Below are 244,681 nucleotides of genomic sequence, written 5' to 3' on the forward strand. Positions count from 1 at the left end.
TTACCATGCTGTCATGAACGAGCGGTGCTGTTACGTGTACGCAAATTGACGTGCTTGATGTGAACGAGCATTTTGGGGGGCATGGTTAAAGTTGCGCATGCGCTATGAGCGCACATACGGGTACTTCTCAGGCATGCCGGGTAATCTGTGACGTTTCGCTCTCTCAAAAGTTGGGCCATTTTATCATCATGCGCGAATGAGCAACTCTCATAGGAATGAATGAGGCCCCGCCTCCCACGCTGTATCCAGTTCTTATTATACATCCATGGAAACGACTCGCTGGTATCTCGAGCTGAGCGCTCATTGGTGGGTTTTACCCCGTGCTGGTGATGAAACTCTCCATTGGCTCGGCAAAAGTTTGTTGTTGTTTTGTGTCAGTTTTACGTCGCCACTTCCATTCACATTTTTCATCATTGTTCCACAATGTTTATCATCATGAAATTAATATCTATATATTTTATACTATACTTGCACTGCTTACCGTTTTCATACTTTATATATCTTAGCATATTCATACACACTGTTAATACTGCTCATAGGCTACTGTGTATATCTAGTGTATTCATACCCCTCACTGTGTATTCATCATTCAATTCATTCTATATTTTATTCTGTAGATTGTGTACTGTAGCGTCCCCAGCTGAATAATGGTCATACTCTCGAACTGATGGTATCCTTTTATTGTATACCCTTGCATGTATACATTAAGTGTCAACGTACCAACGTAAGAGCGTCTAAGTAAATGAGATACTGTCTACTGCTGTTCATTTACCTATTGTGAGTCGCCTCGGATAAAAGCATCACATGGAAATGTAAATTTAGCAAGAAATGGCCATTATTACATTACTACATTGCTGACTCAATAAACTACACACCCGCCAGAACACTGCGATCATCAGATGCAGGTTTATTAACTGTGATTTTATAGTATGTCTGCACTTTATGTGCTCACTACTGCCCCCTAACTAACAGAGCAGAACACATGTAGGCTAATATAGCAGTTTTGCTAATTCAAAAGCATGGACTCAAAACTCTGCAAAACTACGAAATAACACCACATAATATCAATACACATATTAATTAAAGTAATAACAAACCTTGTGCCCCTATCAGCCAGGTGCTAAAAACCCAACGTCACTAATTATTCTATGTTAATTTCTCCGTCATTCATCCGTCATTACACGTGTTTTCACTCCTCCGTTCTCTATTCACTTCCGGCAGAAGTCCCTTCAAAATAAAAGTCCGGATCTTATAACTATCAAAATAAAAGTACCAAACTAAAACTTTACCACAGGAAAACATCGGCACACAAATATAACCACCTCTACAAAAGGTTAAACATATTAAAGGTCATTTACACTCCCACCAAATTATTAGTGAATTTGTTAACTTTATAGATAAAGCACGAATAATTTCTGAACTCGATTTGACCTTCAACCTTAACTCTTATTCCATTAGAATGGCCATGAATAAGTGTTCATACTGTAAAGCAGGGCTTCTCAAACTCCGGACCAAGGTCCGGATCCGGACCGAACTGCAAATCAATCCGGACCGAACCCTGTGTCCCATTATAAAAAATAAAAAAAAATAATAAAAAAAAATTAAAAAAAAGAAATTCTGATTCTGATAAATATGTGTACATCATTGTGTACACGCGTCTTGTGTCTGACGCGTGTCTGATTGTGAGAATGAACGTGCATATATATTTACTTGTGTGCGCGAGCGTGACACGCATTGCAGACCGCAAGTTAACCGCAAGTTTACCTTGACTTTCTAATGCCTTTTTTGCCGAGGTTCAAGGCATTGGCTACAGACAAACAGTGCCATTTCTCCCACTAGTTCAAGCCATCATACTGTATGTATGTATTGAATGTGTGTGTGTATATTACAGGGGCGCCGTTTGCCGACAGGCAAGGCAGGCAAGTGCTTGGACCAGAAGGGGGCCCCCAAAGAAAGTAGATTAACCTGTTCCACTCTGAGCCTGTTTTTCAGGTCTCAGGCTCGAAAATGACATTCCCAGAACAAATGACCATATCTTCCCTTCTAAAAGGGTTAAATTAATAATCTTTGTTCTCGAAGTAATGATAAACCTGTGAGTTGGATGTAGAAGTGTCAGAATCAATATAAATGTTTTTTATTTTAAAGAAAATTCAGATTTTACATAGTAAAAAACTGTAAATTATAGTGTCTGTCCAAAAATTATTTTTTATAGATAGTGAAAACTACCCTTGGATGATGGGTTAGTAGACTAAAAGCTTTAGGAATCCAAAGTACAACATATAATAAGTACCCTGTATCAAGATTGATGCAAAACAAGTGAAATTTGACCTTTTTAGAGAGATTTAGCCAAAAACCCCAACTTCTGGGGTCATTTGGGTGGATTTGACCTATCTCTGGCCCCCCTTACTCGATTGGGATCGTTGACACAACTTTCTGACCGTTAGAGCCAATAGAATCGAAGGGGGAGGCTCACACACACACTCGTTGTAAAGAGAAAAGGTGGGGGCTGCGCGTTTAGAACTGAAACTGGATTTGCAGATTTTTTCCTTCTGGAGTTTGGAAACTAAAAATCCGTTTTATTGCTTATGGATTATCAGAAATAATTTCAAAGAAGGCACAGATACATAGGATGAACCTATGGATTAACTGCAGTATCGTTTTTTTATCGTTTGAATGCCATTGAAGACCAGTTTTGACCAAGGTAAGCCATATTAGCGTTTTTAGCTACTTAGCTCCACATGTTATGATGTACGCTTTCGTTTATAGCGTCGCAAATGTTTATCACTGAGTGTTGAGGAGGGCACCGTTAGATTCAGTGTCTCCAGGACACCAAAAACGAGTGGTTGGTTTTGCATCTAGGATAAGTAATAAGGGAGTTATGAGTGAGTTTAAGTGCCTTAGTATGTTACGTTTTTTCGTCGAGGCTAATTCAGAGGCTGAGTGCTAGCATTGTGGGGTTTTTTTGAAATTTTTTTTTTAAAAGATCAGTTAGCTGAGTTTCTTCCCGTTACATGGATATAACACATTCATAGTTTTATTCAATATTAAGATTCCTTAGACGTTGTTTCCTGCAAATGACGCGTTTATCCGCCCGGTACCGGGCGGAAGGTGTGTAACAGGTTAAGAAGGTCCACAGCAACGTCAACATGAAACACCCTTTAATTTACTGCAATGACATGTCGGGAAACCCCCTCAAGGGGGCCCCATGCATAGAGCGCCGTAAGAAACATTTTCTTAATTTCAGTTTCGTTGCTCCGCTCCGGGGGGGGGGGGGGGGTGACTTTACTGGCATTGATCCGGACCAGTGACCTTGTATAAAGTTCACAAGTGGACCTTTAATAAAAAAGTTTGAGTACCCCTGCTGTAAAGGATATGGTTGTGCAGTGAAGAGGGTGGTCAAACAGTCTCCAAGAGCAGGATCAGCTTCTGCACTGGACGTTCAAGAATGGACGGCTTTCCAGAACACTGTCCCACCTTTCCCGTCTTCTGGTCTCCAATACGAATCTTGACTCTTCTCACTAGCCCATCTTTATCTGTCACTGTCTCTATAACTTTTGCCAACTTCCACTCATTCCTGGGCAGATCTGTCTTCTCCATGACGATGTCACCAACTTCGAGGTTTCTCTTTGGAGTATGCCAGCGTTGTCTGGTGGCAATGCTGAAGAGGTATTCCTTTCTCCAACGGCTCCAGAACTGCTCTGCAAGGTACTGAACATGACGCCACCTTTTGCGAGCATACATATCTTCTCTTATAAATCTACCAGGAGGTGGTAAGGCTGTGATTGGTTTCATGGTCAGCAGGTGATTGGGCGTAAGCGGCTCTTGACTATTTGGATCACTCAAATTGTCAACTGTCAGTGGCCGACTGTTCACAATAGCCATAGCCTCATAAAAGAATGTCCGCAGAGAGGCATCATCCAGCCTGCCTGATGAGAGTGAAAGAGTGGAACGAAGAACATTTCTCACTGTTCTGATTTGACGTTCCCATACACCTCCTGCATGGCTTGCATGCAGAGTGTTCATGACGAATTGTGAGCCAAGTGGGAACAGGCTCTCTTTGTCCGTGGCAAGTAGTCCATAGTTGGCGCATCCTGGTGAAGATGTAGCACAAAAAGATGAACCTTCATGTGAAATTCTTGTGGTTCTGCACGAAAATCGCCATCTTTCCACCAAAGGAAACGCAGATAGTCTCTGTCACCTTCATACACGTGGAACTGATGAAACATCTTTTCAATGTCACACATCAGTGCAACATGGTGCTGCCTAAATCTGATGAGAACACCGGACAGATTATTCAGCATGTCTGGGCCTGACAGGAGATGATCGTTCAGGCTAGTTCCCTTGTACTTAGCGGAGCAGTCAAACACCACACGGAGCTTATCAGGTTTCTTGGAGTGATATACCCCATGGTGTGGAATGTACCACTTCTCTCCTTCCTTTCCTTCGCTGTGAACTTCTTCTGCATCGCCCTTGTCAATGACTTCTTTCATGAACTTCACATAACGTTCCTTGTACTTATCATCTTTCAGCAGCTTCCTTTTAAGGTGACTGAGCCGGATTAAGGCTAGTTGCTTATTGCCAGGTAGATAAGGTCTCTCTTTAAAAGGGAGTGGCATCTCATAGTGTCCATGAGTGTTCCTCTGAATTCCTTCCTTTAACATGTTCAGGAAGAGGATGTCGTCCTGAGACACAGTCTTTCCATCTTTATTGGCATCCTGAAAGTCAGATTCCAATACCCTTAATGCATCTGCTGGAGTCATTGGAGGGAGCTCCTTGACAGCAACTCTGTGGCACATATTTTTGAAGCTTGGTGACTCATTCTGTGATGATGTGTAACCCACAATACTCCATCCTAGATCCGTGCGAACTGCATAGGGTTCACTATCTCCTCCCAGGATTACTTGCCGTGGTGCCAGTGCTCTTGAGCAATTATAGCCTATCAAAAGGCCAACTTCACAATCTAGCTGTGGTGGGATTTCATCTGCTATTATGCGGAGATGATTCCAGTGCCTTGCCGTTTCACAGGTAGGAATGTGTTTTCGATTCACTGGTATGCAATCCTTAGTGTAGGTTGGAGGGAGATCAATGATGATTGTGGAGTTAAAACCTCTCACTCTGAGACCTTTGACCCTTTCACTGTGCACCAATGCATCCTTTCCAATCATCGTTGTGAGCTTCAGCCTCACAGGATGTGTCTCTGTTTGCAAGCTGTTGCTTACTTCCTTTTCAATGAAGACCGTATCACTTTGAGTGTCGAGCAACGCATACACAAGCCTTTCCATACCTGGATTGCTGACAGAAGAAACCCACACTGGAACAATCATTGAAGTATTCTCAGATGGCTCCTCAGTATTCACATTAAGAGACAGTGTGGTTGCTGCTTCAGCTGTGCTGCTCTGACTCAGGACTGATGATGTTTTTGCTGTAGTGTAGCTGTCATCATGGAGAGATGTAGGATGTTTTCCTTTGCAGTTGTCACATGAGTGTCTGTGACGACAGTCCTTTGCATTATGGCCTGGCTTTAGACAGCCATAGCACAGTTTAATTTCCTTCACATATTTCCTTCGTTCGTCATTTACTCATTTACTTTTGAACTCAGGACAATAGTGCAGACCATGATTACTGTCTTGACATAGCATACACGGAGGCTTTAAACTTGTTTTTGCCTGTCCTTTAATGTCAGTCTCTGTGGCTGTCTGTGTGTGGAGAACACTAATTTTACTTCTCCCTTCTTTCAGATGATGTTTCTCTGAGTTCGACTTTGCTGAGTGGAGAGCACGGAATGAAGTAATAGGATTACAGGCAATCTCTGCTTCCATTAACATGAAATCAACAAACTGCTGGAAGTTTGGAAATTCTTGTTCACTTCTCATGACTTGAGTAACCTTTCTGTTCCACTGTGATGCTGTCCAGTCAGGTAGCTTTTGAATCAGTTTCTGATTTTCCTCGCAGTCATTCAAAATGTCCAGACCTTTAACATAGGGCATGGCTTCCTGACATGAGTTTAGGAAATCAGCAAATGTCCGTAATCCATCAGCATCCTTTGTGTGTATTTTTGGCCAGTTTGACAGTTTTTCTCTGAATGCTCTCTGTATAATAAAGGGCTGACCATACCTTTGGTTGAGACGGCTCCATGCATCCTTATAGGCTTCCTCATCACTTCTGAAGAAGATGCCATCAAGTATTCTTCGGGCTGGACCTCCTACATACTTTCTCAGATAGTGCAGTTTGTCAGCTGAAGAAATGTTCCTTTTGTTTATGAGTGATGTGAATGAAGCCTTCCACTCAATGAAATGGATCGGGTCACCAGTGAATACAGGTGGCTCTGGTATTGGGAGCCTGTTCAGAGAAATGCTATCCTGGACTGCTTGAGCCAAGTAAGTCACATCTGCCTGTGGAGTTGATGTTGTCACTGCAACATTAGTGGGCTGCTGGATGACAGCTGTATTCACATATTGCTGTGGAAATACACTTTGTTCTCTAGGGTCGATATCAGAAGAATAGACACGTTCCTGCATTACTTCTTGGTCATAGGTTACAAGTCTAGCTCGTGCAGCTCTTATATTCTTTTCTACCTTCAATCTTTCCAACTCACGTCTCTGAGCTTCAAGTTCTCTCCTTTGTTGCTCCTCTAGGAGTTGAATCCTTTCCTTTAGTTTTTCCTCTTCCAACAGCAATTCATACTCTGCTTCCTTTGCTGCTAACTCTGCTGCAGCGTCTGCCCTTTTGGCTGCTACGATGGAGCACACAGAGTGATGGCTGGAGTTGGAGCGTGGTCTTGAGGGTGTGGCTGTGGAACCGTAGATAGAGCGAGCATAGTCTTTGTTAAGCAGCTCCCGAAGACGTTGCCTAACTGCTTCGCTGTCAAAATCTCCATCAATGCCTGTTATCCTTTCATATGCTATTTTAACAATGTCTTTAGTGACTGCTTCACAGGCATCAATACGACGTCTTGTCTCATTGGATGGAGGTAGATGATCTCTTATTTCCATATACACTCTAGTAACATTTTCGTTTTCTTGCTCTAGTGTGTCTATTATAGCTGCAATCTGGCTCTCAGTAATGTCTGACTTTAACTGATCTCTGGCACTACGTGCCTGAATCTTCCATTGTTCATAAATATGAATTAACCTTTTCTCCTTTTTGTGAGCTTCCTCTCTCTGAAATGCAAGCATCTTCTCCGTGGGGGTCTTTAGACGAGTAGAGCGGCGAAGTTCCTCCTCTTCGCTGTCCTTATAAGCCTCCATTGTCTGGTCCTTGTCCCCATCGTCTAAAGATGAGTTGTCTGATGCCATTTCGTGAGTGGGTGTCACAACCTTAAGGCCCTGACACACCAGGCCGTATTCGGCCGTCTTCGGTTGTCTGGCGACAACGCGTTCCTTGTCGCCCAAAGTCAATTTGGTGTGTCCCGAACCCTCGGCCGTGACACGCCTTATTTGGCCTTTCACGGTCGACACATGGCCAAAATACGGACACAAGCTATCGGGCCAAGAAACCACTCTGATCAGCTGTTCAGCTAGCAAATGAGAAGCGAAACGGAAGTGAGGGACGTAAACAAACAATTTAAAAAGGCACAGGACAGCAGCTAAACCCCAGCAGGTGATACTTAAAAGACATCAAACATAGCCCTTAAATGTCCTCTCTTACCTCCCACACATAGCAGGGACATCTCTGATATCGGCGGGAGCGTCCCCGGCTGTCCTCTGCTGAGAGCTCCGTGATTTGTTTGGTCAAGTCCGGTTTTTCATCTCATCAGTTTATTTGTCAGTATAAAGTTGCAGGATTAGTCTCAAGTACCTCAACATTGTCCTTGAACTACAGGTGGTCTAAAGTAAATGATGATACTGTCTACTGCTGTTCACTTTACCTAGTGATGAGTCGCCTCGGAGAAAAGCATCACATGGAACATGTAAATTTAGGCAAGAAATGGGCCATTATTTACATTACTGACATTGCCTGACTCAATAAACTACACACCCGACAGAAACACTGCGATCATCAGATGCAGGTTTACTTAACTGTGATTTATAGTAGGTTCTGCACTTATGTGTGGCTCACTACTGCCCCCTAACTTAACAGAGCAGAACACATGTAGGGCTAATATAGGCAGTTTGGCTAATTCAAAAGCATGGACTGCAAAACTCTGCAAAACTACTAAGAAATAACAACACCACATAATATCAATACACATATTAATTAAAGTAATACAAACCGGGTGCCCCTATCAGCCAGGGTGGCTAAAAAACCCAAACGTAACGAATTATTCTATGTTGAGAGAGAGAGAGAGAGAGATAGAGGGGGAGAGAGATAGAAGAGAGAGAGTAGAGATAGACGAGAGGAGAGAGATAGAGAGAGATCATGATGAGAGGAGAGAGATGATAGAGAGAGAGATAGAGAGAGAGAGAGAGCTCTATGACGAGAGATCGGATCTACTATCTAATGAGATATAGAGACCGTGTTGTTAGCATCTGGTTAGCTAGCTGCACTAACGGACATAAGGAGCTGTTTGTTCCACAAGAAGCTGGAGGAGAGTCCTCTCCTCTCAGACTGAGAGACTCAGGTGAGCTAAAGGACTCTGAGTGTTTAGATACTTAACTTTAGTCTAAGTTATCTCAGTGGGTCTCAAACGGTTTGGTCACAAATTATTCAAAAGATTATTTCCGCGGCACACCTTCATATGATCATTATAGTTATAAAAAAACAAGAGAATAAAGGAAAAACAGTTATGAAATACTATATGGCAGTAAAACAAGAATAGAGTTTAAAAGGGGAGTGATTAGTAAAATATCCATAAAGAAAAAGTACATCTGTTTACAGTTCTGCTTCATATGGGTGTTGAGAGAGGTATCCATAGATCTCTTCATTTTGCTCTCAAAGTGCACCAGATTGATGCATTTAACTTCAATATTTAAAAAAAAATCTTCCCGGGGGAGCATCCCCCCGGACCCCCCTAGAGGAGGTGAGGTCCGCCCCCCACTCGTAAAAAATACCACTTTACCCCTGCCTATATGCCGTGAGCTGATTATCGAGCCTTCATTGTAACAGTCGCGGGTGTATTGTGTGTGTGCGTGTGGGGAGTATTGCAGTAAAAAATGCCACTGTAGTGCCGCCGCCACTGTGGGCTAAGCCCCGAATGTTTTCAGGTCCAGGCGACGCCCCTGCTTATAACTATCAAAATAAAAGTACCAAACTAAAACTTTACCACAGGAAAACACCGGCACACAAATATAACCACCTCTACAAAAGGTTAAACATATTAAAGGTCATTTACATGTACATTACTTTTCACTTTACTGCTTTTTGCACTCCTGGTTAGAAGCTAAACTGCATTTCGTTGTCTCATGTTAGAAATTAAAATCAATGTTGATGTGGCGTATTTGAATGAAATACACTGTATTTCATTTAAATCTGTTTTATTCTGAAAACCGAAGATTCACATGTGACTTCCGGTTTTCCGTTGGTGAATTTCGTCATTTCCGGTTAGCATTAGCTTGTGGCGAAATGCTACGTTTTCAAACCGTGAATTGAAGGTGAAATAACGTGATGTTGTACACTAAACACCCTGAGTTTAACACTCATTTATTGACGCTGGAATGAGGTTTATTAGGGAATGTTTAGATGACCACAGACATCAGATTGATGTAATTCAGCAGCAGAAACCGACAGGATTTGCATTGGACACGCCCCCGTCGACGCCGGCCAATAGGAGAAGACTACAGGTCTTACCCGGGAGACCCAAGAAGGATTTCTCTCGCTCCTTGCCCCCAGCTGACCCGGGCGGACGCGGCCAAAACAGCTGGCAGGAGCAAACCACCAACGAGCACATTTCTTTTGTAAACCACCGCATCTTTTGTGTAATTAAATGCTGTTAACTTGTATAAGCTTGCCTTGACTCTTTTCAGTCTCTCCTGCTCTCGGGGTTCAAGAACCACTAACACTCAGTACCTGTAATCTGTGCAATAACAATAAAGTTGAATCTAATCTTGAGCAGGAACAAATGTATTTACTTAGTACATATCTGACATTAACGATTAAACACATTTGTGCATGAAGAGAGAAACTTGCTCTGTCATAGGCCTACTGCGTCACAGATAAAGATTACATGTGGTTTCTCTGAATTGAAGTATTGTAGTTATGACATTTGCATAACTTCATAAACTTCAGAATACACTGTACACAGTTTATTTGAATTTGCATATTTTAAAGGTCAAAACCATACACTGTACATTTTTTATTTTTTAAATTTCTGATTTTAAAATTTGCATAATTTCTAATTTACTTTATTAATTTTTTATTAAAAACTTAAAAAACTTAAAAAAAAATAAATAAAAAAAAATAAAAAAAATAAATAAAAGAATCCCAGATATTGAAGTTAAGTTCGGATGACATAGGATATTTTTTATCAGGAACGAAGGTGCTATTCAGTAGATTAGTGATTCATCTTTGATACATTTAATAACTATATCCAACTACTTAAGAAATATGTCACCAAAAGACACTAAGTTAAGAGCATTCTCAATGCCAGGCTCAACTGCAGATATTAAGGAGAGGGTAAACATCAGGTCAGATGCTATGACAGCGCCAAAAGATAGACAGAAGACATGGAACAGAATAGAGAAACTGTTCGAGCAGTGGCAAACGAGAGGATTGATTCCAGCAGATGATAAACCTGGACCAACGAAAGCCCATAGAAAAGCAGTAGTTGAATATGAGAATGGAGAATACCTACAACAGCAAGAGGCATGGATCAAAGCTGGACGACCCTCGTGGTATGGACCTGGAAAAAGCGCTATGAACAAAGCTGAAGAAAGAAAAGCTAGAGTTACAAGTCTGATACTCCATCTAAAATATGCCAGCCAGGGATTGACAACAAGCTTACATTTGGTAGAAGCAGCAGATCTGCCAGTAAATGAAGACACAGCAGAAATAACAAAAGAGGCTCCAGTTATCCAAACTCCAAAGCAGTATCCAAGCCTGACCGAAGTGCCTCCTCCCGACATATCAGAGAACAACCCTTCTCACCAAGCATCAATTCAAGCCCCAAATGTGAAAGAATTGGCGTATGAGGTAAGAATCCTATCCAGTGTCAACCAGCTGATGGAAGCAGAACGCATCAGCGAGGAAGAGTTCAACAGAAGAATGGAAGCAGAACTCATCAGAGAGGAAGAGTTCAAAAGAAGAATGGAAGCAGAACGCATCAGAGAGGAAGAGTTCAAAAGAAGAATGGAAGCAGAACGCATCAGAGAGGAAGAGTTCAACAGAAGAATGGAAGCAGAACTCATCAGAATGGAAGCAGAACTCATCAAAAGAATGGAAGAAAGACAAAGACAAGAACAAGAAGAAAGGAAAATATGGGAAAAAGAGCAAGAAGAGAAAAATTACCGAACTGGTTGCTCTCCTGAAACAACACATTCTGCAGATGAAAGAAAACAACAAATAACTAAAAAATGGGGAGAATCTCAAACAAAACGTTGAACAAATTACTCTCCTGACAAAGACTATTCCAAAGGAGATGAAGATGAAGATGACGACGGCAGTACACAGTTTGTAACCAGTAGACACTCCCCCTACCAAGAACAGTCACAGCAACGACGCAGATTTGCATCTCCCTCAGAGAACAATAGTAGGGACGAATACCCTGGGACATGCCCCAAAGCTGGAAGAACCAAGACCAGTGCACATACCTTCATGCCATTGATAGCGGCTGAGAGAGGAGGATTTGACTACCAACCATGGGCTCACAGGGACATGGAATCATTAGTGGCAAAGCTACCTCCACTCACCCAAGGAGGTCAGAAGTGGGTGAAAGATCTGGAGAAGTACACTGTCCAAGACCACCTGTGCTTGGGAGACATGAGGGCACTGCTTAGACGGATAGAAGGCAGACTAGAGGCAAGAGCAGTAGATTTCATGGCCAAATGCACCAACTCTCCAGATGACACTTCATTCAACAATATCAGGTCGAGCTATTGGGCTGCTATTCGTAGCATCTACCCGACAACACGCAGTTTACACGCCCTCAACAGCCTGAGAAAAGAACCGGGGGAGGACATGTATACCTTCCTGAAGAGATGTGAAGGAGTGTGGGAGGACTGCACTGGAGAACGACATGACGTTTCTCCGGCTGTCGTAATGTTGTGGAAGAACGCGGTCATTAAAGCCCTTCCCCGATCAGTTCAGGTATGCCTGGAAGCCGTGGTGGGATTAGAAGCTAAACTCCCAGAAGAATGGAAACTACAGCTCATTCACCACGACATGACATACCAGGCAACACAGAGGGGAAATGACGAAGTGATGAAAGCACTAAAACTAAGACTTTTGAAGATACAAGTAGCTGAGAAAGATGCAGAAGCTGAGAAAAATGCAGAAGCTGAGAAAAATGCCGAAGCTGAGAAAGATGCCGAAGCTGAGAAAGAGGCCGAAGCTAATAAAAACAAGAAATCGACAAAGCAGATGGCCATACTAGCAGAGAAGGCAGGGCGAACACCTCCAACAGTTCAAACTCAGGAAGAACCAGAGAATCAAATGCAGAACCAACAAAGCGGAGGAAGAAGTTTCCAGAATGGTGGCTGCTACACATGTGGTCAGACGCAAGCACAGGTATACCCTCCCATACAACAAAAGGGACAATGGAGAGGAAAGCAACGATCAAGAGGGAGAAGGGATGATGGCTGCTTCATATGTGGTGATTGTAGACATTTGGCCAGAGATTGCCCCACTCAGCAATATCCACCACAATGTAGCCCCTCACAATACAGAGGAGAACCAGTGTTAGATATTAGGAAAATTGAGGCGGAAGCATATGCCAGGTCCATGAAGAATATTTCTGTTGGATCAGGTGATTGGGTGAAAGTAAAAATCCACAAGATTAACTCATTGCAACCTGTATGGAGTGGACCATGGGAAGTTGTAGAACGCACTGCAGATGCACTCCGGATCAGAGTTAACAAAGGAACATGTTGGCACTTTCTTGCAAATTGTGTAGCCGTACCGCCACATTTCCAGAAACGGCACGGCAGTTAGAACTGATTTTGGAAAAAACTGTCAACACAATAAGTAATTGAACATTTTTAGGAGTTGGCGTTTTGCAAATGAAAAAACTCAAACTATAATCTGAAGATTCTGTTCTTTTAGGACTGAAAGATGAAGAGAAACACTTATTTTCACTGAGGTGTTTACTGTGGAAAGATAATAATAATAATGGATGTAAAATTGCTATGTCCCTAACCAAAATGTAACTGAAAGTTTTCTCTCCTCCCCTCCCTATTTCAGGATTTTATTACACATGAGTTCATGTGTAAAAAGGGGGGAGAGTGGATAATGTATAACGTCAACATGGCTGTCAAATTCACAATTTTTCTTTTAGGGATTGAAAGAAACCTTCTGCCCCAACCTAGATGTTCAAACTGAGCATTGAACGATAGTTTTAGAATTAACCTGCTCCATATCTGGGGATAAGATACTGTTTGATGAATGTTGACATGTTTCTAAATATTGATTGCAACAGGTAACACAGATGCAGAAGCAGTGGCCAAGGGGCTACTGTGAGAGATGTAATTCCAGAATGGAATACCAAAGAAGTTGACCTGTGATAATGGCACAATTTTGTAATATTTTAACAGACATCAAGGTTCAAGGTTCAAGGTTCTTTATTGTCAATCTGACATAGCTACAGAGTAATTATGCAGTTGAAAATCTTATGTCACAGGCTTCTCCAACAATGCAACATAATAACATAACATAATAACAATAAGAGCAAGAGCAATACAAAAATAATAATAGTTATAAAAATGAAATAAAGTTATGATGTGGAATAGTGCAGTATGAGTCTATATACAAGTTATTGGAATGATATATATATATTAGGTATTAGATACATACTACTGAGTAGCAGTTGAATGTTTGAAGTTGTTTCAACAGTTCAATTTTTTAACAGTCTCACTGCCCGCGGGAAGAAACTGTCTCCGAATCTTCTTGTCCTTGCCGGATGCTGCGGTAACGTCTGCCAGACGGCAACAGAAAGAACAGTTTGTGGCTGGGGTGATGGGGGTCTTTGATAATCCGTAGTGATTTCTTCCTGAGCCGCTGGGAGTAAAGGTCCTCCATGGATGGCAGCTCCGTCCTGGTGATGTGCTGTGCAGTTTTCACCACCCTCTGTAAAGCCTTACGATCGAGGTCGGTGCAGCTGCCGTACCAGGCCGTCATGCTGCCAGTGAGGATACTCTCTATCGTGCACCTGTAGAAGTTGCAGAGTATCCTGGAATCCATTTTGAACCTCCTCAGCCTGCGGAGGAAGAAGAGCCGCTGTCGAGCTTTCTTGGTGATGGTGGTGGTGTGAAGAGACCATGTCAGGTCCTCAGTGATGTGGACCCCAAGGAACCTGAAGCTTTTGACTCTCTCCACCGTAGTCCCATTGATGGCGATGGGGGCGTGTCCCTCTCCCTGCTGCTTCCTGTAGTCCACAATCAGCTCCTTGGTTTTGCTGATGTTGAGATGGAGGTTGTTATCCTGGCACCAAGATGTCAGGTTTTCGACCTCCTCTCTGTATGCCGTCTCGTCATCGTCTGTGATCTGGCCGATGACGGTCGTGTCATCAGCAAACTTCACGATGGTGTTGGAGCTGTGTGTGGCCACGCAGTCGTGGGTGAACAGGGAGTAGAGGAGAGGGCTGAGCACGCAGCCTTGAGGGGCACCGGTGTTAAGAATCAGGGTGGAGGATGTGATGTTTCCCACCCGCACTGCCTGGGGTCTGCCCGTCAGGAAGTTCAGGATCCAGTCGCAGAGGGCGCTGTTGAGCCCGAGGTCTCTGAGCTTGATGGCCAGCTTGGAGGGCACAATGGTGTTGAATGCTGAACTGTAGTCAATGAACAGCATTCTCACATATGTGTTCCTGTTCTTCGGGTCCAGGTGTGAGAGGGCAGTGTGGAGGGTGAGGGCTATGGCGTCGTCTGTGGACCTGTTTGCTCTGTAGGCAAACTGCAGGGGGTCCAGAGATTCAGGGAGGGAGGAGGTGATGAATAATTTGACTAACCGCTCAAAGCACTTCATTATGATGGAGGTGAGTGCTACTGGGCGGTAGTCGTTGGGGCAGGTGATGATTGTCTTTTTGGGGACAGGAATGATGGTGGAGTGTTTAAGACATGTGGGGACTACAGACTGCAGCAGGGACCTGTTGAAGATGTCTGTGAACACCTCTGCCAGCTGAACTGCACACACCCTGAGAACACGGCCAGGGATGCCATCAGGTCCAGGAGCCTTGTGTGGGTTAACCCTTTTAAAGGATTTACACACATCTGCCCTATTTAAAACAAAAGGGCAGTGTAGCTCCTGGTCCCTCTGTACCTCCACAGCCTGGCTGCTCTCAAAGCGTGCAAAAAAACTGTTTAGCTCATCTGGGAGAGATGCGCACGCAGACACTCCCGCAGCACCCCCCGCTGCTCCTTTGTAGTCAGTCATTGTCCTTAGTCCCGCCCACATATTCCTAGTGTTACAGCCTTTGAAGTCAGATTCCACCTTCTCTTTGTACTGTCTCTTTGCATTTTTTATTGCTCTCCGGAGATCATTAGAGTAACTGAGGTTTGAAATATAGAAAGAACATATTATAGAAATATAGAAAGAACATATTACAGTTAAGCTAAAACATAGTAATGTAATGACACAGAATTTATTTTAGACAACATCTTGTAACTAGCCTGGTAAAGAAATAGAAGTAAAAGCCATGGACTTTATTGTTTAGGTCATTATGGGGATATACATTTACATTTATAATAGAAAGACATTTGATGACAGTATGTTGGAATTCTGTATTCATTTTTCAGCTTGATAATAGACAGGTAGAAGCAGTATTGCCAGGTGCAACTGATGGGATTTCTGCACACGAGCCAAGCAGAGAATGACGTACCTTTTATAGGACAGATACACTCAGGAAATCATTCACTCTGACAGCATTATGACTTCAGTTGTTTTTGAATCCATAATGAAATTGTATTACATAACGTTAGTGTGTGTCTTTACCACAAACAGGAATAGTTCATTGTTATATTTAGATTTGAAAAAGATTACAAGGATTTTATTTAGGAACAACACAGATGCTCATCAGACATTCCGAGCTATTGAAATATGTTATTTAGTTCACCATGAAGATGTTTTATTTTGTTTGTAACATATGCCGAGTATTAAGATTCAGATATCAGCAGGTTCTGAATTATTATTCCTCTGTCCCACAACCAACAAGAATGTGGATGGGGAGAACTATATCTGCTATAACCAGCAGAGATTCCTAAATCACACCAGAGACACAGTAAAAGGATGACACAAACAGTCACATAAAAACAGACCGATAGAATAGCGCTAGACATTAGTTGAAAAAGGGAGTGTGCAACACTGAAGAGGATAGGATTGTTTAAATAAAGAGTAATATTTTCGGATAGTTTTATCCTTCTTATATTTTGTGAAAGAACAAGTGCCTTTACACCAGATACAGTATGAAGATGATATATATGATGTGAAAGGAGGGAGTTCGACGTTTTCCATACCAAGCTAATTGCTGCTATTTTACGAAGTGATATTAAAGGTTTAAGCTAGAAGTTATGCACAAATGAAAAACTTCGCATTTATGATGAATATGTATTGTTACTATTTGTATTTTCTACCCTTTATGAGTTATGTACTATGCAAAGTTCAGATGAAGAACTCATTGATTTCAGTATTATGTTCATACCTTAAAGGGTATGAAAGGAAGGATTGTTGTTAAAAACCAAGCTAATTGCTGCTATTTTGAAAAGTGATATTGAATGTTAAAACTAGAAGTTTAAGCACAAGGGAAAACTTATGTTGAAGACCAACCGAAGTATTTTTTGTATTTTTGATGACTGTTATTTGAACCATTCCATTTTGATAGTATGTTTTTGATATGAGTTATGTACTATGCAAAGTTCAGATGAAGAACTCATTGATTTCAGTATTGTGTTCACACCTTAAAAGGTGTGAAAGGAGGGATTGTTAGAAATTAAAATCAATGTTTTATGGCATAATTTTGTCTAAAACATACCGTCAGTTTAAAAGCAGTCTTATGAAGAACTCATTGATTTCAGTATTGTGTTCACACCTTAAAAGGTGTGAAAGGAGGGATTGTTAGAAATTAAAATCAATGTTGATGTGGCGTAATTTGAATGAAATACACTGTATTTCATTTAAATCTGTTTTATTCTGAAAACCGAAGATTCACATGTGACTTCCGGTTTTCCGTTGGTGAATTTCGTCATTTCCGGTTAGCATTAGCTTGTGGCGAAATGCTACGTTTTCAAACCGTGAATTGAAGGTGAAATAACGTGATGTTGTACACTAAACACCCTGAGTTTAACACTCATTTATTGACGCTGGAATGAGGTTTATTAGGGAATGTTTAGATGACCACAGACATCAGATTGATGTAATTCAGCAGCAGAAACCGACAGGATTTGCATTGGACACGCCCCCGTCGACGCCGGCCAATAGGAGAAGACTACAGGTCTTGCACAGACTCACTCTCTGCTTTGGAAAGCATACAGTCCACAATAACTGTTAGAGAAGATTTCATTATTGAACTTAACCATTACTTACTGAGACTTCAGAGGAGGGGAATAGATGTGCTGTTATGCTGGGTGCCTGCACATGAGGGGGTTCAAGGGAATGAGCATGCTGATAAATTAGCAAAAGATGCGTTACAGAAGGAAATAGCAATACCAGTTTCACTTGGGAAAGGAGAAGGAAAAGCAATAATTAAGAAGAAGGGTATGGAAATATGGCAGAAAAGGTGGGAGGAAGATCAGAAAGGGAGGAGATACCACAAGTTACAGAAATCAGTCATAACAAAGATCTATACAGAAAGGAACAGACGGGAGGAGATCACCATCACTAGACTCAGATTGGATCATACAGGATTAAACGGCACAATGTTTATAATGGTAAAAAGCGAAGTTGAAGAATGCAGGGGATGTGGAGTGAAAGAAAATGTGGAACACATCGTATTACACTGCAACATGTACAAAACAGAGAGGGAACAACTAAGAGACAGGGTCAGAGAGGCAGGAAGGGAGTGGAGCCTGATGGGGACACTGGGGACAGAAGGGTAAGAGCTACCAGGAAGGCCATTCTTAAGTATTTGAGTGAAACAGGATTGATTGGAATAATTTAAAACAACGTAAATACAGTGGTATAATTCCACAAGTGGTGATAGGATGATATGGTGATACACACTCTTGTACAGTAGGTGGCGGTATGCAGTTTAAAGTTGTTTGCAATCCGCCAAAAACCGAGAGAAGAAGAAGAAGCCGACTCCGAGCTGTCCGACTTCAGGCGAGTTTTTTGAGACCTCCCCCGGCTGCGATCGGCTATTCTCGTCTACTTTCGAGGCGAGCCGCAGCTCATCTCAAACAAGCCTATAGATTCAAGCAGGACAATCAACGTGTGCTCGCTCTCTTTTCACGGTACCAGCTGCGAGACAACATCTGCTTTTGTCTCCTCACTACTGTACCTTCTGTTTGTTTTATTACCACGTGACTTAATTAAAGTACCAATTTGAACCTTTTCAGAGACTCCAGTTAGTCTCTTTATTTTAAGCTTCTCTCCTGGACGCGAGAGAATCTGCAATATCTACAGTATCCTACATACAAAAATGTAAAAGATTTCAAAATGTAAGACACGTTGACATAAAAAGTATTTCTCAGTTCATGAATGCATGCATTGGTAAAGAAAATATTTGTCTAATAACTGCCAGAGGTTTTAATCCCCTGCAGTCTGCACTGCTGACGTTTTCCCGACACAATAATACTAAAACACTTCATGTTATTGCATTTTTTAATTGAAAAACCAAAAAGGAAACACTTACAGAGAACGGTCACCGAGATCTAATCCTGTTTACTGATGTTCTGCAAAGCTGGGCCTCATTGAGCATCTTTAGCGAGGTGTTTGTGGATGATTGAATGACTAATGAATGAGCCCTGCTTCAGTTGATCACAGAACTAGTCACTAAACAGCTGTTTCATCCACTGTGTGAAACAAAAGGCTGATCTCTAATCTAACGAACCAAACCATCCTTCAATAAACCAACCAGTGAGTATTCATCTGAAGAAGTGTTCTCGCTGGTGAACTGTAGAAGAATATTGTTTAAAATGTCATCACCAGTTCATCTATTAATACACTTTGGTGTGGGCTTATGTGTTATCTAGTATGAACACTTATTCTTTTTAAAGAATATGTGTATTTATTTTTAAGTAACTGACAGCAGAACTGTTGACGTACAACCTTCAAATCAACCGTAAACCCACCCTAACTCGTACAAACAACACATGAGACCTGCAGCACACGATATCAAGTTATTATTGATGTCTTTGCACAGGTCTCAGAAGGGTCTCCTCTGTCAGCGCGCCTCTCTAGTTTGCACAGGTCTCAGAAGGGTCTCCTCTGTCAGAGCGCCTCTCTAGTTTGCACAGGTCTCAGAAGGGTCTCCTCTGTCAGCGCGCCTCTCTAGTTTGCACAGGTCTCAGAAGGGTCTCCTCTGTCAGAGCGCCTCTCTAGTTTGTGCAGGTCTCAGAAGGGTCTCCTCTGTCAGCGCGCCTCTCTAGTTTGTGCAGGTTCGTCGTGAGTGCAGCAGCATTTTCCTCAAGTCTGAATCCATCAGAAATGAAAAAGTCTTCTGACCGGAGGACGAGGACCGGGGACGTCTCTTCCTGCCTTCTTCACAACCTGCAAATCAACCGTAAAGCCACCTTAACTGGTACAAACAACACATGAGACCTGAAGCACACCATATGAAGTTAGTATTGTTGTCTCTTTGCATGTCTCTGCTCCTTCCTTTACATCCTGTTCCTGCACAGGTTTCACAAGTGTTTCCTCTGTCCTCGCACTCTCCCTCCCTTTACGTTGTTCACACATGTACGTCGTGAGTGCAGCAGCATCTTCCTCCAGTCTGAATCCATCTGAATGTCCTCTGACAGGAGGACGAGGACTGGGCATTTCTCTTCTGTCTTTCCACTCCTTCATTTTCTTTCTCTCCTTCCCGTTCTCCATTCCAAACACACTGTAACGGTTTGTTTTTTCTAATCTACGTCTGGTTAACTTCCTGAACCTCTGTTAAAGAGCCGAGCACAGCCTGTCAGCAGTGGAGGTCCGAACCTTAGACGTACAACCTTCAAATCAACCGTAAACCCACCCTAACTCGTACAAACAACACATGAGACCTGCAGCACACGGTATCAAGTTATTATTGATGTCTTTGCACAGGTCTCAGAAGGGTCTCCTCTGTCAGCGCGCCCTACTCTCTAGTTTGTTGGAGTCCCACTGTCCCCTCCTCTCTGTCCCCTGGAAGCTGTCTTTTCATTGGCTGTCGCTCTCGCCCAGGAGCCAATAGGTGGTCATCTTCCCTTTGCCCTTCACGTCGATCTCTCTTCTCCTCTCCAGCTGGAAGCAGTTAAACTCCTGCAAGATGTCGTGAGTCGCCGCCGACACGTGGATCTTCAGTGCCACACACACACACACACACACACACACACACACACACACACACACACACACACACACACACACACACACACACACACACACACACACACACACACACACACACACACACACACACACACACACACACACACACACACACACACACACACACACCACACACACACACACACACACACACACACACACACACACACACACACACACACACACACACACACACACTCTGGGGCAGTACTCTGAGAGGATGCAGGTGTTGGGGGGGTCGATGCACGCTCCGATGAACCTCGTCAGATGTTCGTTCTGAACGTCCCGCATCTACACACACAGGATACAAAACACATCACAGAGAATACACACATTTGATGATGTTATTATGTCACTGATGACTGAAAACTACTGGCCTGATTTCTTGAAGCTTAAGCCAAAAAAAACCTGTTAAAGTCTATTCTGCTATTTTGGGTTCCCCTCTCCTGTAGTGTGTTAGGCTTTAGTGCATGTAAATGGTCTGCAGACGCTAATATCCCTGTTTTCCCTTCAGAGGGAGTTTCTCTCTCACACATCTCCCCCCCCCCCCCCCCTGCTTGAAACACCTCTATTGGACTCCTTTGTTTACTTCAGGAACATAGTGACATCACTATGGAACATTCATGCTGCTATTGGCTTGCGCTCCAACACATTGTGCGTGATAGGCTAAGGGGCGGGACATACACAGATTGTGTTTTCATTTCGCTAACATTGTGAGATTGCACTGCTTTCATGTGATGTTGCAGTCAAATGAGTTCCCGACTGCAACAACAACTCCGAGACAGATATCAACGTGTTTAAAGGACACTTCTTTAGAGCATCTTGTTCCCACATTTAAGTTCATTAACACGCGCAACTTAGAGGAAAAACACCCCGTCTCCGAGTAGCACCTGAATGCATCATCAGCCTTCTCCATGTGCCTATCCCGTTTAAAATGTGATGATCGTGAATTTTAAAAGAGAACAAACATGGTATGGCCCTCCTTTGTTTCCTTATAAACAAAATGTGTTTAAATCTGAAGGTCACTCACGTGTTTGAGCTCGAACAGGACCTCCCTGTTCAGCTCGAAGCGCTTCCTGTCGGTGTATTTAATGGCCACGATGTTTCCCTGGAGAAACAACATGTTCACTCCAAACGGGACCATTTCACTAAAGGAACAACATGCTGTGTTGAAGAAGACTACACATTGAGAGCATCAACTCATCAGGAAACATTTACTGAGGTGATAAATCAAGAGAGAAGTAGGCTCATTTTCTCATAGACTTCCATACAATCAACCAGTGGAGTCGCCCCCTGCAGGACAGTAGAGAAAGTGCAGCTTTAAGGATCTTTAGCATGTGGCCTTCTCCTAAACTAAATGATTATAGGCAGGGGTGCACATAACTTTTTATGGGAGTTACTCAGATGAGTACCAGGAGACAGGGTTTGGTACTCACCCCACAGGAAGCGTCGTTTCAATAAGTGTATTCCTCCTCACTGTCCTCCTCAGTGTCTTCCTCACTGTCTTCCTCACTGTCCTCTATTTCCACTTCTTGTATGGTAGAGGATGATGCTGCAGATGCACCTCCCTGTTCCTTTTTATGCCTCCGATTTGCCGTCTCCATCCACAGGTCAACAGCTGGCTTTGGGTCAAATGTCTCTGTGGTCTTCTTTGACAGGTGAATGTGCATCAGGGCTGAAAGACGAGCATGTGACAGACGAGATCTGTACTTGGTCTTTATTATGTTTAGATGTGAGAATCCCCTCTCACAAGCTGCACTGCTCAATGGCAGTGTAAGAGACAGTTTAACTAATGTGTTGATGCTGGAGTAAGCATCTGGATTACAATTTATTATTTGGAGCAAGTCATACACAGAGGAGGCAGCCAAGCGTTTTCCTGCTTGCTTTAAACGCATCCATTCTCTCAGAATAGTGTCACTGTCAAGTTGCAAGGTGGCCTCATATTTCTGAAGAATGTTGCAAACGGTTGTGTTGCCAAAACTGTGAATTCCTTGCATTTGCTGAGGCCAAGTTGAAGGATCAAACACTAAGAAGTGATCAGATGACTTGAGGGAGTCATATCTGACTTCAAACTCTTCAATTAACCCCCTGAGTACGTTTGTCTTGTCCCTGTCAGCATCATCATTGGAAACAGTGTGTGTCCTCCTGTAGTGGCCTTCAGCATCGAGCAGAAGTGTGAACTGTCCAATGGCCACCATGAGTTCATCCTTACATTCCCCAATGGTCAGTTTTTCCTTCTGAAACCTAATGGATGTGATCTTCAAAATGTTGCCAATGTCAAGCATGTTGGCCAGAAAACAGTGAAAACGCTCAGAGCATATATGCTTTAAGTCATTGTTATCACTTGTAGCCAGTTGCATTTTAATGGCTGGCAATAGTCTTGATATTTTTAACAGTGTTTCATGCCTCCACGCAGACCATCTGATATTGTGAAACTTACCCAGTTTCACAAAGGGGATCCCATTTTCATGACACCATTTCTTTAGCACAGCAGTGTGTTTTGCTCCACCTTTCTGTAAATAAAACTGGAGCAGCTTGACCACAGATCGATTAAAAGTCTCACAGTAAGGAACGTTGCGATCAGCTGATTTGGCGCAGTTCTCCAGTGTGTGCGCGGTGCACAGGATGTGCACAAGCGAGTCTCCCACCGCAGCCAGTCGGCGTAGTTTTGGCACAACTCCGTTGTACACACCAACGTTAACAGCAGCCCCGTCTGTGCACACAGAGACCAACTTTTTCTTCCAGTCATCCAAGCCTGCCTCCTGGAAAAGCTTCACCAGTCCGTCTGTTATGGCCTGCGCGGTTCGGTCAGCACCCAGTTCAATTAGTCCAAGAAAGTCCGAAGTAAACTCTCCGTTGCTGGACACGGACACGATGTAAACGATCTCCTGCTCGGTTTTTGTGATGTCCTCAGATCCATCAAAAAGTAGCCCCCAAAATTCAGCAGACTTCAACTTTAGTCTCAACTCCCCACTGATAGTTTGCGCAATGGTCTGCATTATTCGTGTCCCCCCTTCACGCGAGTGATATGCGCCTCCGATATTTACTCCTAGCCGCTTCAGTAAAGGAATATCCTCAGCATAGGAAGACATAGGACGTGCATGTTTAGCTTTATGAAAGGCGAGGAGAAAAATATTACACAGGGCTTGCCGTTGCTCTTCATTCAGCTTGCCTTGCCATCTAGCAAGTGGGTGGTTGGATAGTTCTTCTGTAGTAGCTTGTTTATTAGCAATAACTTGTGCCACATTAACATGCTCCTTGCTCTTTTCATGTTTTTCAAACAAAGGGTGGTTGACATTTTTCGAGCCTGTATAAAACGTACCCGTTTTGTCTGCTAGATGTGGATGCGAGCGGCATATTTTGCACCACATTTCAGTGCGCTCATCATCGGCATCCAGCCACGGCACGTCTTGGAGCCACTTAACAGAAAATAATCGTTTCTTCGGCTCTGGCTCGGTTTGTTGTTTCTTTGCAGGTGGCGAAACGCCAAAGTAGTTGCTCAGTGTTTTTTGTTTTTTCGACATGTCTACTCCATTGAATTTTTACATGAAACACGTGTACACCAAATATGTTTTGATTTGACCAGGTACGCAAAGGCGCGCAATGACTCACGGGACGTTACGCATTCCACATTTTGGCCGCGCATGCGTACCTGCGTACCAGTTATGTGCACCCCTGATTATAGGATATCTCTGTGCACCACTCAGCAGCCATAACAATATAGAAAGGAATTGGAAAATAGGGGATACATGTGGTGCATAATATAACGTGTTTCTTCTAATGTAAACTCACCTTAAAATATCCAGTTTTTGCAAAAACCTGCATGTTTCCATCCCCAGTCATCAGGGAGCCGTAGTTAGAGCCTCTCTGCAGAAAGAGAGGGTGGAAATAACCGTCAGCCATTCAAAGTACTGAATTCAAAACCTTACTGAAGCTAAATGTAGTTAAAGTACCTAAAGTAAAATGTTTTATATCGTATATGATGAGTGTGGATTACTGCAGCGTTGATGTGTATGTTTTATATAATGTTGGCTAGTTTAATCTGCAGCAATGCTTCATATTCTATATATATCCTCTTGTGTTTTCATCTCGTTGTTTTTACTGTTTTTTCTTACACATTATTCAGATATTCTTTTTCAATACGTTTTCAGAAATGTTTTAGACGTGTTTCACATATATTTAGGGGATTCGTTCAGATATATTCCACTTTTTCTTAGGATATATTTTTGTATAGTACTCTTTATGCATTTTTAGGCTATTTTGCAGACTTTATTCACATTTATTTGGCTATTTTTAAAACATTTTCCACTCATTTTTAGGATATTTTTGTATATCTTTTACAGGCATTTTTTTTTTTTTTTCAATTCAGGAATTCAGAGACGTGCAGAAACACTTAATAAGAGTGTGTGTGTGTGTGTGTGTGTGTGTGTGTGTGTGCGTGCGTGCGTGTGTGTGCGTGTGTGAGCTGACCAGTGACAGTGTGATCCTGCTGCCGCTCCGCAGCACTTTCTCCAGGTTCCCCATCTGAATGTCGTTCCAGGAGATCCTCCAGAGCTGAGCCACCAGCTCCTTCTCCAGCTTCATCCTCCTGCAGGGGGGGGGACAACAACAACAACAACTGTCTGTAGATCACATGACTCCTTCTGATGTTACTGCAGATCTGCTGTAAGCTAGCTAGCTAACGTAGCTAACCTAGTCATTTCAGATATACTAGCATCCTATAAGGTGTCTGCAGGAGCCATTTATACTGCAATATTATTTTTGGACACTTGGTGGCGGGGTTTAGCTGCACTGGGTGTATAAAAGGGGTCATAGGTGACCGGAAGAAGAGGACACAGGAGGAAGAGCACACCGATTCCACCAGCCCGGCAGATGCTCATAGAATATAGGGCATTGGAACATTAAAGTTGCCATTACAGTGTCTATATAGCTGATGTCATTTAATCATATCATTTCATATCTAAAATAAGTGTAATCTTTCTGATCTAATAATAGTCAGTAGGGGCTTGGAGCCGTAGGGTCGCCGGTTCAAGTCCCCGAACAGACCTAAATATGGAGAGTGGACAGCTACTTGGTCCCAGTTCACCTCCTGGGCCCTGCCGTGGTGCCCCTGAGCAAGGCACCGGACACCCCCCACTCGCCCACTCCTGCGCTGTGCAATATCTGCCCACTGCTCCCAGTACTAGGATGGGTTAAAAGCTGCGTGCGTGTATGTGTCACCATTAAACAGGGTTTCATCCTCCAAGTCTATATATTCTATAGAAATATGTTTGTTTACCTAATCAACCAAAGCATGTTTTATAGATAGATTCTGAACAATATTAGTTTTCTTATCGTAATATCTAGCTGTGGTTTATAACAGTTTATATTCTCCCTCTTCCCTAAAGCAGCCCAGATGAAGTCCCACTGACACCAGGTCAGCACCGAGACCCCGGCTCTGCTGAACATACTATTAAAAGCTTTTCTTATTAATATAATTAAACTAAATTAAAGACTGTTTACATTACATTACATGACATGTCACTTGTTAGACGCTTTTATCCAAAGCGACGTACATACTCAATACTGTGGACAATCCCCACAGGAGCACTTTGGGGTGAAGTGTCTCAGGGACACAACGACATGCTGACTGCAGTGGGGTTTGAACCTGTGCTCCCCTGATCCGAACACCAACGCCCAACATTAGCCTCCTTTAGCTTAGTGGTGGTGAGGTGAAGTCATGTGACCGTGCTGTAGTTCCTTTATAGCCCAACATTAGCCGCCTTTAGCTTAGCGGTGGTGACGTGAAGTCATGTGACCGTGCTGTAGTTCCTTTATAGCCCAACATTAGCCTCCTTTAGCTTAGCGGTGGTGACGTGAAGTCATGTGACCGTGCTGTAGTTCCTTTATAGCCCAACATTAGCCGCCTTTAGCTTAGCGGTGGTGACGTGTTAGCTTCTTACTTCAGAAATAAAGTGGTGTTAATATGGAGATTATCCTGCTGAACTCCCTGGGATGATTACAGTTTGATGAAGAGCACGGCGGTGACCAAGGCGAAGCCGGCCAGCAGCGAGGCCACCCTGGGGATGCGGTTCCCTCCGGAGCCCAGCTCGTGCGGCAGGATCTCCATGAAGGTGATGTAGAGGAAGCTTCCCGCCGCCAGACCCTGCAGCGTGCAGCGGGCCAGCCGGTGCTGCCGGGGCGCCTTCGTCTCCGAGAGCGCCGAGCCCAGGCCGAGGCCCAGCGGCAGCATGGCGGCAAACAGCAGCAGGCAGCCGGCCACCAGGGGGAGCCGCAGCCGGCCCCGTGACAGCGTGCAGGCCAGGCTGAAGGAGATGATGCTCTTGTGGACCATCAGCCCCAGAGTCAGAACTGAACATGGGGAAGAAGCATTCAGTTCAGAGGGGAAGCGTACTCAGATGTTGTACTTCAGTACTTTTACCTTTACTTGTCACAATGTATTCCTACTCTATGGTAAAGTAAGTATCAGAGTTTAGGAATACTCTGTTACAAGTAAAAGTCCTACAGTCAAAATGTTACTCAAGTAAAAGTAGAAAAGTAACTAAATGTATTAAATACATGTAGTGGAGTAAAAGTACACGATTAGCTTGTTTTATGTTTGTTTTATTCTCTTTCCTTTTTAATGACCATTTCATAACGTGTTTCCGTGACACTATTTCTTAATGCATGTTTTTCATTTGTGTACAGTACTTTGAATTGCCTTTGAAAGATGCTGTATAGATAAACTTGCCTTGCCTTGCCACGTAGATCTCCTGCAGGCCCACGGCCAGCCCCTCCAACACGGAGTGCAGCGACAGCGAGAAGACCAGGACGAAGGAGCGCAGGGCCGACTGCGCGCTCAGGTCCACGTGGAAGAGGCTGCCGCCGGACTCCTCTGACGCGCCGTGGCGGTGGGAGTTGACGCTGGAGTTCGGCAGCAGAGCGCGACACTCCTTCATCTGAGGCTGGTCCTTAAAGGCCAGGATGACCTGCTCCAGAACCAGAACCAGGAAGAAACCCATCGCCATGATGAACTCAGGCAGAGGGAACTGAAGCTGCGGGGAGAGAAGAAGACGCCGCTGACGAGGGTGAACGACGACTATCAGATTTGGTATTGAAAGTGTCTAAAGGAGAACAAACATTAGCCGCCTTTAGCTTAGCGTGGTGATGTGAAGTCATGTGACCGTACTGTAGTTCATTTATAGCCTAACGTTAGCCACCTTTAGCTCAGCTGTGGGGACGTAAAGTCATGTGATGTTCCTGTGTGTGTGTGTGTGTGTGTGTGTGTGTGTGTGTGTGTGTGTGTGTGTGTGTGTGTGTGTGTGTGTGTGTGTGTGTGTGTGTGTGTGTGTGTTATATCATCTTACGGTGACCCCCGCGCTGCTGAAGGCCTCCTCGATGCTCTGCAAGGAGTCCGGCAGCTGCTCCAGCAGACAGGTGGCCAAAAACACTCCTCCTGCAAAACAGCTGATCAGGCTGAGCAGCCTGCGCCGGAAACCTGCAAGACAACGCTCAGGGATCAACCTGACGCCTGCTGCTTCAGTACTGATACCTCAATGTGAAAATACTCCGTTACAAGTATACAAGTATATATATATATATTCAAAACCAAATTTAGGTAAAAGTATTATCAGTAAAACTTAGTTAAAGTACATAGAGTAATAGTTGTATTATTATTATTATTATTATTATGACCTGGGTCCATATATTGTTATTTTATTAACATTAGTATTATTATTATCATCATTATTATTATTATTTGTATTATTTTAAATTCCAATATTAATATTATTTGTAGTATTGTAACGTCCGAGGTGTTAAGGCTTCAAGAATACTTCTGTGTAACAAGAACTCAGGAACTTAGTACTTTTTGGAGCGTCACAGATGCCTCCGTTTATTAACGTCGAGTCACACCCAAGTCACACACCACTCTAGCCCCGACTGCGCATGCTCACAACACATGACCTCTCAACCCAATGCTTACATGCGTCCCCCCTTACTGAAAGAAATGTCCCCATTTCCACACACATGGTGAAAACACAACAAAACATAAAAAAACAATACAACCACGAAAAACCCCAAAAACATAACAAACCACACACTACCCCGCAGAATAATACATGCAGGCATGACGTACATTCGAAAAAAAAATCTTTGAATAAAAACAATGACAAACAAAACACATCCACAGCCCAAATAAAACATCAAACTAGGTATGACATAACTTATTCCCCTGTCCTGCACACTCGAAACATGAAAAAAAACCAATTATGCAGCATAGAATACACAGGAGAAAATAATCACACAAGCACGTAACCCCCAGTCATTCAGCCCATAACAAAGTCCAAAAATCGGACAGGAGGCCGCGCTAACCTCCCAGCCCGGGACACCGTCGGTGCGGCTTGTTCGAGCTCAGGGGAATCACCAGCCCCAGAACCCGGCCCAAGATCACAGCCACTTTCCCCATCGGAAAACCTCAAGCGTCCAGAGCTCTGTGGGGAGACTGCATCTTGCAACGGAAGAGGCTGAGAAAGGTGTAAGAGAGACCTTGATGGTCCCTCCAAGGGAAAGGCTACCGGCAGGTTGTATCGCCGTAGTCTGTCGTAATGGACAGTTTGGAGAGAGGCTTCATCCCCAAACGGGCTACTTAGTTGGTACGTGACCCCCACTTCATCACCCCTATCCATTCGCCTCTGCACCAGATAAGGCCCCTTCCAGTGGGGAGCCAGTTTACGGCGGCTCTCAGTGGGATCATTTAACCACACCAAATCCCCGACTTCATACGGGTCGTGCCTCACTCTGGCGTCATAGTACGACTTCTGTTTGCTGCTTGCAGCAAAATTGTTATCCCTTGTCTGATCAAACGCCGTGTCCAAGCGTCTGAGAAGGGAACCAGCAAAGTCTTCCCGGGGACCCTGCACCAGATCATCCCGCTTTGGACCCAGTAACACATCCACAGGAGTCCTGGCCTCCCTGCCATGCGTGAGAAAATACGGCGTGAAGCCTGTGCTGGAATGTACACTGGTATTGTACGCAAATGCGACCTGTGACAGAAAAGAGTCCCACTCCCCCTCACATGATAGAAGAGATTTCGCCAACTGATCGATAAGTGTCCTATTAAACCTCTCTACCATGCCATCAGACTTCGGATTGTAAGGCGTGGTGTGCGTCTTCTTCACACCTAACACGCCGCACAAATGCCTCACAACATCTGATTCTAACTGTCTGCCCATATCAGTGTGCAGAGTTTCCATTACCCCATGCTCCAAGATGTAGTTCTGGAAGAGACACTCCGCGACCGTCGGGGCTTTTTGATCGGGGATGGCATACAGATTTACAAATTTTGTGAAATAGTCCTCAACAACCAACACATACCGGTTGCCTTTTGATGTGACCGGCAACTCCAGTATGTCAGCCGCCACCCGCTGGAAAGGTCTAACTGCATGTGAAGTTCTCATGGGGGCATGGTGTTTAGGCACCGGGGACTTCCTTCTCTGACAGGCATAACATTGGTCACACCACGAACGAATGTCACTGTGCATGGAGGCCCAATAGCACACACTTCTTGCGCGTGCCAAAACGCGATCATACGCCAGGTGAGCAGTCAGTGGAGCACCATGCAAGTGTCCCAGGACCTCTGGAACTAAGACAGCAGGAACAACAACCTGAGTAGACTGCCCTGCCTCAGACAGCCAAACAACTCTACATAAAAGTCCCTCCACAAAAGTCAGCCGGGGAAACTCATGCCAAAGTCTCTTCACACCCCGACTAGCATCTTTTAACCTCCATCTAGGGGGCCGTTGGCCATGCTCCAGCCAGGCCAAAACTTGTCCGATGTCTGCATCCTTTTGCTGGAGCTCCCTAATACCGGAGCCATCATGTGACAGAGTGAAGATTAGGGTCTGGTCCACTGAAGACCCTGAGTCAGGAGAAGGAGGTCCTGAAATCGGTCCCTGGGCTTGGGCTGTGGCAGGAGTGCCCACAGCACACACATCACTAGGACCACTGTCCCCAGCGCCAGGGAGAATTGTATTCAAGGGAGCGGATGTGGCATCGAGACTGCCTGAGTTCTCCAAAGCTTCAGTGGTGTCAGGCCTGCGTGAAAGGGCATCTGCATTTGTGTGTTTGGCCCCACTCTTGTGCACAATCATCCAGTCGTATGGGTCCAGCTCCAGAGCCCAACGGCTACGACGCCCCGTCCTGTCATTGTCAACCTGAAGTCGTCGCAGACCCAACAAAGGTTGATGATCTGTGATAATTGTGAAGGGGAGAAGACCCAAGTAATGCCTGAAATTACGCACTGCCCACACTATCGCCCACAGCTCCCTGTCGTAGGTGGACCAACGCCGTTCAGCTGCTGTGAGGGAGCGACTAGCGTAGGCCACCACTCTCTCCAGGCCATCCACTTCTTGTGACAGCACAGCCCCCACAGCAATCTGCGAAGCATCTGTACCCAGCACGAAACTCTTGGTGAAGTCCGGGTGACACATGATAGGTTCGGCACAAAGACCATCCCGCAAAAACTCAAATGCCCCCTGGCAATCCGCCGTCCACTGAAAAGGGACATCCTTCCCTGTCAGATGGTTGAGGGGGGCAGCACGCTGGGCAAAACTCCTCACAAACCTCCTATAATAAGAGCAGAGACCCAGAAAAGCACGCACCTCTGTAGCGGACCGTGGAACTGGCCAAGTCTTCACCTTATCTGTGTTACGGGGGTCAGGACGAAGCCCCCCGGCGGAGACGACGTGACCAAGGAATACCACATGATCACGGGCAAGATGGGACTTCCTGGCATTCAATCTAAGCCCAGCTGCCCCAATCCGAATGAAGACCTCCTCCAAAGCAGACATGTGGGCCTCAAACGAACTACTGTAAATTAGTATATCGTCAAGATACACCATGCAGATGTGCCATGGCAGCCCCCTTAACACCAGCTCCATAACCCTCTGGAAGGTAGCGGGTGCATTGGTTAGACCCATAGGCATGGATTTGAACTGGTATAGGCCCTGGCCAGTGGTGAATGCTGTCTTTTCGCGGTCCTCCTCAGCCATTTCCACCTGCCAGTAACCGTCAGAAAAGTCCAAGGTGCTGAACCAGGAGGCCCCCGCCAATGCGTCCAATGTGTCATCCACCCGTGGCAGTGGGTGAGAATCCTTTATTGTCACAGAGTTGAGTCCCCTGTAATCCACGCAGAATCGCCATGTGTTGTTCTTTTTCCTGACGAGGACCACTGGGGCGGACCACGGGCTACAACTCTCTTCAATTATGTCATCCTCCAACAGGCGCTGAACCTGTCTGCCTATCTCCTTCCGTTTTTCTGGCGAAGTACGGTAGGCCCGACGCTTGACCGGGGAATGATCACCTGTCTGTATGCGGTGTTTGATCAGACCGGTGTTTCCTGTTCTGCCCTTCCCAGAGCCGAACACCCCTTGGTGTTTCCCCATCAAGGCCTGCAGCTGCAGTCTCTGTTCAGCAGACAACGGGAAACCAGCCACATCCGGCAGAGGGGTAGCCCCCTGCTGAGAGGGGAAAACCTCAGCGGGGGTGAGTAGATCACAGTCCTTAACATGGTGCAACACACCTAAATGGGAACCGGTGTGCAGCTTTAACTCCTTCTCTGTCGGGTTGAGCAGCCTTGCCACAGTGCATCCATTCTTCACCGGTGCAACTGTACGTGCAATCACAAGTCCCACGTTATCACGCACCTCAGGCTCCAGGTAGCCTAAGAAAGAGTCAATGGGCAGACCAGCAGTACGGGGAATATCCACATTAACTGGGACAATCATTTCACTGAAAGGGGGAATAATAGCATCAACAGACATAGAGATGTAACAACATTCTGGTATGAAATCTGTGGCATGCATGAGAGGAATATCAACATTCCCCAGGTGAAGCAGACCACGACCAACATCCATAACAGCTCGAGCCTGCAACATGAAATCAAACCCCAGCAGAATAGCTTGTGTTGCCCCTCGCACTACATGCACAGCCTGCTCCCAATGTTTGCCCCCCAACTGTATGGGAAGAGTCACAGTACCCAGAGTGTCCAACAATTGACCATTTACTGTGCGTGAAAAAGTGTACTGGGTATTTAGCACACGTTTACGTAAGGCAGACGTGGACATTCTGAAGTCCTCAGAAATAAGTGAAACATTGGACCCAGAGTCAATCAAAACAGTAACATCAACACCCTCAACAAGTCCTCTAACATAGGCTGTGGGCTTAGACTCACCCACAGAACAAGAGTCCAATGCACGAGCAGGCGCTTTCCCAGCAGAATAGTCCATTTGACCCTGTAGTGGTGAAACCGGCATCTGGGTCTCGACGCCAGTCACTGGAAGTTTCCCTGCAGCCGTCCGTGTGAGGATGGAGATGGTGACCGCCGAGAGGGAGACAAAAACCTCACTCCACGCCCTGGCTGACGTTCCCCAGGGCTGTGTGGTCCTTGCGGGACATCGCTGCCCGGTCGTCGCGGTGAGAAGTCCGCAGAGGTGTCTCGGGTTCCCCGCTCACGTGGAGACCATTCCCTGGCACCAAAACCATCCTGCGGTCTGCGCTGAGGAGAACGGCCCCTGCTGCGGTCGTCCCTGTGGGAATCACCGGTGGTAGATCTGCAACCAAACCCGCCACAGTCACAGTGGCAGGCACGCCGGTGCACCCTCTGCTCCACTTGGTCCTGCTGACGATCCCAGGTCAAGGCGGAGCTCCCTCTGCCATTCTCAGCTCCACGGTTATGCGCTCTCAAGCCTTTTACCTCAGTCTGTAAGTTGTCCACCTTCAAGGTGAGGCGTTCAACCACATTTATGAGCTTATCCGTGGTATTAGCCTTACAGTCGAAAACACCAGCCGACGGTGAATTTAGGGCTGCAACAACAGCAGGATGCGGAGGACAGTAGGGCAAACCAGGCGTGTTCGACCTCATTGCCTGCCTGGCCCGCTCACAACGCCCAGCAATTATCAACGCCTCCTCCATATCAGTCGCCCCCTGTTCATGGCATTTTGCTTGAAGTGCAGGATCAAGGCCAGCCAAAAAACGTCTGAATTTCTCACCATTTACTGCAGCGCGGTCATAATCGGGAAACGCCTCAGCCACGAGTCTGGAAATGTCCGCCGCATACACCTCCAAACACTCGTTCGCCTGGGGGGGCCGTGCAGATACACACGTCTGGAAATAAAGCAGGAACTGTCTCTGGCCAAAAGCTGCCGCCAGCTTCTCCTTCACACGTTCGTAATCACCCTGCACATCTGCCGGTAAACTGTCCCACAGTAGGAAAGCTGCACTGTCTAGTCTGGTAGGTAGAATGTTCAGCAAGGTAGCTGCGTAGCTCGTGCCCCTCGCACCCCTCGTCTGAGCACGAACAGCGGCTTCAAACTGTCTTATCCACGTAGCGAACTGCCTCTAGCCGTCGCCCCTAAACATCGGCGGCAGCTCCACTCTAATATCACTACTCACAGAACCAGTCCAAGCAGCAGTGCATCCGGTATAATCGTCTTCCATATCGCCGTCTCCCTTCATTCCTCCGAACATGACGCTTCGACGCTAGCACCGTTAGCACAGCTAGCCAGCAGAGCCGACCAGAAAGTCCAGTAATTGTCCACAGAAAAGAAAAATCCAAGAGCAGATAAAACACACTCCGATACCGCTGCCACCAATGTAACGTCCGAGGTGTTAAGGCTTCAAGAATACTTCTGTGTAACAAGAACTCAGGAACTTAGTACTTTTTGGAGCGTCACAGATGCCTCCGTTTATTAACGTCGAGTCACACCCAAGTCACACACCACTCTAGCCCCGACTGCGCATGCTCACAACACATGACCTCTCAACCCAATGCTTACAGTATTATAATTAGTAAGTATGATTATGTTAATGATTACGTGGGTCCATGCTGCAGCAGCCCCCTCCCCGAGCGATGCACAGCGGGCTGAATCCAGACAGCAGCGTGACGGAGAGCAGGAGAACCAGAGCCCCTCCAGGAGCCCTGAGGGCGGAGGAGGAGACCCCCCCACCACAGCGGACATCTTTAATCTGGTTACTCTTCACCACGGCGAGGAGGAGGAGGAGGAGGAGGGGGGCATGGAGTCACAGAGGAGTCTGTCTGACAAAAAAGATAAAAATTAGATCCCCTCTTCTTGTATTCAATCTAATATCTATATTTTTTCTCTGCCATAATATCTATATATCTATATATATATAGATATAGCATAATTTATAAAGTTATAATAGGCTAAGTGTTTCGATATATACATACATCCAGGCCCTTACAAATATCTAATTTAATTTAATTAATGTTTATTTTTTTGTAATATCAATTACTTTTTAAAATGTTTTTAATTGCATCATGTTTTTTGAAAAGTCAAAATTTGCAGTAAAAATACAAAATTCTGGTAAAAAAGTTAATTCTAAGAAAACGACACATTCGGAAATTAAGTCAAAATTAAAAGGAAAAATTATAATAAAACAAAAACATCTCTCGTTCAGATCTCAAATTGTTGGTCACATGGCCTAAATCCTCTTCCATAAACATCCTGGGACAAAAGTCATAATTCTGGGTGAAGTTTCAGGAACAAAGACTCTTTTTGGGAAAAGTCAAATATTTGACCAAAAAGTTCTTTAAAAAAAACATTCTTAAAAAATTTGGAAGGAAAAGTAAAAATTCTGAATAAAGTTACAATTCAGAGAAAAAGCGAACTTTTGGGAAAATGTAAAAAGTCTGAGAAAAAAGGTCAGAATTCAGAAATCCTTCTGTTGGGATTGGTCTACTATTTACAGATCAGAATCAGAATACTTGTATATTCGTCCAACAGAAGGGAAATGTGCTGTAAAGTGGATTTGCAAATGGATATTGACTGGAGGGTTTTATGGTTTCATGGTGGGAATGTTTAGATTCTGTCTAAGAGAATATATCAGATTCAGAATACCTTTATTCGTCCCACAGAGGGGACATGTGCTGTAAAGTGGATTTGCAAATGGATATTGACTGGAGGGTTTTATGGTTTCATGGTGGGAATGTTTAGATTCTGTCTAAGAGAATATATCAGATTCAGAATACCTTTATTCGTCCCACAGAGGGGACATGTACATTGTTACAGCAGAAAAGAGCCACAGACAGCTTAATGTTAACTAAGCAGCATGCATACAAAATATTAAAGATAACTACACAATTTACAAAATACACATCCTGTAGCAGTTCTGAAGATTTAGCAGCCAGGTATATATTGCACAGTTAATGTCCCGCCCCTTAGCGTACAATGTGTTGGTGCGCTAGCCAGCAGCGATGTGCAGTCAGTGGAGGCAGGGGAGGCAGAGCCTCACCTGTCATACTCCAATGTAACGGAAAAACAATTAAAGAAAAACTAAATAATAATAATAATAAAATGTCTCCACTGATCTTGTGTAAATGTGATTTCTGTATGATTCCAATCGCATTTTATAGTCAAAATCAGCAAATTTGCCGAGCTCCGCTACGGGAGCGATGAGAAGTGAGGCAAGCATGAGCACTGCCTCACGTAAGCCCACAGTAACTTGCTGGAGCGCGGGCACTAATTTAGCGCGGCCACTTATTTTGTGAGCGCGCTCAAGCCATTTACTGTGGGGTGACGCATTCTGAGGTGAGGCACAGATGAGCCCTGCCTCAATTCAGAATGTGTCACCCCACAGAAACTGGCTGGAAAGCGGGCCCTAAGTGCATGCCTGTTACCATCTCACTGTATGTCACCAATGTAATGTTTGTAGATCCCTTTATTACATTTATCCTCGCCATCCATAGTCTCTAAATAACTTATTTCACGTATATATGATATTTAGGCTCGCTGGTCTCTCGTACAACGGCAATGAAAAAATCACCAGGGGAGGCAGCCATAACCTCTGCCGCACTGAAGGGGGCGCACGTGAGCCCACAGGTTCTTGTTGCTACTGTTATTCTACCGCAAACAACAAAGAAACTAGACTTTTGAAACTACGGGAAGATAAGGAGGACTTTTACAAAACAGTAATAGAGATTGTTGTCCAGAAGGATAGCATGGACTTATATTCATCTTCAAGTCAAGGTAAGACCACAACTGTAATGAAAATGGGATCTTACTTAGAAAGAACAATCCAATATTTAGATTTTGGGTATCCTTTTGTTGATCGGTCTGTTTAAAATTAATCACAGCATCAGACTAAAAAAGCTTTTGAAAATAACAGAATATTTCGATTAAGGTCAAAATAGGCTATAATATTTGTAAATCTGACTCTGAAAGAGTCAGTGCCTCACCAGCCATGAACCTCACCGCACGTCACTGCTAGCCAGTGTTACAAAAGTGATGTCCAGTGGCGGCCGGTGGTCTTTTTTTTTGGTGGGGCTCTTGACGTACCGTAAGTGACCTACCCGGGGGGTTTCCCCCCGGAATTTTTTTTCGAGAAATGACCCCTTAAATGATGACTTCTGGTGATGTTAGAGGGGGGGGAAAGGAGAAATCGAGGCTTAAAAATATGAGAAGACTGATCAATACCTCCATAATCTTCAGTGTGGAAAATATTATTTATCAACCTGAACATCTACTACTTTACCAGGAATTTGTGTTCTCAGAACTGGTCTGTTTTTTTCTTTCTTAAAACTGTTCATGTTTTATGAACCAACACCTTCACCAAGTAGCTTTACAGTGAACTGCATGTGAGATATAAAATTAATAGCATCTTTTCAGTAGCATTAATTATAAATATTTAAGTGGTTCAATACAAGTCACTACAGCATTTCAAACTGAACTGTGAATAAATGCAATTTAAAAAAAATAACCACAGCACAAAATGTCATAAATTGTGTTTTTTCTTTGTTTCTCTGAGGATTATTTACAAACAGGCTTATTTACATATAGCAATAACTCAGAAATGAAAAAGCTACATCGTCTAACACGAACAACCAGTTAGCATAATGATAATATATGTGTTATGTACAATGTAACTGGCAAGGCTAGAGCAAGAAAGAACATAAAGTTTGCAAAAGGTTTAAATAACTTCAAGTATCTGTCTTCAGATTACGTGGAGGTTTTAGTCCGATGGGAAGCAGATTTTAAGCGACACCGAAGATAAACCAAAAATGTGGTGGAGCTGCAAACCGTGTAGTGTTGCTGGGACAGAACAGGAGCTATAACCGTTGGAAAATACATCACAGACAATGCAACAAACGTGGAGACAATCACTTCTGTGATAAATGCCCACTTATTAATAAACTTCTAACAACCATGGGAAACCTCCTCTCTATAAAGTGATATCCAAGCATGGGAAACAAAAGACAGCATTTACCTGTTTGCATCCAGCTAGCCAAGCCTTTCTTGTGTACCAGCTACTTGTGAAGCCTCGTGTATAAATGTTGTCTTTTTCACGAGATTGCTGCGATATATTCAAATCGGGTTGGTCCGGTCCAAGGTCTTTAAGCAACAATTTATCTGCCAAACTTCTCCTTTCGAAAGGATTGGAGATTAGCTCTTGAACAGAATTAGGCGGGGACCGAGGTCCGGAGACTCCACCTGCACACGAAGCCATCATCAACTACTGCGTCAACCGGATACGAGTCACTGTCCAAACTACTCACAGACTGCACTGGGCGCTGACATTGGCGCCCGGTGACCGTCATCTTTGACGACGCTGATTGGCTGAAATTATATTTTCGCGGCATAGTTTACACGTTACAGATAGCAACAGTCAGCTGCTAGTGGCTGCTGCTGCACTGGTTGAAGGCTCCTCTCTTAGCGCCCAGACGAGAGAAGGTGCATGGGCAAGGCCAGGCAGGAAACATGTGACTTATCAGTAACTTTAGACATCGTAACACAATTTTAAACGAGATTTTATTGTAGATTATACATTTTACTGATACCAATTATATAATATTTACCTTGTTCATTAAAAATAAAATAAAAATATATATATTTTTTTAAACATATTTTTTTTTTTTTTATTTTAATTTTAATTTTTTTTTTTTTTTTTTTTTTTTCAATATGGGAAGAGGTGGGGCGGCGCCCCTAGCGCCCCTATGGACCGGCCGCCACTGGTGATGTCACTATGTTCCTGAAGTAAACAAAGGAGTCCAATGAAGGCTTTCAGGCAAGGGGGGGGGGGGGGGGGATTTATGGAATCAATAAGTCGACTAAATGTAGCGTTAATTGAGGAAGATTGTTAGTGGCTTTATTTGCTTTCATCATGCTGAACAACTTATTTTCAAGAAACGAATGAGGACACATTTGGTTCAAATAATATTTAAAGTGGGGCTTTTGCATTTTTCTCTCCAGAAAACATCAGTATTATTTATCTGTTTTTTAATCAAGGAATTAGGTCATTAGTCATGTTTCATGCTGAATAACTTCATTGTAAGAAACATACAAGCTTATTTCCTGTTGAAAATAAGTTGGAAAGTTTTGATTCCCATGATTTGATCAGTTTTACAGATATATCGATCAATGTATGGAATCAATTCTTAGACTTAATCCTAGGTGTCGACTAAGATTCCAATTATTCTTTAATTTGTATTACTTTGTTCATGATATATGACTTGTTTCCATACAAACACGTCAGAGCACATCTCTGGAATACACTAGATATCAAGTAGTGCTTTTTAAACTCAGATGTAAAGATCTAGTGATTTTTAATTCATTAAATGTAACGATTAGTCAAACGAGTGTTAATCGACTCAAACTGATATAAAATGATAACCCAGAGTGAAGAAACAGCGCGTGTTGTTTCCCCTCGTGTAATGTAATGTAATGTGTATACATCTGAGCTGTACCTGAATCCGGGTCCAGCAGCTCGCTCTGTTCCTCCGCGAGTTCATTAAAGAATGAAGTCCTCTTTCTTCTTCTTTCTCGCTGGATGTGTCGACATGTTGTCCGGGAAGAGGTGAGTCAGTTCCCATCAGCTGATCTGAACTGAGCTGCTGTCACACTCAGCAACAACAACACGCTGCATCCGGGTTTCAAAATAAAACGCTGACTTGAAACACGATTCTGTCTGGAGAAAAAACCTTGCCTTATATTTTTTAAATGAAGCACGTTTACTCGTCCTTTACTTAAGTAAAAGTACTAATACTAAACGCTAAATAAATACTCCAAGTCCTGCATTGAGAATGTTACCAAACTCTAACAAAAAGTATACCTATCTAAGTTTTCCGGAAAAAAACTGTAAACTATTAAAACATTAAATTAACCAATTCTACACATTAACTAATTGATCAAGTAGTAATTAAAAGTAGGGATTCAAGATATCGAACAAATGTGGCCAATAGGTGGAAATGTAACTCACTGCACTACATGTATTGAATACCTTTAGTTACTTTACAGATGTGGATGAATGATGTGAAATATAATCAAGTGTTAAATCAGACTTTAGTTCCACCTGGAGTAAATTCACAAGCTACCCTGCAGTATACAAAGTCATTCAAACTAGCTGCACCTTTACCAGCTTTGAGAACACTTTAATGATCAATCATTATAAAACATATTCAGTGGCGGCCGGTCCATAGGGGCGCTAGGGGCGCCGCCCCACCTCTTCCCATATTAAAAAATAAAAATAAAAATAAAAATAAAAAATATATTTTAAAAAACATATATATTTTTATTTTTATTTTTAATGAACAAGGTAAATATTATATAATTGGTATCAGTAAAATTACTGATAAGTCACATGTTTCCTGCCTGGCCTTGCCCGTGTACCTTCTCTCGTCTGGGCGCTAAGAGAGGAGCCCTCAACCAGTGCAGCAGCAGCCACTAGCAGCTGACTGTTGCTATCTGTAACGTGTAAACTATGCCGCGAAAACATAATTTCAGCCAATCAGCGTTGTCAAATATGATGGTCACAGGGCTCCTACGTGAGCGCCCGGTGCAGTCTGTGAGTGGTTTGGACTCGTATCCAAGGAGACAAAACAGGAAGCTGTCATACACTCTGGAAGCTACCATTTAGCAGCTAATGAAAACTCCGTTTTTGACATAAAAATGGAATTATGGATCATCAATCATTTTTCAAAGTGACAGACACATTGGATTAATTTATGGATTAACCTTCAGCTGCGTTTTTCTCGTTTTTGATCAGAATTGTTATTCTGCAAAAGGTGAGCATATCTCCATGTTTTGCTACCTAAAGCTACGTCGTGTGATGTCTGTATTTGCTTCCGCTGTCGCGAGTTCTGATCGCTCAGTGATGATACTTATATTTCTAGAATATGTGGAATCTCAGTTTGTAAGCTTGTTTGTGCATATCCGATAAGTATATCGATTGATTTATACCTAGAGTGCGTTAGCATTTTTTCGCTCAGGGCTCATTTAGACGCTTCTTGTGAGACTTGTGTTTTGTTTCGGTAAACATGGTTCATATCATCAGTTCGATGCGTTTCCTCTGAGTAGGACACATGAATAGTTTATTACATTTTAAGAAGCCCTGAGACACAGTTTCGTGAGAAAAAAAACGGGGGGAAAAAGCCCCTTAACAGGTTAAATGGGAATTAAATCAGTGTTCCCAAAGCCCCGGTGTTCTGCAGTTTGTGTGGGCATACTGTACTGTTGCACAGTTTATGCTGTAGAAACTATGTCCAGGACAAGGTGTTTGGAAGTTTTGGAAGATTCATAGCTAACCACACTGAAGTTATGGAGGTATTGATCAGTCTTCTCATATTTTTAAGCCTCAAATTGTCCTTCTCCCCCCCTCCCCCCCTCTAACATCACCAGAAGTCATGATTTAAGGGGTCTTTTCTCAAAAAAAATTACCGGGGGAGCATCCCCCCGGACCCCTCTAGTATTGTTTGATCACCATTTCCACAGCCCCACCTAAAATATTTTCCACCAGCCACCACTGCATATCATATATATTATTCTGAAATGGACCAATCTGCACTCTCGCTAATTTAAGGTACATTTATTTCGGTCTCTAGGTTAACTTGTTCGTTTGTATTTTAACTCTGTGAACATTTCTCTGGCTTCCTGGCAGTGACCATAACATCTTGGCATGTGCTTTAGTTTGGAGTTAAATTTGATATGCTTCAGTACTTTGTAGTTCCTCATAGAGCATACATCTACACCAAGAGACAATGCAGTTGTTTTATGTCACTAGAGCGTCCACACAGCAGCGTTAAAAAAACCTTGGAGGTGGGCGTATCTGAAGCTTGTGGATTTTTTGCGAGCAACGCGACCAACAACCAATCACATGAATCTCCCGCCCCCGACATACGAAGCAAAAAAAGCCCGAAGTAAACTGGATATAAACTCCCCAAACAGGCGAAGACCTACCACTGTCTCTGCCACCTCCCTCCATGCCTGGCTCCTCCGGTTTGTATCCCGGTAGGTAAATAGGGACTGGTCATAAAGCACCGGGTGATTCCCTACCGCTAATTTCTCCTCCATTTTTTGGAATATGAGGAAATGAACTGCGGTATGTCACTCCCAGCTTACACGCGGTTTGATTGGCTAGCGCTTGAACTGTCAGATTTGCATAAACGGGATTTGATTGGCTGATGCTTCCACCTCAGCTTCAAAAATTGAACATTGCTCAACTTTTGAATCCGGGGTTGCGTTCGAATACTCCAAAAAAACAGCTCCTAAATTCTAACCCTATCGTCTATTCCTTGACCTCTGAGTGAAACGTCACGGGGTTAATGGATAGTGGATAGGAGAATTCAAAAGGATTTAGGAGAAGAGACTGCGGCACTTTAGAGAATCCGACTGCACTTTCACTATCCGACGTGTTTATGATGCGCCAGCAGAGGTCATAAATGTGCGCCTGCTGCTGTGGGGAAACTATGGAAACTACAGTTTTCTATACAGCGGACTACAACATGGATGTTTAATAAGAACGAGGGACTACTGTAAACTCAACTAGAGATTCTGCACCGTGCTCTGATGCTGTTGTTTTATGCTTTATGAACGGGGACAACAGAGAAACATATTCTTCATGACCAAAGTTGGAATTGAAATAAAAAAGGAAAGTGAAACTTATGCTCGTCACCCTCTCCCTCCGGTCCACATTAATACAAATGATCCCAATACGTATGATTGTATGAAAAGATCTTAAAATCAATACAAATGTATTTATTATAAACGTTAGTCCTTAACATCTATCACTGTGTATATCACCATTCAAACATCTTTTAAAAGTTGAACAAACCCCACACACAGTGGCGGCGCCAGGGTATGGCTGGGGTAGGCTACAGCCATACCAAGAAATGGCTTAGCCCCACCTTAGCCCCACCATGAAAAGTGATGTTAAAGTATGCAAATTCAATTAAATAATAAGCAAAATGCAAAATGTTGAGAACACGGATTGCGAAAATATACGGGTCGTATCCACAACACACAAACTGATCCTGCTGTAACAACAAGTGCACGTTACTGATGCAATATGGTTGAGACCATTCGGGCTTATAGAAGAGGCGTGTAAGGAATAGTCTAAGTAGTGGGGGAGTTTTAAACACTAAAGGTGTGGAAATTCTCTGGCGTTAAGTGCGGCCGCGGTCAGATCAAAATGCCTCCGAATGCAATTTGAATAGACCTACAGCCAATCAGAGCAATTCAACGTTGTCTGCGTCATGCCTTACTGATTGAGATCAATCGAAACCGCCATTCAGTATCCCTATTGGATCTTCAATGTGTACTATCATACGTCACGTTCACAGTGATCCCTTTTTATTTACAGATGTGCCGTTTTATTTCATACAGTTCCATTTTGATTGAGAAAGGGAAATAATCTAAACCTCACGTGTGGCATTTCACTGTTTCACGGGGGGCGATATAGCGTGTATGTAATTCAATTGCAAATACTGACTTGAGCACCACCACTGTATGGGTTAGCACTACCATAGATTACCCAACAAAAATACCCTGGCGCCGCCACTGCCCACACAGCTCAGTAAAGACTGTGAAATGTTGACTTTATTTGATCCTTTCAGTAAAAACTAACGTTCATATTTCTCTTTTTGATTATAATACTGATGAACGTTCAAAACAAAGCACTTTGGCAACTTACCACATACGTTTTAAAATGCTTAATAAGCACCGTAACTTTCATGATATCATTTCTCGTTCATAATCGGTTGTTTCCGTGAACGGCTGACTGTTGTGTGACGGCAAATGCTGCGGCTGCAAGGCATTGTGGGGCAGCATTTTCTCCTCTCCTTTCGGTTAGGGAGGTCCAGTGGTTCCTAGGCTAAAGGAGGTTATAAAGGAAGTTTGGAACCTCCTTTCCTGTTAATTTAGAGAATTCGAACGGCACTTATCATGGCTGCCACTGAGGGACTTCCGGGTCATTTCACTCCGTTAGGAAGGTTCCTAAGCTAAATGGACTATTCGAATGCAACCCAAGATGCCTGGAAATCTCCGCTGTGCTTCCCACAATGCAGTTCGGCGAAAAGTGAGGCAAAGTGACGTCACCCCATTCAAAGTGAAGGGGCAGAAGCGTTGGAAGATTTTTTTAACGCTGCTGTGTAGACGGGCCGTCCACACAGCAGCGGTAATATGTTCCAGAGATAACCATGTATCTTTAGATGATTTTTAAATGTTTATGATGAACTAGGATCCAGTATTTATTTAGGTGTTGAGGCAGTTCTCTTTAAGCTATGCTTTTAAAAAGCCTCTTGGATGAGCTTGAAAAAGCATCGGCACAAGGTTGAGATACGTGGTTCTCACAGGACAAAGCTACACACATATATGATCTCATAGAATCTGCATTGCTGCAGAATAAACAAACCAAGAGTATATAAAGGAGTTTAAAAAATCTACAAAATGCAACTTGTGCACTCATGCATCAGTAATACTATTCCACAAACAAATATATATAATATGGAACAATATACTGCACAGTTAACACTAGAGTACCCAAAACAACCTCACAAGTAAGGTTTTCAATGCAGGATGTTTATTGATTTATTTTTCTCTTTGTGGTATTATTATTTTTTCTTCAATAACTTTGTCTTGCTTGTTTTTAGATGCTTGCATATTTTCTAACTTTCTTATACATTACATGTTTTTGTAACCGTCTTACTGTGAGAGCAACTGAAAATAATGCCTGTTTGTACCTGTCCAGGTGATGAGGCTGGTTATGAAACAAAGGGAGGAGCTACAGACAGGGAGGAACGTTGAAAGTTAAAATAGGAAGTCAGACTGCCAGACTCCATTTCACACCTCGACAGAGCAGCAGGAGGAAAACAGGGTGAGTGTTAACAACAGAGTCTGCCGGGTTTTTAAGACATTCATCACTTACTCTGTTGAACTGTATGTCAGAAAATAATCTGTAAATACAAATGTATTTATTTCCTGCAGTCGAAAGTGACATCTTCAAATGTTGTGAACTTTTTTATCCATTTCCTGGTTTCTGAGCCATCAGAGTTACATAATATGTGACAGCCCAGCGCAGTCAACATGGAGAGCAGCCTGTCTGAAGTCTGACTGATTTGTTGTATTGAAACCAAGTTTATCATTATGATGGTTTAGATTGACATAATGTTATTGTGTTATTATAATGTGTGTGTGTGTGTGTGTGTGTGTGTGTGGTGTGTGTGTGTGTGTGTGTGTGTGTGTGTGTGTGTGTGTGTGTGTGTGTGTGTGTGTGTGTGTGTGTGTGTGTGTGTGTGTGTGTGTGTGTGTGTGTGTGTGTGTGTGTGGTTGTGTCTGTCTGTCTGTCTGTCTGTCTGTCTGTCTGTCTGTCTGTCTGTCTGTCTGTCTGTCTGTCTGTCTGTCTGTCTGTCTGTCTGTCTGCAGTGTTACTGGTTTATCTCTCAGATTGGAGATGAGTGACTCAAAAGATGAGGAAGAGGACAAATCTCCAGTCTCCAGCGGTCTGTGTCTGAAGAGGGACCGGTCTAAAGGGCAACCTCCGTACTTCAGTGATGAACCTGGACCCTCAGACACAAAGTAAGAGTCTGTTTCTACTGTAACCTGACCTGAAGTGGATTCAGTTTTATATTATCTGATCATTTAAACAGATCTTTTATAATTACACGAGGGCAGTAGAGTACAGAAACGATGTAGAGTATAGTATAATGATAGTAATAACCGGGTGAGCTGCATGTATCATTAGCAGATTTCATTTGTGCGAAGCGATAACATGTAGGTCAATGCGCAGACACCATTTTGTGCCTGGCAACACAAATCAAGTGAAGATGTGAAATTCATATCCCCCGTGTATTCACACAACTTGAACTTGATATATATATATATATATATATATATATATATATATATATATGTATATATGTATGTATATATATATATGTATATATGTATGTATATATATATATATGTATATATATATATATATACAGTGCAATAAGCTTCTTAGTGCAATAAGAAGCTACAGGGACGTTAATCTACGTCGGTAATATTAACTTTATTTAATACAACATTTACGGTACAAGATTTAATCATACAGCCCATGTAGTATAATATTTTACAAATGATGAATTACAGCAAACATGTGCAATATATCCATTACTACAGCTCCGTGGGCTGGCAGTAAGGCGATATGGGTCCGTTCTTATAGAGTGGCGAAGTCACGCCCATCTACTTCCGGTCCATGGGACCTTATTTCGGAAAAATAATGTATTGAAGTCAATGGAGAGAGAAAACGTATCTTTCGATCCCGTTTGAATTGTGCCATGAATTACACATATGATGTTTATCAATCTTAAAAAATCATTTCCATGTAAAAAAAGTCACAGTTTGTCATAAAACTGTTGAAATATAAGACTATGAAAAATACGTAACTAGAAAGACTACAAAGCCTCGCGTAAGTGATGTCACAATTGTTTTCCTCCACTAATGCGGCTTTCACACCAGCGCTTTTCCCTTTCTAGCTCCTAGCTAGAGCTTTTCTGGTTCAGCTCCGGTTTCCCTTTTCAGCTCCCGCTCTGTTCACACCGCCCAGCTGCCGCTGCTGCGTCATGACGTCACCGTTTACATCGCTGATTTTCTCCCCAACGGAGCTCACAACAACAACGGGGGGGGGGGGGGGGACTGCGTCGGGTCGATGATCGTGTTGCTTTTAATCATACGAAGCCAGATTAAATTAAATAACGACTTCTCCAACCTTATACTTTTCTCCAGAGTGCCGTGGTTCATTGTTTATTAATGTGTTTCAGCGGCATTTACCGACCGCTGCAGTGCTGGCTGCTCTTCCACGGGAGTTTATTCTCCCGTTAGCTCCGGGTTAGCTCACACGGCTCTAAAGTATTCACTGTCTGACTGTCACACAAGCAGCTGATACATATCACAGTCTGAATTGACGCTGTTTGGCATCACAACACTGTTATGAAAGTTTCTCTGGTATAACATGGGTGATGTTAGCATAGCAACCGAAGCTAAACTGACTACTTGCTAAGCCGTTTTCTACAGGCACATTTTACCGGCGTATTTTTCATTATTATTACTGCTTGTAGGCAGGCATGACGAGACTCTTCAGTCGACCCATGTTCAGGGGAGGTGGGTTTAGTTTCCTGCACGCCTCGACGTAAGAGAGACGTAAGCGACGCCGCCGGAGCTGGAAAAGCGCCGGTGTGAAAGGGGCATAAGAGATAGTTAAGATCAGCGCCATATAGATATAATCTATCTATATGGCGCTGGCTAAGATAAGATAACTTTAACAAGATGCCTGTGTGCTTAGTACCAGGTTGTTATTATACCAGCAATGGGTCTTGCTCGTTCTTTCGCTTCCCGTCTGATGAAAGGAGTGTCTGGATCAAGCTAGCTAGTAGCTAGCACGTTAGTTAGCATTACAGCCTTGTCATTTTTATTAGCCTTAACATGAAGTAACATTAAGTCACCCAAAATGTTAAAAAGTAAGAGTAGTAGTCATATTTCGTGAACCCTTTGAAGAGTACTGTCACCGGTGTGATCATTCTATAATACACAATTTAAGCCCGGGGGAGAAATGCTAACGCTAACGCTAGCATCGACGATCTTCTCTACTTCATGCTATCTGCACAAATGGTTGACATTAAACATTAAAACGACCAGGCAGTTCAGAGAGAATCAAAGGAAGGCAGGCAGGCAGCTTTGCATGATATTCTTCAGGACGTGTTTCATTGTGGTGATAGTGAGGGTAGTCAATCGTTTGGTTGACAAGACAGTAGTGACGGCCATCTTGGTGACGTGTGTGGTTGACCAGAGATGTAGTTCATTGAGCGTTTTCACACAAACAAATGTGTTACTTCACAGTTTTACGACACATTTTTTTTTTTTTTTACTTGCAAAATTATCTTTTAAATTGACAAACATCATATGTGTAATTCGTGGCACAATTCAAACGGGATCGAAAGATAATCTTTCTCTCTCCATTGACTTCAATACATAATTTTTCCGAAATAAGGTCCCATGGAGGTCCACCGGAAGGGGAGGGACTGCGCCACTCTTTTGTGCATCCATGGGTAAAGATAAACGCACGTAGTGCTGAACACATGGGCGTAGGAAGCATCCTGAATGTGGGGGGGGACATTTTTAACGGGGGGTGTGGGGGCGAAAAAAATATATAGATTTCCTGTATTCTGGTGCATTTTAACAGGTGGTTTGATACTTGTATGTGGCTATACTAGCATGAGGAAAATGATGGGTACATTTTGTAATTTCATCCAGTAGTAAAGAAAGGAAACATATTTGATTATTAATTCAGAGCTGTCTTTGAATTAATAAAAAGCAGTTTAAATGCCCATTTTTTGTACATTTATATACAACAATAAATATTTGAGTGCATTGAGAGATATTGTTGTGGAGAGTCATTTATATATAAATCGCAAAATACATTTGTGAATCCTTCTGTGAGCATTTATTAATATTGAGACTGATCTGACTCCATACAGATGTTAAGTTCAAATAAATGTTGCTCTTCTGTCTATATTGGTCATATGATGCCCCTTGACTGAAATGTTTCCTGTTCAATATCCCCACTGATTCCTTAAAATCCTGGGATGAGAGTCCACATCACAATTTACTCTCAACTGTCATTTCCCTTTCATCACTCACCTCAGCAATGGACCTCTCTCTCTGTCCCTGTATTCTGCCTCTGACTCACTCTCAAGTGCCTAGATGTCAAGAGAGGTGGTGAAGTGATAATTATTTATTGAGCAGTATACTCTTTCACATTGAATCATAACAAGTCATACTGAATGTAAATACAACTGACTCTAAAGTAATTCCCAGTCTGTGACATTGGACATTTTGAAGACTCAAAGTCCCAAGCAGTAGGTATCTCTCTACCATGACATAAAGACGAAACTCCTCTCCAGAAGTGAGACGCCGCCATCACTGTTAACTGATTAACTGCTACCAGCTGATGACTTACTTTCCTCTTCTTTGAAAAAAATGTTCTTATGTCCATGTTGTCTGGGGGAGAAAACATATCAAACCAAGAGATCGTCAGCTTTGATTTTCGCTGTATTAACCATTTCCCGAACATTTGGTGTGTGTGCCTTACCTCCGCTACCGGCATCGCTTCATACAACAGATCTGAGCTGTCCAACTATGACAACACTCCTTGAACATGCGCGCGCTATGTGAGAATCTGCCTTGGTACAAAGTAGCAGTGAAAACATGGTACGGAGTTTCATTGATTTGGGCATTCTCTCAATAAGCAAGTGGAATGGATTTAATTTGATAGTAAAGCACTGACACAAAGTGCGGCGAGTGGATAGACCGATTCACGGACTTTCCGCATAGTAAAAGTGGGGGGGTCTAAACTAATCATTTGAAAAAGTGGGGGGGACTTGTCCCACCCTCATATAATGGCTGCGACGCCCATGGCTGAACACGTAACATGAACGTGCCGGGCGGCGCGGTCCCGTGGGTTAGATGCGCGTTCATAATGCAGAGGGAAATAACTCACAGAATAACGTTATTAGCACATTTTTACAACTTGAGGAACGAATGTTTTTAATAAGGGCTATACAAGTGTTCATACTGGGTAGTTTATTTAGTTGGATAAAAAATTATCCAACGATTTACAGACCACTCTTTCCCCATGTAAGTCAATGGGAAAAAGTGTTTCCGGGCCTGGCAACCAAAAGGAAGTGTAGTACCGCCGTTTGGCCAGCACAAATATTTTCATCTGAGTCCGGCGCACTTCCTGGGGGCTTGTTTGTTACGTGAAAGGCTGGCAGAGGGTGCGGCCATAGCTCTGGGCATGGCTACTGGGTATCCCTACGTAGCGATACCCAAGAAGTAAACAATGGAAAATGAGAAATCTCCAACGAGGCGTTTTGAGGAGGTATTTTCTGTGTTAGAGTTTTACTCGCTACAGGGTGTATTTTGAGGGTTTTTGACTCTGCAGACCGTTTACATGCATAAAAACCTTCATAACACACAAGGGGACGGGTAATAACCGGAAGAGCATGACATGGGACCTTTAATAAGCGTTAAAACACCTTTCTTCCTGAGACTGATATTGTTGGACAGAGTATTTTAAGAGGATGGTAGACATGATATCAGCACTACTTCCAGTCAGTACTCCGGCAGCAGCATTTTTACACCTTGGAACTTCTTTAGAGTCTGGCCTTGATAGCTGGTCCAAAATATCCTTCAGCAAAGTGACACTCTGTCACTCTGGTTGCCCTCTTATGATGCTGCTGTCTTTTAATATATAACTATTCCTCTGCCGCTAATTCGTACCTCGCAGATTCTTCAGTCTCATCAGCCTCATCCTTCCATCAGTCCCAGTCAACGCCTCCAGCACACTTCCAGTGTCTGACTCCATATGATATTGTCCTGATGCTGTAAGGGTGATGCCCCATGATCACAAAATGACCCCTCTAAAGTCTGAGTGCCAAGGACCTCATATTATGTCTGTCATTAATGTTACATCACCCATTATAACAGTTTTCTTTCATTTTTTCTCTTCTCTTAACTGAATAGTCCTGTCTTTAAGTATAACCCAATGCAAAGACCTTTTCCTGCACCATTTTAAGGATACAAAAACAGGCATTTTTACTGTATGTGTTTGGAAAAATGACACAATCAATGGCCCAGAATTGTACTTTATAAACTATGAATCTTGTGGTGCTTGAAAAAATACACACTGGGCTAAGCCGGCCAGGTTATATATATATATATATATATATATATATATATATATATATATATATATATATATATATATATACATGCTTTTTTTGGAGCCCTTTTTTGCAATATTTATTAAAATGTCACTAGTTATTTAAACAAACCACTATCTGAGGATAATACAAGCAACCATAAAACGCCCTTTATCTAGAGAGCCATTGAAGCCCATGAAGAATTGATCCTTCCACAAATCTTTTCATCTGCTGTAATAATAATAAAGTTTGCCACGTGTTTCAAATTCAAGTTAAGGCACTATCTGTGCAGAACATTACAAATATTCTTCATTTGCAGTATTTTATTTTAAAAGTGTTCAGAAAGACTGCATCAATGATATGCTATATCTATATAATATCAATATTGTTATTAACTTCAATCAAAGTTAATTTAAATAGCGGGCAAGACTTTCCAAGGGGTAAAAATGCTGCTGCCGGACTACTGACTGGAAGTATTGCTGATATCATGTCTACCATCCTCTTAAAGTACTCTGTCCAACAATATCAGTCTCATGAAGAAAGGTGTTTTAACGCTGATTCAAAATACCAGAGAAACATGCATTCTTGTTCTCAGGAGGGGACATTGACAGAGGATTACTGGAAAAGTACACAGTAAGTACTTCATAGTACTTGTGGGAGTAGTTTCACTACTAGCCTAGTGTCAATCTCACGAAGAACTAATGGCAGAAAAAATAATAACAAACTGGAGAGACGGCTGAGTGACCGCAGTGCAGAATCGCTGTATAGTTGAAATCTCCAAACAATGTTGTCCATTTTAGACAGAACTATTATATTTACAGCCCTTAATAACATTCGTTTTCTGGGCTCAAAGTGTGTCTTGGCTGTTTTCATTGTGATCGCTAAATTCCCCTTGTTTATAATAATCACAGTTCCTTCAACAGGATACTGTAGTGATTCAAAGTGTGATTTTAGCATAGCCTACGAGTGCTTTTGTTTTGAAATCACTTCCGTGAGTTTCGTCTGCGCTCTTATTTTGTAAGGTAACTTCCGGTAGCAGAATATGAAAAAACTGTAGTTTTTTTGTTTCTGTTTTCTAGTGATTTTTGTTTTTGTTTTGAGAAGTAGAAAATGAAAATCATCCCGTTTTTTAAGTTTAGTAAATCCCTTTTTGACCATGATAAAGAAAAACGCCTTGTATTTCAATTTTGGTTTTTCAATTTAAAAACGAAAATCAAATATCCAGTCGTTTTTTGTTTTTGAATATCCATTTGTGAAAAGAAAATCCAATGACCAAAACATACACTGACCAATTCACAGCCAATTCCATGTTAATTGGGGTTATAATGCTATAGTGTACCAGATGAATACAGCTGATGTTATGAACCCAGACACAAAGCTTTGTGGTTTCATAATGATATGACTAACTAGCCGCTATCTACCTTATCATGAAGAAATATCATCTGGAGCAGGGGTGCCCAACCTTTTTTGAACCGAGAGCTACTTTTAAAGTTGCCAGTCTGCCGAGATCTACCAGTCCAAATAGAGAGACGTAGCCATTACTGACAGCCTACTACCAGGTAAATACACACTTCTACTTGTATAAAACTGACCTTTGTATGATTAATACTTCATAAAATACTGCAGATCCTTTATCTTACCTCTTTCTAATCTACACACGTATTTAACTGAAGTTACACAACAGTGTTATTGTCACAAACGAGCTGAGAACCAAAATGCAACACACGGGAAACCAGGGATAGTCGGTAACCAGCTTTATTATAGGCAAAGGGCTGGTCGGGGACAAACCGGCAGACAGTAGGCAAAGGGCTGGTCGGGGACAAACCGGCAGACAGTAGGCAAAGGGCTGGTCGGGGACAGGCGAGGGTTCCAGGAGAAAGCGAGACGGGAGACGCAGGTACAGGCAGGGTCAGGGTCAGGCGAGGCAGGCTGGTCAGGGGCAGACAGGGTCGAAACCGGGAGAGCAATCTGGAAGGTAATGCGGGAAAGACTGGCATGCTGCAAAGTACGATCTGGCACTGAGGTGAGCGTGAAGTGGGCCTATATACCAATGGAGCTGATGGGTGTAACAGTGAGAGAGAGAAACAGGGTGTGACTACCAGGTGACTAAGGAATGCTAATGCAGAAAATAGGTGAGTGAAGGAGCAGACTGTGACAGTTGTTGATACAGAGTTGGAGTTTATTCACACGTCACATACTACAGTGGGTAATGTTTTCAAGAAACATTGAACAGTGCTGCCACATATGACACAGGAAAAAAAGAAAATACTCTGAACCCTTTCTTTGCCATTATATAAAAATAGTGTTGCTACAAAAGTATAAATTAGTTTTACTAATAAGACAACTCAGATCTGAAGCTACACAGGAATCTGCTGCCAAAGTGCAATAAAAAAGACTAAATTAATAGAATCAAACCCTTTTTTTGTTGCATTTTAGTAGAGTATAAAAAGAAATGTCTTTAAAATAGGATGCAAGCAACACTAGTTTCTTAACCTGAATTGATAATAGACTATAATCAATTTAAGTTTGCATTCTTATACCATTTTGTACAATAATTATAATGAATCAGTTCAAACAAACTAAACTTACAGCTGATTAAGAACGGTATCTAACTTGAGTTTTTATTATATCAAAAACCTGTTGAAATGCTACTGTTATTTTTACTGTCCCCAAAAAGCGCGTCGGCAGCCTCCAGGAATGCTTCTTTCACAACTTCGCCGTCTTTGAAAGACTTCATGTGTTTCGCAAGAACGTGACTGACACGATAAGATGCTTTGGTAGCAGCCTTGCTCTTGTTGTTGGGCCTGGTGAAAATGGACTGCTGTGCATTTAGCTGTCCTTTCAGGTCCCTCACCTTTTGGGAGCGTAGGGCAGAATTAGGAGGGAATTCCGTCTCGTAGCGTTTGTGCACTGTTTCTAAATGCCGCTCCTAAATTACCCTTCTTCGATAAAGCCACGCTCGCATTGCAGATGAGACAAATGGACTTTGAATTGGAATAGATACAAAAATAATCATCCTCCCACTCGGAGTGAAAATTATATATTTTGGGCTTTTTTGCTTCTGCCATAATTGCGGTCTTGTGTGTGTGCGGACTGTCACTCCTGTTGCCACGGACAACGTCAGCGAAATAGTGCCCACTGCCCACCAGCCACACCCCGACACATGGGGTCACGCCGGCCAATCACAACGCTTTGATGCGTTCAAGTGCATTATTCTGGCACAGGAAGATTATGTTACTATAGTAGTACTGTATCATGTCTGTATCACCTTTTGTTTCATTTGTATTTTCTTTGGTTTTACACGCTCGAAAAAAATAAAATAAACTAAACTAAACTAAATGTTATAGGACATTAACGTCTATTTTTAGACACATCTCGCCATCGACTGGGAATCTCCGGACGATCTAGAGTTACAGACTTTTTTTAAATATCAATCTACAATTTTTCACCCTGCTATACCCTTGATGAGTATCAGCTCCACTAATGTAAAGTGCTATAAAGGATGTGTTCCTCTCCACAGAGGGAAGAGGAAGAGTCGTGTTCCTGTGGAGGAGCAGCTGTCCAGCTGTGCTCTGTGTCAGGACGTCCTGAAGGATCCAGTCTCTACTAGCTGTGGACACTGGTTCTGCAGACAGTGCATCACCTCATCCTGGGAGCAGGGACCTCCATCAGGATACTCCTGCTGTCCTCAGTGTGGAAAAAGATGCAGCCTTGTACAAAGTAAGAGGCCGAACAGATTCAAGGTTCAAGGCTTTTATTGGTCATACGAACATAGCTACAGTGTAGTTATGACCAGTGGTGTAGTGGGGATTTTTTTTACTGGGTGGACGCTATTTTAATTAGGTCATCCCAAACAATGCGCAGTGCACTCACAAAACGGGCACAGGTCTACAGAAACTACCGGTATGCTTAGTCCTACTTTAGTTACTGTACTGCAAAAAGCAGACGGCGCTGCGCTCAACACACACACACACACACACACACACACACACACACACACACACACACACACACACACACACACACACACACACACACAGACTCAAACCATGGACACTCCGGCACATAAGTTACATAAACAATTTATAGGCCTAAGTTGCATAAATGCTCTCTCTCTCTCTATCTCCACTTTCAAAATCTATTTCAAACTCATAACAAACAAACAAAATTCCCAAAGTTGTCCTGAAATTAACTTGTTAAATAAACAAAACGAAAAATATAGCCTACTTATGCAAACAACATTGAATCTGGACTTGAAATGATTCTGATTAGGCCAAGCCTACATGCATGGCGAATAAACGGATCTTGTATGCACACCGCTTCTGCATTATTCCTGGCATGCGCGCTCTCTCTCTCTCAATCAAGTTGCATAAATGCTTGAGCTACGTCATTGCAAACAAGCAGACACTCACAACAGGAAAGAATGAAACAGAGGAATCAATAAAACACGAACACAGAAATAGTTGAAATTAATCATTATTATTTAGTTGTGCAACACCAAACAACAATGGGGAAACATGACCTGCCCTCAAGCAATCATACAGCAATGCTCCCAACAAAGTACAAGAAACACAGATATAGGTTTCCTAAATGACACACGAACATGTTCCCTAATCATTTTTAACGCACACACATTGTCAGTTCTCTTAAACTTGGACATGTTCCAGATGTTGAAAGTTCATCATCTCATGACGTCTTTAGGAGTCTTGCAGGATATGAATTATCCAATTAACAAACTATATATACGTCTGCACATGAACGCACATACATTTCTTTACATTAACTGACACACCAACCTCAATGTTTTCCCTCTAACTCTATTATAATCTAAACATCCTCTTTGTCATCTCACTTTAAGTGAATAATCAGCAAAGAGACGATTAGCCTCTTGGCTCTGAAAACTGTAATTTAATAACATACCTAGTTACTATGACTAGGTCCAAGATTGATATAACATTCCCTCCTTTTATTAATTTAAGTTTCCAGATCATCCAATAAATACTCTTGCAAATAACCTTTTGAGATCCGCCCTGGAAAGTCCAAAATGACTTTCTGAAACATATTTATCAATTTTACTCAAGGCAGAAGTCACAGGGTTACCTGTCTTACTCACAAATAGCCACAAAAACACCTTTTTGATTATAACACAAAAAGTGGAAGAAAAGATAATTGGCGCTAATCTACTCCACTAAAATGGAAAATCATTAAAAAAACCTCAGTATGCTTAAAGGTACGGTAGGTAAGTTTGAGAAACCGGCTCGAGATCGCTAGAATTTGAAAATACACAACCGGAGAAAATCTGCCACTTCCTTACAGAGCCCCTCCTCCAACACACACGAACACGCACATGACCAATGAGAGCACGAGATAAGTTTGTGCACAGATGGAAGGCTGACAGGCAGGTAGGCCATCCAGTTATTTTAGCCAGGCCGGCTCAGATGATTGGTCGTGCTTTTTACAGTACTACGGCTTCCACAGATGATATTTTTTTATGGATTTTTTGTCAAAGCACTTAAGATATTCATTGCTATCGGGATGTTAAGAGCATTCCATGGAATATAACAAAAGGTGTATCTCGAGCCGGTTTCTCAAACTTACCTACCCCACCTTTAAGAGGAAAAAATCTATTTGTCCCATTCAAGTTTAACAAACTTACATACTGAAAAATCTTCCAAAACAATGAAGCAAACTCTTTCTGCTTCTGTTATATTGTCCAGTGAACACTTCTTCAGGGAGTGCACATTCCGATCTCCATGCGTAGCCTTTAGATGGAATATCTATCTTAGCCTTCATGCTGTGATGTCCCATCTCATAGCAACATCCCTTGATGACATCTGAAGCAACATCATTACCATTTGAATTGGACGGAACTGTAGTCAGAAAACTGAGACTTCTGTAAAAGAGCAGTTGACGGTAGATCTTCTTCTCTGGAGTGTTGAGATTACTAATATACTTGGCTGTAAATCATCTCAGAAGTTTTGGGTTTTGTTCTTCGTGTTGACCCAAACCCATAAGACAATAGCAGTGGAAGAATAGCTGGAAGTCATCCAGCTGCCTTCATTGATACTCCAGTCTGCCTCAGAATGATCCATCTTCCCTCCTCAAGATTGCAAGGGAAAGACAGCTTTGACCTGGGTAGAAAATAGCACTTGCATTCCGGGTTAACAGCCTACAGTCGACCACTAGGTCTAAGAGTCTTATCTATAATTTTTAAACTTCTTGAAACCATGAGATGTTGTTTGTGTTGTGTTTTTACTTACCCACAATTTCCTAAACACACAACAAACATCTCCTGCAACATTGTTCAGCCATGGTGCTGAAACCAATCAGATCCCAACTTCAAACAATACATTTAATCATACCTGTCTTAGCAGAACCCAATCGAAGCTTGACCATGTAGGAAAAAAGTTGTTTCATTTGCCCTCTGGACCATGTGAGGGTTAAAAGATTCACGTGACAAGAATTAAAAGACATCTGAAACCAATGTGTGACAGAAGAAATAATGAAAGATTTCACCTGGGATGGAAACAAAATGGTATCAAGTACATTTTAAAATGCACTTACTAAATGTAACAATAAACCCATTATACCCCTCCTGGAAACATTGTCCTCCAAACCACAGAGACCATGTTTCCCATATAAGATACATTAGAGTACCCATCTTCACATACATTGTTATTTCAAAGTCCTCAGTCTGACTAGCAGCCCGACCCGGGATCCCTGCTTTGTCGTCCTCCTGCGTCTCTCAGGTAGGACAGTAACAGGTAGCCATGGTGAATATCCATTGTCTGACGGTGGGCTGTTGTCCACAAAGTTTCTGATCTGTAGAAGTTCCTCTCTGCTATATTGTATAGCCAGGGTTGTAACGGAATACATGTAACGGCGTTACGTAATCAGAATACAAAAATCAAGTAACTGTATTCAGCTCGTGTTACATTTGAAAAACGAGTAATCTGATTACAGTTACTTTCGTAAACCTGAAGTGAATACATTTTGGATTACTTATTGGAATTATTGGTGGAAAGGTTTCCTCACAAAATGTAATTCATTACCGGCAGACCTGAGTGCAGAGAGAGAGAGAGAGAGAGAGAGAGAGAGATGCAGCGTGTCTGTGAGGCCCCGCAGATGAGCGAGAGATCTCTTTTAAAATATATTGAAAGTTAGAAATGGAGATGGTTCGATAGAATGTGCAAGATAACGTTTATGTAGCATTTCTTTATTGTTGAAATTATGACATTTCATAACGGGATCAAATCAAAGTGAATAGTCTGCTGCTGCTGAATGCATGGGGCAAGTGACTGGAAAAAGTTAAAAAAGTTATTACATCGTTTCAGATTAATAATAATTATTATTATTAATAATAATAATAATAATAATTAATAATAATAATAATAATGATTCACTCTATTTAGAGGCGCCTTTCACAGCACCCAAGGACACCTTACAATTCATAAAATATTCGAAGGAAAGGTTTAAGACAGTACAAAAGGACTGTAACAGGGAACATGTTGGGAAACAGGAGACATGTAGCACTACAGTGAGTAGGCTGATCTGAACAGGTGGGGAGAGAGGAGGGAGGGGAATTTGGTGATTGTGTCAGACTGTAGGATGTGAAGGGGGAGAGAGTTCCATAGTTTGGGAGCAGCTAAAAGCCAGAGCCCCCATCGTGACTATAGCCGTGGGGGGGGGACAGTTAGCAGGCCAGCAGAGGAGGAGCGGAGGGAGCGAGAGGGGGTGTAGGAGGTCAGCCAGATAGGTTGGGGCCAGGAGAGAGGAGAGAGAGGAGAGAGAGAGGAGAGAGAGAGAGGGGGTGTAGGAGGTCAGCCAGATAGGTTGGGGCCAGGTGAGAGAGAGAGGAGAGGAGAGAGAGAGAGGGGGTGTGGTCAGAGGATGGAGGTGATGGAGGTGATGAGGTCAGAGGATGGAAGTGATGGAGGTGATGAGGTCAGAGGATGGAGGTGATGGAGGTGATGAGGTCAGAGGATGGGGGTGATGTGGTCAGAGGATGGAGGTGATGAGGTCAGAGGATGGGGGTGATGTGGTCAGAGGATGGAGGTGATGTGGTCAGAGGATGGGGGTGATGTGGTCAGAGGATGGAGGTGATGAGGTCAGAGGATGGGGGTGATGTGGTCAGAGGATCGGGGTGATGTGGTCAGAGGATGGAGGTGATGAGGTCAGAGGATGGGGGTGATGTGGTCAGAGGATGGGGGTGATGTGGTCAGAGGATGGGGGTGATGTGGTCAGAGGATGGGGGTGTTGTGGTCAGAGGATGGGGGTGATGTGGTCAGGATTTGGTGCGGGTGATGATCCGGGCAGCAGAGTTCTGAATGATTTGAAGTTTATTGAGGAGTTTGATGGGAAGGCCTGAGAGCGTGGTATTACAATAGTCAATACGGGATGTGAGGAATGCATGAACCAGGACTTAAGTGCTGAGACAGGGAGGAGTCTGGAGAAGAATGCAGTCCGGGTGATGTTTTTTATGGGGGGTGCAGATGAGAGGGAGCTGTCCAGAATGACACCAAGATGTTGTGCTCTTGATAAGCCATTAAAACAGTAACATAAGTGTCTCCTGTTCATCTGTTATGGGAAAAGAAAGTATTCTAAAAGTAATCTGAAAGTAATCTGAATACTTTTTTAAGACACGTAACTGTATTCGGATTCGGATGACTTTCAGAGCCATGTATTCAGTATTCAGGAACTAATTACATTTACAAAGTAACCCTCCCAACCCTGTGTATAGCAGAGTTGGTGCGGTCGGCTCACATGTTGCGGACCAGGTTAAAAGCACACGGCAAAAAGTAAATAAACACTGAAAAAATGTGAGAAAAAGGCAAAGTTGGAGAGGAGCCAAAAGACAATGCAGCCATCTTCACCGGCGCATTCCTGTCAGCATCTTGACCTGGGCGCTGGGTGTCTACTCTTCCACAGAAACACTGTATAATCTGATCTCTTTTTCAAGGCTTTGATTTAAAAGTGTGTACACAAATATTTCACGTGGGACAGCAGTGTTTCCCTAAAGAATGCTTTCTGTCTTACTCAGACATTACTACATCAGCCCAGCACTTATATAACGTTTTTTTTAGTGTTGTAAAGTATAGACATAAAAATGTTTTATAAAAATCATGACATTTAAAACCCTGACTGTTTTTTTATTTTATTTTCATCATCAGATTCTCAAAATAATTTTCCTGATTCTCATGTTTCCTTCTCTTCCAGCAGATAGTGGTCTGCAGGAGGTTTTAGATGAACATAGGCTCAGTCTGAGGAGGAGATGTGAACATGTGACTGAAGGAACTGATCAAAGTGAAACCCTCCTCAACAGGATCTTCACTGAGCTCTACATCACACAAGGTCAGAGTGAAGAGGTTAATACCCAACATGAGGTGAGGCAGCTGGAGACAGCTTCCAAGAAGAAGCCCCTCCATGACACTCCAATCAAGTGCCAGGACATCTTTAAAGCCTTACCTGACCAACAGACTCTCATCAGAGCGGTCCTGACCAACGGAGTCGCTGGAGTTGGAAAAACCTTCTCAGTGCAGAAGTTCACTCTGGACTGGGCCGAGGGTTTGGGAAACCAAGATGTCAGTCTGGTGATCCCGCTCTCCTTCAGGGAGCTGAACCTGATCAAAGGTGAGCAGTACAGTCTTCTCAGGCTGCTCCATGTTTTCCATCCAACCTTACAGAAGGTCACAGCAGAGCAGCTGGCTGTCTGCAAAGTGCTGCTCATCTTTGACGGCCTGGATGAAAGCAGACTTTCTCTGGATTTCAGAAACAATGAGGTTGTGTCTGATGTCTCACAGCAGTCCTCAGTCAACGTGCTGCTGACAAACCTCATCCAGGGGAAGCTGCTTCCCTCGGCTCTCGTCTGGATAACTTCCAGACCTGCAGCGGCCAATCAGATCCCTCCTGAGTGTGTGGACAGGGTAACAGAAGTACGAGGCTTCACTGACGCCCAGAAGGAGGAGTACTTCAGGAGGAGATCGAGTGATGAAGACCTGTCCAGCAGAATCATCTCTCACATCAAGAGCTCCAGGAGCCTCCACATCATGTGTCTGATCCCAGTCTTCTGCTGGATCACTGCTGCTGTTCTGGACCACATGTTGACTACAGACCAGAGAGGAGAGCTGCCCCAGACCCTCACTGACATGTACTCACACTTCCTGCTGGTCCAGACCAAGAGGAAGAAGCAGAAGTATGAAGCGGGACATGAGACGAGTCCACAGCAGCTGACGGAGGCTGACAGGAAGCTTCTTCTGAAGCTGGGGAGGCTGGCGTTTGAACATCTGGAGAAAGGAGACATCATGTTCTACCAAGAAGACCTGCAGCGCTGTGGTCTTGATGTCACCGAGGCCTTGGTGCACTCAGGAGTTTGTACAGAGATCTTCAAAAGAGAGAGTGTGATCTTCCAGAAAACAGTCTACTGCTTTGTTCATCTGAGCGTCCAGGAGTTTCTGGCTGCAGTCTACATGTTGCACTGTTACACCAACAGGAACACAGAGGTACTGAAGGACTTCCTGCAGGGAGACTATAGCAACAGGTATAACAGAGATCAGGATTACCCATCACTGGATGTCTTCCTGAAGAGAGACTGGGATGAAGACAGGGATAGCAGTGATGATAGCAGTGATGATGATTACCCATCCCTGGATGTCTTCCTGAAGGGAGCCATGGAGAAATCCCTCAGAAGTGAAAATGGCCACCTGGACCTGTTTGTCCGCTTTCTCCACGGCCTCTCTCTGGAGTCCAACCAGAGACTCTTAGGAGGCCTGCTGGGTCGCACTGATAACAGTCCAGAAATCATCCAGAGAGCCATCAGCAACCTGAAGGAGATGAGAAGTGATAAAATCTCTCCTGACAGGAGCATCAACATCTTCCACTGTCTGACAGAGATGAAGGACCACTCAGTACATCAGAAGATCACAGAGTTCCTGAAGTCAGGGAACAGATCAGAGAAGGAACTCTCTGATATCCACTGCTCTGCTCTGGCCTACATGCTGCAGATGTCAGAGGAGGTTCTGGATGAGTTGGACCTGATGAAGTACAACACATCAGATGAGGGACGACGGAGACTGATTCCAGCTGTGAGGAACTGCAGGAAGGCCAAGTAAGTCCAGATGTGATTAACTTTATAAGCTAATTTGGATCAGAAGTTTCATTATTCAAATAAACACTTTAAAATGTTTGATGTTTTAAATACTTTGAGAGCGAAATTAAATGATCCTAATTATTCTATTTATTTATAATAATGTGACATTTTAAAGTGTTCTCCTCTTCATATTCCTTTGAGTGATGGAGGCGACATGTCAAACAAATGAAGGACTTTTTTCTCACAGCAGCATGTGATCACAACATACAGCAGTATTTACAGTTATCAGTGAATTCAGTTATTAATATATCATTGCAGTTTCTTCAACATTAAATCAGATCTGTTTTTACCACAATGCTTAAGAATTTAAAATAATGTCTGACAGGCTGACAATAAATATATAAAACTCTGTTATTAAATTAAATTGACATGATAGGTCAAAAGTTGTTCCATCAAATTCAGTAAGTTAATTAAATGTTTTTTCTGTTTTTATACTAACACGTGTTGTAATATATGTGTTATTATAGACTTTCTAACTGTGGACTCTCAGAGACTCATTGTGAAGTCGTAGCCTCAGCTCTGAAGTCTGAGCCCTCCCATCTGAGAGATCTGGACCTGAGTCAGAACGAGCTGCAGGATTCAGAAGTGGAGCTGCTGTATTCTGGACTAAAGAGTCCAAACTGCAGACTGGAGGCTCTCAGGTCAGTTCACTGACTGCAGTTCATATAGATCTGTTTGTATTTATCATTTTCAGAATTTGCCTGAAGACATTTTAATGGTTTTATTTTTTTTTCTGTATTTCCAAATGGAAATGGAATCCAAACTTTAAGAATAACAAAGATCAGAGAAGGTGAATGTGTGACGGAGAGTGTTTGAGCTTCCACAGACTCACTCTGTGCTCCATGAGTCAGTGAAGATGCTGTCAGTACTGATGAGCTGTGAGGGAGATGAAGGACCCGGTGGAATCTAGGGGTTACCCCTAATTTCCACTGGGTCCGTCTGCGTCGCGTTACGGCCACGTTACGGCCGCGTTACGGCCGTGTTACGGCCGCGTTACAGCCGCATTACGGCCGCGTTATGGCTGCGCCGCGGCGTTCGCAAACATCGCGGCCACTCTAGTCAATGGGTGCTATTCCACCACACGCGGCGCGTTACGGCTCAGAAGCGTCCCAGAAGCGTCTCGGTGCAGGACTCCTCTAAAATTAGGATGAATCCTATTTTTGACGCGACGCAGCCGTAAGGTAATGTCGGGCAAGCGTTAGAGCATCCGGGCCAGGCTCCTTCTCCTCCCCCCATCCCCCCGTAGTCTTTCAAGTAGGAGAATAAATGTCAGCGTTCTCCTCCGGTTTACAGGCACTGTAAATTATATATATAGAATAATTATGATGATGAATGCATTTGTTTATCACTAAAATACAGCAACACATCTTTGATTCATGTCGTTTATAACTGGAATATTACAGTTATTATTAACTGTGTCTGTAGTCTACAACACAACAAAATAGGAAATAACAACAATAAACACAATTTAAACAGACACAAAAATGAACCATTTAACTACGTAGCCTACTTACTTTCTGGTAGAAGTACAAATGTCCAGGATGACCAAATCAATAACAAAACTGCGAGCCTGCATGCACGACGCTCCGCTTCTGAAACGCGCCCGGTGGGTTATGACGCGAGAGGAGGTCGGACCAAAACCGCGGCGCAGCCGTAACGCGACGCAGACGGACCCGGTGGAAACTAGGGGTTAGCCTTCCGTAGCATGGCGATGCTAACCGGCGATAGACCCGTTGTTCCCCGCGAGCTGAGGAGAAGGAGACGGGGACGCCATGCTCGGGCAAAGCTGCGAGCCAGGAGGAGACGATACAGACCTGTCCTTACATCCATCATCATGGGGAATGTAAGATCTCTCCCTAACAAGATGTGGCGCTGACCCGACATCGGAGGGAGTATCGGGAGAGTAGTATCCTGGTGTTTACAGAGACGTGGCTAACGGAGCTAACCCCGGACACTAATGCTACACTGGATGGTTTTCATCTGCTGCAGGCGGACAGGACGAGAGAGAGCGGTAAGGGGAAAGGAGGAGGGCTGGCTGTGTTTGTGAACGATAGATGGATCCAGGGCACATCACTATTCTGAAAAGTATGTTCATGTGTATGCACTCAGTACTTGGTTGGGCCTCCTTTTGCATGCATTACTGCATCAATGCGGCGTGGCATGGAGGCGATCAGCCTGTGGCTCTGCTGAGGTGTGATGGAAGCCCAGGGTGCTTTGATAGCGACCTTCAGCTCGTCTGCGTTGTTGGCTCTCGTGTCTCTCATCTTCCTCTTGACAATACCCCATAGATTCTCTATAGGGTTCAGGTCAGGCCAGTTTGCTGGCCAATCAAGCACAGTAATTCCATGGTCACTAAACCAGGTCTTAGTACTTTTGGCAGTGTGGGCAGGTGCCAAGTCCTGCTGGAAAGTGAAATCAGCATCTCCATAAAGCTCGTCAGAAGAACGAAGCATGAAGTGCTCTGAAACGTCCTGGTAGACGGCTGCGTTGACTTTGGACTTGAGAAAACACAGAGGACCAACAGCAGCAGATGACATGGCTCCCCAAATCTTCACTGACTGTGGAAACTTCACACTGGACTTCAAGCAACTTGGATTGTGTGCCTCTCCACTCTTCCTCCAGACACTGGACCTTGATTTCCAAATGAAATGCAAAATGTACTTTCATCTGAAAAGAGGACTTTGGACCACTGAGCAATAGACCATCTCTTTTTCTCCTTAGGTTCAGGAGTGGCTTGACACGAGGAAGGCTCAGTTGTAGCCCACGTCCTGGATATGCCTGTGCGTGGTGGCTCTTGATGCACTGACTCCAGCCTCAGTCCACTCTGGATACGTCTGTGCGTGGTGGCTCTTGATGCACTGACTCCAGCCTCAGTCCACTCTGGATACGTCTGTGCGTGGTGGCTCTTGATGCACTGACTCCAGCCTCAGTCCACTCTGGATACGTCTGTGCGTGGTGGCTCTTGATGCACTGACTCCAGCCTCAGTCCACTCTGGATAGGTCTGTGCGTGGTGGCTCTTGATGCACTGACTCCAGCCTCAGTCCACTCCTTGTGAAGCTCCCCCACATTTTTGAATGGCCTTTGCTGACAATCCTCTCAAGGCTGCGGTTATCCCTGTTGCTTGTGCACCTTTTCCTACCACACTTTTTCCTTCCACTCAACTTTCTATGAATATGCTTGGATACAGCACTCTGTGAACAGCCAGCTTCTTTAGCAATGGCCTTTTGAGGCTTACCCTCCTTGTGGAGGGTGTCAATGACTGTCTTCTGGACAACTTTCAAGTCAGCAGTCTTCCCCATGATTGTGAAGCCTACTGAACCAGATTGAGAGACCATTTAAAGGCTGAGGAAACCTTAGCTGATTAGAGTGTGACACCGTGAGTCTACAATATTGAACTCTTTCACAATATTCTAATTTTCTGAGATACTGATTTTGGGGTTTTCATTAGCTGTAAGCCGTAATCACCAAGATTAAAACAAATAAAGCCTTGAAATATTTCACTTTGTGTGTAATGAATCCATATAATATGAGTTTCACTTTTTGAATTTAATTAATTAAATAAATGAACTTTTCCACGATATTCAAATGTATTGAGATGCACCTGTAGAGCTGTTAGCCGTTAGCATGAGGCCCCATTATTTACCTCGAGAACTCTTGCATGTTTTCTCCCCTCTGCCAATGCTGACGAGCAGTGGCGTTTTTATATGTACAAAAGTGGTGGGGCACAAAAAACTTAGATGTCTATATATAAGCTTCTGCAGTGACGTGCAGTGAGGTTCATGGCTGGTGAGGCACTGGCACTGACTCTTCAGGTTTACAAATATTATATTTTGACCTAAACCAAAATATAATATTATTTTCAAAAGCTTTTTTTGTCTGATGCTTCGATTAATTTTAAACAGACAGTTCAACAAAAGGATACCCAAAAAATGTAATTTTATCATTTAAATATTGAATTGTTCTCTCTTAGTAAGATCCCATTTTCAATAAAATTGCGGTCTTACCTTGACTTGAAGATGAAGTCCATTTGCCTATCCTTCTGGACAAACATTTCTATTACTTTTTTGTAAAAGTCCTCCTTATCTTCTTGTAGTTTCAAAAGTCTATCATAAATCTAATCGATAGATTTATGATAAAAAAATTATAAAAGTAGGGTAGACATGTGGATGTTATCCGGCTAATCAAAACGTGCATTTATCTAACAGGTACGTTTCCCACAGATCTTATTTCGAGCTATTTTCTAAAATGCTATGGAGAAATCTCATTGCTTTTTTGTGCTTACTTCCTGGTTTTAGGACGCGCCACTGCAGCTCTCTCGTCTCCTCTTCAAGCACCACACTTTTCGCGGCACACGTACTTACAGCCAATCAGCTCTGAATGATTTGAGATGACGTATGGTGGGGATGGTAGCTCCGTGCCCCTCTGGTCATTATTTTTTGCCACACACATTACATAGAAAAATACTCTGAGCATGCGCAGTGTAGTTTTTACAGTCACCGTTCACTTCACAGCGAGAGGAAGGGGCATCATCAGGTTTTGTCCCACATGGCTCTAAACAGCTCAATAGGCACACACTGTGACTGTAGACACACTAATTAGAAGAACACAGACTAAAACAGCAATGTACAGACGAATCAGATGATTAAACATGATCTTAAAATATATTTTATATATATATATATTTTTTTTTTTGCATTTTTGTAATCATTATTTGTAATACTTTCTGCTGACGAGGCATGTGACGTCATCAGCTCTACTAAGCAGACTGCAGACACAGCCCCCAAATGCTCTTCTCCTGATCTCTGGAGACTTCAGTCATGCCTCTCTCTCAAAAACTCTGCCCACTTTCAAACAATATGTTACCTGCAACACCAGAGACAATAAACCACTGGACCTACTGTACGCCAACACCAAGGATGCATACAGCTCATCCCCCCTTCCTCCCCTGGGCAGATCTGATCACAACCTGGTTCACCTCCTGTCTGTGTATCAACCTCTGGTCTACAGACAGCCGGTGCCCACACGCACCGTGAAGAAGTGGTCTGAGCTCACAGACACCTCTCACACCAGCTCCTGTTCCGCCCCCCCCCCCCCCCCCCACACGCGCTGACAACACCTCACAACCAACCAGGTGAGGAGGGAGCTGCAGAAGTGTAAAGGACACACCAAGCTGACACCAAAGAACACGTCCCGACAGACCCGACTGTTGTGTCGCCTCGCGTCTCCTGCGTCTTGGCCAAAAAGTCGCACTGGAACACACCGCAAAGACTTCAGCTGACGGCCAAGTAGCACGTACGCACTGCGCATGCGTGAGTGGCAATAACTCTCCTTACCAGCAGGTGGCGGTAGTGTGTATTCGTCATTCAAAAGAGGCAACCGGAAGACAGACTGCGTGATACATACAAACTTCAGATCTCTGAAGCAGAAGTAAACTATTTAAGCATTGTGGCTGGCAACCTTGAAGTACTGCTGCTACCACATTCCATGCATCAGTAATTATAATCCAAGATTATATTAATATACAACATCATCACACTGACAGGCAAATGATGACATCGTTACAAATGAGTGAACTGTCTGTTGAGGTTTCATTTTCCAGGGTCCTGTCCGTTAAATACTTGAAGAAGCTATTGTCCACCTCATGCAGGAAGTGTGGCAGCAAATTACGTGGCAACTGAGTTTCAGTTTCTTCATTCCAGATCGCCATGATGTAAAATAAATGTTTCTGCTGCTGGGATGTTACATGAATGTATAAATAATAATAACACCATGTAACCATGACAATAGTTTCAGAAAGGCTAAACAACAACAAACTATAACAAGTGTAGTTCACTGTCTTATTAAAAAAATTAAAATAACAAGAAAAATCATACACTGTTTAATTCACAATGAACCTTTAAAACACCTGAAACACATTTTATATTCTCCATCCTGCTTTTATAAAATAAATTATAAAGAAAATACATGAGTAGAATTGTTTTATATTCCTGTTAAAACTATCAACCACTAAGAAATCATTTCAGTTTGTTCTGTTTCCAACATGTTCCTGGATCTACATGATGTTTACACTGACTGAATAGTTTAAACTGAAGTAGCAGCACGTTGTCTTTAATATTAATGAGAGCTCTTTTCCTCTTTCTGTATCTCACAGTTTTTAACCTGTTTGGAGTTTCCACTTTCTAAACTTCTTCAGCTCTGAACAGATTATTAAACCTGGAGTTATTTCAAACAGGAACATTGTTTTCTAAAGTTACATCATGTTTTCTTTATTCAGTCTGAGGGGCTGCAGGTTGTCAGAGATCAGCTGTTCTGCTCTGGCCTCAGCTCTGAAGTCCAACATCCATCTGAGAGATCTGGACCTGAGAGACAACGCTCTGCAGGATTCAGATGAGAAGCTGCTGAGAGATCTTCTGGAGAGCCCAGACTGCAGACTGGAGACTCTCAGGTCAGTTCTCCATCTGTAACTTCTGTGCTGAGATGAATATGTGAGAGTTGTGTTGACTCTGAGCTGCAGACATCAGGCTGATATTACTCTGATCCTCACTGAGCATCTTAACCCTCTACAGTCTCAGCCCTTTGTTCATATTGTTGGTGTCCTGGTCTGCTTCAGTGAGAATGCTTGTAAAGCCTCAGCCCTGCACTGCACTCATGTTAAAAACATCTTTATTTTTAAGACAAACTAAGCTGTCAGGATGTTTCTGCTGCAGAGATGTTACATTAATGTGTACATAATAACAACAACATGTGACCATGTAATAGCTTCAGAAAGACTAAACAACAACAAACTATAACAAGTGTAGTTCACTGTCTATGGCAGAGCACTGATGATCTTTACATTAAAATAACAAGAACAATCCTACACTGCATAATTCACTCTGAACCTTTAAACACCTGAAATACATTTTATATTCTCCATCCTGCTTTTAGAAAATAAATTATAAAAAAATACAGAAATACAAAAAATATTTCTGTTAAAATTATCAAACAAGTATTTCCAGTTGTTGCTGTTTCCAACATGTTCCTGAAGCTACATGATGCTTTACTGACTGAATAGTTTACTCTGAAGAAGCTGTGATTTGATGACTCCACGGTTCCTAAAATACATATTCTGCATGTTTTTCTTCACATTTCAAATTCATCCTATTTGTGATCTTTGTAAACATTGTGATCTTGAGTTGAATCAGTTTCTGTGGTTTGTGTTGGTCTGCATGATTATTAAACCTTGAATTGTTTCCAACATGTTCCTGGATCTACATGATGTTTACACTGACTGAATAGTTTAAACTGAAGTAGCAGCACGTTGTCTTTAATATTAATGAGAGCTCTTTTCCTCTTTCTATATCTCACAGTTTTTAACCTGTTAGGAGTTTCCACTTTCTGAACTTCTTCAGCTCTGAACAGATTATTAAACCTGGAGTTATTTCAAACAGGAACATTGTTTTCTAAAGTTACATCATGTTTTCTTTATTCAGACTGAGGAGCTGCTGGTTGTCAGAGATCAGCTGTTCTGCTCTGGCCTCAGCTCTGAAGTCCAACATCCATCTGAGAGATCTGGACCTGAGTCAGAACGATCTGCAGGATTCAGGAGTGAAGCTGCTGAGAGATCTTCTGGAGAGTCCAGACTGCAGACTGGAGACTCTCAGGTCAGTTCTCCATCTTAACTTCTGTGCTGAGATGAATATGTGAGAGTTGTGTTGACTCTGAGCTGCAGACATCAGGCTGATATCACTCTGATCCTCACTGAGCATCTTAACCCTCTACAGTCTCAGCCCTTTGTTCATATTGTTGGTGTCCTGGTCTGCTTCAGTGAGAATGCTTGTAAAGCATCAGCCCTGCACTGCACTCATGTTATACACATCTTTCTTTTTAAGACAAACTAAGCTGTCAGGATGTTTCTGCTGCTGGGATGTTACATTAATGTATAAATAATAATAACACCATGTGACCATGCAATAGTTTCAGAAAGACTAAACAACAACAAACTATAACAAGTGTAGTTCACTGTCTGTGGCAGAGCACTGATGATCTTTACATTAAAATAACAAGAAAAACCCTACACTGCATAATTCACTCTGAACCTTTAAAACACCTGAAATACATTTTATATTCTCCATCCTGCTTTTATAATATAAATTATAAAGAAAATACATGAGTAGAATTGTTTTATATTCCTGTTAAAACTATCAACCACCAAGAAATCATTTCAGTTTGTTCTGTTTCCAACATGTTCCTGGATCTACATGATGTTTACACTGACTGAATAGTTTAAACTGAAGTAGCAGCACGTTGTCTTTAATATTAATGAGAGCTCTTTTCCTCTTTCTGTATCTCACAGTTTTTAACCTGTTTGGAGTTTCCACTTTCTGAACTTCTTCAGCTCTGAACAGATTATTAAACCTGGAGTTATTTCAAACAGGAACATTGTTTTCTAAAGTTACATCATGTTTTCTTTATTCAGTCTGATGGGTTGCAGTTTGTCAGAGATCAGCTGTTCTGCTCTGGTCTCAGCTCTGAAGTCCAACATCCATCTGAGAGATCTGGACCTGAGTCACAACTATCTGCAGGGTTCAGGAGTGGAGCTGCTGAGTGATCTTCTGGAGAGTCCAGACTGCAGACTGGAGACTCTCAGGTCAGTTCTCCATCTTTAACTTCTGTGCTGAGATGAATATGTGAGAGTTGTGTTGACTCTGAGCTGCAGACATCAGGCTGATATCACTCTGATCCTCACTGAGCATCTTAACCCTCTACAGTCTCAGCCCTTTGTTCATATTGTTGGTGTCCTGGTCTGCTTCAGTGAGAATGCTTGTAAAGCCTCAGCCCTGCACTGCACTCATGTTATACACATCTTTCTTTTTAAGACAAACTAAGCTGTCAGGATGTTTCTGCTGCAGGGATGTTACATTAATGTGTACATAATAACAACAACAACATGTGACCATGTAATAGCTTCAGAAAGACTAAACAACAACAAACTATAACAAGTGTAGTTCACTGTCTGTGGCAGAGCACTGATGATCTTTACATTAAAATAACAAGAAAAACCCTACACTGCATAATTCACTCTGAACCTTTAAAACACCTGAAATACATTTTATATTCTCCATCCTGCTTTTATAATATAAATTATAAAGAGAATACATGAGTAGAATTGTTTTATATTTCTGTTAAAACTATCAACCAATAAGAAATCATTTCAGTTTGTTCTGTTTCCAACATGTTCCTGGATCTACATGATGTTTACACTGACTGAATAGTTTAAACTGAAGTAGCAGCACGTTGTCTTTAATATTAATGAGAGCTCTTTTCCTCTTTCTGTATCTCACAGTTTTTAACCTGTTTGGAGTTTCCACTTTCTAAACTTCTTCAGCTCTGAACAGATTATTAAACCTGGAGTTATTTCAAACAGGAACATTGTTTTCTAAAGTTACATCATGTTTTCTTTATTCAGACTGAGGAACTGCTGGTTGTCAGAGATCAGCTGTTCTGCTCTGATCTCAGCTCTGAAGTCCAACATCCATCTGAGAGATCTGGACCTGAGAGACAACGATCTGCAGGATTCAGGAGTGAAGCTGCTGAGAGATCTTCTGGAGAGTCCAGACTGCAGACTGCAGACTCTCAGGTCAGTTCTCCATCTGTAACTTCTGTGCTGAGATGAATATGTGAGAGTTGTGTTGACTCTGAGCTGCAGACATCAGGCTGATATTACTCTGATCCTCACTGAGCATCTTAACCCTCTACAGTCTCAGCCCTTTGTTCATATTGTTGGTGTCCTGGTCTGCTTCAGTGAGAATGCTTGTAAAGCCTCAGCCCTGCACTGCACTCATGTTATAAACATCTTTCTTTTTAAGACAAACTAAGCTGTCAGGATGTTTCTCCTGCAGGGATGTTACATTAATGTGTACATAATAACAACAACATGTGACCATGTACAAGCTTCAGAAAGACTAAACAACAACAAACTATAACAAGTGTAGTTCACTGTCTGTGGCAGAGCACTGATGATCTTTACATTAAAATAACAAGAAAAACCCTACACTGCATAATTCACTCTGAACCTTTAAAACACCTGAGATACATTTTATATTCTCCATCCTGCTTTTATAATATAAATTATAAAGAAAATACATGATAAGAATTGTTTTATATTCCTGTTAAAACTATCAACCACTAAGAAATCATTTCAGTTTGTTCTGTTTCCAACATGTTCCTGGATCTACATGATGTTTACACTGACTGAATACTTTAAACTGAAGTAGAAGCACGTTGTCTTTAATATTACTGAGAGCTCTTTTCCTCTTTCTGTATCTCACAGTTTTTAACCTGTTAGGAGTTTCCACTTTCTAAACTTCTTCAGCTCTGAACAGATTATTAAACCTGGAGTTATTTCAAACAGGAACATTGTTTTCTAAAGTTACATCATGTTTTCTTTATTCAGACTGGAGGGCTGCAGGTTGTCAGAGATCAGCTGTTCTGCTCTGGCCTCAGCTCTGAAGTCCAACATCCATCTGAGAGATCTGGACCTGAGTTACAACGATCTGCAGGATTCAGGAGTGGAGCTGCTGAGAGATCTTCTGGAGAGTCCAGACTGCAGACTGGAGACTCTCAGGTCAGTAAGGGGTCTCTGCTGGTTCAGCAGTATTGTATGAAACACAGGGAGGTGTTTCTCTCACTGGGGAATCACAACAGATCAGTCATGTTACCACTGACTGCAGGCTCTTTCATTCTTCCATCAACTATATATTATATGCTGAAAATGCAAAGCCACATTTAGTTAGTAAGCAACTTTCTAACAGACATATAGGATTTTACAGAAGAGTGGAAAAGGTAGTCTGTTTTGTTTCCTGTCATGTTTTTAGTTTCTAATGACTGGTTACTTCCTGTAAGCTGAGAGCTGTGGCAGTCAGTCGTAGTGTTTGCAGAGAAGATATGATGGGATGTAAAGCATGAGATCAGGACTCTGAAGCTGACTCAAAGAACAAACACTTATTTTAAACTGGATCTAAAATGGTTGGGTTGTGTTCATCCCTACAGGATCAGAAATGGAGAGACGATCAGAGCCACGATCCAGAAGACCTGTGAGTACTGAAACCATATCCTCCATTCATCAGGATATTGTACATTCAATCTGATCTTAAAAGGTCTTTATAGTACAACAACAATATATTTTAATTCCATTTTGTTACAGCTCTATCAAATCATTTTGGCTGCTAATGTTTCTCTTTGTTCAAGTTTCATTATTATTATCTTTCTGTGTCACCTCTTCTCTCCATCAGGTGACTCCGATGTGGAACAGGAAGTGAAGACAGACAGAAAGGTGAGAGAGGAGCAGTTGAACAGAGAGAAGTGTATTTATTTCACCTCTGAATTAAAATATAATTGTTAGGGCTGTCAAGTTAAACAATAGAGCGCTCGTAATTGATCTAGAAACCTTAATGAGTCAAAAGAAAATCGGATGAACAAGTTCGTACATTTGTATTTACCGGAGAAATAGGAGATATTCCTGTCGACTATTGTCTGAGTTTATCTTTCAACTTAAAAACAATTCATAATGAAGGCTTTATAAAGACTGACATCATAAAGACATGTCGATTTATGTATTAAAATTGTTGTTATTGAGAAATGCAAGCCTACATAACCGCTGAGCGCTGTCAGGGATGAAGAGCAATTTGCACTGCAGCTGCTGAGCTGCTTACTAACTATGTGACCAGGTACGAGAGAAGATATAAATCACTATCCCTTCAAACAAGTCTGTTCTACTATACTAAAGTTTAGATTAATCACAGATCATCAATGTGATTAAAGCGATCACATGTTTTAATTGATTGAGACTGCTAGTAGTTGTTGGTAATAGTTTGATGGCTTCAAGACAATTCTTTGAGCTCAGGTTTATTTATTTACCGTTTATTTAATGTGAGTGTGTTTGAGACGAGCAGCGTGGAGGCATTTCAGAAAACCACTAACATGCAGCTGATGAGAGACTTTCTAAAGCAGCTATCATCAATATTACATTCACTGACTCAATAGCGTAAAGCTTTTTTTAAATGTGTTATTTTTTGTTATGAACTTTGTTTATTGAGTGTCAAACACAAATGGACAGGAAAGACAGAGCAGTTGGAATTGATAGTGTCACATTACAGTTGTGCAGATCATGACATACGATACATTACAACAACAAAACAAACAGTCGGCTTGGTCATTCAAGGTTTCAAGGTTTCAAGGTTTCAAGGGTTTTATGGTCATTTGTGCAGCAGCTACAGTGTGGCTATGACAATGAACATCTGAGGTCACAGGCTCCTCCAACAGAGCAACACAATAAACAGATACAAATAATACAAGTAAATAAAATAAAATAGAATATAATAGAAACAGAATATGATAGAAACTGTGCAGAATAGTCTATTTGGAATGTTGGTATATATGATAAATGTGAGTTGCAAACAGATGAATGTTATGATGTTGTTTCTAAGTTCAGGTGTTTAGCAGTCTTCTGGCCTGTGGGATGAAGCTGTCCCTGAGTCTGGTGGTTTTAGTCCGGATGCTGCGGTACCGCCTGCCAGACGGCAGCAGACAGAACAGTTTGTGGCTGGGGTGATGGGGGTCTTCTATAATCCTGAGGGATTTCTTCCTGAGCCGCTGGGAGTAGAGGTCCTCCATGGATGGCAGCTCCGTCCTGGTGATGTTCTGTGCAGTTTTCACCACCCTCTGTAAAGCCTTACGGTTGAGGGCGGTGCAGCTGCCGTACCAGGCCGTGATACAGCCAGTCAGGATGCTCTCTATGGTGCACCTGTAGAAGGTCAGGATCCCCTCTATGGTGCACCTGTAGAAGGTCAGGATCCTCAGTGATGAGTCCATGTCAGGTCCTCAGTGATGTGGACACCGAGGAACCTGAAGCTGCTGACTCTCCACCGTAGTCCCATTGATGGCGATGGGGGCGTGTCCCTCTCCCTGCTGCTTCCTGTAATCCACAATCAGCTCCTTGGTTTTGCTGATGTTGAGATGGAGGTTGTTATCCTGGCACCAAGATGTCAGGTTTCGACCTCCTCTCTGTACGCCGTCTCGTCATCGTCTGTGATCTGGCCGATGACGGTCGTGTCATCAGCAAACTTCACGATGGTGTTGGAGCTGTGTGTGGCCACGCAGTCATGAGTGAACAGGGAGTAGAGGAGAGGGCTGAGCACGCAGCCTTGAGGGGCTCCGCTGTTGAGGATCAGGGTGGAGGATGTGATGTTTCCCACCCTCACTGCCTGGGGTCTGCCCGTCAAGAAGTTCAGGATCCAGTCACAGAGGGCGCTGTTGAGCCCGAGATCTCTGAGCTTGATGGCCAGCTTGGAGGGCACAATGGTGTTGAATGCTGAACTGTAGTCAACGAACAGCATTCTCACATATGTGTTCCTGTGGTCCAGGTGTAAGAGGGCAGTGTGGATGGTGAGGGCTATGGCGTCGTCTGTGGACCTGTTTGTTCTGTAGGCAAACTGCAGGGGGTCCAGAGAGTCAGAATCAGAATACCTTTATTAGTCCCACAGAGGGGTAATTTGCATCGTTACAGCAGGAAAGAGCCACAGACATCTTAATGTTACCTATGTTAAGAAAAAAGTACTAAGTTATGATATAATAAAACCTAAAATTCGACAGACTGAATTTGACCCTATTACATAATTGTTGAACCTGAGCCTTGAAATTGAGTGTTGAATCAATCATGACTCCGAGGTACTTGTATTGTGACACCACCTGTAGCCTCTCCCCTGATACAAAAAGATCTGGCTCAACACAAGAGGACTTTGTTTTGGTGAAGAAGATGCATACTGTTTTACAAATATTTAGTTGCAAACAGCATTGTTCCAACCAAGTTGTTACATGAACCATGGAGTTTGTCAGTTCATTAGCCACTTGTGTCATATTGCTTCCATGTACATATATTACAGTGTCATCTGCATAGAGTGGCGCAGTCCCTCCCCTTCCGGTGGACCTCCATGGGACCTTATTTCGGAAAAAAGTATGTATTGAAGTCAATGGAGAGAGAAAGATTATCTTTCGATCCCGTTTGAATTGTGCCACGAATTACACATATGATGTTTGTCAATTTAAAAGATAATTTTGCAAGTCAACAAAAAAAAATGTGTCGTAAAACTGTGAAGTAACACATTTGTTTGTGTGAAACGCTCAATGAACTACATCTCTGTTCAACAACACACGTCACCAAGATGGCCGTCACTACTGTCTTGTCAACAAAACGATTGACTATCCTCACTATCACCACAATGAAACACGTCCTGAAGAATGTCATGCAAAGCTGCCTGCCTGCCTTCCTTTGATTCTCTCTGAACTGCCTGGTCGTTTTAATGTTTAATGTCAACCATTTGTGCAGATAGCATGAAGTAGAGAAGATCGCCGATGCTAACGTTAGCATTAGCATTTCTCCCCCGGGCTTAAATGGTGTATTATAGAATGATCACACCGGTGACAGTACTATTCAAAGGGTTCACGAAATATGACTACTACTCTTACTGTTTAACATTTTGGGTTACTTAATGTTACTTCATGTTAAGGCTAATAAAAATGACAAGGCTGTAATGCTAACTAACGTGCTAGCTACTAGCTAGGTAGCTAACTTGATCAAGCCACTCCTGGTCCTTTCATCAGACGGGAAGCAAAAGAACGAGCAAGACCCATTGCTGGTATAATAACAACCTGGTACTAAGCACACAGGCATCTTGTTAAAGTTATCTTATCTTAGCCAGCGCCATATAGATAGATTATATCTATATTGCGCTGATCTTGGGTATCTGAATGGTGGAGGAAAACAATTGTGACATCACTTACGCGACTCTGGGATTTGTAGTCTTTCTAGTTACGTATTTTTCATAGTCTTATATTTCAACAGTTTTACGACAAACTGTGACTTTTTTGACATGGAAATTATTTGTTAAGATTGACAAACATCATATGTGTAATTCATGGCACAATTCAAACGGGATCGAAAGATAAGTTTTCTCTCCCCATTGACTTCAATGCATAATTTTTCCGAAATAAGGTCCCATTACCCGGAAGTAAGTGGGCGTGACTTCGCCACTCTATACATTTGGATGTTTGTGTCAGGACATACAGATGGTAAATCATTGATATATAGCGAAAATAGTAATGGTCCCAGGATTGAACCTTGTGGGACCCCTGTCGAAAGACGAAGGTCAACAGATTCATAATTTTGAACTCTCACATACTGAGACCGGTTAAACAAATACGATTCTATCCATTTAAGTGTTTTTGATTTGATTTGTTCTGTGAAAAAACAGTTGGCGGTCTCTGTTGACTATTTGGCCCCCAAGCCAAACTGCACTGGATGCAGAGAAAATGTACTAGTGTTTAAATGGTCAATGATTTGCTCAGACACAAGTTTCTCAGCAACCTTTGACACCGTAGGAAGGATACTAATTGGACTGTAGTTACAGGAAGACATGGGGTCTCCACTTTTAAATATTGGGATAACTATAGCCGGCTTCCAAACACTTGGAAACATTCCCTGAGAGAAGGAGAGGTTAATCATTTTGGTAATAGGATAAGAAAGTGTTGTGCTGAGATCTTTTAGCATAACCATGTCCATGCCAAATATATAATTTGTTCTAGATGCTTTAAGAGATCCAATCACTTTTGTAGCTTCCGATTCAGTGATATTTCTTATGCTGAAAGCCGGCTCAATTGTATTAACATAACAAAAATGTGTGCAGTCAGGTGAGCAACACACTCTCACTCCCTAAGCGTCCAGGAGCGACGCTTGGTCAGGGTCCCGTGGCATCCAGTTGTGACGCGCCGAGGCTCCTTCAGCTTCATAAACGGACGCAAAGAGCTTTCAACTGATTGCAATGTATTCCCATCTGCGGCGGGATTTGACGCTTAAGGAAGCACGGCATTCGTTTGTGTCGGATTCCCATTCCCATTGGATAACGGAGAATTGTACACCCGGAAGTAAGTATTCCCCTTACTGTCGATTGATTTGACAGTGATATCTCCACTACTCATCAACTCAAAAACACCAGATTATCCTTGTTAATTACACAACATTGATAGGTTTTAGTGTGTGTACAATGCTTTTGTCACGTTTTCCCCTTTAATTCTGAGAAACAAGTCGTTTTCTATGAGTTTTGGATGGCCGAAGACATGACATTACCCGCTGTATTTACGCCATAACGGTGCACAGCTGATAGAAAGGGACACCTACTGGTTAAAGCACGTTATTGCATTTTATAATTTTATTATTAGAGATGAATAGGATCCCTATAAAGTATATTCTTTACTCGTCGTTATACTCTACTAATAGTTAATTAAAGACTGTATATAATGACTATTTTGCACATCCCATTCAAGATTTCAAGATTTTCTAAGGTTTATTGACATATCATATTATACACAACTACGGTGTAGTTATGCAATGAATGAAAAACTTGGGTCGCAGGTTCCTCAACAGTGCATTACAAGACATCTATCAATATGTGTGTACCTCCACCATAACATTGTCATATTCTGCACATTTCTTATACTATCTACATACATCTTATAAGAGTATAATACATATGTATAATATCAGTTAAAATAAGTGCTTAAACATAGTTAACATTGCAGGAAAGCAATATATTAGACGTTAAGTACTTTGTCAGGCTTAATATTTATCTGTAGATACAAATGTCACTGTGTGTGCTGTGTGCTCTGCATGTGTGACCATCAAAGAGGGTTTCATCTCTCCATATTCATCTTCTATACCCCCAAAGCTTTTTTCTTATTCAAAAGAAGACCTTAACCTAAAGTATTCTTTAATGTTTAAATAAAGCCTTATTAGTTTGTCTGTTTTGCACATCCTCCTATTAATATCTAATAATACAATTATAAAATGCAATAACGTGCTTTAACCAGTAGGTGTCCCTTTCTATCAGCTGTGCACCGTTATGGCGTAAATACAGCCTATCTACCAATTGGATCAAATATAAAAGTCAGCCGAATTAGTGTTGATACTACAAGGAGACGTATTGTGTGAAAAGAAATGTAAGATGTTGTTTAATTGCTGATATATTTATGATCCACGTCAAGTTTTCAGTTTTGGCGGCAGTTCCTGTTTGTCTAGAAGTGTTGTCATCAGGGCTCTATACATAGAGTTAACTACGGCAGATATGTCATATTTAATGCAGCCGAAACGTGTATTACAATGCCGTTATGTGATGACTTTCAAAGAGAAAAGCAAGCACACTCGGAATAATATATTATTTAATTTTGTTATACAGTCTATGGTTGCTACAGAGGATTGTGGCTAATGTAATGTCTTCGGCCATCCAAAACTCATAGAAAACGACTTGTTTCTCAGAATTGAAGGGGAAAACGTGACAAAAGCATTGTACACACACTAAAACCTATCAATGTCGTTTAATTAACAAGGATAATCTGGTGTTTTTGAGTTGATGAGTAGTGGAGATATCACTGTCAAATCGATCGACAGTAAGGGGAATACTTACTTCCGGGTGTACAATTCTCCGTTATCCAATGGGAATGGACGCTCACATTGCCTTTAACAGCCTCCGACACAAACGAATGCCATGCTTCCATGAGCGTCAAATACCGCCGCAGATGGGAATACATTGCAATCAGTTGAAAGCTCTTTGCGTCTGTTTATGAAGCTGAAGGAGCCTCGCGCGTCACAACTGGACGCCACGGGACCCTGACCAAGCGTCGCTCCCGGATGCTTAGGGAGTGAGAGTGTGTTGAGGTGAGAAACACTGTGCAATGGTTGCAACAGAATCGATGAAGTAGTGGTTTAAAACTTCAGCTACGTCAGCTGGATTGTTTATAAGCTTTCCATTGTCTTTAAGTTCAAGCTGTTTTCTTTCCCTATATTCATTTCCAGTGAATAGTTATGACTGTTTCCAGATCATTTTAGAATTAGTCCCTGCCTTGTCTATTATAATCTAGAAGAAGTCTGCCTTAGCCTTCCGTAACTTCTTAATGACTTTGTTCCTCAGCATAGCAAAGTGATGCCTGTCATGGCTTGATTTAGTTTTGATGGATTTGTTTTAGGACTAGATCACGTTCATTCATTAGTTTTAAAATATCCTCATTTATCCAAGGGACAGTGTTTTTCTTATTTTTTTGCTTGAATTTGCAATTGAAATCTCTGATAGTGCTCTCTAATGTTTTTGAGAACATTTGACTGTCTTCTTCGTGGTCTATTCCCAGCAAAAGATCATCCCATTTAATATGTTGAACAGCATTTATAAAGGTCTCATATTTGTTTTTGGGAATACCATAAGAATCATTTTTCCTGAATGAAGGGCTACATCGCCTCTTTGTTAGGTTCCTGGCGACTAAAATCATATTGTGGTCAGAGAGACCAGTTAACATATTAAAATATTTAGAAATTCTCTCTGGTTTGTTACAAAAAATTTGATCAATTTGTGTCCTGGTGATTCTTGTAGGTCCATTGATCAGTTGCACAAGGTCAAAGTGATCGGTTATCTGTTTAAGAGTCTTCTAGCAGATTTATCCTCCCAGTTGTTGAAATCTTCCATTATAATAACTTCTTTGTTAAAATTACATTCTCTTCATAATTTCCTAAAATTCTCATAAAAAAGATTGTTTGAAGAAAGAGGCCGATAAATAGCTGTTCAAATAAATGACATTTGTGGTGACAAAGTTATATTGACACCAACACATTCTTATTCATTGCAATTAGAATGAATTTCATTGCAATGGATGCAATCCCGATTGGCTGGTAATACTGTGCTGTGATTGGCTGGTACTACTTACTTGCAGGTCTCCCTTGAAAAAGAGATCTATGATCTCAATGGGACCAATCTGGTTAAATAAAGGTTTGAAATTAAATGAAGTGATAAGAGTTTACAGGTATTTTCTTAATGTAATTGGTGTCTTATTATTTGTATCAGGCACAACAGCTGGGAGCCAGAGGAGAACATCCTGGACCCCAGACTGCTGGCAGCGTTCCACAAGAGGTGTGTGTGTGTGTGTGTGTGTGTGTGTGTGTGTGTGTGTGTGTGTGTGTGTGTGTGTGTGTGTGTGTGTGTGTGTGTGTGTGTGTGTGTGTGTGTGTGTGTGTGTGTGTGTGTGTGTGTGTGTGTGTGTGTGTGTGTGTGTGTGTGTGTGTGTGTGTGTGATCCAGACTCATTTGCATTTTTCAAATTGGTCTGAATATGTTCTAGAATTGTGGTTTGGTTTCATGAAGCTAGAACTTAACTTGATTTCTATTAAAATGATTAACTTTGTTTGTTCCAGCCTCCTGAATCCTTCTCACCTGAACACACAACTGAGTCTTCATACAGGTAATCCCATAACATGACCAAACATTATTTAAACACATTACAAATATATATTAATGTTTTTGTGTTTGATTTCATGTCTTTCACCTTGAGGTATTGCATCTCTTTCCAACAGACATAAATCAAATAATGCCTCTGTGTGTAGGAAGGATTGTTTTCTTGTACCAGTCTAGATCCTTGCTGGACTAGACATTTTGTTAATTTAATGAAAAGTTGTGTACACACACATCCTGATGCATGTGGACACATCTTCAGTGATGTTCCTGTAATCATCTGGGGCCTCATTTAGAAAGGGATATACGCTCAAAAAATGGCGTATGCCAGTTTCTACGCAATGTTTGCGATTTATAAAATACTAACTTGACGGGAAAATGTGCGGTCCTCCACGCAAACTCTAACCCATGCGTACGCACTAAGCACACAAACGGGAGAGACGAGAAACTGCGACACCGTTGGCAGAAGGAAGAATGGAGAGAAATATGTGGAAATAATACCACAAATAAAATGTTACCTCTCATTTATCAAATATGAAGAATTCATTTTCAAACATTGATTAAAGCCAATCTTTAAATGATTAAACAAACGCCTGTTTGAGACTCCTCAGTGCACACAAAAACATAACTTGGAGAAATAAATAAATACGGAAATGTTATTGATCACCCCTCGATTATGTTGTGTTAATGTTATGAAATGTTTTCTCATAAATGATGCGGTAAGCAGGAGGACAGAATAACGTCTAAACTGACGCCGTTTTGCATTTCTATAGGTTGTAGATACGAACATGGTTTTATATACTATCACGTTTAATCGTGTTTTATGCCGTTTGCCAAGACTTGATAAGTCGCTCGTAAAACACAGGAGGTATGGAAACTAAGAACACCATATGTGGTAAATTGTACAGCTAATATAACACAACACATTGTATTTCCTTTAACTGGTGGATTATGGATATATAGTTGCTGATCGACAGCTGGAACACAAACCACCAAATACAACAAAATAATTCAGATCCAGTCGTCATGACTCCACTCCGGAGGGATTCCCCGATCATTTCTTACAGTTTCTCATCAAGGGGGGGGTCTCCTGTCCCCGGTACAAACACACTGCCTGAGGAAGGTTATGTGTATTTCTTTTGTCATTAACTTTTTTCGGACCACTTATTTATTTATTTTGGTGACGATCCGACCTCCATGCTGCTACTCTGGCTCAAACTGCATCCACCAAACAATATGATTTATCTCCACCTCCCCGAAATAACCAAAATCTGACACGGTGTGAGATGTCTTTTTTAGCTGTTCTATTGTCATTTCCTGCGATCTTCTTCATGCAGTCAGTCAGAATTAATATTAATACGGGGCATTTCTTTGACTATTTATAGGCAAATATGGGCGTTACGTGAAGCCCGCAAAAGCTGCGCCGCATTTCGAGTTGACTCCAGCCTCAGTCCACTCCTTGTGAAGCTCCCCCACATTTTTGAATGGCCTTTGCTGACAATCCTCTCAAGGCTGCGGTTATCCCTGTTGCTTGTGCACCTTTTCCTACGACTCAACTTTCTATGAATATGCTTGGATACAGCACTCTGTGAACAGCCAGCTTCTTTAGCAATGACCTTTTGAGGCAAAGAGCTTTCAACTGATTGCAATGTATTCCCATCGGCGGCGGTATTTGACGCTTAGGGAAGCACGGCATTCGTTTGTGTCGGAGGCTGTTAAAGGCAATGTGAGCGTCCATTCCCATTGGATAACGGAGAATTGTACACCCGGAAGTAAGTATTCCCCTTACTGTCGATTGATTTGCCAGTGATATCTCCACTACTCATCAACTCAAAAACACCAGATTATCTTGTTAATTAAACAACATTGATAGGTTTTAGTGTGTGTACAATGCTTTTGTCACGTTTTCCCCTTCAATTCTGAGAAACAAGTCGTTTTCTATGAGTTTTGGATGGCCGAAGACATTACATTACCCACAATCCTCTGTAGCAACCATAGATTGTATAAAAAAATTAAATAATACATTATTCCGAGTGTGCATGCTTTTCTCTTTGAAAGTCATCACATAACGGCATTGTAATACACGTTTCGGATGCATTAAATATGACATATCTGCCGTAGTTAACTCTATTTATAGAGCCCTGATGAGAACACTTCTAGACAAACAGGAACTGCCGCCAAAACTGAAAACTTGACGTGGATCTTAAATATAAAAGCAATTAAACAACATCTTACATTTCTTTTCACACAATACGTCTCCTTGCAGTATCAACACTAATTCGGCTGACTTTTATATTTGATCCAATTGGTAGATAGGCTGTATTTACGCCATAACGGTGCACAGCTGATAGAAAGGGACACCTACTGGTTAAAGCACGTTATTGCATTTTATAATTTTATTATTAGATATTAATAGGAGGATATGCAAAACAGACAAACTAATAAGGCTTTATTTAAACATTAAAGAATACTTTAGGTTAAGGTCTTCTTTTGAATAAGAAAAAAGCTTCTGGGGTATAGAAGATGAATATGGAGGGATGAAACCCTCTTTGATGGTCACACATGCAGAGCACACAGCACACACAGTGACATTTGTATCTACAGATAAATATTAAGCCTGACAAAGTACTTAACGTCTAATATATTGCTTTCCTGCAATGTTAACTATGTTTAAGCACTTATTTTAACTGATATTATACATATGTATTATACTCTTATAAGATGTATGTAGATAGTATAAGAAATGTGCAGAATATGACAATGTAATGGTGGAGGTACACACATATTGATAGATGTCTTGTAATGCACTGTTGAGGAACCTGCGACCCAAGTTTTTCATTCATTGCATAACTACACCGTAGTTGTGTAAAATATGACATGTCAATAAACCTTAGAAAATCTTGAATTCTTGAATGGGATGTTCAAAATAGTCATTATATACAGTCTTTAATTAACTATTAGAGAATAACGACGAGTAAAGAATATATTTTATAGGGATCCTATTAATATCTAATAATAAAATTATAAAATGCAATAACGTGCTTTAACCAGTAGGTGTCCCTTTCTATCAGCTGTGCACCGTTATGGCGTAAATACAGCCTATCTACCAATTGGATCAAATATAAAAGTCAGCCGAATTACTGTTGATACTGCAAGGAGACGTATTGTGTGAAAAGAAATGTAAGATGTTGTTTAATTGCTTATATATTTAAGATCCACGCCAAGTTTTCAGTTTTGGCGGCAGTTCCTGTTTGTCTAGAAGTCTTGTCATCAGGGCTCTATACATAGAGTTAACTACGGCAGATATGTCTTATTTAATGCAGCCGAAACGTGTATTACAATGCCGTTATGTGATGACTTTCAAAGAGAAAAGCAAGCACACTCGGAATAATGTATTATTTAATTGTTGTATACAGTCTATGGTTGCTACAGAGGATTGTGGGTAATGTAATGTCTTCGGCCATCCAAAACTCATAGAAAACGACTTGTTTCTCAGAATTGAAGGGGAAAACGTGACAAAAGCATTGCACACTAAAACCTATCAATGTCGTTTAATTAACAAGGATAATCTGGTGTTTTTGAGTTGATGAGTAGTGGAGATATCACTGTCAAATCAATCGACAGTAAGGGGAATACTTACTTCCGGGTGTACAATTCTCCGTTATCCAATGGGAATGGACCCTCACATTGCCTTTAACAGCCTCCGACACAAACGAATGCCGTGCTTCCCTAAGCGTCAAATACCGCCGCAGATGGGAATACATTGCAATCAGTTGAAAGCTCTTTGCGTCCGTTTATGAAGCTGAAGGAGCCTCGGAGCGTCACAACTGGACGCCACGGGACCCTGACCAAGCGTCGCTCCTGGACGCTTAGGGAGTGAGAGTGTGTTGTGTGACACCGTGAGTCTACAATATTGAACTTTTTCACAATATTCAAATTTTCTGAGATACTGATTTTGGGGTTTTCATTAGCTGTAAGCCGTAATCACCAAGATTAAAACAAAGCCCCCAAATGCTCTTCTCCTGATCTCTGGAGACTTCAATCATGCCTCTCTCTCAAAAACTCTGCCCACTTTCAAACAATATGTTACCTCCACCACCAGAGACAATAAACCACTGGACCTACTCTACGCCAACACCAAGGATGCATACAGCTCATCCCCCCTTCCTCCCCTTGGCAGATCTCATCACAACCTGGTTCACCTCCTGCCTGTGTATCAACCTCTGGTCTACAGACAGCCGGTGCCCACACGCACCGTGAAGAAGTGGTCTGAGATCACAGACACCTCTCACACCAGCTCCTGTTTCTTCTTCCCCCCTATCCCCCACCCGTTGATGACACCTCACAACCAACCAGGTGAGGAGGGAGCTGCAGAAGTGTAAAGGCCCTGACACACCAAGCTGACACCAAAGAACACGTCCCGACAGACCCGACTGTTGTGTCGCCTCGCGTCTCCTGCGTCTTGGCCAAAAAGTCGCACTGGAACACACCGCAAAGACTTCAGCTGACGGCCAAGTAGCACGTACGCACTGCGCATGCGTGAGTGGCAATAACTCTCCTTACCAGCAGGCGGCGGTAGTGTGTATTCGTCATTCAAAAGAGGCAACCGGAAGACAGACTGCGTGATACATACAAACTTCACATCTCTGAAGCAGAAAGAAACTATTTAAGCATTGTGGCTGGCAACCTTGAAGTACTGCTGCTACCACATTCCATGCATCAGTAATTATAATCCAAGATGATATTAATATACAACATCATCACACTGACAGGCAAATGATGACATCGTTACAAATGAGTGAACTGTCTGTTGAGGTTTCATTTTCCAGGGTCCTGTCCGTTAAATACTTGAAGAAGCTATTGTCCACCTCATGCAGGAAGTGTGGCAGCAAATTACGTGGCAACTGAGTTTCAGTTTCTTCATTCCAGATCGCCATGATGTAAAATAAATGTTTCTGCTGCTGGGATGTTACATTAATGTATAAATAATAATAACACCATGTAACCATCACAATAGTTTCAGAAAGGCTAAACAACAACAAACTATAACAAGTGTAGTTCACTGTCTTATTAAAAAAATTTAAATAACAAGAAAAATCATACACTGTTTAATTCACTCTGAACCTTTAAACACCTGAGATTCATTTTATATTCTCCATCCTGCTTTTAAAAATACATTATAAAGAAAATACATGAGTAGAATTGTTTTATATTTCTGTTAAAACTATCAACCACTAATAAATCATTTCAGTTTGTTCTGTTTCCAACATGTTCCTGGATCTACATGATGTTTACACTGACTGAATAGTTTAAACTGAAGTAGCAGCACGTTGTCTTTAATATTAATGAGAGCTCTTTTTCTCTTTCTGTATCTCACAGTTTTTAACCTGTTTGGAGTTTCCACTTTCTGAACTTCTTCACCTCTGAACAGATTATTAAACCTGGAGTTATTTCAAACAGGAACATTGTTTTCTAAAGTTACATCATGTGTTCTTTATTCAGACTGAGAGACTGCAGGTTGTCAGAGATCAGCTGTTCTGCTCTGGCCTCAGCTCTGAAGTCCAACATCCATCTGAGAGTTCTGGACCTGAGTGGCAACGATCTGCAGGATTCAGATGTGGATCTGCTGAGAGATCTTCTGGAGAGCCCAGACTGCAGACTGGAGACTCTCAGGTCAGTTCTCCATCTGTAACTTCTGTGCTGAGATTATATGTGAGAGTTGTGTTGACTCTGAGCTGCAGACATCAGGCTGATATCACTCTGATCCTCACTGAGTATCTTAACCCTCTACAGTCTCAGCCCTTTGTTCATATTGTTGGTGTCCTGGGGCCTCATTTATAACGCCTTGCATAGGATTGACGTAGGAAGGTTGCTTACGTAGTACAAAGCACAAAAATAGGTACATAAATTTTCCGCCATTTTCCGATTCACAAAACATTGCGTACCGGCGAGGGAAGTGCGTACGGCACTCCCTACGCCTGTTTCCCTTTATAAATCACAATCGACTCGTAACGCCCATATTTGCCTATACATAGTCAAAGAAACGCCCATTCATTCATTCATTCTGACTGACTGCATGAAGAAGATCGCAGGAAATTACGATAGAACAGCTAAAAAAGACATCTCACACCGTGTCAGATTTTGGTTATTGTGGGGAGGTCGAGATAAATCATATTGTTTGGTGGATGCAGTTTGAACCAGAGTAGCAGCATGGAGGTCGGATCGTCACCAAAATAAATAAATAAGTGGTCCGAAAAAAGTTAATGACAAAAAAAATACACATAACCTTCCTCAGGCAGTGTGTTTGTCCCGGGGACAGGAGACACCCCCTTGATGAGAAACTGTAAGAAATGATCGGGGAATCCCTCCGGAGTGGAGTCATGACGACTGGATCTGAATTATTTTTGTTGTATTTGGTGGTTTGTGTTCCAGCTGTCGATCAGCAACTATATATCCATAATCCACCAGTTAAAGGAAATACAATGTGTTGTGTTATATTAGCTGTACAATTTACCACATATGGTGTTCTTAGTTTCCATACCTCCTGTGTTTTACGAGCGACTTATCAAGTCTTGGCAAACGGCATAAAACACGATTAAACGTGATAGTATATAAAACCATGCTCGTATCTACAACCTATAGAAATGCAAAACGGCGTCAGTTTAGACGTAATTCTGTCCTCCTGCTTACCGCATCATTTATGAGAAAACATTTCATAACATTAACACAACATATTCGAGGTGGTTTTAAATAGCATATCCGTATTTATTTATTTCTCCAAGTTATGTTTTTGTGTGCACTGAGGAGTCTCAAACAGGCGTTTGTTTAATCATTTAAAGATTGGCTTTAATCAATATTTGAAAATGAATTCTTCATATTTGATAAATGAGAGGTAACATTTTATTTATGGTATTATTTCCACATATTTCTCTCCATTCTTCCTTCTGCCAACGGTGTCGCAGTTTCTCGTCTCTCCCGTTGTTGTGCTTAGTGCGTACGCATGGGTTAGAGTTTGCGTGGAGGACAGCACATTTTCCCGTCAAGTTAGTATTTTATAAATCGCAAACATTGCGTAGAAACTGGCGCACGCCATTTTTTGAGCGTATATCCCTTTATAAATGAGGCCCCTGGTCTGCTTCAGTGAGAATGCTTGTAAAGCCTCAGCCCTGCACTGCACTCATGTTATACACATCTTTCTTTTTAAGACAAACTAAGCTGTCAGGATGTTTCTGCTGCAGGGATGTTACATTAATGTGTACATAATAACAACAACATGTGACCATGTACAAGCTTCAGAAAGACTAAACAACAACAAACTATAACAAGTGTAGTTCACTGACTGTGGCAGAGCACTGATGATCTTTACATTAAAATAACAAGAACAATCCTACACTGCATAATTCACTCTGAACCTTTAAACACCTGAAATACATTTTATATTCTCCATCCTGCTTTTAGAAAATAAATTATAAAAAATACAGAAATACAAAAAATATTTCTGTTAAAATTATCAAACAAGTATTTTCAGTTGTTGCTGTTTCCAACATGTTCCTGAAGCTACATGATGCCTTACTGACTGAATAGTTTACTCTGAAGAAGCTGTGATTTGATGACTCCACTGTTCCTAAAATACATATTCTGCATGTTTTTCTTCACATTTCAAATTCATCCTGATTTGTGATCTTTGTAAACGTTGTGATCTTGAGTTGAATCAGTTTCTGTGGTTTTTGTTGGTCTGCATGATTATTAAACCTTGAATTGTTTCCAACATGTTCCTGGATCTACATGATGTTTACACTGACTGAATAGTTTAAACTGAAGTAGCAGCACGTTGTCTTTAATATTAATGAGAGCTCTTTTCCTCTTTCTGTCTCTCACAGTTTTTAACCTGTTTGGAGTTTCCACTTTCTAAACTTCTTCAGCTCTGAACAGATTATTAAACCTGGAGTTATTTCAAACAGGAACATTGTTTTCTAAAGTTACATCATGTTTTCTTTATTCAGACTGAGAGGCTGCAGGTTGTCAGAGATCAGCTGTTCTGCTCTGGCCTCAGCTCTGAAGTCCAACATCCATCTGAGAGATCTGGACCTGAGTTACAACGATCTGAAGGATTCAGGAGTGGAGCTGCTGAGAGATCTTCTGGAGAGTCCAGACTGCAGACTGGAGACTCTCAGGTCAGTTCTCCATCTGTAACTTCTGTGCTGAGATGAATATGTGAGAGTTGTGTTGACTCTGAGCTGCAGACATCAGGCTGATATTACTCTGATCCTCACTGAGCATCTTAACCCTCTACAGTCTCAGCCCTTTGTTCATATTGTTGGTGTCCTGGTCTGCTTCAGTGAGAATGCTTGTAAACCCTCAGCCCTGCACTGCACTCATGTTATAAACATCTTTCTTTTTAAGACAAACTAAGCTGTCAGGATGTTTCTGCTGCAGAGATGTTACATTAATGTGTACATAATAGGGCTGTCAGTCGATTAAAATAGTTAATCGCGATTAATCACAAATTAATCGCACATTTTGTATCTGTTCTAAATGTACCTTAGAGGGATATTTTTCAAGTTTTTAATACTCTTATCAACATATGAGTGGACAAATATGCTTTATATGTTTGTTTATTATCATTTGAACATTACAAATATTCGCCTCAATTCAACCTGGAACCTCTCTCTCTCTCTCGTGTGTGTGTGTGTGTGTGTGTGTGTGTGTGTGTGTGTGTGTGTGTGTGTGTGTGTGTGTGTGTGTGTGTGTGTGTGTGTGTGTGTGTGTGTGTGTGTGTGTGTGTGTGTGTGTGTGTGTGTGTGTGTGTGTGTGTGTGTGGCCGTAATTCATACTGGTCCTCTCACGCACATACAATCTCCTTTTACATACATACATTTTCACTCTCACACACGTACAGTATATATTTACACTCACACACTCACACATTCATACATTCTGCTCTCATATTATCATATTTCAATGCACACATTCATATATTGTCACTCACACATGTACATTTTGCTGTCATATTCATATATTTTAACGCACATATTTATACATATTGCTCTCATGCACATTCATTCAATGTTTACATTTAATATTATAAATAATTTATGCATGTCTGAAGACAATATATGTATGCAAGAGAAGAATGTAGAAGCCCATGAAGAATTTATACTTCCACAAATCTTTTCATCTGCTGTATTAATAAAGTTGCCACGTGTTTTCAAGTTAAGGCACTATCTGTGCAGAACATGAACCTTTTAACTGCCAGACCAAGAAAAAAGCTATGGAACAATTATTTGTTTGCATTTTTGTATCAAATGGGCCACAACTAACCACAAACACATTTCTTTTTTTTTGACTGACCACACAGTTTTGTTTTTATGGTAAAAGTGCATTTTTAACAATCATCATACAGTACAGTATTTGTATGCATCAAACTCAAATAAAACACAAACTGAAATAAAACAAATTATTTTATGGAAAATGAGCAATATATAGATATATTCATAAAAGATAATAAATTATAATTTAAAAAAAAGGGAAAAAAGTAATGTTAAGTGTTTTTCATAATAAAAAAAGACTTGCTCATCTTACGATGCTGAATTGGCCTAACAGGAAACCACTGGCCTAACAGCAAATGTCTATATCCTGTGTTGGCCTAACTTGCTCATCTGTGTGCAACTTCGGGCTGAATGCCATGCATGAAAGCTGCTTTATGAATTATTATCGCTCTTTCACTCTGAGACTCATAAGGCAGTACTAGATTTAGTAATATTACCATGAATCTAGCCATTTATTTACCATATTTTATTGGAAAACATCTCTGAAACTGAAAAAGTCGTATTGCTAGTTTACCATAAAAGGCCAAATCGACCGATTGGTTGAGCATATTTTCAAAAAAATAATTACACCCTTGTTAAAACTTTGTTTGTGCATCAACTTATCTAATTATGTTCACTCAGTGCTCTGACACTAAAATATGTCAAACATGACATTACCTTACAAAAGTTGACCAAAAAGAGTGATTTCTTCAGGAGTGATTTTTAGCATGCCAACTTTCTCAGTTGAAGCTAGCTGAAGGGCTTTCTATTCAAACCACAGTGACATCTAGAGGTTGTTTTGTGCTTAACATGTCAACCAAAGGGTAGAGCTGGCTGAATCAGATGGAGTTAAACTTTTTAATTTATTTTTCAACAAGATATGATGACACAAAATGAGCTCTACCAAATGGTGGCGCTGGCTGTTAAAGGGTTACAAATATTCTTCATTTGCAGTATTTTATTTTAAAAGTGTTCAGAAAGACTGCATCAATGATATGCTATATATATATATATATATATATATATATATATATATATATATATATATATAATATGAATATTTGTATTAACTTCAACCAAAGTCAATTTAAATAGCGGGCAAAAATGGGTTAATTGCCATGGATGTGGTGTTTGATATAGTTTACGTTCAATTTCAACTATTTTAGGCAGAAAAACGTCTATTGACTAAACGCTTTTTATTAATTTACTATTTAGAAAGATTTTTGTGAGAAATCATTTCAAAAGTAAAAAATGTTTTCCTTTTGTATTTAAATTTGAAATGTTTGCACCAAACATTATTAATTTATACATTTTTATCAATCGTTTAAAATTATGAATCCATTTATTTTATTGTATTTCCTTGAGGCTGGGGAAGATATCCAGCATGTAGTTCAACATGCAAATGTTCTAATGCAAGTAAGTATAAGTATAATGGAAAAGTAAATAAAATACGTTTCATAGGAGGATGTGGAATTATTTTCTCTCACCTTGTAATTACACAATCAAACAATCTATAGTTTAGCTCTGACCTTCACAAAAACATTTTGTTGAATTGGACACATTTTTCCAAGCTCTATTGACTGACATGCAATGACTGGGACTGATGGAAGAATCTGAGAGGAACGAACTAGGAGCAGAGAAATAATCATATTTTAAAAGACAGCAGCTTCATAAGAGGCCAACAAGAGTCACAAGGGTGTGTCACTTTGCTGAAGGATAGTTGACCAGCTCCAGGCCAGACTCTAAAGACTTTCCATGGTGTAAAATGCTGCTGCTGGAGTACTAGTGCTGATATCATGTCAACCATCCTCTTAAAATACTCTGTCCAACAATATAAGTCTCATGAAGAAAGGTGTTTAAACGCTTATTCAAAATAGTAGAGAAACATGCATTCTTGTACTCATGAGGGGACATTGACAGAGGATTACTCAAAAAGTACACAGTAAAAGTACTTCATAGTATTTGTGGGAGTAGTTTCGCTAGTAGCCTACTGAGTCCAACAGGATCAATCTCACGAAGAACTAATGGCAACAAATGGCATTTTTCCCCTCATCAAACTTAGCAGAAGTGGCTTGATTTTGTTCTCAGGAGGGGACTTTGACAGAGGATTTCAACAACAACACTACTGAGTCCAGCAGTATCAATGAACTAATGGTACAATTGTCTTTTTATCATTCATCAAAGATAGCAAAAAAGCATGCAGTGTACTCAGGAGGGGACTTTGACAGAGGATTACTAAAAAAGTACACAGTAAAAGTACTTCAATGTATTGTTGGTAGCAGGCAAACTAGTACCAAGTCCAACAGTGTCAGTTTTATTAAGAACTTGCGGTAAAAAATATTTGTAAAAAAAAAATGAAGAGCAGCTGATTTGAAAAAACAAAGTGGAGAGACGGCTGAGTGACCGCAGTGCAGAACCGCTGCATAGTTTAAATCTCCTAACAATGTTGTCCATTTTAGACAAAGACTTATTATATTTACAGCCCTGAATAACATTCATTTTCTGGGCTCAATGTGTGTCTTGGCCGTTTTCGTTGTGATCGCTAAATTCACCTCGTTTCCCCTTGTTTATTATCTTATCAACGTTCCAAGCAAACGAGTGCTTTTGTTTTGAAATCACTTCCGCGAGTTTCACGCCCCTCGCTCCAACGACCATTAGACCATTTAGTAAGGTACAAAACTAAAAGCAAAAACGCCTCTCAGACACTCTTCCGTTCACTTGTTTAATAAAGAAAAACAAATGGTCCGTAGATACACAGATTCATCTCCCTCCATCATGTTGATTTGAATCAGAAGTTCTGAACATGAGCCCGCCCCGCTCGACCTTCTGAGCCAATCACAGCGCGATAATGACCTGCCTTCCGTTTCAACCGTACTCCTTCCGTTTCCACTATACTTTCTCTCACACATACATGCAGTGGCGGCCGGTGGTCTTTTTTTTTGGTGGGGCTCTTGACGTACCGTAAGTGACCTACCCGGGGGGTCCGGGGGGTTTCCCCCCGCAATTTTCTTTCGAGAAATGACCCCTTAAATGATGACTTCTGGTGATGTTAGAGGGGGGGGGAAAGGAGAAATCGAGGCTTAAAAATATGAGAAGACTCCACTTTATCAATACCTCCATAATCTTCAGTGTGGAAAATATTATTTATCAACCTGAACATCTACTACTTTACCAGGAATTTGTGTTCTCAGAACTGGTCTGTTTTTTTCTTTCTTAAAACTGTTCATGTTTTATGAACCAACACCTTCACCAAGTAGCTTTACAGTGAACTGCATGTGAGATATAAAATTAATAGCATCTTTTCAGTAGCATTAATTATAAATATTTAAGTGGTTCAATACAAGTCACTACAGCATTTCAAACTGAACTGTGAATAAATGCAATTTAAAAAAAATAACCACAGCACAAAATGTCATAAATTGTGTTTTTTCTTTGTTTCTCTGAGGATTATTTACAAACAGGCTTATTTACATATAGCAATAACTCAGAAATGAAAAAGCTACATCGTCTAACACGAACAACCAGTTAGCATAATGATAATATATGTGTTATGTACAATGTAACTGGCAAGGCTAGAGCAAGAAAGAACATAAAGTTTGCAAAAGGTTTAAATAACTTCAAGTATCTGTCTTCAGATTACGTGGAGGTTTTAGTCCGATGGGAAGCAGATTTTAAGCGACACCGAAGATAAACCAAAAATGTGGTGGAGCTGCAAACCGTGTAGTGTTGCTGGGACAGAACAGGAGCTATAACCGTTGGAAATACATCACAGACAATGCAACAAACGTGGAGACAGAACAATCACTTCTGTGATAAATGCCCACTTATTAATAAACTTCTAATAACCATGGGAAACCTCCTCTCTACATATAAAGTGATATCCAAGCATGGGAAACAAAAGACAGCATTTACCTGTTTGCATCCAGCTAGCCAAGCCTTTCTTGTGTACCAGCTACTTGTGAAGCCTCGTGTATACATTTTGTCTTTTTCACGAGATTGCTGCGATATATTCAAATCGGGTTGGTCCGGTCCAAGGTCTTTAAGCAACAATTTATCTGCCAAACTTCTCCTTTCGAAAGGATTGGAGATTAGCTCTTGAACAGAATTAGGCGGGTACCGAGGTCCGGAGACTCCACCTGCACACGAAGCCATCCTCATCAACTACTGCGTCAACCGGATACGAGTCACTGTCCAAACTACTCACAGACTGCACTGGGCGCTGACATTGGCGCCCGGTGACCGTCATCTTTGACGACGCTGATTGGCTGAAATTATATTTTCGCGGCATAGTTTACACGTTACAGATAGCAACAGTCAGCTGCTAGTGGCTGCTGCTGCGCTGGTTGAAGGCTCTTCTCTTAGCGCCCAGACGAGAGAAGGTGCATGGGCAAGGCCAGGCAGGAAACATGTGACTTATCAGTAACTTTAGACATCGTAACACAATTTTAAACGAGATTTTATTGTAGATTATACATTTTACTGATACCAATTATATAATATTTACCTTGTTCATTAAAAATAAAAATAAAAATATATATATTTTTTTAAACATTTTTTTTTTTTTTTTTTTTTTTTTTCAATATGGGAAGAGGTGGGGCGGCGCCCCTAGCGCCCCTATGGACCGGCCGCCACTGCATACATGCATTCTTCTCTTGCATACATATATTGTCTTCAGACTGATTCTATAATTTAGGGTGCATTTCACATCAACAAAACAGTACAAAGAAAGTGTTCTTTCTCAATAGAACAATCAGTGGTTCAAGTTAGTATATTCCTCAGTGTAACATATCCACTAGTTGCAAAGCTTAAACATTTTTATTATTATTTTTATTTTAAGGGAAAGGATGTTTTCACTACTCAGTTTGTCAACTATGTTACGGACAAACTTGATGTCATTACAATCATTTGATTAAGTCCTGCACTTCAAGTAAAATCACATTTGAAAGGCTCTTGAGTCTATTCTACCACATATCCAAAGATTTTTTAAAGTTTAAAAAATAATTGTATTAAAGTTTTGTTTTTTCATGTGATATGTTCAGCACTGTCATTAAGTTTAGGGATATTTTGTATTATAAAACTACCATACAGGCCATTTTGATAGTTTTAAGAGATGTCATGTAAAACTCCAACCTGTGTAGATGTACATTATACTATAAAGGATATCGGAAGCACTATTTTAGATATTTTAAATTTGAAAAAATGAGGTGCAACATAGTTGACAATGAAAGTCAAACATTTGACGCAAATAACATAGTTGACTGGACACATTATTAACCATCAGCACTATGTTCATTTCAAGGCAGAAGTGCAAAATTCCATTGATAATGATGTGTAATGACGTCTACATGTCATACAAATTGTCAACTAGGTTACCTGTCAACTAAGTTACTACAGTTATTACAGTACTGGGTAACTTAGTTGACAATTTCCCTATTTTGACCCATCATTTCAATGGTAGGCCTTGCCTGGATGACCACATGTCATTTTCACATTTGAACATATAATTGAATTAAAATCATTAAACAATTGTAAACCATAACAATGTACGTAACATTGTTGATGGTCAATTAATATACTCATTGACAATGTGCTATTATACATAAAATATTGTAAAAAATTAGAGGACAATCACCACAGTGTGTTCAAAATGTCTGCCAAAGAGGAACATGGCATCATGTGATGCTGGTGACATGGTATTGGGACAAACCATTTTTTTGTTAAAGGGGGGAGTTCTGTTAGTAACATAGTTGACAGAACTTTTGCGGACATTCATATATTAAGATATTTAAATTATTTAAAGGAGGAAATCAATTAAAAAGATGTTATTATTCTTTAGTATTTAGACTTTTGAAATAAATGAATACTTTAATGGTTTTTATTCATTATTTTGAAACCAAGACACCCTCAACTGAAAAACTGACATAGCAAAAACTGACAATTTAAGAACATCATGACACATTTCAAGCTAAATAAAGCATAGGATGCACATAATGTTTGTGTGATATTATATCATGCTTTCCAATAATAGGCAAAATATGATATTTTTGAAGAAAATAGTTAGAATAATTATAATTATCATCAATGGACATCAATGGACATGGAATGTACCCTACATTGTAGAATCACTATGCATATATTATTTATAATATTAAATGTAAACATTGAATGAATGTGCATGAAAGCAAAATGTATAAATATGAGCGTTAAAATATATGAATATGAGAACAAAATGTAAAAATGTGTGAGTGAAAAACGTATAAATGTGTGAGTGACAATGTATGAATGTGTGCATTGAAATATGATAATATGAGAGCAGAATGTATGAATGTGTGAGTGTAAATATATACTGTACGTGTGTGAGAGTGAAAATGTATGTATGTAAAAGGAGAATATATGTGTGTGAGAGTGAAAATGTATGTATGTAAAAGGAGAATGTATGTGTGTGAGAGGACCAGTATGAATTACGGCCTGTACGGCCCCTCATACCAATCCGCGGAGCCGTTACGTTAAGCCCCCGCTGATTGGTCCAAATTGACCAATCCTTGGACTTCCTCACACACAGGCAGCTCTGCTGATTTCTCCTCCCTGGCTGCAGGCCGATAACAGACAGTTGGGATCGTGGCGAAATTCTCTCTGCAGACCCATTCTCACAGTGTTTATCAACCTTTTTCTTACTCAATATCAAGCCACACTTATTGTTTTTACTTCGGATGTGACTTTGTGTGTGCTCAGGATGAGTTTGGCTGTGTTTCGCTATGTATCCTAAACAAGGAAACAACACCTCCACGGAGCTCAGCGCGATTCACAACGTCCCGACCAATCAGAGCACACTGTGCTCACAGGGAGGGTGGGGGCTGGAGCTATTGGAGCTACAACGAGCCGTTAAAGGCAGAGAGTGAAATTCAGTGAATACACGTAGTTTACAGAGATGCTGTATGAGAAACCAATGTGAGTTTGGAGAAATGCACAGTATAAATCTATTCTAGTAGACCTCAACAATGGAATTATGATCAGTGCAAATGGCCATGACATGTCTCCTTTAAAACTATCAACCACTAAGAAATAATTTCAGTTTGTTCTGTTTCCAACATGTTCCTGGATCTACATGATGTTTACACTGACTGAATACTTTAAACTGAAGTAGCAGCACGTTGTCTTTAATATTAATGAGAGCTCTTTTCCTCTTTCTATATCTCACAGTTTTTAACCTGTTTGGAGTTTCCACTTTCTAAACTTCTTCAGCTCTGAACAGATTATTAAACCTGGAGTTATTTCAAACAGGAACATTGTTTTCTAAAGTTACATCATGTTTTCTGTTTTCAGACTGAAAGGCTGCATGTTGTCAGAGATCAGCTGTTCTGCTCTGGCCTCAGCTCTGAAGTCCAACATCCATCTGAGAGATCTGGACCTGAGTCACAACGCTCTGAAGGATTCAGGAGTGAAGCTGCTGAGAGATCTTCTGGAGAGTCCAGACTGCAGACTGGAGACTCTCAGGTCAGTTCTCCATCTTTAACTTCTGTGCTGAGATGAATATGTGAGAGTTGTGTTGACTCTGAGCTGCAGACATCAGGCTGATATCACTCTGATCCTCACTGAGCATCTTAACCCTCTACCCTCCTTTGTTCATATTGTTGGTGTCCTGGTCTGCTTCAGTGAGAATGCTTGTAAAGCCTCAGCCCTGCACTGCACTCATGTTATTCACATCTTTCTTTTTAAGACAAACTAAGCTGTCAGGATGTTTCTGCTGCAGAGATGTTACATTAATGTGTACATAATAACAACAACATGTGACCATGTAATAGCCTCAGAAAGACTAAACAACAACAAACTATAACAAGTGTAGTTCACTGTCTGTGGCAGAGCAATGATGATCTTTACATTAAAATAACAAGAAAAACCCTACACTGCATAATTCACTCTGAACCTTTAAACACCTGAAATACATTTTATATTCTCCATCCTGCTTTTAGAAAATAAATTATAAAAAAATACAGAAATACAAAACATATTTCTGTTAAAATGATCAAACAAATATTTCCAGTTGTTGCTGTTTCCAACATGTTCCTGAAGCTACATGATGCTGATACTGACTGAATAGTTTACTCTGAAGAAGCTGTGATTTGATGACTCCACGGTTCCTAAAATACATATTCTGCATGTTTTTCTTCACATTTCAAATTCATCCTATTTGTGATCTTTGTAAACATTGTGATCTTGAGTTGAATCAGTTTCTGTGGGTTTGTGTTGGTCTGCATGATTATTAAACCTTGAATTGTTTCCAACATGTTCCTGGAGCTACATGATGTTTACACTGACTGAATAGTTTAAACTGAAGTAGCAGCACGTTGTCTTTAATATTAATGAGAGCTCTTTTCCTCTTTCTGTATCTCACAGTTTTTAACCTGTTTGAAGTTTCCACTTTCTGAACTTCTTCAACTCTGAACAGATTATTAAACCTGGAGTTATTTCAAACGGGAACATTGTTTTCTAAAGTTACATCATGTTTTCTTTATTCAGACTGGAGGGCTGCAGGTTGTCAGAGATCAGCTGTTCTGCTCTGGCCTCAGCTCTGAAGTCCAACATCCATCTGAGAGATCTGGACCTGAGTTACAACGCTCTGCAGGGTTCAGGAGTGAAGCTGCTGAGAGATCTTCTGGAGAGTCCAGACTGCAGACTGGAGACCCTCAGGTCAGTAAGGGGTCTCTGCTGGTTCAGCAGTATTGTATGAAACACAGGGAGGTGTTTCTCTCACTGGGGAATCACAACAGATCAGTGATGTTTCCCACTGACTGCAGGCTCTTTCATTCTTTCATCAACTATATATTGTAAGCTGAAAATGCAAAGCCACATTTAGTTAGTTAGAAACTTTCTAACAGACATATAGGATTTTACAGAAGAGTGGAAAAGGTTCTCTGTTTTCTTTCCTGTCATGTTTTTAGTTTCTAGAATAATGACTTCCTGTAATGCAGCTGAGAGCTGTGGCAGTCAGTCGTAGTGTTTGCAGAGAAGATATGATGGGATGTAAAGCATGAGATCAGGACTCTGAAGCTGACTCAAAGAACAAACACTTATTTTAAACTTGATCTAAAACTGTTGGATTGTGTTCATCCCTACAGGATCAGAAATTATGAGACAATCAGAGCCGAGATCCAGAAGACCTGTGAGTACTGAAACCATATCCTCCATTCATCAAGATATTGAACAATAAATCTGATCTTAAAAGGTCTTTATAGAACAACAACAATATATTGTAATTCCATTTTGTTACAGCTCTATCAAATCATTTTGGCTGCTAATGTTTCTCTTTGTTCAAGTTTCATTATTATTATTTTTCTGTGTCACCTCTTCTCTCCATCAGGTGACTCCGATGTGGAACAGGAAGTGAAGACAGACAGAAAGGTGAGAGAGGAGCAGTTGAACAGAGAGAAGTGTATTTATTTCACCACTGAATTAAAATATAATTGTTAGGGCTGTCAAGTTAAACAATAGAGCGCTCGTAATTGATCTAGAAACCGTAATGAGTCAAAAGAAAATCGGATGAACAAGTTCGTACATTTGTATTTACCGGAGAAATAGGAGATATTCCTGTCGACTATTGTCTGAGTTTATCTTTCAACTTAAAAACAATTCATAATGAAGGCTTTATAAAGACTGACATCATAAAGACATGTCGATTTATGTATTAAAATTGTTGTTATTGAGAAATTCAAGCCTACATAACCGCTGAGCGCTGTCAGGGATGAAGAGCAATTTGCACTGCAGCTGCTGAGCTGCTTACTAACTATGTGAGCAGGTACGAGAGAAGATACTATCCCTTCATACAAGTCTGTTCTACTATCCTAAAGTTTAGATTAATCACAGATCATCAATGTGATCAAAGCGATCACATGTTTTAATTGATTGAGACTGCTTGTAGTTGTTGGTAATTGTTTGATGGCCTCAGGACAATTCTTTGAGCTCAGGTTTATTTATTTACCGTTTATTTAATGTGGGTGTGTTTGAGACGAGCAGCGTGGAGGCATTTCAGAAAACCACTAACATGCAGCTGATGAGAGACTTTCTAAAGCAGCTATCATCAATATTACATTCACTGACTCAATAGCGTAAAGCTTTTTTTAAATGTGTTATTTTTTGTTATGAACTTTGTTTATTGAGTGTCAAACACAAATGGACAGGAAAGACAGAGCAGTTGGAATTGACAGTGTCACATTACAGTTGTGCAGATCATGACATACGATACATTACAACAACAAAACAAACAGTCGGCTTGGTCATTCAAGGTTTCAAGGTTTCAAGGTTTCAAGGGTTTTATGGTCATTTGTGCAGCAGCTACAGTGTGGCTATGACAATGAACATCTGAGGTCACAGGCTCCTCCAACAGAGCAACACAATAAACAGATAAAATAATACAAGTAAATCAAATAGAATATAATAGAAACAGAATATGAGAGAAACTGTGCAGAATAGTCTATTTGGAATGTTGGTATATATGATAAATGTGAGTTGCAAACAGATGAATGTTATGATGTTCTTTCAAAGGTTCAGGTGTTTAATAGTCTTCTGGCCTGTGGGATCCTCTCTATGGTGCACCTGTAGAAGGTCAGGATCCTCTCTATGGTGCACCTGTAGAAGGTCAGGATGCTCTCTATGGTGCACCTGTAGAAGGTCAGGATGCTCTCTATGGTGCACCTGTAGAAGGTCAGGATGCTCTCTATGGTGCACCTGTAGAAGGTCAGGATCCTCTCTATGGTGCACCTGTAGAAGGTCAGGATGCTCTCTATGGTGCACCTGTAGAAGGTCAGGATGCTCTCTATGGTGCACCTGTAGAAGGTCAGGATGCTCTCTATGGTGCACCTGTAGAAGGTCAGGATGCTCTCTATGGTGCACCTGTAGAAGGTCAGGATCCTCTCTATGGTGCACCTGTAGAAGGTCAGGATGCTCTCTATGGTGCACCTGTAGAAGGTCAGGATGCTCTCTATGGTGCACCTGTAGGAGGTCAGGATGCTCTCTATGGTGCACCTGTAGGAGGTCAGGATGCTCTCTATGGTGCACCTGTAGAAGGTCAGGATGCTCTCTATGGTGCACCTGTAGAAGGTCAGGATCCTCTCTATGGTGCACCTGTAGGAGGTCAGGATCCTCTCTATGGTGCACCTGTAGAAGGTCAGGATCCTCAGTGATGAGTCCATTTCAGGTCCTCAGTGATGTGGACCCCAAGGAACCTGAAGCTGCTGACTCTCTCCACCGTAGTCCCATTGATGGCGATGGGGGCGTGTCCCTCTCCCTGCTGCTTCCTGTAATCCACAATCAGCTCCTTGGTTTTGCTGATGTTGAGATGGAGGTTGTTATCCTGGCACCAAGATGTCAGGTTTCGACCTCCTCTCTGTACGCCGTCTCGTCATCGTCGGTGATCTGGCCGATGACGGTCGTGTCATCAGCAAACTTCACAATGGTGTTGGAGCTGTGTGTGGCCACGCAGTCGTGAGTGAACAGGGAGTAGAGGAGAGGGCTGAGTACGCAGCGTCCAGGAGCGACGCTTGGTCAGTTGTGACGCTCCGAGGCTCCTTCAGCTTCATAAACAGACGCAAAGAGCTTTCAACTGATTGCAATGTATTCCCATCTGCGGCGGGATTTGACGCTTAGGGAAGCACGGCATTCGTTTGTGTCGGAGGCTGTTAAAGGCAATGTGAGCGTCCATTCCCATTGGATAACGGAGAATTGTACACCCGGAAGTAAGTATTCCCCTTACTGTCGATTGATTTGACAGTGATATCTCCACTACTCATCAACTCAAAAACACCAGATTATCTTTGTTAATTAACGACATTGATAGGTTTTAGTGTGTGTACAATGCTTTTGTCACGTTTTCCCCTTCAATTCTGAGAAACAAGTCGTTTTCTATGAGTTTTGGATGGCCGAAGACATTACATTACCCACAATCCTCTGTAGCAACCATAGATTGTATAAAAAAATTAAATAATACATTATTCCGAGTGTGCTTGCTTTTCTCTTTGAAAGTCATCACATAACGGCATTGTAATACACGTTTCGGCTGCATTAAATATGACATATCTGCCGTAGTTAACTCTATGTATAGAGCCCTGATGACAACACTTCTAGACAAACAGGAACTGCCGCCAAAACTGAAAACTTGGCGTGGATCTTAAATATATAAGCAATTAAACAACATCTTACATTTCTTTTCACACAATACGTCTCCTTGCAGTATCAACACTAATTCGGCTGACTTTTATATTTGATCCAATTGGTAGATAGGCTGTATTTACGCCATAACGGTGCACAGCTGATAGAAAGGGACACCTACTGGTTAAAGCACGTTATTGCATTTTATAATTGTATTATTAGAGATTAATAGGATCCCTATAAAGTATATTCTTTACTCGTCGTTATTCTCTACTAATAGTTAATTAAAGACTGTATATAATGACTATTTTGCACATCCCATTCAAGATTTCAAGATTTTCTAAGGTTTATTGACATATCATATTATACACAACTACGGTGTAGTTATGCAATGAATGAAAAACCTGGGTCGCAGGTTCCTCAACAGTGCATTACAAGACATCTATCAATATGTGTGTACCTCCACCATTACATTGTCATATTCTGCACATTTCTTATACTATCTACATACATCTTATGAGAGTATAATACATATGTATAATATCAGTTAAAATAAGTGCTTAAACATAGTTAACATTGCAGGAAAGCAATATATTAGACGTTAAGTACTTTGTCAGGCTTAATATTTATCTGTAGATACAAATGTCACTGTGTGCTGTGTGCTCTGCATGTTTGACCATCAAAGAGGGTTTCATCCCTCCATATTCATCTTCTATATCCCCAAAGTTTTTTTCTTATTCAAAAGAAGACCTTAACCTAAAGTATTCTTTAATGTTTAAATAAAGCCTTATTAGTTTGTCTGTTTTGCATATCCTCCTATTAATATCTAATAATAAAATTATAAAATGCAATAACGTGCTTTAACCAGTAGGTGTCCCTTTCTATCAGCTGTGCACCGTTATGGCGTAAATACAGCCTATCTACCAATTGGATCAAATATAAAAGTCAGCCGAATTAGTGTTGATACTGCAAGGAGACGTATTGTGTGAAAAGAAATGTAAGATGTTGTTTAATTGCTTATATATTTAAGATCCACGCCAAGTTTTCAGTTTTGGCGGCAGTTCCTGTTTGTCTAGAAGTGTTGTCATCAGGGCTCTATACATAGAGTTAACTACGGCAGATATGTCATATTTAATGCAGCCGAAACGTGTATTACAATGTCGTTATGTGATGACTTTCAAAGAGAAAAGCAAGCACACTCGGAATAATGTATTATTTAATTTTGTTATACAGTCTATGGTTGCTATAGAGGATTGTGGGTAATGTAATGTCTTCGGCCATCCAAAACTCATAGAAAACGACTTGTTTCTCAGAATTGAAGGGGAAAACGTGACAAAAGCATTGTACACACACTAAAACCTATCAATGTCGTTTAATTAACAAGGATAATCTGGTGTTTTTGAGTTGATGAGTAGTGGAGATATCACTGTCAAATCAATCGACAGTAAGGGGAATACTTACTTCCGGGTGTACAATTCTCCGTTATCCAATGGGAATGGACGCTCACATTGCCTTTAACAGCCTCCGACACAAACGAATGCCGTGCTTCCCTAACCGTCAAATACCGCCGCTGATGGGAATACATTGCAATCAGTTGAAAGCTCTTTGCGTCCGTTTATGAAGCTGAAGGAGCCTCGGAGCGTCACAACTGGACGCCACGGGACCCTGACCAAGCGTCGCTCCCGGATGCTTAGGGAGTGAGAGTGTGTTGAGGTGAGAAACACTGTGCAATGGTTGCAACAGAATCGATAAAGTAGTTTAAAACTTCAGCTACGTCAGCTGGATTGTTTATAAGCTTTCCATTGTCTTTAAGTTCAAGCTGTTTTCTTTCCCTATATTCATTTCCAGTGAATAGTTATGACTGTTTCCAGATCATTTTAGAATTAGTCCCTGCCTTGTCTATTATAATCTAGAAGAAGTCTGCCTTAGCCTTCCGTAACTTCTTAATGACTTTGTTCCTCAGCATAGCAAAGTGATGCCTGTCATGGTTTGATTTAGTGTTGATGGATTGTTTTAGGACTAGATCACGTTCATTCATTAGTTTTAAAATATCCTAATTTATCAAAGGGACAGTGTTTTTCTTATTTTTTTGCTTGAATTTGCAATTGAAATCTCTGATAGTGCTCTCTAATGTTTTTGAGAACATTTGACTGTCTTCTTCGTGGTCTATTCCCAGCAAAAGATCATCCCATTTAATATGTTGAACAGCATTTATAAAGGTCTCATATTTGTTTTTGGGAATACCATAAGAATCATTTTTCCTGAATGAAGGGCTACATCGCCTCTTTGTTAGGTTCCTGGCGACTAAAATCATATTGTGGTCAGAGAGACCAGTTAACATATTAAAATATTTAAAGATTCTCTCTGGTTTGTTACAAAAAATGAGATCAATTTGTATCCTGGTGATTCTTGTAGGTCCATTGATCAGTTGCACAAGGTCAAAGTTATCGGTTATCTGTTTAAGAGTCTTCTAGCAGATTTATCCTCCCAGTTGTTGAAATCTTCCATTATAATAACTTCTTTGTTAAAATTACATTCTCTTCATAATTTCCTAAAATTCTCATAAAAAAGATTGTTTGAAGAAAGAGGCCGATAAATAGCTATTAAAATAAATGACATTTGTGGTGACAAAGTTATATTGACACCAACACATTCTTATTCATTACAATTACAATGAATTTCATTGCAATGGATGCTATCCCGATTGGCTGGTACTACTGTGCTGTGATTGGCTGGTAATACTGTGCTGTGATTGGCTGGTACTACTTAGTGATAAGAGTTTACAGGTATTTTCTTAATGTAATTGGTGTCTTATTATTTGTATCAGGCACAACAGCTGGGAGCCAGAGGAGAACATCCTGGACCCCAGACTGCTGGCAGCGTTCCACAAGAGGTGTGTGTGTGTGTGTGTGTGTGTGTGTGTGTGTGTGTGTGTGTGTGTGTGTGTGTGTGTGTGTGTGTGTGTGTGTGTGTGTGTGTGTGTGTGTGTGTGTGTGTGTGTGTGTGTGTGTGTGTGTGTGTGTGTGTGTGTGTGTGTGTGTGTGTGTGTGTGTGTGTGTGTGGCTGGTACTGCTGTGACATGACATTTAAATTGACAATGAACTCAGATGATCCAGACTCATTTGCATTTTTCAAATTGGTCTGAATATGTTCTGGAATTGTGGTTTGGTTTCATGAAGCTAGAACTTAACTTGATTTCTATTAAAATGACTAACTTTGTTTGTTCCAGCCTCCTGAATCCTTCTCACCTGAACACACAACTGAGTCTTCATACAGGTAATCCCATAACATGACCAAACATTATTTAAACACATTACAAATATATATTAATTTTTTTGTGTTTGATTTCATGTCTTTCACCTTGAGGTATTGCATCTCTTTCCAACAGACATAAATCAAATAATGCCTCTGTGTGTAGGAAGGATTGTTTTCTTGTACCAGTCTAGATCCTTGCTGGACTAGACATTTTGTTAATTTAATGAAAATGTGTGTACACACATCGTGATGCACGTGATCTTTCAACAAACCCTCCTCCAGGTCAGACTCCAGCTGGATGAACACCTGTCAGTCAGAACACAGGCCAGTGAAGGCTTGTTGTAGTAACTTGTCCCCTGTGTGTCTACAGGTTCAGGTGTCCTGGTCCAGGTGGGTTCCAGTGTGCTTCGACTGGCCTGGTGTTCGTCATGGCTCAGGAGGCGGAGCTTCTGTACAGGACGGTCCCTTGGGGGGAGAGCCTCCTCCAATCAGCTGGCAAGCAGGCAGCAGGGCCGCTGTTCGAAGTGAAGAGTTCTGTTGAAGCTGCCGTCTGCCGGCTCCACCTGCCACACAGTGAGACAGAGGAAGGTAAAGACATCTAGTGTTAACAAATATACACTTATATAATGATTCTGTGGCATCATATACTATCCACTACTGTTCAAAGGTTATGAATCAGCTTTATTAAACTAATTTAACAAAGATAAGATCATCAACACCAAATCTGTTCTTTACATTTAAACTTGTTTTGTCCCCAAAAAAAGAAGAATGAAATTATAAAACATCCATTTAGTCGATGTGTTGCATGCAACCCGGTATCACGGCAAGACGTGAACATGTGACGATCTACCATGCTGGGAGACGTGAATATGTCACGGTTTCGTCCCTTCAAACGTGACAGTTACACGGTATTGTTAACATGGCCCAACCAGTGAGAAATACCCGGAAGTGCCAAGCAAATGGTCTACCGCGCCTATTGGTCGGTTTTTATTGTCAAAATTAGATGTTTTTAATTTATTTTTTAATCGTCACACTCGATTTCGCCAATTTTCTTGTTGCCCCAGCTGGTCGACACCTCTTTTAGCAGAACCAAAGGCTGCATTAATGTATTAAATCCATGTTAATCCATGTGTGTGGATCATAGACTGGTGTGGATGTGGAATTAACGGATGTGACGTTGTGCGATTGCGTTGCCAGTCAACGCAATTTACAAACTCTTCAACTACAACCCTAATTATATTTAAAAACATTTTAGAAGGCCTCACGAAATACTTTAATGTAAATTCAAATGTAAATGTGAAGGGATGTGTGTAATGTGGTGATTGACATTATTCACCCACGGATCTATGGGTTGGGGGTATTGTTCCGCACGGACATCTTAGTTAACCGGACTTACTGTTGATGTGAAATCCGAAAGAAAATTTAAAAATAAAATAATACTTTATTCCGAGTGTGCTTGCTTTTCTCTTTGGAGGTCATCACATAACGGCATTGTAATACACGGCTCGGCTGCATTAAATATGACATATCTGCCGTAGTTCTGTATTTATAGAGCCCTGATGAGAAGACTTCTGGACAAACAGGAAGCACTGCCGCCAAAACTGAAAACGTGACGTGGATCATAAATATATCAGCAATTAAACAACATCTTACATTTCTTTTCACACAATACGTCTCCTTGCAGTATCAATACTAATTCGGCTGACTTTTATATTTGATCCAATTGGTAGATAGGCTGTATTTACACCATAACGGTGCACAGCTGATAGAAAGGGACACCTACTGGTTAAAGCACGTTATTGAATTTTTTTTTTAAGTTGTAGTTGAAGAGTTTGTAAATTGCGTTGCCTGGCAACGCAATCGCACAACATCACGTCCGTTAATTCCACATCCACACCAGTCTATGATCCACACACATGGATTAACATGGATTTAATACATTAATGTAGCCTTTGTTTCTGCTAAAAGAGGTGTCGACCAGCTAGGGAAACAAGAAAATCGGCGAAATCGAGTCTGACGATTAAAAAATAAATTAAAAACATCTCATTTTGACAATAAAAACCGACCAATAGGCGCGGTAGACCATGTGATGGTAGATCGTCACATGTTCACGTCTTGCCGTGATACCGGGTTGGTTGCATGACATAATTATTGATCATTATTGAAGCAGACGATGCAATGCAGCTCTAAATACTGAGTTGGATTGTCTTTGGGCCCTCTGCAGTCTCCTCACTGTAATATTAAAGAGATGTAAACTGTGATTGGTCAGTCCACAGCATGCTCAGCTGCTAACAGTGCTAACTCAACGCTAACTCTCTGTTACTGTTGTGATGCTAAGCTAGCAGTTTGAATCATTCTTACTTTGTTATCCATCTGTTGCTCTTTCTGCTCTTTCTGATCACAGGGGGGCAGATCAATAATGAAACATTAGAATAAAAGGTGGAGGATATAAACTGGAGCATCCTAGTGAGGCTCCAAAGTGAATGACATTAGATGAACATTAGCTCTGAACTAAAGTGGTGAGACATTGAATATGATGAAGCTGTTTCAGCAGCAAAGCAACAGATGACCAGCTCTTTGCTCCACAGCGCTGCTCCTGGACGGCCTGTTGTCTGTCGTCCACATCACTGATGAAGGCCTGAGCATCTTGGAGCCGCTGGAGGTCACACACACTCACGTGGTGGTGAAGGTGCCTCACCTCTCTCTCTTTGGCCTTATCATCAATACATTCAACAGGCTTCTAGGGTGGCCGATACATGGCCAAATTCTGCTGTTCCTTCGACCCCCGGGCAGAGAGGAGCAAATACTGGATGTACATCTGCTGCAGAACAACGTCCTTGTGAAGGAGGTAAAGTGTGTGCTCACCATCAGACTAAACTCTGGTTTTAAACCACAGCTGTTTCCACACTCACTGCTCCTCTTCTCAAACCTTCTCGTGCTGGGAGAAGAGTAAGATCTATCTGAACCGTAAATCTTCAGATCGCTCTTTGTGGTTTTGTATGATTCTCTCTCAGCATGTCTTTCTGTCTGCGGAAACTGATGGCATGAATAGTAAACACATCACACAGAACTGAAAGACCTGCTGAGATGAATCACTGCCACGTGATCTCATCCCTACCAGCCATACTTTACAGCTTGGGCAGCAGCCTGTTGTGTTGTATAACTGACACAGACGGTTTGTGTTTTGGTTAACGTTGTGACACGATACTCAGAGACACTCTGTCCTGTTACAGCTCAGGATCAGGTTTAGGTACCAACACTACTTGTGCAGGCATAAAAAATAAGATCATGGTTTGGATTAATGTGACATTGTGAATAAAAATAACTCAGCTTTTGGTTTCACTCAGGACACGAGCTCCGCCCCCCGGTGTCCTGTGTTTAATCCCCCCCCCCCCCACCCCCCCTGCACTCCCTGAGCTGACTTTCTAGCTATTTTAGAAACGCCCGTCCTCATAGCCTCTAGTACAATTACAACAAAGTTAGCTGACATCCTGGTGTGTCTCAAACAGACACTGAAGTGAGCCCTGTGCCAAAGGAATAGCTTCTTCAGTAGCTTATATCCAAGAATTAAAAGAATCTATTTTGAATATTCCTTTAGAAAGGCAATATATCCTTATAGTTAAGTTGTGATTGATTGTATATCTCATCACTTTGTGGAGCAGAGGCCTGTACTACGAAGCTGGATTTTCGCTTAGCCGGCTAACTTCAGGGAAATCTCGGGCTTTCCGGTCCTACGACGCTGGTTCTCTTTTTAGCAGGCTAGATTTCCATGGTAACTTATGCTGAGCGGCAAACCTGCTCCGGAGCAGGTTAGGTGGCAGGCTAAGAGATCAACTCAGTGAAAGCACTGCCTGCTGACCAATCAGAGCTCCGTGTGCGGAGTTTAAAGCGATCAAGTCATATTACAGGATAGAGGAAATACAGAAAAACTGCCGTTGCAGGAAAGACGGCCGGCAAAAATCAACTGACTGTGTGAACGTGAAAATTAATAGAATATCCCCTCCCATCTTCAGAGCAATCTGACTATTATAACATTAGCGTTAAGAAAGCTTACTTAAATATCTGCCTCAACATAAGTAACCGGATCAGAGTAACATTAAGTACAGTCTGCGGCACTGTGAGTGCAGACGTCGATGTGTCCCATTATCATTCATATCATATCACATCATAATGTATCATATATTTCCTTATCTGAGTCAGCTTCTTGAGCCGTATCTGGCCATGCAACACTCACAGTGTCACATACTGTATGCAGAAGTATTATTTTAAGCAACACATTAAGTTGACGAAACACTCGAGTCAAATTCTCCTAATTAAAGTCAGATCGTGTCTTAGACGGGGCAGTGATTTCATAAACCTGTTAATGTACGCATTCAAACACTTTTTCTTTTACCAGCTGTATTCACCTTGCAGCTGCAGCTATGTGGCTTTTATCCTGGATAAAGTGTTTAAGTCATGGATGTTTAAAGTTTAACTTCTTCATATTTGACTAATATTAAAGTTCACTTTTCATTCAGGAAGTATGACGCTGCGCTGTCAGTATGCTTGTCCATGTTTGTGATTGGTCGAATGCTCCAAATACCACCCCTTTCATGTGAACGCACACCTAACTAGATAGGACACGGCTGGCTTGAGCGATCCACTTGATAACCAGCGTCGTAGAACAGTTTAGCGAGAGCGCGTATGTTTTGGATTGGGCCAACCGGCTAACTCAAACATATCCAGGTTAGGTTGAACCAGCTTCGTAGTACAGGCCTCAGGTCTGTCAACGTTTGTTGTTGTTTGATGTGATCTTTAAATAAAGTTGCCTTGACTATCTGAGCATAACTAAAGTTACCCTGTTACTGAAGGTTGCTGATCAACACAGCTGTGCTGAGAACATCCCAAACTCCTCCGACTGTAAGCTGGACATTCATCACAGTTACAGTGTGCACTGTGAACCTGAGGGCTTCTTCATTCAGCCTGAGGTGAGTCACTGATACTCCTCTAAAGAAACACAATGATCATTAACACACATGTATCTGGATGTGGATCCACAATCAGGAAAGAAACAGATACACTTGTAACTTCTGCTTCTGGTTTCCAGAGTAAAACATTTGAATCCAGGTTTGGACCAAACTACCACCCGACATTTCAAGTTTCCCTGAAGACGAGCACAGAGAGAGTGGATTTGAAGCTCCAGGACCAAGGTCGAAACGTAGTCTGGTCTTGTCTCGTGTCACTGGAAGGTAAAGACTCCACCTGAGCTCAGACCCAGTGATAGACTGGGTAACTCTAAAGCTCCATCTCATAGCATTCTCTATCAAGGCTCCATGGCAGAGCATCATTACGACATTAAACACACAACCTGTTATATTCTAAAACCATAGTAAAAACTAGTGTGGTGGTGAAACAGCGTGGCATCATGGGAGTTGTAGTCTTCAGCTTCTAATGCTTAAGTGGATACGCCACCATTACAGGAGACCGTGATGAACGTACTTACGTTCGCTTGATTAAAATTACACGTCTCTCTGAACCATTTGAGATAATGTTTGTACACAACTCAACAAAACATGAATAACATCGGTGTAGGAGTTTTTAGACCTTTTAATGAGGACATTTTACATATTATAACTTGAAGTGAACAGAAATCCACCTCTGGGAATGTTGGGTTACTTTAATTTTAAGAGATCTGTTTAATGTGATTGTTGGTTCAAAAAAAGTATTTTCCCTGTTTATCTTCCAGTTCCAAGGCGGCAATTATCCCAGAGAAATGTCCCAGCAGAGAGCAGAGTCCCAGCAGAGAGAAGAGTCCCAGCAGAGAGAAGAGTCCCAGCAGAGAGCAGAGACCCAGCAGAGAGCAGAGTCCCAGCAGAGAGCAGAGTCCCAGCAGAGAGCAGAGACCCAGCAGAGAGCAGAGTCCCAGCAGAGAGCAGAGTCCCAGCAGAGAGCAGAGTCCCAGCAGAGAGAAGAGTCCCAGCAGAGAGCAGAGACCCAGCAGAGAGCAGAGTCCCAGCAGAGAGCAGAGTCCCAGCAGAGAGCAGAGTCCCAGCAGAGAGAAGAGTCCCAGCAGAGAGCAGAGACCCAGCAGAGAGCAGAGTCCCAGCAGAGAGCAGAGTCCCAGCAGAGAGAAGAGTCCCAGCAGAGAGCAGAGTCCCAGCAGAGAGCAGAGTCCCAGCAGAGAGCAGAGTCCCAGCAGAGAGCAGAGTCCCAGCAGAGAGCAGAGACCCAGCAGAGAGCAGAGTCCCAGCAGAGAGCAGAGTCCCAGCAGAGAGAAGAGTCCCAGCAGAGAGCAGAGTCCCAGCAGAGAGCAGAGTCCCAGCAGAGAGCAGAGTCCCAGCAGAGAGCAGAGTCCCAGCAGAGAGCAGAGTCCCAGCAGACCAGTGGCGGCTCTTTCGGACACAGTTCATTCAAAGAGTGACTCTACCTGTGCTGGACGACCTTCTGGATAAACTCTTTGAGTCTGAAGTGATCAATGAATCTGAAATGGAGATAGCCAGAACCAAACCCCGAAAGGACAGAGCACGAGAGGTGGTGGACGTGGTGCGAAGAAAAGGAGCTGCAGCCAGCAGGGTTCTGATCAATGCTCTCCGTGAGCTGGACCCGCATCTTTACGAAGAGCTCAAGGAAAAAAACCTTGTGGAGTGTGTGTGAAAGCCCCTGCTAGTTTTGTATTACCTGTAACTAGAGATGGGTGTCAGGTACTAAATTGTTACCGTACCTGATTGGTCAGGTGATGTGGTGGTCTGACCGCCGTCAGCCAGCAGACCCTAAAGCCACCTTTTCTTTAATTTATTTTATACAGAAACATATATGAACATCATATATTTTGAATACAAACCAATTGACATCAGGGGGAGACATATGTTATAAAAACAAATTATATTATTATTAATTCTCTGTTCATTTTTTTTTATATCACACTGCAGAGCCCATACTGTGTACCTGTTTACTTCCTGTCTGTCTTCTTCTGCTGTTCCCTTTAGTGTGTACTTCCTCTCTGTCTTCTTCTGCTGTTCCCTTTAGTGTTTACTTCCTGTCTGTCTTCTTCTACTGTTCCCTTTAGTGTTTACTTCCTGTCTGTCTTCTTCTGCTGTTCCCTTTAGTGTTTACTTCCTGTCTGTCTTCTTCTGCTGTTCCCTTTAGTGTTTACTTCCTGTCTGTCTTCTTCTGCTGTTCCCTTTAGTGTTTACTTCCTGTCTGTCTTCTTCTGTTGTTCCCTTTAGTGTTTACTTCCTGTCGGTCTGTTTAATTACTTTTTGCACTTACTGAGATAAAGAGGATGATTTAAATGCAGAAATCCTAAATTTGATATGTGATTCAACTTGTAGTTCAAACTGCCTCTGTGAATAAATGCATTAGTATTAAAAACATGAATTAAAAACAAAGTAAGCTTCTTCAAAAGATGTACACACACACACACACACACACACACACACACACACACACACACACACACACACACACACACACACACACACACACACACACAATTACAGTCCCACAAAATGAAATGTGCATTTAAAAAATGAAACGAAATTTCTCTTAAAGCTCCCAAGTCATGCTTTTCCGGTTATTACCCGTCCCCTTGTGTGTTATGAAGGTTTTTATGCATGTAAATGGTGTGCAGAGTCAAAACCCTCAAAGTACACCCTGTAGCGAGTAAAACTCTAACACAGAAAATACCTCCCCAAAACGCCTCGTTGGAGATACGTCACTGCCCATTTGAGTCTTCCATTTAGTTCCGGGTACGGCCTGATGTCATGCGGTACCCGGAACGAAATGGACCAATCCGGAAGAGCTATGGCCACATCCAGCGGCGCTGGCCGTACCCTCTGCCAGCCTAACATTTACTGTTGGAAGCTCTGGTTCAGTTCACAATCGATCCAGTCATGCCAATGCCAAGGACCTGTTTCCTGAAATGTGAGGAGAAATCTGAGCATTAAATATACAATAAGAAAAATGTCTTCTTCTGATTTTTGGGCCAAAAAAATGGAAATAAAAGTGATTTTATTAAATAGTTTTAACCCAGGTCTGATTTCCTCATTTGATATCCCGTCTATTGGAGAGCTGCTGAAATCATTTTTAGTTTCTTAACTGTGTTTTATTGAGATAACTTTTATCGTACGCACAACTTTGGCTTCTCTTGCTTCATAATAATAAACCTTTATAAATCAAATGTGTGTTTTGGTGTCAACAAAACGGAGAGGAAGTCCGGCTGCTAACATTAAATATTAATTATCAAAAGAGACATTTCTAATCTTCAACGACTTCTGGTACTTTTTTGGGTAAAACGAAATAACTGCAAAATGGAAATTAAATAATTAAATTGACAAAAAGTTCAGTTTTCATTTTCATTTCACTCCTAAACATTAGAGCGCCTTAATAATATAAATAATAATAATAATGTTGACATCAAATGAGAATCTATTTTTTACTTTTATTTGCAGACAATGAGGCATTTAAATATAAATAACGCCCTTTTCTCCACATAATTTACTAACAATGATCCAGGTACAACTAATTATAATCTGTGTTTAATTTAGATGTATTGGTTATTATCAGGAAGACTTTCGGGTGTACAAGAACTGTTCTTTTAAGATGATTTAATGAGTTTTGAAAACCTTTAAAGCTGTTTTTGTGAGCTGTGCACACACACCTCAAGGTTCAAGGTTCAAGGCTTTTATTGGTCATATGTGCATAGCTACAGTAGTTATGACGATGACAATCTTAAATCACAGGCTCCTCCAACAGTGCAACACAATAAAACAGATAAACAGTGCAAGTAAATAGTAAATACAAAAGGAAAAATAGTAAAAAAGTGAAATAGTGAAATAGTGCAAGTGATTGGAATGATATATTCAGGGGTGCACATAACTTTCTTAGTGAGTTACTCAAATGAGTACCAGGAGACAATGTTTGGTACGCAAGGTTATGTGTTCAGCCCCTCTGTTTCGCGAACGTCGGCTGGGGGGGTGTGGCTGGGGGTGTGTGGCTGGGGGTGTGGTATTGAACGTCGACGGGAGGGGTGTGGCTGGGGGTGTGGTATTGAACGTCGACGGGAGGGGTGGGGGTGGGCGCTAGTGGAACACTCGCGCCAGAAGTTGTGGCACAATTCCGTTGTACACACCGACGTTAACAGCAGCCCCGTCTGTGCGCACGGCGACTGACTCTATCGTCCAGTGATCGAAGCGCCTTACGCAAATGCGCTTAGTGAGACAAGTGACGGTATGCATTTCAGATGTTTGCCGCGCATGCGTACCTGCGTACCAGTTATGTGCACCCCTGGATATATTAGATACATAATTCCTAAGTAGCAGCCAGATTAATGTTATTATGTTCTTTCAAAAGTGCAGGTGTTTAACAGTCTTATGGCCTGTGGGATGAAACTGTCTCTGAGTCTGGTGGTTTTAGTCCGGATGCTGCGGTACCGCCTGCCAGACGACAGCAGACAGAACAGTTTGTGGCCGGGGTGACGGGGGTCTTTTATAATCTTGAGGGATTTCTTCCTGAGCCGCTGGGAGTAGAGGTCCTCCATGGATGGCAGCTCCGTCCTGGTGATGTTCTGTGCAGTTTTCACCACCCTCTGTAAAGCCTTACGGTTGAGGGCGGTGCAGCTGCCGTACCAGGCCGTGATGCAGCCAGTCAGGATCCTCTCTATGGTGCACCTGTAGAAGGTCAGGATGCTCTCTATGGTGCACCTGTAGAAGGTCAGGATGCTCTCTATGGTGCACCTGTAGAAGGTCAGGATACTCTCTATGGTGCAAATGTAGAAGGTCAGGATGCTCTCTATGGTGCACCTGTAGAAGGTCAGGATGCTCTCTATGGTGCACCTGTAGAAGGTCAGGATCCTCTCTATGGTGCACCTGTAGAAGGTCAGGATGCTCTCTATGGTGCTAATGTTGGGCTATAAAGGAACTACAGCACGGTCACATGACCTCACGTTACCACCGCTAAGCTAAAAGTTGCTAATGTTGGGCTATAAAGGAACTACAGCACGGTCACATGACTTCACGTCACCACCGCTAAGCTAAAAGTGGCTAATGTTGGGCTATAAAGGAACTACAGCACGGTCGCATGACTTCACGTCACCACCGCTAAGCTAAAGGTGGCTAATGTTGGGAGTGATGACATTTAGTCGTCTCATTTAGACACTTGTTAGCAACAAGCTAATGATGCACATACTCTTCAATCTTTCATTGTGTTGGATCCCCTGCTGTAGATACAGTGTTGAACTTCGCTTTCTAATAAACATATTATGGTACTGTAAGAAATGAAAATCAATGTTTAATGACGTAATTTAGGTTAAACATACAGTAATCTTAAAACTGTTTTATTGTAAAAACATTTCCGGTTAGCATTCGCCTGTGGCTAACGTTGATGCTAAAGTTTATTTTGAAAAGCTATTCCGGAAGAAGTCTCCGGAATACCAACAGTGAGCTTAACTTCCGGTTTTACGAACGTAACGATTGCAGCCGTTATAATGCATTAAATAAAAATTCATGAAAGAGAGTAGAAGGAGAAAAGGTGTGTGGAGTGATGCAATGAATATACAACGTTAAATCCTCTGTTTTACGCAATATTGGACATAAGAAGAACACGATGGGAGGACCCCGACGTCACAGCCCCCAGAGAGGAGGAGCGAGGGATAGATTCAAGCAGGAGAATCAACGTGTGCTCGCTCTTTCCACGGTACCAGCTGCGAGACATCATCTGCTTTTGTCTCCTCACTACTGTACCTTCTGTTTGTTTTATTACCACGTGACTTAATTAAAGTACCAATTTGAACCTTTTCAGAGACTCTTTATTTTAAGCTTCTCTCCTGGACGCGAGAGAATCTGCAATATCTACAGTATCCTACATACAAAAATGTAAAAGATTTCAAAATGTAAGACACGTTGACATAAAAAGTATTTCTCAGTTCATGAATGCATGCATTGGTAAAGAAAATCATTGTCTAATAACTGCCACAGGTTTTTATCCCCTGCAGTCTGCACTGCTGACGTTTTCCCGACACAATAATACAAAAACACTTCATGTTATTTCATTTTTTAATTGAAAAACCAAAAAGGAAACACTTACAGAGAACGGGCACCGAGATCTAATCCTGTTTACTGATGTTCTGCAAAGCTGGGCCTCATTGAGCATCTTTAGCGAGGTGTTTGTGGATGATTGAATGACTAATGAATGAGCCCTGCTTCAGTTGATCACAGAACTAGTCACTAAACAGCTGTTTCATCCACTGTGTGAAACAAAAGGCTGATCTCTAATCTAACGAACCAAACCATCCTTCAATAAACCAACCAGTGAGTATTCATCTGAAGAAGTGTTCTCGCTGGTGAACTGTAGAAGAATATTGTTTAAAATGTCATCACCAGTTCATCTATTAATACACTTTGGTGTGGGCTTATGTGTTATCTAGTATGAACACTTTTTTTTTTTAAAGAATATGTGTATTTATTTTTAAGTAACTGACAGCAGAACTGTTGACGTACAACCTTCAAATCAACCGTAAACCCACCCTAACTCGTACAAACAACACATGAGACCTGCAGCACATGATATCAAGTTATTATTGATGTCTTTGCACAGGTCTCAGAAGGGTCTCCTCTGTCAGCGTGCCTCTCTAGTTTGCACAGGTCTCAGAAGGGTCTCCTCTGTCAGAGCGCCTCTCTAGTTTGTGCAGGTCTCAGAAGGGTCTCCTCTGTCAGCGCGCCTCTCTAGTTTGTGCAGGTCTCAGAAGGGTCTCCTCTGTCAGCGCGCCTCTCTAGTTTGCACAGGTCTCAGAAGGGTCTCCTCTGTCAGCGCGCCTCTCTAGTTTGTGCAGGTCTCAGAAGGGTCTCCTCTGTCAGCGCGCCTCTCTAGTTTGTGCAGGTCACAGAAGGGTCTCCTCTGTCAGCGCGCCTCTCTAGTTTGTGCAGGTCTCAGAAGGGTCTCCTCTGTCAGCGCGCCTCTCTAGTTTGTGCAGGTTCGTCGTGAGTGCAGCAGCATTTTCCTCAAGTCTGAATCCATCAGAAATGAAAAAGTCTTCTGACCGGAGGACGAGGACCGGGGACGTCTCTTCCTGCCTTCTTCACAACCTGCAAATCAACCGTAAAGCCACCTTAACTGGTACAAACAACACATGAGACCTGAAGCACACCATATGAAGTTAGTATTGTTGTCTCTTTGCATGTCTCTGCTCCTTCCTTTACATTCTGTTCCTGCACAGGTTTCACAAGTGTTTCCTCTGTCCTCGCACTCTCCCTCCCTTTACGTTGTTCACACATGTACGTCGTGAGTGCAGCAGCATCTTCCTCCAGTCTGAATCCATCTGAATGTCCTCTGACAGGAGGACGAGGACTGGGCATTTCTCTTCTGTCTTTCCACTCCTTCATTTTCTTTCTCTCCTTCCCATTCTCCATTCCAAACACACTGTAACGGTTTGTTTTTTCTAATCTACGTCTGGTTAACTTCCTGAACCTCTGTTAAAGAGCCGAGCACAGCCTGTCAGCAGTGGAGCTCCGAACCTTAGACGTACAACCTTCAAATCAACTGTAAACCCACCCTAACTCGTACAAACAACACATGAGACCTGCAGCACACGGTATCAAGTTATTATTGATGTCTTTGCACAGGTCTCAGAAGGGTCTCCTCTGTCAGCGCGCCCTACTCTCTAGTTTGTTGGAGTCCCTCTGTCCCCTCCTCTCTGTCCCCTGGAAGCTGTCTTTTCATTGGCTGTCGCTCTCGCCCAGGAGCCAATAGGTGGTCATCTTCCCTTTGCCCTTCACGTCGATCTCTCTTCTCCTCTCCAGCTGGAAGCAGTTAAACTCCTGCAAGATGTCGTGAGTCGCCGCCGACACGTGGATCTTCAGTGCTACACACACACACACACACACACACACACACACACACACACACACACACACACACACACACACACACACACACACACACACACACACACACACACACACACACACACACACACACACACACACACACACACGTTAGCTAGCTAGCTTTCAGCTGATCTGCAGTACCATCAGAAGGAGTCATGTGATCACATTGTTAAAATAAGACCATAAAACATTTTAGGTAAGTTTCCAACAACAGAGACAGTTGTTCAGCTTTTTAATCCTGAACGTCACCAAGCGCCCCGTCCCAGGTGTGCGCGTCACTCTTTAGTGTCCCCTGGTCTCCCAGCTGTGTGCGTCAGTCTTTAATGTCCCCTGGTCTCCCAGCTGTGTGCGTCAGTCTTTAATGTCCCCTGGTCTCCCAGCTGTGCGCGTCACTCTTTAATGTCCCCTGGTCTCCTAGCCGTGTGTGTCACTCTTTAATGTCCCCTGGTCTCCCAGCTGTGTGCGTCACTCTTTAATGTCCCCTGGTCTCCCAGCTGTGCGCGTCACTCTTTAATGTCCCCTGGTCTCCTAGCCGTGTGCGTCACTCTTTAGTGTCCCCTGGTCTCCCAGCCGTGTGCGTCACTCTTTAGTGTCACCTGGTCTCCCAGCTGTGTGCGTCACTCTTTAATGTCCCCTGGTCTCCTAGCCGTGTGCGTCACTCTTTAATGTCCCCTGGTCTCCTAGCTGTGTGCGTCACTCTTAAGTGTCCCCTGGTCTCCCAGTCGTGTGCGTCACTCTTTAGTGTCCCCTGGTCTCCCAGCTGTGTGTGTCACTCTTTAGTGTCCCCTGGTCTCCCAGCCGTGTGCGTCACTCTTTAGTGTCCCCTGGTCTCCCAGCTGTGTGCGTCACTCTTTAGTGTCCCCTGGTCTCCCAGCTGTGCGCGTCACTCTTTAATGTCCCCTGGTCTCCCAGCTGTGTGCGTCACTCTTTAATGTCCCCTGGTCTCCTAGCCGTGTGCGACACTCTTTAATGTCCCCTGGTCTCCTAGCTGTGTGCGTCACTCTTAAGTGTCCCCTGGTCTCCCAGCCGTGTGCGTCACTCTTTAGTGTCCCCTGGTCTCCCAGCTGTGTGCGTCACTCTTTAATGTCCCCTGGTCTCCCAGCCGTGTGCGTCACTCTTTAGTGTCCCCTGGTCTCTCAGCCGTGTGCGTCACTCTTTAGTGTCCCCTGGTCTCCCAGCCGTGTGCGTCACTCTTTAGTGTCCCCTGGTCTCTCAGCCGTGTGCGTCACTCTTTAGTGTCCCCTGGTCTCCCAGCCGTGTGCGTCACTCTTTAGTGTCCCCTGGTCTCTCAGCCGTGTGCGTCACTCTTTAGTGTCCCCTGGTCTCCCAGCCGTGTGCGTCACTCTTTAGTGTCCCCTGGTCTCTCAGCTGTGTGCGTCACTCTTTAGTGTGCAGTACATCAGAGCTGTGCAGCTAAGTGAAAACATACTGATGAATCTGCACAACATAAAGACATGTCTGACCTTCGCCGCTGGACTCCATGCGTGACGACGTGTTGACGGTGTCTCCGAACAAACAGTAGCGCGGCATCTTCAGACCCACCACCCCCGCACACACCGGCCCTGCAGAGGAAACACACGGCAAGCTCATGCATCTCCAGAGCAGTGCATATAAAATAGTTCTGATCTAACATACTATTATTGTAAACGTTAAATGTAATGCAGCACTTGCTTTTGCAAACATCCAACTCTTTACACAACAAATCCAGAAGAAAAGTATGTTGTGCATAAAATTAGAGCAGAATAAAAACACTAACATTTCAATTATCCGAAGTGGTTCACTTGTTTTAATCCATAATATATATGTTCTTACTCGTCATGTTATCTTTTAACCTGGTGCAGAATGTTAGGTCTTTGCACACGACTGCTGCTCGGCTATCGGCCCGAGGGTCGCTTTCATTACCTTTACAGCCTTGCATTGTTGGAGGAGCGATACTCGCTGTGCGTATGACAATAAAGCCTTTGAATCTTTTCAATCTTTATCCCAGACACATATTTACTGCTCCTCTCCCATCCTCTGCACGTCCTGCGGTAGAAGATGGATCTGTATTCTCTGACGTCTTGGTTAGAGCTGTGTGTGTGTACTCACCGCTGTGAACTCCTATCCTCAGCTCCAGCTGCTGCTCGGGCCGGTGGCAGATCTTGAATGTTCGCACGGCGTGCAGCAGGGCGAGCGCCATGCGGGCGATTTCCCTCCCGTGCAAGTTCCCGTTCCTCACCGGCAACCCCGACACCACCATGTAGGCGTCGCCAATCGTCTCCACCTGCAGGGGGGAGGGGTGCACTCCGTTTTACGTGTATTTAATGTATACGTTTAAAAAACTTCCACACAGAGCTAATTCTTCTTTTTTTATTGAAACTACGGCGGCCTCCAGGTGCCAACACGCTTCTACGGCCCAGAACTCAGGAGAAACACGCTGCAGCTTCAGAAAGGATGCAGATATAAAAACACAAATGTTCCACACGAAGAAACATCTTCAGCAACTTGACAACACATGCAGCATTTAGAGAACATTCAGCAACTTGAGGAGACATGCAGCGTTTACTAAAAGCTGCAGAAACCAAACGCTGAAGAAGCTCAGAACACAACGGAGACCAGGGGACACTAAAGAGTGACGCACACAGCTGGAGACCAGGGGACACTAAAGAGTGACGCACACAGCTGGAGACCAGGGGACACTAAAGAGTGACGCACACAGCTGGAGACCAGGGGACACTAAAGAGTGACGCACACAGCTGGAGACCAGGGGACACTAAAGAGTGACGCACACAGCTGGGAGACCAGGGGACACTAAAGAGTGACGCACACAGCTGGGAGACCAGGGGACACTAAAGAGTGACGCACACAGCTGGGAGACCAGGGGACACTAAAAAGTGACGCACACAGCTGGGAGACCAGGGGACACTAAAAAGTGAAGCACACAGCTGGGAGACCAGGGGACACTAAAAAGTGACGCACACAGCTGGGAGACCAGGGGACACTAAAAAGTGACGCACACAGCTGAGAGACCAGGGGACACTAAAGAGTGACGCACACAGCTGAGAGACCAGGGGACACTAAAAAGTGACGCACACAGCTGAGAGACCAGGGGACACTAAAGAGGGACGCACACAGCTGAGAGACCAGGGGACACTAAAGAGGGACGCACACAGCTGGGAGACCAGGGGACACTAAAAAGTGACGCACACAGCTGGGAGACCAGGGGAAACTAAAGAGTGACGCACACAGCTGGGAGACCAGGGGACACTAAAGAGTGACGCACACAGCTGGGAGACCAGGGGACACTAAAGAGTGACACACACAGCTGAGAGACCAGGGGACACTAAAGAGGGAGGCACACAGCTGAGAGACCAGGGGACACTAAAGAGGGACGCACACAGCTGGGAGACCAGGGGACACTAAAGAGTGACGCACACAGCTGGGAGACCAGGGGACACTAAAGAGTGACGCACACAGCTGGGGGACCAGGGGACACTAAAGAGTGACGCACACAGCTGGGAGACAAGGGGACACTAAAGAGTGACGCACACAGCTGGGAGACCAGGGGACACTAAAGAGTGACGCACACAGCTGAGAGACCAGGGGACACTAAAGAGTGACGCACACAGCTGGGAGACCAGGGGACACCAAAGAGTGACGCACACAGCTGGGAGACCAGGGGACACTAAAGAGTGACGCACACAGCTGGGAGACCAGGGGACACTAAAGAGTGACGCACACAGCTGGGAGACCAGGGGACACTAAAGAGTGACGCACACAGCTGAGAGACCAGGGGACACTAAAGAGTGACGCACACAGCTGGGAGACCAGGGGACACTAAAGAGTGATGCACACAGCTGGGAGACCAGGGGACACTAAAGAGTGACGCACATTGGAACATTTGTGTTCTTATATCAGCACGTTTCTCCTGAAGGAAATGTTCTGGTCGTTGTAGAGGGTTAGCTCCTCTCGGCCTCCGTATGAACACATTCAGATTATTTTCTTAAAGAGAATAGTCTGTGTTGTTTTTCCACCTTGTAAACATCAAAGTTGTCAATGATGGCGTCGAAACAGGTGTAGAGGTCGTTGAGCAGCGTCACCACCTGCAGAGAAACGACCTTATTATATTATAATACTATATATCATATATTATAATATTAATATAATACACACCCATAAGCATCTCACAGGATTACCTGCAGATACCACTCTCAGAAAGTATAATACTTTTTCAGCAATAATATCTTTATAAATATAAATACACCACTGTAATATTCCAATGTTTACATATTTATTGTTGTTATATATCATAATAAAATGTACACATTGAATAATTACATATATTAAATGTTAAATATCAATATATGTTTCACATTTAATAATTTAGTATGTTAAATAATAAAAAAATACAATTAGTAAAAAACAAATAGCGCAGAAGTACAGCATGGAAAATAAACCAAGTAGCTGGTACTGTTTACAGATTGTTAATAATTATATTTATATATTATATATTTGAATAACCTGCAGCGGCGTGCTCTCAGCTGAGATGGCGGTGAATCCCACGATGTCGCTGAAGTAAATGGAGACCGAGTCGAAGGCCTCGGCCTGAACCGTCTCGCCCCGTTTCAGCTGCTCCGCCACCGAGCTGAGGAGACACGTGGAACAGGTAGGGTCTGCAGTATTAGTACACACAGTACTCACTGAGGTAGTATCTGGTACACACAGTACTCACTGAGGTAGTATCTGGTACAGCAGTATTAGTACACACAGTACTCACTGAGGTAGTATCTAGTACACACAGCACTCACTGAGGTAGTATCTGGTACAGCAGTATTAGTACACACAGTACTCACTGAGGTAGTATCTAGTACACACAGTACTCACTGAGGTAGTATCTGGTACACACAGTACTCACTGAGGTAGTATCTGGTACAGCAGTATTAGTACACACAGTACTCACTGAGGTAGTATCTAGTACATACAGTACTCACTGAGGTAGTATCTGGTACAGCAGTATTAGTACACACAGTACTCACTGAGGTAGTATCTAGTACACACAGTACTCACTGAGGTAGTATCTGGTACACACAGTACTCACTGAGGTAGTATCTGGTACAGCAGTATAAGTACACAGTACTCACAGAAGTAGTATCTAGTACACGCAGCACTTACTGATGTAGTATCTGGTACAGCAGTATAAGTACTCGCAGTACTCACTGAGGTAGTATAAGTACACAGAGTACTCACTGAGGCAGTATAAGTACACAGAGTACTCACTGAGGTAGTAGCTGGTACAGCAGTACTCACTGAGGTAGTATCTGGTACAGCAGTATTAGTACACAGTACTCACTGAGGTAGTATAAGTACACAGAGTACTCACTGAGGTAGTATTAGTATACAGAGTACTCACTGAGGTACTCACTGAGGTAGTATTAGTACACAGAGTACTCACTGAGGTAGTATTAGTACACAGAGTACTCACTGAGGTAGTATTAGTATACAGAGTACTCACTGAGGTACTCACTGAGATAGTATTAGTACACAGAGTACTCACTGAGGTAGTATTAGTACACAGAGTACTCACTGAGGTAGTATTAGTACACAGAGTACTCACTGAGGTAGTATTAGTACACAGAGTACTCACTGAGGTAGTATAAGTACACAGAGTACTCACTGAGGTAGTATTAGTATACAGAGTACTCACTGAGGTAGTATTAGTACACAGAGTACTCACTGAGGTAGTATTAGTACACAGAGTACTCACTGAGGTAGTATCTGGTACAGCAGGGTCTCTGCTTTCCTCTTCTCTTCGTGATACGCCTGAGTGCGCTCCTCCACCAGCTCCTCCAGGTTGTTGGCGTACAGCTCCATCCGGGAGAGGAGGTTATCCAGGATGTTAGTCCTCGACTCCCTGCACACACACACACACACACACACACACACACACACACACACACACACACACACCACACACACACACACACACACACACACACACACACACACACACACACACACACACACACACACACACACACACACACACACACACACACACACACACACCACACACACACACACACACACACACACACAACACACACACACACACACACACACACACACACACACACACACACATTAACCCACAGAGCCAGAGAGGAGCGTACACTAGGCGCAGCGTACCACAGTAATCAGAAATGGGTCCCTGAAGGCAGCATCTCCCTGGTCCAATGGGATTCCTCCATTATGATACTTACACGTTTAGCTCAGCAGAATAATCTCCACATATTAACACCACTTTATGATTTCTGACACAGACTTTATTTCAGGCTAACAACCAAAAACACATTCAGAGAACCATTGACTCTCAGACCAGGGGACAGGAAGTGATGAAAGGGGGTTTTAGGACTCATTCCTGCAGTTGGTTTGATTCTCTCTCACTTGTTCTGTTTGCGCAGCAGCAGCCGGACGTGGTTGAACTCGGGTCTCTCGGTGGGCTCCTCCGCCCAGCAGCGCTGCATCAGCTGGCCCAGCTCAGGGCTGTGGCTCTGGGGGTCAGTGGTGGGCCGGAGGCAGGGCCACTCTCCCAGAACCACCCGGTCAACGATCTCTGCAGGGGGGGGGGGGGGGTTATTACTGCAAATGTTTACAAGGATTGTAATCATTTCCAGTTTTGATGCTGGAATCAGAATCAGAATCAGAATCCCTTTATTCGTCCCACAGAGGGGAAATGTACTTTGTTACATTAGAAAAGAGCCACGGACAGCTTAATGTTAACTAAGAAGCATGCATAACAATTATATTATACGGTTACATGGTGCTTTACCAAAGCACGTTGCCCAACTACATGTCCCACAATGCATTTCGTTTTTTGACACGCGCACTGAAGAGACTTGCAATTATTAGCCCTAGACTTCTGCTTTCAGACGTAGTTAATTATGAAGTTATTACCCTATCCGATAATAATCCAATGCAGAGCCAATAATGTAATATAGTACATTATTTTATATATATTAAATAGTTATATAGGTCTATTTTTTTATAGTCTTAAAGTTACAACCGGCCCTTTGAGTGCAACTATAATGCGAATATAGCCCGCGATGAAATTGAGTTTGACAGCCCTGGATTAAGGGAACTCAGGGATTTTAGCCTCTGCAGCCCATTGACATGCACTAAAACCTATAGAACACACTAGAGGGAAGGGAAGCCCCCAAAAGCAGAATAGGGCTCCTTTAAGCTGAATAATATGACTTGATACAGCACAGGAGAGACAGGGCAATACAGAGTAAAGAGCTCCCTGTTAGAGATGGGAGTTTTAAGTGAAACCTGTTTTTCCTCCATCATTCATAGAAACCCTCTCTGCTCGCCTGCTTCCTGCCGGCTGTGGTTTGGAAACAGAAACTTTTCCATGTCTTCTTTAATGGTTCCTCTGTGATTTCTAGCTGTTCGCACGTTTGACTGTGAGCCTGTTTCAGAATAAATGAAGCCTCTGCACATCAATTCCTGGAAAGCGTTTTTGGAAATAAACCTGGAGAAGAAGGAAGACTGCCGAGTCCAGCTGGCACGCAGAAGAGCCACAGAGATGCATTTCACTAATGAGGCAGAAAGAGCTGCACAATCACACTTTTAAATACAGAAGGAGGACGAGCCGCTCTGCAAAAGCTGCCTGCAGACGAGGACGAAGTATTCAGAGCCGTTACCTAAAAGTACCTTGACTGTCAACATACTTCATCTCAAGGTAAAGTCATACGTTGGAAATCTCAAGTAAAAGTGGACACAAGTTTTAAAAGTAAGAGTACTTATTCTGCTGTAAAATTGCCTTTAAATGTGATCAATTATGTGACATTATTAATATGTAAGTGTTTCTTTCTTTACTTTTTATAATGTATTGAATATGTTTATGAACTTTTTGGTATTAGCTTAATCTTTAGAGATGCATTAAGATTAAAGTTAACTTTTAGTTTAGTTTTATGCAAAATCTTAATCTGAAAGTAGCTAAAATGATGATAAACACACCTTGACACACCAAATCAGCCAAGCCATTTTTTGTATCTATTGTCTGCATATGTTAATTAACGCAATTTATGCTAATCGTGCGAATGTCCCAACATGCAGGTTAGCATCCGGCAGCTTCTACGTGCTGGAGACCCTACTCTACATTTCTATCATAAAACTTTGTGGTACTCAACATTTAGGGGTTCACAACAGCACTCTATGAGCTGGTACACAGAGTACTTTCTATACCTGGTAAACAGAGTACTTTCTATACCTGGTACACAGACTACTTTTATACCTGGTAATCAGACTACTTTCTATACCTGGTAATCAGACTACTTTCTATACCTGGTAATCAGACTACTTTCTATACCTGGTAATCAGACTACTTTCTATACCTGGTAATCAGAGTACTTTCTATACCTGGTAATCAGAATACTTTCTATACCTGGTAAACAGACTATTTTCTATACCTGGTAAACAGACTACTTTCTATACACGGTAAACACACTACTTTCTATACCTGGTACACAGAGTACTTTCTATACCTGGTATTCAGAGTACTTTCTATACCTGGTAATCAGAGTACTTTCTATACCTGGTAATCAGACTACTTTCTATACACGGTAAACAGAGTACTTTATACCTGGTAATCAGAGTACTTTCTATACCTGGTAATCAGAGTACTTTCTATACCTGGTACACAGACTACTTTCTATACCTGGTAATCAGAGTACTTTCTATACCTGGTGATCAGAGTACTTTCTATACCTGGTAATCAGACTACTTTCTATACCTGGTAAACAGACTACTTTCTATACACGGTAAACACACTACTTTCTATACCTGGTAATCAGAGTACTTTCTATACCTGGTAATCAGACTACTTTCTATACACGGTAAACAGACTACTTTCTATACCTGGTAATCAGAGTACTTTCTATACCTGGTAATCAGACTACTTTCTATACACGGTAAACAGAGTACTTTTATACCTGGTAATCAGAGTACTTTCTATACCTGGTAATCAGAGTACTTTCTATACCTGGTAAACAGAGTACTTTTATACCTGGTAATCAGACTACTTTCTATACCTGGTGATCAGACTACTTTCGATACCCACCTTTGGGGCTGAGGGGGTCTCCCTCCAGGTAAAAGGCTCCGCGGCGCATTGCCACCTCCTGGAGGACGATGCCGAAGCTGAAGACGTCTCCTTTCTGAGTTCCCTGAGGAGGAGGCGCCTCCATACGCAGCAGCTCCGGAGCCATCCACAGCCTCTCTGCATCACAGGGGGAGAGGGGGGGTTATTGGAGGGTTTCTGTGCGTATAGTGGAGAAGCAGCTTCCAACTTCAAAGGTTTTATTCTCATATGCACATAAGCTACAGTTTAGAAATGGCAATGAAATTCTTCTGACCTGAGCTCCTCCAACAATGCAACATATATAACAAAATACAAAAATACAAAATAGTGCTAAAAGTCTATGAACATGTAAATAGAATATGATATGTACAAGAACAGAAGATGAAATAAAAAATGTACATTAAAGGGGACCGATCATGCAAAATGCACTTGTGTACGTCTTTTATACATGAATATGTGTCCCCGGTGTTCCAGGGAACTCACCAAGTGTCAGAAAACACAACCCTCTCTATTTTCCTCCATACCCAAATCTCTAAAAAAGGGGCTGCAACGGATCTGATAAAAACTGATCCAGATTTGAACACTGTCCTGACGTCAGGACGGTGGCGCGACGGCTATTGGGCCAACTCCACCAATCAGGAGGAGACAACCACGGCATTGCCGTTCGAAAGCGCTGGAGACGCTGTAGTACATATGCCAGGCCTCTAGATGGTGCTGTTGCTCACAGAATCAACCCTTGCAAAAACAGAGCTAACATTTTTCAAATTGAGCAAAATGAGGCATGGCTAAAATGCATGATCTGTTTGGTATTTTGAAAAAGAAAACGTATAAATATACCTTATATAGGTATGGCCCTACAATATATTATTCAAATATAGCATGATAGGTCCACTTTAATTTAAAGGACTTTGCTCCAATATATGAGCATGTAGAGAAAACTACGGTGGCCCCAGAGGTCAAAACACAACTAACATTTCAGAAACACATACAAAAAACTCTGTTATATAAAACACAAAAGAATAACAATTATACAAAAAAAACACATTTTAAACAATTTGGGAAAAACATATAAAAACAAAAAAAAAATGTTTAAATACATTTCGAATAATGAAAATAATTGAGGAAACACAGAATCAACCCTTGCAAAAACAGAGCTAACATTTTTCAAATTGACCAAATGAGGCATGGATAAAATGCATGATCTGTTTGGTATTTTGAAAAAAAAAAAGTATAAATATGCCTTATATAGGTATGGTCCTACACTATATTAGTAGTTATAATGATCCCCTTTCAATCACATTAGTATGCATAGAAAGTGACAGGTGCTGTGACAGGTCACACCTACTACTACTTATGCTAATGAGCCCCTTTGATATGTTAATGAGTCCCTTTGTTCGAGGTGTTATTGCGTGTAGGTGTGATATCCTTTGATGTGAGGGGTGAGGTGTTGTAACATGTAGGTGTGATATTCCCCATTCTAGTAGATCCTTTGTTGTCTAATCTAATTAGCCTTTGATGTCTGCCCTTTGTTGTCTAATCTAATTACCCTTTGATGTCTATCCTTTGATGTGAGGGGTGAGGTGTTGTAACATGTAGGTGTGATATTCCCCCTTGTAGTAGATCCTTTGTTGTCTAATCTAATTAGCCTTTGATGTCTGCCCTTTGTTGTCTAATCTAAATACCCTTTGATGTCTGTCCTTTGATGTGAGGGTGGTGAGGTGTTGTAACATGTAGGTGTGATATCACTCCGACGTGTTATAAGCCTTTGATGTCAATCTAATTAGCCCTTTGATGTCAGTCCTTTGATGTAAGGTGGGTGAGGTGTTATAACATGCCGGTGTGATATCGCACCGGCGTGTTATAAGCCTTTGATGTCAATCTAATTAGCCCTTGAAGTCAATCTAATTAGCCCTTTGATGTATGTCCTTTGATCAGTGTTTGTAACTAGTATTAAGACAGTCTCTTTGAAGTTGTGTGAGACTGTCTCGCACCCCGTCCTCCTCCCACCCCGAAAATAATAATTTAAAAGATCTTAATCCCCCTTGATCTTGTATTTGTAATATTTTAATTACTTTATTAACTATAAGAAAGATTTACTGGTATGCTTCCCTAGATGATGTAAATAGTCTAAGTGTCATGTTAGGGGGACATTACGGAACTCAGGAGTCCGCCCTTGGAGGCTTGGAGAGCGGATAAAGAGAGGTGTATTTACTGGTGTTGAGCCCTGGATGATGTAAATAGTCCAAGTGCCGTGGTAGGGGGACATTACGGAACTCAGGAGTCCGCCCTTTGAGGCGTTGTTAACATTAATGCTTTTTGCTTTTGTTTTTGTTACTAAGATACTTTTTAGATACACTTTTGAAGTGAGCAACACTTTACAACTGGTAGAAAGTTAAGTACTTTGTATGGAATTGGGTTTTCTTTTAGAGCTGTTTTCAGTGAGACAATGCAGTTTCTGATCATTTTAAGTTTTCAAGTTTCAAGGCTTTATGGCATATGCCCATTAGCTACAGTGTAGATATGTCAATGAGAAACATAGGTCACAGGCTCCTCCAACAGTGCAACAAATATATATATACATATAGAGCACATAAAACAGATAAAATACTGCAATAGAATGTTTTGATATGACAGATTTGTGCGTAATTCTCTCACAAAGGAACTGTAAGATACACGTTTATGTATGGAAAACTTTATAACTTGGTAAAATATTCATTCATTTCTAATGAATTACTTGACTAACATTACTTTTTTTAAATATATGTTTTTTAGATGCTTTACTTTGATTTCTTTCATGTTATTTTAACACAACATTACTTTTTTCATATTTTTCAACATACTGTGATATTTGTTTTTTCTCTCCTTTTTCCATTATATTTTTGAATATACAGATACTCAACGCAATAAGTCCCACCCCAATCAGCAAATCATCCAAAACTAAGGACCCCCACTAAGACGAACAGATTTTCTTTAAGACTGTGACTCTTAAAGGCACTTGGGGATTTTAGTAAGACAATCCAGTTTTCTGGAAATAACTTAAATGATTTTTGTTTTTTCTCCTACAAAGATACTTATAGTTACACTTTAATGGATGCAAAACTTTATAACTTGGTAAAATATTCATTAATTTGTAATGAATTGAGATTCTTAAAGAATCAAACTCTAAATGGAGAGTTTGTGATTTTAACACTGTTCCGATGAAACAATGCAGTTTTGATAACTTCACTTGACTAACATTACTTTTTTAAATATATGTTTTGTTAGATGACTTTACTGATTTTTGCTTTTTTCTTCCTTGCTTTTGTTTGCGTTACTAAGATACTTTTAGATACACTTTGAAGTGTGCAACACTTTACAACTGATAGAATAGTACTTTGTAAGGAATTCGTTTTCTTGTTAGAATATAAAGTACTTTGCAAGGAATTGGGTTTCTTAACAATCCTGCTCCACCATTAAATCACTTAATCTGCTACTTCCAGGCAAAGCTTTAAAACTTGTATCGTGTATTAAGTCATGTCTTGGCAAAAATGAGAGTCCTGGGTGCTTTAAAACATTTCTTAGAACATTTTGATATATTCAAACTAGGGCTGTCAAGTTAACGCGTTAATAACGCGTTAACGCAAAAAAAAATTAACGCCACTAATTATTTTAACGCGATTAACGCATGTGTATTTTTTGTCCTCGGCCGCCGTAGTTTCAGAGCGCATCGAGTTTAAAATACCATCTACAAGCTGATGCTGACAGCCCCGCTCCTGCTGCCCGCTTGTGGCAGACCACACTTCCACGCTCACCGGCAGGCCCGGACTGGCCATCGGGAGGACCGGGAGGGTGTGTGTATGTGTGGCGCGAGCGAAGCACACCTTACGTGTTGTTGTTAGCATCTGGTGCTAGCTAGCTGAGCTAACGGATATAAGGAGCTGTTTCAATGAAAACAGAGGAGCGACATTTCGCCGACAACTGCGCCGAGCACTTGACTTTATGCAGGTAGCCAGACAGCACACTCAGCACGGATAGTGCCGGAACACAGCTCATACACACAGGCATATATGCCTTGAGCTGCACATAGCTCCAACGATCCTCCACATTCACACACACACACACACACACACACACACACACACACACACACACACACACACACACACACACACACACACACACACACACACACACACACACACACACACACACACACACAGTATTGTATGAGAGAGGTTCTAGGTTGAATTGAGGCGAATATTTGTAATGTTCAGAGGTTGTTGTGTTTAATATTCATGAGAATATTTGTCATTGTTCAAATGATAATAAACAAACATATAAAGCATAGTTGTACACTCATATGTTGATAAGAGTATTAAAAACTTGAAAAATATCCCTCTAAGGTACATTTAGAACAGATAAAAAATGTGCGATTAATTTGCGATTAATCGCGATTAACTATGGACAATCATGCGATTAATCGCGATTAAATATTTTAATCGACTGACAGCCCTAATTCAAACACATAATGAACTGCAATGACTCTGGCTCACTGCTGCATCACATTTATTTTACACTGTTGTGAGGACAAGACTGTGAGACTCTCAGACCCTTTGTTGTCAATCTAATTAGCCTTGATCTACAAAAAAGTCACCTTCTACTTTTATTTGTCCTCTCTAAATTAGATTTAGGGTTTTTAAAATTCTGAAAAGGCGTGTTGTGAGGGGGAAAAAACAGATGTATGTATGCGGTTTTGAATGGTGGCTGGTTGATGAAAACTGATGCAAAATAAGGGGTCAGGAATAATATGGCTTGAAATATGAGCAATCATGTTAATAGCTACAGATACGGTAAAGTACTACAACAACAACATAGGAGTGCTTATACTGTATGTTGTAAAAGCAGGACAAACAAATAAATAAAATGCTGCATTGTTTTTGAAACAAGAACCATATGCCCAAGGCATTTCTACATTTAGATGACATGTTCAGAACTCAGTACATTTGAACCAATAACTAATTTAACCATCAACATCAATTTAAGTGCACACAGCAGTGCAAACAAAACAAAAAACAAGCTTGTGTGCATCAGACAACTCAAATTACTCCACTTTAACCATATTTAGAATGTCCTCATTTTAACTAAAGTAATTTAACCTAAGTGGAGCCAACCTAAGGAGTGGGCACTACAGTCAGGGACTAGCTTACTTTTTAACATTCTACTCAAAGGGCCCGTAAATATTATCTCCGCCAATATGCTATATTAAATTATCATTAAAATAATTTAAAAAACTCATAGTATTTCATGTTGAAATGATCAAGGTCCAGTCAATGTTATGTTAACACAAACAAAAGTTCTGTTTTATATGTTGAAATATAATTTAAAAAACAACGATATAGTATTTTCAAGTCTTACTTTAGTATGGCAAATTTAAGAATAAGTCACATTAAAGTTTTGTCATGATTTTCCGTAAAAAAGTCAAGTATAGTTTGTCAAAAGAATATGAAAAAAAAATCATTTTGTAGAGTAGTATGTTGAAAATTAATTTGTAATGAAATGAGTTTCTTAAAGAATCAAACTCTAAATGGAGAGTTTGTGATTGTAACACTGTTTCGATGAAACAATGCGGTTTTGATAACTTGACTTGACTAACATAACTTTTTTTTTTTTTAATATATGTTTTTAGATGCTTTACTTTGATTTCTTTCATGTTATTTTAACACAACATTACTTTTTTCATATTTTTCAACATACTGTGATATTTGTTTTTTCTCTCCTTTTTCCATTATATTTTTGAAAAACTACACAGTGATTTTTATCAAAATACAAAATACAACATGCAACTAATACATTATACAATATTACGACTTTTTGCGATATTTTCAACACAATATACTTGTACCTTTTTTTTGTAGGGCTTCAGGATATTTGGCATGTCGTGCATAAAACCGGTGTCATCTTTCCTGAAACTGACGTGCTGTCCGTTTTACAAACAAGTTATCTTTCTGCTTCTTCACCCTCTGAATTTTCCTCCCCCGTCCCTCTTCCTTCAGCCATCACAACAACAATCAAGTCAGATCTGTGAAATTAAACACCTCTTCCCAAAGCGTGACTTCCCTATTGAGGGAGTGGGGCAGTAGGGCCTAACCCGATTGGCCTAATATACTAACATGCAGAACGTATGGTATGTTTGAAAAAAAAAAAGACTAACCATCTATCCAGTTCAAGCTGTCTTTAAGATGTGACATCGCGCTCTGACTTTTTCCGTAAAATCGTGACAAACTATTACTTATTCTTAAATTTGACCTCTTCTACAGATGACTCCCCCCACTCAACGCAATAAGTCCACCCCCCACTCAGCAAATCATCTAAAACGAAGGACCCCACTAAGACGACCGTTGAAAACTAGCCAGGGATCTGAGAAAAACCAAGTCTCCCCCCGCGAGTTGCAGCCAGGAAGAAACTCCTGGACTACTATCATCACCACCATTGTGGACACCCAAATCTTGCAGTACTACAGCTGCTGATGTTACTCCTGGGGCCAAGACGTCTCTGTTTTTGGACATAGTGAAATCGGAGCTGGTTGATATTCTGGAGAGGGTGCTGCATCGGTACAGAGAAGAAATCTGCAATGGATGCGGAGTCAGTCACCCCGGCCAGAGGCAACACGATTGTCTGAATGACATTCCAGAATATTTCTTCAGAAACAATTACAACGCATTAATGAAAAAGACTTTGGCTCGCCGACTTCATTACTGCGATTGACCAGAGTCTTAATGATAAAAACATTTACACGGCTGAATGGAGGATCCAAGGCGCTTCGGAGGCTTTTCTGCACAATCTCAAAAACTGCAGACGCCTCAAGGAGAGACTTGAAAAGATCCATGCCGAGCTGGATGGAGAGGCCAGGGATTTTTTTTTCCCGATACTTTGACTTTTCTTTAAAGTAAAATAAAAATGGGTAACTACTATGGAAAACAATCTGTATATATCTATCAGAATGCAGTCAATACCTGTTTAATAAGTGTGTTGTTGATGAGGATTGAAAACAGAATGAGTAGTGATCCCCGTGTAAACAGAATGGCTGAAGTTTGTAAACTAGAAGACATTTTGGATATCGTTCATTCTGGCAGTACTATTCCGGGTCATTGGGAAACGATTGTAAACGAAACATTTAAAGTGGTACTGGAATCTTCATTTTCCGAAACATTCTGTAACATTACCGAAGAAATGAAACAAACACCAAAAGTGTATCATGTGCTCGCATTGTATGCTCTGTTTGTAGATGTAATGCATCTTTGTGTCAAAAACAGCATACACATGAATATTTTGGCCGAAGTGCAAAAACTCCATTATAATATTTCCCTTCATCTGGGGGATTCTGTGCTGGAGAAGATCCTGGGGATGTTGCAATCAGTATAAATGTATTATTGATTCCTATGGGGTGAAAACAATAAATTGTAAATATGAAATTCTGCAAATAAAAAAAGTGTTTTTTACATTTTAAAAAACTGTTGTCTTCAAATCATAGTATAGTATTTCCTACATATCATTTTAAAAAAGAGTCACAGTGTAGAATGTCCGAACATTTATTTTAAAAGTACTAGTATAGTATGTTAAAAGTATCTTGAAAAAAGTCCAAGTATAGTATGTAGTTAAGAATTATATTATATAGTTTGTCTGCAATGTCAGTATAGGATCTCTAAAAAAAAATAAAAAAATGAGAGAAAGTCATAGTATAGTTTGACAAAAAGATCTTGAAAAAGTCATGACTTACGGTGTGTTGAAATGGTTTTGAATAAACACATCAGTATTTTAAAAAGTAAAATTGTATCAAGTGCATCAGACAACTCAAATTACTCCATTTGAACCATATTATAAATAAGTAAAGAATGGTCATAGTATATAGCAGGGCTGTTTAATAGTTTTCGGTGTTTCTGTGTGTCGGTGTTTCAGTGTTTTGTGCTTCTGTGTTTTTGTGTGTCAGTGTTTTCAGTGTTTCAGTATTTCAGTGTTTCAGTGTTTCAGTGTTTCAGTGTTTTGTGCTTCTGTGTTTTTGTGTGTCAGTGTTTTCAGTGTTTCAGTATTTCAGTGTTTTGTGTTTCAGTGTTTCAGTGTTTCAGTGTTTTGTGTGTCAGTGTTTCAGTGTTTCAGTGTTTTGTGTGTCAGTGTTTACAGCCTTTCTTTGCTCTGATCAATCCCCAGGGATCCTCCCCTGGAAGGAATATAGCAGGATGAGAGAAAAACATTTAAAAAAACGTATCTTAGAAGTGGCTATAGCATTTGATGCAATTCTAAAAGATAGTCAGATTCCTAAAAAGTTACAAACGGATGCTGGAAAAGAATTATTTAACAAGAAACAAATAACTCTTTTCCAGCATCCGTTTGTAACTACAAAATGATTTTTTTTTCATATTCTTTTGACAAACTATACTTGACTTTTTTACGGAAAATCATGACAAAACTTTAATGTGACTTATTCTTAAATTTGCCATACTAAAGTAAGACTTGAAAATACTATATCATTGTTTTTTAAATTATATTTCAACATATAAAACAGAACTTTTGTTTGTGTTAACATAACATTGACTGGCTTTTCCTTGATCATTTCAACATGAAATACTATGAGTTTTAAAAAAAAAAAATAATGATAATTTAATATAGCATATTCGCGGAGATAATATTTACGGGCCCTTTGAGTAGAATGTTAAAAAGTAAGCTAGTCCCTGACTGTAGTGCCCACTCCTTAGGTTGGCTCCACTTAGGTTAAATTACTTTAGTTAAAATGAGGACATTCTAAATATGGTTAAAGTGGAGTAATTTGAGTTGTCTGATGCACACAAGCCTGTTTTTTGTTTTGTTTGCACTGCTGTGTGCACTTAAATTGATGTTGATGGTTAAATTAGTTATTGGTTCAAATGTACTGAGTTCTGAACATGTCATCTAAATGTAGAAATGCCTTGGGCATATGGTTCTTGTTTCAAAAACAATGCAGCATTTTATTTATTTGTTTGTCCTGCTTTTACAACATACAGTATAAGCACTCCTATGTTGTTGTTGTAGTACTTTACCGTATCTGTAGCTATTAACATGATTGCTCATATTTCAAGCCATATTATTCCTGACCCCTTATTTTGCATCAGTTTTCATCAACCAGCCACCATTCAAAACCGCATACATACATCTGTTTTTTCCCCCTCACAACACGCCTTTTCAGAATTTTAAAAACCCTAAATCTAATTTAGAGAGGACAAATAAAAGTAGAAGGTGACTTTTTTATAGATCAAGGCTAATTAGATTGACAACAAAGGGTCTGAGAGTCTCACAGTCTTGTCCCCACAACAGTGTAAAATAAATTTGATGCAGCAGTGAGCCAGAGTCATTGCAGTTCATTATGTGTTTGAATATATCAAAATGTTCTAAGAAATGTTTTAAAGCACCCAGGACTCTCATTTTTACCAAGACATGACTTAATACACGATACAAGTTTTAAAGCTTTGCCTGGAAGTAGCAGATTAAGTGATTTAATGGTGGAGCAGGATTGTTAAGAAACCCAATTCCTTGCAAAGTACTTTATATTCTACCAAGAAAACAAATTCCTTACAAAGTACTATTCTATCAGTTGTAAAGTGTTGCACACTTCAAAGTGTATCTAAAAGTATCTTAGTAACACAAACAAAAGCAAGGAAGAAAAAAGCAAAAATCAGTAAAGTCATCTAACAAAACATATATTTAAAAAAGTAATGTTAGTCAAGTGAAGTTATCAAAACTGCATTGTTTCATCGAAACAGTGTTAAAATCACAAACTCTCCATTTAGAGTTTGATTCTTTAAGAATCTCAATTCATTAGAAATGAATGAATATTTTACCAAGTTATAAAGTTTTCCATACATAAACGTGTATCTTACAGTTCCTTTGTGAGAGAATTACGCACAAATCTGTCATATCAAAACATTCTATTGCAGTATTTTATCTGTTTTATGTGCTCTATATGTATATATATATTTGTTGCACTGTTGGAGGAGCCTGTGACCTATGTTTCTCATTGACATATCTACACTGTAGCTAATGGGCATATGCCATAAAGCCTTGAAACTTGAAAACTTAAAATGATCAGAAACTGCATTGTCTCACTGAAAACAGCTCTAAAAGAAAACCCAATTCCATACAAAGTACTTAACTTTCTACCAGTTGTAAAGTGTTGCTCACTTCAAAAGTGTATCTAAAAAGTATCTTAGTAACAAAAACAAAAGCAAAAAGCATTAATGTTAACAACGCCTCAAAGGGCGGACTCCTGAGTTCCGTAATGTCCCCCTACCACGGCACTTGGACTATTTACATCATCCAGGGCTCAACACCAGTAAATACACCTCTCTTTATCCGCTCTCCAAGCCTCCAAGGGCGGACTCCTGAGTTCCGTAATGTCCCCCTAACATGACACTTAGACTATTTACATCATCTAGGGAAGCATACCAGTAAATCTTCCTTATAGTTAATAAAGTAATTAAAATATTACAAATACAAGATCAAGGGGGATTAAGATCTTTTAAATTATTATTTTCCTCTCAAAGAGACTTTGTTGTAGTTAGTAAAATAATTAAACATTAGTTCACAAGCCCTACAACTTAAGAGAACATCCATAGTTAACACAAATTATATTAAAACTAATCTAATTTAGAGAGGACAATAAAAGTTTTAGGTGACTTGGTGAGTGAAAATTAATGGCTGATAGCCAAATCAGGAGGTGACAGGCAGGGGGGAAGGGAGGGGTGGGAGGGGAGGGAGGGGAGACAGTCTCACACACCCAGACTCCATTTTTCATGAAGAGCCTCAGACGGAGGGGTTTGAACACGGCACAGATACTGCATCCGTTTCTTGACTGGCGCTCCCGACGGATGGCGGTAAGTTGTCACAGGCGTCTCGCTGATTAAACCCATATCGATGCGTCTCTTTGCCATTTTCGTTTTTGAAAGTTTAGGTGACTTGGTGAGTGGCTTTTTATCTTTTTTATCTAACTCCACCCCCACCTCTATCTTCTGACATCACAGCAAAAGGAATGGGGAAGGGGTGGGAGGGGGACGGGTGGGAGGAGGACGGGGTGCGAGACAGTCTCACACAACTTCAAAGAGATTGTCTTAATACTAGTTACAAACACTGATCAAAGGACATACATCAAAGGGCTAATTAGATTGACTTCAAGGGCTAATTAGATTGACATCAAAGGCTTATAACACGCCGGTGCGATATCACACCGGCATGTTATAACACCTCACCCACCTTACATCAAAGGACTGACATCAAAGGGCTAATTAGATTGACATCAAAGGCTTATAACACGTCGGTGTGATATCACACCTACATGTTACAACACCTCACCACCCTCACATCAAAGGACAGACATCAAAGGGTAATTAGATTAGACAACAAAGGGCAGACATCAAAGGCTAATTAGATTAGACAACAAAGGATCTACTACAAGGGGGAATATCACACCTACATGTTACAACACCTCACCCCTCACATCAAAGGATAGACATCAAAGGGTAATTAGATTAGACAACAAAGGGCAGACATCAAAGGCTAATTAGATTAGACAACAAAGGATCTACTACAATGGGGAATATCACACCTACATGTTACAACACCTCACCCCTCACATCAAAGGATATCACACCTATCTGTGATATCACACCTACACGCGATAACACCTCGAACAAAGGGGCTCATTAACATATCAAAGGGGCTCATTAGCATAAGTAGTAGTAGGTGTGACCTGTCACAGCACCTGTCACTTTCTATGCATACTAATGTGATTGAAAGTGGATCATTATAACTACTTAAATTATTAAAATATAGCATGATAGGTCCACTTTAACTTAGCTAGATAGCTAACATTCGCTAGCCAACATGGGTATCTAAGGAGCTAAGGTAAGCTAGCTAACAAGGTAGATAGGGAACGTTAGCTAGCTTGATTTACAGATATATAGAAAGAAAGACACAACCACACACAACCACACACACAAACACAGAAAGACACACACACAGTAAGACAAACACACAGACACAGACAGACAGAAAGACACACAGACAGACAGACAGATCATGTAAAAGCTAAAGGACAAACAGAGTCAGAGTGTCAGTAAACAGGATGACTCACGGGCGTAATATGCGTGAGCGTCTTTCCCCGAGCTCTCAGACCTGAAGCTGGACAGACCGTAATCTGTGATCTTCAGCACGAAGCGGTTATCCACCACACAGTTAGAGGACTTGAGTTTCCCGTGAGACAGGATCACGCTGTTGTGGAGGAACACCATGCCCTGCAGAGAGAGTATATATACATATGTGTATTACATAGCTCTGTGGAATACTCAATTCTGATTGGTCAATTATTAGTTATAATAATAAGGATTTACCTTAACGATATCATTGATGAGAGAATATTTAAACATCCAGTCCAGAGTGATGCTGTCGTTCTCCAAAATGTCCTGAAGATGCAAAATACAGACTGTAACAGACAGACAAACAGACAGACAGACAGACAGACAGAGAGAGAGAGGGACAGACAGACAGACAGACAGACAGAGAGAGAGAGGGACAGACAGACAGAGGCAGACAGACAGACAGACAGACAGACAGAGGCAGACAGACAGACAGACAGAGGCAGACAGACAGACAGACAGACAGACAGACAGAGAGGAAAACAGACAGACAGTGAGACAGACAGACAGACAGTCTGACAGACAGACAGACAGACAGACAGACAGACAGACAGACAGACAGACAGACAGACAGACAGGTGTACCTGCAGACTCCCTCTGGGGCAGTACTCTGAGAGGATGCAGGTGTTGGGGGGGTCGATGCACGCTCCGATGAACCTCGTCAGATGTTCGTTCTGAACGTCCCGCATCTACACACACAGGATACAAAACACATCACAGAGAATACACACATTTTATGATGTTATTATGTCACTGATGACTGAAAACTACTGGCCTGATTTCTTGAAGGATCAGCCAAAAAAAACCTGTTAAAGTCTATTCTGCTATTTTGGGTTCCCCTCTCCTGTAGTGTGTTAGGCTTTAGTGCATGTAAATGGTCTGCAGACGCTAATATCCCTGTTTTCCCTTCAGAGGGAGTTTCTCTCTCACACATCCCCCCCCCCCCCCCCCCCCCCGCTTGAAACACCTCTATTGGACTCCTTTGTTTACTTCAAAATGAAATGAGTGAGATGCGCCGGTGAAGATGGCCGCATTGTCTTTGTGCTCCTCTCCAACTTTGCCCATTTTCGTATTTTGTACATATTTCTTTTACTTTTGCCGTTTTACTTTTAACATGGTTCGCAACATGCTAGCCGACCGCACCTACTCTGCCATACAATATAGCAGAGAGGAACTTTTCCAATTGCGAAACTTCGTGGACAATATTAACCCTCCGACAGACAATGGAGATTCACCATGGCTACCTGTTGCTGTTCTACCTGAGAGACGCAAGAAGAAGACAAAGCGAGGATGCCGGGCCGGGTTGCTGGTCAGACTAAGAAAACGTGAGAATCGGCCCCCTCTTCCGAGTATTCTTCTGGCTAATGTTCAATCCATTGAAAATAAGCTAGATGAACTCAGAAGCCGGATTGCTTTTCAACGGGACATTAAGAACTGTAACGTGTTAATTCTCACTGAGACTTGGCTCAACCCCGCTATCCCGGACTCCGCTATTGTCCCTGACGGATTCTCTATTTTCGTCAGGACCGGACTGCAAACTCGGGGAAAAGTAAGGGAGGCGGTGTGTGTGTAATGACTAACAACAACTGGTGCTCAGATGTGAAGATTATTTCATCGGACTGTTCCGCACAGCTAGAGCACCTCATGATCTCATGTCGGGCCTTCCATCTGCCGAGGGAATTCACATCTGTTGTGATAACAGCAGTGTATATCCCGCCGCAGCCACTCGCCGACAACAACACGGCACTCGATCAGCTGTTTGGGTTTATTGATAAAACCGAGACTTCACGGCCAGATGCGGCGTTCGTTGTGGCCGGAGATTTCAACACCGCCAACATGAAGAAGGTTTTGCCAAAATATTACCAACACATCAACTTCCCGACGCGCGGGGGAAACATACTGGACCATGTTTATTCCCCTTTCCGGAATGGATATAAGGCTCTCCCTCGCCCTCCCTTCGGCAAATCAGACCATATCTCACTACTGTTGTTGCCTGCTTACAAGCAGAAACTTAAAAGGGACAGACCGATAACAAGGACAGTACAACGATGGAGCGAGGAGTCAGATTCAGCACTGCAGGATTGCTTTGCATCTACGGATTGGAGTGTGTTTGAGGACAATAACATCAACACACACACGGACACTGTCATCTGCTACATTGGGAAATGCATCGATGACGTGGTACCGAAGGTTTCTGTACGGACATTCCCAAATCAAAAGCCCTGGGTAAACGGTGAGGTGCGCGGCAAACTGAAAGCGCGCACTCTCGCGCACACAGCGGGAGATTTGGAGGAGTACAGGAAGTCTAGGTATGATCTCCGGAGAGCAATAAAAAATGCAAAGAGACAGTACAAAGAGAAGGTGGAATCTGACTTCAAAGGCTGTAACACTAGGAATATGTGGGCGGGACTAAGGACAATGACTGACTACAAAGGAGCAGCGGGGGGTGCTGCGGGAGTGTCTGCGTGCGCATCTCTCCCAGATGAGCTAAACAGTTTTTTTGCACGCTTTGAGAGCAGCCAGGCTGTGGAGGTACAGAGGGACCAGGAGCTACACTGCCCTTTTGTTTTAAATAGGGCAGATGTGTGTAAATCCTTTAAAAGGGTTAACCCACACAAGGCTCCTGGACCTGATGGCATCCCTGGCCGTGTTCTCAGGGTGTGTGCAGTTCAGCTGGCAGAGGTGTTCACAGACATCTTCAACAGGTCCCTGCTGCAGTCTGTAGTCCCCACATGTCTTAAACACTCCACCATCATTCCTGTCCCCAAAAAGACAATCATCACCTGCCCCAACGACTACCGCCCAGTAGCACTCACCTCCATCATAATGAAGTGCTTTGAGCGGTTAGTCAAATTATTCATCACCTCCTCCCTCCCTGAATCTCTGGACCCCCTGCAGTTTGCCTACAGAGCAAACAGGTCCACAGACGACGCCATAGCCCTCACCCTCCACACTGCCCTCTCACACCTGGACCCGAAGAACAGGAACACATATGTGAGAATGCTGTTCATTGACTACAGTTCAGCATTCAACACCATTGTGCCCTCCAAGCTGGCCATCAAGCTCAGAGACCTCGGGCTCAACAGCGCCCTCTGCGACTGGATCCTGAACTTCCTGACGGGCAGACCCCAGGCAGTGCGGGTGGGAAACATCACATCCTCCACCCTGATTCTTAACACCGGTGCCCCTCAAGGCTGCGTGCTCAGCCCTCTCCTCTACTCCCTGTTCACCCACGACTGCGTGGCCACACACAGCTCCAACACCATCGTGAAGTTTGCTGATGACACGACCGTCATCGGCCAGATCACAGACGATGACGAGACGGCATACAGAGAGGAGGTCGAAAACCTGACATCTTGGTGCCAGGAGAACAACCTCCATCTCAACATCAGCAAAACAAAGGAGCTGATTGTGGATTACAGGAAGCAGCAGGGAGAGGGACACGCCCCCATCGCCATCAATGGGACTACGGTGGAGAGAGTCAAAAGCTTCAGGTTCCTTGGGGTCCACATCACTGAGGACCTGACATGGTCTCTTCACACCACCACCATCACCAAGAAAGCTCGACAGCGGCTCTTCTTCCTCCGCAGGCTGAGGAGGTTCAAAATGGATTCCAGGATACTCTGCAACTTCTACAGGTGCACGATAGAGAGTATCCTCACTGGCAGCATGACGGCCTGGTACGGCAGCTGCACCGACCTCGATCGTAAGGCTTTACAGAGGGTGGTGAAAACTGCACAGCACATCACCAGGACGGAGCTGCCATCCATGGAGGACCTTTACTCCCAGCGGCTCAGGAAGAAATCACTACGGATTATCAAAGACCCCCATCACCCCAGCCACAAACTGTTCTTTCTGTTGCCGTCTGGCAGACGTTACCGCAGCATCCGGGCAAGGACAAGAAGATTCGGAGACAGTTTCTTCCCGCGGGCAGTGAGACTGTTAAACAATTGAACTGTTGAAACAACATCAAACATTCAACTGCTACTCAGTAGTATGTATCTAATACCTAATATATATATATCATTCCAATAACTTGTATATAGACTCATACTGCACTATTCCACATCATAACTTTATTTCATTTTTATAACTATTATTATTTTTGTATTGCTCTTGCTCTTATTGTTATTATGTTATGTTATTATGTTGCATTGTTGGAGAAGCCTGTGACATAAGATTTTCAACTGCATAATTACTCTGTAGCTATGTCAGATTGACAATAAAGAACCTTGAACCTTGAACTTGAACCTTCAGGAACATAGTGACATCACTATGGAACATTCATGCTGCTATTGGCTTGCGCTCCAACACATTGTGCGTGATAGGCTAAGGGGCGGGACATACACAGATTGTGTTTTCATTTCGCTAACATTGTGAGATTGCACTGCTTTCATGTGATGTTGCAGTCAAATGAGTTCCCGACTGCAACAACAACTCCGAGACAGATATCAACGTGTTTAAAGGACACTTCTTTAGAGCATCTTGTTCCCACATTTAAGTTCATTAACACGCGCAACTTAGAGGAAAAACACCCCGTCTCCGAGTAGCACCTGAATGCATCATCAGCCTTCTCCATGTGCCTATCCCGTTTAAAATGTGATGATCGTGAAGCATTATTTTAAAAGAGAACAAACATGGTATGGCCCTCCTTTGTTTCCTTATAAACAAAATGTGTTTAAATCTGAAGGTCACTCACGTGTTTGAGCTCGAACAGGACCTCCCTGTTCAGCTCGAAGCGCTTCCTGTTGGTGTATTTAATGGCCACGATGTTTCCCTGGAGAAACACAACATGTTCACTCCAAACGGGACCATTTCACTAAAGGAACAACATGCTGTGTTGAAGAAGACTACACATTGAGAGCATCAACTCATCAGGAAACATTTACTGAGGTGATAAATCAAGAGAGAAGTAGGCTCATTTTCTCATAGACTTCCATACAATCAACCAGTGGAGTCGCCCCCTGCAGGACAGTAGAGAAAGTGCAGCTTTAAGGATCTTTAGCATGTGGCCTTCTCCTAAACTAAATGATTATAGGATATCTCTGTGCACCACTCAGCAGCCATAACAATATAGAAAGGAATTGGAAAATAGGGGATACATGTGGTGCATAATATAACGTGTTTCTTCTAATGTAAACTCACCTTAAAATATCCAGTTTTTGCAAAAACCTGCATGTTTCCATCCCCAGTCATCAGGGAGCCGTAGTTAGAGCCTCTCTGCAGAAAGAGAGGGTGGAAATAACCGTCAGCCATTCAAAGTACTGAATTCAAAACCTTACTGAAGCTAAATGTAGTTAAAGTACCTAAAGTAAAATGTTTTATATCTTATATGATGAGTGTGGATTACTGCAGCGTTGATGTGCATGTTTTATATAATGTTGGCTAGTTTAATCTGCAGCAATGCTTCATATTCTATATATATCCTCTTGTGTTTTCATCTCGTTGTTTTTACTGTTTTTTCTTACACATTATTCAGATATTCTTTTTCAATACGTTTTCAGACATTTTTAAGACGTGTTTTAGGGCTGTGCAATTAATCGTATTTTAATCGCAATTACGATTTTGGCCTGCCACAATTTCGAAAACAACATAATCGAAAAAAACGATTATTTTGCTTTGCTAGGTTGTGACCGTGCACTGCAACATATTTGATCTAATTAATTTGTATTTATCATATTTATATATGTTTAGTAGCTTGTTGAAGTGCGCTCCAAAATATTTGTTGATCTTGTTTATTGGTATTTATTATTTTGATATTATTTATATAAATGTATAATTTATTTAATTGTATTGGTTTTTCAGGGAAATCAACAGTTAAAAAGATACTGTTCAAATTATTATTTGTATTTAAAAGTTCAATAAATGGATGTTTTCAAAGTCAATGAATAATCGTATTTAATAATCGTGATATCAATTATTGACCCAAATAATCGTGATTATGATTTTTGCCATAATCGCAAAGCCCTAACGTGTTTCACATATTTTTAGGGGATTCGTTCAGATATATTCCACTTTTTCTTAGGATATATTTTTGTATAGTACTCTTTATGCATTTTTAGGGTATTTTGCAGACTTTATTCACATTTATTTGGTTATTTTAAAAACATTTTCCACTCATTTTTAGGATATTTTTGTATATCTTTTACAGGCATTTTTTTTTTTTCAGGAATTCAGAGACGTGCAGAAACACTTAATAAGAGACACGGTGTGTGTGTGTGTGTGTGTGTGTGTGTGTGTGTGTGTGTGTGTGTGCGTGCGTGTGTGTGCATGTGTGAGCTGACCAGTGACAGTGTGATCCTGCTGCCGCTCCGCAGCACTTTCTCCAGGTTCCCCATCTGAATGTCGTTCCAGGAGATCCTCCAGAGCTGAGCCACCAGCTCCTTCTCCAGCTTCATCCTCCTGCAGGGGGGGGGGACAACAACAACAACAACAACTGTCTGATGTGATCACATGACTCCTTCTGATGTTACTGCAGATCTGCTGTAAGCTAGCTAGCTAACGTAGCTAACCTAGTCATTTCAGATATACTAGCATCCTATAAGGTGTCTGCAGGAGCCATTTATACTGCAATATTATTTTTGGACACTTGGTGGCGGGGTTTAGCTGCACTGGGTGTATAAAAGGGGTCATAGGTGACCGGAAGAAGAGGACACAGGAGGAAGAGCACACCGATTCCACCAGCCCGGCAGATGCTCATAGAATATAGGGCATTGGAACATTAAAGTTGCCATTACAGTGTCTATATAGCTGATGTCATTTAATCATATCATTTCATATCTAAAATAAGTGTAATCTTTCTGATCTAATAATAGTCAGTAGGGGCTTGGAGCCGTAGGGTCGCCGGTTCAAGTCCCCGAACAGACCTAAATATGGAGAGTGGACAGCTACTTGGTCCCAGTTCACCTCCTGGGCCCTGCCGTGGTGCCCCTGAGCAAGGCACCGGACACCCCCCACTCGCCCACTCCTGCGCTGTGCAATATCTGCCCACTGCTCCCAGTACTAGGATGGGTTAAAAGCTGCGTGCGTGTATGTGTCACCATTAAAGAGGGTTTCATCCTCCAAGTCTATATATTCTATAGAAATATGTTTGTTTACCTAATCAACCAAAGCATGTTTTATAGATAGATTCTGAACAATATTAGTTTTCTAATCGTAATATCTAGCTGTGGTTTATAACAGTTTATATTCTCCTTCTTCCCTAAAGCAGCCCAGATGAAGTCCCACTGACACCAGGTCAGCACCGAGACCCCGGCTCTGCTGAACATACTATTAAAAGCTTTTCTTATTAATATAATTAAACTAAATTAAAGACTGTTTACATTACATTACATGTCACTTGTTAGACGCTTTTATCCAAAGCGACTTACATACTCAATTCTGTGGGCAATCCCCACAGGAGCACTTTGGGGTGAAGTGTCTCAGGGACACAACGACATGCTGACTGCAGTGGGGTTTGAACCTGTGCTCCCCTGATCCGAACACCAACAGACAACCCACTGCGCCACACGCCACGTTTAATGACCTATTCAACTGCTTATGTACTTCATGTTGTAAATAATGGTTAAAACCAGTGAATGAAATAAACAATGTATTTAAAAAGTACGATTTTAATTCAATGTCTTATTTTCATGTAATCCCAAAGTAGAGGTTAGAATATATCCATCCTCTCTCTGCAGCTTCATGTCTTCTATCATGAGCAGCATGGAAGACAGAGGAAATCGATCATGGACTTTAACACAATCAGCAGTAAAACAAGTATCAGCAGAAGTGAGTTATTTTTGTATTATTTTTATTATGCAACAACAACAGAAAAGCAGCTGTTTGGTAATAAGAGTTTTGGGGAATCAGACCGACTCAAGCTATAGTCATTCATTATATATGAAAAAAAAGACCAAAAAAAACGTAAGACACAAAAAAGTGCAAGATGAAATATAGATGAATATAAGCAAACACAATTTAGATGAAGTAATATAAGTGTCTAGACAGTATTGCAAATATATAACCTGATAACAGCAACGTAATAAGTACATACAGTGTATGGCATACAGATGTGATTTGTTCATTTAAAGGTCTCCTATCAAGCAAAATGCACTTTTCAATGTCTTTTATACGTAACTATGTGTCCCCGGTGTGGTGTGTCCCTGGTGTGTCCCCGGTGTGGTGTGTCCCCGGTGTGTCCCCGGTGTGTCCCCGGTGTGTCCCCGGTGTGGTGTGTCCCAGGTGTGGTGTGTCCCCGGTGTGTCCCCGGTGTGGTGTGTCCCAGGTGTGTCCCCAGTGTGGTGTGTCCCCGGTGTGTCCCCGGTGTGGTGTGTCCCCGGTGTGTCCCCGGTGTGGTGTGTCCCCGGTGTGGTGTGTCCCCGGTGTGGTGTGTCCCCGGTGTGGTGTGTCCCCAGTGTGTCCCCGGTGTGGTGTGTCCCCCCGGTGTGTCCCCGGTGTGTCCCCGGTGTGTCCCCGGTGTGTCCCCGGTGTGTCAGGAGACTCACAAAGTGTCAGGAAATCAAACCGTCTCTCTTTTCCTCCGTACCCACATCTCTAAAAACGGGGGAACAACGGAGCTGATCCAGATTTGCTGCGTCATGACCACATTACTAAAATGTGGGCGGGCCTTATGTAACAGAGTTAAAAATGTGTATACATAATTATTAGTTTATAAAGGATGATTTACAATAGGTTGTGAATGTTATCTTTATGACATTGTTTCGTTTAATATTTTTGAGTGATGTTTCCAGTGGGAACACTTTCCCCTTGCACATCTTTGTCTACTTCCTGAATGCCATCCCGCTCTCCCCTCACACTGAAGTGCTGCTGAGGGTGAGTTGTGCTAGGAATTGTGTCGCAGTTTATTACAATTTTGTGGTTAACCGGCTATTTAAGTTGATGAAAGTGATGTATGTTGTTTAGTGTCAATTTGGGTAGATTATTAACCAGTTTTTGTTCAGTCACCATCATAAGAAATAGCATTTTGGGTGATAATTACGGTGTGGTTTTGGCGCGAAATAGACGCGGTCTGCGCCATTTTGTTTGTTTAATTATGGACCAAGCGATTTTCACCCATTTATTAATTACATGTTTTACATTTGATAACACCAATGTGTTTAATACTGGCAACTTCTAATTGTGGGAAAAACAAAAACGTTCCCAGTAGAGACGTCCCATAGAACATTGTGCGAAACACAATAGCCAGCATGTATAGTTCTGGGGGGGGGGGTCTGATCCCGTTCGAATCCAGTTTTGGATAGTCTGCCGTGGTTTCGTTCCATTTCAAAGAGCTGTTTGACGCTCGGCGTAACCTTGGCGCACTGCCACTCCAACATCCAATCACAGAGCTTGAAGATTAATCACGGGGACTGTAGTCCCAAACGATAGTTGGGGATTATGGGTAGTGTAGTGTCTTCGGCCATCCTAAACTCCGAAATGTTTTTCGGATTTCATATCGCATTAACACCATATCCCCAGTGGCGACTGGTCATTAGGGGCAGGTGGGGCACAGCCCCACCTAGTGTCAGCAGAAAGTATGATGATTACAAAAAATGCAAAAAATAAATTAAAAAATATATAAAATATATTTTAAGATCATGTTTAATCATCTGATTCGTCTGTACATTGCTGTTTTAGTCTGTGTTCTTCTAATTAGTGTCTACAGTGTGTGCCTATTGAGCTTTATATATACAGTCTATGCTATTGAGCTGTTTAGAGCCATGTGGGACAAAACCTGATCATGCCCCTCCCTCTCACTGTGAGTGAACGGTGACTGTAAAAACTACACTGCGCATGCTCAGAGTATTTTCCTATTTAATGTGTGTGACAAAAAAATAATGACCAGAGGGGCACGGAGCTACCATCCCCACCATACGTCATCTCACATAATTCAGAGTTGATTGGCTGTAAGTACGTGTGCCGCGAAAGAGAGCTGCAGTGACGCGTCCTAAAACCCGGAAGTAAGCTGCGCATGACTTCCCTCGACAAAAAAGCAATGAGATTTCTCCATAGGATTTTAGAAAATAGCTTGAAATAAGATCTGTGGGAAACGTACCTGTTAGATAAATGCACGTTTTGTTCAGCCGGATAATATCCACATGTCTACCCTACTTTTATAATTTTTGAATCATAAATCTATCGATTAGATTTATGATAGACTTTTGAAACTACAAGAAGATAAGGAGGACTTTTACAAAAAAGTAATAGAAATGTTTGTCCAGAAGGATAGGCAAATGGACTTCATCTTCAAGTCAAGGTAAGACCACCATTTTATTGAAAATGGGATCTTACTAAGAGAGAACAATTCAATATTTAAATGATAAAATTACATTTTTTGGGTATCCTTTTGTTGAACTGTCTGTTTAAAATTAATCGAAGCATCAGACAAAAAAAGCTTTTGAAAATAATATTATATTTTGGTTTAGGTCAAAATATAATATTTGTAAACCTGAAGAGTCAGTGCCAGTGCCTCACCAGCCATGAACCTCACTGCACGTCACTGCAGAAGCTTATATATAGACATCTAAGTTGTTTGTGCCCCACCACTTTTGTACATATAAAAACGCCACTGCATATCCCAACGTGCATTGCGGCTAAAACATCCAATCACCGAGCTTAAACCATAGCTGAGGATCTTGGGTAATCAGTTCAGTGGCTGTGTATCGCAATGATCGTTCTTATTATACATCCATGGCAATGATGCTCGAAATGTCCCATATAGGCCTACGTCTGTTTCCGGTTATTTTTATTTTGAAATTCAGTTCCTGACGGACGCCAAAAAACCAGAGATTATGGAATTAAACAAATAAATAAAAACAAGGATAATTGTGTGTTATTGTTGAGTAAATAACAGTGTGTTATTAGATTATTATTAAATTAGATTAAATGTTGTGACTATAACACGGAATGCCGTGAGACTGGGTTGGAAATAGACGGGTTTGAGGCTAGAATGGGTGATCTGTTTGGTATTTTGAGCAAAACACTTCAGAGACATGTTTTTTATATATTTGTATATATCTGAGACCTATAATATATGCCTCAAAGTAGTATAATAGGAGACCTTTAAAGTGTATGAAGTGATGCGCTCTGCAGTCTGTTCCCTGATCAGCTGTTCAGTCGGCAGGAAGCAGAGGTTTGGGAGGAGGGGGTCCCTGATCGCTGTTTCTCTTTCTGCAGCACCACGGGGGGTCCATGTTCTCCTGAATGTTCCTAATAACAGAGAAAACAAGAGAAAAAGGAAAAAAATGAATTAATAATATTAAACGCAGGGTTGCAAAATGATCATTGCAAAATGTAACTAAGCATTACAGACAAAACAGTCCCTGAAGCTTTATTTAAAATGAATTACTGTTTTTTCTTTTGTTTAAACTAAAGAGAAGAAGTGACAGCTTGCATCCCTTTGACAGCGCTGCAGAAAGAGAGAACAGGCTAAAGGCTGCTGCCATTTCTGATTGTCCTATTATCACTGGATTAGGATCAATTAAATACACTTTAAGCTGAATGATCAAATCTAGTGGAAATATTTGAAATAGGCTTTTCTTTTAGCCCTACTTCAAAGCTGCATGAGCTGGATAGACAGGTTGTAATGTTGTCCCCAGGTTTAATAAACAGTCAAACATTGCAAAATGTCAGAGGATAAAACAAATAAAGCAAACGGCAGCTACGTCAGGGAACCATTTTATAAATCCCACCGGACTGTAAACTAAGCCGGTCTAAATGTTCTCACTTTGGTTTATTTATAGTCGTAATATAAAGTGTAACTATAACAGAGCCAAGATCTCTGTATGACTTCAGTAAACTTCTGAACTGTTTTTAAAAATAGGTGTAAACCAACAGTGCAGCACGTCCAGCTAGCTAGTTAGCGTCACTAACGTATTTACGTACATATGTACGTTTTAATGCCCCTTGCGTTTGACGTGTGTGACGTTAGTTATTTTAAAGTAAGTTGAAACCCAATACTCACATTTATTAGTGACCGGACCGCCATTTCATTTGAAAAAACTCACTCACTCAGATATGGTAGACGGCGGAGGATACATCAGATGTGTCCTCCAAATCCGGGAAAAGAAGGCCGCATTCGGAGGAATCTTGTCAAAAAATTGGGACAGCCTTCTTTTGGCGGAAGTGACGCAAGCGGTCTACGAACGCAGCCTCCGGAGGACGCGGCCGCTGAATTGGGACAAAGCTACTGACCAACACTTTGAGACGAGTAACTCTGAGACAGAGACAGCTGTTCAGCTTTATAATCCTGAACGTCACCAAGATGTCCCAGCTGTGTGCGTCACTCTTTAGTGTCCCCTGGTCTCCCAGCTGTGTGCGTCACTCTTTAGTGTCCCCTGGTCTCCCAGCTGTGTGCGTCACTCTTTAGTGTCCCCTGGTCTCCCAGCTGTGTGCGTCACTCTTTAGTGTCCCCTGGTCTCCCAGCTGTGAGCGTCACTCTTTAGTGTCCCCTGGTGTCCCAGCTGTGAGCGTCACTCTTTAGTGTCCCCTGGTCTCCTAGCTGTGTGCCTCACTCTTTAGTGTCCCCTGGTCTCCCAGCTGTGTGCGTCACTCTTTAGTGTCCCCTGGTTTCCCAGCTGTGTGCGTCACTCTTTAGTGTCCCCTGGTCTCCTAGCTGTGTGCCTCACTCTTTAGTGTCCCCTGGTCTCCCAGCTGTGTGCGTCACTCTTTAGTGTCCCCTGGTTTCCCAGCTGTGTGCGTCACTCTTTAGTGTCCCCTGGTCTCCCAGCTGTGTGCGTCACTCTTTAGTGTCCCCTGGTCTCCAGATGTGTGCGTCACTCTTTAGTGTCCCCTGGTTTCCCAACTGTATGCGTCACTCTTTAGTGTCCCCTGGTCTCCCAGCTGTGTGCGTCACTCTTTAGTGTCCCCTGGTCTCCCAGCTGTGTGCGTCACTCTTTATTGTCCCCTGGTTTCCCAGCTGTGTACGTCACTCTTTAGTGTCCCCTGGTCTCCCAGCTGTGTGCGTCACTCTTTAGTGTCCCCTGGTCTCCTAGCTGTGTGCCTCACTCTTTAGTGTCCCCTGGTCTCCCAGCTGTGTGCGTCACTCTTTAGTGTCCCCTGGTTTCCCAGCTGTGTGCGTCACTCTTTAGTGTCCCCTGGTCTCCCAGCTGTGTGCGTCACTCTTTAGTGTCCCCTGGTCTCCAGATGTGTGCGTCACTCTTTAGTGTCCCCTGGTTTCCCAGCTGTGTGCGTCACTCTTTAGTGTCCCCTGGTCTCCCAGCTGTGTGCGTCACTCTTTAGTGTCCCCTGGTCTCCCAGCTGTGTGCGTCACTCTTTAGTGTCCCCTGGTTTCCCAGCTGTGTGCGTCACTCTTTAGTGTCCCCTGGTCTCCCAGCTGTGTGCGTCACTCTTTAGTGTCCCCTGGTCTCCCAGCTGTGTGCGTCACTCTTTAGTGTCCCCTGGTTTCCCAGCTGTGTGCGTCACTCTTTAGTGTCCCCTGGTCTCCCAGCTGTGTGCGTCACTTTTTAGTGTCCCCTGGTCTCCCAGCTGTGTGCGTCACTCTTTAGTGTCCCCTGGTCTCCAGCTGTGTGCGTCACTCTTTAGTGTCCCCTGGTCTCCGTTGTGTTTGAGCTTCTTCAGCGTTTGGTTTCTGCAGCTTTTAGTAAACGCTGCATGTCTCCTCAAGTTGCTGAATGTTCTCTAAATGCTGCATGTGTTGTCAAGTTGCTGAAGATGTTTCTTCGTGAGTACAGGAACATTTGCGCTGCAACGTGTTTGCACCTGTCGGCCACCGTATCTACATAAAAGCTGCGACAAACATGGAGCTTTCAAATCAAGGTTTCTAAACTCAAAGAGTTTGCCTCCCGTCTTAGTGCTGACAATAATCTGATGAATACGACATTTAAGGGAAACTGCTTCACGAAGTCACTGAGACTCATGACTGGTGTGTTGGTTAGAGTTTTGAAGTTTTGATTTTCTAGATGTAACGTGAGCAGGAGCAGCTCACCTGTAGATGAAGAAGGTGATGGTGAGGATCATCGTGAACATGAAGAACACCACGATGAAGGCCATCTGATGGATGGTGACCGTCTCTGAGAGAGAGAGGGAACTATTACAAAACATCTGCATTCAAAAACAAACAACTACATTTAACACACTGAAAACAATGCTTTACTTTCTATGTACTAAAATAAGTATATAACACAGGGCTAGTTTTACACATGTGGAAATGTTACATATTATACCTTTAAGTATTCTATTCACACTTCAAACGCTCAATATCTTATATCTGGAAGGCCTAGCATGCTCCGTTCTGTGATGTTGTTCCCCTTTCCTGATATATAGTATTCCTAAATACTGATATACACCTGAACATCAGCAGGAGAGGACTCTTTAAAGTAGAGACACTACATACTGATATACACCTGAACATCAGCAGGAGAGGACTCTTTAAAGTAGAGACACTACATACTGATATACACCTGAACATCAGCAGGAGAGGACTCTTTAAAGTAGAGACACTACATACTGATATACACCTAAACATCAGCAGGAGAGGACTCTTTAAAGTAGAGACACTACATACTGATATACACCTGAACATCAGCAGGAGAGGACTCTTTAAAGTAGAGACACTACATACTGATATACACCTGAACATCAGCAGGAGAGGACTCTTTAAAGTAGAGACACTACATACTGATATACACCTGAACATCAGCAGGAGAGGACTCTTTAAAGTAGAGACACTACATACTGATATACACCTGAACATCAGCAGGAGAGGACTCTTTGAAGTAGAGACACTACATACTGATATACACCTGAACATCAGCAGGAGAGGACTCTTTAAAGTAGAGACACTACACACTGATATACACCTGAACATCAGCAGGAGAGGACTCTTTGAAGTAGAGACACTACATACTGATATACACCTGAACATCAGCAGGAGAGGACTCTTTAAAGTAGAGACACTACATACTGATATACACCTGAACATCAGCAGGAGAGGACTCTTTAAAGTAGAGACACTACACACTGATATACACCTGAACATCAGCAGAAGAGGACTCTTTAAAGTAGAGACACTACATACTGATATACACCTGAACATCAGCAGGAGAGGACTCTTTAAAGTAGAGACACTACATACTGATATACACCTGAACATCAGCAGGAGAGAACTCTTTAAAGTAGAGACACTACACACTGATATGTAAAGTTCAGGGCTGACATTAAAAATACGGTAAACTTGTTGGTGTGTTTTTCACAGACTTGTGACGCAGACAGGGTTTTCGTTCTTGAAGCCGCAGAAGGGAACATCCCGAGGACGAACTCCTCCGAGCCAGTGCAGAGTGGTTCCAGGGTTGGCTGACAGCTGCTCCTCTGAACTGTTGTACACCAAAACTATCTGAAATAACAAAAACAACAAACATTTCAAGACGTTGGGTTTAAGAGAGTTCTAGAAAATCAGTGTTTATGTCCTCTTTACCTTTATAAGAGTTTAATGATGAAGTATTGATGCATGATGTTGCACGTCAATATGCAGTATTTTAAGTATTCATACTCAGTGTGAGCTGGTAGCTGGAGAGGTGCTAGTTCACCTCCTGGGCCACTGCCGAGGTGCCCTTGAGCAATGCACCTAACCTCAAAACTGCTCCCTGGCACCGGATAACAGGATGCCTCTCTGCTCTGCATGTGTGTGTGCATGTATATCCTCTGTGTGTGTGCATGTATATCCTCTGTGTGTGTGCATGTATATCCTCTGTGTGTGTGCATGTATATCCTCTGTGTGTGTGCATGTATATCCTCTGTGTGTGTGCATGTATATCCTCTGTGTGTGTGCATGTATATCCTCTGTGTGTGTGCATGTATATCCTCTGTGTGTGTGCATGTATATCCTCTGTGTGTGCATGTATATCCTCTGTGTGTGTGCGTGTATATCCTCTGTGTGTGTGCATGTGTATCCTCTGTGTGTGTGCATGTATATCCTCTGTGTGTGTGCGTGTATATCCTCTGTGTGTGTGCATGTGTATCCTCTGTGTGTGTGCATGTATATCCTCTGTGTGTGCATGTATATCCTCTGTGTGTGTGCATGTATATCCTCTGTGTGTGTGCATGTATGTCCGCTGTGTGTGCATGTATGTCCTCTGTGTGTGTGCATGTATGTCCTCTGTGTGTGTGCATGTATATCCTCTGTGTGTGTGCATGTATATCCTCTGTGTGTGTGCATGTATGTCCTCTGTGTGTGTGCATGTATGTCCGCTGTGTGTGCATGTATGTCCTCTGTGTGTGTGCATGTATATCCTCTGTGTGTGTGCATGTATGTCCGCTGTGTGTGCATGTATGTCCGCTGTGTGTGCATGTACAGTATATCCTCTGTGTGTGTAACTTGTGGAAACACAACAGAGTGGAGAAAGTAATTTCCCTGTGAGTTTTAATAAAGTATGTCTTCTTCTTCTTCTTCTTCAGATGATGATGATGTACTTGAGTAAAATTAGAAATAACTCATGATAAAACGTATGGATGGGTGATCTGACTAATATACTGGCTGAGTAGATCACGGGTTATTTTTGGGCGTGACTTTGCTTATTTAGTGATGTGGCAAATGATCATAGTTCTATGATGTCACAAGGATTTTCAATATCAAATTCTTACCAAGTCCTCGTTGAGTCCGAGTCAACATTTGTGGCACTTTTAACAAATGATTCCTCCCCGTTTGGCAGATCGTGTTACGATCTGTCTGTGTTGGGTTTTTTCTTGTCTTTTTCTGTCTTTTGTTTCCTGTTTTGTTTTGAAAAGTGTTCACCCCTGTCCTGCCTGATTGCCCAATTGTGTTCACCTGGTGCCCCTGTGTTTTCTCCTCCCTCCTCACCTGTGTCTTGTTTGTGTGATTGGTCTTGTGTGTATTTTAGTTCTGGTTTTTCTGTCTGTCATTGTTGGTTCATTGTTTGTATTTGACTGTGTGTCACAGGGTAGTGTTCTGTGTTTCTACTTTGTACCTTGGAATAAAGGATTATTCTTGGAAATCTGCATTTGGGTCCTGCCTGCTTACTCAACCCTGACAGAATGAACCAACCAGAAATGGGCCCAGCAGATCCATTTGAGGTGGAATTACAACATTTTACCTTTTCTTTGGCTTGCTGCTATGGTAGGTGGAGGGGAGCGTCCAGTGTTCAGCAGAGAGAGGCTGCTCTGGCAGAGGCTCACCAGGTGGCAACAGTGGATCCATCTCTAGTTAAGTTCTTACCTGACTGGATTTTGGATTTCCTGTCGACGTGTGATTCCCGGCCTGCTAGCCCCAGGCATGCTAGCCCCCTGCCTCCCAACTCCCAACCTAACACCATACATCTCGGTGTGTTCCGTCTGAAGTCAACCCCTGCTTCTTCCCCATTTCCTGCTCCTGTCCAGGAGCCGTTCGCGGGCACTCGTCTGGCTTTTGGAGGTCCACGGAGCCTCCAAAAGGCTCCTAGGAGAAGGAGTCGCAAGTCCAGGCTAGCAGCCCGACCCCCAGAAGCCATGCTTTGGGCTCCAGTACAGGCCCCAGCAGCCATGGTTCCGTCTCCAGAACCGGCCCACACAGCCATGGTTCCAGCCCCAGTTCTGGCCCCAACAGCCATGGTTCCGGCTCCAGAACCGGCCCATGCAGCCATGGTTCCGCCCTCTGTTCCGTTCCAGCACGCCATTTCTCAGGAACATGAGCAGGCGTGGCGAGACTTTGAGGAAAGCCAGCGATCCTTGGCTCTATGCTTCCCGGGCCTCGCTGCTCGGGTCTCGACTTTGACGTCTTCTGCTGCATTTCCTGCCTCCTCCAGTCCACCTGTGGATTCCACTCCAGCCCCTCGTGTCCTGTCGGTGGTCCGGCCGACTCCAGCACCTCGTGTCCTGTCGGTGGTCCGGCCGACTCCAGCACCTCGTGTCCTGTCGGTGGTCCGGCCGACTCCAGCACCCCGTCACCTGTCGGTGGTCCGGCCGACTCCAGCACCCCGTCTCCTGTCGGTGGTCCGGCCGACTCCAGCACCTCGTGTCCTGTCGGTGGTCCGGCCGACTCCAGCACCTCGTGTCCTGTCGGTGGTCCGGCCGACTCCAGCACCCCGTGTCCTGTCGGTGGTCCGGCCGACTCCAGCACCCCGTGTCCTGTCGGTGGTCCGGCCGACTCCAGCACCCCGTGTCCTGTCGGTGGTCCGGCCGACTCCAGCACCTCGTGTCCTGTCGGTGGTCCGGCCGACTCCAGCACCTCGTGTCCTGTCGGTGGTCTGGCCGACTGCAGCACCCCGTGTTTTGTCAGTGGTTCAGCCCACTCCAGCCCCTCGTGTCCTGTCGGTGGTCCGGCCGACTCCAGCACCCCGTCTCCTGTTGGCTCTCCGGCCGACGCCAGCCCCCCGTGTCCTGTTGGCTCTACGGCCGACGCCTACCCCATGTCCTGTACCGTTGGAGGTCCCGCCGACTACTCTCCTGCCGGGGGTCTTGCCAACCCTATGTCCTGTGATGTTGGAGGTCCCGCCGACTACTCTCCTGCCGGGGGTCCTGCCAACCCTATGTCCTGTGCTGTTGGAGGTCCCGCCGACTACTCTCCTGCCGGGGGTCTTGCCAACTCCATGTCCTGTCCCGCCGACTGCTCTTCTGCCGGGGGTCCTGCCGGTCCTGTGTCCGGTGCCGTTGGAGGTCCCGCCGACTACTCTTCTGCCGGGGGTCTTGCCAACCCTATGTCCAGTGCTGTTGGAGGTCCCGCCGACTACTCTCCTGCCGGGGGTCTTGCCAACTCCGTGTCCTGTCCCATTGGGGGTCCCGCCGACTACTCTTCTGCCGGGGGTCTTGCCAATCCTATGTCCTGTCCCGTTGGGGGTCCCGCAGACAACTCTCCTGCCGGGGGTCTTGCCAACTCCATGTCCTGTTCCGTTGGGGATCTCGCCGACTACTCTTCTGCCGGGGGTCTTGCCAATCCTTTGTCCTGTCCCGTTGGGGGTCCCGCCGACAACTCTCCTGCCGAGGGTCCTGCCAACTCCACGTCCAGTATCGTTGGAGGTCCTGCCGACACCTGTTCCGCTGTGGGTTCTGCCAACCCCTTGTCCTGTCCCGTTGGGGGTCCCGCAGACACCTGCTCCGCCGGATTTCCTGCCAACACCATATCCTGTCCTGTTGGGGGTCCCGCCGACACCTGTCCCGCCGGGGGTCCTGCCAACTCTGTGTCCTGTTCCGTTGGGGGTCCAGTCGACACCAGCCCTTGCTCCATCCGGGGTCCCATTGACACCAGCCCAGGTCATGTTCAGGATCCCGTCTACGCCTGTCCCGTCGGCTCCGGTTCCTGTCCGGCCGATACTGGGTCCTGCCCGGCCTCCGGAGCTGTCCCGTCGGCGTCTTCCTGCTCGTCCTCCGGAGTTGTCCCGTCGGCACCTTCCTGCCCGGCCTCCGGAGCTGTCCCGTCAGCGCCTTCCTGCCCGGCCTCCGGAGCTGTCCCGTCGGCGCCTTCCTGCCCGGCCTCCGGAGCTGTCCCGTCGGCGCCTTCCTGCCCGGCCTCCGGAGCTGTCCCGTCGGCGCCTTCCTGCCCGTCCTCCGGAGCTGTCCCGTCGGCGCCTTCCTGCCCGTCCTCCGGACTCCCTCCACCCACCCTGTTGGTCCTGGTTGTGCGTCCCTCCTCCAGACCCCCTCCACCCACCCTGTTGGTCCTGGTTGTGCGTCTTTTTCTGTCTTTTGTTTCCTGTTTTGTTTTGAAAAGTGTTCACCCCTGTCCTGCCTGATTGCCCGATTGTGTTCACCTGGTGCCCCTGTGTTTTCTCCTCCCTCCTCACCTGTGTCTTGTTTGTGTGATTGGTCTTGTGTGTATTTTAGTTCTGGTTTTTCTGTCTGTCATTGTTGGTTCATTGTTTGTAGTTGACTGTGTGTCACAGGGTAGTGTTCTGTGTTTCTACTTTGTACCTTGGAATAAAGGATTATTCTTGGAAATCTGCATTTGGGTCCTGCCTGCTTACTCAACCCTGACAGATCGATTGTGCGTGTCTATGAGAATGGTAGAGTACGAATGTGGAGGCACAAAAACTGTTAAATAAATATATTAATGCTGACCTGGAAGGCGCTGGTGTTGGTGTCGATCATATCCCACAGAGCGAAGTCCGTCTCTCTGTCTCCATTCTCATCCAGATGCACGAGGCCCGTGACACCTGAACATCAGCAGGAGAGGACTCTTTAAAGTAGAGACACTACATACTGATATACACCAGAACATCAGCAGGAGAGGACTCTTTAAAGTAGAGACACTACATACTGATATACACCTGAACATCAGCAGGAGAGGACTCTTTAAAGTAGAGACACTACATACTGATATACACCTGAACATCAGCAGGAGAGGACTCTTTAAAGTAGAGACACTACATACTGATATACACCTGAACATCAGCAGGAGAGGACTCTTTAAAGTAGAGACACTACATACTGATATACACCTGAACATCAGCAGGAGAGGACTCTTTAAACATGATAAAAGTCATGAATATCAACAGGTTTTTAAATATCCGCAAATATCACAAAGTTGACCCTTTCAAGAAAGCGGTGTCACAGCTGGAAATCACTGAAGAAAATCCTACATTTCATAGCAGCATAAAAACGAGAATAAATGTTGAATACTAATTTCCATTAGTCATGTAAACAGATTAGTATAGCGGGAAAGTATAATGATTAAAGTGAGGGGGGTCTACTGAAATGCACTGATTTATGGATGGAAAAGTGATTTGCCATAAGAGGTTAATTACAGCCAATAAGCAGTGTGTGTGTGTGTGTGTGTGTGTGTGTGTGTTGCTATAAGGACCCAGACGACTTGTTTCCATAGCTACAAGGCAATTATGGATCAGCAGAGAGCAGCGATTGAGCGACGGAGGAACACTCGTTACCGACCGACACAGGAATACTGTTGCTATTGTTAGTCTTTGTTATAAGGAAATAACAACATAAAGATGTTTTATTGTCATTTTACAGCGATCAAAATATCAGACACTTTTGGGAGATAGTCCCAGTCATATACTTTACATACATGTCGTGTGTAAGTGATGGTTTAAGATATTCATTTGATCCTTTTATTGTTTGTTTATGGTAATCTTACCACTTTAAGTTAGGAGATAACACGTTAACATCGTACCATTTTACTCTGTAGCACTTTGAGTTTCGTTTGTTTACTCAAATGAAAAGTGCGCTTATAAATAAAATTGATTATTATTATTTATTTATTTTTTACATTTTTTTTTTTTTTTAGAGACAACGCCAGAATGTCAACGTTAGAAACAAATAATATACAATTCAAAGTGTATCAGCTGGTTTTGTGCAGATACGGTGAAACGGAGGGGCGGGGTTTCACAGCGAGAAAGGGGCGGGGCCATAGTGCAGTATAGGGGGCGGAGTCAGACTGAGGGGGCGGGGTCAGACTGAGGGGGTGGAGTCACAGCGACAAGGGCTCAGAGGCCTGTACGACGAAGCAGGATTTTCGCTTAGCCGGCTAACTTCAGGGAAAACTCTGGGTTTTCGGTCCTACGACACTGGTTCTCTTTTTAGCGGGCTAGATCTCCATGCTAACTTATGCTGAACGGCTAGCCTGGTCCAGAGCAGGTTAGGTTCCAGGATAAGAGATCAACTCAATGAAAGCACCGCCTGCTGACCAATCAGAGCTCCGTGTGCGGAGTTTAAAGCTATCAAGTCATATTACAGGAGAAAGGAAATACAGAAAGACGGCCGGCAAAAATCAACTGACTGTGTGAACGTGAAAATTAATAGAATATCCCCTCCCATCTTCAGAGCAATCTGACTATTATAACATTAGCGTTAAGAAAGCTTACTTAATTATCTGCCACGACATAAGTAACCGGATCAGAGTAACATTAAGTACAGTCCGCGGCACGGTGAGTGCAGACGTCGATGTGTCCCATTATCATTCATATCATATCACATCATAATGTATCATATATTTCCTTATCTGAGTCAGCTTCTTGAGCCGTATCTGGCCATGCAACACTCACAGTGTCACATACTGTATGCAAAAGTATTATTTTAAGCAACACATTAAGTTGACGAAACACTCGAGTCAAATGTAATTAAAGTCAGATCCACTCGTGTCTTGGACGGGGCAGTGATATCATAAACCTGTTAATGTACGCATTCAAACGCTTTTTATTTTACCAGCTGTATTCACCTTGCAGGTGCAGCTATGTGGCTTTGATCCTGGATAAAGTGTTTAAGTCATGGATGTTTAAAGTTTAACTTCTTCATATTTGACTAATATCAAAGTTCACTTTTCATTCAGGAAGTATGAGGCTTGTCCATGTTTGTGATTGGTCAAATGTTGCTAACCCCGCCCCTTTCACGTGAACGCGCACTCAGCCGGACAGAGAAACTCTGGCTTGAGTTACCGAGTTGATAACCAGCGTTGTAGGACAGTTTAGCGAGAGCGCGTTTGTTTTGGATTAGGTAAGATAACTCAAACATATCCAGGTTAGGTTGAACCGGCTTCGTAGTACAGGCCTCAGGTGTCTTATGATGCAGATTGACATTTAGAGGCCCAGTTATGGGGGGGGGGGGGTCCTGCCACTGAAATGTCACGAGCTCTGAGAGCATTCTCATTATATAAACACACACACACACACACACACACACGCACACACACACACACACATACACACACATTAAACCACGACGTGTGGGAGTTTTATGTGTTCCTGGTAAGTGATGCATTGCTTTCCAGGAAGTTTGTGTGTGTGTGTGTGTGTGTGTGTGTGTGTGTGTGTGTGTGTATGTGGTGGTGTGTGTGTGTGTGTGTGTGGTGTGTGTGTGTGCTGTGTGTGTGTAGGTGTGTGTGTGTGTGTGTTGTGTGTGTGTGTGTGTGTGTATGTGTGTGTGTGTGGGTGTGTGTGTGTGTGTTGTGTGTGGTGTGTGTGTTGTGTGTGTGGTGTGTGTGTGTGTGTGTGTGTGTGTGTGTGTCTGTGTGTGTCTGGTGTGTGTGTGTGTGTGTAGTGTGTGTCTGATGTGTGTGTGTGTTGTATTGTGTGTGTGTGTGTGTGTGTGTGTGTGTGATGTGTGTGTGTGTGTGTTGTGTGTGTTGTGTGTGTGTGTGGTGTGTGGTGTGTGTGTGTGGGTGTGTGTGGTGTGTGTGGCTGTGTGTGATGTGTGTGTGTGTGTGTGTGTGTGTGTGTGTGTTGTATGGGTGTTGTGTGTATGTGTGTTTCTGTTGTGTGTGTGTGTGTGTGTGTGTGTGTGTGTGTGTGTGTGTGTGTGTGTGTGTTTATAAGTGAAGGTTAGCATGTATAACAACAGGAGAAATGAATCATTCATCTGAATGGTTCATTTCTACTTGGTGAACCCACACAGAGATAGAGAGATAAAAATACAGCTCGTAAAAACATGCAGCGTTCTGATGTCAGTGAGCCGAATGTAGAACGAGAAAGAAATGTAGAAAGAAGAGAGAAATAAATACATGTGAAATAGATCAAGAGATGTAGGGAAGAAAAGAAAAAAAGTTCAATGGAAGGAAAACGTGCAAAAATATAAACAATTAAAAAAAAGAGTATAAAGAGATGCAGGAAAAACCACGAAAACAAGAGAAAGAAATTTAGAAACAATTAAATGACATATAAAAAAACATATTAATGTAAAAACTAAAATGTACATAATAAATGAAAACAAAAGAAAGGAATGTAGAAAAATGTAATAATGACATGTAAAATAAATAAATGGGAAAAAAAGTTTAAAAAATATTAAAATAAATATACATTACAAAAATGAATTAAGAAATGTAAAAAAAAGAAATAAAAAGATGTCAAAAAATGAAAAAGAAATATAAAAAAATAAGACATGTAGAATAATACAGAATAAACAATAAAGACATGCAGAAAAGAAAAGAAATAATAAATGTATAGAAAATAAAGAAAACATTTGAAAGAAAGAAATGTAAATATAGTGGTGTATTTCTATGTATTTATTTGGACGATATTTGTTCCAGGCTTAGAGAGAAGAGGAAGCAGCAGCTCGTTCCTCCTGTTTGAGTCACATCACTCTCTCAATGCAAGTGAATAGGCGCGTTCACACCGCAGTACTTTTCCCACTTTAGTTCCGATATAGTTCCGAAATGTCGCGTTCACACCAAAAAGAGCTGGAACTAAAATGAGTTCATGAGAACCTTTTCACCCCCTTTTCAGTCCCTGCTAGAGAGCAGGTACTTTCGTGGGAGAAAAAGGTTCCCATTTCTGATTGGCTGGGCGGATTGCAAACCACGCCCCGTAAAACTCCCCAAAAGTTTTGTAAAGCCGCCATTTTATTATCCTCGCATTAGCATTATTAGCATTAGCATTAGCCCAGCGCCGAAACGCAGAGAGACTAACTTATGGCAACACAAAAGAAAACGTGGGAGCGGTGGAGATGAGGAGGTGTCGGCGTTCTGGCGATTTACTCGGAAGGCTTCAATAGAAGCTGCTGGGAGTCCCAGCAGCTTCTACTGAAGCCTTCCCCAACTCCGGGGACTTCCGGCCGGGGACTTCGGGTGGCAGTATACGCCGTGAAGTTGTTTGCGGCCTGCCAGTAAACCCAAAGCAGAAGAAGAAGAAGTGACGTCAGCGGCTTCATTTGCCTAACCCTCCCTCAGGGACTTATTCCGGTGAGTAAGTAAAGTTACATTACGTTAAATATCCGAGGATAACAGGTAGCCGTGTGTGTGTGTGTGTGTGTGTGTGTGTGTGTGTGTGTGTGTGTGTGTGTGTGTGTGTGAAACACAAAGAGGTGATTCTGTTCTGAAACGAGAGCGACACTCTGGAGGACGCTTCGTTGATTTGATTACCTCCCATTTCTAAAGCCTTGAATTATCATCACATGCATTTTGTCTCCAATCAGTCACATTGAAACCGTCCACAGGAGGAGCCCGAGTGATTACAGAGAGGAAACCCTGTTTTAACGCTCAGCTGATTTCAACAACCCAGTCTCACAAAAAAATGTGTAATAGCTACGTTGGTCCACAGGGCAAAACGTAGTATATTTAACCTGTTCCACTCTGAGCCTGTTTTTCAGGTCTCAGGCTCGAAAATGACATTCCCAGAACAAATGACCATATCTTCCCTTCTAAAAGGGTTAAATTAATAATCTTTTCTCAAAGTAATGATAAACCTGTGAGTTGGATGTAGAAGTGTCAGAATCAATATAAATGTTTTTTATTTTAAAGAAAATTCAGATTTTACATAGTAAAAAACTGTAAATTATAGTGTCCGTCCAAAAATTATTTTTTACAGATAGTGAAAACTACCCTTGGATGATGGGTTAGTAGACTAAAAGCTTTAGGAATCCAAAGTACAACATATAATAAGTACCCTGTATCAAGATTGATGCAAAACAAGTGAAATTTGACCTTTTTAGAGAGATTTAGCCAAAAACTGGGCCATCTGGGGTCATTTGGGTGGATTTGACCTATCTCTGGCCCCCCTTGCTCGATCTGGTTGGTTGACATACCCTTGTGACCGTTAGAGCCAATAGAATCGAAGGGGGAGGCTCCCACCCAGACACGTTGTAAAGAAAAAATGTGGTTGCTTCGCGTGTGGAAAACGAAACCAAACTGGAGGAATGTCTCCTTCTGGAGTTTGGAAACTAAAACGCAGTTGTATTGCTTATGGATTATCAGAAATAATTTCAAAGAAGGCACAGACACATAGGATGAACCTATGGATTAACTGCAGCATCGTTTTTTTTATCGTTTTAATGCCATTGAAGACCACTTTTGACCAAGGTAAGCCATATTTACGTGTTTAGCTTCTTAGCTCCCACATGTGATGATGTACGCTTTCGTTTAGAGCGTCGCGAATGTTTATCACTGAGTGTTGAGGAGGGCACCGGTAGATTCAGTGTCTCCAGGACACCAAAAAAGAGTGGTTGGTTGTGCATCTAGGATAAGTAATAAGGGAGTTAGAGTGAGTTTAGTTGCCTTAGTATGTTACGTTTTTTTCGCTTGAGGCTAATTCAGAGGCTGAGTGCTAGCAATGTGGGGTTTTTTTGAAAAAAAAAATTAAAAGATCAGTTAGCTGAGTTTCTTCCCGTTACATGGATATAACACATTCATAGTTTTATTCAATATTAAGATTCCTTAGACGTTGTTTCCTGCAAATGACGCGTTTATCCGCCCGGTACCGGGGGGAAGGCGTGAAACAGGTTAAGCAATAGCTCACGACAGGCCGTGATATATGCTCATATAATGGCCATATATCACGGTCTGAAGTGAGCTATTGCTTTTATAAAACGGTTACCAAGTGTGGCAATATGAATGAAAAATACACACTCTAATTTAAATTGTTTTTATTAGTAAATAATGATGTTCAAAATAAAATAGTCCCTCCGTTGCCTTCTGCACGAAACATAGTGCGAGGTGGTTGCTATGCAACAACACTAACAGCTAGCGAACATATTAGACAGAGAGCGTTGATCCATTATTTGGCTATTTATTTACATTAATGTGTATGTTGCCGTTTATTGTGCACCCACTGAAAACCTGTCCAGCATCAGTAGAATGGCTTAAGAGGTTACTTGTATAGGTTGAGGTTGTTCTAGGCTGTTGCTTGGCGTGGCGAGAATATTGCTCCACTTTCTCCGGTCCCCGAGATTCGGCTTCCAGTAGCTCTGGAGAGAGCTTTCGCACCTGTGGCCACTAACGGTCATCATTTCTCTGCTTTGTTTCAAGACCCGCATCAGAAAGCTTTTCCAGTTGGTCTACCTGCTCTTCACGTCGCTCTGCATGTCGTCGTTTAGGTGCTTTTCTTTCTGGAGATAGGCACTCCTCAATCCACTCCTCCATAGTAAGACCCCCCCGGAGGTTGAAGTTAATCTTAAATGTTTCCATCTTATGTAAGTTTGTTTCGTAACAGAAGAAATGTAAATATATTTATAAAACGGACAAGTCAAATCAAGCAATCTGATTGGTCGATAGCGTTTTTGCGGACCTTTTTGATTACAGATTTGAAAACATTGTTGCTTGCTTTAAAAGTAGCACAATTAATTATGTCAAACCTTGGAAAGTATCTAGATATCCCTGCCCTAATGCCAAAGGAACTGCACACTGAATATGTTTTTGCCGTTTGATGTCTATGTCTGGACCGCTGCGTAAAAAGGAGGGTTTCTGCCCCGTTACCTCTCCGCTGTTTTCTTGTTCCAGTTTGAAAAGCAAACTGCAGGCAGTTTGCTTTTCAGCCCAACTGTATACAGTTTTTCTCAGACGCGGAGGGATACTGACTTGTTGTGAAAAGTAACTACAATTCTACCCGTGGTATACGCTCAGTATATCACGCTAAGAACCAATCAGATTGCTTGATTTGACTTACCCGTTTTATAATCACAAATAACCCTCTCAAGACGTGGATACAATATTTTGTATAAAAAAACATGGAGCTCAAATAATCTTCGTAATAGAGTGGTGCAGTGACGAGTCCTAAAACCAGGAAGTGAGTCAACATTTCACCACTTCCTGTTCCCTCGTCTCAGAGCCAATGGGATTTCTCCATAGGGTTTTGGAAAATATCTGAAATAAGGTCTGTGGTTGAGACACATTGAAGAGACGGATCACGTTTTGTTCTACAACATTAAATCCATCAGCAGTGACCCCACTGGTGATTTCTGAAGAGTTGACGTGTCTGAAACGATGGTTGTTACCAAGTGGCTGAATAGGACTACAGAAGTCGTGGAGGCCGTTGTACGTCATTACGCCGAACACGTAAACACTCCTCTAAGTTAGTTTGCCCTGTTCTGCTTGAAAGCAAGTACCTGCCTCCTGCAAAGTGTTCAAACAAACGCTTCAACTCGTTCCATTTAGAATCTGTGTGTCTGAATATGGATCTGAAGTTGGCGTGACGTTGAAGTCGTGCTGCTGGACTCGGCTGTAGTTCCTTTATAGCATAACGTTAGCATTTTGCTTCTGGCCATTAGATTTATGATTAGAAAATTATAAAAGTAGGGAAGACATGTGGAGATTATCCGGCTGAACAAAACGTGATCCGTCTCTTAAATGTGTTTCAACCACAGACCTCATTTCCAGCTATTTTCCAAAATCCTATGGAGAAATTGCATTGCTTTTTTGTCGAGGGAACCGGAAGGAATTTACTTCCGGGTTTTAGGTCGCATCACTGCACCACTCTATATCTATTAAACTATAGATCCTACACATCCACTGGACGTAGGTTCTAAAAGTACAATATAAACTTCTCGCTAGAAATGAAATCAAAAAGCATTTTAACGCCAAACTATCCGACAATTTAGGATTTTCCACAAAAAATAAATCGGGTGTCCGCCATGTTTTTTTTCCCTCACGCTGGGAAAGTTTGTGATCACGTGACATGGACACTGGTCATTAGAAATGAATAGGACAACATATTGTATCCATGTCACGTCTTGAGAGGGTTATTTGTGAACATACTACGTGTTGCCCTGTGGACAAACGTAGCTATTACACGTTGTTTTGTGAGACTGGGTTGGCCTTTAATCCCTAAACAGCTTCTTGTGTCTGACGGTTCCCTGCCGATGTTCACGAGAGGAAACCCCTTTAGCAACAAGGCAGCAGAAAAACACAAGCGTACCAACGAGGAAAAACACACCAAGACGATTTGAGGAAAAATAGTGTTTTTTGTGTGTTTTCTTTGTTTTTTCTTGTTTTCTGAAATGGTCTGTTTTTGTTTATTGTTATTTTGACTTGTTTGTGTTTCTTTTCTGTTTTTGTGATTTATTAAATGTGTTTGTAATTTTCATTTATTTTCTTTTGGGTTTTCTTAAATGTGATCTTTTTTTTTTTATGTTTGAGTTTTCTGAAAAGTCATTTTGTTTTCTAATTGTCTTGCTTATTATGAATTTTGTTTCCTCAATTATTTTCATTATTCGAAATGTATTTAAACATTTAGTTTTTTTAGCTTTTATATGTTGTTCCCAAATTGTTTAAAATGTGTCTTTTTTGTATAATTGTTATTCTTTTGTGTTTTATATAATAGGGTTTTTTGTATGTGTTTTCTGAAATGTTAGTTATGTTTTGACCTCTGGGGGCAGTCCTTCAAATTAAATTACAAAACTTGTTTGTTCAAGTACGTGATTTATTTGAGAATTTGCATATCCTCTACAAATCATTGTTAGACAATTACACATGTACGACCGACAGCGTTTTAGTCACTAAAATATATATTTGTTGTAACTTTGTTGTGCTTTTATGTTTTCTGAAATATTTGTTAAATGTTTTTGTGATTTTGTGGTTTTTTATGTTTCCTTGTGAATTTTCTTTGTGTTTTCTCAAATGTTTTTGTGATTTGTTTTTGTCTTTAAAGGTTTTTTATGTAATATTTTGAAAGCGGTTGTGTATTTTAGTGATTCTGCCCGTTATCATGTGAAACCCAAGCCTAGTTTCTTTTCCTGAAACAATCATAACGTGCATAACTCAGGTGTGGAGTGGACGCAGTGAGAGCTTGTTTTAATGCCGCTGACGGGCGATGGATGGCGTCGTGTTTCTCTCAGCTAAAGGTCGAGTGTCGCTCTGCAGCTGATGAATTCGTCCTGAGGTCGGCTGCAATATTCCCCGAGCATCATCGCAGGGTGAGAAGTGTCTGTCCATTAGTTAATGGAGCGGAAACAGCGCTGTAATGTGATCTCTCGCTCCTATTCGTGGTGCCTCTCATGAGCTGTTTGTCATGGATATTATCCCCGGAGAAATCCTATTACTCTGCCGACCATCTTCTCCTTCTGCTCCATTCTCCCTCTATTAAGTATTCATGTGTGTGTGTGTGTGTGTGTGTGTGTGGTGTGTGTGTGTGTGTGTGTGTGTGTGTGTGTGTGTGTGTGTGTGTGTGTGTGTGTGTGTGTGTGTGTGTGTGTGTGTGTGTGTGTGCGCGCACATGATCAGAATAAGTGGAGAAGGAAGCAGAGAGCCAGGACTGTGATTTCCTTTGAAGATGTGTAAATGTGATCATGTCGATTTTAAATCAAAATAAGATTTACGGTATCACTAAGGAGAAGGGACCACAGGATGTTCTCTTAAAGGTCCCCTATTATACTGCTTCTTCATCACTATATCACAGGTCTCAGATATATCCAGAGCCTGTCTCTGATAGGGATCGACCGATATGGCTTTTTCAAGGCCGATGCCGATACCGATACCGATTATTAGTAATCAAGGAGACCGATAACCGATATTTGGAACCGATATACATTTGCAGTAAAATCAGAAAAGCTTGGTGTCAAAATGTAGAATAACACAACTTCTTTGAAATGCCTTTTTATGTTTAATGAACTTTTCAACATCTTAAAACTGGTTTCCTCTCTGTGACCCTGAGTAAAGTAAATGAAGTACAAATTAAATAAAAACTACTAAAACTTGTTCTGAACTTCTGATATTTGAGTCTCACTCATTTAGTAGTCCCAATTCAGCAGCACCAGATTGTGGTGCAGAAAGCAGAGTTGCTGCGAGGCTCCACTAGCAGCCGTCACAGTCGTGACATGGAGAAGAGGGGACACATGTTGATGTAGAGGAGACATGAAGAAGAGGGGCCACATGTTGATGTAGAAGAGACATGGAGAAGAGGGGACACATGTTGATGTAGAAGAGGACATTGAAGACTAGAGGGGACACATGTTGATGTAGGAAGGAGACATGAAGAAGAGGGACACATGTTGATGTAGAAGAGACATGGAGAAGAGGGGACACATGTTGATGTAGAAGAGACATGAAGAAGAGGGGGACACATGTTGATGTAGAAGAGACATGGAGAAGAGGGGACACATGTGGGACACGTGTTGATGTAGAAGAGACATGGAGAAGAGGGGACACATGTTGATGTATGTTACGGCTGCTGTTTCTGTCTGCCCGTTAACCTGTCTGAGATTGTTTGCAGCTGTGTGTAATATGTAAATGAAGCTGTGTGGTTGCCCCAATGTCGTTGGCTGTCATCTCCTGGTCCTCCTCCGAAGATGCTGATTGGAGCACGCCGGGCCTGACGCTCTCCAATCCCCGTGCAATCCCAGAGCACACCTTCCGGAGATTACTACAAAGCCTGGGGACAATTATCACTCGGGAGGCTCTGCTGCGATCAGACGCCTCACACATTTTGCTCCTGTGTCGTGGACACTTCAGTCTTGAGCAATAGACTGTGTTTGACTATTGTGATCCGTGTTTAGTGTTGTGTGTTTATATGTGTGCTTAGAGTAGCGTGTGTTTAGTTCATCTAGTTAGCTGCGTTTTCCTGCAGCCTCCTTCCAATAAAGTTAATTGGAAGAGATATCAGGTGTGTTAATTAGGCTCATTTTCAAGAGTCCTCCTTCTGTTACTAGCAGTAGAACTGCGCCCTTTTGGCTTCTTTGTTTGGCTTAGGCTACGTTTGATCTCATTTTGTTGTGCACCTTTGTTGTTGCTCATTAAATCCTATTATAATTACTTACCAAAACCATCTGGTGTGTGTTAACTTACTCATCCCTAGTGGGTTCGTAACAATGTAGAAGAGACATGAAGAAGAGGGGACACATGTTGATGAAGAAGAGACATGAAGAAGAGGGGACACATGTTGATGTAGAAGAGACATGAAGAAGAGGGGACACATGTTGATGTAGAAGAGACATGAAGAAGAGGGGACACATGTTGATGAAGAAGAGACATGAAGAAGAGGGGACACATGTTGATGTAGAAGAGACATGAAGAAGAGGAGGACACATGTTGATGTAGAAGAGACATGAAGAAGAGGGGACACATGTTGATGTAGAAGAGACATGAAGAAGAGGGGACACATGTTGATGTAGAAGAGACATGAAGAAGAGGGGACACATGTTGATGTAGAAGAGACATGAAGAAGAGGGGACACATGTTGATGTAGAAGAGACATGAAGAAGAGGGGACACATGTTGATGTAGAAGAGACATGAAGAAGAGGGGACACATGTTGATGTAGAAGAGACATGAAGAAGAGGGGACACATGTTGATGTAGAAGAGACATGAAGAAGTGGATTTTGCAGAATAGGTGACCTTTAACAAGTGCATTTATTAGTTGTTGTTTTTTTGTTTTCTGAAATGTTTTCTGAGTTTGTTGTGATGTCTCTGTTTTGTTGAAGTTCAGGATTAGAAAGCTGGCCAACTGTCTCTGTTTTTGGAAACTCACCTAAAATGTTTTATCAGCTTATTTTACAGCGTTTTGCTTTCATGCAGCTTTTAGTAAACGCTGCGCATGTTTCCTCAAGGTGGTGGATGCTTTTCTAAATGCTGCATGTGCTGTCAAGTATTATTGTCGTATGTCACTAGGTATCTAGAGTTATAGATTTACATCTGCAGTTTAATCCCTTTCAATCATAATTTAGAGAGTAAACAGTCGTAGGAGCTCCGGCCCGCTGCGGGTTAAATCACATTTATACAGGAGCCTGTTGCCTAGTAACTGGATTATAATCAGAGATAAGAGAACAGGCGTTGAAATCTCATTACAACCCCTGTGTCTCATGGACACTGAGCAGCTCACACAGCCAGGGGCCACATGTGACCGGGCCCCGACCAAATGGCCCCCGAAAGAACACAGAGTTACACAAAATCACTACGAGAGAAACACCGTCACACAAAGAGAGACAAAGAGAGACACAGGGACTACAAAGAGACACAGGGACTACAAAGAGACACAGGGACTACAAAGAGAGACACAGGGACTACAAAGAGACACAGGGACTACAAAGAGACACAGGGACTACAAAGAGAGACCGAGGGACTACAAAGAGACACAGGGACTACAAAGAGACACAGGGACTACAAAGAGAGACCGAGGGACTACAAAGAGACACAGGGACTACAAAGAGACACAGGGACTACAAAGAGAGACACAGGGACTACAAAGAGACACAGGGACTACAAAGAGACACAGGGACTACAAAGAGACACAGGGACTACAAAGAGAGACTGAGGGACTACAAAGAGACACAGGGACTACAAAGAGACACAGGGACTACAAAGAGAGACCGAGGGACTACAAAGAGACACAGGGACTACAAAGAGAGACACAGGGACTACAAAGAGACACAGGGACTACAAAGAGACACAGGGACTACAAAGAGACACAGGGACTACAAAGAGACACAGGGACTACAAAGAGAGACCGAGGGACTACAAAGAGACACAGGGACTACAAAGAGACACAGGGACTACAAAGAGACACAGGGACTACAAAGAGAGACCGAGGGACTACAAAGAGACACAGGGACTACAAAGAGACACAGGGACTACAAAGAGACACAGGGACTACAAAGAGAGACTGAGGGACTACAAAGAGACACAAAAGGACTACAAAGAGAGACCGAGGGACTACAAAGAGACACAGGGACTACAAAGAGACACAGGGACTACAAAGAGAGACCGAGGGACTACAAAGAGACACAGGGACTACAAAGAGACACAGGGACTACAAAGAGACACAGGGACTACAAAGAGAGACTGAGGGACTACAAAGAGACACAAAAGGACTACAAAGAGACACAAAAGGACTACAAAGAGACACAGGGACTACAAAGAGACACAGGGACTACAAAGAGAGACAGAGGGACTACAAAGAGAGACCGAGGGACTACAAAGAGACACAAAAGGACTACAAAGAGAGACCGAGGGACTACAAAGAGACATAAAAGGACTACAAAGAGACACAAAAGGACTACAAAGAGACACAGGGACTACAAAGAGACACAGGGACTACAAAGAGAGACAGAGGGACTACAAAGAGAGACCGAGGGACTACAAAGAGACACAAAAGGACTACAAAGAGAGACCGAGGGACTACAAAGAGACATAAAAGGACTACAAAGAGACTGAGGGACTACAAAGAGACACAGGGACTACAAAGAGACACAGGGACTACAAAGAGACACAGGGACTACAAAGAGACACAGGGACTACAAAGAGAGACAAAGGGACTACAAAGAGACATAAAAGGACTACAAAGAGACATAAAAGGACTACAAAGAGACATAAAAGGACTACAAAGAGACACAAAAGGACTACAAAGAGAGACAGAGGGACTACAAAGAGACATAAAAGGACTACAAAGAGACATAAAAGGACTACAAAGAGAGACAGAGGGACTACAAAGAGAGACAAAGGGACTACAAAGAGAGACCGAGGGACTACAAAGAGAGACAGAGGGACTACAAAGAGAGACAAAAGGACTACAAAGAGAGACAGAGGGACTACAAAGAGACATAAAAGGACTACAAAGAGAGACAAAAGGACTACAAAGAGAGACAAAGGGACTACAAAGAGACATAAAAGGACTACAAAGAGAGACCGAGGGACTACAAAGAGAGACAGAGGGACTACAAAGAGAGACAAAAGGACTACAAAGAGACACAAAGGGACTACAAAGAGACACAAAGGGACTACAAAGAGAGACCGAGGGACTACAAAGAGAGACAAAAGGACTACAAAGAGACACAAAGGGACTACAAAGAGACACAAAGGGACTACAAAGAGAGACAGAGGGACTACAAAGAGAGACAAAGGGACTACAAAGAGAGACAAAGGGACTACAAAGAGAGACCGAGGGACTACAAAGAGAGACAGAGGGACTACAAAGAGACACAAAGGGACTACAAAGAGACACAAAGGGACTACAAAGAGAGACAAAGGGACTACAAAGAGACACAAAGGGACTACAAAGAGAGACCGAGGGACTACAAAGAGAGACAAAAGGACTACAAAGAGACACAAAGGGACTACAAAGAGACACAAAGGGACTACAAAGAGACACAAAGGGACTACAAAGAGACACAAAGGGACTACAAAGAGAGACCGAGGGACTACAAAGAGAGACAAAAGGACTACAAAGAGAGACAAAAGGACTACAAAGAGACACAAAAGGACTACAAAGAGACACAAAAGGACTACAAAGAGACACAAAAGGACTACAAAGAGAGACAAAGGGACTACAAAGAGAGACAAAAGGACTACAAAGAGAGACAAAGGGACTACAAAGAGACACAGGGACTACAAAGAGAGACAAAAGGACTACAAAGAGACACAAAAGGACTACAAAGAGAGACAGAGGGACTACAAAGAGAGACAGAGGGACTACAAAGAGAGACAAAAGGACTACAAAGAGAGACAAAAGGACTACAAAGAGACACAAAAGGACTACAAAGAGAGACAAAAGGACTACAAAGAGAGACAAAGGGACTACAAAGAGAGACACAGGGACTACAAAGAGAGACAAAAGGACTACAAAGAGACACAAAAGGACTACAAAGAGAGACAGAGGGACTACAAAGAGAGACAGAGGGACTACAAAGAGAGACACAGGGACTACAAAGAGAGACCGAGGGACTACAAAGAGAGACAGAGGGACTACAAAGAGAGACAAAAGGACTACAAAGAGAGACAAAAGGACTACAAAGAGACACAAAAGGACTACAAAGAGAGACAAAGGGACTACAAAGAGAGACAAAAGGACTACAAAGAGAGACAAAAGGACTACAAAGAGAGACCGAGGGACTACAAAGAGACACAAAGGGACTACAAAGAGAGACAAAGGGACTTAAAGTGGACCTATCATGCTATATTTTAATAATATAGTGTAGGGCCATACCTATATAAGGCATATTTATACTTTTTTTTTTTCAAAATACCAAACAGATCATGCATTTTAGCCATGCCTCATTTTGCTCAATTTGACATTTTTTAGCTCTGTTTTTGCAAGGGCAGATTCTGTGAGAACAGCACCATCTACTGGCCTGGCATATGTACTACAGCGTCTCCAGCGCTTTCGAACGGCAATGGCCGTGGCTGTCTCCTCCTGATTGGTGGAGTTGGCCCAATAGCCGTAGCGCCACCGTCCTGACGTCAGGACAGTGTTCAAATCTGGATCAGTTTTTATCAGATCCGTTGCAGCCCCTTTTTTAGAGATTTGGGTATGGAGGAAAATAGAGAGGGTTGTGTTTTCTGACACTTGGTGAGTTCCCTGGAACACCGGGGACACATATTCATGTAGAAAAGACGTACAAAAGTGCATTTTGCATGATAGGTCCCCTTTAAAAGAGACACAAAAGAGAGACAGAGGGACTACAAAGAGACACAAAAGGACATCAAAGAGACACAACATGACTAACAAGAGATGCAAAGTGACTAAGAGACAAAATAGGAGAAAAATAAATAACCACAAAAGACAGAAAAGGACTACAAAAAAGGACAACATGACTACAAAGAGACACAGAAAGACACATAAGGACTACAGAGAAAGAACAAATGATCAAGAGACAAAAAAGGACACACAGAACTGAAAGTAGGAGAACAATAAATGACCACAAAAGGACTGCAGACACACAAAAGGGCCACAGAGAGATAGTGTGTTCATCCTGATCTCCTGTCAGGTCAGTCACACAGCAGGATGATCTACGGCAGCCAGGAGGGGACATAAAGCAAAGCTAATCCAATGAGTCAGCTGCAGGTGTCCTCATCTCTGCAGACACACACCTGCTGCTCCTCTGACAGAGACTCTGCATCACACGTGTTCAAAGATTATGAAACACTACGGGCTGTTGGACGTATAGTGAGAATAGCAACACCACCTTTTAAAAGTCCTGCATTCGAAATCTTACTTCATTTGAAAATAACAAAAGTATTGGCATTTAAAAGTCCTCGTCCGTTTCAGACTCTCTCACACTATTTCAGAAGATACCACAGAACGGAACCTGCACTCACAAAGGGAATTAGTGACCTCAGACTCAACTCTGATGCAAATACAATCTCCATCCTTATCCTATTAGATCTCAGTGCAGCCTTTGATACTATTGATCACAACATCCTAATAAATCGACTTGAAAAGCGTATTGGTTTCTCTGGCTGCGTGTTGAACTGGATCCAAACATATATCAGAGGAAGGATGTTCTATATTAGTCCAGGAGGCCATACATCAGAGAAACATGAAAGCCGCTACGGGGTTGCACAAGGGAGCTGTTTAGGTCCATTACTCTTTTCTCTCTATATGTTACCGCTCGGCGACATCATCAGAGAGTATGGTATAGATTTCCACAGCTATGCGGATGATACACAATTGTACATATCCGCTGAACCAAATGATGCGACAGCCATAAACTCCATTACCAACTGCCTGACAGCAATAAACAAATGGATGAACGAAAACTTTCTTAAATTGAATGAGGACAAAACTGAAGTCAGACCGGTGGCTTTAACGTCATTGGTAATGAACATTTTTGAAAAGATTGTGAAAGGCCTTGTGATGTCAGTAGTAGGTGGTGAACTTGATCCACTCCAATGTGCGTATCAGGCAGGGAGAGGCGTATGGATGCAAAGCTTCTTATACTGCACAGCCTCCACAAACACCCTGAAAAGCCACAAGCCCATGCTAGGCTTTTGTTTGCTGACTTTTCTTCAGCATTGAACACAATGCAGCCGCATCTCCTGGTGGAGAGCCTGTCATGTCATTTTAAACGGTTTAGCACCAAGCCTGTTTTTCATGTTTCAGGCTCGAAAATGACATGCCCAAAACAAATGACTACAACTTAACTTCTAAAAGGGTTATATGAATAATCTCTTTTATCAAAGCAAGGTTACATCTGTGAGTTGGATGTAGAAGTGTCAGAATCAATATAAATGTTTTTTATTTTAAAGAAAATTCAGATTTTACATAGTAAAAAACTGTAAATTATAGTGTCCGTCCAAAATATATTTTATACTTATAGTGAGAACTACCCTTGGATGATGGGTTAGTAGACTAAAAGCTTTAGGAATCCAAAGTACAACATATAATAAGTACCCTGTATCAAGATTGATGCAAAACAAGTGACATTTGACCTTTTTAGAGAGGTTTAGCCAAAACCACCCCACCTCTGAGGTGATTTGGGTGAAAATGTTTTTTTTTCCATATCTCTGGCTCCCCTTGGTCGATTTTGATGGTTGACACCTCTTTCTGACCGTTAGAGCCAATAGAATCGAAGGCTAGCTACCTAGCTCCACATGTTCTGATGTACGCTTTCGTTTATAGCGTCGCAAATGTTTATCACTGAGTGTTGAGGTGTTTTTACACAGATTCTGTGTCTCCAGGTGATGCTAATCGATGGGTTGGCTGTGCATCTAGGATAAGTAATAAGGGAGTTATGAGTGAGTTTAGGTGCCGTTTTAGGTTACATTTTTTCGCTCGTGGATAATTCAGAGGCTGAGTGTTAGCATTGTGGTTTTTTTTTTGATTTTTTTTTTAAAAGATCAGTTAGCTGAGTTTCTTCCCGTTACATGGATATAAAACATTCATAGTTTATTAAATATTAAGATTCCTTAGACATTGTTTCCTGCAAATGACGCGTTTATCCGCCCTGTACCGGGGGGGCGGTGCGTAACAGGTTAAACTGCCCGATCAACTTGTTTTATGGATTTTAAACTTTCTAACTAATAGAGAGCAGAAGGTGTCTGTCAATGGACGCCTCTCTGACTCTGTCATCACTTCCACGGGCTCGCCTCAAGGATGCGTTCTTTCGCCCCTACTTTTTATAATGTACACTGATAAATGCAGGAGCATGCAAGACAACAGCTACCTGGTTAAATTCTCTGATGATACCGCCCTCTTGTCCGTCCTTAGCGGCTCAGAATCAGGCCACGAGTGTGCTCTACTGATTTTATTTGGTGTGATGACAGTTTCTGGATTTAAATGTCTCCAAAAACCCAGGAATTGATCATTGATTTTAGACGTCACCAGGATGTTCCTAAGGAGTGCATCATACACAATGACAAGGTAGAAATTGTCACATCATACAAATACTTGGGCACCCTTTTTGGTGACCACCTCAACTTTGATGTGAATACTGAGTGTATTGTGAAGCGGGGTCAACAGAGAATGCACCTTCTTCTCAAACTGAACTCTTTCTCTGTCAGGCCTTTCATTCTTTGTCGTTTTTACCAAGCATTCATTGAGAGCCTTATTTGTTGTTCTTTTATCTGCTGGTTCCATAGCCTTACACTGAAAGACAGGAGCAGCCTGAACAGCATTGTTAAAACCTGCTCTAAGATCAACGGCGTGAAACAGAGAGACTTAAATTCCTTCTGTAACCAACAGATTCTGTGGAAAGCAGAGAGCATCCTGAACTCTCCAGGTCATGTTCTTCACATTAATTTCGTCTGTTGCCATCAGGGCGAAGATATGCTCTCCCTGCTCAAAGGACTAATCGCTTTTCAAAGTCATTCATCCCTTCTGCTCTCAAACTTTTACATTCTTGAAAGGCTTTTAACTTGATTATTTATTTATGTATTTATTATTGTGATGCTATGAACTATTTATCGTGTAAATTGTAATGATCCACATCTGTGCTCCCGGGTGTATCTGTGTGTTTTCTTCCTGTATGTTCCTGCCTGTGTACATGCCATAAGCTGCTGCTCATAACCCATTGCCCCTTGCGGGATTAATAAAGTTGTTGATTGATTGAGTCCTACTTGTTGGCCCCAAATCAAAAAGAGAGATGCTAACAAATAATCTAGGAAGCTTAACCACTTGGATTAAACCGGAGGTGACAAGTCTCCGTGTCATCCTGGACTCAGATTTGAACTTCAACGCCCATTTAAACAAAGTGACCAAAATAGCTTTCTTTCATCTCAGAAACATAGCGAAGGTACGGCCATTCATAAATCAAAATGATGCAGAGAAGCTCATTCATGCTTTTATATCTAGCCGATAGACTACTGCAATGCACTATTCACTGGTCTCCCCAAGAAGACTGCTGAGAGACTCCAGCTCATTCAAAGCTCTGCAGCTAGACTACTGACTGATACCAAAAGGAGGGAACCCATGAGTCCTGTCTTAGCTACACTGGCTTCCTGTAACTTTCAGAATTGATTTGAAGGTGCTTCTCCTCACACACAAAGCTCTAAATGGACAAGGACCCAGCTACATTGCTGACTCTCTAATAAACGACACAGAACACTGCGATCATCAGATGCAGGTCTATTAGAGGTCACCGGAAAGAGTCCTAAGAAGATCGGTGATGCAGCCTTTGTAAACTACGCCCCAACAACATTAGGGAAGCCAATACGTTAGGCATTTTTAAAAGGCAGCTTAAAACCTATCTCTTTCCCAAAGCATTTGACTGACTATTATACTGCACTATTTCTCTGTTTTATTCCCCATGTTTTTATGTTTCATTATTTTATCCCACTTTATGCTCTTGCTGCTTGTTTTACGCTGCTTTTACGTCTTATTTCTTACTGATAAAGCACTTTGAACTGCAACCCCCTGTATGAAAGGTGCTATACAAATAAAGTTATTATTATTATTATTATTATTATTCTGCTTTTCGGGATGTTCCCTCTCCTGTAGTGTGTTCTATAGGTTTTAGTGCATGTCAATGGTCTGCAGAGGCTAACATCCCTGTGGTTCTTCCATATATATGCCGATAACCTTAAGTGTGATGACGATGCCGCTGATGAAGGATAAGGAGAAATGTTGCAGGACTTCAGTATTCATTCCCCCCCCTCTGTGTGTACATATATACATACATGTACAAATAATAACTACAAATGTACTAGATTAACAAAGTAAGAACAAATCTGTGTTTCTGCACTGAAACAATGTCAACTTTAATGAAGTGTATTATGTACACATTACGCATCATTGCATTCGTTAGTATTACGTTTAAATGAACAATAGAAGGTTCAACTTAATATTATTGCTTCCAACTAACCTGATATATAACATTCAACTTTAGTCAACGCTCTCAGTGTGCGTGCCGAGCTGAGTGTGTGTGTGTGTGTGTCCCCCCCCCCCCCCCCCGCTGTGACCGAGAGAAGGAGCTATACAAAGGGAACTGGGACGATTATCAGCGGAGATGCTCAGCGAGGCTTTGTGAGGAAAGAGATGGAGGAAGAGGAGGGGGGAGAGGAGGGAGGAGAGGAGGGGGAGGAAGAGGCTCTGCTTTCACTCAGATTACATTTCAGGAGCTATTTCTGGGAGGCTCTGCTCGGCCGTCTGACAGATCAGAAACAGGGCGAGGACAGAAAGACAGAAATGAGACGATGGAAAACGTAACGAGAAATGACCGGAGACGAAAGTTTATGTTGAGACGGCTGAGGAAGAGGAGGAGGAGGAGGCTGAGGAGGGTCTGCATAACCCATCAATCAATTACTGAAATATAATAACACAAATGTCAGAAAACAGAGAAAGGTGTCCAGTCCTGTTGCTCAAGATGTCTTCATGAGTCTGCTTTTATTACCTTCAAACCAAAGCGTTAGAAAGAGCGAGACAGAAATGAGACGAAGAGACGAGATGGAAAACGTGACGGGAAATAAAGGAGAGGAGGAAGTGAGATGTGAAAGCTGCTGCACCGATTCTCCCCAAATGGTTGTTTACCGTTGTCTTTTTTAATCAAATCAAATAGTGATCTGTTTCCTAAACAGTTACTTTGGTTCGTGTATTTTAATATATTTGAATATGAATGAAACACATAACGATTGACTCTCTTCACAAAAATCGTTTTGAATGCACAGAAAACAGATTTAAGAGGCACTGTTTGGCTTTCTGCCGTTTCCCCTTCCCTATGGGGTTAGTGCATGTCAATGGTCTGCAGACGCTCAAATCCTGTTCCCACCCCCCCTGCCTGAAACGCCTCCGTTACACTCCTTTGTTTACTTCCTGAACATGATGACATCACTTTGGAATACTCGTGCTCCTATTGGCTAGCACTCCAACACATTGTACGTGATAGGCTAAGGGGCGGGACATCTCTAAGCAGGTTGACCAATCACAACAGAGCCGGGCCAGCTAACCAATCAGAGCAGACTGGGCTCTGGTTTCAGACAGAGGGTGAAAAGAGGTCCTGCAGCACAGGCAGTATGAGAGATAGAGAGCTTTTTGAACATTAAAGCGTGTAAGAAATTAATTATGTACTTAAAGGTAGGGTAGGTAAGTTTGAGAAACCGGCTCGAGATCGCTAGAATTTGAAAATACACAACCGGAGAAAATCTGCCACTTCCTTACAGAGCCCCTCCTCCAACACACACGAACGCGCACATGACCAATGAGGGCACGAGATAAGTTTGTGCACAGATGGAAGGCTGACAGGCAGGTAGGCCATCCAGTTATTTTAGCCGGGCCAGTTATGATTGGTCGTGCTTTTTACAGTACTACAGCTTCCACAGATGACATTTTTTTATGGATTTTTTGTCAAAGCACTTCAGATATTCATTGCTATCGGGATGTTAAGAGCATTCCATGGAATATAACAAAAAGTGTATCTCGACCCGGTTTCTCAAACTTACCTACCCCACCTTTAATGTTTATTCATGTCCGACACTACTCTGTAATGTTCCTCTTTTATTCTATTTCATCTTGTTTTAATTATCTTGGCTTTTTTATGTGTTTTTCGTCTTACTGCTTTAAAGCACTTTGAAATGCACTGTTGTTAAAAAATGTGATGTATAAATAAACCTCGCCCAGACATATTTCTACTTTGCAAATAAAAGTCACAGATCAGTCAGCGTCCTCCTCCTCCAGCCCGACGACCCTTGATGACCTCTGACCCTTCCAAATAAAAGAGAGTGAGAGTGTGTGTGTTTTTATATATGTGTGTGTGGTTTGTGTGTTTTGGAGTAAAAGCCGCTGGAGTCTCGTGTCATCCATCACCGGGATCTGCAGGGTGACGTACAGAAACTTCCTCCGGACCAACAAAAACAAACGCTGCTCTAAACAATCAATCTAAAACGCAACAGCTGGAAGAAGGACTCGGATATTAAGAGTAGTAATACCTCCGTGTAGAAATACTTATATAAACCATGATAGCTAATTCAAGTAGAAGATAATACAATGACTGTTACTGCAGATTCAGAGACTTTCAGAAGTGTAAAAAAGGGTCATTCTGTACAATGAGTACTTTTACTTTCCTCCTTTAAGTACACTACGGTGAAAATACTTTTGTACTTTTACTTAAATTCAGGAATTTTAGGGTTACATCTTCAGCGACTTCACAACACATGCAGCATTTAGAGAACATTCAGCAACTTGAGGAGACATGCGCAGCGTTTACTAAAAGCTGCAAATACAAAACGCTGCAGAAGCTCAAAACACAACGGAGACCAGGGGACACTAAAGAGTGACGCACACAGCTGGGAGACCAGGGGACACTAAAGAGTGACGCACACAGCTGGGAGACCAGGGGACACTAAAGAGTGACGCACACAGCTGGGAGACCAGGGGACACTAAAGAGTGACGCACACAGCTGGGAGACCAGGGGACACTAAAGAGTGACGCACACAGCTGGGAGACCAGGGGACACTAAAGAGTGACGCACACAGCTGGGAGACCAGGGGACACTAAAGAGTGACGCACACAGCTGGGAGACCAGGGGACACTAAAGAGTGACGCACACAGCTGGGAGACCAGGGGACACTAAAGAGTGACGCACACAGCTGGGAGACCAGGGGACACTAAAGAGTGACGCACACAGCTGGGAGACCAGGGGACACTAAAGAGTGACGCACACAGCTGGGAGACCAGGGGACACTAAAGAGTGACGCACACAGCTGGAGACCAGGGGACACTAAAGAGTGACGCACACAGCTGGAGACCAGGGGACACTAAAGAGTGACGCACACAGCTGGAGACCAGGGGACACTAAAGAGTGACGCACACAGCTGGGAGACCAGGGGACACTAAAGAGTGACGCACACAGCCGGGAGACCAGGGGACACTAAAGAGTGACGCACACAGCTGGAGACCAGGGGACACTAGATGGGCCTGTGAGTCCTGCCAGGTTCAATACAGATATTGAAATACGTGCAGAGCATTCAGATCGTCCTGTAGGAACCCGCAGCCTGTTTGTGTTTCATCATGAAACGTTCCAGAGAAACGTTGAGAGAAATCACCAGCGGGGAGGAAGTGTTGCACGACACCGGATCGCTCCAACCTCTCTGGCCTCATGTGGGGATTTTATTGTGAAAGAGGGATAAAAGGTCAAACTAAATGGAGGGAATCATTTGTTCAAAGAAGCAGAGATCAAGACTGTGTTTGGTTTGTGTGTTTTATGAATGAGACGCGGTGATGGACGAGGCTTTCCTGCTGGTCTGAGGAGATGAACGCATGCTGCTGGACGTAGAACTAAAGGCTCAACGCCCACAGACCTGCCAAAAGGTTCTGCAATAATGAAAGATGTTAATGCCTCCCTGCTGCTGCTGCAAACAAGCACTATTTCCTAACACACACACACACACACACACACACACACACACACACACACACACACACACACACACACACACACACACACACACACACACACACACACACACACACACACACACACACACACACACACACACACACACACGTTTAATAACCCTCCTCTGAATGAGGTTGACCTCGGTGTCAGGAGACTTTTGATTGGTGTCACATTTCTCAGGTGTCTCTCATCCTGCAGGGACGCTCTTCAGATGTCCTCCTGCTGAAACCTGCGGCTGTTTAAAGGTCTCCTATTATACTATTTTCAGGCATATTTTATAGGTCTCAGATATATAAAAAATACAAAGGGCGATATCTAAACAAAACATGTCTGAAGTGTTTTGCTCAAAATATCAAACAGATCATCAATTCTAGCCTCAAACCCCTCTATTTCAGCTGTTACTAAAGTGCTGATTCTGGGTCCTTAGCTTTAAAAAAAAATGTTGATTAAACTCCATATCATGTTCCAAACCACATCAAGGATTATTTCTGAAACAGTATGGAGCTCAAACTCTTTTTCTCTCTCAGGTTTACCACAAGGTCAGTACCTTTTGATTTCCTGCTTCTTTACACATACTCTCTCCAGTACAGGTTAGCTCTGAGTGTTAGCATGCTAATGTAAACACTGACCATATTACGTCCAGAACACGTCTCATTGTTTCTGACAGCAACGTTTCTGATTGGCCCGTGGGTCTAAAGCCCGCCCACATTTTAGATATTAAAGCTCCCATGTCATGCTTTTCCGGTTATTACCCGTCCCCTTGTGTGTTATGAAGGTTTTTATGCATGTAAACGGTGTGCAGAGTCAAAACCCTCAAAGTACACCCTGTAGCGAGTAAAACTCTAACACAGAAAATACCTCCCCAAAACGCCTCGTTGGAGATACGTCACTGCCCATTTGATTCTTCCGGGTACCGCATGATGTCATGCGGTACCCGGAACGAAATGGACCAATCCCGAAGAGCTATGGCCACACCAGCAGCGGCGTGTTCCTCCTCCAGAGGTTCGAAGAACCGGCATTTCACAGACGAAAGCTTCCAAAACATTGCCCAGTTTGAGGCCGGATATGCACAGCTTGTTTGGACCGTTTGGAGCAGGGGAAGATCTGGGTATACAACCTGTAAGTTTGCATTGTTATTTGTGTATTTATCAAACAAGACTGTTTAAATGTGTAAACTGTGTTGGACTGCTAAGCCATTGACACAGTGCTAACTGTGCTAACTAAGTTGCTAGAGTTTCCATATATCAACTCTAATATCAGCAGATGGCCTTGCATACATGTATCTCATAGCAGGAGAATGTCTGCATTCACACACAAAATACCTATTGACAGTATACTCCGGGTGATTTGCCGGTCAGTCGCGAAACGTAATTACATTATAGCTGGCGTAGCGATCTAACACACGGAGCTAGAGCTAGTTTTGGTCAGAAAAACATTTTTGTGATGCTACGTTGCTAGCGTTTAAATATATCAACTACCATGTCAGCAGATGGCCTTACATGTTTGTCATGGCAGGAGAATGTCTGCAGTCACACACACGGAATACTCATACAGTATACTGTACTGTGATTTACCGTACATTGTGACCGTACATATACTGCATGTAGCTAACGAGGCTAGCTGTATGCTAGCGCAAAACAATGTATTCATGCAAGTTACATTGTATGGTAGCAGAATACCCGTATACGATTGCAATTATAAACACGTTATTGCTAGCCTAATATGAACCACTAGCTTTTGTTCATAGTAGTTTTATTACACTGCATTATAGTTGCCTTTCCTCCAAGCTAACGTTCATATCGTGTTAGCTACCAAGGTAAACAAAGCTAGGTTAGCATATTAGCAGGCAAGCTGTTCATTACACAACTACTACTAACGAATCTAAAACAACTAAGTTTCTCTAATATTTTGTGATTTGCATTTGATTTCGTCCAGCCAGATCCTGGCGGACAATCCATGACGGGGAAGGGATTCTACTACTACTGAGGCGTCGTGCTAAAAGGCACCGCACCGACTGTGCGCAGGCAAGATGCGAGGAGGAGGAATGGATGATATACCGTGTATATATGTATATTTATGTTCATTTTGTACATTTCTAAAAATAAAGTTTAATGGAAATACTTAGTAGGCCTATCCTTTCTTCCCTGAATTCATATAGCAAACCATGATTTGATTTCTCATCAAACAGTAGTAGTTTATAACGGGTAAAAATAACTTACTCTTTGTTATGAGAGTAGCTCATAGGCCACAACGGAAAGACAAGGAGACATACACGAGTTTACAAAACCACGGCACATTTATTGTGGTAAATGCAGAGACAGGTGGTTGAGAGGATCGCAGAGTTAGTCTTCCTGCAGCCGCTTTGGAGAGAGACTGTGTCCGGAGGTGTCCGTGATCGTGCTGATTAGCCTCTTCAGCTCCACCCCATCGTAAGACAAAGGCCCTGGGGCCGTCACACTCTTCTATAACAACAGTTAAAAATATATATGTATATAAAATATACCGCTGTACCGACGCCATGATAAGACTGATGTTACGCTGAGAGCAGCCGGGAAAAGCACTGACATGGGCGCAGCCTCTCTGGTGGTTGACTAATCAGAACGAGTGGCCGAGCTGACCAATCGGAGCACACTAGGCTCACAGGGAGGGGGGGGGCAAGAGCTCCAACGAGTCGTTTAGTGGAGAAAGTGAATACTGCTGAATACACATGCTTGACAGAGATGCTGTATGCGAAACCAATGTGAGTTTGGAAAATTGCACAGTATAAATCTATTTTAGTATACCTCAACAATGTAATTATGATCAGTGGAAATGGCCATGACATGGGCCCTTTAAGTCATATCGGACGCAAATCTGGATCAGCTCCGTTGTTCCCCTGTTGTTAGAGATGACACTTTGTGAGTCTCCTGACACACCGGGGACACACCGGGGACACACCGGGGACACATGGTGATGTATAAAGGACATAAAAAAGTGCATTTTGCACGATAGGAGTCCTTTAAATAACTCTACATTAGCTCTTCGTAACCGAAACACTGAAAAAGCACTGACCGTGAAACGTTCGGTTCCACATCCTCTGGGTGACGACCTTCCCTGCCGGCCGGCCGGCGGACAGCGACATCGTCTCGTTCAGAGCGTGTGTGTAGAGCATCAGACCGTCGTAAAACCCCCCCGCTATTATGTTCATCTGCAAGAGAAAAACAAAAAAACACTGGTAAACAAACTAAGATACAAAATATGTTCCTATGGATCACTTCACAGTATTTATGTTTAACTATTTCTATTTTATATATTGAGTTGTCTCCTGCTAGTTACTTGAACCAATATCTTAGGTATGTATATATACCGTGTATATATACATACATACATATATACAGTATATGTTTTACAGAAAAGTACATTATAATTGTCATGTGACGATTGGTTGTGTTTGCTGCCACCTGTTTGTTTCCTTTGTCCTGTTTTTCCACATAGTATCGTAATATTTTAGTGTGTGTGTGTGTGTGTGTGTGTGTGTGTGTGTGTGTGTGTGTGTGCGTGTGCGTGTGTGTCTGTGTTTGTGTGTGTGTGTGTGTGTGTGTGTGTGTGTGTGGGCCGTGCAGCTGCAGTGACAACAGTAATTACACATTTGCATAACAATGTCTGTTTTCATCTCTACGTCGTTAAAATCTTCCAGTGTGAGATTATCAGGTGCAATTTGATTAATCATTTCATTTCCTCTTGTTATATTTAATACACACATACACATACACACACACACACACACACACACCAGTGAGTCCTCGATGGTGTAGTTGAACATTTCCATGGCGTCTATCTTCAGGTTCTTCACGAACTCTCGGTACTCGGGGTTCTGCGGCTCGCGGTACGTCAGGATCTTCACGTTCTGCACACAGGAAGTCACGCAGTATAAAACACACACGTCATAAATATGTAATAACTGCACTACATACATAAACATAATAAACCAGGCTTTATTAAAAAATAGTTTCCTCATGGTCTTGGATTAAAATAAATGTAATCCATCACAAATACAAGTTACCTAATCTGAGAATCAAAATGTGTGTGTGAGAGAAACTCCCTCTGGAGGGAACACAGGGATTTCAGCCTCTGCAGACCATTTACATGCACTAAAACCTATAACACTACAGGGATGGGAAAACCCAGAAAAAAAACACTAAAAGTCCAAATAAAGAATTTCCAAAGTGGACCACGGCTGCTCACAGACTCAAGGTGTGAAGTTAAAGTTTATTGATGATACTTGATGCTATTAATCTGGATCTGTCAAGACACACACACAGACACACACACAGACACACACAACACACACACACACACACACACACACACACACAACACACACACACACACACACACACACACACACACACACACAACACACACACACACACACACACACACACACACACACACACAACACACACACACACACACACACACACACACACACACACACACACACACACACACACACACACACACTGTCTCCTTAAGTGTTTCTGCACGTCTCTCTGAATTCCTCTCCGGTGAGGAGCTGTTGTCTCTGTAAACACGCCGTGTTGTTTCAGAGCAGCTGCTCGGCTGTCAGTAGTCCTGGAGACGCACTTCATTTTACTCCATTAAAACAAACCGGAGACAGGAGGAGATCTTCCCCGGGATAATTACTTTATTTTCCTTTCAATTGTTCAATATTCATTTTCCACAGTAAAAGACTACGGTGGCTCACAGGTGCAAACACGCCAAAACTCTTCCATCAGGAGAAACTCGCTGCAGCTTCAGAAAGGATTCAGATATAAAAACACAAATGTTCCACATGAAGAAACATCTTCATCAACTTGACAACACCTGCAGCATTTAGAGAACATTCAGCAACTTGAGGAGACATGCAGCGTTTACTAAAAGCTGCAGAAACCAAACGCTGAAGAAGCTCAAACACAACGGAGACCAGGGGACACTAAAGAGTGACGCACACAGCTGGGAGACCAGGGGACACTAAAGAGTGACGCACACAGCTGGAGACCAGGGGACACTAAAGAGTGACGCACACAGCTGGAGACCAGGGTACACTAAAGAGTAACGCACACATGAGAGACCAGGGGACACTAAAGAGTGACGCACACAGCTGGGAGACCAGGGGACATTAAAAAGTGACGCACACAGCTGGGAGACTAGGGGACACTAAAGAGTGACGCACACAGCTGGGAGACCAGGGGACACTAAAGAGTGACGCGCACAGCTGGGAGACCAGGGGACACTAAAGAGTGACGCACACAGCTGGGAGACCAGGGGACATTAAAAAGTGACGCACACAGCTGGGAGACCAGGGGACATTAAAAAGTGACGCACACAGCTGGGAGACCAGGGGACACTAAAAAGTGACGCACACAGCTGGGACGGGGCGCTTGGTGGCGTTCAGGATCATAAAGCTGAACAACTGTCTCTGTTGTTGGAAACTTACCTAAAATGTTTGATGGTCTTATTTTAACAATGTGATCACATGACTCCTTCTGATGTCACTGCAGATCTGCTGTAAGCTAGCTAGCTAACGTAGCTAACCTAGTCATTTCAGATATACTTACAAACACTGACAGTTATGAGACAGACTGACTGAGTACTTCTCCCACCTGTGCAGATTTTATTGGTGTTTCTGAAGTAGCCATGGTTACCTGGAAGGCGTCCCTGGCGACGGCGTCGTCCTTGTCTCCGCGCCACCACGGCTCTCCGTGCTTCAGGCTGCCTGCGAACACGTCGATGAAGAAGAAGACGTACTGCTCGTGAGGAAGGTCCGCACGCCGAAACTCCACCATCAACTTCCGGAAGATGTCGGGCAGGCAGCAGACAAACATCACTGAGAGAGAGAAAGAGAGACGGTAACGCATGTTTGATCTAGAACAGGGGGGTCCAAACTTTTTTTCACGAAGGCCACATAATATTCGAAGGGCTGGGCCACTCACTAGAGGTATATCGCCTCATAAGTTAAGTTATAAGTTTGCAAAATCAATCAAAAGATACTTGAATCTGCTTTAAAGTGGACCTATCATGCTATATTTGAATAATATATTGTAGGGCCATACCTATACAAAACATGTCTGTGACGGGTTTTTTTCAAAATACCAAACAGATCACCCGTTGTAGCCATGCCTCATACTGCTCAAACCCCTCTTTTGCAGCCCTGTTAGAGAAACGCGGATCTTGGGTCCTTAGCTTGAAAAAGATTAATACGAGGAGGCAGAGCTAATGCCTGATCAGAATTCTACCGGAGATAAAGTTAAATTCGGTTGTGATATTTCGCCATCCTGTTTAAACCACATCAAGGATTATTTCTGAAACAGTATGGAGCTCAAATGCTTTTTCTCTCTCAGGTTTATCACAAGGTGAGTTCCTTTTTTTATTTCCTGCTTTTTAAACACATGTGCTCTCCAGTACAGGTTAGCTCTGAGTGTTAGCGAGGCTTGCTAATGTAAACAAAGACGTCCAAAACACGTCAGGCATTGTTTCTGATAGCAACTTTCTGTGGGTCCGCCGATTCTACGTCAGATCGGATGGAATCTGTATCCGCTCGTTGTACACCCGTTTTTAAAAGATTTGGGTATGGAGGAAAAGAGAGAGGGTTTTATTTTCTGACGCTGCGTGAGTTCCCCGACGCACCGGGGACACATTTATGTATAAAAGACATCACAAAGTGCATTTTGCATGATAGGTCCCCTTTAAGAAAAATAAAGATCCTACATCCCAGCTCTAAAGAGAGTTTCATTTAATTTGTTGGCAGCTCATCCCTAACAGAAGCCTCAGATTGATTGTCGTGGTTTATTTCAAGCTTGGGCTTTTTTCTTATCGACTTAGATTTGTTAGAACATATTTTCAAATGTAATTGACTGAATTGATTGTAAAGTGGTCTTATTAACACATGAACACTACTGAGTAATATATGTTTACAGATATATTTAATAAGTACAACACAAGAAAAGCTCAAGTTTCAGTTGTGGGCCGTATTCCATTATACTTTTTGAATTTGCTGAGGGCCGAATCAAAATGTAGTTTAGGTCACTGCAGTGAAAGGTACCAAAGACTTTGAAGAAGGTGTGATAATAAGAATAATATACAATGAAGTAAATAATGATCCCTCTCGGTAAAAATAGACTAAATAAATAAATATATTAAAACAATAAAATAAGTGAATAAAACATAAGAATAAAAAGATAAAATAAATAAAAAACCTATAGAATAAATTAATAAAACAAAATACAAATAAATAATAATAAAGATTTAAAGACCAATTAAAAGGGGGTGTCACTAATAAAAATGCTCATTTAAAAAGATGTGATTTGAGTTTCAAAATGTCCACTTCTTCAATCAGACCTCGAAATAAAGATCCACTCAGGAGGAAAAAGGTCTGCGAGTCCTCGGTGTGTGAACGGATGCTTTTCAGCCCAAAAATCAATAACAACACAGAGGGACTCAGACAGCTGCCCATTGATTACAGTGTGTGTGTGTGTGTGTGTGTGTGTGTGTGTGTGTGTGTGTGTGTGTGTGTGTGTGTGTGTGTGTGTGTGTGTGTGTGTGTGTGTGTGTGTGTGTGTGTGTGTCTGTCAGCTGTTGTGGTTACACTGAGAGAAATCCATTAAGCCTCGTCTCCATGGAGACTCAACATGAGACTGATGGAGATCTGTAAGAAGACACCATGAGGCTCTAATGATACTTTATTTATTTTAAAATATACTCTAACTTTAAATAAAGTAATTGAATGCTTTGACTGTGACTTATACCTGTTCTCCATGAATTCACTTGTGCAGTACCGGTTGTTTTACTCTGGTGGTAATGTGTCAGCCTGAGTGGAGATTGATTATTACATTGTACTCTAAACACGATGCTATGAAATGAAAAGAAAGACTGGATTTCTATGGCAAATCAATCAATACAAATAAAGTTAAAACAGTAATAATGATAATAATAACAATGCCTCTACAGTGTGATATCAGTACGTTTTCTAAGTCAGTAAAGCCTCTAAACTTCCTCCACCACTGGTTTTGTTATTATTAGCTCAGTTTCTCGGTGTCGGAGTTCAGGAAGTCTCCAGTGAAGACATTCCTCCAGCCTGCCGTTCCTGTCCCACCGCCTCCTTTGTTTCAGGACTTAATGACCTCTGCGCAGGAACGGTGAAGAAACCACAGAATCCACAGAAACCACAGAAACCACAGAAACGAATCCACGCGGGCACGAAGAGATTCTTTCAGACTGAAACTGAGCTCAGAGCTGCAGACGGGAGTTCATTTCCTCTCTCGATCCAGAAATACTGATCTGAAATACTCCATCCCTCCGACTCATTTCTTTACTAAACTTTATTCCACATATCGTCCGCACTGCTTCGATCCTGACGATATTAAACGTAAGCAGACCTTCACTGCAGTAAAAGTTATACCGTTGGCTAGTTTAATATATATTCTACGAGATCATCGTATGTTTGTAGTTCTGTCCTGTTTGAACCAGGTGTCTCAAAACAAGTCCTATTTTACTCATTATTTGGACATTTTTCACTAATATATTTGTTACGTATTTTATTGACATTTCTTTTCCAATTTTTACTTACATTGTTCACACACTTTTTGGGTAGAACATTTTACATATTTGTCCAATATTAATCATCTTATTAATATGTTTTTCTATGTATTCTTTCAGATATTTCTATAATAATTTATTTAAAAATGTTCTGCTGTAGATGTTTTTGTATACTGTTGACTCAAATCATTTCTGTCATACATTTTCAGACACTTCTCTTGTTTTTAGGACATATAGTTAGATATTTTCTACGTCATTTTCTGAAGCAATCTTCTGGCATTTTTCGAGTATTTCCCATTTGCATATTTTCCAGATATTTTCCAGCCTGTCCCTGCTGTCTACGGCAGACCTTTCACTCCTTTATAAACTTGTTTTTCATGATGAAGAGTTCAGAGGTCAGCCTGCAGACACGACCTTGAAACCAGGAAGAGCTGAAGGTCATGCAGGAGGAGCATCAAACCCCCCCCCCCCCCCCCCCCCCCCACGACTTCCTGCCTCCCAGATGAAAAGAGAGCAGCTTCCCCTCACACTGCGACAGGAGATGAAAGGGTTCAGATTCAGAGGTGATACCGACAGATACATAAAACAACAACGTGCGCCTGAACGCCACACAGATGCTAATGGAGCTCCACAGGAGGTGTATCCATATATTCACATCTCACACTGCACTGTGACTTTTACTCATGTACCTTTGTTATTCATGTTTTATTATCGTTGCTTTTTAATGAGTGTTTTTAAATGCTATTTTTTATTATGTTTCTTAATGTCTTTCATTTTGGTAAAGCGCTTTGAATGGCCTTGTTTTGAAAGGTGCTTTATAAATAAACTTGCCTTGCCTTACCCCACCTCTTTGTCTCGTGTACCCCACCTCTTTATCTCGTGTACCTCTTTATCTCGTGTACCTCTTTATCTCGTGTACCTCTTTATCTCGTGTACCTCTTTATCTCGTGTACCTCTTTATCTCGTGTACCTCTTTATCTCGTGTACCTCTTTATCTCGTGTACCTCTTTATCTCGTGTACCTCTTTGTCTCGTGTACCCCACCTCTTTGTCTCTGTGATGATCTGTGAAGATTTGCCTAGATTGACTCTTTATTAAACCCTTTGACATTGTATTCAACACTTTTTTTTCTACACTCCCGGCATGTTGGGGTCTCTGCAGCCGCTGCAGCTAGGCTTTTTTCACAGAATTTCCATGGACTTCGCCCTAAAGAAATATGGAAATACATTTAGGAGAACCCGAGGGGTTCTTGAGGGGATTGCAGGGGGTCGGTGGAAAGGAGAAGTAGGGATTTTAATTTATTTCAACAACAAAAAACATTTTTAAATGCATTTTCATACGCGTGGTGTGTGCGCTTCAGCGTCCGCGAGTTACAGTCCCTATAGGGATGGCAGAGTTGTCTATTGCCACTTAAATATCGTCCACAGAGTGAAGAAAAGGCTTAAAACCGTAGAGAAAAACGTCATTAACACGTAACTGCTTCTCTCATTTAGACCTGAGATCTTCATATCATTAAAAATCACAAAATGAATCCACACTTTTTAATCCAGGGGTCGAGGGAGACGGGGAAGCGAAAGACGTTGCTCTTCTCTTCTTAATCTCAGTTGGGTAGCTTCTCCTTCATCTCGTAAATCTCTGAAGTCTTACTGCGGCGCCTCAGCTCTGCCATTTACTCTCACAGACAGGAGATATGCAACGATGCTAAAATAAATTATAATGGCAAAGAAACAAGATATAAAGTGTACTCTCTTTTTCCGCCTGCCATTAGTCACTCGTCCCGAATGTTGCATAATTATGTGAATGAGCACGGCTCCATTATTTCCTCACTACGACAGGCTCTTAGTGATCTCTAATTGGCACACACACACACACACACACACACACACACACACACACACACACACACACACACACACACACACACACACACACACACACACACACACACACACACACACACACACACACACACACACACACACACACACACACCACACACACACACCACACACACACACACACACACACACACACACACACACAACATTTTCAATTATGTGTTCATTTAAATACTTTTATTTGCACTTCTTATGTTAATATAAATATTTTCACTATATCTTATAACTTCTCATGTTTATATGACTCCTTTTATTCTATTTAATTGCACAATATTACTTTAATTATTAGGATTATATCATTTTTTTAATAATATACATTTTTATTTTATTCAACATTTAACATTTCCTTTTTTTTTACGTTTATATTAATTATTTGATTTTATCTTTGTATATATTTTTTATTCCAAAATGGAGCAAATGTCATGAAACCAGATTTCCCCCGGGGTTAAATTAATCATTTTGATTCTGATTTGAAAACAATGAGACCAGTGACGGAGCTGTGTGTCTGCCGGGTCACAACCTCGCTCTGCAGGAGGGAAAACCTCTGGGAAAACCTCTGGGAAAACCTCTGGGAAAACCTCTGGGAAAACCTCTGGGAAAACCTCTGGGAAAACCTCTGGGAAAACCTCTGGGAAAACCTCTGGGAAAACCTGCCGTTGTGTCAGAGCGAGACTTCATTTTCTGTCCTCCCACGGAGGGTACTCACACACACAAAGCCGTGGCAGCACATCACTCCCACCCTCATCCACCTACACTGGTTGCCGGTCAAGTCCCGAATATCCTACAAAGTACTCCTCCTTACTTACAAGTCCCTCCATGCCCTTGCCCCCCAGTACCTATCGGACATCCTTCACCCACATGCCCCACCCCGGAACCTGCGGTCCTCAGACTCTGGCCTGCTTACCACCCCCCCCGCACCAAACTGCGAACCTTCGGGGACAGAGCCTACAGTGTGGCAGCCCCCACCCTCTGGAACGCTCTCCCTGCGGAGATTCACAACATCCCCACACTCAACGCCTTCAAAAGGGCCCTCAAGTCCCATCTGTTTGCCAAGGCTTTCGGCCCCTCATCGATCTGTTGTTTTGTCTGTCTGACTTTTGTTTTGTTATGTTTGTTTTTGCCCTATTACTGTAAAGCGACCTTGGGTCCCTTGAAAGGCGCTATATAAATGCAAGCTATTATTATTATTATTACAGAAAGCTCAGCGAGAAGCCAAGAGGACTCGAGCCAACGCACAAAGCGTGACGGTGAAAACATCAAATGTATACGTCCTGCAAACCTCATCTGCTTTCTCTTTATCTGCTTCATCCCTCGGGCGCCACACAGAAAGCCTCTAGAAGAAATTAAAATTACTACGCTGTGGAATTGTTGCAGGAATATTATAAACTAACAAAAATAAAACATTGCTTTTCAAACAATCCCTTCAGATGTGATTCAACATGATTGGAATGTGAGTTCAGGCTGTTGCATTAATGTTTCACAATAGGACCAAAAAAAAGAAAGGACATTTTAAGAAACTGCATAATGACTCACAAGCCAATATGACTATATTAGGCGTGTTTCTGGTCTTCATAATGTGGTGTTTATGAAGTACAGCAGCATTGGAATGACCAGGGGATTCAGGCCTCTCAGTTCAATTACTGGTGTGTGAGAAAATACTCAAAGTGTGGAAATCCTTAAGATAAAATGGGATTTGGATCCACGTCGGGAAATTCATAAGCTCCCGAGAATGATATAGCGATTAAAAAAGGGGTCCATCTTTACAAGCAAACACATTAATGACTCTGAAACAACAATCCAACATGTTCTGCATTATAGTTTTGACTCCGGGCTCTTTAAGTATGTTTGGCTGCTAACACTATGGTGCAGGGAGGACTTCTTTCCAGGTATTGCAAAGACTCCATCGAGAAAACCTAAAGGGACGTTTAGTCATCTCATTTAGACACTTGTTTGAAACCACCATTCTTCAATGTACTGACGTATTTGATGTTGTAGAACTAAACATCCCTTCAGCTTGAGTTAACCACAGACCTTATTTCAGGCTAACAAAACATTGAATTCCAGACCAGGGGACAGGAAGTGATGAAATGCTGACTCATTTCCACGCTTTAGGACTTATTCCTGCACTGCTCTGTAGCTTGACCTCTCACCTCAAGATATCTGATTACAAATGAAGTGTTATTGATCAGGTGTCCTCCTGGCAGACAGGCCCTCTCTGTGCTAATCACATGCAGTTCTGTGCATGCAGTATAAGTGTGTTATTTTTGCCTATTCTAAAGTATTGTATTATTCCTGCATGCTGAAGTCCCTAAAATGACTTTGAATTGCAAAAAAAGGGGTAAGACTGGAAACAAAAATATGGATTTATAGGCGTTATCCGACTCAGGACATCAGTGTCTCTAAAATCCTGTTTTCATCATTTCCAAACTTTTTGTCTCAAAGTGTAAACTGAATCGTAATCGGGGCTCAAAGACATTGTGGCGCGTAGTCGATCATCCTGAACAAATCCACCCACAAGGCCGTGCTTCAGCCCTCTTTCCCTCTTCCGTCCATCTGGCAGTGGTTAAAGATTAATACGCTGGAGCCGGGAGAGGACGGGCGCTTTATATCCAGGAAGAGACATAAATCAAACTGCACTTAGTGACATTAACTCTGGGTGCATCGCAACCACAAACATGGATGTTAGGGCGAAGAAGAAGGAAAGAAAATCGATGTTAACTATAGCTAGAAATGACGTGTTGAGAGCTGAGATCATAAAGGATCCATAAACACAACCTGCATTAGTTGTTTAATTAAAATATATATATATCTGATCCAAAATCTCTATAACGATAATATGACACATTTGTAGGGTTGACTTTAGAGTGGTGCAGTTACGATTCCTAAAACCAGGAAATCACTTAGCATTTTAACACTTCCAGTTAACTCGTCTGGAGGTCAATGGTGTCCTGAACGTGTTTTTGGTTGTTATTCTGAAATAAGGTCTGTGGTTAACACAAGCTGAAGAGATTCTAATTCTACGACATAAAATATATCGTCATCACGCCCAACATTAGCCACCTTTAGCTTAGCGGTGGTGACGTGAAGTCATGTGACCGTGCTGTAAATCCTTTATAGCCCAACATTAGCCACCTTTAGCTTAGCGGTGGTGACGTGAAGTCATGTGACCGTGCTGTAGTTCCTTTATAGCCCAACATTAGCCTCCTTTAGCTTAGCGGTGGTGACGTGAAGTCATGTGACCGTGCTGTAGTTCCTTTATAGCTCAACATTAGCCTCCTTTAGCTTAGCGGTGGTGACCTGAAGTCATGTGACCGTGCTGTAGCTCCTTTATAGCCCAACATTAGCTTATTACTTCAGAAATCATAAAGTGGTGTTAATATGTGGAGATTATCCTGCTGAACTAAACCTGTAAGAATCATAAACGTTTGTTTGAAACAGATATTTTCTGCAATAATTCAAAATCACAGTGAGAAATCCCATTGGACCAGAGAGATGCTGCCTTCAGGGACAAACACAGGAATACGACATCCCTGCACCGCTCTATAACTGAATTATTTAGTGTACTTTGTGCGTTAACATATCTGTATATTCACTGCAGCTGTAAGAAAGAGCCTGCTGCAGCCTCGTAAGACACTAAAGGGTGGATTTTCTCCTGCCTTTACTGTCTGATGTGTAACAAAGAGTAATGTTTTAATATGAAAGCTGTCACGTTATCTTGGTGATTACAAGCTCTCTGACTGCGTGTGAGGTAATTAAGGCCTATTCTTCTATCTCCCTCAGGACTGAAAGGACACAAAGCACACAGAGCGATAAATGTGCAATTACAAACGTCTGGTGATTAGTCCTGAAGCCCTTGGCTCTCTTTGTGCCGGCTTGGATCTGACGCCTCTATCAGCGTGTTTAAACAAAGTGTCTTCAGAGTTATTGAGCTGCTGCCATGATCAGGAACAGATTTCAGAGTAAACGTGTTGATGTGGGAGCTTCAGAGAAGACTGAGCAGGAGAATAGATTTACAACAACCTAACCCCTAGATTCCACCGGGTCCGTCTGCGCCGCGTTGCGGTTTTGGTCCGGCCTCCTCCGGCGTCATACCCTACCAGGCGCGGTTCAGAAGCATTTCAGAAGCGGAGCGTCTTGCCTGCCGGCTCACAGTTTTAGTTGATTTGGGCATATTTCCTGGACAGGCTACTTTGTACAGACAAAGTTAATAATAACTGTAATATTCCAGTTATAAACGACATGAATCAAAGATGTGTTGCTGTATTTTAGTGGTAAAAAAATGCATTCATCATCATAATTATTCTATATATATCATTTACACAGTGCCTGTAAACCGGAGGAGAATGCTGGCATTTCTCCTCCTACTTGAAAGACTACGGAGGGATAGGGTATGCAAAATTAGTTTGTGTGTGTGTATATATCTATATATATATGCTATATATGCTCTGAAAGTTCCACTTCCTGCCTGCCCGACCTTACGTTACGGCTGCGCCGCGACAAAAATAGGATTCGATCCTAATTTTAGAGGAGCCCTGCGCCGAGCCGCTTCTGGGACGCTTCTGAGCCGTAACGCGCCGCGTGTGGTGGAATAACACCCATTGACTAGAGTGGCCGCGATCGCCGTGAGCACCGCGGCGCAGCCGTAACACGCCCGTAACGCGCCCGTAACGCGCCCGTAACGCGCCGCAGACGGACCCGGTGGAATCTAGGGGTTACTGTACAGAAGACACATTCATTTATATTGAATACTACTCAAAAACGTGAACCAGAAATGTTTTGCCAGGAAAACAATTATTGTTGAAAACTATATTCCAACAAGTCTAATGCCGAAAAACTGCAGTTCTTCAAATGGCCACTTGGTCTCTATAGCTAAGTTTCTTGTTAATGATTAGTTAAGGGTATGCATTTTGCTGTAAATCACCTTGTTAAGCAGTATTTTTTATAATATAGTATAACTACTTTAACTTAAAGGACCCTATTCTGCTGATGTCCAGGTGTATATCAGTATGTAGTGTCTCTACTTTAAAGAGTCCTCTCCTGCTGATGTTCAGGTGTATATCAGTATGTAGTGTCTCTACTTTAAAGAGTCCTCTCCTGCTGATGTTCAGGTGTATATCAGTATGTAGTGTCTCTACTTTAAAGAGTCCTCTCCTGCTGATGTTCAGGTGTATATCAGTATGTAGTGTCTCTACTTTAAAGAGTCCTCTCCTGTTGATGTTCAGGTGTATATCAGTATGTAGTGTCTCTACTTTAAAAAGTCCTCTCCTGCTGATGTTCAGGTGTATATCAGTATGTAGTGTCTCTACTTTAAAAAGTCCTCTCCTGCTGATGTTCAGGTGTATATCAGTATGTAGTGTCTCTACTTTAAAAAGTCCTCTCCTGCTGATGTTCAGGTGTATATCAGTATGTAGTGTCTCTACTTTAAAAAGTCCTCTCCTGCTGATGTTCAGGTGTATATCAGTATGTAGTGTGTCTACTTTAAAGAGTCCTCTCCTGGTGATGTTCAGGTGTATATCAGTATGTAGTGTCTCTACTTTAAAAAGTCCTCTCCTGCTGATGTTCAGGTGTATATCAGTATGTAGTGTCTCTACTTTAAAGAGTCCTCTCCTGCTGATGTTCAGGTGTATATCAGTATGTAGTGTCTCTACTTTAAAAAGTGATGTTCAGGTCCACAAAAATCATGATAGGGTCTATTTGATTTAAAGATCTCTCGAGACGGTTTGTAATCTGACAAACACTTCATGTTGTTGTGCTGCAGCCGGTTACATACGACCTGCTGGATATAATGCATCGTGTTTCTTTATGTGGAACAACATTGCACATGTTTATGATATATAATTCAATAATTCCGTGCATGAAGAGATGAAGATGCAGCCAGTGGTTTTAAATCATTCATGCATTAGTTGTTTACCCTATAGTCTGTGAAAGGGATGATGTGCAGCGAGCCGCTCATTATTGCAAAATGAACCCTGACTGACAGTAAGATTCAGGACCTTGTAGGTTGCAGATTAGAACTCTGTGACTGCACCAACGTTTGATAATGTGAATTATTTAACCAACACGCTACACAAAGCCAACACATAAATTAAGCAAGTTCCTGTGGAGCAGACCCTCCTCCGCCTTTTCCACTAAAATGAGTTTTTCCCAGCTCTGTGTTGGGCCTGGTGTTGTTTAACTTGAGAATCTTGGAAGAACCCATTTTCTTTTCCACCAAACGGAGCTCGATTTGAGCCACGTCAAGACTTCACCGTTTGGAAAGAGTGAGTTGTAGGTTTCTGTACATACGCCACAAAATCTGAGAATCATTGATGCCGACATTTGTGTCAAAGGTCTGGGTCCACATAGCGCCTTTTTCTGAGCACCAGTGTCTTTTCTCTATAGTTTCCAATGAGGAGATGGACCATGCCAGTGCCGCTGTTGGGGAATATATAGCTTAGGTATCTAACTTTAACACAGTCCATCACTTTCTCTTTCCCATGGCATAGGTCTACGGCCTGTTGCTGCTACCTGTCTTAGTGAGGAGCAGCTCTAGTTCATGACCGAACAATTCAATATATATATATATAGGTAACTAACTACTAAATATTCTCAGACAGAAGGGTGTTGCCTTGACCGTCGTCAGGCAATTATCATAATGGATGTTAGGGTTGTAATTATGCTATAATGCCCCCCACCTTTCTTAAGACTGTAATGTAAGTGTCCTCGCTGAATGAATCCTCTTCCTGTGTCTCTTTCCTGTATAAAGCCATTGCTTTTCTGTGCAACTTGGTGAGATCTCGGTACTATTTGCTAGTGCAGGACCTCTGGCCTGTTCAGCTGGAAATAAGATTGATTCTGTTAAATGCTATAACTCTTTATTAAATAACACAACTTTGATTTAAGCTTGTGTATTTCTTCTTTTCCTACCAGAAGGTGATTAAGTGTGGAATTTCCAAAACAAGCACAAGCTGACCTGAGATTTATTTATTTGATTTATTGTTTGTGGACATCTGGGAGTCCTTCTTATCGTAGGTCCCACTGGCGTACATTTGGCCACAGACCACAGTTTTAGTCACATTTAGTGCCCTGTTTGTCTAGTCTTGTTAATGAAGAATGTTGATTATTACACTCTGAGTTAGTTAAAACCTCCGACCACAGAAGAGATCTTCAGAATAGGTCGGGCTGTGTCACCCCGTGTATGCAGCACATGTCTTGTCAATTCTCCGGCCGTTAACTTCATAATAATCCATCAGTGTTTGCCATCAAGCTCCAGCTCTCCCCGTGTCTCACTGTGTTTCCACTCCATTGCTCCAGAAGTTTCCATCACAGCCGCTTTTTTTCTAAAAACGCACTGGACAGCACACGGAGTCCATCAACTCTACACGGCCGAGCACAGAGCGGCTGTACTGCCGCTGAAAAAGCACAAGACGTCATTGTAGAAATCGGAGGAGACCATGAAAACTATCATAAAGTGTTAGAAAAATCTCCCTGGTCCCCGGCTTGAACTTCAATCTCAGGATCCATGTATTTGTGATCCTCTCCAGAATGGAAGGAGTCATCACATACAGAGCATCAACTAGTTCCTGAACAGTGTCCTTCACATGCTGATATCCAAGAGAGGGAGTTACACAGTCACAAGATGGAGGAATACCGGTTCTTCTAGGTAATCATACATCCTGTCATGTACAAAATACTGAGTTTTTTCTCAAAATGTTGGCCTTTTTCTGAAAATCTAAAAATTCTGACTTTTTCTCAAATTCTCAAAATTCTCACTTTTTCTCAAAATTCTCACTTTTTCTCAAAAATCTGACTTTTTCTCAAAATCTCAAAAATCTGACTTTTTCTCAAAATCTCAAAATGTTAATAATCCCTGGTCCCCGGCTTGAGCTTCAATCTCAGGATCCATGTATTTGTGATCCTCTCCAGAATGGAAGTAGTCATCACATACAGAGCATCAACTAGTTCCTGAACAGTGTCCTTCACATGCTGATATCCAAGAGAGGGAGTTACACAGTCACAAGATGGAGGAATAGAAAGCAGTATTCAATGTTTACTTCAGATTAGCTCCACGTCAGAAATGAGCATGCTTGTCATATGTCTATCTCCATAGAGGCTGAATCATCATGTTAATCACATAGCTATCATATGCCTCAAACAGTCCTGATGCTCTTCTAGGTAATCATACATCCTGTCATGTTCACAGCTACAGTTGGGATACCTTTGTTATCATGTTACTCTCATGTTGGAAGAGGACATTCAGGATTTTCACAACATAAACCAAGACCTTAACCTCATCTGTTTGAGCAGATCAGCCGGTGAGTGTTGGACTATTATCTTCGAACGTGTATCGTCCTTCTCGTCAGACTGAGCACCTCAATAATGCAAAGTGTGAGAGTGTTCCAGTCGGTTCAAATGGTGGAAGAACAATGTGAAACAAATATAAAGTAGCACAAACAGATAATAAAGTCTAGTTGCTAGTCGAATGAAACGCCCTCCCCAGTTTCCTGCCCCTGCTTTGTGGACACAGGCCTTTAGCAAAGTGCCATTAAACGTCACTGGGGCTCCATTTCTACACAGAAGTACTTTAGGAAACAGCATAAGCTCAAACAACAGCATCTGACCTTCTTGCTGGTCAAAGATTGGAAGATAAAAAACGTTTTCTGAGCTACCGTTTGTGATCAATTCAAATCGGTTCCCTACCAAACACACACACACACACACACACACACACACACACAGTGGAAAACATTCATCTGCATTATTAGAGCTGCATCAGATGTTCCTGTCTGGATCCGAACCAAAGCGCTCTTTAAGGACAGAGAGCAGACAGAGACGGGTGGGTTTCTGCTACACAGGCCGACACATTATTCAGCGACTCAGCAGCAGATACACCGGAGAAGTGTGTGTGTGATAGGGAAACAGACGTGTGTGTAGACGGACATAATGTGCAGAGTGTGTACGGTGGACTTGTGTCAACCTTCAGCAGTTTAAAACATCTTGAACTGTGCAATAACACGAGTACTGAGGCTGAGTGCAAGTCTTACCGTGTGCACTAACCCTGTCAGCGTGACCCCAGATCCACTGGAAAGCATTATTGAAACTGACTGGGTTGTCAGCAACAAATGGAGTTCAATAATCTGTCTTTAAGATTTCTTTGGGATGTTTGTTATCCCCTAGTGGCCAAAGATAGTCTCTAAAATATCAAAAATAACCACCCAAGACAAGTATCGGAGCTAAACTTGATATATTTAAGGGTTAGAACCAGGAACTCTGTCTTTTCTCTGTCTTTACATTAATCAATGAACCCCAGATCCACTGGAAAGCATTATTGAAACTTACTAGGTTGTCAGTATGACCAGCAACACATGGATATCTTTATCTGTGTGTCTCTGAGCTTGTTTTGGACGTTTATGTCCCATAGTGGCCAAAGATAAAGTCTCTCAAATATTAAAACATAACTAAAAAAAGATACCCATTAGTGTCAGAGCTCAGATCAGCAAATCCTCATATCTTAAAAGCTGGAACCAGAAACTCTGTCTTCACTTGGATTAATGTTCGGTTAATCAACTGTTATTAACCTGTTAAGCCCGAGAGCCCCCGGTACAGGGGGCTGCGGGGGTTTTTCACGAAACTGTGTCTCAGGGCTTCTTAACATTTACAAACCTATGAATGTGTCATACCCACTTAACGGTTAGAAACTCAGCTAACTGACGATACGAACCATTTTTACCGAAACAAAACACAGTCTCACAAGAAGCGTCTAAATGAGCCCTGAGCGGAGAAAATGCTAACACACTTAGCACAGAACTCACGTTAAAATACCCTTATTACTGATCGTATCTGCACAAACAAGATATCGATTAGCAAGCTGAGATTCCACAGATTCTACAGGTATTAGTATCATCACTGTACGATCATAACTCGCGACATGGGAAACAAAACCAGACTTCACAACACGTAGCATTACGGAGGAAAAACTGCAACATGTCTTACCTTTTGTTGTTCTGATCAAAAGTTGTGTTCAATGGCATTAAAACGATAAAAACGCTGCTGCAGGTTAATCCATAGGTTAATCCAATGTGTCTGTGTCACTTTGAAATGATTTCTGATAATCCATGAGCATTAAAACTAGTTTTCAGTTTTCAGATTTCAGAGCGTAAAATAGCTTTAGACTGCGTGTGCATAGCTTTCACTTATCAATGGTAACGTGTGTGTGTGTGTGTGTGTGTGTGTGTGTAACTTTCCCTTTGATTCTATTGGCTCTAACAGTTAAAAAGAGATGTCAACCATCAAAATCGACCGATGGGTTCCAGAGAAACGGCAAATCCACCCAAATGACCCCAAAGGTGGGCTTTTTTTTGCTAAACCTCTAAAAAGGTCAAATGTCACTTGTTTTGCATCAATCTTGATACAGGGTACTTATTCATTTCCTGATCCTCTAAACATTTTCTAGAATAAAAGAACATTTTTCCACATCTTCAGACAGTGTTACATATTTTTCTGTAGCGACTTGCTCCTACTCTTAACTTAAGATATATAATACTATTATTTATTCAAGAATGAACCTTAAAAAAAACTAATGATGCATCATAAAGAGCACTCGTTCTAACCACGGGTAAAACGTTGTTTCTTTGCTCAGTAATGGTTGGGATATAATGGAGCAGCACTGTGGGAAGGAGGAAGGTCAGGTCAGATTTAAGTGCCCTCATCAGTCGGCTGTAATTGACAGGAAATGCTCTCCGTGCTTATCGCGAGCGGACAGGACTGCAACACACAGAGTCAAATCACCAACATCTGGCCCTGTGTTCCTGCAGGGAGCCACCAACCCTCCCAGAGATCCACTTCAATCCTTTGAAAACTAAACACATTTACTGAACTTCTTTTCAACCTATACCCCGTTTAAGCAAATATTACTGTATATTTAAAGCCATTTCTCACCAGTTCGATGAGGAAAAGCGCTGCGGATATACTGAAAATGTGCACTCAGATTCACAATAACCACAGCCATGTTCAGGCATTCTGTGATGTTTCTTAAGGATGTTCCTACGGGAGTACGGAGCAGGGGAATTCATTCAGAGTTACAACACATTGAGGAAACGTTGCATTGTTTGTTCATTTGTTTTTGCACATCAATTCTCAAGCATTGAAATAAGCTCTGGTGTTATACCATCACAGAAACCTATTGTCCCCATTTCAGGACATCATTTCTTTCAACGACTACTTCCTGTTTAATGACAATGCTTTGGTTTGCATACTAAACCTACATTCATTTTGTAAATTGTGTAATTTTGTTATCTTTAATAACGCGTTAACGCAAAAAAAAATTAACGCCACTAATTATTTTAACGCGATTAACGCATGTGTATTTTTTGTCCTCGGCCGCCGTAGTTTCAGAGCGCATCGAGTTTAAAATACCATCTACAAGCTGATGCTGACAGCCCCGCTCCTGCCACCCGCTTGTGGCAGACCACACTTCCACGCTCACCGGCAGGCCCGGACTGGCCATCGGGAGGACCGGGAGGGTGTGTGTATGTGTGGCGCGAGCGAAGCACACCTTACGTGTTGTTGGTGCTAGCATCTGGTGCTAGCTAGCTGCGCTAACGGATATAAGGAGCTGTTTCAATGAAAACAGAGGAGCGACATTTCGCCGACAACTGCGCCGAGCACTTGACTTTATGCAGGTAGCCAGACAGTGGGACATTGTACGAGAAGTCAGCACACTCAGTGCGTGCTACATGATTGCAGCGTCCAGGCAGCTCCCGTGCGAGCATATATGCCTTGAGCTGCACATAGCTCCAACGATCCATCACACACACACACACACACACACACACACACACACACACACACACACACACACACACACACACACACACACACACACACACACACACACACACACACACACACACACACACACACACACACACACACACACACACACACACACACACACACACACACACCCACACACACACACCACACACACACACACACACACACACACACACACACACACACACACACACACACACACACCACACACCACACACACACACACACACACACACATCACATTATTGTATGAGAGAGGTTCCAGGTTGAATTGAGGCGAATATTTGTAATGTTCAGGTTGTTGTGTTTAATATTCATGAGAATATTTGTCATTGTTCAAATGATAATAAACAAACATATAAAGCATATTTGTCCACTCATATGTTGATAAAAGTATTAAAAACTTGAAAAATATCCCTCTAAGGTACATTTAGAACAGATAAAAAATGTGCGATTAATTTGCGATTAATCGCGATTAACTATTTTAATCGACTGACAGCCCTAATTTAAACATTTTGTATGCATGCTTCTTAGGTAACATTAAGCGGTCTGTGGCTCTTTCCTGCTGTAACAAAGTAAATGTCCCCTCTGTGGGACGAATAAAGGGATTCTGATTGTGAACAGGATTGAAAGTAACAAGAAGTGCTAAAAAGCTGACTCATCTCCAGGTTTTAGGACTCACTCGAGCACCAATGCAGATCAATAGAAAGTAACCCCCACTATAATTGCTGCGCTAAAAGCCATCGCTGTTGGAGTAAACCCTGTTTCCAGTATCAGCATTACGCTGAAGCTCTGAAATATAACACCTTGTTCTGAACATCTGCTGTCCCTACAGTCCCTACAGTCCCTCGTGAAGAGCAGTTTATTCAAAGGTTCAAAGGTTTTATTGTCATAAGCTCATCAGATACAGTGTGGAAATGGCAATGAAATCCTCCTGTCCAACAATGCAACATGTATAATAACATACAAAATAGTGCAAGAAGTCAATATACATGTAAATAGAATATGATATGTACAAGAACAGAATGTAAAATGAAATAATGTACATTGTGGTGATAACTATTTACATAAATAAGTAGATTAGGGTCACTGAGGCTTTAAAACGTTTAGACAAAAGCACTTGTTCTTTTGGCAGATCTGATCTTTTCCTGCTGTAACAAAGGCACAGTTCCCGTCTGAGGGATGACTAAAGGGATTCTGACTCTGAGATGTGTTTACTTATTAGGCATGTCTATGTTTATATAGCACCTTTCAACACAAAGCAATTCAAAGTGCTTTACAAAAAATGAAAAACAGTAAGAGCATTAAGAAATAGTGTCGTGGAAACACATTGTAAAATGGCATTTAAAAACAGTCATAAAGCAAAAGACATTAAAATAAACATAAAAAATATACGAATAAAAGTTACAGTGCGGTGTAAGATATGAGTAGCTTAATTAAAAGCAGCGGCAAAAAGAAAAGTCTTCAGCCAGGATTTAATTAAAAGGAGAAAACACCTTGTTTTATTATTCTTTGACTTGTTTCTGGAGAAGCATTTCTTCCAGTGTAAGCCTGGCTCTGCATTGAAGGTCTCCTATCATGCAAAATGCACTTTCTGATGTCTTCTCTACATCACCATGTGTCCCCGGTGTGTCCCCGGTGTGTCCCCGGTGTGTCCCCGGTGTCAGGAGACTCACAAAGTGTCAGAAAACAAAACCCTCTCTCTTTTCCTCCGTACCCACATCTCTAAACGGGGGAACAACGGAGAGGATCCAGATTTGCGTCCGATATGACGTAATATCTGAAATGTGGGCGGGCTTTACACCCACGGGCCAATCAGAAACGTTGCCATCAGAAACAATGAAAGACGTGTTTTGGACGTAATATGGTCTTTGTTTACATTAGCATGCTAACACTCAGAGCTAACCTGTACTGGAGAGAGTATGTGTGAAGAAGCAGGAAATCAAAAGGAACTCACCTTGTGGTAAACCTGAGAGAGAAAAAGAGTTTGAGCTCCATACTGTTTCAGAGAGAATCCTTGATGTGGTTTGGAACATGATATGGAGTTTAATCACGACAGCATTTAGCTGAGTTTCTGCTGGTATGGCCCTATAATATGTTGTTCAAATAAAGTATAATAGGTGAGCTTTAATGGCACAGAGCACGAGAAGTCACTGCGGTTGGTTTGTTGTTGTTTCCAGAGTCTTTCTGAGCAGCTCTTAGTCGCTGCATGTTTGATTGAGGGGACAGAAGGCAGAGGTAAAATTAGCCTGAGTGTGTTTTTCAGGAAATACCTACAGATCTGATAGGAGGACTGTAGTTTCCATATAAGGCGGCAGGCCCTGACCTCTGTTAATAAATGTCCTGTCGGGAGGCAGTGTGGGAACCGCTGTGTGTTTGTGCTGCTCACAGATTTATACCTCCAGATAGACGAAGAGGCAGTGAGGTGGATTTATGACTCCCTTACTAAACCTCCGCTCAGTGACAGCACTTTATTACCCCGCAGCAAGAGGCGTTTTCTCTCAAAGTCAAATTCATATTTGTTCCTGGTTAAAATCTACTCTACAAAGCAAGGTCTTGTTTGTGGATCTCACAGATTGTAATATTTTCTTCACAGGTGTTTTTTATCTTGCTACAGCTTGCCTTCAGTTGCATGTCTAACAAAAATCCTGCGTTGAATAAATCTAAATAAATCTGAATTCATCGAATATGTTTCCATCTTATTTAAAATGTATTTGTTTCATATTCATTTAGACGTAGTTTAGACACGAGGAGCTGCACATAATAATTACTTTTATGTAAAACAGCCAATCTTTTTTATACCACCGGTTTCTGACATGTTATGTTTAAATATGCAAATGAGACATTCTCTTATTAGATATATGCATTCATTTCCATCACAGCAACATGACCATGTGATAAAGACAGGTTCATGTTGTTTCATGTTAGATTCTTTACAGATAAGGGTTAGAGGGGAATCTCTTTGCATCTCTCCATACATCAGAAAACACTGACATACTGTAAAAACATACGTTCTGCATGTTGTCAGTGATAGTGTGTGTGTGAATGAGTGTGTGAATGAGTGTGTGAATGTGAAAAGCTTCAGAATATACAGTAGAGAGGAATGAGTGTGTGCAGTTTGACGTGTGTGAGGGACCGGCCTTTAAAGATCTGGACTGTAAAACTCATACCTGTTGTACACACTGCAGGGGAACAGAGTCAAATATTTAACTAACAGATATCACCATGAACCCCCCCCCCCCCCCGCTTCTTTACTGACAATACGTTATGATTAAATATGCAAATGAGGCGTTATGTAATGCTAACTGTTAGTGAATTTCGGAGAAGTCTGCAGACACAGTAAGTGAGATGAACTCCTGGATGTGGATTTTAGAGGTATCTTTGCACTATAGTGTGAAAGAAGACATGTTTTTCCCGGCAGCGTCTCGCCTTAAAAAGGTCTCCTATTATACTATTTGTAGTCATATATTATAGGTCTCAGAGTTATACAAGTTTATAAAAAAACACCCGTTGTACCCCTGTTTTTAGATTTGGGTAAAATAAGATAAGAAGTACTTTATGATCCCAATTTGGGAAATGTTTGTGTTGCAGCAGCTTAAAAAGACAAGGCACTGTACAATACAAATGTAAAGACTAGAAATCAACAAGAAAGTAGAAAATATACATGTTGAATTACCAATGTACAGTAACAAAATATAAAGCAAGTTACTATATATACATAAGTATGTGAGGCATGGAATATTAAATATTAAATTGAATACCTAGAGAAGCTGGAGCAGAGAGTTCTCCTCAGCCAGAGGAGATGTGTTAGGATCAGGAGGGTTGTATTTTCTGACACACCGGGGACACATAGTTATGTATAACAGACATTACAAAGTGCATTTTGCATGATAGGAGACCTTTAATCAAAAGACTACAGCAGGTTGCTGCTAAGCACCTTCCTCCATTCTGGAAATGTGCCGCGTCATTTAGTGCTGCAGACTTTCCACTGTGGCCCCGGGGCATCGATCGGATCACATTTCTGTCTGTGCTGCAGTGATGGAGCCTCAGGCAGATAATGTCCCTCTGAACGTCTGACGGAGGAGCAGATAATGTCCCTCTGACCGTCTGATAATGTCCCTCTGAACGTCTGACAGAGGAGCAGATAATGTCCCACTGAACGTCTGATAATGTCCCTCTGAACGTCTGACAGAGGAGCAGATAATGTCCCACTGAACGTCTGATAATGTCCCTCTGAACGTCTGACAGAGGAGCAGATAATGTCCCACTGAACGTCTGATAATGTCCCTCTGATAACATCCCACTGAACGTCTGATAACGTCCCTCTGATAACGTCCCTCTGATAACGTCCCTCTGATAACGTCCCTCTGAACGTCTGATAACGTCCCACTGAACGTCTGATAACGTCCCTCTGATAACTTCCCTCTGATAACGTCCCTCTGAACGTCTGATAACGTCCCACTGAACGTCTGATAACGTCCCACTGAACGTCTGATAACGTCCCTCTAATAACGTCCCTCTGATAACGTCCCACTGAACGTCTGATAACGTCCCTCTGATAACGTCCCTCTGATAACGTCCCACTGAACGTCTGATAACGTCCCACTGAACGTCTGATAACGTCCCTCTGAACGTCTGATAACGTCCCTCTGATAACTTCCCTCTGATAACTTCCCTCTGATAACGTCCCTCTGAACATCTGATAATGTCCCACTGAACGTCTGATAACGTCCCTCTGAACGTCTGATAACGTCCCACTGAACGTCTGATAACGTCCCTCTGATAACTTCCCTCTGATAACGTCCCTCTGAACATCTGATAACGTCCCACTGAACGTCTGATAACGTCCCTCTGAACGTCTGATAACGTCCCACTGAACGTCTGATAACGTCCCACTGAACGTCTGATAACGTCCCTGTGAACGTCTGATAACGTCCCTCTGAACGTCTGATAACGTCCCTCTGAACGTCTGATAACGTCCCTCTGAACGTCTGATAACGTCCCACTGAACGTCTGATAACGTCCCACTGAACGTCTGATAACGTCCCACTGAACGTCTGATAACGTCCCTCTGAACGTCTGATAACGTCCCACTGAACGTCTGATAACGTCCCACTGAACGTCTGATAACGTCCCTGTGAACGTCTGATAACGTCCCTCTGAACGTCTGATAACGTCCCTCTGAACGTCTGATAACGTCCCTCTGAACGTCTGATAACGTCCCACTGAACGTCTGATAACGTCCCACTGAACGTCTGATAACGTCCCACTGAACGTCTGATAACGTCCCAGTGAACGTCTGATAACGTCCCAGTGAACGTCTGATAACGTCCCAGTGAACGTCTGATAACGTCCCTGTGAACGTCTGATAACGTCCCACTGAACGTCTGATAACGTCCCACTGAACGTCTGATAACTTCCCTGTGAACGTCTGATAACGTCCCTCTGAACGTCTGATAACGTCCCTCTGAACGTCTGATAACGTCCCTGTGAACGTCTGATAACGTCCCACTGAACGTCTGATAACGTCCCTGTGAACGTCTAACGTCCCTGTGAACGTCTGATAACGTCCCACTGAACGTCTAACGTCCCTCTGAACGTCTGATAACGTCCCACTGAACGTCTAACGTCCCTCTGAACGTCTGATAACGTCCCTGTGAACGTCTGATAACGTCCCTCTGAACGTCTGATAACGTCCCTGTGAACGTCTGATAACGTCCCACTGAACGTCTGATAACGTCCCTCTGAACGTCTGATAACGTCCCTGTGAACGTCTGATAACGTCCCTGTGAACGTCTGATAACGTCCCACTGAACGTCTGATAACGTCCCACTGAACGTCTGATAACGTCCCACTGAACGTCTGATAACGTCCCACTGAACGTCTGATAACGTCCCACTGAACGTCCGATAACGTCCCACTGAACGTCCGATAACGTCCCTCTGAACGTCCGATAACGTCCCACTGAACGTCCGATAACGTCCCTCTGAACGTCCGATAACGTCCCACTGAACGTCCGATAACGTCCCACTGAACGTCTAACGTCCCTCTGAACGTCTGATAACGTCCCTCTGAATGTCTGATAACGTCCCTGTGAACGTCTGATAACGTCCCTCTGAACGTCTGATAACGTCCCTGTGAACGTCTGATAACGTCCCACTGAACGTCCGATAACGTCCCACTGAACGTCCGATAACGTCCCACTGAACGTCTAACGTCCCTCTGAACGTCTGATAACGTCCCTCTGAATGTCTGATAACGTCCCTGTGAACGTCTGATAACGTCCCTCTGAACGTCTGATAACGTCCCTGTGAACGTCTGATAACGTCCCACTGAACGTCTGATAACGTCCCTGTGAACGTCTGATAACGTCCCTCTGAACGTCTGATAACGTCCCTGTGAACGTCTGATAACGTCCCTGTGAACGTCTGATAACGTCCCACTGAACGTCTGATAACGTCCCTGTGAACGTCTGATAACGTCCCTGTGAACGTCTGATAACATCCCTCTGAACGTCCCACTGAACGTCCGATAACGTCTCTCTGAACGTCCGATAACGTCCCACTGAACGTCCGATAACGTCCCTCTGAACGTCTGATAACGTCCCACTGAACGTCTGATAATGTCCCACTCCTGAAGAGGAGTAACATTAAATAAAAAGCGTAAAATCTGTTTCTTCGGCAGGAAAAGCCGGTGACGCTATGCAGAGTAATAGCAATTAGCATAGGGTGAATACACAGAGGAAGATAAAACATCAGCTTCTGGTTTGCCAAGTTGGGAAGTATAACATGGATGTTGTTAAAGGTAGTGTTTTTTAAATGATTTCAGAAGTAGACTGAACCCTTCATGCATGCGTCCTTGATGAGCGTTAAAGCTGTGATTGTGTGCAGGTGTTTCAAAGGAAGTGTTGATTAGACTCTGCTACACTCTCACCCCCCGCTATGTTCTCACTCTGTCGCTCTGCAGGTCTGCATTCTCTGTCATTATTTGACATTTGCATCCACGCTGAGGCTCACTCCTGCAGCCTGAAACTGCATTTTGACGATGCATAATAAGCCCATGATTAGATGTTTGTTTGAACAACGCAGGATTAAAAAAAAGGCAGTGAGAGGACGCAGCGTTCACTTTGTATCTGAAGGAATCTTTTCAGGATTGGATTACTGGGGACGGGAGAAGAAAGGGACACATCGTCCATTTACAGGAGGTAAAAGCTAAAAACATCAATGAGAGCATCGTTCAATAAACACTGATCGTTTGGCTCAATAATTACACTTACTGTAGAACTACAGACATCATGGAACCAATTGAAGTCTTCTCTGCAAAACAATTTCCCAATCTGGGGCCAATAAAGTCAATCTGAATGAAGCTCAGCGCGAGTTCCAGCAGGAAGACTGAATTCATTCACTCCACATGAAATCAGCTCATGATGAGCGCTCTCTAAATGTTCTTTAAACAAAACATGAGTCTCTCCTGATTGAAATCTAATCTAATATCACACTGACGGTGCCAAAAAGAGGAAGATTGAATTAGCATTAAAGTCAGCTGATCATTGGCTCATTGATGCGAGCCAGTAACATCCAATCACAATCATACGAGTGCAGTTCACCTCCTTTATACTCTGGTGAGTTTTAATGCTGCAGAAACGACCTTTTGTTTGTTATTTTAAACCCAAGAAACTAGGATTAAGGGCATGGATTAAGTTGGCAAAACCGCTACTCTATCATTGAAGGAGATCACCTTTGGGCATTATGAAGGCACCATCTTGTTTCTCCTTGTGAACGTTGCCATCCTTCCTATTGGAACACACTTATCACAGAAAGCACAAGAACAGAAGGAAACTTAACACAACAAGTAAGGACATTTGTGTTTGGTAGATTATTTCTTAGTTGTAACAATGCTTCTTGGTATTACATCTTATACCGTTGTTTATTAACCTTTCAAATGGTGCTATACATTTATGAGGAACATGCATTTGTTGCCAATACGACTTGAAAACACCAAACAAGAGTCAACAGCATGAAAAAAAGCTGTTGAGGAGATTGGTCACATTTTTCATGGGCGCAACCTGCATACTCAGCTCTGCTGCTCATCCCACAAATGCACCATTTGAAAGGTAAGAAAACAGGCTTTCCAACGGTATAAGATTTAATGCCAAGAAGCATTGTTACAACAAAGAAATAAGACCAACACGGAGCGCCACAGGAGGTCTTTCCTCCCAGTGGCCATCAAACTCTATAACTCCTCCCCCTTCAGTAAGGACTTCCACCACTATGTGCAAAATAAATATCATCATAACAAACTCTCTGCTATACAACATGTGCAATATTATTATTAATAATGTTCTATAATAACTTGCAATTACGTATCTGCCACTACGTTCTTTTGCACTACTAAATACTGCTCGTCACTGTAAAGTATTTTACATTAATTATGTGACCGTCTGTTTCCTGTAGATATTTAATTGCTCTTTTTACGGCACTGTTAGTGTACAGTTTTATTATTGTGCTGCTGTGTTTATTGTATTTTCGTAACTCTGGCACAACTATTTCCTTCGGGATAAATAAAGTCCTATCTTATCTTAATCTACCAAACTCACATTTCCTTACTCTTCGTGTTAAGTTTACGTGGACGGAGACTCACCTCGGCCATCGTTCTGGATATTGAGGATGATCTGCGAGTAGTTGACCGGTTTGTTCTCCGCGAACACTCGCTCCTCCAGCGTGATGTTGATGCTCTCCAGCTCCGCGTGCAAACCCTCGACCGCAAAGTAGCACGGCCGGTCGTCGTCCTTTTTGTCGCTGAAAATGAGCATCACGTGTTCCCGCCACCCGAAGTGCTCGCAGATCCGCAGGGCGAACTTCCCGAGCTTCTTGTGCGTTGGGCCCGTGTTGGTGATGGACGGGTAGACGCCGCCGTCAAAGGCGACTGCCGAGGCGCCCGCTGTAACCATGGGAACATCCCAGTGGGTGGTGAAGAGGCCGACGGGCGACGAGGCGTAGGAGCAGCCCGGCCCGATGAAAGCCCACGGGTCGTACGTTAGCTTCAGGTCAACAGCCATGAGCGCGGCGAGCGACTCGGAGCAGACGCCGCCCTTGTCCTCGCTGCTGTTGAAGTGGTAGATGAGGACGTGGTCCGGGAGCAGCGAGGCGTCGGCGTTCACGGTTCTGACGGCTCGCTCCAGGGCGGGCCCGACGCGAGGCCACGCCCACGGGTAGTTTGTGTTGTTCTGGGGCATGATGACGGCCAGCGTGATGTTCTTCTGTGTTTCGTGGGGCGATCGTCCGGCGACCCGCTGAAGGTCAAGCAGAACCAGAAGAACCATCAGAACCAGTGGGAGAGCGGCGCCCTGATTCCAGCCCGCCATCCTCCAGAACCAGCAGGGAGTCCACTTCCACCACAGCTGAATGATTTATCCCGGTTAACTGTGGAGACACACAGGGGAGACATTAACAACCCATGCAACATAAATGAAGCCCAGTTATTCGAGTTGGGATGACATTTTATTTGAGTTCCAAGGCTTTATTTTTAAAATGCGGAAATGCGAAATGTTGACTGTGTGACTGAAACTTGGCGTCCCGATGCTAACATTAGCCCCGCTGAGTAAGTATTAATAGCATTAGTTGTATTGTTAAGGTACAACAAAGAATATCCATTCATTTTAGCTCACTTTTAGCTGACTATTTGAACTGTTTATCTATTACATCTTTGGATTCTTGTACCACAGTCCTGCATCGTTTCTGAACATCTTTAGATTACCACTGGATTTAGTTAACGTCCGACAGGTGTGTTCAAAGATCAAAGCATTTCCACGGCAACGCCCTGCCAGTGAACGAGAGACAGCCTGTCAGAGAATGTATTGACAATATTGTGCTGCATTATTGCTTCTAAGTAAAAAACTGTAACTCCAATCAGCTAAATATCCTACCAAAGTATTTAGGATACCAGATGAACACCTGATGACTCTGTGTTTGCTATATGTGGAAGTCCGTTTGATTAAATGAGCATATCGGTGCGGCCGTGACACATTTCCCTACATTATGATCACCAAATTATGTATGAAGAGTGAAAATTGTGGCCAGCCGAGCAATAGTTGGAAAAAAACTCTTCAGCTTTTCCAGCTCCTCTCCCCTCTAGCCGTGATGTCACCAAGTCTTAACTCTCCCATACACACCCATTATAAAATGTAATGTAAGCTGTGACTACGCGAGAACCGTACTAGCTATCAAAAAATATCCAATTAGTCTAATAAAGTCCATAGTCTCGAGAAACGTTTAAACTTGTCATTTCTGTTCTACGTTAAAGTATGCAGAATCTGTGTGGGGTCACAGTGGGGTGTTTTTGAGCTCTGTTCAAATGGATTTCCCATTCATTCCTATGGGGCAAATGTGAAAACGGCTAGGCGAATCTCTTATAAAAGACCTAGCAACCCGATCCCGGTCACTCCGCATGTTTTGATTTGTTTTTTGTGTGTTTCGTGTCAATGCTGCCGGACGAGTAGCATGACAACATTTGTGGCGGAAGAAGGAGAATAAGATGAGATAAGTATGTTGAATACTAGACTGTGTGTGGCTCCTCCAGTCACACAGAATGACATGCGGCACAGTGGAATAATGAAATACTGTTTATTGTAATAATATATAAATATGTGGACAGTCAACAGATGTATTTGCTATAAATACAAGTAATAAAGAAATAGCATGATGGAGTGAGGAATCAACTGAGAGCAAAAATGATTTTTATTGTTTTACACTTCTGCTCATAACTGTATTTGAGATTCAAGCTGCAAAACAAAACGTTGATTTATCATTTTTTCCACTTGTTGGGTTAAGCTTCTCAAATGATTTGCAGCTTTTCTTAGCCTTGTATGTTAATAAGCTGAATATATTTGGGGTTTGACTGCTGGATAGTGCTCCGAATAACAACGCATTACATCATCCATGAGTCTACAGATTACTTACATTTCTTGCTGGTTTTGCTTTAAAAATTAAGAATTTCATTGGTTTCTGGTTGTGGATTTATCGTTGCAGCTCTAAGACGTCACTGTTAGGTCTGAGAGATTTCTTGCTTCAACATTGATGTGTCCTTTCTCCTGTAATGAAATCTAATAGTCAGACCTGCTTTGGTTGGTCACGGTCGAGTGACTGTAATCATTTCTGTCGGCCCTGAGTGGCCTTTGTGAGTTCAGGGCCGCGCCGAGTCGTGGGAGAAAAACTCCCCGAAGACATCACTGAGAGAGGGTAGAGAAAAGTAATCAAGTACACCACTTTCCTGTAATGAAGACTTTAAAACCAGGACAAAACAACACGAAGGCCATCATACCTAACACGATATCACAATATTGATATAGCCTAATTAGGATGTGACGTCATCAACTGCAAGTCAGCCATCTTTGGAGGATACGAGCAACCGCAAACTATTAACTTAACCTGTAGAGGAGCCGTATATTTGTCACTTTAAACCTGAAAGCATGGCTGTGAGTGAGTCTGACCACGAGACAACACAACAAGAAGGACCATGGGATTACATTTTAAACTAACAGGGAGACGTGGAAACATCAGCATGAGACGCTGAATGTGTTGAAGTACAGGAACACACACACTGGGAATACGGGTTAAAACAGGAGATATGGCAGTATACGAACATATACTGGGAGATTAATTATGCATAAGAAGACCTTTTGTTAGCACTCAGTTAGCATAGCATTAGCTGTCTGACCTCTGTCCGGATGATTCTTTAGTCACAGTGATCGTTCTTCTCTTAATTCATACAGACAGATTTCATTAATTCACTTTTTTTTTTAAATAACGCTCCTCTGTTTCTGCATAGAGCTTCTCTTTGTGAGGGCTTTTATATTCCACAAATACAAGACTTTATATTTTCATTGCCATATCTACACATTCATTTCAGACGCAAACCCGCTGACAGCTGAGCGGGAAACGCTGAAATATGAGGACGGCTGCTGCTGTCGCTATACTATCCTTGTGTGTGTTGTGTTTCCTGTGAAATCATGTCTTCCCTGGCAGAAACCGTTCAATCTGTTTCTTTGTTTTAACGGCTGTCCTTAAAGAGGATAAACTTCAGGAGAAGAGTTATAGTCCCTATGAGAGAACAAAATAATCCAAAGTGCCCATTATAGCTTTAAGGAGAGAGAAGTACTCAGATCTTGTACTTGAGTAAAAGTAGAAGTACTGAGAACTTGTACTTGAGTAAAAGTAGAAGTACTCAGATCTTGTACTTGAGTAAAAGTAGAAGTACCAGAGTGTAGGAATACTCTGTTACAGTAAAAGTCCTGCATTCAAAATGTTCCTCAAGTGAAAGTAGAAAAGTATTCTCATCAAAATATAGTGAAAGTAGAGACAGTAAAAGTAGTGATTGTGCAGATTGGTCCATTTCAGAATAATATATATGATATGTTTTATAATGATTGATCATGAAAGTGTTATCAAAGCTGGTAAAGGTGCAGCTAGTTTGAATGACTTTGTATACTGCAGGGCGGCTTGTGAATTTACTCAAGGTGGAACTAAAGTCTGATTTAACACTTGATTATATTTCACATCATTCATCCAGATCTGTGAAGTAACTAAAGGTATTAAATACATGTAGTGGAGTAAAAGTACACCATTTACCTCTGAACTGTAGTGGAGTAGAACGAGAAAATGTAAAGTACAAGTCCTTCAAAATTGCACACTTCAGTTACTTTGATTATCGGACAATTAAACGGGTTCACCTGCGAAAATCTCCGTGTCCTCTTCACGTTCGCGGTTTAAACGGTAATAATCCACATGTTCCACCGCGACTGGTCAATGCCATTCAGATTAAAAGGTTAAAAAAGTCCCTCAAACAGCTGATCCATGTCCGTCTGCCTCCGCTTGATTCGCGTTTTTAAAATCCATCCGCAGGTGATCTGGATTGTGAGTGAGAGTGTGTTGTGTACGTGTGTGTGTATGTGTATGTGTGAGAGTGTGTGTGTGTGTGTGTGTGTGTGTGTGTGTGTGTGTGTGTGTGTGTGTGTGTGTGTGTGTGTGTGTGTGTGTGTGTGTGTGTGTGTGTGTGTGTGTGTGTCTGACTGAAAGACTGTGTGCATGGGCGGAGAGCTGGCAGACAGGGGAGGGGGGAGGAAGGAAGGAAAGTGAGGGAGGAAAGGGGAAGGGAAGAGCCAGGAAAGTTGGAAACAATTGACGGAGATGCAGTTTACCAGCACTGAGAGCCCGGAGTTCAGGACCCCAAACTACTGGATGCTAACCTGCATATGTTGGGACATTTGAACAATTAGCATAAGTTGCGTTAATTATTATCAATGGCATTACAGCCTGATGCATACAATAGATAAAAATGGCTTGGTTGATTTGGACCGTTTTGGAGTGTTATTGAGGATGCTGAATCCATTTCTGACATTTTCTATATAAAAAAAAAATGACAGTTTTAACCAGAAAGTGGCCATATAGTCTCTGTGGGCTACTCATTGACTACCATGAGTAGAGTTGGATATAGAGAGCACAAGATGAACATTATTATCTCTACGGTGGACACTTTATTTTCAATTAAATAAGCAATCTGTCCGATCCAAATGATCCAGAGTCCCTAAATCGTCAAAATCGACCCACACTTCATACAAATCTGTTCTATTTTATGAATAATTCTATGTATTCTATTTCTCGTAATGTTTTTATCAAATCTAGATTTGTATATTACTTTTAATATTATCATCCATTTATTACATTAATTGTGGCAAATTGTCCTTGTCTTTATTTTCCCTTTTTGTAAATCACTTTTAGCTGCAATGTCTGAAAGGTGCTTCACAATAAAGTAGATCATTTATATGACTTCAGTAACATTGAGAGTACAGAGTACATCAAGTACAACAGCCTCTGTGTATCCGTCCCTTTGCCCTCATTATGACAGCTGTCATTATATTTTACAAACGTCCAATCTTTAATCAGTGCTGCTCTAAATCCCAAAGATCAATCAAACAACAACATTAAAGGGGCCCTGTCTCTACTTTAAAGAGTCCTCTCCTGCTGATGTTCAGGTGTATATCAGTATGTAGTGTCTCTACTTTAAAGAGTCCTCTCCTGCTGATGTTCAGGTGTATATCAGTATGTAGTGTCTCTACTTTAAAGAGTCCTCTCCTGCTGATGTTCAGGTGTATATCAGTATGTAGTTTCTCTACTTTAAAGAGTCCTCTCCTGCTGATGTTCAGGTGTATATCAGTATGTAGTGTCTCTACTTTAAAGAGTCCTCTCCTGCTGATGTTCAGGTGTATATCAGTGTGTAGTGTCTCTACTTTAAAGAGTCCTCTCCTGCTGATGTTCAGGTGTATATCAGTATGCAGTGTCTCTACTTTAAAGAGTCCTCTCCTGCTGATGTTCAGGTGTATATCAGTATGTAGTGTCTCTACTTTAAAGAGTCCTCTCCTGCTGATGTTCAGGTGTATATCAGTATGTAGTGTCTCTACTTTAAAGAGTCCTCTCCTGCTGATGTTCAGGTGTATATCAGTATGTAGTGTCTCTACTTTAAAGAGTCCTCTCCTGCTGATGTTCAGGTGTATATCAGTATGTAGTGTCTCTACTTTAAAGAGTCCTCTCCTGCTGATGTTCAGATGTATCAGTATGTAGTGTCTCTACTTTAAAGAGTCCTCTCCTGCTGATGTTCAGGTGTATATCAGTATGTAGTGTCTCTACTTTGATGGGAGGGTACAAGTACCTAAAAATTGTTCTTAAATACAGTACTTGAGTAAATGTACTTAGTTACTTTACACCACTGTTACTCTTATCTTAATGTGTACCGTACAGACAGAAGAGTGTTATCATAATTTCACACAAACATCCTGAGGTTATTGAGTTCTCTGAGTGTTTACCTCACAGTTTATCAGTTATTCTGTTATGCATTGAATTTAAAGTGAAGTAGTATCAAATACATCACTTAGTCAGGGGGAGATGCGCAGTGATTCAACATGAACATCTCTCCTGACCCCTGCTGGGCTCTGGGGGAAGAGGTCTTGTTTTTTTGGAGAAATGATTTCTCACAGCTGCTGCACACTTAATATATATCGCTCTACATCAGGAATATACTTTAGAATTTGTTTTCCCTGGGAGAGCAGGGGACACTAAAGAGTGACGCACACAGCTGGGAGACCAGGGGACACTAAAGAGTGACGCACACAGCTGGGAGACCAGGGGACACTAAAGAGTGACGCACACAGCTGGGAGACCAGGGGACACTAAAGAGTGACGCACACAGCTGGGAGACCAGGGGACACTAAAGAGTGACGCAGACAGCTGGGAGACCAGGGGACACTAAAAAGTGACGCACACAGTTGGGAGACCAGGGGACACTAAAAAGTGACGCACACAGCTGGGAGACCAGGGGACACTAAAGAGTGACGCACACAGCTGGGAGACCAGGGGACACTAAAGAGTGACACACACAGCTGGGAGACCAGGGGAAACTAAAGAGTGACGCACACAGATGGGAGACCAGGGGACACTAAAGAGTGACGCACACAGCTGGGAGACCAGGGGACACTAAAGAGTGACGCACACAGCTGGGAGACCAGGGGACACTAAAGAGTGACGCAGACAGTTGGGAGACCAGGGGACACTAAAGAGTGACGCACACAGCTGGGGGACCAGGGGACACTAAAGAGTGACGCACACAGCTGGGAGACCAGGGGACACTAAAGAGTGACGCACACAGCTGGGAGACCAGGGGACACTAAAGAGTGACGCACACAGCTGGGGGACCAGGGGACACTAAAGAGTGACGCACACAGCTGGAGACCAGGGGACACTAAAGAGTGACGCACACAGCTGGGAGACCAGGGGACACTAAAGAGTGACGCACACAGCTGGGGGACCAGGGGACACATTTAAAGACACATATAAAGCAATAGAGGAAAAAGGGGAAAATAAAGGGACACAAATAAATAAATGACAATAAATGTAAAGAAAATATCCAGAAAGGAGAACAGTAAGGGTCATGGTGCCTTCTTTTGTTTCTTAAATATATTTTCTTCAGATGTATTTAATCCTGTATTTAATCAGCAGTGTCTCCGGTGTAGCGCTGATGTTTCCACAGGAAGGGGAAGGAAGCTGTTTCTTCTCAATTATTCAACAGAAAAGGATCTGAACTATTCGGAAAGCTCCCCGTGGTCAGAGGAAGAGATTAACTCAGTCTCAGAGGTTTCATTCTGTTCCCGTGGGGAAGAGGTCTGAACCAGTTTGTATCTCCCATCAATCCTGAGCTCTGTGGATACTCTGTGAAGTAACTAAGTACATTTACTCAAATACTGTACTTCAGTATAATTCTGAGGTACTTGTACTTTACTTGAGTATTTCCATGTTATGCTACTCGGTACTTCTACTCCACTACATGTATTTAATACCTTTAGTTACTATATTTTGATGCTGATACTTTTCTACTTTCACTTGAGGAACATTTTGAATGCAGGACTTTTACTGTAACAGTATTCCTACACTCTGGTACTTCTACTTTTACTCAAGTACAACATCTGAGTACTTCTACTTTTACTCAAGTACAACATCTGAGTACTTCTACTTTTACTCAAGTACAACATCTGAGTACTTCTACTTTTACTTGAGGAACATTTTTAAAGCAGGACTTTCCAATTCAATGGAAGTCTATTAGAAAATTACCCAACTTCTCACATGATTCATTTGTGATTTTGAGGCTCTCAGGTGTGAAATGAAGGAGCAAGAGCACTCTGCAAAGCCTGTTCCTGGATACATTAAGGTGTACAAGGAAAACACAAATCTAAAAGAGTTCACCATCCGTGTAGCAGAGAGGAAACAAAGACCGGATGTACGATGATCCATCCGGGTGAAACCACTTTACTTGTATCACTGCCCATACAAACACAATTTTCCCCGCTGTTGGTTCTTCACATTAAAAGCTTTCAGCTGGCAAAGAGACTTGAGCTTCATGGGCCTGGCTATTCTGCAATAAAACAGGTCTATTCAATCAGGTATAGATATATTCTGCATATTCTCAGACTTAAAAATCACATGGACGTCAAGCACAAAGAGAGAAAGCAACAATGATCTGTGTTGGGTGTATTATCAATGTAATTATCAATTCTAACAGTGTCGACCCTCTGATAGCTTTGGTCATGGACATTTGGGAACTTAAAAAATGGTTAATTGGCCAAATAAGGTTAAAAAACTCTAGTGTTGACCAGTTCTCCTATGAGAATTATTATGACCCAATATTGGACATCATTTCTTTAACAATGCAATGAACCCACCCTGACCTCTAATCAAGAACAAAATACCAAAATCTTTTGCTATACGCTGAATGTCCAATATGAACTCAAACATACCTTCATAACTGTAGACGACAAAGTTGGTGTGACCCGAGGAGTGAGGGTGGTCATTCCTGTCACCAATCACCACCGTGAGCGTGCTGGTGGAGCTCATTGGAGGAGAGCCGCTGTCAATCATCAGAATGGGGAGGCGGTACTCCTTTTGTCGCTCGCGGTCGAAGGTCCGGAGCGCAGTGATGGCCGCGCTGCCGTTACGGAAGTCCGTCAGGTTGAAGTTTGTGAGCATGAGAAGGCGAATGGAGAACGGGCCGCCGTACAAGATCTGAGTACTTCTAATTTTACTCAAGTACAAGATCTGAGTACTTCTACTTTTACTCAAGTACATGATCAGAGTACTTCTACTTTTACTCAAGTACATGATCAGAGTACTTCTCTCTCTGTAAACGAGGCACTTAAAGAGACAGAATTATAATGAATCACAGACAGACTCGTTGTTCCCTTTTAATAAAGAATGAATGAATCATTAACCCTGTGAGCCGATTCATGAGAAACACAAAGCTGTTAGAGAGGAGTCGCTCCACTGCAGGGTTAACATACTAATAATAATACTAATAATACTAAACCCAGCTTTGCATGGTTTTATCTGAACGTTTCTCAGGTCTGTCATGTTTCTGTAATTCCAATGGACTCAAATATATTAATTTAACACTTAGTGACGCAACAACATTCAAACATTAATCCACGAGGACTTTTGGTTAAAATTAAATTAAAAACAGCCAGAGTAAGACTCAATAGATCCCTCTTACAAAGAAAAAGTGATTTTAAAATATCCAAATTACTTTAAGAGCTTTAAAACAAACAACCTCTTCTGATAAAACTAAAAATACATCCATAAAATTACACAATATTTACTTTCAGCTTCAACATACCTGTGTTCAAAAATCAACGTCTGCTCTGATTGGGTTAAAAGACAAATATTGCAAAGCATGTGATTCTCTCTCTGGACTGATTTTGAGTTTTGGGTCAATTTTGAAGATTAAGGGAACTCAGATTGCTCATTTATTTGATAAGAAAGTGTCCACAGTAGAGATAATAATGTTCATCTTGTGCTCTCTGTATCCAATGGTCCAACTCTACTCATGGTAGTCAGAATCAGTCCACAGAGAGAACAGATATGATCACTTTCTGGTTAAAACTGACATTTCTGATCCTGAAAATGTCAGAAATTGCTTCAACATATTCAATAACTCCCAACACCACTCCTAAACTCTCCAAATTAATGGTAATTAACACAACTTATGCTAATTGTTCACATGCCCCAACATTATGCAGGTTAGCATCCGGCAGTTTCTATGTGCTGGAGACCCTACTATACATTTATATCATAAAACTTTGGGGTCCTCAACATTTCCTGGTTCACTAAGCTGACAGCTAGACTCTGATTTAAATAAGGGATCTAAAAGTGTTCGTGTTGTGAAGTTGATTTAGTAAAAGAAGATATCGCCACTGATTTGCAGACGTCTCTCTCCTAATGTGAGTCAATGGGAAAATGTCTCTTTGGGCCAAAATGACGTCACGCGAGTTGTAGTACCGCCGTTTGTCCACTAAGAAAATGTTATTAATCGCCCTCTTAAGGCGCTCCTCCTCGGGGCTCGGTGACTGCAGTGTTTTGGGAATCGAACCACCGCCCCCCCCCCCCCCGACCCCCCGATTGGTGGATTCGTCTCCTGAACAGTCCAGTCCTGGTCCTGGTGCTCTAGCCTCGTGTTACATCTCGTCAGCGTGAGCAGGTTTTGCAGGGTCTGGGGTGGCGGGCGCCGAGCGGTTCCCCTCTGCAGCCGCCACATCGGAGCCTGGGTTTCCGAGGCTTTCTATTGGCTGTTGTAGGACGGCGGGGCCCTCCGGTCCTGCTGACTCCCCGGGGTCAGAGGTCACTGACGGGGAGTCGGACTCCGCTGGGTGCTCCGTCAGGATGTTCCTGGAAATCACTAGAGAGAAGAAGATTATTTCACTTCACAACGCCGCATGTGGAGGAGGTGTGTAATCTGCTGCCACAAAAACAATCACAGCATCAAAATCTTCATTAATGCGAATACACCACTGTATATATTGTCAATACACATTTTTACATACTTATTGTTATATTTTGTCTGATGAGAAAATGTTTACTTTAATTAAAAACATTTATTTATTCTACTATTTCAACAATTAGACAGTTTATACATCTGAAAAACATACAAAATGAGTAGAAGCGGGAGGGCAGAGTTTATACAGAGGTAGCCCTCCCGTTAGTCCCGTTAACTTCTTATGTTTATTTAAATATCTTTATTCCATTTTATTTTAACCTTTTAAAGTTATTTTATTTCTGTAGCATGATTCAGACGCTAGGCCATTCCAAGTGCTTCACGTAGGCAATTGCACATTTTACTTCAAATTATTATGTCTACATAAATATTTTATCAGTTTTATTGGCACATTTTTACTTAATATTTATAGTTTTATTTATGATATTTAAATGATTTTGTTACTGCCAGTTTTACTGTAACCTCTTGTTTTTGTATTAAGGTAGGCTATTTTCTCACATTTAGTTTAAAATATCAAGAGAACTTTGATAGAAGTTTTTAGTATTTACAGAAATGTACAAAAGGCCTTGATGTTTCCTCTCAAAATAAAACATTTTCAAGGATTTGTTGAACCTGTGATGCAAATATGGGCTCAGAACAGTCTCATAATACACACATGCACACAGAAGGATCCACACTTGTGTTTTTCAATGCTCACACAAATGTCTTCCGTTTCATATTCATGTAAATAAAATCCAAATACAGAAAAAAGTTTTACATATGTATTTTTGATCCTCACATATTTGTTTTCCGTTTAAAACCCCTGAACCTGCAAACACAACCCGCTTTCTGTGCATGGATCGCTGTGCATTCGTGTGTGGGTTTTTTGAGACTCCCCTGACGGTGACCCGATTCGTACTTGTACTATTTTCTATCTATAGCCAATCAGAAGTCTCCTCCATTCTAAGCCAATCACATGAGCGCGCCCCCACGAGGGTATGATTTCTTGCGTTCATGACGTAGCGTTTCATATACGCATTTTGCGCTGTCCGGAGCTGACAGGCGCTAATCTCAGGACACCTCCACTAGTGATGGGAATTATGGCTCTTTGAAGGGAGCCGGATCTTATGGCTCCGTTCCTTTCAAAGAGCCGTTCAAAAGAGCCGTTTTTTTAAAGGGGTCGGGGTTACTAGGTTTATCTGCGAAATAATCACCAGGATAATGATTGACTGTATTGCCAGACCTAATGTCAATAATCGGCATTGTAAACATGACACAAGGTGGCGCCATATCCATGTCATTCATGTCAGTGAATGTACTTTGAATTTACCCTCTGTATGTGTTAAGTAAATAAAGTTGCCTTGCCTTGAATGAAATTCACGCAACTCTTAATATTAGATAGTGTGTTTTTAAGTGGCGATGGAGATTATTTGTTGACCCTGCTTTAAAGGATATTTTGCCTTTACAAATGGTGCGCTTTATCACTGCCTGGGTTTTGGGTGAAGTGAATCCAGATGCTGCTGCGTTTTCGCGTTTGGCTCATTTTCCATCTGAAAAACACGTTGTCTATCTGTCCAGTACCACTTGTTATGACTTCTCTCCCTCGCGTATTCCGTTAAGACCCACCCCATCTCACTCCTCGAGCTGAAACCTACCAATCAGAGTAGGGGCGGGTCTTCACAGAATACGTTTGGGGAACAAAATCAAGCTTTTTAAAAGGCGAGTGGATTTGGCAGGCAGTGAGTGCGGACCAACGATTGAACGATAAAAAGAACGGCTCTCACCAAGTACGACTCGGTTCCCCTCGTTCGTACCAAAGAGCCGTTCAAAAGAATCGGCTCGTTCGCGACCGACACATCACTAACCTCCACTCCCAGTACAGCGCCACTTTCCGAACAGGAAATGCACGCAAATACAATATTTTATATTATTAAGGTACAGCACCACTTTCCAAACCATTAATGAATGCTTGTGTACACAAAACGGCCGGCAGAACTGTTTTAGCAACATTTGACCAATCACAAACATGGACAAGCGTACTAACAGCGCAGCGTCATACTTCCTGAATGAAAAGTGAACTTTAATATTAGACAAATATGAAGAAGTTAAACTTTAAACATCCATGACTTAAACACTTTATCCAGGATAAAAGCCACATAGCTGCACCTGCAAGGTGAATACAGCTGGTAACAGAGAAAGTGTTTGAATGCGTACATTAACAGGTTTATGAAATCACTGCCCCGTCCAAGACACGAGTGGATCTGACTTTAATTACATTTGACTCGAGTGTTTCGTCAACTTAATGTGTTGCTTAAAATAATACTTCTGCATACAGTATGTGACACTGTGAGTGTTGCACGGCCAGATACGGCTCAAGAAGCTGACTCAGATGAATGAGGCGAGTAAACACAGCTGACAGCCGGCGTGAAACTCGAGCGATTATTCGCATCGCGTCCGGTGTGAACGCACCATTATTACAAGTATTATATCATTACAAAATAAAATCGCCACTTTCCGAACAGGAAATGCACGCTAATACAATATTTTATATTATTATTATTTTTATTATTGTTATTATATATATATATATAATAACAATAATAAAAATAATAAACTTGTATTTTAGTTACACCCGCTATTGGTAATCTTGGTCAACATTGGACCTTCAAGGTTCAAGGTTCTTTATTGTCAAACTAACATAGCTACAGAGTAATTATGTCGTTGAAAATCTTATGTCACAGGCTTCTCCAACAATGCAACATAATAATAATACAGATAGTAAAAGTAATACAAAAAGAAAAATAGTTCTAAAATAAAGTGAGTATGTGGAATAGTGCAGTATTGACCTTGACACCGTCCACATAGCTATAGTGAAATAATATAATAGAAAACATTAAGCCTCTTTGATTTAATAATCGGAGCTGAAACCTCTCTGCCATCTCATATAACACACACTTCCTTATCAGTCCTGAGATTAGCGCCTGCAGGCAGGCTCCATGGACCTGTCAGCTCCGGACAGCGCAAAATGCGTACACGAGGGGAGTCTCAAAAAACCCACACACGAATGCACAGCGATCCATGCACAGAAAGCGGTTTGTGTTTGCAGGTGCAGAGGTTTTAAACAGAAAACAAATATGTGTGGATCAAAAATAGATATGTAAAACTTTGTTCTGTATTTGGATTTTATTTCCATGAATATGAAACGTGTGGGGGAAACTTCTGAAGCAATTGGAAACAGGACTCAGAGAGACACGAGGAGAGTTTGATGGCAAACACTGACGGTTTATTTGGAGCTTCGGGCCACGATCTGACCACACGGTAGAGATGCCAAACCAATTCTGAAGAACTCTCCCCCAGACCCGTGTATTTAGCTAGTTCAAAGAGAATAATCAATATGTGCAGAACAAGAGAGAATGATAACACCTCTATCAGCTGACGCCAACAGGCAGGAGCAGAGAGACGAAACACTGAGAGCACAGCAGCCAAGGTTACAGGTGTGTGCTCAGACAGATTCAACTGATAAACTGGGTCAAAGTTATTAATATTTCCCCGACAAAACGGAACACATTTGTGTGTGCATTGAAAAACACAAGTGTGATTCCTTCTGTGTGCATGTGTGTATTATGAGACTGTTCTGAGCCCATATACAAAGCTCACTGACCTCCAGTCGGCCTGTAGTCGTCGTCTGAAGAAGAGTTTCGGCTGAACGGACTGAAACTCGGCAGGATGATCAGACCCAGAGACACCAGGATGATCTGTAGACACACACACACACACACACACTTTATCTCACATGTGTGATATTGGGCTATTAGCCTGTTAAGCCCCAAAGCCCCCCTCGGGGGGTCTTTTTTTTTTTCACAAATTAAAAAAAAAAAAAAAAGTTTTTTTTTAATTTTTTTTATTTCATTTTTTTTTTTCTTTGAATGGAATGAATACCTATGGTGCCGAAAGCCTATTCCGCCTGGAACTTTTTTTTGCTAAATCTCTCTAAAAAGGTCAAATTTAACTTGTTTTGCCTCAATCTTGATACAGGGTACTTATATGTTATAGTTTGGATTCCTAAAGCTTTTAGTCTACTAACCCATCATTCAAGGGTGGTTTTCACTATAAGTAATGTTTTTTCTTTAGGCGGAGGTAAGAATTTACCTTTTTTGACTATGTTCCATCTGAATTTACTCACAGATGTAACCTTGCTTTGATAAAAGAAATTATTCATATAACCCTTTTAGAAGTTAAGTTGTAGTCATTTGTTTTGGGCATGTCATTTTCGAGCCTGAAACATGAAAAACAGGCTCGGGGCTTAACAGGTTAAAGATAACAAATAAACTTTGAATGTCTTTACTGTCCGGTATGAGCCAGGTAAGCCATGTACGACAAAAGGAAGTCATGGAGAAAATGACGCCTTATTATGCAAGAAAAATTATTTCTATTAATACCCATAATGTCTCAGATTCAGCTGCACGCCATGCAACAAACCCTGTTCATATTTTCACTTAGTTTACTGTTTGAAAGCATACAAAAAAAACTGTTCACCACTTAATTTTCATTGTCGTTGGCGACAGACAACACGGACAAACTGGATTAGTTTCCAGGATCTATGGATATCAGTGGCAGCACACACACACACACTCTCGATTTCTCAATCTCTTGCAGACACATGCACACACACTCTTGAGACTACATAAAGTTAACCTCAAACACACAGGCTCTCAATCTGTCACACACACACACACACACACACACACACACACACACACACACACACACACACACACACACACACACACACACACACACACACACACACACACACACACACACACACACACACACACACACACACACACACACACACACACACACACACACACACACACACACACACACACACACACACACACACACACACACACACACACACACACACACACACCACACACACACACACACACACACACACACACACCACACACACACACACACACACACACACACACACACACACACACACACACACACACACACACACACACACACACACACACACACACACACACACACACACACACACACACACACACACACACACCAGTAGGCAGGTGCTGGTCTGGGCTCCCCGGCTCACGGTGTGCTTGATGAGAGACTGGAGCTGCTGCAGGTGAGCCAGCAGAGACCTGAGCAGAAAAACAGCTTTCTTATAAATAAAGTTACGTTTAATAAAGTAGACGGTGATAAATAAGAAGAAGAGCGGTCGTACATGTTGTGTTTCTCCAGCTGACCCACGGTGCGCTGCAGCTCCTTGTTCTGCACCGAGCACGCTGCTGCCCTTTACAACACACAGATAATACACACCTTTATTACGTTATCTGTAGAGCTCCTTTCATGCAAACAGATCATTGCAGCATTACCCATAATCCCCTCTGTTTCAGCCCTGTTTCCAAAGTGCTGATTCTCTGTCTGTTACTTTAGATGAAAATAAGGAGCCCCTCCCCACGCCCCTCAGAGATATTTGATTAAAAAGAACTCAATGGTGCTCTAGGAGGAGATTCAGGTGATAAGGTGGGGGGGGGGGGGGGGTTACCTTGTTGGTTGCTGATTGGCTAATGGTTACACAAGACAAAACATCGTTATGACATCATCAAGTGGCCAAAATCTGATCAGCTCATTTTCAGACAGGTTTTTATAGAAATGGATCAAAAAGAGAGAGAATCTTTGTTCCTGAAACTTTCAGAGTCTCTTTACACAGAGGGGACACATGTTGATGAAGAAGAGACATGAAGAAGAGGGGACACATGTTGATGTAGAAGAGACATGAAGAAGAGGGGACACATGTTGATGTAGAAGAGACATGAGGAAGAGGGGACACATGTTGATGTAGAAGAGACATGAGGAAGAGGGGACACATGTTGATGTAGAAGAGACATGAAGAAGAGGGGACACATGTTGATGTAGAAGAGACATGAAGAAGAGGGGACACATGTTGATGTAGAAGAGACATGAAGAAGAGGGGACACGTGTTGATGTAGAAGAGACATGGAGAAGAGGGGACACATGTTGATGTAGAAGAGACATGAAGAAGAGGGGACACATGTTGATGTAGAAGAGACATGAAGAAGAGGGGACACATGTTGATGTAGAAGAGACATGAAGAAGAGGGGACACATGTTGATGACGAAGAGACATGAAGAAGAGGGGACACATGTTGATGTAGAAGAGACATGAAGAAGAGGGGACACATGTTGATGTAGAAGAGACATGAAGAAGAGGGGACACGTGTTGATGTAGAAGAGACATGAAGAAGAGGGGACACGTGTTGATGTAGAAGAGACATGAAGAAGAGGGGACACATGTTGATGTAGAAGAGACATGAAGAAGAGGGGACACATGTTGATGTAGAAGAGACATGAAGAAGAGGGGACACATGTTGATGACGAAGAGACATGAAGAAGAGGGGACACATGTTGATGTAGAAGAGACATGAAGAAGAGGGGACACATGTTGATGTAGAAGAGACATGAAGAAGAGGGGACACATGTTGATGTAGAAGAGACATGAAGAAGAGGGGACACGTGTTGATGTAGAAGAGACATGAAGAAGAGGGGACACGTGTTGATGTAGAAGAGACATGAAGAAGTGGATTTTGCATAATTGGCGCCGGCCTCTCCATACTTTTCGTATTATTTATATTCTATTTTATTTGTATTGACTCGACTGTGTGATTGTGTTGCTGTTGGAGGAGCCTGTGACCTCAGATGTATCATTGCCATATCTACACTGTAGCTATGTACACATGACCATAAAAGCCTTGAACCTTGAGTCTTGAAAGTGGAGTGCTGTGCAGATTTTAGGAGGTGATTGTTTCCATCAATTGCCTCTCTTTGTTTTCATGTTATCCCGGTCCTAGTGGAGCGACACCTCGTGGGGCCCCTGACACTGTTGGCCCCCCGGTCCTGTCCCCGGTGTATCAGAACGGAGATGTATGGATAAATGGATGCAGGTGTCTGGTTACCTGCTCTCCAGCCCGTCGATGTAATCCTTCCTCCTCCGCCGGCTGTCCTGAGCCGACTGCTTGTTCCGGATCTTTCTCCGAACTCTCTTCAGGACCCTCTCCTCAGCCTGAGGACGCATTCAGAAAACACAACATGTGAGAGCAATGACAAATAACACAAACCACTGTGCAGCAACACTCATCTGCATCTCATCCTGATATTCCCACTATCCGCGGAGAGGAATCAGAGATATTAAAGTCAAGTACATCCCAGAATCTCAGAGGTTCGTTTTTTTACTTTTTACTACATTTGTCCGAAAGCTTCAGTTACTTTAAGATTACAGATGTGAAACATGTCTTAGAAATGTCTGAAAGCTTTCATAATCTCATGAAAAAAAGGTTAATATCCTGAATTTTTCTCAAAATATTTTTTTTTTTACATTTTCTACAAAATCACAAAATTATGTATTTTTCTAAAAAATACGGACTTTTTTTTTCAAAATCTCAAAATTCTGACTTTTTTTCAAAATCTCAAAATTCTGACTTTTTCTAAAAAATACGGACATTTTTTCAAAATCTCAAAATTCTGACTTTTTCTAAAAAATACAGACTTTTTTTCAAAATCTCAAAATTCTGACTTTTTCTAAAAAATACGGACTTTTTTTTTCAAAATCTCAAAATTCGGACTTTCGCTAAAAATTCGGACTTTCTCTCAAAATTTTCACAACAGAAACCAACAGTACATAAAAGAGAGACCTTGGTGAGAGGGAGGCTGCTTGGCAGAGCAACTCCTTCCTGAGTCAGAAGCTTCTGCTCCTCCTCCGTCAGACACAGCTCCTGGTACAGCTGCAAGAAGGAGAAGAGTCAGGAGGAGGAGGAGGAGGAAGAATACATCATATAAAACATGTATCTGCAGTCTCTCACCTGGTCAGGGACAGGAAGCTCGTTGACGATGCACGAGTCTGAGAACAGCAGCTGCGAGCTCCATTCACCTGCACGGGACAGGAAGTGACATCACGGTTAAGAACGCGATCAACATGACTTTGTTTGGGAAGAAGACAGACAAAGAAATAAATACAGACAATCGTTCCACATTTTCAGGATCATAAGTGGCAGTTTTGAGTCCCCTAAAATGAGAGTAATGAACCCAAGATCCATCAGAATCAGCCCAGAGAACAGATTTAAACTTTCTGTTTAAAACTGACATTTCATGATCCTGAAAATGTCAGAAATTGATTCAGCGTCCTCAATAACCCCCTAACCCAATCCAGAGCTGTCCAAATCAGCCAAGCCATGGTTAACTATTGTCTCCATTGATGCTAATTAACACAACTTATCCTATTTTTCGCAAATTGCCCGACATATGAAAGTTAGCATCCGGCAGTTTCTATGTTCTGGAGACCCTACTATACATTTCTATCATAACACTTTGGGGTATCACTATCAACATCTCCTGTTTCCCAGCAGGACTCTGATCTCTTAAAGAGTTCCATGTGGACCCCCCCTCACCCAGCTCTATGGAGATCATGTTATCAGGTCTAGGTTTGGTCTGCAGGCCGTTGACCTCGTACACCAGCTGGTAGACGTTGGGTGGGGGGGGTGGAGCTGACGGGGGGGGGGTCCTCTGAGACGCTGCTGTCGCTCTCAGACGAGGAGGGGAGCGGCCCGCTGGGAAACACCTCGTTAGGGTCCACGGCCTGAAGGACGTCCTCCGACTCGCTCTCATTCAGAACCTGAGGGGAGGACATGGTTTTAATCAAGGCATCGAGATATTTAGTTTATTTGTTTATAGTGTCGTGGACATTCCCCTTTGATCAACTGTCACAAAAAATAGTAAATGGGGCAGCTTTAGCTAACATTCTCAGTGTGTACTTTTGCCGTCTCTGATATCTGTTAGTGACAGTTTTTACCCAGGTGACTCCACCTGTACTACCCACAATGCCACAGCGCTGCAGACTCACACAGTCGGGGTCCACTGCCCAGTCCTGCAGGGGCTTCTGGGAGAAAGCTGTGTGCCAATTGTCGGACTCCTCGCCGCTCAGGAACATCTCCCCGCTGTCCGAGTCCATCACCTGCACACAGGAGGGTACAACAGAGTACTTTTACTCAAGTACTGCACTACAGTATCTGAGGAATTCAGAATCAGAGACACAACATGATACAAAAACACAGAACATGATACAAAGAGACAAAACGTGACTTCAAAGACACAACGTGACTTCAAAGAGACACAACGTGCACAACATGACTTCAAAGACACATAACGTGATTTCAAAGAGACACAACGTGACTTCAAAGAGACACAACGTGACTTCAAAGGGACAACGTGATTTCAAAGGGACACAACGTGACTTCAAAGAGACAAAACGTGACTTCAAAGGGACACAACTTGACTTCAAAGAGACACACCGAGCACAACGTGACTTCAAAGACACACAACATGATTTCAAAGACACACATGACTTCAAACACACACAACGTGACTTCAAATAGACACAACGTGACTTCAAAGACACACAACGTGACTTCAAAGAGACACAACGTGACTTCAAAGACACACAACGTGACTTCAAAGACACACAACGTGACTTCAAAGAGACACAACGTGACTTCAAAGACACACAACGTGACTTCAAAGAGACACAACGTGACTTCAAAGACACACAACGTGACTTCAAAGACACACAACATGACTTCAAAGACACACAACGTGACTTCAAAGAGACAAAACGTGACTTCAAAGACACAACGCGACTTCAAAGGGACACAACTTGACTTCAAAGAGACACACCGAGCACAACGTGACTTCAAAGAGACACAACGTGACTTCAAAGACACACAACGTGACTTCAAAGACACACAACGTGACTTCAAAGACACACAACGTGACTTCAAAGAGACACAACGTGACTTCAAAGAGACACAACATGACTTCAAAAACACACGTGACTTCGAATAAACACAACGTGACTTCAAAGACACACAACGTGACTTCAAAGACACACAACGTGACTTCAAAGAGACACAACGTGACTTCAAAGAGACACAACGTGACTTCAAAGAGACACAACGTGACTTCAAAGAGACACAACGTGACTTCAAAGAGACACAACATGACTTCAAAAACACACGTGACTTCGAATAAACACAACGTGACTTCAAAGACACACAACGTGACTTCAAAGACACACAACGTGACTTCAAAGACACACAACATGACTTCAAAGAGACACAACGTGACTTCGAATAGACACAACGTGACTTCGAATAGACACAACGTGACTTCAAAGACACACAACGTGACTTCAAAGACACACAACGTGACTTCAAAGAGACACAACGTGACTTCAAAGAGACACAACGTGACTTCAAAGACACACAACATGACTTCAAAGACACACAACGTGACTTCAAATAGACACAACGTGATTTCAAATAGACACAACGTGATTTCAAATAGACACAACGTGATGCAAAGAGGAAAATCTGAAACCACATTCAAGACCCTCCTGAAAAACCTGTTCTTGTTATTTGACTTGTCTCCTTCATGATCACCTGTTTGTGTTTCTATCATGTTCGGTTACCTCTTAGAGTATTTACTATATTGTACGGTGTCCTTGGGTGTGGTGAAAGTTGAATAAAATGTGTTATTATTATTAATTATAAAAAACACAATAAGTAAAAAACAAATAACAGATAAAGAGCTAAGTAGCAGTATTTTGTATTTGTTTAAACAAATAGAGTTCAAGAGGAAGCTGTTAGATAAAGTGTGAAGTGCACAAGGTTTTATATTCGGACTTTGCTCGAGTGAAACCAAGTTAAGATATTCTATACTTGTTGGACTTTTTACTCCACAACATTTATATGACAGCTTCAGTTAAATATTGATCTGTATAAATAAAAAAAGGACAAAAAAATCGATCTCTCTATTGTCTATAAATAAATTACTTTTTATATATTGTTCTCTAATTATCTGACACTCACCTGCAGTGACGAGAGAGAGAGAGAGCGAGAGAGAAGATAAACACAAACCAACCCAGGTGAGGAAACAAAGGAGGAGGATATCCTGGTGTACACACACACACACACACACACGTTGTGTGTGCTCGACTTCCTGCATAGAAACTAAGGCCATAAGGAGCTGAATGTGTGTGTGTGTGTGTGTGTGTGTGTGTGTGTGTGTGTGTGTGTGTGTGTGTGTATAATCACGGTGCTGCCAACTATCATATAACAGCTTATACTGTCATAAAAGAGCACACACACACATACCATGTATACATCACTTCAGGGGACATTACATTGACTTACATGCATTTCCTGGAGACTTATCCTAACCCTACCTTAACCAACACATGCCTAACCCTTACCCTTACCCTTAACCTTACCCTAACCTATTCTTCACCCTAAAATGAATGATTCCCCTCATGGGGACCTCCATTATGTCCCCATAAAGGAGGTGAGTCCCCACACGTGACTGTGTAAACAGATTTAGGTCCCCACAAGTATAGTAATGCTAGACCACACACACACACGCACGCACACGCACACACACACACACACACACACTCCTGAGAAGTTGCTAAACGTGTTCCAGTGTTCCTCTCTCCACGTTCTCCTTTCAGACAATAAGGTTGAAAAATAACCTCATTTTATATTTGAATATCAGCTGATGAAAAAACTAAAAGTGATTTCTTAAGACGCTTTGAGCACCAGGAAAAGAGCTATATAAATAACATTTATTATTATTATTATTATTATTATTATAAGGAAGGTGTATATACAGATGCACACTGACTGGTTACATGCATGCAGTAACATCAGTAACATCAGGAGTAATCTGATTACAGTTGTTTACTTGAGTTTGTTGAGATGTTATTGTTTATTGTATTGTTATTACAACTTGAAATGCTGCAATTGTGTATTAGAAGTACTCAGATCTTGTACTTTAGTAAAAGTACTCAGATCTTGTACTTTAGTAAAAGTAGAAGTACTCAGATCTTGTACTTTAGTAAAAGTACTCAGATCTTGTACTTTAGTAAAAGTAGAAGTACTCAGATCTTGTACTTTAGTCAAAGTAGAAGTACTCAGATCTTGTACTTTAGTAAAAGTAGAAGTACTCAGATCTTGTACTTTAGTAAAAGTAGAAGTACTCAGATCTTGTACTTGAGTAAAAGTAGAAGTACTCAGATCTTGTACTTGAGTAAAAGTACTCAGATCTTGTATTTTAGTAAAAGTAGAAGTACTCAGATCTTGTACTTTAGTAAAAGTACTCAGATCTTGTACTTGAGTAAAAGTAGAAGTACTCAGATCTTGTACTTGAGTAAAAGTACTCAGATCTTGTACTTTAGTAACAGTAGAAGTACCCAGATCTTGTACTTGAGTAAAAGTAGAAGTACTCAGATATTGTACTTTAGTAAAAGTAGAAGTACTCAGATCTTGTACTTGAGTAAAAGTAGAAGTACTCAGATATTGTACTTTAGTAAAAGTAGAAGTACTCAGATCTTGTACTTTAGTAACAGTAGAAGTACTCAGATCTTGTACTTGAGTAAAAGTAGAAGTACTCTGATCTTGTACTTTAGTAAAAGTAGAAGTACTCAGATCTTGTACTTGAGTAAAAGTAGAAGTACTCAGATCATGTACTTGAGTAAAAGTACTCAGATCTTGTACTTTAGTAAAAGTAGAAGTACTCAGATCTTGTACTTTAGTAACAGTAGAAGTACTCAGATCTTGTACTTGAGTAACAATAGAAGTACTCAGATCTTGTACTTGAGTAAAAGTAGAAGTACTCAGATCTTGTACTTTAGTAACAGTAGAAGTACTCAGATCTTGTACTTGAGTAAAAGTAGAAGTACTCAGAGCTTCATCAGTAACATCAGGAGTAATCTGATTACAGTTGTTTACTTGAGTTTGTTGAGATGTTATTGTTTATTGTATTGTTATTACAACTTGAAATGCTGCAATTGTGTATTAGAAGTACTCAGATCTTGTACTTTAGTAAAAGTACTCAGATCTTGTACTTTAGTAAAAGTAGAAGTACTCAGATCTTGTACTTTAGTAAAAGTACTCAGATCTTGTACTTTAGTAAAAGTAGAAGTACTCAGATCTTGTACTTTAGTCAAAGTAGAAGTACTCAGATCTTGTACTTTAGTAAAAGTAGAAGTACTCAGATCTTGTACTTTAGTAAAAGTAGAAGTACTCAGATCTTGTACTTGAGTAAAAGTAGAAGTACTCAGATCTTGTACTTGAGTAAAAGTACTCAGATCTTGTATTTTAGTAAAAGTAGAAGTACTCAGATCTTGTACTTTAGTAAAAGTACTCAGATCTTGTACTTGAGTAAAAGTAGAAGTACTCAGATCTTGTACTTGAGTAAAAGTACTCAGATCTTGTACTTTAGTAACAGTAGAAGTACCCAGATCTTGTACTTGAGTAAAAGTAGAAGTACTCAGATATTGTACTTAGTAAAAGTAGAAGTACTCAGATCTTGTACTTGAGTAAAAGTAGAAGTACTCAGATATTGTACTTTAGTAAAAGTAGAAGTACTCAGATCTTGTACTTTAGTAACAGTAGAAGTACTCAGATCTTGTACTTGAGTAAAAGTAGAAGTACTCTGATCTTGTACTTTAGTAAAAGTAGAAGTACTCAGATCTTGTACTTGAGTAAAAGTAGAAGTACTCAGATCATGTACTTGAGTAAAAGTACTCAGATCTTGTACTTTAGTAAAAGTAGAAGTACTCAGATCTTGTACTTTAGTAACAGTAGAAGTACTCAGATCTTGTACTTGAGTAACAATAGAAGTACTCAGATCTTGTACTTGAGTAAAAGTAGAAGTACTCAGATCTTGTACTTTAGTAACAGTAGAAGTACTCAGATCTTGTACTTGAGTAAAAGTAGAAGTACTCAGAGCTTGTACTTGAGTAAAAGTAGAAGTACCAGAGTGTAGGAATACTCTGTTTCAGTAAAAGTCCTGCATTCAAAATGTTCCTCAAGTAAAAGTAGAAAAGTATTCTCATCAAAATATAGTGAAAGTAGCGACAGTAAAAGTAGTCATTGTGCAGATTGGTCCATTTCAGAATAATATATATGATATGTTTTATAATGATTGATCATTAAAGTGTTCTCAAAGCTGGTGAAGGTGCAGCTAGTTTGAATGACTTTGTATACTGCAGGGTAGCTTGTGGATTTACTCCAGGTGGAACTAAAGTCTGATTTAACACTTGGTTATATTTCACATCATTCATCCAGATCTGTGAAGTTACTAAATGTATTAAATACATGTAGTGGAGGAAAAGTACACAGTAGCATAACATTGGAATACTCAAGTAAAGTACAGTATTGAGTTGATGTACGGTAGAACAGGCAGTGAGTGTGTACATTGAATATGTTCTTAATGGCACTCACCGTGCTGTGGTGGTGTTTTCAGGACGGAAACACACTGTTGCTGTTTGAAGTTTCATTAGAAATAAAAAGTCCAGCTGGCACAACACTTCCTGTTCCCCAGCTCCTCCGGCGCTTCTTCCTCTGCTGTTTTAATGGAGGTTGGTTAACAGCTCTTATGTGCATTTGTCGCCACCTTCTGGAGTGGAGAGGATCAGCACAGAATTATCCTAAAATCCTTCAAGAAGACATATCCTGCTGATGTTCAGGTGTATATCAGTATGTGGTGTCTCTACTTTAAAGAGTCCTCTCCTGCTGATGTTCAGGTGTATATCAGTATGTAGTGTCTCTACTTTAAAGAGTCCTCTCCTGCTGATGTTCAGGTGTATATCAGTATGTAGTGTCTCTACTTTAAAGAGTCCTCTCCTGCTGATGTTCAGGTGTATATCAGTATGTAGTGTCTCTACTTTAAAGAGTCCTCTCCTGCTGATGTTCAGGTGTATATCAGTATGTAGTGTCTCTACTTTAAAGAGTCCTCTCCTGCTGATGTTCAGGTGTATATCAGTATGTAGTGTCTCTACTTTAAAGAGTCCTCTCCTGCTGATGTTCAGGTGTATATCAGTATGTAGTGTCTCTACTTTAAAGAGTCCTCTCCTGCTGATGTTCAGGTGTATATCAGTATGTAGTGTCTCTACTTTAAAGAGTCCTCTCCTGCTGATGTTCAGGTGTATATCAGTATGTAGTGTCTCTACTTTAAAGAGTCCTCTCCTGCTGATGTTCAGGTGTATATCAGTATGTAGTGTCTCTACTTTAAAGAGTCCTCTCCTGCTGATGTTCAGGTGTATATCAGTATGTAGTGTCTCTACTAATTACACATTTTTTAACCATATTTTATTATATTTCTTCTTAATATTTTGGTTTCTTGCTTTTTAAAGTATTATTTTACTGAATTTTCTTTCCCAGTTTCCTGTAAATGTATTTTTCTTGAAAATACTTTTTATTACATTATTAAATTTAGGTTAGTGAATTTTTCTCAGTAAGTATTCTTTTTATATTTGACTGATATTATTTTATCCTATATGAATGTTTAACATTTATACTTTATTTTAATGAGTGAGGCACAATCTCTGTTATTCTCTTACAGATTTGTAATAATAATACAAATCTTTATTTTGTCACAGCACCCACAACAAAATGTGACATCTGCATTTAACCCACCCTAGAACTAGGAGCAGTGGGCATGTATTGTACAGCTACCAGGGAGTGCCGGTGGCTTCGGTGCCTTGCTCAAGGGCACCTCGGCAGTGACCAGGAGGTGAGCTGGTCGGGACCCTTCGGTTCACAGACGCAGTTCCTTCAGACTGAGCCACTGCCTGCCTTTACAATGTCTTCTTCCATCCTGTATGAGTGTACAGTATTTTCATATATTTATATACAGATCTTTGCTGTGCAACATGGCGTCCTCCTAAAGAGAGAGCAGCCTGCAGCGAGTTGCCTTATGAAGGAGAACAGAGAAGCCATGAAAACTCTTTCCTTTACGAGGCGTCTCCACATCAGCAGGACATCTGAAGCATGTCCACTGCAGAGCCTCTGCTGACCCAGGGTCAGTTCTTCCTCTGCACACAGACCCCCGTCAGTGAGTCCACTCTCTGCAGCTACACATGCATTTCATTTTAAAGTCATCACAACACAATATCTGATCACATCTCATAAAGACTTCATGCTCCTAAACCTTATTACCACCATTTCACTGACACCAAGTAAAGCTTATTTTAAAAATGTTAGAAATCAAAGGAAACATTTGATTGGACATTAATCAACCCGGGGTGATAAACGCAAAGAAAAAAACATTTCATCATCTTCTTTGTGGCCTTTTTCTGACTTTGTCGTGAAAGACTTTGAGAGTATTTCCAAGGGAACCCAGTGCTCTGATTACAGGGAGAACAGATTATGGGCTGCCTGCGGACTCTTGTTGAGATGGACTCAACAGTTAACCCTCTCAGACCTGAAAGAGAAACAGGGAAAATACTTCTGTTATAACCAACAGAATGTGTAGACAGTTGATGAAGGCGAGCATTTTCAACTGATGGATGGATGTAAATGTTTCCACTGATTTTAATTTGTTTTATTGTTTGATGTCTTATGTATATATGTTGCATTGTTGGAGGAGCTAGGGATTTAAGATTGTCATTGCCATTTCTACACTGTAGCTGTGCATAAGACATTACAGCCTTTACAACTTAAACTAATGTGCATTTAAAAAAAGAGGAATAGTTTGGGCGAAAACTAAAAAGGTACCATGGGGTACAGGAATCCGTTTTGGTTTCAAGACCCTGGTTCACGGAGGATACCAAAAAAGTCCTAGAAAGACAAGGTCAATTTAACTAATGTGCATTTAAAAATAAAAAAGAGGAATAGTTTCGGCGAAAACTAAAAGGAACCATGGGGTCAGATTATAATTTTCCAAAGGGGGGATCGTTTAGCATGAAACACTTGAAATAACTAAAGGACAAGTTAACAAAGAAAGTAGAAAGAAAGGGAGGTCAAAGAAAACTATTTCTGCTAAAAAGTGAGCAATGATTGAGAGTCAGAGCTAAACATTTCAGATGTGTGTATATCTCACACTGCACTGTGACTTTTATGTTCATGTTCCTTTGCTTTTAAATTAGTGTTTTTAGAATTCGTTTTATAATATGTTTCTTAATTTAATGCTCTTAATGTCTTTCATTTTTGTGAAGCACCTTGAATTGCCTTGTGTTGAAAGGTGCTGTATAAATAAACTTGCCTTTAAATATTTTAATCTTGAGAAGTATTACCTCTACCAAAATAAATGATATGATGAATTGGAAATGGGGGACCCTGATGTAAACAAGACGAAAGTCTTTCTCTGGTCTGCATCCCCTTAACAATTGTATGTTTTGAGCTGTACTGTACTGTACCCAATATACAAGCTGTTAATAAACTTTTCAATCAATTTCAATCATTCAACCAGGTAGCATTTATATCCACTAATTTATCGTGTACACTTCACAACATTCAGGAGCCACTAGTTTTCTATATAATATATTTTCAGGAAATATATAATATAATAATGGTTTTTTTTCAGCTCTGATTCTTCTATATTTTAGAGGAAAGTTAAATAAGACTGCTATGTCCACAGTAGCATCAGCAGGGGGCGGTAATGCAACGTTAACGTGTAGGATCCACCCTTAATATAACGAAGAACTATGACGCAGTGGACGTTTAGACCAATCAGTGGAGCGGCCGCCGCGCAAGCCCCGCCCCCTCTGGAGAAACCGGCTTCATGAAATTGAAATTCAGAGACAGAAGAGACGCGGGCACAATATCAAGGTAAACTTTTTAAAGATTCTCTCAGATTTACCGACCGACTCACATTTCGGATACTGGCTGACCCTCATGCGGGGTGTGTTGCATCGCTTCCTCAGCTCCTTAATGTGGAGATTAACATGAGGGCAGCTAACGTTAGCAGGAAGTGGCTAGCTGTTGGAAACGTTGTTTTGTGTTTTGCCGCTAAACGGTTAACAACGGACATCAGACGCCCCTGTATGTGTGTGTGTGTGTGTGTGTGTGTGTATGTATTCTTCCCGTGCATGATAGAGCGCTAACTTAACACACATTAGCTAACAAGTTTTTATTTTGTATTAACCATTTACAATTTTCCACATTTAAGGCACTTATTGTTGGTCAATAACATTGAATAGTGCAAATACATCAACAATAAACAGTTTACATCTTAAAAAACAATCATAAACAACAGAGAAGGGATCTATTTAAGTAACACAAATGATGAGAAAGGGGTCTGGGTGTAATATTTAGCATCCAGTCCGACATGTGGAGTCACAGCGCGCCAATCCTTAGCCTCGTTATTGTGAAGGAAATGAGACACAAAACAACAGCAGCCTGACCGCCAGGGGACAAGAGGGACATGTAAATACTAACCGATCGTTTACTGAGAAACCCAGACAGCTTCAGCTCGACTCATCTCTCACAAGCTAGGATACAACTCGAGAGAGTATTCTGTTGAGTGGATTAAACGGTCATCCTAAACTCCTAATGGCGCTAACAGTGTCTGCCAAACACCGTGGGAAAGTCAGAGGTTTTTACACACAACAGCCCCTACCTGGTGAACACGAGTTAACAATGCTTTTTTTATTATGCTTTATGAATAATAAGAAGTCTAATAACTGTTCGGCATACGCAGTGCTTAAAGTTGGGGTGTATGTCAATATTCTTTACATATTATCATGTGTACCAGTAGATCATTATTACATAGATTAACAAGCAAAGTACTCTTGCTGCTCCAGGTTTGATTACACTGCCCTTTTAATTGAAATGGCAAAAATAAAATATCTATGAGTGGAGATGAAGCCGTGCACAACTAAAGTTACAGCTTAGATGTAGTAAAGAGTAGATCCAGTACAGGTTAGCTTACTTTTACCCAAGCAGAAGAGAAATTACTTGTTAAGAAATCTACATGAGCAAAAGTAAAGACATATATAAAATACTTACGGTTGTGATTAGGTGCAGATCTGGAAGTAGAAGTATCTGCTTATATATTTTATTTAGATGTGTTCATTTTGAGAAGGGCCCACAACTGATGATGTATATATCAAAATATGTATCCCTGAGTAGAGTAACTAGAATTAACCACAGTACACAGCATTAGGATACATGAATACAA

The 244,681-nt window shown here is 42.0% G+C and overlaps 5 protein-coding genes and 1 long non-coding RNA gene across 8 annotated transcripts; 2 read left to right on the top strand and 4 right to left on the bottom strand.

Annotated features, from left to right (window-relative positions):
* Positions 1-20,293: 20,293 nt before the first annotated feature.
* On the bottom strand, positions 20,294-26,114 carry LOC117496424 (atrial natriuretic peptide receptor 1-like). The gene is made up of 6 exons (XM_034148088.1): positions 26,086-26,114; positions 24,997-25,114; positions 24,319-24,393; positions 21,557-21,634; positions 20,709-20,817; positions 20,294-20,439 (listed from the first exon to the last, which is right to left on the bottom strand). The coding sequence occupies exons 2-6, from the start codon at positions 25,108-25,110 to the stop codon at positions 20,294-20,296; spliced, it is 522 nt and encodes a 173-aa protein (XP_034003979.1). The 5' UTR covers positions 25,111-25,114; positions 26,086-26,114.
* A 324-nt stretch (positions 26,115-26,438) lies between these two features.
* Positions 26,439-39,410, bottom strand: LOC117496426 (zinc transporter ZIP1-like). Of its 2 annotated transcripts, none has more exons than XM_034148091.1 (5): positions 39,267-39,410; positions 34,381-34,601; positions 27,873-28,003; positions 27,262-27,560; positions 26,439-26,877 (listed from the first exon to the last, which is right to left on the bottom strand). In XM_034148091.1, the coding sequence occupies exons 2-5, from the start codon at positions 34,388-34,390 to the stop codon at positions 26,499-26,501; spliced, it is 819 nt and encodes a 272-aa protein (XP_034003982.1). In that variant the 5' UTR covers positions 34,391-34,601; positions 39,267-39,410; the 3' UTR covers positions 26,439-26,498. The 2 variants fall into 2 exon arrangements, with proteins under 2 accessions (XP_034003982.1, XP_034003983.1); XM_034148092.1 differs by having other exon boundaries at positions 27,257-27,560.
* A 5,168-nt stretch (positions 39,411-44,578) lies between these two features.
* On the top strand, positions 44,579-54,098 carry LOC117496427. The gene is made up of 3 exons (XR_004557283.1): positions 44,579-44,668; positions 45,217-45,369; positions 54,055-54,098. It is a non-coding gene; the product is annotated as an uncharacterized LOC117496427 (long non-coding RNA).
* A 5,687-nt stretch (positions 54,099-59,785) lies between these two features.
* LOC117496425 (protein NLRC3-like) lies at positions 59,786-112,616 on the top strand (the record flags this gene model as incomplete). Its single annotated transcript, XM_034148089.1, has 9 exons — positions 59,786-61,638; positions 62,148-62,321; positions 69,154-69,324; positions 71,130-71,300; positions 72,117-72,287; positions 74,893-74,907; positions 92,215-92,234; positions 111,437-111,460; positions 111,918-112,616. Coding segments are annotated over 9 exons (3,003 nt in total), but the record flags the coding sequence as incomplete, so codon positions are not given.
* A 4,830-nt stretch (positions 112,617-117,446) lies between these two features.
* Positions 117,447-219,228, bottom strand: LOC117496429 (atrial natriuretic peptide receptor 1-like). 2 transcript variants are annotated; one of them, XM_034148094.1, is made up of 22 exons: positions 218,998-219,228; positions 214,911-215,692; positions 189,670-189,851; positions 187,755-187,868; positions 187,034-187,169; positions 159,850-159,944; positions 155,062-155,197; positions 153,791-153,875; positions 146,148-146,265; positions 145,009-145,083; positions 144,563-144,640; positions 140,448-140,552; positions 140,059-140,130; positions 139,803-139,962; positions 127,649-127,804; positions 124,972-125,140; positions 124,292-124,438; positions 123,049-123,172; positions 122,562-122,630; positions 120,637-120,811; positions 120,012-120,110; positions 117,447-118,523 (listed from the first exon to the last, which is right to left on the bottom strand). In XM_034148094.1, the coding sequence occupies exons 2-22, from the start codon at positions 215,632-215,634 to the stop codon at positions 118,378-118,380; spliced, it is 3,165 nt and encodes a 1,054-aa protein (XP_034003985.1). In that variant the 5' UTR covers positions 215,635-215,692; positions 218,998-219,228; the 3' UTR covers positions 117,447-118,377. The 2 variants fall into 2 exon arrangements, with proteins under 2 accessions (XP_034003985.1, XP_034003986.1); XM_034148095.1 differs by lacking the exon at positions 218,998-219,228 and adding an exon at positions 218,897-218,936.
* A 4,810-nt stretch (positions 219,229-224,038) lies between these two features.
* On the bottom strand, positions 224,039-240,108 carry LOC117496432 (cyclic AMP-responsive element-binding protein 3-like protein 4). The gene is given in 11 exon segments (XM_034148101.1): positions 224,039-225,539; positions 229,276-229,369; positions 230,707-230,791; positions 230,875-230,943; positions 232,627-232,733; positions 233,362-233,451; positions 233,530-233,597; positions 234,115-234,190; positions 234,192-234,338; positions 234,567-234,677; positions 240,004-240,108. Coding segments are annotated over 10 exon segments (1,065 nt in total). The 5' UTR covers positions 234,675-234,677; positions 240,004-240,108; the 3' UTR covers positions 224,039-225,318.
* Between the last annotated feature and the right edge of the window lie 4,573 nt (positions 240,109-244,681).

This window comes from Trematomus bernacchii, unplaced genomic scaffold (genome assembly GCF_902827165.1).
Source record: "Trematomus bernacchii unplaced genomic scaffold, fTreBer1.1, whole genome shotgun sequence".
Lineage (NCBI taxonomy): Eukaryota > Metazoa > Chordata > Actinopteri > Perciformes > Nototheniidae > Trematomus > Trematomus bernacchii.

Excerpts from the sequence above, each read along its gene's own strand:
- LOC117496424 (XM_034148088.1), bottom strand. The coding sequence starts at position 25,110 with ATGAAGCTGGAGAAGGAGCTGGTGGCTCAGCTCTGGAGGATCTCCTGG. Across the intron at positions 24,394-24,996 it reads GCAGGATCACACTGTCACTG|AGAGGCTCTAACTACGGCTC; the intron begins GTCAGCTCACAC and ends CTCTTTCTGCAG. Across the intron at positions 20,440-20,708 it reads CAGAGTGTGTGTGTGTGTGT|CTGGAGAGGAGAAGAGAGAT; the intron begins GTGTGTGTGTGT and ends AACTGCTTCCAG.
- LOC117496426 (XM_034148091.1), bottom strand. Across the intron at positions 27,561-27,872 it reads TCAGCAGCGCGGGGGTCACC|CTTCAGTTCCCTCTGCCTGA; the intron begins GTAAGATGATAT and ends CTCTCCCCGCAG. Across the intron at positions 26,878-27,261 it reads CAGGAGATCTACGTGGCAAG|TTCTGACTCTGGGGCTGATG; the intron begins GCAAGGCAAGTT and ends CCCCATGTTCAG.
- LOC117496429 (XM_034148094.1), bottom strand. The coding sequence starts at position 215,634 with ATGGCGGGCTGGAATCAGGGCGCCGCTCTCCCACTGGTTCTGATGGTT. Across the intron at positions 153,876-155,061 it reads AAACCCTGTCTGCGTCACAA|AGACGGTCACCATCCATCAG; the intron begins GTCTGTGAAAAA and ends TCTCTCTCTCAG. Across the intron at positions 123,173-124,291 it reads CTGTACCAGATACTACCTCA|CTCGGTGGCGGAGCAGCTGA; the intron begins GTGAGTACTCTG and ends GTGTCTCCTCAG.